General features: G+C 39.4%; 1 protein-coding gene across 8 annotated transcripts; it reads right to left on the reverse strand.

Annotated features, from left to right (window-relative positions):
• Positions 1-22,175: 22,175 nt before the first annotated feature.
• MAPK10 (mitogen-activated protein kinase 10) lies at positions 22,176-191,020 on the reverse strand. 8 transcript variants are annotated; one of them, XM_055797564.1, is made up of 16 exons: positions 190,687-191,020; positions 185,935-186,052; positions 135,290-135,401; positions 131,709-131,865; positions 111,510-111,581; positions 99,889-100,058; positions 80,151-80,280; positions 77,777-77,835; positions 75,255-75,393; positions 73,863-74,028; positions 70,550-70,621; positions 50,482-50,664; positions 48,202-48,326; positions 35,061-35,124; positions 34,497-34,574; positions 22,176-29,579 (listed from the first exon to the last, which is right to left on the reverse strand). In XM_055797564.1, the coding sequence occupies exons 5-16, from the start codon at positions 111,573-111,575 to the stop codon at positions 29,437-29,439; spliced, it is 1,395 nt and encodes a 464-aa protein (XP_055653539.1). In that variant the 5' UTR covers positions 111,576-111,581; positions 131,709-131,865; positions 135,290-135,401; positions 185,935-186,052; positions 190,687-191,020; the 3' UTR covers positions 22,176-29,436. The 8 variants fall into 8 exon arrangements, with proteins under 8 accessions (XP_055653539.1, XP_005230154.1, XP_027650966.1 ...); XM_005230097.3 differs by lacking the exons at positions 70,550-70,621; positions 135,290-135,401 and adding an exon at positions 60,171-60,242; XM_027795165.2 differs by lacking the exon at positions 135,290-135,401.
• Positions 191,021-235,337: the final 44,317 nt, after the last annotated feature.

Below are 235,337 nucleotides of genomic sequence, written 5' to 3' on the forward strand. Positions count from 1 at the left end.
CTCCCGGGAGTTCCTCTGGGGACTCGAATGAGCTCCCTCCTTGGTGGCATCGGACTATGAGAGGACATAGCCACAGGGGAGGAAAAGGACTTCTAGTTGCAAAGGATACTGTCACCACAGGTGTGACCCCAAATTCATGCTGTGTGAAAATGAACTTTTCCAGAACAATAGTCCGGAAGAATTGTTTCTATTAAAAAAAACCCCACAACATTTTGGAAACACTTCTTTCAGAATAAATAAAAAATGATCATTGTTTTTGCCTCGTTAACTGTTTCATAACTAAATACCAATTCCTTTGTACTAACAAAGTATTAAGGACTCAACATGAAAGCGAGCCTGCCATAAGTAATAGTGTCAGTGACTTTATATTCATAACAAAAATAAGGATGAGTAGTAGAACTAATTAACATTTTAAGAAGCTACAGTAATCTGAGATGTTGTTAGATATGCAATTTAAATATTATTTTCTTGTAATACAAGTTCCTAAAGTTGATAACTATCTACTTACATTTTAAGGTGAACTGAGTATGTTGGTATCCACATTTCCAAGAAGTGCTCGTTCTGATCCTTACATTTATACATGCCATGGCAAGGGCCCACTTTTCTCTACAGGTTAGTGTCTTAATGAAATAAGAATAGTTTGTCGCGGATCTTGATGAGCTGTAATAGGTTTTATCCCTAAAGTGCACTCATGTCTCAGGTCAATTTTTAGTTGCTGTGTTACAATATGTTCTGTCTTTATTTGAAGATGAGGCACAGAAAGAACTCTTTGTAGGAATGTAGTTTTTGGCAAAGATACATATTTATTCAAATAAACAGAATGAGTAAAATGGGACTTACAGATGTGTTAAAACCCAGCGTACATAATAAGGCAATATTGTCTTCTTTATTAGAATATGCCTTTGAATATAGAATTCGCCTCCCCAAAAAAGCCACCTCTCTTAAAAGACTGCAAATTTGATTGTAATTTACTTTCCTCTAAAGATTTAGTTCCTTGTTCTTCATTCTACTAATGAGCATCTCTTTGGGACAGCATTTTCCTTAGCCTTGTAAATGTATGTGAATACCTTAACAATTATCTCAGACTATTTGTTGGTTGTTTTTTTTTAATAAACATCTTCAACAAGGAAACTTGGAGCTTAGGATCAATGAAAAATAATTTCCATCTTCAACTACTGTGCAGTTTACAGGGATGCAAATACATGGAAAACAGTCATAACTTCAGAAATTTCTTACATCACTGACTAAAAAAAAGACATAACAGATTGTGCACAAAGACTGATGTCTTGGACTGCCTCCACAGTGGAAAAATGAAATGGCTTTTGTCAGTGGTACTTTTGCCATTTGTTGTGAACATGACATACATTTACTGCAAAGACTGCCATGCCAGTACTTAACTTAATAGATTCCTGAGAGTGACTTTTTCCTTAGCTGTTCAGATGAAGTTTCTATGCTAAACAGACTTACGAACTTTAGATTTGCCTCTGCAGAGGGTGTCTGGCAAATAAGTATACTCCAGTTACTCCACCATCAAAATCTTGCATCATTTACTCATACCTGTTTTCTTAGTGTAGTTCAACTTTGCTTAGGGAAAAAAAACCCCCCACCAAATTACGTTATCTACTGTTCTTGTTGAAACTTCCTTAATAAACAGGTGTGCCTCTATGTCTTAAACTGGGGGATTCAAGAGGTCCTCTAAATTCCTGGTTTGGGATGCACGTCTGGCCACACCTTGAGTGTGTACTAGGACAAAAACTACGTAATCTAGAACCCTCCCTTAATCTCATGCTTATGGGTAACTGAGGAGCCAAAAACTGTGTGGCATGCTGCAGTGTACATGTAAAGGTCTAATTAGAGGAAGGCTAAATCTGACTGTTGACACTTTGCAACTAAGGAAAGCCATTAAAAAAAAAAAAAGTCCAACACAACTGCATCTCAAAATTCACACACAAGGCAATTCACCCACAAGTTTTTGGCCTGCAAAGCACCTTCTTTTTGAGTTAGACTGTATTAGGGTATTAGGTTTTGCCCTTATATTACCTAAAAGATCCTAAGGAGACAACATGAGTTGCTCAGAGAGAAGCAGCAAAAAGAAATAGCTACCACAAAGATTAAATCTCTGAGAAAGATTAAGACTTATTACAGTGACTGTCTGGGATTTTCAAAAGCAGCAATTAATTTTGGGCATCTCCCAGTTTTGGTGCCCAAACAGGGACCTTATTTTCAAAAAGTACACAATAAGTGGTGTCTGAAGTTTGGCAGCTTGATTCAGAAATCCCTTTAGAGTTTATTAGCTATTTTATGTTCTTTGGCTAGATGACAGTCAAGGGACAGGGAGAACACAGCCTACAAACATTTGATGAGGCTGAATGCCAGTGAGAGGAAGTAAGCGTTTTTGGTCCCCATCTGCAATGAAATCCATCCGGTAGGCTAATGCCAGTGAGGTTTAAAGTGTGCTTGTTGGCTCTGTATCAGTACAGTTGCAGAAAAGAGGCCTGAAACCTATTTGGGAGTATGGCTACATATGTACAATGTAAAATGGAAAAAAGTTAAGATATTTTCTAGGAAAGTAGTTCCTACACTAAGACTTAAAGCTCTTGAGTATAATCTTCAAGAAAATCTAATTTACAAGAGCTAATTAGCTTTAGATACTTAAAACCAGACTGGTTGAAAGAGTAGTAAATATACAGTAGAGAACAGTCTTGCCCAGACAGAAACTACTTGTTCGAGCAGGTCTTTTCTGCTTTTAACTTTGGAGTCTATCTTAATGAAGGTTTTGTTTGGGAGTATTACAGTCAAGAGTTAAATCAGAGCAGCGGAAGAGAGACATTAAAATGTATAGGGAGAGTAGGAGAAAAGGAGTTGTTTTTATTTGAGATTTGAAATGAGTTGAAGGGTCACCGAGGCTGAGAAATACACAAAGGCTGTCCCAGACTACAGCCAGTTTTGAAGAAAAGGCTCTCTCATCAACAGTAGCTAGATTGTGTGGAGGGACAGACCAAAGTCTAGACAAGTTACAGGGGGGAGGGGGAAGTCACAGAGAAGAGATATTTTTTCCCAAAATTGTCATGTTTCTGTAATTCCATAATTGATGACTCTCGGCTGACCAAATTTTAAAGGCCAGGCAGACAGAATTTTGAATGTTCCTTTGTTGTAGCTCTCCGACATCTAAAAGCATTGTGTTTATCTTCAATGAATTCATTGCTCTACTGCTGCAATGCAGCTTAGCATCATCTTGTGTGCAAGTGCTGGTATGACTTCTGCTGAACAGAGTAACAGCTTCATAGTTTCCTTACACAGTGAATCACAGAATCATTGAATGGTTTGGGTTGGAAAGGACCTTAAATTAGATCACCTAATTCCAACCCCCCTGCCACAGGCAGGGACACCTTCCACCAGACCAGGCCGCTCAATGCCCCATCCAACCCGGCCTGGAACACTTCCAGGGATGGGGCACCCACAGCTGCTTTGGGCAACCTGTGCCAGTGTCTCACCACACAAGCCAGAAGGCTCTGACTTGTACAAATGACAGCTTTGTATTTTGCAGTCATCTTCACTACTCATATGTCAACAAGAGATTCTGCTTATCTATTGGCAAATGCTGTAATTTGGGGGTCATCCTTTATTTCTGTTTTTAATGTCACGCAATAAAAGTTGCATGGCAGTTTCAGTAAGTGTATGTCTGCAGGCCAGCAATCTAACATGCAGATCCAGCATTTACAGCTCACACACTATTTTATTACACTTCCAAAGCTATTGAAACTCCCAAGGCTATTAACATAATTTTCTTCTGCTTAATCAAATCTTGCTTCTCTAAGGTGATAGAAATGACCGGAAACTAAGTTTTTTATAATAATCCTTAAGGATTGCACAGTTTCGCCTTTTCTGACTAGTGAATGTGCATTTTCAGATGCATGATCTTAAACCCAATTGGAAAGGATGGGAACTGAATATATTAATTGCAGCAGTTTTCATTAGAAGATAGCAAGAACAGTAAAAGAAATACAAACCAAGTTAACATAACCTGACTTTTTTCCAGAACTTTTTTTACCACTGATTCTCTTTGTTGACATGTAAGAGAATTTTTTGCAGTCATTGATAACATTCAGGGGGATGCTGGTTGCAGCAGCAGTGTAACAAACTCCCTGGTCCTGGAAATTATGCTTAGTATTTTCTTTATGCTTTTTATATTCCCAGTGCCATCTTTTCAGAGGCAGAACCTGGGTCATTGCATTTTTTGCTAGCAGCAAAACATACCTAAAGAGATGGCTGACATTACAGGTGATGAAATATCTTGATATCCATGGATGAAGAGATAATGATAAGAGACACTGATGCAAACATGTCTGTCAAATCATAAAATGCTTTGAAACAAACAGCAAGAAAAGGCTGAAGATAATAAGCTCCAGGGAAACAGAGTGAGAGAATCACAGAACTAAAGTAGTAGAATGCCTGTAAATACTACTAAAAGAACTAGCAGAGTCAAACGAAAACAAAAATAAGAAAATACATCCAATGTCTTAGACATACTGTACTCTTTTTAATGATGCTAGAATTTATTTCTACACTTAGCAAAATCTCTTCTATCTGTTTTTAAATCAATTAAGGGTATGATACTCTACAAGAGTTCTACCAGAGTAAATCCAGAGTAATTAGATTGAAATCTGTGGAATTACTCCAGATTTACATTGATGTTACAGTGATCATAACCTGAATCTATAGAGGACAATTACTGTTTACCCTACATAATCTATAAACTACTGTAATTTACATTTCTACTCACATTTGCTGTAAAAAGCTATGTATTTGACCAAAAAGATGCTTTGTTCCTAAAAAATGCTTCTCTGTTCTTATGTAAGAATAAGGATTAATTTGATATACTTTTTAAAGTTGTACAAAACTGATCTTTTTAAAAGCTGTGTGCTGGGGTACCTGACTATAGTTTTTTACCTAATAAAAAAAAATTGTTTTCTTAAACTAAAGGGACTGAGTTCCACCGCAGAAGTTACAACCTTTTCATGCTGTTATGCCCACTGAAGTGGGTTACTTTTAATTTTACTGGAATAACTGTACATGCTTGTGCATTTGTGCAGGACTTCAGGACTTTACCTCACTTTCTTAATTGCTTACTATTAAGAAGCTGTCATGGTAATGTTACTGTTTTTGTAACTCATTACCAGTTAGTTTTTCTGCCATGGATTTTAAATCAAGTGTCTTTAAAAAAACCCAGACTTTTCGTTTTGAAGAAGAGAACTCCTCACACAGAGTAAATAGCATCCTTCTATTCTGGTAAATTTTATCTTCAATAATACGTATGCCAGCCACTCTAGATGACTTCTGTGAGAATTGCATGTGAACATCTGCAGAAGTTTCGCATTTACTTTGGCGATTAAAGGAATTATATTGATTAATATAATTATATAATGGTTTTTGGACACTTCTACTTAACTGTGTCTCGTTGCTTCTTTTAATAACGTTTTACAGCTTTGTTAACTGGAAATTATTTTTGAAGTATGAAGCAGATGAAGCAGTTTGTTGAACAGTCTTATGTTGTTGTTGTACTATATCAACTCGAAATCTTAACAGAATTTATAACAGTCATTAGTCCCAAAGAGAAATTTTTTCAGTACCCCCTGGCCATAAATTACTTTTAGAACAAGCAGAGATGGAAACCAGTCTGCAATAGAAACACATCCTTTGAAAAGTTTCTTGCTTCTAAAAGTCAGGTCATTGTTTAATCACTATAAAGGAAAACTTGATAATTTGGGTCAGCTGTTAAAGAAGTGCTTAATTTTCAGTTCTGGCTTTATAATCCCAATTATGAATTTTCATGTGTCATTCCATGCCTGTTAATATTTTGACATACGTAACTCCTGCCTCCTGAAGCTTTCAAAGCAGGTGGCTATACTGATATGCTGAATCTCACAACACATATGGAAAGGTAATATTATTCACATTTCAAAGAAAGAAGACTGACACATGACCTCATATGTTCAGGGTTATGCAGAAAATTTTGTACAAAGCACTGGAAGTTTTGACTTCCAGTCCCACGCACTTCCTACAGAAGAGCTGGTAGTCCAGAAGGAATCAGACTCCTGTTTAGTCTCTGGAGGTTTTCTTCTGGCTATGCATAGCAATAGTTACTCATCTGTTTTCACTTCACTACCTTTCATAATATGTCCTGTACTATTTTGAATTTAAAACATGCCCTTTTCTCCCTGCAACTGTGGAGATTGTTAGGTAGAAGACTATCTTATTTAAATTTCAAAGGGCTTCTTTGTAAAATACTTCCTTATGGTAGAACCACTAATTTATGCTTTTAAATAAAATCTTTACTCAGCATGTTTAGAAATTACAGGGCATTGCACACAAGGAGCATTTCAGGCTACATTTGCAACAGAATTCAGCATGTACAACTGCAGTCAGAGTGTAAGAATGTTCTGATCTTTTGAGTTACTTCCATTGTTCTGAGGTTGCAAGTCTTTGGCTCAACACTACTTTAACTAATTTACGCGTGCCACCTGAAAATCAAAGAAACTGTACCTCATTTTCTTTGTTTGGCAGCTTGTATTTTTAAGAACTCAAGCATAAAATGTACCGTATATACTTATCACATGACTAATTACAATCCAACTACTTTGCACTCCTGGAATGCATCTTATTATGTCAGTTACAATCAGTCATCGTCATTAACCATGCAACAATGACTGAATGCATTAATAGGAGAAATAGCAATACAGAGTGGACCAATGCAACAGCATGTGGTACTACCTTCCCTTACATAGCAGCATTAAATTCACAAGCTCTTTATACATCCTCTTTCCTCAGTTAACTGTGGCAGTCCATAGCATATCATCAGTGAACAGAGACAGAGGTACATCAGCCAAACTACCACATGTTCCTGTATCATGCATCCAAGACAGCACGTACACCCTGAACAGGTAAGGAGAATTCAGGCCTTAGCTGCTCCTTCTGCCTGCTTTTCTCCCCACATAAAGGTTGCTGATTGAAAGCAAGAGCTACTGGGGCTAGATACATGGCTAACAAACTGGATATGCATTGCAAATATCAGAGAGTTTAGCTGGAATTTGAGTTGCTGGGGCTGAGCTGGTTGGTTGCTGGGGGCCTACGGGCTTGGCAGTGTTAGGTTTACGGTAAAACTCAGTGATCTTAAAGGTCTTTTCCAGCCTAAATGATTCTACGTGCATGGGAGGACTGGGTGTAAAGCCTGTGACAGGAAAGCAGAGCTGTGTCAGTGTGATCAGAGCATGGGTTGGTGCGACAGGCTGAGGAGCATGTCAGGGAGCTGTCAGACAGACGCTCATTTGGTAACAAGGCTCCAGGCACAGTGCTTGTCTGCCACATCCACAGCAGCTCTGAAGGCAGACACACCCATGATAGACATAGAGTCGGAGAATGGGAAAGTCTCCTAATTCCAGTGTCTGCTGTGTGTCTGGAGAGCATAATCTGTGCCATGAGATTTGAGTGATGAGAAAACAGAGCCATCAGTGAGACGTTATCTGTCTTTTGTTACCGCTGGTGCAAAGAATAATCTTGTTCTAAAATAATAGTCCTCAAAGAAGCTTTTTAAAGTGTTTAATTCCCATTTAGGCAGAAAATGTGTAATTTTTCTCTGTTTCTTGTGCTAGGATCTGATTGTGTTGCCTACATCTCTGTGTAATTTATCCCATTGCATGGAAACAGGAAATAATTGTGCCTCAGGGAAAGCACATTTATTGTGAATGCAAAATATGTCAAAGGGGTATATTCAAATCATACAGCATGCCACGAGAGCAAGTCATAACCACATTACCAGTCAAAGCTGGAGAAAAAAATTACGAATAGAGGTTGTCATTAATGGAGTGCTCTTATTACTTGGATTATACTATTGCATAACTACAAATAATACTTGGTCCTCTGTGATACGTATCACACAGTAGGTCTACCTGAGGTCAGAATTAGAAAACTATTATTTACAGAGAAAAATATTGGCATATGTTTTTCCACAACGTATTTTCTGACCCTCATGTACCACAATTCCATAGAGAAGTACTTTGACAACTTCAAGAACAGCAGACTATTTCTGGACTTGGGAACGGAGCAATAGTACATTTTCTTGTTACTGAATTTTTGTGTCCTGTTAAGGAAAAGCTGACCCTTCTCCATCTATAGGTTTGCATAGAGATAGCCCATTTCTGTAATGACTCTTGTTTTTTTCTGACTACCCAGTATTTTGTTTCCCTGCTGGTGGATGCTCTACTCTTTCCTTCATCTTTCCCCAGCTGTGAACTTTTCATTTAAGTGTTCAGAGATTATTCTTCCTTAGTAGGGACACATTGTGCTGTTTCTACAGACCATCAATAGTGAATGGTCCTCTAGAGAGCCAGCACCAAGGATTTAGGTGATCCAGAGCTCCATACCCATGTGGTAGACAGCAGTTGTCTAGTGAATAAGAGCCTGCAGTCAGTAAAGGCAAGGTGTGAGCTGTCATCACTTTGACAGCTTCCCCCGAGACTGAATGGGCACATCCTTCTGTGTGACAGGACTGTATTTAGCCAAGGATGAACTGGGAAAATCTAAGAAGTCTAATATAGACGTACCTGTAATTCTGTGAGGCTGGCCCATTAAACAGTGTTTGCCTGGCAATCTGGAAGATGCAGTTACTGTAAAGGTTTGAGGGAGTCATAATTTGTAAACCCATGGAGATTCTTGACTTGAAAGCCTCATAGACAGAGGCAGAAGCTGACCAGCTTTCATGTAACTATTAGGAAGAAAAAGGAAGAAAAAAGCAAAGTGAAAGTAAATTAATAGAGGGTGTCTAGCACCTGCTATTAATCTCCTGTTTTGAAAAAATAATAATAAAAAAAATACTCAGGGGAATGCATCCAAATACAGTGTGACCAAGTCTATCACTAACTTACCTAGTTTATATGACAGTTTAAAATGGGGCTTAAGATAAGGGGGTTTAGCGTGTACTACTGGGTCAGATGCTGGCCCAGAGCCTGAGCTGGCTGCCTTTGGGGAGCAGTCTCTTTTCTATTACAGGAAACTATTTGGTGTAAATGATTTCCTTTACAACTTTTAAATAGAGCCATTGTCTCCGAGGCATATCAGGCAGAGATTTAAATAAAACTTAACCATATGTTATGTGCATGCAGGAAACAAAATATGAAAAAATGTATTTTTTATTTCTAATTTTAATGTGAATGAATTTATCATTGCTAGATAGCTGAAGGAATGCATTAGATATGAAATCACCAGAGGAAACTAACCACATTTTTTAGGTTGTGTAAGAGTAGGAGTAAAAAAAAAAATTACAGAAAATGAATTTATCTGCAGATCACTGAATTTTTTTTTTTATAATTTTCACAGTTCCTGGGGAAATATATCAGTATTTCTAAACCTAGTCTTTAAGATTTGTATTTGCTGCTGGTATGACTGCCTTATACCATTACGAGCAGTGTATTCTATATAAGTAAACCTGACAAGTTCCATTGTTACATTGTCATTTTCCTTTCTTCTAACAAGGAGCAGACGTGACATTACTCAATTTTAATGTGATTCAACTGTCTTCTTTTTGACAGTAGGCTAGTCTGTGTCAGCAATGCTTGAGAAACTTACCTGGTGAGTGGAGCATTAGCTCAAAGGTTTCTGAAGTATTTAGCTGGAGAAGCCTGCCTTCCGATTTATGACTTCTCTGCATGTAAATTGTGAACTTATTTTTTAAGTGGTCTGATCAGTAGGGTGTATAAACAAACATGAGCCTGTGGATGGCTCATGTTCGTTCAAAACAAGTATAGTTTGGTTATTCAGTCTCTGGAATTATTCAAGCAGACTAAGTGACTTCATACCCAACCCAAATGCTGTGGTTGCTCTGTCATGAGTAGGCAACCCAAATGTGGGGGCTAAAAGCAGATATACATTGCAAATAAGAAAACCCAAGATTTTCTTGCTTGTTGGGCCCTAAATCTGAGTTCTCTGAGTATCACTATGCATAAAATGGTACACAGAAAAAAAGTACTTACAAAAAGAAAATAAGGGAGGACACAGAGCAGTCTTATGAAGTAATTTTGAAAAGACAAAAAAGGAAGAATTCCTTCCAAAAGTCCACTGTGTGGGCGGGTATTTTTTCTTCTCAAATCCTTTGTAATCAAGAGTTGTCTTTGTGTTGCTTAGGCAGAAATAAAAAAAACCACAAACAAACCTGTAGGGAGATCTTAATAATTTTAAACATACCATATACATGAGCCATCAACAAATCAGCAGTCATTTGATCTGTACACATTAACTTCCTTTTGATCCACTCCAATCCAGACCCAGGGTTTTCCGTTATATCACTGTACCTGCAGTCTTCTTCCCTGGTGTCAATTGACATGGTTCAGGAGACTTCACTGGAAGTGAGAGATAACTGACTCACAATTGATGTCCCACATGCAGTAACAGCGTCATCTGCTTTTGGAACTTAAACACTTAAGAAAACAAACTTACCCATTGCAGTAGCACATCGTAATTTCCTGTCTTGCCTGTCTGCTATTCTGTACTTAGACTCTGTCCTGACAGTCCTATATAATCAGTGCTTTCTTGCAGCTTTCCTAAGAATTTGCAGATTCAGGGAAGTTAGAATTCTGTGGCATTACCACACTCTTGCTCCAGGGTGGGCATGAGATCACTTCATTCTTGGTTGCCTTCTTACCATTTCTGTGCCCAACTAAAACCTGCTGTTTGTGTGTTTGTAATTCTCTACTGACTTGGTTCACCCTCTGACCTGAATCATCCTGTATGTTTCTACCCACCGGCTCATCTCTTCCCACCTCTTTTCTGTCCTGCTCTAGCTGGGAGTTGCTTTCACCACAGTGCAGTATCCACTTTACTTTATACATAGAAGAATTCAATTTTTAAAGCAGGGTTGGGTTTTTTTATTTTTAAGTGCATTAGTCTACTCCAATGCCAGCATCATTCGTCTTTTTCCTAACTAATACTTCCAATGTTCAAATATGGTATGAAGCAGAGGAAGCGTAACAAGAATTATTTTGTTTTAGAAAATGGTATGCAGTTTGTTTTTTCTCTGGAGGGAGATGTTGCCAGTAAGATAATTTACTGATCTGGCCGCAAATACACTGAAGTCAATGAAGCTGCACTGATTATGCCTGCTAAAGCTCAGAGTAAATTCCTTGTTACCATTATTTCTGTAATTATTACTGAAGAAAGGGTCCACAGGATATTTTTTATGACAGTGCTGGAGTGCTTTCTATGTCAGAATACTAGCAAAACAGTCATCCAAAAGCAGGTATTTTAGTGTACTGCCCACTTGTAACTGGCTTAACACTGTAGATAATCCTTTCTGTCTCAGAAACACGCTCTACTGCAAAACACAGACTGTTCCAGAGATACCTTAAATCAAGTGACTTACATGTTCAAGAAAACAAATCTGAAACTAATCTGATTTTGTTAGTGTTATCTTGGCAATGCTGCAGAACTGAAATGTATTTTGTTACGCAAGGGGCTGCGGTCTGATGTGCGTCTTTTCTGCTCTAAAGAAACTAGAGCAGCTCCCTTTTCACCCTGGGCTGCTTCATTGTTAAAGCAAATAATAAACAAAATCAGATAGTCCAAGAAATGCACTTGAAATTAGCAGTTAAGAAAGAAATTAATCTTTCAGTCTAATATTTTGCCATCTGCATGCTTGGGTGTTAAGCCTATTTTATATTTCATATAATATGCTTCAAGTACTTGCAGCAGAGCGACAGTTTCTTGTCAGAGCTGGCACACCAGTAGCATGGATGTTGTGACCAAAACCTCTGTCTCCTTCAAAACACCAGAACAGACAGATTTCTGGAACAGCATGTTTCTCCCCAGAGTCTCTGATCCTGTAACGCTATTTAAATAAACAAATGAATGTGACAGAATCTCTGGAATTATTTATACAAAATACTTCTGTACATGTATTTTCTCTGTACCATCTTTTACTTTCTTTGTAATTAAATTTACCTTCAGTCTCTTGCTATCTCCTGCATGCTTCAGCATTCACAGATGAGTTAAACAATAGTCAATCTCTTACCTCTATTTCTACATTCTGTAGAAATGCAAGCTATCTTTTAATAATTGATAATAAACTAACATCTGGCTTCACAGGTGCTTAAATACAGGGAGGGAGGCCCATGGAAATTTTAATTCAGACTGTATGAGGGATAATAAAAAATAAGCATCATCAGCATAACACAAGTTCCTTAATGGACATCTTAGTGTTGTTATTTGTGACACCTTTAATAATCTCATATCTCTGATAAAAACAGGTGGAGAAGAAGGAAGTGATTAATTTTCTGCACATGACTTTGAGTGGAGATGTAGCCATCCCAGGACGTTTAGCTCCGAACATAAGAAACTGAATTTGCAGCTTGTTTAAGGTGTGCTCGCAGATGGCCAGTCCTGATTTGTAGCAATCCTACCAAGACAAATGAGAGTCACAGGGTGTTACAGATAACAAGAGCTATAGCATTTATGCAAACAGCCAACCTCAAGGTATGGCAGCATTCATAAGACAATAACATATGAAACAGGAGCACACTGTAGATAAAAAAATGGACATCCTGACATCCTAAAAAAAATAAATATATATATATATAATGTTAGCTATTAAAACAATAGGATACACTGTAGTTGTGCTATTTGTGCCAATGGATAGGTCCTTGACTAAAAATAAAGATGTAAATAATTTTATAGAATTCTAATGTCAATATAGAATGTGTTTCAGATTTCACTCCATAAAACCTGATTTAATTTTTATCACTTGGAAGAAATATGCTGCTGGTGGTGAAACTTTGGAATACTGATGGAAATGTTAGACGTTTCATTTGCATCTAGTATCCTAACCAAAACTGTAAGATAACAAATGGCCAAGATAATAAGTGAAAAGCACTTCACTTTAAAAAAAAAAAAGAGTACCTTCCTATTGCCATTCTAATTCAATCTCTTTGAATAAAGATTACAGCTTTGTATAAGAAGTATTTATGAAGAATATCTGGAGGAAAATCAAGATTTTCCTTCAGTGCTGTGGTTGTAAATGGATTTGAATTGTTAGAGATACAGTGCTAATCAAAGCACTAAAGTAAGTATCATTAACATTTTTATACATTCCTAAATGCTGAAGTATTAGGAAAAAAAAAAGAACCAGAATTAACCCTGGCAGTAAATTGCTTGTTCAGTATATTATTCAATCTTTAATGCTCTTGTCAAGGAAGTGGCTGAAAATATTATATCACGTCAAATGTTTACCCCCACAAGCCTGAGTACACACCACAGTACAGAAACAAACTACATTAAGGATCTCTAAATTGCAAGGTAAAGGTTTTTTATTTGCTTCACTGTTCTCCAGAGGGTGATTGCCAAACATGACTGCACTGCATTTGGTAACAATACTCTTGACAAACAGGGTTTGAGAGGTGAAAATTTACGAAGCAGTTCACACTATGGTTCTGATTCCAAAGACTCGCTTTTATTTTCAATCACATACATATAATAGTTATTCATACAGAGGAACTTTAAAATCTTGAGCATCTTCTTGGTTCTTCCTTCTACAAAAATATAATTAGTTCAGGATAGGAGACATAGGTGAGTCATTTCCTGAAATTATTATACTTTTCTGACAAGTCTGGTGGTGCTTGGATTTGAAATTTAGGGAGCAGAGAAGGCTGTCAGACTCTTACACTGCACTGCTGTAGAGAAACGGTGCATTTAACACTTTCTCACAGCAGAATAAAATCAATCAGTCACAATCAGTACAAAAGAAAAATGAGCCAAAACAGCTTGAGCTGCTATTTATTTACTTATACAGGAAATAATTACATTTCGTCTCAGCAGATAAATGGTTTCTTTCTCTGCCTCCACCCGTCTATAAGTTTTGACCTTGATTCTGACCTCCTTGTTCAGCCAAATCTCCTCTTAGAGAAGAAGGAGTTTTTGCCTGAATGAGAGGTACAGCCTTGGACCCGTGTGAATATTGTTGGTGAAGGAGAATGTACACATGGGGTCTGTGGTGCAGGAATGACTGCAGCAAGTACCTGAGTCTCCCTTTCTCTTTGAGGTCTTAACTCTATACCACTGTGACGTCCGTGACTGAGGTGAGGAGGAGACTGTAATGCATCACAGTAGTAAACTCTGCTCCTACAACATTTTTGTCCTGAAAGGGGAGGACAGCGTTTTAGTGTGTGAAGAATGTGGAGGGAAAGAGTTAAACTTTAAAGTGTACTTGAAAGGATAAAAGTATGCCACCCACACTTTTATCACTGATCACATTAGTTCTTTTAATGGCTGTTTTAAGTCCTGTTCAGCTGAATAACAGTAATTTTCTTTTCCAGCCTTAGGAGCTGCCTGCTGTAGTCTTTTGTTTTAAACTCTCTGAATCGGTAGGTCAGAGCCATGTGAGTTAGAAGAGGCCTCCCACGGGCAAACCAAATACGAGCTCTTAGCCTGTGTGACAATAAACATTCCATTTCGCATTATTGAAGCTCACGGAAACCATCATGCACCAACTGAAGCAAAGCCTACTAGTCCAATTATTTGACATCAAAGGCCACAACGCCTAAACCAGCAATTGCTTTCAGAACACTGCAGAATTGGGGAGGTCCTCCTGGCATGAAGAGGAATGTTGGGGAGTCTGCTGCTGCTGCTCTGCAGTGCAAAACCAGACTGTATTCACACGGTGAGACAATGTGCTGACCATCCCCAGCTCTCCATTATTCCCTACCCTGATGGGCATGCATGTGCGTGGGTATTTCAGCAGTAATCTTATACAGGGTTACAAAAGCCTGGCACTCCAACAGCACATGTGGTATTGAACCGACTTCTGACCTGCGCTGAAGGTGGAGTTCTGATTTGGTATTATTTACAACTGTCTGCTTACAGAGACACTGTTTCCAATTAGCAGGTATTACTTTGTTGTATCGTGCCCATTAAATTTGGTATTTCCTAAAAGAAGGATGACTGTAGCCGGCGTGGGCGTAAGGCATTCATTCATCAGTTCAAAACACTGAATACAGCATCAACAACTGAATTGCTTACAGTGTCAGAGCTGTTTCAACCAGCTGCTCAGCAGTCCAGTAGTGTATTGGGTCATTAGTGTTGGTTATTCACACAGCTTGGCTGGAACGATTGTTCCACATTCTTAACAACCTGCTTTATTTCTTTCAACATAAAACCTCCTAAAAACAGCCTGCATTCTCACATAAAGACTTAAGTAATTGCAAAAAAAGCCGCTACAGTAGATTAGTTTGTTACTATTACTGAGACAACTGTACTCCTTAATAGTTAAAAGAATGAAAGGAAGAGAACGTAAAACACCCTCTGCACTGTAGTGACCTTGGGGCAAGTCTATGGCCATATTTCAGCATTGTGTTGTAACAAAAAAAAAGAAAGCTGTTGTGCCAGAATTTTTCCAGGGATATTTCCCCCAAATACCACACTAATTTGAATCAAGTGCTTCCTATGTACAATATCATTTACTTTCCTAACTAGCCTTTGAACATATTAAGCATTGTGATATGATTTACACATACATAGCACAGACAGTAAATAATTGAAACTTGAAGCACCACCTGATAGAAACTCATTGCCCGAGATAGGCCTTACTTGATTCTGTTTTACAACAAATTTGGTAAGGAAATATTTTCCATTTAGCTTGGTGAATTAATTGCAGTTTTTCAGTTAGTTGCTATGTTGTTATTGCTCTGACTTCTTCTCCACGAAGAAAAAAAAAGTGCTTGTGTGCACTTACTACATTTTGTAGCTCTTCCCTGCATATTAACTGTACATCACCTACACCATCAAATCAATGAAAATATTAATTCTTGGCATGCACTTCACTATGAGGTGCAAAGTTATTAGCTCCTCACAGCAAGAGGAGCAAGATTGCAGTGTTGATGCAGTAACATTTTTTTCTTTACTTGTAATACACTTCTTACAGGCAATGCAGCAGGAATTTGGATGTAATCATAATTTTAAGCAGCTTCTCTGACATAGTAAAATGAGAGAGGTGATAATTACCGAATGCTGTTATCTTTAAGAGAGCTCATTTCCTGACCTGATGGCGTAGCCCCTAATAAATAAATGCACTAGAGCTTAAAAACAGGAGATACAAACTGTATTGCTTGGCAAGATGAATGTTTTCTAAAACATTACAGTGTTTGCTCTGTGTGGGAGCATCAGGTTCAGTTTATAGATCTAAAGGAAAGTATTTAGGAAAGCATAAAGCAGTATTGCTCATGTAGTCATGTGTGGTTTCTTTCAGTGTCAGTGTGCCACTCCTGACTGTTTCCACTGCTAAAGAAGTTGTTATAGAGATAAGGACTAATTAATAGTACGACAAGGTTGATGTCTCCATAGTTTGGTGGTACTGGTGAGACCCCACTTGGAATACTGCATCCACCTCCCGAATCCTCAGCACAGGAAAGATGTGGACCTGTTGGAACAGGTCCAGCAGAGGGCCACAAAAATGAGCAGAGGGATGGAGCACCTCTCCTATAAGGAAAGGTTGAGAGAGTTGGGGTTGTTCAGCCTGGAGAAGAGAAGGCTCCGGGGAGACCTTATTGTGGCCTTTCAATAATTAAAGGGGGCTTAGAAGAAAGTGGGGACAAACTCTTTAGCAGGGCCTGTAGCAATGGGACAAGGGGTATAGTTTTAAACTAAAGGAGGGTAGATTCAGATTCAGGCTATATATAAGGAAGAAATTTCTTACAATGAAGGTGGTGAAACACTGTAACAGGTTACCCAGGGAGGTGGCAGATGCCCCATTCCTGGAAACATTGAAGGTCAGGTTGAACAAGGTTGGAGCAACCTAATGTAGTTGAAGATGTCCCCATCTCATTGCAGGGGGATTGGACTAGATGACCTTTAAAGGTCACTTCCAACCCAAACTATTCGATGATTCCGTGATTGTTCCTGGGTAACATGGCAGATGTTACAACATTACACACCACGCTGGGCATAAGACTTGTCTGTCTCCAAAGAAAGAAGCACAGGAAACGGGGTCAGTGACAGATTCAGATACCACAGCAATCTTTTTCTTTGGGAACTGTTACCCTTACAGATGTGTAATTAATTCTTCTCCAGTTTCACTACATACATTTCCTTTTTTAATCCGTACTACCTCAGTAAGAATAGGTGGAATGGCTGGAGAGAGCCCATATACCATGAGGACAGAGTCCATCAGAGTCCTCACAGAACAAAACCCAAGAGATTAGCAACATCTTTCTGCTTGGGAATTGCTTTGTGTTAAATATAGTTTAACTAGATTTAGCACAGTAATTTAACCAGAAAAAAAACTCCACGCAGATTCCAAAAAGTACTGTGGTATGGCAGAAAGCTCCATCTTGTTTTTAATATTATCAGAAACTGAAAGAAGGTTTAGTTCAGAGAATGCCTTTCTGTTAAAGGGGGCATAAAAATAATAAAAAAAGAAAAAAACTAGGGCAGAAGTTTGCAGAGAAAAGAACTTAACACAAAGCAATTTTCCAGCACGGTACTGGTGGCCAATTGTACTGCTGTCTGATGGCTGAGCTATCTAAAGGGAAGAGAAATCTGCTTACGTAGCATGTCTATTTGGACATATTTTTGTTGCTCTGTTGGAAGAAGTTTTCACTATGTGATTTCAAGTTGAACACAAACCGGTTGAAAATTTGCTGAAGGTAAATGCCTAAATTCTTTGTGGCCTTTTATTTCCAGGACTCCAAATAGTTTTTAAGAGATCGATGGTGGCCAAATCTACCCACAGCCCAAATCAGTTTAGCACGACCATCATCTGTCCCTCGATTCTGCTCATTTGACCATCTTTTCTTGTCTTCCCCTGCTACAGGGAGCGATTTACGCACATTCATACACAAAATTTATCGGAAAACGAAGAAAATTAATGAAAACTTACTGAAAATGTAGAATTATTCTTTGTCCAAGAAACTCTCCAGACCATCAAGTACACGATGAACTGTCCAGGGTCAGTCTTGATGGAGAAGAAATGCAACAGGTAGATGATTCACAGGCTGAGGGGTTCGCCGAGTTTTGCTCTTGCTGGAGCCTTCAGCACATTTTTGCCGTTAGGTGGCACTCTTCACCTGTATCGCGCGTCTTCCTTGCTGAAGGGAGCTGTGTGATAAGGACTCGGATCTAACACAGAGCAGAAGCTGGAATAACCATGGTCGCCTTCCTCCATCAGCTTTAAAAGAACTCTTTGCACTGCACACTCTGATTCCTAAATTATTTTTTTTTTCCTCCCTGGTTACTGGATGGTCCTGTGGACTGGTTGCGACACAGTGCAAATTTGATGTCGAATCATGGTCCCTCTGGATTCGTGTTACATAACAATGGTAGTGAATTTTTGCAGTACATATGAGTGTTTACCTTTGTCTCTGCACTAAAAACTCTGTTTAAAAACCCCATGCTAAAACCAACCGACAACTTGGTTATCCTATCAATTTGCTTACGCTAGTAATTATGGCCAAAAAGGGAAATTAAAATTTCCACTGTATATTTCAGAAATCGCACAACACTGTTGGCAAATAAATTATTTTAGCAGTACATGCTGCAATTTCATTGCAGTGTCCACTAACCCTGTCTTGTGCTTGTGACAAAACGGAGTCAGAAAGCTAAAACTGATGAGTACAACTGTGCTGAAACTTGGCCAGCATTCTCCCACTAACCACCCGTCTGTGGTCAGCAGCATAGTATTGTCTTGCAGTGTTGTTCAAGGAGATGTTACTTTTCTCGTCTCTGCTGAAAAAAAAAGATGAGAGGTCTGCACACTGACAAAAATTACTGTTTTCCTTTATGCAGACAATCATTATAATCCTTCAACTAACTGACATTTCAGAAAGACATGCACTAAAAATCTTGGAGTACTCCTTCTCTGAGAGCACAGCTATGCATTCTGATCCATTACATAGCATTGGGCTTTTGAAGATAATTTGGACAGTGTTTTGGCTGCTTGGAATTCTGAAATTCAGTGGTATTAAGACATGAGTTTTGATTCCTGGACTATTTCTCATAATGTTCATTGATTCTAAAACCAGAGCTTCATCCTTCAGTCCACTCAGTTATGTGCTGGGCCCCAGAGTACTTCCAATTTTACTGAAGAGAGCTTTTACGCATACTCCGAATTTACCTGTGTTCAGGCCCTGTTAATTCTGGATTCAGGCTGATGTTAAAAAAAGTCTCCATTCCCCACCGAATACCTACATCCACAAATCTTCCCCTGAAAGGCAGACTGCTCTGTGGAAAACAGGTGCGAGGTGGACGCATTTAACAGCACCCTGTGGCGACATACTCCAGGACTGTTTTTACTTTTGCTATTAGGGTACTTAGGGTAATTATTCATGCAAAAAGGAAGAAAATAAAAAAAGTGAACATTATTTAGCATTCTGATGAGAACATTCAAAACATATCCTTTCCCTTCTGAGGTGACGCAGCTGAACTGAAAAGGCCAAGAGCAGGAATGTCATCTAGAGAATGCCGAGGACAAATCCAGCAAAGCATAAACATATCTTCCAAGACAAAAAAATTCCAGAGGTAATCCTTCTGAACATTTGTTGATGACAAACCAAGACTTAAAGACATTTTCATAGTATGTGCCATCAATTTCTTAATCGCTAACACAGCTTAATCGTGTACCACCAGACACGTCTTTACCTAGCTAGGGTTAACAGCAGGAAGAGGTCATTGTACAACTTTTTACCTCACCCACACATTAAACCATTAATTGTTCTGGAAAATGGAAGGGCTATTTTGTTGCAGTGGCTACTTCTTTGTCATTTCTGCCTCAGGAGTTTGTACAAATCAAAGATAATTCCCCTTGTTCTCCACTGTTAGATGTGAAGCAGAGGTAGGAATAATTTCACACATTTCAGATTTAGCCTAGAGAAACATTAAATGCTCCCATTGTTAGTTCCAGGCTTATGATGCAAGACAGGCTAAAATCTTCCAGACAGCAACAGACAGCCGCTGCCTGTAATGGGACTTACTTAACAAAAGCCCCAGTCTATCTATTTATTAGACATATTCAGAAAGAGAGCTATTTTCTCCAGCACCCTAATTACTATTCTGTGTATAAATGCTCCTGGAATGTGGGCAAAACATCATGAGGAAACATCAGGAGACAAACAACACTTTCCTTCCCAGCAGTCAATTTCAAAATAAGACAAATACATTAGGAAATAAGTATTCATTTAACTAGCTAAACATCCTCCCTGGCTCCTTACACTATACCGATAATCATGTTTACTTGGAGGCACAGCAGATTTGCAATTCAGGCACCAAGCTATACCATTAACAGAGGGTTTGGGGAGAGCATGTTGAAAAGCAAAACAATCTCGGTCTTTATCTGTATGTACTTGAAGAGAATCCTGGCCACAGGGCATTGAATGGAGCCTACGGGATTGTTGCTTTCTGAGCGTCAGCACACACACACACAAAGAGCCCAAACGGAACAGCCTCCAGCAGAGAGCTCTACGGGAGAACCCGAACTTCAACTCTGCCCTCAAACTGGAAAGTGATTCCCAAGCGCAGATCACAACCACCACAGACACTGTAAGGGGACTGTGAACTGGTCTTGGTGCATTTAAGTGGGCCTGACAACACCATAGTGAATGTTCATCAGTTTGAGCACAAAGGTTGTTCACTGACCTTCATCCCAGTTGTTTGCCTCAAGCAGAGAGCGAGGGGCAGTTTTGCAGAGGTGCTCTGATGTCCTTCCTTCAACTCTGCTTCAACACAGACGGTTCTATTGATTTGCTACAGCTCATCAGCGTGCAATACTCACTCCCCCTTACCAAACAAAAGATGTTTAGGCCATCACGTAAGCTGCCCAAAGAAAAATTCCAGGGCTAGTCTGTTGCTACAAAAGGTACTTCCATTGAATACCAAGAGGCACTGTAGGAAATAGACCCATCCTGTTCAAATACAGCTTCAGATTTTCTGGAATTTAGGACTCTGGGTTATTTGAAGCTAAATCACAGTTACAGCTTCAGATCTGGATTCAATGATGTGTAAATCACTGAAATATGGTCATAAAAATTCTGACTGCTGAGAAGGCCAAACCTCTCAAAAAAAGACAAGTCTTCAAATTGTCTCCAGAGGTACCCAGTAAAAAAAAAATAAGCTGGTCCCTTTCCTTCCTATTTTGCACTAAGAATCACAAAACCAAAATTCCCTAGCCGCTGCAGATCAGTGGTTTGTGTCATATGTTGTAGCTCAGCCAATCTCTGCACATACAAACTGCGAGAACAGACCTTGAAAACTGCCCTGTTTCAGCAAGTCAGAGCAAGAGTACCAGCTCTACACAGTATGTTTGAAATAGCATTTAAGTACCAGCAAGTGTATTTTTTTATTTTATGTAAATATTGTAAATTATGTAAAAAAAATTATTTTTTTACAGTGCTTACAAAGTGCTTTAATTCATTCTTTTCTATAGCTCTCCTCCTTCAAATTGTTTTGACAGAAGGCTGTTTGAGATTTTTCTTTTCACCTCTGCACATGGTAAATCCAAACAGAAACATGTCTTTTGTGTATTATGGTTTGACTTGCTTGGAAATAGAATGGGCACACACAGCTTGTGCAAGAATTGAGAAAAACAGCAATGTTTTCCAAAAGGCAGCACCTTTTTCCTTTTTGTTCTTTTTTCACTTGGAGTTAAGTGTGTTCAACTTTAGAGAAAAATCAGTCCCCAAATAGTAACTGCAGTTGGTATGGTGTTTTTGTTTTGTTGTTGTTGGTTTGATTTTGTTTTACATTGTTTTAATGAGGGAAGATGGGAGAGGGACTAGATTTTACTTGGCAGTTTTTCTTCATTCTGTCCAGTCACATGGTCTTTTTTCCCCCAGTATTTTTAGGCATTCAACCAGAGGAATAAACTCTTAACTACTTAAAGACAAAAAGTCTGAGTCTCATATACATTAAGATCCCTTTATGTTCCTGTAGTGCTGTATATGCTTCTTAAATGAAAGGTGGTATACAGGATTAAGCCTACGAAGCACTTCAGAAGGAGCACTAACTGGATTTTGTAATCCTGGCAACTTCCACACGTTTACAGCTTTATCTGTGTCCCCCAGCGAGGGCTGAAGGAAAAGAAACAAGCAGCCAGGAAAGCTGTACAAGCATATTTTGTATCTTCTTCATTGATACCCTTCATGCCATTCAAATAGGACTCCGGAATACACTATTTTAATTAGCAAAGCTTGTTTTAAAGTAAACAACACAAACACTCCTTATAGAACAGTCACAGTCTCCCCTGCTAGACATACAGGCTTTTTGGCAAGATCACATTCAAACAGCATGAAATTCACCCCTGTGCACAGCCCCCCAGAAGGCCCTCGTACCACTTTAACGTCCACTTAGCTGCTCTGGCTAGGAGCGAGTGGTCTGTGGGATAAGGACTGAGGTTCACTACGACTTTCCTCCCCAAAAAAGATGGTCCAAATCCACATCTGTAAAGACCAGCAGTTTTTCCACTATAAGGTCATAAAGGTGTAATATAGGCGTCATGCATAGAGTACATACCATATTTCAGTTGAGTCCTGTCCCTGCATGACTTTGAGTCCCTGTCGAAGTACAGATGCACAACACACATGTAATGAAGCCCTCAATCAATATGGTTTGCTGCACTGTGCTGTTTGCAGGGAATGCTGCAAAGTCATTCAGCCGACAGGAGTCAGGACAGCAGTGAGAAGAGTATCCTCAGGAGGAAGCTCTGACAGGATTTGTTTCGACACATGGGAGAACATGAGATTCCCATCTTAGTTCAGTAATTGCTAAACGAACAGAAATCAGAAATCATTGATGCAACATTGACCCATAAAACACTGATGACTGAGGCTCTGTTCTCCCCTGTACTACACACAGGGAACAACAGACGGTCAAAGGAAACCAGGGAAAGAACAGAACAATATGGAAATAAGGTTGGTTCCTTAACAAATGTCACTACTGCAGTCCATGTATGCTGACTGACACTGGTTGTTCTTTTCAGCTATAACTGTGCAACAAAATCGGACATGTCTCATCTTCCAGTCTTGATACTGAACTGTTGCTGTTGTTGATTTTCTTTTGTTGGTCAAGTTTTTTCTTTTTTTTTTCGTTTTCTTTTTTTTTCTTTTTTTTTTTTTACATCTACGTTTATAAACACTGATACATTACAGATCTTGTTAGTTATACTTTGAAGTCTGATCATGCAGAACTACAGGCAGGTGCAATTCAGATCTTATTACAGGATGGACATGGCAAGGTGAACAGTTGTTTTTGCTAGTTAAGATCTGGAGCTTTGTCACTGTTGTGGCTTAATGTATACTGGCCATAAGTCCCACTTACTCAATTTACTAAATATACATGATTCTATATGTACACTGAAACCTCCGGCACCCTCCTTTTCAGCATGTGACTGAGTTAGGAAAAGGCCAGAGGTCTACATTTAGGCATACAGTGGCCTTATTTTAAAAGATTTAACAGAAATAGCGTGTTGGATTATTACATATTAGTTACAGAGGAAAGAAAAAAAAATAAATCAATACAACTATTTACATTATAAATACCTTGCTTTCCAGAAGACGAGAATGGCCCTGTTCAGTGAAAATTAGCAGAAGAGACAGGTTTACCTGTCTGAAATGATAAGTACGGTAGAAATACATTTATTTCCCAAATTGACTGTGTCTTCCTTAAATATGTGCTTTTCAGCTTTTCGCTTTCAGGTAAAAAGGCACAATTAGCCTCAGTTGAAGTTTTTCAACATTCTTTTGTCAAATCAAACCCTCTTCAAAACCCAAACTTGCCATGCGTCAATGAGTGTGAACAGAAATTAAGTTAAAGAGTTCACCTCTTGCAATCAATAGTTAATTTAAAAAAAAAATATTAAAAACCCCCAGGCCACACTGGCAAGTTCCTAATATTCTATGCAGATTCCACTAAATTCCACTGGACAGGTCTCTTTTGCAGCTCATGGGTGAAGATGACACATTCATCATCCCCCTGCCTCCCCCTAGCATCTTACCAATTAAGACATTACATATTTGTGGAATATTCAAACCCACTGCACAATGATTTTCTTTTTGTGTGTGTGTGTCTGTGTGTGTCTGTGTGTGTGTGTGTGAAAAAGATCACCTTGAGCTTGCAGTTAGTTAACTGGGTCCTTTGTAAAGTGGTGGAAGTTCAAATAAGCACAGCCATCAGATTCTTGAAGATGTGTGATTACATTACGATTATGCTCTTTATCCACACTGAGAACTTGGATCAAATATGAACAGAACACAGGTTCTAAAAATCACATCCATATGCACTCACTCTCTTTCCTACACACACATACGGAAGCAAAGAAAAAGCTTAAACTTCATGAACCACTAACTCAGACTTCTTTGCCAGACTATTAAAAGTCTAATTCTTCCCTGCAGGTTTTCTTTCATTCTGCTCTCCCTGGAAGCACACACAGTTTGTTGCAAAATGCCTTTTTTTGTTTGTTTGCTTGGTTTTGCGTGTTTGAAGTCACACAAAATTCTAAAGTCTCAATAAGCATGAAGAAAGATAGATCTGAAACTAAAATAAGCTTTGATCCTTTGGAATACTGCAAAGTTTGTAGTATAAGTAAGCTAACATTGACTATTACAAGTTATTTTGAATTAAAATATTCCAATTACATTTTACAATGATTTCAGGATACTGAAACACATTTTTCCTTTTTTTTTCTTTTTCCTTTAATGAAAAATTCAGGGGATTTGCTGAAACTGACTCTCTCAGGCAGTTTTAAAATTGACTATCAGCATATTTTTCATGAGAAAATACGTTGGTGGAAAAGAAGTCACTGGTGCTTACTGACAATTAGAATACAATCCAAATCAGTTAAATAGCACTACTTTGGAAAAATTCCTAAAGGTACTGCAACAAGTCTAATTTCTTCAGTATTGTTAGCCCAAAGCTTGAAGGTAAAGCAATATATATGGAGATAAAACCATATATATGAATCTATTCTTGATTATAAGTTTAGAAGAGTGATACAGTGACATTATCGACTCTCTCGTGTGATCTCTGGAGCCCAATACGGTGCAGGAACCAGTTATTTCCACAGGAAAACTGTCAGTGCATTAGGGAAGTAGCTAATCAGGCTTTCTATAGCTTTTTGTTCGTTTGTTTGTTTTTGACATGTTACCACACTTGTACTCTGATTTAAGCTCTGCTTTATATAAAGCAAGCTTGCTAAGATTCCTGAATCTATCTGTGCCATGGAACTCTAGATAGTATGGAGGATTATCAACCACAATGCCATTTGCATAAATCAGTGTGTGACCGACCCAAAGATCTGAACTTTCTAAAGATCTATTACATTTTAGTTGAATATAGTCAGAACTCAGAAGGTACTATTCCATCTATCAAGTTAGTACCTGAAGATTTCAAAAATTACAGAAAATTTTGGATGGAAAACATGCATAACCTTGCATCACCTTGAAGTAAATCAATACCTTATCCTCATTTAAACTCATGAGTGAGAAGGAAAATGGAGGGTCTTTTTACGAGCAATTGACTTCCCCCCCCCTTGTTTTAGTTTCTCATATTATCCAAAAGTACTCCATCTGGAAATAAAGCAGGAACTTTTTGCAGCAACTTTCCTCTACCTTTTCAATGCTACTTTTTTTGCAGCTAGTGCTCTGAGCAGCCACTGATAGTTAAGATGTTTCTGCCATTTTCCTCACCCTGCTGATGGCAATCTGCACGACTTAAGCAAGCCACCTGGGACAGAATTGCTTTGAGTATTCAGGCACTTAAGATACCAGTAGGCTCTTAGGCATATTTTCAAAAATACCAAGGTGTCCAGCTGCCATTCACACTGATGGAAGATATGCCACTTCTGGCACAGGCTCTCTGATGCCCCTTCAGTGCCTAAATACCTTGGAACATCTGTCATAGATCTCTAGCTTCCTGATTGCCTACATCTCTGCGGCAGTGGCAATTATGCCTGTAACTGCCAAGCTCAGAGAATGAGGTGAAAATTGTTCCTCAAGTACTATTTAGTAACACTTTAAACAGAGGTAGATTTAGAAGATCACTGGCAAGAAAAATAAGAAAAGCATCTGTCATTATCAAGCTGAAGAAAATATTGGAATAAAGGGGAACAGACTTGAAGGGTATCGAAGACTTCTAGAATCCGAAAGAAAAATTTTGTTTACCGTAAGACAGCTACAGAACATCATCACTGCAATCTTTTATTCAAGAGTACATGCATTCTTGTAAGGTATCAGCTGACAGCACCAACTTCCTGACACAAAGCAAGACAAAGGATACTATTCCTGTTTGATGGTTGCTACTTCAGTTTGGACATACAAGGACCAGAATTGTAAAGAACTATTGCTTTTCTTCATTGATGGCTTTTTTGTAGTGTCCAATGTGGACAGCCCCAAGTCTCCTCCCCCAGACAGAGCTTCTCATAAAGGAGACAAACTAATTTGAGGACAAAAAGAGATGCAGTGATTCTTTTAGGCCCCATTTCAGCAAGGCACTTAAGCACATGCCAATGTCAATCACTGCTGAGCAAAGGACAAGAAGCACATGCTAGTTAAAATTATGTATGCATCCCTATATTCTCCATTAAATGTTTGTACAAGCACTGGTGCTTAGCAGAATCAGGGCCTCTGGGAATAAAGCTGTATGTCTGATATGATGTGGGTTCTTTTAGCGCCGATCACTAGGACATCTATGGTGACTAGTTCTCCACCCAGCACCTGCAATTAAAACAAGACTGAATTCTACCATGGGGCTAAGATCATGGGTTTTGGCTTCGATAGATGAAACATGGGAGAGTTGTAAGCATCCATCTACTGTAAGTGGCTTCTCTGCTGTTGCCTATGCCACATCTCTGCAATATCACTGTAAATGAATGGTGATTATTCCAAGTTTCTGCATTCTGCATTTGTGGTATTTTTGCAGTTTCTCTTACATAGACCTTTGCCTCTCTGAGACACTTCTATTGGTTTTGTTTAAATAACACACCCAAATGGTGCACACTAAGGAATGTAAAGCAGATACTAGTTACCTGAATATTATTAATATATATCTATGGTGAATTAAATCTGGAGGTGATACATTTCATTATTGCTAAGAAGTCACCCTTGGTGTTATTGCCTTTGTACCTACAGAGCGCTGCCATTTACCTTTCAATACTTTTATGATCATTGGCTTTAAAGTGAGAATTACTTCACTCAACCATGACTTGATGTTTCATGGCTTAAGAAAGAATATTGCTAAATATTTTTAGCAGTAGTAAATTATTGCTTTTACAATTACTGCTCTGAGTTTTTAGAGTATTTTTTACCTAATTTCATTCTCAAAAAAATTTCCATACAAATCTACCAAAAATATATCCAGGGGAAAAAAAATCCTATAGCAATTTTGAGACAGCTCAGATCTACCAAGCCTGAAGTTACTTTATATCCACTTAATTTTTATCTTCCCTCCTCCCCACCCTGGAGAGTTTTTTCGTTGCTTTCTTCCCTTTAAAGAAAATCTGACTTGATACTAATTTCTTTTTTCTTACCACAGAATGGCAGGTTTGTAAGCCACCTAATACAACAGTCCTATTTTGGTAGAATTTTGAATACTAAGAATTAGTGAATTTTAAATACCCAGTAATATAGCCTAAGCAGTTTCTGACATCTGGAAAAGCATTACAGTATGATTTAGCTCATTTCAGTTAACATGGCACACTTTGGTAAGAGGAGAGATGACCCAGTATTTAATTTCCAACTTTGGTAACGATGACCTTGAAGTGGAAAATGCTAGTTTGCTGTCTTGGCTGGAAAAAACATTCAGTTGTTCTGAAATTCTGTGTGGAGTTTTGCCATTCTCTGGTAAAAAAACACTTGCTGTTACAACTGGGAATCCTATGTGTTATTACCTGGTAAAATCAATTTGATATTCAGTCACTGTTGGGTTCTTCGGAACTCATCAAAACTGCCTCCGAGACCCCTGATGGCGACCCTTTCAGCCCAGCACACTAGCTGGTTGATATCCTCTGCTGTTACTTAGAATATAGGAATACTAGACCCATGCACTCTGTGGTTCTTTTCCATGTAACACAGCTGATAAAACTTCCTGGGGAGTCAGATGATTTGTTGCAAGCAAATGGACAGCCAAAAGCACCTAGAGAACGCCTGGTCTCTTAGTAGCCGAGATCCCTGCAAAGGAACGATCTGAAGCGAAAATAACCTCTAAGCCACAAACACACACTGAAAGGGAGTGGGCCACAAATATCCTTACTTTATTTAACCTAGTAAAGATCTAGATGTAAATTAAAAAAGTTATTGCATGTCCTTTTGATAATAATCCGAACTGTTCTCCCACCCTGCCATACCCCCTAACAAACAAGCATACATGTAATTCATAACAGCAAGCCTATCTATGAACTAAGATGATAACTCACTTAACATTTGCAGGAAAAGCTGCTTACTGAGAGAAATCTTTCTTGGCTACACATGCATAAAAAACCTTCGTTCTTGTTCCCTGTAGCTTGCAAAAGTACATGCGCTTCCTTCTAGCCTGGTCTTATCTTGGTGTATCTGCTCTAAAAATCAGAACAGCAAGTCTTAACATTCACAAACAAACATTTTTCTATGAAGTTCTGTGGCTTTTTCTTTCAATACAAACTGGTTATTATTTCAAAATATATATACAACTCTCAGCAGAAATTTTAGTGCTACATCTTCAAGTGTCTGAGGGAGCCACAGTTCAGTGTGGTTATTTACACTTCCACAAATCCTCATACAAGATATGCAACCTCATCAATGAACAAATAAATATAATATATACTGGGAATATCATGTATGTAATTATGCAGTTCACCTGAAATGGGCCATTTATATTTGTGGATTGTACACTAAGTATGTATGCAGATATGCGTGTTCCTGTAGGCACACAGCTGCATACACTGCCAGAATTCTCTTGGCACCTGTGTGTATGTGCTATTCATATATGGAGAAAAAATCGTGTATACCCCTATCTGCCTCACTGGGCAGCAGACAACAGAACAGAGAGTGAAGGCTGATACACACTCATATGTTTGAGAGTGGCTACTGCACACCTTGTCATGCCAGTCTGAAAAGGACAGTTGCAGGTTGCTGGTTTTGCAGCCATTAATTTTACATCTTATGGGGAGGGGGTTAAAAAAAAGGATTTTTCAGTTCCTTTTTTTCCCCCCCAGTAAGCATCATTGGAAGAAGACCAAAGCAGAGCAACTATAAGTTGAATATACACTTGAGCTTAGCTGCATTACATAATTCTGTAGGAGAAGCAGGCTGAAAAGATTTTTTTGTTTGCTTTGTTTAAGCCTTTATATTTATTTCTCTTCCTTTTCATCTCTTAACTCCTGTTAATTTTTCCTCCTAAATTACATCATCCTCTGAAGAACGCTGGGTTTCGCAGGCAGGCGGCTAGTCACCTGCAACAACCGAGGGGTCCTGCAGAAGCTTCCAGGCTGCTGTCCGTGTCAGACGCCAGTGTTTGATCCGTGGACATGGATGAGATGTCATTGACAGATGAGGATGGAGGGAGGCTTTCACTGCTGTTCACTGCTGCACCTGTGCTACGAAAACGAACACCAACGTGATTAAACCTGAAACCCCAAAACTTCTCAGAGTTTAAAAAGCAAAGGATACTCACCCTGTGGCAACAGTCATGGTAAGTACACAGACCATTTTAAACAGTGGCAAACAGTAGCAGCAGAAAATGGGCCTTTGCAAATTTTAGGCATAAAATATTGAATATTTTACCAGGAATTCCCTCCCTCAACAGTCTGTTTTGAAGAGGTATAGCTTGTTTACTCTCCTGATACATTTGGAAAATAAAATAATTAATTTTGTAAATGCTGCAAAAAGACAGAGCAATCTCGATGACATCTCATTGGTGACTGCAGACAGCAATCATCCATCTCTTCTGACAAGATTTGTTATTTCTAAGAGTTATTTACACATACCTCATTCATATTGATCAGTAATCATCCAGTACAATACTGTTACTTCATGTTTACCTGTTATTAAACCATGTGACACTTTTATGAAAATACAAACCAGTCAAGACAAATGCCTTTAGTCAAAATATGACTGAATTTAATGATATTAATGACTAAACAATATATTACCTTTCTAAATTTTTACAATGCTGGACAGAAGCCTGCCTTTAAGTCATGGATACTGTCCCAGGAATCAAATGGAAAGAATTCCAGTAGGTTAAATCAACTTTTGATCAAACTGTTGCTGTGCAGCTTTCTTTGATGAATGCGTGATCAACTTAGCTAAGCAAAATAACTGAAGAAATAGCTGCAGAAATTGTATAGGTGAAGATTTTGTTGCACTCTGTCTGATTCAGCACTACTGAATTCAATAAACCCTGCTAAGTTAATTTCAGCAAGTATCAACTCAGCCCGGAAGTTTCTGGAAAGTACATTTTAATGGTTATTCCTAACTTTCAGCACAATTCCACATGACACAACACACTGACCTGATAGTTACTGTTGCAGTTCCAAAGCACCCAGACTCATAAAATACCCACAAACCCCAATGAAAGCACACCAAACCTAAATGACAGAACTAAAGAATTCACCAGCACAAAGCAGCACTTATGCTGCAACACTCAGAAACCCAACCAAATGCTGTCCTTGTCTATGAGCAATGCTTCATTTGCTACGCTCAGCACCTCTCTGGTGCTACAACAGCTTGTTCCTGAAGGGATGCTTGTCAGGTAAACCAGTGCAAAAATGAGAGGGGTGCATTCAAAAGAGAAAACAAGCCCCATTTATGAATTTACTCTTTGTTAGAAAGCTTCTCACTGGCTGCAGGGTCAAGGAAAAGAGCAAAAGATTAGAGCAGGTGAGAAACAGCTCCTGGACTCTGTTCCTGGCTCTACCATTGACTTGACAGATACTTTTAAAAGCCACACATCAGCTTCCACGCTATAAAGCAGGGGCTCCTTCCTCAGAGCGCTCCTGTGAAGCCCTGTTTAATTAGCACCTATGGAAGTGCCTTTAAGACTTCAGCTGTGAAGTGGTACAGAAGCGGGGGAACTGAAAGGACAACTGGAGTTTTTGCTGTTCCCCAAAAAAGCCTTGTGTCTGTCTTGGGGACTTGCTCAGGTTCTTAGAAATAGTCTTAATTAGTAACTCTTGATATCCAATGTCATAACGCTTGGCAAGTCCATCAGCTGCTTATTTTTGGCTCTGCACACATAGAAGAGGGCTATACCCAGTAGTTCCTGGGTGACAGCAACAAAACTGAACAGATAGCAACTAAAAGGCAGGAGTAATAAAAGAGCAATTTTCATCAAGAAAGGGAACTGCTAAGAATAAGCCGCACTAAGATCAGCGCTATTCACTATATTCGGTATCCAGAAATGAGAAGACAGTTGCAAATACTAGGTATGAAACTATAGCTGGGTAGCGAAGACTAGGGGAGAGTGTGAGAGGAGGTTAGAGAGTATGCAGTGTCAGAGCAGAGGAAATCTGCAGATAACAGCAAGGTTATTTACTTTGGACAGAACAAATTTAATTCTAAATAATTTACAGCCTTGTATTATATTTTTATTTAATGGAAATACCTACTATTTGACAATACCTGTCAGAAACACTTTTTTAATGTATGAACCAATCAGAACACAGTATTGGTAAATTCCTCCCATATCTTTGCATAAAACAATTTATATCCTTTGCTTCTCTGCTTCAGAAATGACAGAGCAGAAGAGTCCTGAAACTGCTAATGAAAGGTTCCGCTGCAGTTCTTGGTAAAGTGAGTAATTTAAAATAAATAATACATCTTCTATGGAACTCATTTGCATGTGTGATAGCCACATATATATATATATATATATGTATATGAATATGTGTGTTTTGGAGAGGATATGGGTGTATAAAAGGTTATATGTCTTCATTGTTACAAGGGTGTGAATTAGTCAACAGTCCTGAAGGCTGATTAAATTTAGTGGCTATTTCTTACATGTATTGTTGTGACTGAGTTCCACTGAGAAAAGATTTTTTTCTAATCACTTTTATTCTCCCAGCTGAGTAATGATATGGCATAGGCCCTTTGAACAGTGAACATGTCAGTAAGGGGTACAGCATCTGAATTTATAAATAAAACAGAACCGTTCAGCACTTTTGTGACATCAAAAGAATAAAAAAGCAAAACCTACCACCTAAGATTAAATTCAATGTTTATGTGTACATGTGAACACGCGTATGTTATTTGCATGTGCTGCTTATATACACAGCTACATGCAAATCCTTCCACTCAGCTCAGCACGAGTAGTGCCTTAAGCAGACAGGTTTGGATGCTGTGACCTATGAAAGAGAGAAGTCAACTAGATAAAGTGCAGAGAAAAGCATTAAGTTTGAAAAACTCAAAGAGGCAGGTAGTGAAGTTCAAAGGAAGACTGGTTAGGAATGTGATAATGGGATTTACACGAGCTAAAAGCTGCCAGAAAGAAAGATGTAGGAAACCATTCTCCATGTTCTCTGGAGACAGGACAAGAAATAACAGAGTTAAACTGCAGCAAAAAAAGATTAGGCAAGACAAAATACAAAAAGCTTTCTGAAAATAGACAAAGTAGCCTACAGAAGTTTTTTGAAACAGACAGCACAAGTATCTGCTAGGGACAGCTTTAGATGCAGTTGATTTTGTTCATCGGACATCAACACAAGGGGCACTGGAGGCTCCCCTCAAGCCCCACATTTCAAGCTTTTATGTTGTATTAACTAATTGTTCACTGGACAAGAGGAAGCACTGACTGACACCCTGATACACAGGCACTCTAAGTAGCCTGCACTATCAGCGGGTAACTATTATCCTTGGTGCTGTCAACTTCAGCTGTCCCCAAAAGCTGTGATCAAATAATCACAGAAACTCATCGCCAGTTGCTTGCTGTGATTATTGATAAAGTGCCAAATCTTAGCCTTCTGAATCACTGCCAAGAACACCAATCAACAAGCAATGTGTGTGTAGAGTCTCCCTCATTTCCCTTATGCTTGGAACTGGTAACTCATTTCACCTCATTCTTTCAGTATTTCATTCAATTAAAAAAAATTGTCAGGTGCACAAAGTAATGAAAACCAGGAAATCTACTGTTTCATAAAACAGCCTCATCTCAGAGCAATTTTTAAATAGTTGCTATACTTGTTGGTGCCTAACAATCCAAAAACAGTCAAAGGGGAACAGCAAAAGAAAGACAGGTAAGAAATGGCAATTTTGTATGTTTGGAAGTGTTTTACATAAACAATAAAAACTTTCCCCATAGGAAAGAGACAGAACACGGAACACAAAGAAATCCCTGGGTAGTTAATTCCTGAAACCAGCAACTACAGTGTTTGTTGATTGTATGTCAGACTGCAACCACAATCATGTAGGGGAAAGATATTTAAGAATTAGGTTTTATTAGATACTTGTCAGGGCCCCAGATTTCTTTTCAGTGGTAGCACAGCAGTTTGGAAAATGAAATCTGCAAGTCCTATACTTTGTTTGCTACTCGATATGAACACAATAGATTGTTTTCAACGTCTTCGGCGATGTCAAAATCCAGGTGCAGTGCTAGTACTCTAGTATTACCATCTAGCGCTCTATTAACTTCATTGTTGCCATGTTTCCCCTTGTCCTGTCAGTTACTAATGATGCATTCTTGTTATAACATTAAGTTAGGTCAGCAGCAAGTGAAGCGTGAGACTGCTGAAAAACCATATCTCTGAAAATATGCAGAGAACGCTGCATTGAATGATGTTACTTTGAGGAAAGGCTCTGCAGAAGACTGGAACACTGTGCTCAAAATCTGCACACTTCAAATCTGCCAGTGAAAGTGTGCCTTCGCAAATACATATTTCTGTGTCCTGGCAGTCACAGCTTGCATTTCTGTGAAAACACTGCTGATATGAATTTTCCTCAGGTAAAATTTAGTAGAGATGTTTTTTTTGTGACAGGAATTTAGGAATCTGTAATTGAAGACAACTTTTCCTTCTTATCCAGGTGTCAACCAAGCTTGTCAAGCAAGCTGGTCTAATGTTATTAGACTTCTGAAAGGATAAACTACCAGAATAGGCACCAGATGCTGACATGGTAGGGTGCGGCTGTGTCCTGTGTCCAACCGATGGAGACATGCTAACATCACCAATCTTGCTTATATCAACTACCGGAATATTAGTTCAGTTATCCATCCATAAGCAGTATACTAATAATAGAGTGAGATAAGCCTCCCCACCCACGCAAATATAATCCGTAACCATGAATCTTTCCATAGAAAATACCAGGACTCATCTCAGATAGCAAGCAGACCAAATTTTAAGTGTTAACATAACACTGGAGTGCAATTAGTCAAGGCCAACCTATTAGAAGCACTGGATTTCATAAAAACTTCTTCATTGGTTTACATAACTGCAAGTGTAGCCCAAGTGTTTCAGCTATCTCCATTCTCTTTTGGCCAGTACAGAAAACACATCAAAGTTATTCAATGGGGCTGAGTACCTGAAGGAGAAGGCTGTCCTTTTACTACGCCATTTTTAGTCTTTTCTTCAGAATTCATTACTTCTTTGTAGATGAGTTCTGGAAGAGAGGATTGCTGCAGTTACAAATAGGAACCAGTGCCTGTGATCAGGAGCAAAACAACTTTACAAAACACAATGTCGTAGACCTGCCAAGCACCCCCTAGTTCTGCCCTACCTTGTCTTCATGAGTCTGACAGCCCTACTTGCCTAAGACCTCTCTTTCCCATTCCCCTCTCCTATCATCTCTTTTTAGAGCAGAATTGAGATGGATAGGGTTAAACTGGAACAATGAATTGTTTAATGCTGCACTATCTAGAAATGAAGCAGCACAACAGTACAGTGCTTTTTACTGTGGGTAAAATTCTGCTGCATCATCCTGCTGAAGAGTATGCTGTTCTCCAGATGATACCCTTAGATTTCAATGAAGCTCTCTCTGAAGTTTCAAAGGAGTTCTTTTAGTTGTACACAGGTGCACTTGGTGGTGGGATGTGGCCATTTTGCCACTGAAATACCCCTTTCCCATATAATTCTAAACTGTGATTACCTTTCCATTCCTCGATTGTGTGTTCCCTTTCATCCAGCTGTTTATCATATATTTGAGGCGGTGGCTACAGGAGAGAAACAAAGCTATTTAGTCAATTGTCGGTTATATTGTAAAAAATTAGGAGCAATTATTTAAGTAAAAAATAAATAGTCTTCTCTTTGTCATCCATCCTGTACATGCAAAAACACATGAAACACATGTGAATATTAAAGATATTAACGCTTCTGGGATTCAACTCGTTATGTAGAAGAAAGCAATATACTTCTCCCTTTTCCACTTTTAAACAAGAGGCATAGCTGCAGATGAAATAGAACCCAGGTCTACAATGTCATTGTGCTTATACCGAGCCCAGAAACTCCACACACATTGCATTAGCAGAGAAAGTACTGTCAGAGTACCAGACAAATACCCATTCTGATTAATTAGTAGTAATATTACATTAATTTTTAAGTCGCCCTTTAGACATCCTAATTGCTGCTATACAAACTTCTCAGAGTAACTATTTTTGAAGTAAATCTCCCTGCCACCATTTTTTAGTTGATGAGAATGTCACAGAAGTAGCAGATCCTGGAATTTACCAAGTCAAAGGCAACTGCGGTTTCCGAGAGCCTGAATCCCTGCTTCCACTGGGCAGCTAAGCCACATGGTCATTGTCTCTCCTCATGTTCACGGCCAAATAGAGCAGCCAAGCCAGGCAGAAGACACTCTTCTCCTTCCCTCTACCAAGAAGCTTCAGCATCTGAGGTAATAGTGTCTAATGAAGATGGAAACAAGCTCTACAATACCTTTCATGCTCATAAGTTATTTCCTCCAACTTTCATCTTGGGCACTCAGACATTGCATCCCAGTCAAAACATCCTACTACTAAATGCACATTTACCAAGCAATTTTCTGATTCACCAAGAAGTTGAGAGTTCACTCATCGGTCCATTAAACTATCTGCATGCTACAGATACAACTGAGAAAGTAATAGTGATGTAATATGAACCAGAAAAAATTCTATGGTAGCTGAACTGGACAAGTCACTGAAAACAAGAGAAGTTCCTGCTCAGTGACATTCGTATCGGGGCTAAAGACAAGCAAATTAGGTGAAGTGCTGGACTGCCAAGTCTCATACCCGAGAAGGTGCTGAGAGGGAACCTGAAACACATGCCATGAATTAAAGTGAGTGCCAGTGCCTTGCTATGTCAGCAAGGTAAAACACAACCACGTAAGAAGTCCCGAGTCCAAAGCCAATGCAGCTGTTCCTCAGCACAACAGCTCTTCTCCGTCCCTTCCATTGAGTCCTGAAGCTTAAGACAGAATCAGCCAAATTGGTGCAATCTCCATGGGGACTCCATGTTTCTGCTGATTGTGTTATCAGGGAGCTGAACGCTACAGAAGGGTGCAGGTGAGCCTCACCATGGACCGGCGGGATGTGGCAAGCTCCACTCCTCCAGCTGAGCCTGCTGAGCTACCGCTCAGCTACTCAGCCAGCCCTGCAGCATGTATTTCCTATGGAGGGAAAGCTGAGAGAGCTGGCAAAGACAAGGAAAGCCTGGGCAGCCAGGAATTTACAGGAGGCTTACAGGGGCTCTCAGGCTCCATTACACAGCTGGCTCTTGGCTGAGCTGTAGCCTGAATCACAGCAGCAGACCCACTGCTGCTGTCAGGTGGAAGGAAAGCAGGTGAACCAAGCTGGACAAAAATACCCTGCAAGTACATTTCTTTCTAAAAGCTTCAGGGAGGGGTTTACAAAGAGCAAGGCTGTAGGCAAAATTGCTCCTAACAAGTGTAAACACTCTTTTTACATCTTCCATAGAAAACCAGGGGTATTTCTCCTCCAGCCAGAAATAAGAGGATGGATTCCGTCACTACTGCAATTCCCAAATGCAAATTACAGAAACAAAAGGAACAAGTGATCAGATGCACATTCCTGTCTTCTGTTCACACAACCACAAAATCTTTGGCTTACGTCTCTTCTAATTTATTTCAGCTATATCATAAACGGGCGTAACTGGCTAATAGGCAGCAAGAAATTATTTCCTAGATTAACACATTCTGGAAATGAAGACATTTTCCAGGGAGAGTGCCCAGAATAATGTCATTTCTTACCAAACTCCTATTTTGCCATGAAGACAGTCAAGGGAGAGCAACCAAACTCTGTACTTCACATGCTGCAGAATGCCAGATACTGCACCCGCACAGCATTCCGCTGCAGTACCAGTGTTCATACTGCAGACCCCTATTTGTGAAGTAGCAGAACCCACAGCTATAAAACATGGCTCTCAGCAGGAACACAAGACCCAAGGGTAACAAATATTCAGTGTGATAATGACATGAATAAATCCCTGCTCTTCACCCAGGCAGGATTTATAACTTCTAAAACCTGTGGAGAACACAGATGAATAGGGCTCCATTGAGAGGCCCGGCCAGCACTCTCATACTGGAAGAAGTGAAGCTTTCCCATTTAAATTCCCTGATATCAGGAAATAAGCCCTTATGACAATTTCACCGATTCAAGGCTGAGCTAAGAACAGAGCAACAGTTTCAGGAATGAATTTATTTCCCATGATCCCCATTAATCATAATGAGAACCACAAACCTTAATATATTGTTATCAACCTAGATAATCCTGTCCAGGCTGACCATTTTCTGCTAACTCGTTTGTTCTGGGGTTTTTTTAACCAGTTTCTAAACTTAGAGGGAGGAAGGGAGGTTTTTAACACAAGCATTGTCAGAGCAATGGAGCAACAGAGCTGCCATACCTGGGTCCTCGTGGCCACCTCATTTCAGTCTTGGTGCAAAAGTTGGTCTAAAAATGACTTTGCTGCCTAAGTCAAATGCCTTAGAAAATGACAGAGTTCATCATTATTAATTTTCTATGTGCATGCAGCTGCAGTATTATAGACATTCTTATAAATCCTTCATACAGCACATCCCAACTGAGAGTTATATGGTTTAGTTTGTACAGGTTCCAGGAAAAGTATAGTTAAAGTAGCATTAAATCAAAGCAGAGTGTGGATCAAGCCTATGGGTGGCAGCATGTAGCTTCAGTTTAAGGTAGCCATTTTCTCCCCAAATCAGATGATTTGTAAGCAATTCCATTGGCCACAGTAACAAAGAACAGAATCAATTTTTGGATGCGGAAGAGAAGGAATTAATTATATTTTTCTTGTAGATATTAAAATAATACTTTGTTTCAGTGGTTCTTGGCTGTTAAATTTTACAAATGGATTTTTAAAATATTTTTGCATTACATTTAACATTAATTGAATATAATAAAAATTACAAAAAAGAAAAAAAAAAATGGAAAATATGCACAAGACCTTTTTTTGTAAAAAAACCCCACCGAAACAAGTGAAACCAAAAAAACCCAAGCCAATCCAAAAACCAAAATCCACAAATGACAGTTTCTTTCAGGTGGTCAGATAAACATCAGGAGACTACTGGATTCGTTAAATACCGTTCTGATATCCAGGGAGGAAAAGCTTTTCACCAGGGAAAAAAACATATGCTGAGGCTATTGTATTCTCACTTTCCCAAAGCAACATGGACTGGTGTGTATGCTACTGCTAGAAAGCAAAAGGAACAGGCTGGAGCTCACACTTGAATAAATCCTGCCATCTCTGTCCCTGCCTCTGCAGAGCTCGTGCCAGCACAATGAAAACCTAGGGATGCGCTGTTTTCAGAAAGCTTGGCAGGAGCAAGGGTTGATTCTGCATCTGTTCCCAGAATTGCAGGGTCTGGAGCAGCAGTCGTGGAGCGGCATACAAGGCAACAATGGAATTTAGCAATATACGAATAACAGAGGCAATGGAGGCTGTAAGAATTCATGGTGTGAGGTCAAAGAATTTGTTAGATGGCTTATATTCTCATAAGAGGTGAATATAAAAATTCCTTTGAGTTTTGCTAGAACCTAGTCTGTGTCACTGATAGCATTATATATTTATTTTTGCAGTGCAAGCCAAAGTACGCCAGTGTGCTGGCACCAGAGGCCTGAAGTCTTTAGCTGGAGAGGAAAATGTGAAGGGTCTTGGATTTCACCCTGTATTGACCAGGGACTCCACAGTGGGCTGGGCACGATCTCAAGTATGGATATGGAAGAAGAGATGCCTCTGTGCCCATTCATTCCTTGGACATTTTGCGGAGCCTTATGGAAAACTCTGTGCTCAGTATGCATCAAAGAAACCGTGGTCTGAGCTGTTTCTGAACAGCTGGACTATAAGGATACCATGCAGCAGGAGTCAACAGAGATGACTGAACAGCAGCAAGCTGGAAAAAGATTTGGTTTGGAAAAGAAAAAGACAACAAGAAATGCCTCTTTCTTCTCTAACCGCTACTTCTCACTGACATTAACAAAGATTGCTGCAGAAGTGTTCAGTTTCCATAGTTAATCAGCTATAAATAGATAGCTGTCGCTGACTAGAGGAAATATCCATGCTTGCATATGAAGTAGAGCTGCAAACTTCTTTTGTAAGACATCGGATGCGCACCATTGACCTCTAAGCAGAAAACCAAACCCTGTAACTGATTGCTAAAAAAACCCTGTGGCAGATCACCAGAGTTTAGATACATCATCTATACACACAGGGCTGAACAAGAGAAAAGAATACCAGGGAAGACACGCAACCTGACAGACCTGATTTTGCCATGAAGTGTCACATCTAGTGGAGGTTACACCTTCTTTGTAGTGTTGTTTGCCAAGGTCATAAAGCTCTCCAGAAGCTCTTCCCCATCATCCTGGATGCTCAGCACTCACAGGTAAAATAAAAGCTGGATCATGGGGGTTTTTTTGTTTGTTTGGTTGTTTTTTTTCCTTATGAAAAACAATGAAACTTGAAGTTCATTTGGAAGGATTGTATTTAACAGCTGGTCACAGATAGTTTATAGAGGCCTAAGACAAGCACAGCAACAGTTTCTGTCCTGCAAAGGACCTCAGACTGAGATCCACAAACCAAGCTCTCTTCATAAGCATTGCAGGAAAGAGCATCACATTAATAAAAGGTACACAGGTTGACATGCACAGCAAAATGAATGATAATTCACAGCTCATCCCCTCGTGGGTGGTCCTAGATGCAGAGATACCCCAGCGAAATACAAGCCCTATGAAAATAAAACCACTAACAAAAGTAGTGTGAGTTACAGTACAGAAGACCTCATAAAATCTATCACAGTTGTAAAAATCTGTCCGTAGAGAAATGCTTAAAAAAATATTCTTAACATCTGATCTTTCCATTTTCTAAGAAATCTCTCTTTTAATGGATGGCATATGATAGATAACAGTAACTACACGGACAGTAAAATCTAAGATGAATTTTGAAACCAGTTAACAGCAAACATCAGATAATAATCTACGGCAAATGTTGCTACTAGGTTTGTCCCCATAGAATGGAACAATACTGTTCCCAAGTAGGAACCAATACAAGATCACACAAATACTCAAAAGGTTCCAAAACGAAGTCATTTATGGGTGAAGAAAAACTGTGCAGGTTTAAGTCCTAACATCATAATTGAAAAATTAAGGGAAGGAACAGAACGCAGCCAGAGTCTTGCAGAAGAATGTGACTTTGATAGCAGTAAGTAGGTATCTCTCCCATTCAAAACCATTTCTAATGCCAACAGTATGGAAGGAATTAGACCAGAGATCAGGCAGCTCAAGCCAACACAGTCCTAGAGAACAACCAGCACAAGTGTTCCAAAATTTGATTTCGGAGCTGCCCAGGTAGCAATGCTAAAGCTATTCTAAAGCATTTGTCTAGGAATCCATTCTGTTCACAAACGGTTTAGACGTTTTGGGATAAAAACAGTGACATGCATATAGGTAGCATTGCATAAACATTAGGAGAGATACGAAAAATTAAATATCAGATTTGGGGTTTAGTCATAGATCATTTCAATGAAGGATAAGAATGTATAGCAACTTCAAAAGCAGCTGTGTAAATGAAAACAAAGTCTCATGCACAGCATTTTCAGACAAGAAAACAGAAGCTAGTATGTCATTAGGGAGATATTTGAGATAATTTACAATAAACAGGATAGTCTACATGTGGAAGCAAGAGATTTTGGAAGCATCTTCTTTCCAAGAAATAAAACAAGCACTTTGAAGGAGAAAAGGTATCATGTGTCTCATTTATTCATGATAATAGTCTAACTGCTGTTATGTAGGTAAAGTAAATATCATAATAGGAGAGTCATAAACATAATATTTGTTTAAAAGGGGAACCAAGACAGTTTCTGTGTATAAGATATAGGAAGCAGGAACCTTTAACTGAAATACAAAACAGAGAAGTAGGGTCTACAGGTTCCTATTCTGATTTTACAATAGGTTTCCTGTGTAATATTAGGAAATAATACTTTTCCCCCTTGAACTCTGGTTTTCCTACATATAAATTAGAAGACTGAAAGCAGATTTCAACAGTTCCTACAAACCTGGCAATTCCACACAATCATAAACACACATAATCTGTATGTTTTCATATTTCTTAAAAACATGCATACAGAAATTATCTTAACTGTAACACTATTTAAATTGATTTCACTATTAAATTATTTAAATTAATTTCAGAGCAATGCTGGATAACCTAACACTGTGACTTTATTATCAAAGATACTGCAGCATAGCTGAGTGAGCTCAAAAGCAGCTGGCTAACTAGGTTAGTATGTTAGACATAAGGATTTCCTCTAAACTGAAAATCTAGCTTACCCACTCACTTCACAGGTAAGCTTAAAAACTGTGCAAGGCCTGTTTCTACATGTGAATAGGATGCTTCTTTCAGAGCTTTCGATTTGAGGGCTTTGGATGTGGTTTGTTTTTATGCAGAAGTCTTGTGGGAGAGTCACCACGCTGTTTGTGTAACCTCCTGCTGTTAGTGAATGGCAAGTACCACGTCTAATAAAACACTATCTTCCTCTTTGTATCAGGGGATCACGACACGGCATTTAAGGCTGACCAGAAGAGTTTAATGCTGTTACACGTCAGGGGAAAGAGTATTGCATTCCTACCCCTTCCCACCTGTGTTACAGTCTTTGCCCATTAGAATGAGACATAATAGCTTTATTGCCCCCATATAGCCTGTCAAAAACCATAAACTTTTAACAGACTTATAAAAAGGGACTGTAACTCTCACTAGCCTGCTTTCCAACTGGACAGGGCTATTCTATCTGTTCCCCTCACATTCATAATGCTGTAAATCTGGGCAGACGCAAAGGGCCATTACCTCCAGGTTAAACTTTGACACCAAATTCTCTGCTTATTCCCTCAACTGTCTTCAGTGCTTTTTACGGTCTACTCCAGCACACACTGACAGTTCATTGTCCTTCTAGGCCTCTGCACCAAATGAATACCGTACACAACAGATGCCGAGCTGCTTTGGATGAAGCCGTTTACTGAAGAGAAGAAGTAATATAACTAGACAGCTAACTAAATCCGCTCCCCGCCCCCCTGTGCTATACTGGTTGAAAACACTGTCTTGTTTAATACCTCTGTATCTTAATTTCTGTGTTATCCCTACTGTGCAGAGCTACTGACAGCGGAAGGGATCCTGCCTCGTGTTATGCACTATGGAAGGAGGACTCAAAAAACCCCCGAACACCTTACTACCAAACATTTAGACACATGATGAAAGAAGACTACTCTATGGAAAAGTGCTTATCAAGTGCTACAAGAGAGAGGGTGCAGCGAACACGGGCAGATGCAACACAATGCAGGCTTGTAAGTCCCTTTGGGGCAACTGGGAAAAACAGTGGGAAGTTAAGCACAATGCAAGTGAACAAAAGCATCTCCATCGCTCATTTTCCTATCACACCCTTGTCAGGTTCCCTGCCCTGCACATTTGCAGGAAAAAGCAGGATTGCTTCACAGAGCTTTATCATGCTGCATATCTTAAAGCAGAATTCATTAAGATGCCAGCTGGTCCTCTGCAAACTTTCCCTTAAGATGTGGCAGAACATGTGTCTAGAGGCTAGTCCATCCTTTCTCCCACTCCTCCCTCCACTCCATCCTTGCATGCCCACTTTGCAGTCAATAGCTAAGGCTCCTATTGTACCTTTTGGCATCCAGCCCATAAACCAGATGCAAATCCTTGAAGCTGCAAGCTAGTGAGGTGAAGTGCTCATCTCAGAAGATACAAGGCCCACTTGGGGAAGGCAAAGCAAAAAGTGCAGTTAGCAACTGTTGTCCGTGATATAGGAAGACAGAATGTAAAATCTGGTATATGGCTTTTCCTCTCCCTTTGCCAGGAATCAACAGACCTATGACTTGAAATCTAACAGGTACATTCCCAAATACAAGGTATGTCTTTGTGTAAAGAAAGAGAAAAAAAGATGAACACCCCCGCAGTACCTACTAAGCTTCTGTAAAGGGCTCCTGATCCCTCTGCCTGACAGAGAAGTTCTGATCTGCCCGTTCATCACACCCAGAGAGTGCTGCAATTCAACTCGGGTCAGAACACAAACAGCACAGACAAGTAAAGATGACCAGTCTTTTCTTGAATTCCTGTCTCTAAAGCTTTGTTCTCAGACTGGAAGAAGAAATTTATCCACCTTGGATGAGACCAGTTGCAGAAGCCAGATTCTCACACAAGAGAAGACTCATTAAATGCAATTGTAGAAGAATTTTAAAAAATAAAAATCATAGGCTCCAAAACAGTATGTTTCTAAAACGCAGGAGAAAGCAATTGCAAAATAGTATGACTCATGATTACCTCATGAAGAGGGTGAAGAAAAAGGACCACATCTGATGCTGACTAACTGCGGCATTTCCAGTGAAATACAACACACAAATACCCACCTAAAACCTGTTTTAACAAAAGATCACCTTGTGGCAAAGATACCAGGGAACAAATGTTTCAAAAATCAGCAACACAGTAAAAATATCACTTCTGAATTTCAACAAGAAATAAGCAAAGAAAATAGAAAACAAGAGTAAAACTGAATACTCAGACAGCACAAATGCAAAATCCATTAACTGGCTTGTCAGCTAAATGAAACAGTAAAGTGTTAGAATAGCCCAGTCTCCTGATAATCAAAATATGAGACAACACCTTTAAGAGACAGAGAACAGTTGAACAAATGTTGCAAAGGACATTAGTTTGAATAAGAACGTGCTCCACATCAGTATAATCTCTTTCTATCACTTTACTATTACGCAAGTTTGCAAAACCATGATGGAAAGAGAAAATATCACCATCTCTTCCTCGGCTTGCAAATCTTCCAGACAGGGAACACAATTTCATGTAACACATTACACACTAAGAACAGAAACTTTATAGTAGCAGACTTGCCTTAGGCTGATACGCATTTGCATAAACCTTTTGTCAACCTATTCCAATCATGAACACAGATCCTAAATCTGTACGTGAATAATTGTACGGAAAAATGGGACTAAATGGCCTGAAAAAACTATTTAGACTGTAGTCTTTCATTTGCTTTTGTTCTTCATTTATAAAAGCTGGCTCCCAAACACAGCTAAGAGCTCGGCACTGAAAGTTCAGACCACACTGGGGCAAACTCTTAACTGCATTCAGTGGAACAGTTAATGATCAGTACACATTTCTCTACTTACAAAAATACCTACAGCACAGTTTGTGGACAACAAGGACCTACATTAGTAGCACGAGGATTTCAGCGCACTTCAACAGCGCTTTGATCTAGAATTGTCTTCTGTTTTACATCTAGAAACAGGTTCAGCTGCAGAACTGAGGGCCAGTAAATTCCGTTTCCACCTTCCAAAATTCAGTGGGCTAGATCCAGAGATCCATTAGAAAAGTCGCTGATTAAATGTGCTGGTGCAATTCTTTCACAGCACACATTAATAAAATAGCTTACCAAGACAGGGAAAAATTACTTGTTCCATTCAAACTGGAATGGGAAACTGAAGATGTACACAGTCTGGAAGAATGAGACTGCAATCTGCTCTTTGTACCAATATCCCTGAGGTATTTTTACAAAACTTAATGTTAATGAGCCAGCAAACCATTTTTAGGTTTTTACATGTCATTCAAGTACAACTTCTCTATGCAATTGTACCCTATTGTAACTTCTGCAGTTCAGTATAGACAAATTTGGAGAGTCAGGTTATTAAATGACTCAGCAGAAGTACCCACCTCTCAAAGAGCTCATCTGCTGGATGTTTTTAGATGAGTCACAACTCCCAGCCCTGCCACAAAGGTGGCTACGTAAGATGACATTCATTTTCCCATTGCCCATGAGGTGCTCAACGCATGGCATTAGGAAATGTTCACTGCATTTGATCCTAACTCTTCTGCAACTGTAACAAAGCAGGTATTTCAGTGAAGTATTTGAGAGATGCAAGGATTCGTGTGATGCTAATTCCATTCTTTATCCCATACCCTTAAAACTACAAAATTGCGACAAGTATCACAGAAGTAGAACAAGGGAGTTAGCATGATGCAGAGCTTGGGGCTTACAGTCTAATACAAACTACTGGACAAAACTGTAATCATTTAAGAATTGGATGTCAATGCAGTGTTAGAAGATACTCCAAAAGGTGTTCTGGATATTACACCAGGTTCCCCTAGTCCATGTCTGAGGGGACACAGCCTATGGTGCCTACCAACACCGCTTTTCCCAAGAGGGAACAAGTTACGTCATGCTTTCAAGCACTAAATCACTCCTGTTACCAGCAAACAAGTTTATCACATACAGGTACCTTGCTGTTTTGTAAAGAACTAATAGCCAATCAGACATCAAGCTTTCAGCCAGAATTGTCAAGTTTAACACAGATGACCAAGTAAAACTTTCTCTCCAGTGTACCAACAACCACTCCTTGTGGAGGCACTGCCAGTTACTAGCAGTACCAGAACCTCAGGACAGATTTGAGAAAGAACAGAAAGCCACCAGTCTCCCGTAAATCTGTTTGAGAAACTTATTCCATCATCGAGGCAACGCTAATGAAAAACACAGACTGACTGCACTTCAGCAGCTGAGTCAAGAGGCAAAGAAAATCCAGCTAAGCTTTCTCCAGAAAATAATTAGTAAATGTTTAACAGTTAGTCACTGAAGGTGTGTCAGCATGAACAGATGGGAATTTAGAATTTAATAATCTGTTAAATGCAAAAAGAAAGTCCCCCAGTTTAACATTCCCTCTGAAAATGGAGGTGGAAAAATACTGCATGTTCAGTGAAGACGGGCTTTTTCTAGAATTCCTAGCACTCTGATAAAATACAATGATGTGGTGGTTTAACCCCAGCTGGCAACTAATCGGGGAAAAAGGTAAAACTGGCGGGTTGGGATAAAAACAATTTAATAATTGAAATAAAATATAATAAGAATACTAATAATAACAACAACAATTGTAATGAAGGAGAGAGAGAGTGGGAGAGAGGAATAAAATCCAAAGAAAAAAACATGAAACAAGTGATGCACAATCCAATTGCTCCCCAGTTGATGACCGATGCCCAGCCAGTCCCCCAGCAGCAATTGGCAGCCCCAGTTGACTCCCCTGAGTTTACATACTGAGCATGACATTCCATGGTATGGAATATCCCTTGGCTGGATGGGCTCAGCTGTCCTGGCTCTGGCAAAACAAATAATTATTCATGTTTTACAGTCATGATCCAGAGAAAGGGTATAGTTTGTTTTAGATCACGTGAGGACTCTACGGTACAATGAGAAGTCAAACCACTGTCTCTTCAGCCATAGATGTACCCCTGATCCCTGCCTGCATAAGAGGACAGTGATACGAAGTTCAGTATCAGCTCTATTTCTAGGTGTGTGTGGCAAGTTTTTCCTTCTAAAAGGGCAATCACATTACCACAAAAATTCAACCTCTGCCACGATCTGAAATATAACTAAGAACATACCTTTGGAAACTGGGAAAAATATTACATCAAAATATCCACTGTACCAAATTTCCTTCCTGTTCTGCATCAGAAATGGCTCTCCAAGCTAAACTCACAGGCAAAGCACATCTAAACAGGGACCCAAATCTGAGTTCTGACATCTGAGTCGTTCCATAAAATGGAGTTAAGAAATGCACGGAAATACAACAGAAGTATCTGACAATGGAACGAGATCTTCAAGAGGGATGTGGAACTCAACTGTACGTGCCAGGGGATAAAATACTGCAGGGTATCAAATGTTCACACTTCAGACTGATAAACCTTTTTCTTGAAGAAAACTAAACAGGACACAAATACCAAAGGCTTCCTAGATAGCAGAACCATCTTCTGTAAAGCACTCCTAAGTAACGTAATTTGCAAAAATCCTATTGCATGAAATTTTATGAGTTTTTGAGCATTCCATTTATTTTGTATTTTATGGCACTTTCAAGAACACAGACTGAATTGAAGCGTATTGCTAAACAGCAGTGATTTCATTTTGTGAGGTTCAGGATCTTAGTTTCCTATTGTGGTTAAGTAACATTTCTAAACCTCTTCAAATACCGACCTCTGTTTTCATACATTTCAAACACAGCATTACAAAGAACACCTCTGAATTTATACCTGTACCTATTATACCATGTCACCGAAGTGCCTACAGATTACACTTGTTCCTACTTATTCCTGTTAACACCAGCCTCATCAAGGCATACGGAGAGGTGTCTAGAGCATTGCAGGACTGGAAGAAAAATTCCATGTCTGTTTACAAACAGTGTACATGATACTGACCATTGAACCATGGCCCAGGAAAATGCATGAGCTATTGCTTCATTTTAAGGAATGATTTATGTCCTGCTAAGATTTTTCTGAATCCCAGCTTCAGGATTTTGTACTGTTTGTTTATTTCTCTTCCTCTCCACGTATACCCTCGAACACAAACATAGGAAGCAATCTTTGCTGCTCTCCACAAGGAAAGGTTTAGAAAGACAGACAGCATCTTTTGCCAGACTGACTTATATAGCTAGAAAAACCAGGTGAGCTACTGGGTTCAACCCCCTTTCTTCATGTTGTCTAGAAGAAAACAGAAAATGGCTTCATATGCTTGAAGTGTTTGTGCTTCTGCCATCTATTGTCAGTGAATCTACCAAAACGATATATTCTGTCCCTACAGATCTCATTTCTTGTAAATCCAAAGACCACCACAGTCACAACATTGGTTCTTTATAGCATGCTCATTATCAAACTGCTGTAAAACAGTAGGAATCTATGAATCATACTGGCATTTAGCAGCCTGAAGTAAGGAATCATGCCTCACTTACCGCCTCCACTTCTGCTGGGTCGTACCAGACATTAATGTACGGATGCTGTAAGGCTTCATCTACTGATATTCGCTTGGCCGGATCAATGACTAGCATCTTTGATAAAAGGTCCCTGGCTTGGCTGGCTAGAACAATGAAATCAGACAAACACGAGTATTAGTACAAAAAAAATCACTGCCTCCAGAGGAGGGTTAATTGGTGTAGGAAAGTAACAATGACACACTCCTTTTAGAGACCATATGCATATACTTCTGCCCCTGGCTTTGTAATAGCAAGAGTTCTTCAGTAATCGCTTTAGATTGGATTCGTTAGGAAGGTGCCAACATCAGGACTGCTTGCCTTAGGTCCCCGACAAGCTTCAATGGTTTTTACATGCTGTGTGCAAATTCCATGTAGAGGACAGAATAATATATGCAGGAAAAATGTGCTTGAGGTATCTGTATTCCTGCCAGGATCAGAAAAAAACCAAAGCTCATGTAATGAAGTCGGAAATCATGGCATTACTGAATCAAAGCCTGGAACTCAGAGGTACTCTTACAGTTACTCAGAAAAACATCCAAACTTTTCTGTATGTTAAACTTTTTCTCCTAGACTGCTGGGAGATACTGAATAGTTCAGTCAGGCATAGGTACCGGCTTATTTTGGGGCATCCCATCAGAAGTAATGATGTCAAATCTGTAGCCTCGGATCAACACGTAATGGTAAGGAAGTGCCTTGGAACTGCTTCAGTCTTGTTTATCCCACATAACGAAGTTTAAATCAGTGGGACACATCATCCTCCACTATGAAAAGGTACAGCCTTATATATACACTGAGTTTTATGTCGCAACGTTGATTTATTTTACCTGATAATATAGCCCATTGTGCCTATCAGGCCACAAACTCATCCTTCTATTACCCAAATCAGTTTTACTGTTTAAAGTTTCTAACAAATACAATAACATCTAAGCCCATGTAAAAAAAAAAAAAAAACACACAACACCAACACGTATTTCTAGTATTACTATCAATGTAGTGTTCTAAGCTCCTTCATGCCCAAAATTATTTCCTGTGTAAATAAAAAAGAAAATGAAAGAAAAAAAATGTAAAGAGATGTAAGTGCAAAGACATTATTGGGTATCTCATTAGACATGAGGAAGTAAAACAAATATCTAATTCAATCATTAACATTACATTATAGTAAAGTATTTAGGCAGGGCATGGGATGATACAATGATGCAACAAGCAGAATTATTTTAAGGCACTGTTTCTTTTTTTATGACAGTATCTTAAAAACTGGCATTCATTATGCTCAAACACATGTGCTTCCTGTATCCAAAAGACAACAGCACTGTTTGACAGTCATTTCTATTCGTTAGCTCCATATCCAAGAAAATTCCATTATTCAATTTTATTGTAGTAGGAGCATAAAATCCCATGTACCCAAAAGCATCTGCTCAGACCTTTCACTGCTCCCAGAGCCAAGACAGCAGCCTTGCTATGAAACAGCTGTTAATTGGAGGAGTATTCTGGCTGATGTAATGACATGCAAATTGCAAGCAACTGAAACCCATCACATGCCACTGCAGTAAGCGGCCCCAAGTACTTCAGTGGTGCAGAACTGATACACAGGACGCGTTTGCAGGGGTTCCAGAGCTGTGACAAGAAATCCATTCTCTACTAAACACACTAATCACTCTTTCCAAGTGAAGGTCAGTGCCCTGTTCAAGTAAAACAAGACTTCAATATATGATTAAAATCATATAAAAAATAAACCCACAGGGGTATATCTAGTCACACTGTAATTAAGTTAGCGCTCTACTTCACATATCCAAACCAACCCGCAGCATTTTTCAAGAGTTCCACCCACAGCACATATTAAACCTCAGCTACATCAAGACTATCTTGGCTGATGTTGCTAATATCTTTCTATTGTCTAGTAACGGTAGAGCTATGAGGCAGGCATCTGGCTGAACCGCTGTTTTTCACACCGAGACCCTACTGTTCCTTTGCGTTACAAGTTTAAGAATGAGAGTAATGGAACACCTCAGCTCCCCATGGTACAGAAACATCACGCAGAACACCACGCATCGGTGATAAGGTACATTCCCTTGACTGCCCAAGCACCATGCTCTCAAAAAGCCTTTCCAAAAGCTGCCTCTCAGCTGAACAAAACCCGTGCAGTCATTTGTCTCTGCAACTGCATTAAAAAAAGCACAACTAGAGAAAAGAAAAATTGAAAAAAAATTTCATTGCATTGTAGCTGTTGATATGTGAACCGTGTCCCTTTGTCAGACATACCTTTGAGTTTGTTGTGTTCCGAGTCAGCTGGGAAGAGAGAGTCTGGGAAAAGTTTGGGGAAAGTGAGGCCCGCGTACTTGGGTCTGTTCTCAACGTAGTTCCGTACTGTCGGCTGCAGCTTCTTCATGAATTCTGGACAGGGTGTTCCCAGCTGCTCAATGACTTTATTCCACTGATCAATATCTGAACATCAGGAATTAAGGAAAACAAACCGCAAAGCCCAGTGTAAGTCTCCTGACATTTCTGTTTGACTGTTCTCTGGGAATCCTCAGAGGTGTATAACTCCCTTCACAACACCTTTACAGTCACTATCTTTTTTCATCATTATGCCTGCAGGCCCTATAGCCTGCAAAGGACAAAACTCCCTCTCGCAACTGTACTTACTTAAGGGCATTGTGCAACTCTAAAACCACTATGGGAAAATACACAGCTTCCCCTCTTTGGGTCAACTCTTGTTACTGTTGCAATCCAATGACCTGCACACCCTTTTTTACATGTGGGTAACTGCCTCTTTGTCAACTTGAGTACATGGGCGCAGCAGGAAAAGAGCGAGGTGTTCGCCTGCCCGCTCTTCTCAGTCTGTGGAGGGCAAGACCCAGCTGGCTCAAGGGAGTTCTGCACGGCACAGAAGTCACCTTCCACTCATCTGCTTCGCGCTTCTATGTTTACTCTCTCCAATAACTTTATTGGTGCTGCTAAAACCATGCAAACAGCAACCCCTCAAAAGTAATTTGCTAGATTTTTTAAGAATGCACCAGGACTTATTTTCTATAGACAAATGATGCCTTAGGTATAGACAGATGTTCCTCTTCTTGAACTTCAAACGTGATGGCTGCATCGCTACACTGTTACTGACTAATAAGAAACCGGCTCTCATGCTTAAAACCAAACTGTATTACAGGCAATTTGTACTGAGCTGCTTTTTTGTTTTGGTGTTGATTTTTTTTTAGTGTTCTTGAGATAACAATAGGGCATCTAACAGGTGTTATGTAGCTCTTCCAGCCATGTTCAGAGCAAGCCTCACTTAAAAAAAACAACAACGAGGCAAGTGTCTATAAAATCAATACCATCTCTACACTGTGTGAAGAATCTGATAACAACATAAAAAAGATTAAAAGGACGTGTACATGCAGCCATGGGTACAATGATGCTAAGAAATGTGATGAACAGAGTTTTGTTAAGAACATACCAGAAATAAAAAGCTGTTAAAAGACAAACAAATAATCAAAGCATTTCAGCACAGAGCTTTTTTTTTTAATTATTCTTTTAATTTATCATTGTCATGAGTGTCATAAGTATGGAGGAGTTTCACAAAGACTTAAGACAGTTCCTGACAGTCTAGAAGAGAAAAAATCAGGTCAACAGAAAGAAGATAACAAGAAAAAAAAAAAAAAAAAAAGGCAAAACCCCAGCTCTTTGGTGCAGTAGCAATTTCAGATTTTCTAAAAAGTGTTTTATATTAGGGAAATGGAAACTTGAGTTTTTTCACATACCTTGAAAATTCAAGACAGACTTACTTTGGGTTCACCTGAACCATCTTATTTGAACGAAAATCAAATAATTAATTTTAAATATGTAGGTTTACTACTCAAAAGTGCATAAAGGAATGAAAATAATTTAAACATAGGCTTTAAGGATGCTGAAACAGTGTTTTGAATGGCTTTAATTTCAGCTGAGCAAGGTTGCTAAAAATAGCAGTAATCTCTAAAGATTTTTCTGAGTAACCTTCGTATTTCAAACTAAATCAAAGATTTATGTAGAACAACCCCTTACACACGTCATAGATTGTATCAGTCTGGTGTTGTCCATGAAAAATATCTTTTTCTCAACAGAAAACTAAAGAATTGCAACAACGGTAAAGTTATCCAAGACTATAGCTGCTGAAAGAGTAGCCTGAATATTTCATTAAACATTTTATTAGAAAATAAACTGTTCTGACATTTTAAACTCGTGTTCAAGTTAACACACCTCACTGTTTGCTGGCTGAACTATTCCACAAGCGGTTCTTTCTGAGGAGCTTGAAAATACAGAGTGTGTGAATGCTTTGCAGAGAAGAACAGAGAATACAGAAATGAAGGTGCTGTTAGTTGTGCCAGGAGAAGCTAAATGGGTGAGCAAGCCAAGCTATAAAAGCACTACCTGTGCAGATTAAGCGAAGGGTGTTTGGTAAACAAGGAGGGCCAAGTACAGGACTTGTGTCAAAGCGGACATCAGAGGCTTATGTTTGTACAAAGCAGGTTCACCATCTCTCAGGCATTTAATGAAGGCCAAAACCAGAGGTATCCTTGGGATTACAGAATGTGGAGGGACTTGGGCATGTTGAGAAGGAAGGTACAGTAAGACGCTCTGGATGTGTGTGATAAGGGAAAAGGAATGAAAAAAAGATCCCAGAATAGGACCTACATGGTGGAAGCCAGGGTCAACGGTGATGGAGAGGGGAGAAGGAGAATCCTCAGACAAGCAGCCAGTGCCTGCTGCGAACATTTCTGCTGAGCTGACGGAAAGGTTTTCACTAAGAGACAACAGACAAGCAGGCTACCACCCATGACTGGAAGATTTGAAGATGGAAGAAGCTTCATGAGTCATCAGTGCAAAGATGACATCCAAAGCCAGTGGAGCTGGCAGAGCCACCATGTTCCACTCCTTGACTAGCCTCGAGTTGCAGGAGGACAGCACTGGAGGTTTTACAGCCCTGGCTTACACCAAGGGCCAAAAATGTCAGGCTTCCATCACAGCAACTTCAGGAACTGGTTTTGAGTAACTGAATGATCTGAATGGACAATAGTGCCTCTTCACGGAATTAATTCTGACTTACGTTGCTCAAATACTGCCAGAACCCTTACATGAAATATATTCATTTGGTCTATGTCTCTACACACACACACACAAATAAATATGCATGGTGAAGCACTCGAGACCTTTTTTGTTGTCCTAATAATACAATAGCAAAACCATGCCCAGCAAGAGCAGGTGGAGACAGACCATTTTTCAGTCAGATGGACACATACATTTTCTGTCTGATACTGTTTCTCCGCTTACCTAGGCCTTACTAGCACTGGATTATATTCTGAGGTCCAACACATGGAAGTGTGCAAAAACGTAGTAACATTCTTGCTGAATACTGGTCTGGCTCGCTTTCATCGTTCTGTTTTATACAGTCACTGGCTGTAATGCATCTGTGGTGCAGCTGATGATGAGAGGTTGTACCTGTCACGGTACAAGATAAAAAAAAAAAGGTTTTGAAAAAAGATCTGAGGTCTACTTATGGAAGCAAAGAGAAGAGGCTTTCTCTAGCTAACAGAATTAACTCCAGCAGTTCTGCAGGAAACAAATGTTACTATAGAACAGTCCTAATGTGAACCAAACCCTACCGTGGGTTACATTAACCAACAAGTTGAGTGTGGCTGTAGGTGTTACTTGCAAACCACTGAAAAAATGGTACTATGAGTCAACGACCAAGTCACTGACAGAAATTTCCAAGGCCAAAAAAGATTAACCTGTATTTGAGTGAAAAAAACTTAAAGAAAACCTTCTGCTAATAGAAGACACTGGCTTTCCCCTTGAAATGAAGCAAATGTTGGACAGACTGTAAACTGGAAAGAGTTACAACCCAAAACTCTGGAAGATGATGAAATGTCTGCTTTAAAGCTATTTAAATCACCTCAGGTGTCCCTTGCCTCAAAAAGAATCAAGGAAAATGTGTCAACTATACACAAAAGCATCTGTATGACTTAAGAGAGAAGAAGGGATTTAGCCTAGATTTACTGGTTTGTCCCTGGCACTAACAACCTTGTGTTGTTAGTGGCATTTTTACTAACGTTAAGATGGCTACACAAAGTTACAGCAAAGAAACTTCTTTAAGAATATAGTTCTAAAATATATACAGTTTGAATGAAGATTTATCATGGAGAGAATCCTCAGGTTGCTTCAAGATTCCCAATCGCCTCTTCTCTTTGCACTCTAACACTGTCCTAGGGATTGTTCTCCTTTGCTTTATAAATACTTGGTTATTTACTTGGAAAATACCCAGAATCTGAAATGCACGTTCAGAGATGTATTTTTCTAAAGCAAATGCACAACATTTCTAATGGGAAAATTATATTTTGAATGCACAAGGAAGTATTTCTATTGGAAAAATCAGACTTCACAGCGAAGTAATTTATTTAGAGGTTCATGCTGGAAGTTTACCATAACTTTTGTTTCTGTTCCCATCGATGCAATGTGTGCATTGATGCAATGCATTGCAGAAGTGTGAATTACCACCATTTTGTTCCTTCAGGTGGCCTGCAGACCTCAGTTAAATTACATTTCTGCAAGTATTCAAACAAATAAGGAAATGAAGCTTGGCTGTAAGGAAAAAAACTTAGGATACTTCAGTGTCTCAATCAGAAAATGTTAAAAGCATTTCTATAGTTGCACAAATTAATAGTTTGTGATTAAAAACTGAAATTTAGACAACAAATTATTGCCTTTGTACTTAAGCTAGCTAGCCTCAAAATGGCAATAATTTTAAATTTTCCTTCTCACGTTAAGTCAGTGCAGATCATACTCTTTCTGAGCGTAGGATTGTATTTTCTCCTGTTTAACAGCAAGGTTTTGCAGGAGGAGATACTGTTTGCAGTAGGATATTTTAGTTTACGGCAATACAAATAACAACATACTATGAGGCATGTGTAGTTAAGCCTGTGCATTCTTCCCTGCTAGTCAGAAACTTGTCAGTGCTCAGCTGTTTAACCTTTAGCAATAACTTACTGTAATTGTTCCTGTTTCTTTTCCTGGAAAAGTGTGTGTGTGTGTGTGAGAGAGAAAGAGAGAGAGAGAGAATGAGAGTGTGTGTCTTGTGGTGGTGATGGTGCGGAATCATGCTTCTCTGCCCAGCATGCTGGACTCCATTTTCTTCACCTATCAAGCAGCACATCTACGCTAGCTTTACTGCACTGGAGCAGGATTTGCTCTTTCTGGCTCACTGTCTTTCTTCTGGAGATGGTTAGGAGTAGGATATGTCACATTGCTTTTATTAAGGTAGGCACAATGGAAACAAAAAGGACATGGAGCTCTTCCTTCATAACTGACAGACAAGCACGTTAAGCTCAAATCTTTTAAGTGTCAAAACCTTAAGGAAACCACCTAATAGCTTTCTCCTTCAATGTGCATGTTCCACCAATGAAAACGAACTGCATTGCTTCAAGTACAAATTTTTGACCCTCCTAACCTGTCAAAATTAGAATAGTTACTGTGAGCAGCTCTGTATTTCCCTCCCCAACACCAAACTGTAGCACCAACTGTAAAGCTGATAGCTCAACGCATTTTCATCTTTTTTTAAATTGGACCTTTTTTAAAAAATAAATCTGTTAATAAAAACCAAACTAACCAACTTCACTGTGGGACACACCAGCGTCAGGTGCATGTTTCTTCCACAGTTCCGTAATTTACGTACTGATGTCAACACAGTTTATAAAAAACACACAAAGAAATCGAAAATGCTAGCATCGGACAAGACAAGTGTAGAGCATTTTCTGGGCAAGGTGAATGCTTTGAGAAGAATGTAGCCTTTGTAAAAATTAGACTGTATTAGAAAATATTTCGCAACTTTAAGAATAGCAGTTGCTGTTTATGCGCTATAATAAAACATGTGGTGACAATAAAAATAATGTATAGCACATAAATGAAATTACTTCAAAAGATTACCACCTGTCATATGGATGTTAGGAGATAGCAGCATTGGTTGTGTAGCTCTGGATGTGTGTCTATGATGATACCTTCACCAAAATTTTAAATTTTTTTCCTAGCTGGCACTTCACTCACTTGCTGAGCATCTTTGCTTACACAGCAGCAAGCAAATCAGTGCTTAGTGGATAACCCAGATCCTGCAGCACAGGATTGTGATCTTGCCGTTGGACAATTATTACCATTTCCCTCGTGGACATCTCCTCACCATTGCAGTATCTACTTGTACTACTCCAGGACTGTTTCTAGGCTTCCAGAATCTTCTGTCATGGTACACTTCTGTCTTTGTAACATGTGCAGCTGGATGCACGATGATCACGTACCTAGCCTAGGAAGCAGCCTACGAACATTAGCATTATTAAATACGTTCAAAATGAACTGTAAAACTGTGCATAAAAAACCTATCCCCTGACCTCTGTGACCTGCATAACATGGTTGCAGTTGTGGAATAAGTGTCCGCAGGTGACAGACTGTATGCCCATCTGTGATTTATGCTAAGAGAAGCTGACATCATGCTAACCTTAGATCTCTCTGCTTGTCTCCCCAAGCGTTCCCAACTACAGAATTTAAAGGCACATTCATCCTTGTCTGCCCGAAATGCGTTCAGCTGTTAAACAAAATGAAATGAAAATACACATATAACTACCACTTTCACAGCTCGCCATAGGACTAAGGCACCTTGCTAACTCCTTTGGATCATTTATGCAGGGGTGATAAAAGAGTAACAGTTTCCCTCATAAAATTCTGAGAAGAACACATGGAACAAGAGTCAGCTCACATGTACAGCCAGCTTTCCAAACTGCTCCTGAGGCAACACAACAAACCATGTTGCCATTTTCTCCTTGCTTGAGGCACAAGTATAGCCAAGCTTCATGGTAACAATGATAACAGTTTCTCTGTGAGCAGAACTACTGCTGCCAACCTTGAAAAGAAGTTCTGTATGACTTCTTTTTTTTTTTTTTTTTTTAAAAAAAAGCTTTAGCTCATGATTAACTGCGTCACGTGCATACACCAAAAATGGTAAGAGAAATACTAAAATTTCAAGGATCAGTAAAGATCATGGGGATTTTGGGCACTGAAAAGCGTTCACCCACAATTGGGGTTTAAAAACAGAGATGGATTCTTTTCTGAGTTTCACCTGAGCAATTTCAGTGAATCCAAATGGATTACACGAGTGGAAGAGAGCTGCAGACTAGCTAAGCACTCCACTCCACACTTACTCAAGGGCATTCCCTATTTTTCTGCTTGTGAATTTTCCATGACCATGTAAGGCAGCTGTATTTTGCTACAGAAGTTGTGTCAGTTAGCTGAACGGATCATTTAGTTCTGTAAACAGAAACTATCAAACAACCTGTACTCCTTGACTGCTGGAAAATGGCAAACAGTAGATTTTGCAGTCAAATATACGACTGACTGTATTTCTCATGAATATTCAATCTTTCAGTTTCAAAACTGCTTTTCATAGTTATTTATGCATAAAATTTGACACAATTTAGTATTAAATACTCCAGAAATCACAGTGTAGTTGTGAAATGAAGCACTGCCTGTGAAGAAAAAAACTGCTGATAACAAATTCTGGTACACTGCCAGTCTTAACCCATTTTACACCCATTTTATGTCACAGAGGAAGCTTTTTTTTTTCCCCTAAGAAACAGATTTCTAATTACTCTTCCTCCTTCTACAGTTAAATACATCCTTAAATATGCTGCCCTCAAGTTCTTAGGGCTCACAGTCCCTGCTGATGGAATTACACAGCCACCCAACTCCATCACACATTTGAAGAAATAATATTTTTTACAGAAATGCTAAGCCTTATCTATACAGACTGAAGGAAGAAGATGCTATGAGGTCATTGATCTCAGCAGGCTGGGTCTGCCTTTGCAACTTTCTGACTGGTTTTCAGCTGCTGCACAGATGGGCACAGGAGCCAGAAGTGCCGAACCCCTGCCAGCAGCTACTAAGCAGTGGGGGAGTGGGAGATGCATTTGGAGAAAAAGTGGCTTTGAGGAGGGGTGCTCAGTGGCCTGAAAGAAAGCAACATCATCATTCTCTGTTCGCATAATAGAGACTTGTGGAACAGCCCAAGAAAAGCAGAGCAGTACACAAAACACTGTAAATTTAGCAACGTATTATAAATACAAATGAAGAACGTGAACTCAATTACAGAACGATCCTAAACAAATCAGCAGCTGGTAATGCAGATTTCTACGGGGTTACTGCAATAATACACAGCACATAATGGTTTAATTATAGAGGCTTTGTGTGACTTCTTTCTAATAAGTATGCAGCTGTGTCAAAGCAACCAGTTTTTGAAGTGCTATGTAAGACGTGTTCAATTCTTTTTGTACTTGATTTCTTTAAATGATATCTTACAAAATGTAAGACTATTAATGTAAAATCAGTTCCGACTACAAGACTGCACTATGCTAACCCCCACACTTAAATTTCTCACCCTGTGTTCACAGAAAACACAAGCACAGCCTGAGCCAAATCTTCATGGAGCAAATAGGTGCTAATGATTTACATCAACACATCGAAGGAAAATTTACTTCCACATATGCAGATGAGATGTGCTCCAGATCATATGAAAACACATGGGAATTTTAGCTTTCATTTCAGTGTGAATATGCTCATCCAACACTTTGAACAAGACACAAATCAGAATCTTACTAAACAAGGCTGTGGAAATGTTAATGGTATCATGGCCTACTTTCATTTCTTTAACACTCTTCAGATATTACTTTTTCCACATTTTAATCGAAATGTTGACCCCTTTAAAGTGTGAATGAGGCCAAAATTGAAGTGCTAAACTGAATTAGTAAATATGTCTATATATGCAGACACACACACACATACATAACTACACACACATATTCAGAGAAAATTACATAAAAATGAATAATGCCTGGAAATTCCTGTGCCATCTAGGTACAGATTTTAAATTAGAAGGAAAACTTGTACACAGGTCATCCCCATTTCTCATTTGTGTAATCCTAGGGACCATGAACCACTGCAGTTAGACCAAGCATGCACGGAGCTATGTTGCTGAAGTGCAAAAGAAGAAACCACTTTCACAATCTGACAAATAACAGAGTATACATCAAAGCTTTAATAAAGCATCAAATGGAGCAAGAACTATGGCTGCCGCAGTCCTGACTGTAGAATGGTCCCTAAGAAAATGTACGTGCACCTAGTCTGCTTGGACTGCTTGTCCACTGATGTAATGCATTTATCTATAAATCACTTCTTGTTGATGTCAAAAATGCTTTCACATAACAGCTACATGTACTTAAATAAAGGATGACAGACTGAAGTCAACTACAACAGTTCCCAAGGAGATTCCCAGCCTTTTGAGTCATCAAATTTATACAAATTTAAGTGATAATTTTTGTCTTGGGAAGCAGAAGTTGTCCCTAAACTGAAGCCGTTTCTTACTTTCCTACTTCAATACCACTTGCAGAGCAAACGAGGAAAGAAATCAGCATTTCTAAAAGTCACGTCTGAGTTAATCATACCTTCTTTCTAAAACGCAGAAGCTCTTACGTGCCATCCTGAGGTAAGCAGTGACTTGTGCCTGCCAATCTACAACCTGAACTTGAAACCCCTGACATTTATGAAACAACCCCACCCACCCCACCCCCTGCCAAATTAATAAAGAGACATTTATAACAACAAAGTAAAAACAAGTGGTCCCTGGCTGCAGAAATAGATTCTGATGAACCACGTAGGATGTTGTTTTCCATCTCCTTACACTGTATCGGCTGTGGTTTCCACCTAGGGCTTTTACTGAGAGGCAGTAACGGTTTATTGACATTTTAGTTTGCACGGATTTTGCAGTGGGACTTGACCCAGCTCTTTAGGTACAGTACAAATGTATGTCAGCACTAGTCTAGCGGGAAAGGGCTGGAGGGGAAAGGGTTGGAAGTACCTACTGGGGCCAAAACGGCTGCTAGGAAGGATACGATCAGTGCCAGGAAACAACACAGCACCTTTAATCATTTCTCCCATGATGCACCCTACTGACCACATGTCAACTGAAAACAAAAATGAAATGAAGGTAAACAAGAAAACAGGAACAGAACAACAAATAAATGAGAAGACTTATCCCATCATGCTATATAGCTCAGAGCCTGCAGCCCACACTGCAGACACAGACCTGCCTTCCGCTGTCTGCAGGTGCTTCTCCGCTGGAGTGCACAAGTTTCATGACAACGTAGCAGGTCTCAGAAAAATTGACTCCAACAGTTTCCTTTACACCAGTATGGACGAAAGACAATACTATTCAATACAGAAAACTAAGAGAGACTCACAGCTGGCTCCTGTGTCATATTACAACTTTGTAATTAAAACTTACCAATTAATTTTGTCTTTTTAAAGCCTGCATTTGCATTCATTACCTAGCTTTATACTGCTTTGTATTGTAAATGAATCCCGGTGTCTGTATTCAATGAGGATATGCAAATGGCTTTTCCTTTATCCTTTCAGTTACCAGAGATCCATGCATATTTTCACAAGCTGAACTGCCAGAAGCCACAAAAGAAACTTGGGTCCTTGTGAAGACATATCCACCTCTTAATCAGGAATATGAATATAATTTGTTGAGATCATTCCACTCCAATAATGCTTGCTTTAGAGGCTGTTGGCTCCCTTCCACCGAATCTCCGCGAAGCCAGCAGTCCATAATGGGGGTCTTGAGAATCTCCTAAGATTTCCATTTGCCGTGGTAGGAAATGGTGGTTTCTAAATAGGACGGTTGAGACACTGAAGCTCTACGCTGCACCTTCCACATTGAAATGCGGAGCAAACTGGGGCACTATTTACCTTGTACAGAGAAGAGCAGTTCAGCTGGGTCAAACAAAGCTAACCACGATTTACACTGGAACACAAGATGAAAATCAGACTCCTTATATCCAGTATGGGATTAAGGTGGCATTTTCCCCCCTACCGATACCATGAAACCACATTACCTCTGCTGTCCTTGCTCTATGATAAGTCATAGGGCATGGAAGCAAGAAAAGGGACAGACTGGTCAATCAGGGCCAGAAACTGTGGGGAAAAAAATGAAAACGTCATGCTGCTTGATTAAATGTATAATTTCATATTGAGCAACAGTTTAAAGTGGATTTGACTTTGAAGGCAAATGTCCTGTCTGTGGAAATCTTTACATGCCTGGGTCTAAGGTTCCCTGCTGCTTTATTTAGCACATGAAAATCTTAATCACTACACAATAAATAAACCAATAAACAAAAAATGAAATAAATAAAAGGCTACACGTTTGGAAGCCATAAGCAAACCTAGAGATGCAAATTATTGCTGCTTTCATCACAAGCTAAATGGCATGCAAAATATCAGGAAAAGATAGAGCAAGCAGTTGTTTGTTCATCTGTTATTAATCCCTTTTTATTTTCAGAGGCTGTCTTCTGACATTGCCGCTTTATGCTGTGCTCAAGAGCAACACACAGCAGTTGAAATTACTAGTGACTTACTAAACTCTAAACTGTGTAAAGCAGAGGTGATCATTCTCCTCTGCTCCTGAGGTTTTGGGAAGGAAGCAAGCTCTTTGAATATTCCCGAATCAGAAGAAGCAAAGATGAACATCTGAACATAACCAACATCCAAAGAGAAAAAAACCCGTGCCTTCTCGACTGCTGCCTCTTTTACCTCTCCTGAGCCAATTAAAAGTAAGTCAAACCGGAACCCCGAGTTTCCCTGCATGTTTAAGGAAAGTAGTTAGTTGGAGGTTAGGAGTTCCAGCACACACAGCAGCAGCTGTCGGGGGCCCCAGTTAAGGCACTAAGGCTCGTGCAAAGCTCCATGAGGGACTGCAGTACAGAGACCGAAGCCTCAGTCCTCAGTTTCGTCTAGTCTGAAATCGATCCAGAGGTAGTACGAGTAATTTCAGTTGTACATGCATCGGAAAAAGAAACAACCCACATCCTCTAAACATTCACGCTCAACTCCAAAGCACTGAAAATTTCGTTCAAGATTTTTTCCAAATGCAAGATTCTCACAAAGACTGGTGATGCTCCACCAACACGCGGAATATCCCTAAGTTTTAATCAAACACAGGTTAACTTATAGTCAGAGAGACCGCTGTGTGACTCTACGTGAAACTTCAGTTTAGCAACTGTTTGCCTTGATGTTTTAGGATCGCATTAAACAGTGTTAAGGAATTAAACCTACAATTTCTCACAGCTCTCTGAAGTGAAATTGCTGAGATTTGGATAGCCCTTGATGAGAAGCCCCCTCTCCATTAGAATACCCGTGTCCTGGATTACTAAGAGGAGGGGATTTTTAATTTGTTCAAAATTCTACAAACCAGATGACTGTGCAGAGCTGCTCTGAAATGCATTCTTGCGTGTACATATACTTCAAAATTCATCTGTAAAGCAAATCTTAACCTCTGGGCCACCTCCTGGTCCCGACTGCATGCCAAACAGTTGACTCTACAGTGATTGTGTCAGAGCTGTCTTGCAAAACATTTGGGGAATCAATCTGTCCTCCATAGGAAACTCCAGAATCTCCCTGGGAGCTTGAATAGAGTTTGGAGAGGCTGAACAGAAGTTGCCCTGTTGCCACACAAACCTTCTTGTGCCCTAGGGAAGCGGTCTGGGCTGGCTGCGGGCTCAGCCCTTCACAGGGAAGGTGTCCGAAAAGATGGTGAGGAGAGAAGGAAGAGCTGGAATTGAAGAACATTAATACGACATTTATTCCTCTTTGTGCTTTAGCCTACCATACTTCCTGACCAAAATGAGTGCCTGCTTATCTTTCCAGGTTTCAGGTTCCCTTCAGCAAAGGTGCAGAAGGATCAGGAATTGCAGAACTAGCCAAAGATGTTTCTATATGGAAAGGATCCAAACTAACCTTCCACGGACACCTCCCTTGCAACTCAGCTGTGGATGCAGTCTCCTTTTCTGTTTCTGCAGAAGGCTGCTCCTACCATGCTGGATGAATTGAAAAAAGTGTGCGTGTTAGATACTGAAGACACCGTAGCTTGTTTCCTTCCCCATTCCTTTGTAATGGCCCTGCATCCTCCTCCTGCCAAACTGCAGGTTCTCCGGGACTTGAAAGAACACAATGAAAATGAGCCCGTAAGTAAAACCTGCAACTACCCTTGCTAAAACTACTGAGGTGGCTCCTCAGACCTACACTCAGTAAGCTCTGGTTTTCATTCAAGAAAAATCATGATATTCAAATTAAATTTCCTGAAATGCATGCCATGGAAAACTCTGGAGGCCAGAGATACGGGCACGGCTGAGTGAGCTTTGCTATCTTTCCCAACCTCATGGGTTAGTTCACACTTTCTCTCTCTGCCCAGAGCATTAGTGAGAATGCCAAACATTCACATTTGTCATAGCTCTTGTTTTAGGTGATGCAGAAATCATCTGCAAGCTAAAAAGGGGCGCTCATGTCCTCAAAACTGACTCGGGAAGACTATGATAGAGATAAATCTGAAGCAAATCATGATACCTGATTTTATCTGTGTAACTGTAGGCCAAAATATTTAGGACACAATGCTGTTTCCCAATGGCTAAGGTGCAAACTTCAGTAAAATTTCAAGACAACAGAGCATGCCTATCACCACAGTCTCTCCAAATCCTCCTCAAATGCAAAGCCACCTTATTGGGTAGGACCTCCCTTTACCTCTATCGCTGCTGTTGAGTGCTCCTGCAGATCTGCACTGAGGTCTGCTCTGAAGAACCATATCTAGGTCCTAACTTGAATTTTCAGGAAGAGAGCTACAGCAGTCTGTACTGGACACTGCACCTTGTTGTCACGGTTCTTTCTATTATTTCTATGTAATTAAAAAAGGACATGGTTTAGAAAAATTCTTGGTAACGCATGGGCAAAGCTGCTTTTTTCATAAGCTCCAGACAGCAGAGCTACTAAGGCTTCAGACTGCCAACGCCAAGGGAAGTTTGGGTTGCACAGCACTCCTACAAGAAGATGGCCTGAACACTTGAAAAAGATTACAAACATCTCAAACCCACCAAACCCTCCCCTCTCTCAGTTCTGTCTAAATCATAGCAAACTCCCGGTTTTGTAACATTCCAACCTCAGGACCTCACTGAAATACCAAAAATCTTCTCTTCATGCCAGTATTTATTACATGCACAGATTTCAACATGTTTTAATAAGTGCTCAGCACAGTATCAGCTCAATCCATTAAGATTCCCTGAGAAAGTCTTTCCTTTCTAATTTGAAACACCACTTTCCAGATGATGTTACTTCAATATTTCTCAATAACAGTAATAGAGTCCCAAAGTGTCTGAATATTATTGACTTCTAATTTACTGCCTGCCACTGAAGCTGCAAAACACTGTAAAGCACAGCCACACGCCTGACAGATTCTAGATGGAACCAGAAGGGAGTTAGCAGAATTTCACAAGTGTGATGCTTCAAACCAATGTATGAATTTCTCATTTTTTAAAAACTTTCTGTGAGTTCCAAACTGGTATGCCTCATGCCTTCTTACGACACAGCTGAGCCGTTCGCTCCCTGGGATTCAGACTAACAGATGCTCACCTTCATTTGGCATAGACAGAATTGATCTGCAGTAGACAGGCAGATGCCAGAGCCTGGCCCACCAGGAAAAAGGCAGGAGGTGGTACGAATCACACCCCAAATTGTGCTCTTCCTCAGATGTTGGCTGTTAGGTTGCAGTACCAAACAAGCGTTGCAAAACTATTGTTTTTCCTTGGGAATTCATGCTCCACTGTCCCTTTCAGAACAGCAGAGCTTGCAGAGGGACTGGAAGGGATGTCACAGGATATTAAGAGGCAAATGTATATTAAGAAAAGGGAATCCCAAGATGAAAGCTCAAGAATGAGTGGAGGCACAAGGAATGACTCATGCCCTTCCCTGCCTCCTGTTTTCTTTTGAATATAATCATATAAAAAAAAATTGCAGTAGGAGAGACCTACAGAGACTCTTGCCAAGGGATGGTACACACGCTACACTGCATCTAACAGACAGTAACGTTGAAAATGTGTTTTGCAGATCCTGCAGTTGCTAGCCTCACACCCTCTTTTTAGCTCAAGTTAAATTTTGAATTTGAAGTCTCTTCCCAGGTCTCAAAGAGTATTCAAGTACACTCATTTTACCCCTTCCAGCAGGAATCCCACAGGTAGTCTCTTCTGCTACAATACAAACACATTAACACCTCTTTTCAGTATACCTATATGCTTTCATAGCTGATAAACTATATGTGATTTTGGATGTGTTCCAGTCCTCTACTTTGATCCCAACTGGATACCTACATGCTCCTGACAAAAGGCACTTTCGTGCTATCTTTTTGTCTACGATTTCCAAATTCTCTGATCAACTGTACCAGTGAAACTCAGCTCAACCTCATATAGTTGCCATCAAGCAAAAGCTGATTAATGGCACAAAAAGAAAAAAAAAGGCATTTGAAAGCATCCAGTTTGCATAAGTGCCTGGAAACGCAACTAACTTGCCTTGGCTGAACTTCATGTGAGGCAGCAGTACGTGCAGCACACAGCTACACCCCAACACTTGGCCACTTTTGAAACCACATGTTCAGATCCATGCTGAAAATCTTAAAGGTGAGCGTTGGGGAAACGAGCAATGGATCATCTTCATTGTAGCAGCTGGGACCCACGGATCTACTCCAAATGCCACGCAGATCACAGACAGCATGGGGCTCTTACACTAAGTGCAAATTGCACTTTAAACTGTTACGCATATTTGAGTTAAAAGAGAAAGAAAAGAATGGCAACAGCCAACTGTCTTCACAGCTACGCTGAAGTCTCTTTGAAACAGATCTCATCTCATATGAGCAAACTTCGCCCAATAAAATCATCATAATTCAAACTCTTACTATATTCTTGGTAACATCCTAAGTCTAAAACCAAATACCACATACCTAGGGAGGAATCATCAGCTGAACAAAATCCAAACTCAGCCATCAGAGCCAACAGACACTTAAGCAGCAGGCTAACACACACCAGCTGATCGAACCTCCAGAGCCAGGCCACTCTTCATATTCTTTAAAAAAATCACGATGCTAATTGTTGGTTTTGGTTTTGGTTTTTTTAAAGATATAACAAGCCGTAAGAAAATACTGCTGGGAATATGAAAAACAACGGATTGCACTAAACAAAAGTGCAGATGTTTTATTATACTGAAGTTTAAGAAAACCCTAATAAATGCCAATCGTATTTCAAATGCAAAGACAAATTCTGCTGAGTGGTGGAAAGGCAACACCTTTCCCTAGAAGACATTCCTGTTCAAAAATTTTTCCCTAAGGCAAGCAATCTTTTCCCCCTGTCTGAATTCCTGGGAAAATACAGAATACTGTCAGATGTCAGGGGTCATCTCTTAATCCTACTGCCTTCAAAGACAGCTGGCAGGCAAAGGAATTTTTTTTCAATCTGGCCACAGAAAACATTAACTTCATCTGTTAACACTGACTTCTCTTCACACTCCATCTTGGATGTTCGTAGCTACACAGAATAAGTTTGGATTTTTTTCTCTCCTGCTCTCTTAATGGTGTTTTCTCTTTTGACTGTCTTAGACTAAACTATGTGCAGCAGGAATTCTGTTTTCCATATTCACCACTGTAATCCAGGCCTAGCCAAGTTTAAGACACTTGGCTGTTACCACAATGTATCTCTATGACTAAATCACCGTTTCCTTTTGGATCTGCTGAAGGACTCATAGATGAACTTGTGAGTACCATCCTTTACATGCCTCTCCAGTACTGAAAAGAAATGCTCTTCGATTGCTTTATTTCCCCACTAAGTCACATGTGCCTGTGGGACATAACTGTGGCCTCAGCAGCTCAGACCTTGAAAGCATTCAGACCATTTTAAGTTTTCCCTTTTCTTAAAAAACTCCACAGAAATACATTTCTAATCCTTAAATTAAAATCTTAATGAGATTTTGAAGACATTATTAGCTAGAGCTGAACACAGCTTTGGGAAAAGTCCTGGGGTTTTCCAACGTAGTTCCAGTGGCATCCAAGAGTTTGGGCAGTTTTCAGTGGCTCACACTCTTTCTGATTTAGCTGAGACAAGAGTGGCATAAGCATGGAAGAAACACTGAGCGGGAAGCTCAGAAGCAGACTACAAAAGCTTACCAGAACTTGCCAGGAATATTTTGGTCTGTAAATCCATCTGGAATTTGATGAAAAGGTGGATTTCTTCTCATGAGGCTCTGACTTCTGACAAAGAAGTCTCCTTGACAGTATTTTGAAATGTCTGCTTCAGGTGAGTCACAAGGAGCAAAGGTATCTGCAATGCAATTTCTACCTGGCACTCTCTGGAAAGCTGGAGGGTTTTCCTATTTTTCTGAAAACCAGCAGGCTCATTGCAAACTGACAGCACTTGAGTGCACCAATCCTCTAGCCCTGCTCGATCTCAAAATTCCTACTAGGTCAGTTAATTCAAATACCTCACCAATATTCACAAAGCAGTAATTTTCAAGTTTGACTTTTGCTAATGAAAATAGCAGTTAATGTGTTCAGAGAGCATTTTAATAAAGTTAAGAAACATACACTTTTTTTTGAAAATGCATAACTTAACATTTGTATTAACTGGGACAGTTATCACATACTGGTACCTGTAGTCTGTACAGATTCCAGAGCTTTCCTATAGTAACATAGACTTTCTTATTTATGTAGATGAGATGATCTGAAATTAATCTTCTCCATGTTTTAATTTCAATGAAGACTTTAAAAATGAAATTTTATTTAAAGTCAGAAGCACCAAAGTGCAATGGTAAACCAGTGCAATGGTTTAGTTAAGATTAACATTTTATAATCCTTCTTTCCATAAAACTTGGCAGCAGCTGTGAGATTTTTCCTAGCTGTATACTGTGCCATTCAGGAATGTTCTTACTCCAGGCTAGAAATGAGCAAGCTCCTTATATTGGTAGCCAGTGGACACAGTAGACGTTCTTCTGAATACTTAAACAGAACTGTAATTTTTAGTTTCTATACAGACTTGCCTCTGTGAAGTTTACCTGCAGCTGCATAAATGCGTCTCCAGCTCTTCTCATACCTAGGAGGCAAACTAGATCTGCTCATCAACAGCCATGGAGGGAGGGGAGATAATACAGTATTAGAGACCCAGACACAAACCAGTTTTTCTAACAGTGAAAACTCTTATTCATGGGGTCAAACTGGATAACAAATGAGTATTAAGTTGCAAATGAACATACAGATTCCAATTTTTTTCTCTTTTTTTTTTTCTTCTCCCTCTTTTTTTTTTTTTTTTTTTTTTTTAAACTTCCAACTCACCTGAATAAACCCACCACTAAAATGTGGTAGCAGTTGTGACCTGGCCCACATATGCTGCATTTCAGGCTATGGGATTTCCAGTGATTTAAAAAGTAGCACCATCCCAGAATTCACACAATATTTTCTGCATTTTTTAAAAAATTCAGTTGTTATTTTTAAGTGATGCTGAAATGTTAAAAGGTATTTTAAAAATATTTTGTTGCTATCCCTGAATAAGACAGTCAGAAACAAAGTAATTCTCATGTTTGAATGATTATTTTAAAAGCTATGTTGTTTAAATTATATAGCATTTCTTTTTTTCTGGAAACAGGTGGAAGAATATGACTCAAATATCACTTGTTATTGAAAAAGAAGAGCAACCCACTAGCCATGGTGCAATATTTTTACACTGAAATAGCTTTTTTCTGTATTCTAGTTGCCTATCAACTAAAAACTCAATCAGACTTCTCTCCAAATAGATTAAATGGAAATACTCTCAGTATTTACAGCTGAACCTCAAGTATAGTTTGGTCATTTAGTTTTATTTTGTACATTAAAAAAATAAAATAAAAAAAAAAAAGAGGAAAAGACCATAATATTTGGAGGAGGAGTTATGACAGTGTTTCTGAGGTGTTGTTACCACTGAAACACAGCGTAACTATCGCACTGAATTACAGGTCTTAGCAATGCTGGGAGCTGCTCTGCACATTCAGATTACAGCAGAAGGTGGGCGAGCAGCCTGCTCCACATGTTGCAGGAAGAGCTCAACGTCCATGGAGCAACATCATAAAGCATCCACTACAATAAAAAACACCACTCTTCACTGACATGTTTTGCATCTGATAACTTTCCCGTCCATGTCCCTATAAGACTGGAAGCCAGTACAAACAGGAGGTATCTGCAGTTTCCCCATCTACCCGTTAGTAAAGTACAACTGCATCTCCACCGGCTACCAGGCAGAGCTCTGTTTTCCGAGAAAGTCAACAGAGCTGTGAGAATAGGACAGGCAGGACCTAACTCTGACAAACACTACAGGAATCACTCAAGAGCCAGCAAAAAAATAATTACTTCCATGACTACATGTCTGTAAAAGCTGGATTTTCTCCACACCAACTGCAAGTGTCTGCTGATGCCATGTTTTGATGGTGTCTTTCTGCCAATGTGCTGAAAATAACACATCTTTTTGTTTCTGAAAGTGGAAAACATGTTATGTTGCTGCATTTTATTCTGATGGGCAAAATACACACTACTTACACTTCCCAGCCATCACGGGCAGGTTGCCTGGCTTGGCCTGTGATAAACCAAAGGCTAAGTAGATACCTCCTCTTTTGTTTTCATTTTCTAATATTGCTTTCACCACCTTGGAAGTGGTAAAAATAATATCACCCAAGACGAGAAGAACAAGATGGGAGGGAAATACAGTTTAATTAATGACACAGACCTCATGCAAGTAAAGGAGAGCCCATTTTTAAATCCAGAGAATCTGATTTCAGGCCAATTTGGAAACCACAGCAGATAAACGTTTGCCTTAAACTGGGAGAGTAAAATTCTTCATTTTGTTTTAAAGAAAAAAATGTTGTATTGACTCAACTCTGAGCCTATACAGCATTGAGATGAATACAAATCCATGATGCATTAGCAAGCAAAAGATTATGATGCCACCACAAATGTTATGAAGTCACTATTTCCAAAACATAAAAGCAGAAAAACAGATTTACAGGAACCAGATGGGCCACATTAGGATTCTTTTTTTTTTTTCTTATTTTTCCTTTGAAGAATAATAAGTAAAGCTATCCAATTTGCAGTCATAATGCTTGTTTTGTATATTGCTTATTAGTATGACATAAGACTACATAAAATGGAATGATAACAGGTTTAAATAGAAAGTAACTTATTTGACTGAAATAATTCTGTGTTCTGTTTTTCATTTTCAATTTTGTTCGTATCAGTAGTGTGCTATTTTCATTTACTCATACCTCTGGGATTCAACTTTTTGCTTCTATCTTTACAGTCCTGGTATAGTCATTATATGGTAAGAGGGACGGGGTGGAGGAGAGGAACAAATAATAGGTGAAGCTGTAGCAAATGGCACAAGGATACAGTCCCTTCCTGGAAAGAGGATTTTGTGGCGAACCATTTCTCCCATAATGCATCCCACAGACCATATATCCACTAGAACAGCAGAGACAGGGAAGTGAAGAAGGAGGAAAAAAAAAGCAAAGTTAACTACAACATTTCACTCCTAAAGGAGGGGAAAAAGAGCAGGTTGATCAGAACAGTACAGTTTGTTTCATGGTCTTGTTGTTTGTTTTTTTTTCCCAAGTCTCATCAAAAGCTAAAATAAGTAAGTAAGTAAAGGCTGTGTCAGTCAGCTCAATGGTAGTTAGTAGCAATGGTGGAAAATCAACATTTTGGGGAAAAGGCCCACAGCCAGCAAGCAAAGATCAAGTAACAACTGCACAGACCCCTGGTATGCCCTGAGTTTATGGTGAAAAAACCCAACTTTTTTTCCTTTCTTTTTCTTTATAGAAAAAACAAAAGCAAAAAACCCCAAACCCAGACAACGACCATCTGGAATAAATCCTACTTGCAGCCAGGCAGTTTCTAGGCTTTGTCCTGCAGGACTGAGTCTCTCTGCAGCAGTACACAAGAGGTTCCAGATGGAACTGCTCACACGAGTAAAGGCTGCAGAGTTAAATACCACTTTTAAGGGTTACTTTAAACTCCTGCTTCAGGATCTGTACCTATGTCCTACCTATAGGCACCTATCTATACGTATCTGTCTGTACCTACATACCGTCTGGAAAGAACTGGTAAGTATGACCCATGTGGACTCTGCTTTTTACTGCATGGGTACTCAAAATAAATGGTAAAACAAATGCTTCACAGGACAAGTACCAGCAAGACTAAGAGCATTTCTTATCTTCCTGATCCTGCCTCCAGCTTTTAGATGCAGTATGCATAGTTACATGATCTGCCTGACTTGGGAGGGGGGTGCGGAGGTGGGTTTGCCCTTTAAGTCTTACAAGAAAAAAGACTAGATAGATAGTGACACAGAAAGAAAAGACCTGTATTCCATGTGATGGGGGAAAAAAACCTGCTTTCAAATGCTTTGAAAGACTACTTTTTCCCTCAGCTTTGAATCCTCATTTTGCGGTTAGGTTTGACCTACACAACCAGTTTCTCCTCTTTTTCTTCCCCCTTCTTATCCTTCAAAAGCAATCCAAAACAAACTAAAGAAACAAACAAACAACTAATTTCTTGGTAAAACAAAATAAAGGTGAAATGTTCCACTTGGGAAAAGGAGGGTACAGGTATCGGGGGCATGGGACAGCAAGAGCATGCCTGAGGCAGTGGCAGAGTTTTCTTCGTAGTGACAGTTTTGGGACCTTCCACAGAAGTGCAGCAACTGGTGATAATTATGCATCTTTAGCCAACCAAGTGCAGAAAGAAAATGAAAGCAGTGAACAGTCCTTATACAGGCAGTGTACATAGTAAAAGGGAAAAAACCCACAACCAGTAGGGGAGCTTCAGTAATGTGGCAACATAGGCCAGAGCAGGGAAGCAAACCACCACCCTGTTGACTTCCTTGGAAGCTGGATCAGAGCCCCCAAGCAGACCAGCTCCTCAGACAGCTGACCTTCATTTTCAAATATTCAGTTTTCTTTCTCTGTTTACTTTGTTTTCACTTTGTACAAGTTAAGATGAGATCATTCATCTTGAGCCCGATCCACTGCCCAGGGAAGTCAAAGGAAGTCTCTCTGTTAACTTCAATGGGCAGCTGAACAGGACCTTTGGATGTGGCAAACATTCTCAGTACCTTCCCAGCTGTGTACTTCATTGCAAAAGTGTGTCTAACTTTTTCTTGGTGAGATTTTAACCGTGAAAAGCAAGTGCTTTCTCTGTCCTTTCAGGGACACAATAACAACACATTGGTAATCATCTACTAAATGTCTGCAGAGAAAAAAAAACAACATGCAAGGGTATTCATTTCACAATAGAAAGAACTCTGGACATTGACTAAGGAGCTATCTAAATCATGCTGAGCCTAGATCAGATCTCTAATGGCACTTACCAAAAATACCAGTTACAAAATACTTTAAGGAAGATTATTCCTTTATCAGGTATTATTCTGTATGCTTAGACTCTGGCTAATAATTCTCTGCTTTTTAGACTTTCATGTTAAAATGCATACTGTAAATTCATAAACATTACAAATAATTAATGCAGAGACTTGCTAATTTTGGAAGAGGTTGTTTGAGCATGCCTTTATCATTGCTTAAGTCATGGAATCGGCTCCCAAAATCAGTTTCACTGCCCTTTACAGGATGTCGCTGGCTGATAGTAAAAGTTCTCCTGCAGGTTAGCTAACCACTTCAAAGTAAATTAAGTAGGAGACTTCTTAATAAATTCCGGGGTTTGACGTTTGCTGTATTTGTCATAGAAAAGTCTCCTTGTCAAACAGACAAGTGGTAGCTTTTGACAGCTGAATCTGAGTCATAGCAGACTTTTCTCCGCTATACATTGCATCCCATCCTTTCTTGCCTGGTCTATCTGGCATTCAGATGCAATTCTCTGTTTTGTTACAAAATGAGTTACTTACAAAGTTTTCTCTTCATCCCCTGCAAAATGTGAGTTATTCCTTACCTGCTTCTCTATAGTAAGGACCCCCTACCTGCTTTTCACTACCTTTCCAGGGACCAAGAGGTATCCAGACCCCTCACAGACTGTTCAGAGAAAAATCCTCTTTACATCTAGGGAGATTACGTGCAAATAAGATGTATGGGGTTTTTTAGCTTCAGCTTTTTCCTCTTCTCACCAACTCTACTTTCCATTAAAAAGACTAAAACTGCAAAATTTATACCTAGATCTTGACCACACAAAATCTGTCAGCAAAACCTGGGACTTTAGTTAAAGCTATCATAAAGACAGAAGCCATTCCTGAAATTCAGATCTAGCTCTGGCCTTGGAAAAATTCTGGAGGGCTAGGATTCCTATTTGAGTTTGTACATCATCTTCTTCCCTCGAACAATTCAGAGACCCAGACTCAAATTTAGAACACATCACTCATTCAGCAGTTCCAGTGGTTCCCACACAGTTTCACAGCCACAGAAGCCAAAGACATTCTGGTCAGAAAGAACTAATTGTAGTTGTTAAGTTTAAACATGATTAAGAACAAGTTTTTCATTACTCTGTAATCCCACACTGATAAACTCACCAGCATCGCATCCCAAATACATTCTGTAGCTGCAGTGCACAACAGTGAGAAACTGCTCTAAATGACCTGCCTTTTAAATCCAAGATGTCATTCCCCATTATGTATTCTTTTTCTCCTTCTGGTGCCCCTTACAACTGTAGAGGCAGACCTTACACTTCAGCTCACACTGTGCCTGCTATGAAATTGCAGCCCTACCGTTCTCCTTGTAGCCCATTCCCAAGATGACCTCTGGTGCTCTGTAGTAACGCGTCACCACATATGGAGTCATCATGAAGCTAGTGCCTGCAGTCCTGGCCAGTCCAAAATCCAAAATCTTCAATGTGCAGTCAGATTTTACCACAATATTACTCGGTTTTAAATCCTGCAAAAGATAGTGAAAAGACATATGACTGTTCTTCATAAAGCCAGGCCCAGCTGTGATATGGACCGATAATTTAGATCACACTTTAAATATTTTTTTACTCTTCTGACACTTAACAGTTACTATCAGAAATACTTGTAAAGACACAGCAAAACCTTGCTACTGTTTCTCCAGCAAGCTCTCCTGGAAGATGTTCTGATTTGGCATACTGTGGGCCTTTACCTAGATAGCAGGAGCCTACTGATGTCACATCAATCACATTTAGCAGTTCAAGAAACTAGGATTACTATTAGAGTACTGTTCTGGCTACGTAATTTTTTTAATGCTGTATACCTACTAGACATTTCAACTGTAGATATGGAGATAACTTAATACTTCATTTATAATAATTCCACTCATCCTTTGCTGGATGACTATCTGGAAGCCAAATCTATCCTCCTTTGCTAAACACACAACATGCCAAGAAAGGAGACCTTTGTGTATGGTAAAGCAACATCCGCTTTGTAACCCACTTTATCAGCTCTTCTTTTCTTCCTCGCAACAGAAGTGAAGCATTTTGGGATTATTTTTTTTTCAGCTGGAAGTCCCAAATTAGTAAAAGCACATTTCAATTCCCTCCTGCTCACAGTCACATGAACTGTTCCCTTGTCAAAAATCACACATAGAGCTACCTCTGGCATTTGCAGCCAGGTACCGCACCTTTACCAGACACAGCACTCTGACATGGAAAAGCAAAATGAGAGGATGCATTTAATATAGACTTAGAAGTCTTTGTTTTAGCACACATAAATGATGGCAAATGCCAGCTCCATATGCCCTGACCTCTGTGGATTCTAACCAAGCAATACTTAGATCACACTAAAACATCAATTGGAAGTGTCTGAATGTCATGCAAGGTAGATGTAGCCACCTGCCTTTTCAGGAGAAATAACATTTATCTCCACATTTCAGAGAACATAATCACTTTCACGATTTCCAGTGCTTATTATTTGGTTATTATTTATTTTTAATAACCACATTACCTTTTGGTCTGCCTAGGTGCACTGATAATTCCATTCCTAACACAAGCATGAATCTACTCTGCCAAGGGGATGGGCTCAAAAATTTACAGTCCTTTTACTGTGAAACAGGGCTTTGATCCACAGTAGACAAGAAACTCAGGTGGTTTCTAAAGTCTTCATATGATGTTATATGCTGCCTTAAGTTTTAAGCCAAAGACCCCTTACCCTGTGAATAATTCCTGCAGAATGAAGATGCTTGATACCACAGAGCATTTGGTACAGCAGATAAGACATTCGCTCATGGTCTAGCTCCATCTGAATCACCTGGCACAGATTGGCATCCATTAACTCCATTACCAGGTAACTGAATGAAAAGGCAAAGTCATACGGTTATGGCCTGTGTTGAAGAGGAAGCACAGCATCATCTCAAATAAGTAACAATGCATTTTCTGGCTTCAAAATTCACTTTACTTCTGATGCCTGGGAGTAACACAGCTCGAGCCCGGGCCCACACACAGCAGTACTATTGTGGTGTTTGTTTTTTACTGCAGTAGCTCGCTGCAGAGACACCGTTCTTTTAGCATCCCAGCGAAAAAGGACAACTGCACTGGTGCATTCCCCACAACAAGGACTCTACCCTACGTGGGCAAACTGACAGCATGACACCGAAACACGCAGGAAACAGAAGATCCACAAGCAGCAAATGACATGACTGCTTGGCCTTCGACCATATGAAGAACAGCTACCACAGTACACGCAGGAATTGAAGAGTAGTAGAGATGTCTGAGAGGACAAAAATACGCTTCCCCATGTGGAACATCTCAAAAAATCCCCCTAAGATTGCATGGTTTCGCACAGTTATCATTACAACTAATTGGTCTTGCACTTCTGATAAATAACCTTCACTGGCAACCTCAGCAGGATGTTAACACAATCCCTTTAGCAGTAAGTTACCATGTTAAACACAGCTCATTTCTTGTGAGACATCTCATATGGCTGCCATTCAGCAAGACCTGGACAGGCTGGAGAGTTGGGCAGAGAGGGACCTGATCAAGTCCAACAAAGGCAGGTGTAAGGTCCTGCACCCGGGGAGGAACAGCCCCAGGCACCAGTGCAGGCTGGGGCTGGCCTGCTGGGAGGCAGCTCTGTGGAGAAGGAGCTGGGAGACAGCAAGCTGCCCACGAGCCAGCTGTGAGCCCTGGTGGCCAAGGCGGCCAACGGGATGCTGGGGGGCATGAGGAGAAGAGCGGCCGGCAGGTGGAGGGAGGTGACCCTCCCCCTCTGCTCTGCCCTGGGGAGGCCGCAGCTGGAGCGCTGTGCCCAGTGCTGGGCTCCCAGTTCGAGACAGACAGGGAACTGCTGGAGAGGGGCCAGCGGAGGGCTACAGAGGGGGTGAGGGGCTGGAGCAGCTCCTTTATGAGGAAAGGCTGAGGGAGCTGGGCCTGTTTAGCCTGGTGGAGACTGAGAGGGGATCTTACCGGTGTCTACAGATATCTTAAGGGCGAGTGCCAAGAGGATGGGGCCGGGCTCTTTTCAGTGGTGCCCTGTGACAGTAGAAGGGGCAACGGGCACAAACCAGAACACAGGAGGTTCCTGCTGAATATGAGGAAAAAATTCTTTACTCTGAGGGTGGCAAAGCACTGGTGCAGGCTGCCCGGAGAGGCGGTGGGGTCTCCTTCTTTGGACATACTCAAAACCCACTTGGACATGACTCTACAACCTGCTCTAGGTGAGCCTGCTTTAGCAGTGGGTCGGACTAGGTGATTTTCAGAGGTCCCTTCCAGCCCTGACCATTCTGTGATTCTGTGATCTCACAAGCACAGCTGATTCATAACTGAAATGTTACATTAAAGCACTCAAACTTTGGGGAAAACACTAGCTCTCCATTTCAATGTCAGCTGCACACCTTGTCTTCTCTCCAGCACTAGTTACCTCCTCTGCCCTGCATAAGTCTGCAGTGACAATATTATACAAAAATTCCATATACTAAACCCAGAACAACAGTCGCCTGACTTCAGCCATTGCTATCTGTCTGCTATCACTACTGACGAGTACAGAATGGGAATACATTTCCATATGATATATACAGAATATAGGGAAGACTGAAAGGAAAAATGAGTACAGCCACATAAAACACTGAATATTTAATATTTTATTCAGGGCAGGTTCATACTATGCATACTAGTGCTTGTGCAATAGGGCAATGCTCAGTGGTGATGCTACTTCTCTACACCTAGCACTAGTTCCCCAGGCAAGTAACTTTACACAGCTAAAAGTTATATCAAAACAAATATGAAATGAGGAAATGTTTCACATCAGTCTCTTTTTACAGGAAATTAAATCAGAATGAAGCGCCACATATCAAAATCTCACACATGTCAGGGACTCACAGAGCAACCATCATTTCCCAAGCAAACTAACAGCACAAAAACAGGCCCTTGTAACTATCGCTTCCTCTGCATGTGAAGCCAAAGGCAAACCCACTAGCCCTCTCACAAAGAGCCACCAGCAGGCTTTGCGTGCTGTTACAGTGCTTAGGAAACACAGTATTTGGCACTTTGTAAGTGTCAAAAGTGCTCTCAAAATGGGAATGCAGAATATCTGTCTACCCACAGCATAGACTACACATGATCTCTTTTAGAGGGGCTTATAACCTTTGTATTTTGCCGAGTTATTGCACTCAAGATATGCTATAATGCCTCACACATCTCTAAAGCTTTAGTTCAATTACTGCCTTTGTTACTTACACATCCTGGAACTCCTCCAGAGATTTCTGTGGCGTGAAGACATTTAATAAACTGATAATCTGAAAAGCAAAGTAAGACAAAAGGATGAAGAGAAGTGATAAATGTAAGCAGTTGAACCCATTTTGAAGTGTGTGTTAAAGGATAAACTCTGATTTTTAACTGCTCGATTTATACTAACACTTCTCACTTCATGGATCTGCAAAAAGTCAACAACATTCAAAATAAAATACTGCAGATCTCTAAGATCTCTTCTAAGTGCACTTGAAACGGTTTCTGAGAGAAGGATTAGTGACGATCAGTGACAAACCAAAATGCTAAGGATCAAACCGTCCTCTGAATTTTGAAGTTACAGGTTCAAAGATCAACTTCAGCTCCATCTAGTATAGCAGTCCTTGTGCTACAGCCAGAAATTTCCTGTATATGAAGAACGCTTATCTAATGGGGATAAATAATCAAGGACCACCTTATTAAAAATAAACAGAAGACCTTCCCCTTCCTTCTTTCTGACATGGCCTCAATTCCTTTGAGGGCACATATGCACACACGCTGGCACAAATTCCATCATGAGAGGTACTCCTTTTTAGCAGAAGCACTTGAAAACACTAGGCACATTCTGGGCAAAGACATCTTGCCCAGATGTCTTTTTTACTTTTTTGTTGTGTTGTTGGTTTTTTTAATGGGCTGGGCTGTTGAAAGACACTGCTAAGAATGTGTGAAACAGCAGAGAGGAAAAATGTGACCTCAGGGATTGGAATTTCCTGTGCTTTCTTTCTGTGTGGGCAACACACGTATTAGCACAGCTGCTATGAAGACAGTATCTGAATGTCTCCCTCCCTGCCTCCATCACCTGTCTAGGCTTTCTAACAGAAATGGTTCAATATTCTTTCTGTCTACTCCACATCTTCTGAGTGATTCTTGCCTCCACACAGGGGCCTTTACAATCCTCTCCTTCCTTTGCACCTCTCTGTACAGACAGATTAAAACTCTGACCCAGCCAATGTGGTGCTGTTATCAGCTCTTATGCAGCAGTTTTAAAATTATATATTCAAAATTAATAATGCTCTTGCTGGCCTCTGCTCTCTCCAGTCCATTAAAAACATGAAGTGAGAATGCATAATTCTCCTGCCTACAGGGAGAACTACTCACTTCTCCCTGCACTTTCAAAGCCCTGTGCATTGATCTGACTGAAAGTAGTTTCCATCCAAGTCAACAGGGAAGAGACAGGTACAGTCCTGATCAACACAGTGGGTAAGCTGACGCCCAGGAGCAGGGCAGAGAGCGCTATAGATGACAAGTCCTGCTGTTTCCCGTTTTAGGGTCAGTCTTTTTTCTTTCCATGTGAATTTGCGATTGAGAATAAGTGTCAAATCTCACCTTACATCATGCTTTTCAAACTCAGTTATGCTTTGCGTAAGCAGAAAGAGTCATTGCAGGATGTGAGGCAAGAGTAAACATGCAGCAAACTGAAAAATTCACTCCTAATGAAAAGGAAGGGGCGCACAGGTATGACACCAAGCCACAGCAGAATTTGAGAAACTGTAGGAAAACTAAATCCTTGGGACGTCCCTTGACAATGCAGTGGAGCAATCCTACATACAAAAAAGCAAGCTGATACAGTGTCAGGCAGATAATTCTAACAGATAGATGGTTAAAATTAACATACAGCCCTGGCATTACTCTTTTGCTGCGGTGTAGAATGTTTTCATTCGTTATGGATACTGAATGTTATATAATAGGTAGGGGCTGTAAGAAGCAGGAAAGTCTAGAATCTGCTAGTGCTGTTTCTTTCAACAAGAACTCTGCGATTTGAAGGAATGGCACAATGTGTTGAGGCCTCAGAGTCCCTGGCTCCACAATGTGAGCTTACACACAAATACATGAAAACAGAAAAGTGCTTCTGGCTCTTAAGGCAGTTTTGCTGCAACCTTCACCATGAGAACCCCTCATCTTGTACAATGCATCGATATGACTGGGTTTCAGATGAAGTCCAAAACAAGGAGCAATGCTTGTGCATGGGTACCTCCAACTCAAGAGACAGAGCTTTTGTCACAAATCCCAGTGAGAAGAGGATGGAGCCAGGATTCCAACAACCACTTACGCATTTCTGGATAAGGAGTTGACAAGAATGTACTCTGCTCTCTCCCCTCCTATCACCCTAAACCTACTAGCAGCATCTCCATTTGACATAGCCTTTAAATAAGCACATGGAAGATCCTCACACTCTCATGTGGCCATATAGTACCAGAGAGACTGTAGCCCTTGAGCATAATTTATTTTTCATTTCTTCTGTTTTAAAAAGGCACCCAACAAAACAATTTCCTTTCTAACAAACAAATATACATACCACTTCTCCAGTTTCCTACTGAAAACTTACATTTTTATGATTCACACACTTCATGAGGACCAGCTCCCTGTAAGCTCGCTTGGCATGAGTTTGGTTCTGAAATGGTCTGCTGAGCTTCTTAATGGCCACGTTTCTGTCAAGGATGGCATCATATGCAGCACTGCAGTAATTACAAACACAGGGGTTATGCATCTTACGAGGATATCCTGCATTTCTCATGGCAAATTCCTGAGCCTCAGTCTATTATTGCCTTTTTTTTCCCCCACCGGGACAAAAGGAGAGTTTCTAGTGATAAAAAAATAAGACATCAAAAGGAAGCACGTACCACCACATTGGCAGAAGACAGCATGCACCACTACTTCTGAACTCCAGTTCATAGGAAATTAACACTTTCAAGGGGTGGGGGGAAAAAAATAACTTCAAATAAAAATACAATAAAAACTGGATGAGACAAAAAGTTGTTTCACAAAGCAACTCTCTGTGCATTTGGTACAGCGGAGAGGCTTTTGCTTTTTCTGTCATGATCAAGGACACCTTCACCGAGTGGCTCAATAAAAAATTGCCCACTTTTATCTAGAGTGAAGTCTGTGTTTTCCTTATGATATTCCTAATAGAATCAAGTTATTTAATCATTCTTTGAGACCATATCATCCAATTCCAATAACATACCTAGAAACAGAACCATTTCACAAAATTTCTTTACCATTTCCTTCTGATAATGAAAAAAATTGTTATATACACTTAAGTTAAAAATTTTGAAAACAGGAAGAAATACAGGCTCTGGTTTGCATAGTGGGATTTAAAACTGAGCTCCCAAAATTCTCCTTAAACTTCTAAAGGTTTTATGCAACATTCAGTTATTTTGACAATCTTCGCCTCCTATGAATTTGAAACACTTATTTTGGTGGTTCAAATCTGACTACACAAATCTTGACTTCTCCATTTTCGAAAGCACAGTGATTTTTAGAAACATTCCCAAATGCACAGTCCTCAAACCCTCTTCCTGATCCTTCCTTTTACCAAGCATGAGGAAATGCATGACACAAGTTTTCTTCTACTTCATAAAAAGCAACAGTGTATTTCCCAAGATAAACCCTCCAAACCACTAGTTCTAAAAATAATGACTTTTTAAAGCACCAAACATTCAAAATCCTGGCATTTTTTTTCTTATTAATTTCTGCTTATTGTAGACATTCACTGACATTCACTTACACATTCTTACTGACCAAGTACAGAGCAGAAAGCATGCAAGCATCAGAAGCTTAGTCACAAAGCCAACAAAAACGTACAAGTGTTATAAATAAGTAAGAATGTGTTGGCAACGTATGTCTTGGAAACCACACAGGTGGAGAAGGATAAGAAATATTTCAATTATACTACTCCTGCATAAACAAATACATCCCACACATAAGAATAACTGTTTGCTAAAGGTGATGAATTTTGTGAAGAATGCTTTAGTCCACTGTCGACATCTGGGGCAGGATATTGGGATTTCACCCGAAAACATGTTCAGAGGGAAAAATCTCTCATGACTGCCCTTGCAGGTATTCTGAAATTGTCAGGAAGTTCTATTTTAACATTTTCACAGTGCAACTATTTCAGATAAAAATGTTAATTTATAGAAGAAATTAAAAATAAATACTAAATTTCCCCAAATTATCAACACTGTGAAACGGCAGGTACTACACCTGGGGAGGAACAACCCCAGGCACCACTGCATGCTTGGGGGCCGACAGTCTGGAAAACAGCTTTGCAGAGAAGGGCCCAAGGGTCCTGGTGGACAACAAGCTGAACATGAGCCACCGATGCACACTCAAGGCAAAGAGGACAACAGCATCCTGGGCTGCATTTAGGAAGACTGCTGCCAGCAGGTCACGGGAAGAGATCTTTCCGCTCTGCTCAGTGCTACTAAGGCCACATCTGGAGTGCCGGGTCCAGCTCTGGGCTCCCCAGTACAAGAAAGATAGGGACACACTGAAGTAATTCCACTGATGACCCATGAAGATTATTAGGGACTGCAACACCCGTCATACAAGGAGAGGCTCAGAGAGCTGGGCTTGTTTAGCCTGAAGAGAAGGCTCAGAGGGAATCTTACCACTGTTCTTAAGTATCTGCTGGGAGGGGTAAAGAAGATGGAGCCAGACTCTTCCAGTGGTGCTGAGCAACCTGCTCTAGTTGACTCTGCTTTGAACAGGTGGGTTGGACCAGGCCACTCTTCAACGTCATCCATTCTGTCATTTGGTAACAATCCTTTCTTCTCTTTTTCATCAATAAGGCATCTAACTTCCATGACTCAGCTAATACGCTAGGCACATGTGTAAGCAAAGATACTGTACTCACTAGTCAAAAGCATATATGAAGCTGCTTAGGTGATAAGGCTATCAAAGATCCAGTCTGATTTGACTTCATTCTGGCCAGAGAACATCTCTCAAACCTTACATTAGGAGGAACAAGATGCGTGATGTATAGCTTAATCTTATGTAGCAGAACGCAAACCTCCTGTAGCAACTGCCAGAATTGTGTCTCATTCTCATTTAGCTCAGCCACAACAGGGCATCATAAAGGTCACAACTAAAATAGGCCTTAATTCCATTAAGAAAGTATTGAACAAATAAAATGCAAAGCCAAAGAATTTAAAAAACATGGTCTTTCAAGAATTAAATGTTTTGTCTCTAATATTCATGGACATATATTACAAATACACTTTAGCAGACAAATCTTAGCTAATCCATATTACTTGATCACCCCACTTCTTTTAAGAAGAAAAGCCTACATGAGACTCATCTGAGCTACGCGAGAGTACTTTGAATCATTTTAATAATCTTTTCTCTTCTCATATTTTACTCTCATTAGTTACATCATAAAATCATAAAATCATAAAAACATAGCTAACTAGGAGTTGGAAAACAGTAACAAAAGAAGTTTGGCTGGGCAACCATTTTCTTTGGTTTCTGACCTCCTTTGCCTTTCTGAATTTTCTCTCTCCATCAAAGCAAGAGATAAAAAAGCATCAATCTCAAATCAGAAAACCAAAGGCTTCCTTAAGTCTTTGGCTTTTATGATCCGTTCCCAGTCCTTTACATACCACGGAGGAAAATAAAACAAGTAAAGTAATCCTTTGTACAGGGATATTTACTTTGAGATACAAGGGTCTTGACTGCAGTTCTATCATTGTCTTCTATCAAATGGAAGGTGTCCGACTACTTCAAGAAGTCAATACGTAAATTCATTGCACTGAGTAAATTAATAGCACCGATGTTTTTTTTTTTTTTCTATTCACCAGAGAGAAGCTTTTGTTTACAGACAGCCATCTATGCATTTTACTACAATGAAATTACAGATACCACATGTAGGTCCTCTCTCTGGTGCTTGCTACACAAAATCCTTACCTTGGAACACCAAGGTTAGTATTGATGATAAGCCTTCTTAAGACAAACTTCAATCACTGGCAGAAGAGTGGCTGTATAAACAGGTGACTCAAGGGAGCAGGAATAAGAGAGAGAGAGTAATGAGTGTCTGCGAACTGCTATGAAAAGGCTGAGCGTGAAAGTCAATTTCAAGATCTCCAATAAGAGACTGGACTTGCATCTAAAAGCCTGTGCTTCTTTATCTGGAAACTCTATCATAACACCTCTTTCTCAACTAATAATTTAGGTTTTAATTTATACAGTTGCCCTATTTTTAATACAAAGAATATAATTCACCCCAGTCTTGTAATAAAATTACAGTTTTACTGCAACATGAGCTCAGAAAAATCCTCCAAGTTTACTACCATCTCTGGCAGCTAATACAGACAGAAAATGCAGTAAATAATCTCATTCCCTATAAATTCTGTTTATGGTTAGTTTAGCAAGGTAAATGTTAGTGCTAAAAAAGCCTTTTTAAACAGTAAATAATTTGAAACAAACCTATTTAGCAGAGATAAAAAAATTTTAGCCAGATGTGAATACAAATTCATGACTACCAAGAGATATATGTAATTACAGCTATTTAACAAGTGTCTTTGCTGACTTCAGCGGGGGAAAAAAAAAAAAGAAAAAGAACTAAATTAAACTCATTCTAGTCATATTTACACAAACCCAGATCACCATTTACCGCTGACATTGTGTGTGAGTTCAGACTGTAATGATCAATGAGCAATGCTCTGTTATCATACAATTGAAGGACCAGGAATTCATTTTATACCTATTTAAAAAAGCAAAGAAAAGGATTCTATTTCATTTCCAAGTTTTTATTTCAATAGACATTCACCAAGTAAATACTTAAAATTATTCTTCCCACATAGGAATAACTTTTTTAATCATCAATGAAACTTCACATTTATCAATTCCATTATATTCTACCCTGCCAAAACCACAGAAAAAAAATTTTAAGTGACTCTTAGAGACATGTTCCTAGGATAACGAATGGCAATTTTTGATAGTCTTTAGTTTTGAGATTCTTCAGATGGGGCACACACATGCTTTCCAGGATGCTTACCCTTCCTCAAGCCACTACTTCATTAAAGTGCTATTATTAGCGCTCACATGATGGAATGGAAGCCTGAAACAGGAAGGGAAGCTCCCAGCCTCCAGCCTCCCTGGGCAGGCTGTGAAATGGACACTCTCAGCAATCTCAGCAAATAGCTTTCTATATAAAGAAAGTGTCTTTATGTTATAGAAATCCAAGATATACTAAATGTTCCTCTTACCTATCACTACATATATATATTGCAACAAATACAGTATTAAAGTATTTCTGAAAAGCTACTTAATATTACACCTACTTTCTGAAGTGGCAGAATTTGGTCATCTTTGCCTTCCTCCAGAAAGACTCTAGCTGCAACTCTGTTTATTATCAATCACTGCTATATATATCTGCATTACTTGATCCTTCTAAGTAAGGTAGTTTTGCCACTGACATTAACATTTTGCCTTATTTCCTCCATCCCAGCGCAGCAAGAGGGAAGAAAGCTGAAACCGATCGTGTCAAACAAAGCACTGATCTGTGTATTTGAAATAGCCTGGTTATTTAGTGCCGAGATCTCCATCAGCGGAGAGAATTGGTAACCTTGAAAATCATGTTCAATAGCTCATCTTCAACAATCACCACTGATACTTGGAGCAGAACACATTCTACATAGACACACAGATACATATCTAAATGCACATACATACATGCATAAAAAGAAAAGCATACATGGATGTTTAGATTAATTGTTTTCAGTTATTTCTCTGACTTCAATCGCTGTGGCCTCAGTTTCAGATAACTAGCACTACTGCACTTTCTAAAGAAGTCATTTTTAGGAACAAGAGCCAAATCTCTTTTTCCTGTATCAAGCAAAATTTCTGTAAAAGTGGTTTATGAAACTTTATCCATAAAATATTTTCAGTGCTTTTTCTTCTCTCTACTTAAGGTCCCATTTCAGGCAAGCACTTTAACAAAAAAGAGAGAAAAAGATATTTTGTTTTAAGCAAATTTTAAAGTATATTCTGGTAGAGTTTTTTTGCGGGTTTTGTTTGTTTGCTTTTTATGCTGACCTCACTTGTAAGTCCAAATTTTAGAATGAAATTAGACCTTCTCATTCTTTTTTATTTTTCTTCCTTTTGACATGTAACTTCTGAGTTTCTAAAGGCAGACACTGACACATTTCCATTTACAACACTGCATATTCCTCTCTTCAATAATTACTTTTAAACAGAAAAATCATCCCATTATTTTTAGAATGAAAACTTCTCTTCAGAAAGTATCTTTAAAAATAGTGGGTTTTTTCCATGAAAATGGTGTAAAAAAAAAAACCACAAACACGAGAATTCCATACATGATTCAACATGTAGAAACAGTTTCCCCAAAACAGCACAAGTCAAAAGCCACTGTAACAAACAAAAGCCTTTCAACATCCCTACTATGTTTGGAACCAAGCCTGTGTACTGAAAACCTAGAAAATAATTAATATGACCCTAATGAAGATTTACAGACCTGTTGTCAGGAATGGCTGCTCTACACTCTGGATTTCTCCTCAAAATGCAGAGAAATTCAGTTGCCTCTGAGAAAATATTCAGAGCTGATGCTCAGGGAGACCAATACAGTTTCATAATGGATGACTGCTGCACATTTCCTGTTACAGTATATGGTTCCAGCTATTTGTTTTGAGTTTCCATCAGCTCACGGCTTCTTGCAATCAGCTGGTAACAGTTGGATTAGGAAATACAATCAAGCTGCCTCCCCAGCTGCAACACAATTCATCATTTAGGTTTTTTACTGTCACCATGCATGTTTCACAGAATAAATAAATCAACCTCCAAGACCTTCTGTGAGCTTACTCATCACAGCAGAGGTTACTGATGGAGCTCAAAACACTCCTTCCTGCACTGCATGGGAAAGCAAAGACTGTGCACGCTGAAGTGCAGCAGAGGCGTCAGGGACAGGCACCCTTGCCAGCCAGGTGCTACGGCTGGTGCCCTTTGGAGCCCCTTCACATGCCAAGACAACATGAAACTTAAGCAGCAAAAGACAAAAAGAGAGGTTAACTAAATTGTGCCCTCAGTGCCTTTTAAATGCAAGCAGGACCCCTCTTGGGGCCTTTGGGAATGTTGCAGCCAAAGTAAGGTAACTCACTGCCAAATATTCAACATTTGATCTCAACATATGATCTGTTATCCTGTGTTGGAAAGAAGTAACGTGAAAGAGGACAGAAATGCTTGATTCATTTGGGATTATCATCCTAGTCCTTGAATGGAAGTTCAACATTGCTGTCAAGATAACACAGTGAATTCTGTAGTACTTAAACTGCAAAGGTGTACCATTAAAACTGGATGATTTTAAGGCAAAAGGTCAAAATGTGTGGCTCCATTTTACATTTCAGTGTTTAATCAGGAAAGACAGGTTTCTTTTCACAGAAAACTTTTAGAGAATCGAGCCTACCATTCAGTGTGTACATGTTTTCATATATTTAATAAATTTAAGTCAAAATCCAGTTAAAAACAGAAAAGATGTCTGGTCTCTGCTTGCACAATACTCTTCATTTAGTGTATTGCACTAGAAAACGCTTGCTCTCAAACTTTGTTAGTAAGACTTATGGTTCTGATACTGAAATAAAGTCCTCTGAAAATGGAGTTTATTGTCCAATTCGTATTATGGATTTTACATTTAGATGTTACATATTTTAGAACAGAGAAGAGCATACGTGGCACATTTTGACTAAAAAATGTCCACGTCTTCTGTATCATTTCATTATAGAGTCACTGAAATTACTACTGTAGCATTTCAATACATGTTTCTTCACTTCACTACAAAATACCTATCTATCTCCTACCTTGCAAATACAGCTCTCTAAGGGCCCTCGTTGAATGGAAATGTTTTAGTTGAGCTACATTTTTTCAGAAATCAGACCAAAGCTCTCTGGTTATCCATTCATACATTAAACAAGAAAAGGTGATTTAAAGAGCTCTACACATTTTTCAGTCTGAAAACGTATGGAAATGACCAAAAAAAGAATTAAGAACTGGTCACATGAACTGTACTTATTGGGGAAGCAAACAGGCAAATCTTTACCACAGCTAGAAGAAACTGCTTGAACAGGAATCTTTCCCCGGTTAGATCTGTGACAGTGTATGCCTAGTTATTTATGATCTTAAAGAACTTGTTCAGAGACCCAAATACACTCATGCTTATTTTTAAAAAAATAAACACAAAGTTCAAGCCAACATCTCACCCAGTCCCTTTGCTGTCACCCATAAAGGATTAGAATAGTATCATTTTCATATCCATGACATCTGCAGTCCATTTTTCACTCCACATTACTCATTCTGTTTAAAGTATGACAGTCACTGCCTGAAACGTCAAAGCCAAGCAGGCCTTTCGAAAAAAGATGAACTTGGGAGCACAATGAATTTTTATTTCTATGGGCAACTAGATTTGAAAACTTTGCTGTGAAATCTATTTTAGAATTCAGTAATGCTGAGGGAACTCTTATCCACCAAACTTTCAGATGGGTGGTGTAAAGGAAGAGGACTGAGCCATCATATATAAGACTGTAAAAGTTGCACAGGAAAAAAAGCTGGATCACTTCTTTTTAGTAAACATATTTACAATAGAAGTTCACTCAACATCTGTCAGTGGTGGCTCCAAATATGCTGCATTACAATTTTGTCAACTATACAAAGGGGTAAAACTGTAAAATAACAAAATAATTCACTATGTGGCAATACAAGGTACACTCTTCAAAAACTGCTGGGAAAAAGAGGAATCACAGGCTTGAATCTACTAAGAAAAAGGAGGGTCTGCAGTAAAATTTGCCCTTTATTACTTGCTGACAAATTCTTCTCTTACTAGACTGAATCTGCTCTGCTGATATCTTCTTTTAAAAAAATTACACACGTGAAACTATCAAGTTTTTTCATGTTAACAAAGTGCTCTTCCATCAAAATCTCCAGTAGTTCTTAAAGGTGACTATCTTCTCCAGCTCTACCATCACCACAAACCACAAGCCTGTCCATACAGAAGGTTCACACCTTGCACAGACCAAGAACTCTTGACTGAGCTGACAATTCAGATGCTCAAGGTTATGCCCTTTTGGCTCAGCTTGTACACAAATACCTCTGTGACTCCCCTATTCGCAGCTTGAATCTCGATTCAGTTACGTTTCTAATTACGTGAACTGGTCATGCCCTAACAAGAACCATTTTGGAATCTACTGATCAGTTCTGTATACTGATGCAAGATAAACTCTTTTCCCATAGCCATTCTCACTCACAAAAATGGTGAAGGGATATGGTAGGAAAGGCAGTGTGGAAACAGCTATACTGTTCGCACATCGCCTGGCATGCCTCTCATAATGGGTGCCATTGTAGTTTGCCTGGAGACTAAAATATTCATGAGGATGCTGAATGTAAAGTATGCCTCATTGCATATACTCTGCTAATTCTTTCTACTTGGCTCTGCAAGCAACTCGGGTGTAGAAGCCTTTTCTGAACAGAACTGTAAACCCCTACTTTATGGTTCTGCATTTCTCGTCACCAATTCACTATATATCTGCTAGCTGACAATAACTTGTTAACTGCCAGCCTACGAAATTCAACTTGGTCAGTGAAAGAAGCCAAGTTTTTTTTTCATTCTGCTTTAAAAGGGCTCTAGGCCAAAATGCTTTCCCTTATATGTGTGACATGTAAGAGATGGCAACCTCGTGGTTTCCAAAGTATGCTACACTACTCACTCTCTGTATGCTCAAGGATTTACCAAAGCCAGAGCAAGGTAAAAATCTGAAAAATGGATCAGGGCTGCAGATGCCTATCAACATTCAGTGGCAGAAAATACAGGGGCTAAGGACATCAGAGTGCTTTGTAGTTAAACCATATTGGGTAAATGTTTGCCCAACATTTGGAGAATATGTACAAGACTCCGAACCTAGCAAAAAGATCTCACATTCAGTGCTCTGAACTGTCAGCTGGGCATATAAACACTGGACGGTTTTCAAGTTGTGCTAAGTATCAAAGCATCAAAGCCAGAAAAAGCCCAGTTTCCTCATTTTAACAGCAATTTACAAGACCAGGGAAATACGGACACTGAGGCAGTCTGTGCACCTGTAGAAGTTGAGTACCTAGCAGAATCAAATTGTCAGTCCCATGATAAATCTGTTATTTCTGGATCTACAAACTGAAATAGAAAACAGCTACTATCTTCCATAGCCACCTCACAGTCATAATTTAAGAGACTTGCTGGCTTGCCTGACAAATGTAACAAAAGCTGTCAGTTTGGAGAAAAAGAAACATTATTTCACAACCTTTCTCGCTGCATTTCTCAACTGATTAAAAATCAAAATTCAACGAAGCACTAAAAATGTACTGTCAGCAAGTCATCATCAGCAATGTGATAATCATAGATGGGGAAAAAACCCCCGTAAATAGGTTAACCCTAAAAGGCTACTCAGATTCTAGCTTCCCAAAGCTAACCCTGCAATCTCTACAAGGGTGCTCTAAGCAGACCAAAACAGAAGATTGGCGATGCTGAAATGTCACTTGCTGCTCTTCCAGGAGTCAAGAAAGCCAATGCTGCCACATATGTCACCTTTACCCTCCCAGCCAAAGGGCTAGTACACACCTGCCCTTACGCTGACACTAGCTCAGCCAACCCAGGCTGCTCTAACTCATTCATCAGCACTCTCTCATCCAGCTGGGGTAATTCTTTATCTACAGTCTCTCATACTGAGGCACATCTCTGACACAGGTAAGATGCTAGCAGGTAAAACTGATAGTTCGTAAAGATACAAAATGTTTTACCTGCTGTATAACAAGGCAAAATGCCTTTGTTCAACAGGAACAAAATTTAAAGTTACTTAAGTTTTCAAGTTGGCCGGTCACATCAGAAATTTCTAGATGTAGATGCTCTGACAAAATTTTAAAACAAGATTTTTCTTTGAATTAGAAACTCAACCCTCTTCTGTGGCTCATGGTGAATTTGTGACCCCAGAGCTACAAAATTTATTTCCAGTCTGTAAATGGGCACCAACCAACAGTGTAACACCCTGAACCCAAAAAGAACAATAGCAAAAACAAGCAAAAAATAAAAATAAAAACCCCCCTCGACGTCCTGTTTGCCACTTGCTTTCAGTACTGCCTTTGAGTCTTCCTCCTTTCTGCTTCCCTTCTTAACTGCCTCTCTGTTGCCAACTCTTGCAGTTCTGGTGAGTTTTCCAACCCATGCCATGCCAGATATCTCACATTGTTCACAAGCTTCACCTAGGCTTCATACACAATCTCCTATTTCATACTGTCTTTGTATTTTGCACAACTTCATTTAGATTTTTTGGCCATCACTGTTTTTTATGATTGTCTGAGGACAGCAGGTCTTGGGACAAGGGACAACTTTTTGCTTTCTATAAAACACCGTGAAAATCTGTAGACTACATATCAGAGAATAAATATTAACAATACATGCTGGCAAATAAAATTGAATTATCTGAGGTGCATTTCCTTCCAGACTGGCTCTAGTTTTTCTAATTCTGGTTCCATTGCTTCTTTGTTTTGATACCTGCCCTTTTATTTGGATGCTCTGTCCTATAGTGCTACCCCTCTGATTCCATACGGTCACAGCTATTCTCCTATCACAGAAGAATCCCATTATCTCTAGGAGGGAACAGAAATGTCTAGTGCAATTGCTCTCACGTTAAACACATGGTAGTCAGCGATGCTGCTGCTAGAGTCTTCATTTCAGTGGTGACAGGATTTCAAGTGGATGAAATTAAATGATAAGTCTGAACTCAGTTAAGGAATGGCTGAAATGCACTGAGAGTAGTTAATTCCAAACCCAATTTCCTCTTTAAGCTGAAATTTGTCTGCAACTAAATTCCAGGCAGACAACCTGACACAGTAGGAGAAGCAAGGAGAGTCTTGAAAAAAATCTGTCTGATATGTCGTAGTATAGGTGTGAGATAGAATAAATGTGAGAAAAGGGAGATCTGGCAGTGACCAGAAGGAAGTTTTGATGGGGGAGGAGCAGATAGGTGCCTCGTATCTGTAAAAGGAGTTATAAAATCTTACTGCCTGATAGAAAAAAGTGTAAATGAAATCAAATTTTTAATTAGCCAACACAGAAAGAGCTTAAGTTACACAAACATTAGCTACTTCTCTGCAGCCACAAAATTTACAAACATCTGATACATTTTTTTAATGGCTCTAACAGGATCATAGATGCTTATCCAGTCATGGCTATGCTCTATATCTCGGAGCTGCACTGATCCAGCTCAAAATCCTGGGTCTCAATGCTCTTAAATGGGCCTGACACACTGTCTTATCTTTACAGTACTGTAGTTTATGATCAAGTAATGTGAGTACTGTCATCAGGGTTCACAAAAACAGGTTGTGCAGAGATAGTTTCTACACCACATTAATAATTTCCCCCCCACCCCCCTAAACTTCCAGAGAGAAAATTTGGAATAGATTTTGCCCGCTTAACTATTTTAGTGATGAAAATCTATACAGTTTCATTAAGAAAAAAGGAGAGTCAGAAATATAGGCAGTCTGAGTATTTTAGAGACAGGGACCACGATCTCTTTGCTAGGAGAGCATACTCTGGTATGTTTTATTACATATTGTTTGTGATTACTGGAACCAAAATCACATTTCAGATTTCTGTGTGTTAACAAAGGGAAATGAAACGTGAGAAGACAAACATGAAATGTGTGGTGACTTCCTGCCTACCAGGAATCTCTGCAGTTACGTAGAAAAAGGAAATTACAATTAAAAAAATAACTGAGAAATATATTTTTTAAAGTTATTACATGTCAAAAGCTACAACAATAATTCTTGCTCAAAAATTTTAGCTCAGCTACCCCATCATATAAAAATGGGTCTTCATCCTGCCTGAGGCGCTTTCATGCACTGCTACTGGATATACACCTTTTCTTTGCTTCTTTCCCACTTACAATCAAGATAGCAATAGTAGACAGAAGAAGTTGTAAGAATCAAAGAAAACATGGAATAGAAGCTTCTTATTCTTAAAGACAATTAACTCATCTCATTTTTGAGACATGTTATGTATAGTTTGGCATATGGCAGCTATTGTCTATGATCCTAATGACAGTTTCCTGCACACCCAAGCTAAGTTCTTAGTTGCGTCATTAGCAAGAGCATCGCAAGACATTGCCTCCTCCCCTCACCCTGTATCCAAGAAAAATGTCTCTGAATACACGTTACTATGCAAATTCTAATAACATCACTTGAAGAAACACAAATCTGACCAATTAAGATAAGCACTTTCACTCAATATTCTGGAGCTGAAATCCACAGAAATACTTAATCTTTGCAGTTCCCACTGGGAGTGTCTCAGCACCTTTAAATTCATGTGCTGGTGATCCAGATGCCAAATACAATTGAGAAATTTCCTATCTTTCTGAAGAATTAAGGCATAGATATATTAGACCAACCAACCAGAATGTGGTGTTCCAGATGTACATCAGGTGGCGATCAATGCCTAACTGAATACATGCAATTAAATTTTTGGCATTTCAGAGCAACGACACGCTAGAAAATCCAAAGATACTACAATGTGAATGTAAATTGGTAGTTGGAGAAAAATCTTGCAATGTACAAATGAATGAATCAGGCTTGAAGCTTGCTGTGAGTTTACTTAGGGTATTTCAACACCTAAGAACTTCCCAAAGTGAAAAAAAAAATATCTGGCAATAGTTTAAACCAATTTCTCTCAGCAGAAAAAAACAAGTAAAAATATCTCACCAGGCGTTGCCATTGGATGAGACACTAGCACTTGGAAACACCAGAGAATTTGTTTTAAATTGACATGCTTATTTCACTAACAGTACAGTAATAGTCCACAGTACAAACTGACAGCTATTTTCTACATTACTCTCGCATGAAACACTTGTAAAACTCTAAAGGTTGTCTTCAAAACCCTCCTCAAAGGCAGTGTCTAAGCACATCAGCAAAGCACAAAACAGCACGAGAAAGAGAACACAAGCGGAACTAATGGATACAATTTGGAGAATCTTTAACAGAACAGGATAAATCTGTAGTGCCAGCTGACAGAATGTTAAGCATGAAATGTCTGCAAGATCCGACTGTGTACCTGAAATACAAGTCCCTGAACTCACAACATATACTCAATACCAATTCACAGGAGAGACTGGGACTGACAAAATTAACACTGCCACTCCCTTCAGGGCCACTGAAATTCTAGGCATATCTCAGTACATGGTTCACTTCATTTTTCCTCTGAATAACATGTATTCTTTGTTCTGCTCTTCTGAGGAAAATTAGTGATCTGTCCTGTGGTGAGAATATCTCTGATCTTCAACAGAACGATGCCAGTTTATACAAGTGGAAATGTTGACCTCTGTCAAGGAATACAATATTTTAATTCAGTGGCACAAAGAAACCATAACAATATGGAGAAATAATAACATTGGAAATAATAACAATGAAGTAATAATAACGTTGATCTCTCAAGAACTTCAATACACCAGTGTTCAGCTAGATAATACAAATAAGATCGTACATTAACTGTAAGACGCTGAGATGTACGCTATTCTTTGTGTCTTTTCCACTGCACCATAGCAAAAGCATAGACTATTCTTCCTTGATCACTGTGGGCTCAGAATTGATTATGTTCAGAAGTCAGCACCTCTTTTCTATTGCTTTTACCATTATTCCCATTGCAATACTGCTTTAGAACCTTATACTCAGACTAGGAGTCAATTGTGCTACACAAAACCAGAACTGAAGGTTAACCAGTATACAAAAGAGCTCAAGTGTTTTTGCAAACTCAACGATCTGATCTTTTTCATCATTTACAGGCACATTCCACACAGAAGGTAGTCATACTAAATTAAAATCTATTTTTAAGTTGTTCTGTTGATTGACCATGCTCATGTCTTGACAGACCACCAGCAGAGATCTAAGGGATGGAAGAGGTTTCCCTATAATAATTGTCATAGTATATATAATACACGAATATACAGAGAATTAGAGGAAGTTTTAGCCAATTCCATCTTAACAAATCTTCCATTACCAGTATCAGGACACAACAGGACACTTCCCTATGACAGTTCCAAGGAGAACAGCAACAAAAAACCCCTTCATACTGGAAATCTTGCAGTGGACAATACCTGTTGTATTCCTCTTCCAGCCTTTGAACACTACAGGAAGTGGTTGAGTCACCATCCCTGCAGGTATTTAAAACACATGTAGACTTGGCACTTGGGGACATGGTTTAGTGGTGGACTTGGCAGTGCTAGGTTAATGGTTGGACTCAATGATCTTAAGGATCTTTTCAAACCTAAATGATTCTATGATTCTACGATTACTTTAGGGAAAGAATCAGCATTATTCTTTCTCCACAACAAGCACCAACATCACAACATGTCAATTTGAAAGAACTCTGCACTGCTTAAGATCCAACCACCAAATTATGATTAAATCAGCAAAGGAGAACCTACAGTAACCTTAGGCAACATAGCAAGCTATCAGTTGACTTTCAGACCCTACCTGTTACAAGGAACACAAAAATACTCCGTAACCTCCTTTATATTCAAGCTCAAAGTTATCATCACATCACTAATTCCAAGAAACAAAACCCACAAGTTGCCTGCTTCAGTAATTGAAGAGTATATTTATAGCATCCTCTATATCTGCAAATGAGATATCTTTCTCAATTTATAATGCTTTCACTGAAGAGCTACCAAGACTCTTCAAAACTATCCTCAAACTATCATTCCTGCTCCCATACTCTCTCCCCAAACCCCATTACTCCAAGACACAAAAGCTTCTTGCATAAACTGGATAGTGTACGGCACTTCCCTGCTAACACTCCTTGGGTCCAGCTGACACATCACTAGACCACATCCCAGCATCATACAGTATGAACGCCTGTCTTCACTCTTCAGAAAATTCAGGATCTCAGCTGGAAGACATCATAAGACTCATGTATTTCATACTGACCCAGAGAAGTTTGTCTACAAAGCTAACACTTTCTCCTGAAAATGCACACAGGTATAGGCAATAACATGGTCACAAACCAGGCCAAATGTCTTCATAAGCAGCTTCTAAGATTTTAATTATTTGTATCCGCAAGCCTGTAAGCAATGTCTTCACTACCTGCCATGGAAAACTGGACTTCACCCTCGCTTCCATCATAAATTCAAAAACTATCACAATCTCTTCAAATTGCTTTTGAAATATTCCTGTACAACATCATTTTTCTAGACACAGACACAGGCAGTATCAAAAATATCGCAGGCAATATAGAAAATGATAGCTTGCAAACCACAGCAGAAAACCTACAGATCAAGTGCCTTGCTTCCAGGCAAACTGAAAACACAAAGAAACACCCACTCCAACATCAGCATATTTCTGTTGATCTTATGGAACATGAGAATTTCTCTCTCTCCACCCTAATCTAAACCATCCACAGCCACAGGCTAAAAGTGACCTGTCTCTCTCTCTCTCTCTCCCCCCCAGCCCCCCCCGCCTTGTAAAATAAGGTAGCTGTCAACTCTCTTCTAACATTGCAGAGGGATATCAACTACCTCTTCTCTCAGTGTCTTAAAGTGGAATGTATCTAATTAAACTCAGAAAACTGTTTTCAGCTCATTTTACCGTTGGCATTTTCAGTTTCCATCACAGACTTTAAGTTCAGCTCGTGTGGTTAAAAGCCTGAACAGTTTTTACAACTACAGCCTAGTCTAATAAACCATAAATTCTGTTTCAGCTATGTCCCATTGTCATCATGCCTATAACAACATTATAATTTGATGCAAACACACCCTATATAGCCTTTCTCACAGATGTCTTTCTTACAGTTGTATGATGTACAGTGAGCAAACAGCCTACACTTGAATTAAGAGTAGTTTTTACAGAGTGAAGAGGAACTTCCCTGCTCAGGAGATTCCAAGCAGCTTTTTCTTTCTTCCTGCTGGCAAAAATAATTTTGTGAACACAGTTAACACAAATCCCATTGAAAGCTGCAATTAATTTTGGAAGATACTGAATGCACTGTGTTACAGCCAATACCACTTTCTCACTGAGTTCATAATTATTTCACATGGGCACAATGACAATTATAACTAACACTCACACAATATGGCTTTCTCTTTTTCACATAATTTAGAAAATTATCATTCCCTGAAGACCTTAATATCTTTAACGCTTTCATATCAAGAAAATTATTTTCTTCGATGAAATTTTCAGAATAATCAAGAGAAATCAAATCCCAACTTCTTTCATAACCACACTCCCTGCTTCCCATGCCTGCATCTGTTCCACAACACAAATTATTTTCCACTGAAATTCTCCTGCTTACGTGGACATCTATTAATAGAATTCTATGAGAAAGATTTCAGTGTACTCTGTGGCTTTACCTAGGAACCCTGCAACACCAGCTTCTACAGCATCCTGAAAAACCTCATGTCTCTCCTCCATTCCCCTCTGCCTCTACAATTACCTCTTGGGCTGCAAACAGTTTGCCTGTCCAAGTATACCTGGCTAGGTCCTAAGGCAGCCAGCATGCTGGGCAAGTGGGATCCCACTTCCAAGTTAAGAGGGAAGCTGTTGCTAGTATGTGGAGTTTGGTCCTGAAGATAGCGCTGAAGCAGTCCTTGGCATGGGGTATCAGGTACCCGATTGGTACTGAGAGATCTGATGTTAAATTATTGAAAAATCTATTATTACATAGGCCCCTTTTTCTCGAGATGTGGGAATTACAGTTGTGTGACCAAGCACTAGACAAAACAGAAATGTCATCAGCAGCTCAGCTCTTCCAACATGGGCAAAAGACAGCATGGACTCCACTCACCAAGCTGCAAAAATTTAGACTAGTCAAGAAGCAGGTCCCTGGCAGCAACTGCTGGCAGCAGCTCAGCTCTGAAAGGGTAGTTAGCATTTACTCTATCACTCCATAAATCCAGATGTCAATAAGCACTAAAGCTGCTTCCAGTAGCTGGGTAGCCTCACTCCAGCCAGACAATAGGTAGTGTCCTTTTACCTACAATTATCTGGAAGGAAAATCCAGAAATTCCCCTTGGCAGAGGGAACAATCAGAAATCACCCATTCATCTCCTACACTCTGCTAATTCTGGCACTAAGAAACAGAACTGCATCCCAGATCTGTTCCACTTTTCGAACAACAAGCCATTAAGTATGAACAGAGCCACGGGATCTGAAAGAAACTAGGACCTAGGTTTTTCCCACTATTTTTGTAGAGGAAATTCTCGTGGCTATTCTTTGCAAAAGAACAAGACTAGCAGAGCAAAATACCTCCTTCACCAGAACCACCAGCGCTCCACAAATAGGCAGGTTTTCAGTGTTATCCTAGATGCAACCCTACATCCATCAAAATACTTAGTAGTTCCTAAATAGTTTAAGTTCCTAAACTATTTAAGTTTACTGTGTAAAGTTATTATTGTTACTATATAATTATCACACAAGTAGAAACTTAAACAACAGAAGATATTTTTATCATGTATTGTCCTCCTTCAGTTAAACTACATACATTTATCTCACGATTTTTTTCATTGATTTATCACTTCACCATTGATTCTTCATGCTTTGCTCATAGTTTGTTAATTTATTTCTGCTAAATTATGCCTCATGACAGGTAGATTACAACATAACACATACTAAGCACAAATGCTCATTATCTTCTCCATCTATTATGGAATACTTCTAGATCTGTATCATCAAACCATAAAAGGCCTTTTGTGGTCTCTTCATGCTACTCAGCCACTTCAGGGGATTTGTGTTAACTTTCACTTGAACTTATTTGTCCTCTGATTTCATTTTCTTTCCTAAGGCATTCTTAGTTTTTGCCTGTCAACTCTTAGTATGAAAGACAAATTCACAGGAAACTGTTATTGATTTTATTCAGCTTAACTTCTATGGTTTTTTGCTGCTCATAATTGATCATTACAGCAATTCAGTTGCAGAGAGGTTCAGCAAAATCTGATTTTCCTCTAAAACGAATAGAGAATAGTAAGTAGGAAGAAAAAACATCAGTTGCTACATATGGAAGTGGAAAAATAGTGCAAAATTAATATGAATCGTACTCAACACAAAGTATGTTTCTTTCCCAAAGCTGACATTAAACCAACCTTTAGTCCTTTCGTGTTTAAGATATGAAATATAGTATTTGATCATTTAGATCGATCTTTGGACTTGTGTGGCCTCAAAGTACATTAAACACTGGAAGTGACAGTCTGAGACCTAAGGATGCGTTGCTAATTGTTGTTACGCTGTCAATTAATAGTGGCAATGCCAATGATCCATGGAAGCCCACTCACCCCTAGTCTAAAGAAGCCTGTTGCTTTACCACTGCCTCCAAATGTAAGGTAACACACACTGCATCAAAGTCAGAAAAGTACAGTGATAAAGACAACAGATGGAATTAGAATTCATCTCTGATCAAGTTACAATAAAAGATCATGTTAGTTACCCTAATACAGGGGTCCTCAAACTACGGCCCACGGGCCAGATACGGCCCCCCAGGGTCCTCAATCTGGCCCCGGTATTTACAGACCCCCCTGCCGGGGGTTGGGGGGGAAACCAAGCAGCCGCAGATGACTGCCTGCCACTTCATCCGTGTGCCGGCCCCCTGGTTAAAAAGTTTGAGGACCCTTGCCCTAATACCTTGTGATTAAACAGGTAACAAATGCCTGCACAAAGACATTTAAATATAAGTCACTGAAATTTAAAAGCCATCTCTAAAAATCCAGAGGCAAAAGCCAACCAGGATATCACAGCTTTTGAACATAATAATTTTGAATTCCATAAGCCTTTTATATTATTTAGGAGTGCTATTGAATTTGTGTCTTTTGTTCGCATTATTCACATCACTGCAATGTCTCTTTTAAGAAACAAAGGAAACATTAACAGTTATCTTTATTTGAAAGGCTTCCAATCTGAATAATTGAGAATGCTATGGGATGTGACAAGTTTCTATATTGCTCTCAGTGACTTTTACTGCACAAAGACTAAAATTACAGGGTTTACTTGGGATATTATTTGCACTGCCTCTGGAAATAGTGCCACAGTTGTCAATTATGATAAAATCTTTCTCCTGCTTTCTTGCTAGTTACATTTTGCTATATGGAGACACAAACCTAGTGCTATCATTCTCACCAGCAGCAGAATTTATTAGCTAACCACTAGGCTCCTTCTGCCTCAGGATGTCTGTTGCCTGACTTATTGTTGCAATTTTAGACAATGTCTGTGGCTAGCAAACTGTGAAGAAATGCAAAAGGCAAACCCTATTTAAAAGCATAAGAGAAACTGCTGATACTTACCAAACTATTCCCTGAGCCCCAGAGCCAATAGGTTTCAAGTTCTGGTAGCGTTTGAGAACTGTGAAGGTCGAGTCACCTACTTCCACGCTGTAGAACTGGTTGTCAACTTTGCTTTTGCTCATGTTGTAATGTTTGGCAATATATGACACATCCACTTGTTTCCCAAATCCCTGTTGTACAGAAGAAGGGAAGGGGGAAGGGAGTAGAAAAAACACAGAAACCAAGGCTGGTAAAACATCAGAATACTGATAAAACACAGTCAGCCTAATTTTCCAATATAAATTCTTGTCATTTTAGGCTCATTGTCATAGATCTACATGAATCTTCAAATGCTCTCGAAGACTTTATCAAACTTTCTTTCACCCAGGAGTAACCATAAAAAGCCACTGATTAAAAAAAGCTAGTGAATTCTCTAGCTGAGGTTTGTGACAGTTACTCTCAGCTACTGGTCTCAGCTTGCTGTTACTGCTGCTTTATGACTATTGGCTTATGTGTTCACACCAATTCTGCCTTCATTTGTATCGCAATAAATCTTTTAAAACAAGAAGATTTACATCCATGTAGAAGTGGGACAAAAGACAGGAATTAGGTTCTTCATTATTGGTCAGAGCAAGTAAGTCTATCCACATGAGCACTAACTCTTTCCCTGAGCATGTGACAAAAGGCCTTGAGAACCTTTCAGCAGGAGTTGCAAAAGAAACAGAGCAGTTTACGAGACAAACTCTGACCTGACATGGGCTCAGTATCATGGACAGTATTCAGCAGCTCAGGAGATCTTCCCAAGTTCTGTGTTCCTACGTACAGAAGAGTTCCCTCGTGACCTGACAAATGCGTTAGTCCTAAGCAAAGGCTAATTTTTGTGACACAAAGACAAGTCAGTGTAAATTTTCTATGCTTGCAGGGAAACTAGCACTGCAGAGCTGTAACCTAACCCAAATTTGCAGAATTACTATGCAGAAAGTGACATTATAACCATTTTATGACTATGAGTGAGCTCAATTCCCTGAAAACTATGGAGCAAAGCATATAGTAATTTCGGATATAAATCAGAATTTAATGTCTGCAATTTAGATTCTATACTACATGATGCTGAGCACAGGATGCAAAAGTTCAACACATTACAACAGATCTGTCCTCAAGTAGTTGACAATTCACTAATAGAAGTCAAGATTTTTCCAAATACCTTCTATAAGGAGAAGTAAAAACTGAATGTGCCTCTCTCTGCTGGTCATTAAAAATAGATAACTAACCTTGCTGAGAACTTGGATTCTCAGGTTTGCCTTAGTATGATTAATACTCTTTTTCTGTTTGTTACCTCACTGGACGGACCATTGTTGCTAGACAGTATTGGTTAATCCTAATGACCTCATTTAGAGACTTTGAAACATTTTAATAAACGTAGCTGTTCATTCAAACAGAAAATCTCATTTTAGAAGATCAATTAGAAACTTGTTAATCAGATAAAGCTTCCCCTCCCCAAATGCAGAAAGTAAGAGATTTATCAACACTGACACAGTGATAAATTCAAGCTTACAGAGAGTGAAACGACTCCAAAAGAAGTTTGAATTTTTCTCATTTGTGGACAGTCTGCATCTGATTCGCACTGTGCAGCCTCAGCCTTAAAACTCCTTCCATTACATGAAGAGATACATAAATTTGGTTCGCTCAGCTATTCATACCAGACTTGGAATTGAGAGGCTTTATTCTAATAATATGCTCCTGATGGTCAGGAAATAATCACAGCTCCCTCTGGCCAGACAAACACATTTGCAGTGTGGTTTTTTTCTGATGTCATTATCAGAACAATGCAGATGATATTCAGCATTAACACCCATTACTCTGAAACCAATGTTATGTAAAGTGTCAGCACAAAAACTGCATTCCTTAATGAGCCTGACTCCCGGCCAGCTCGTCTGGAAGTAGAGATACAGTGACTTTTTAAAAGAAGCCACATGACTCTGTTAAGGCTTGAGTGAGCCAGGCCTGCCATAACTTGTTTGCATCCTCTCTCCTGAGCTACCCAACAGTTCCTCATGCAGTATGGAGCTAGGAGTGAAAAGATACTTCATCACTCTACATTTAGAACCCTATGCACATCAAAATTACTTGCTTTGAAGTTACACTGACCTTGTGAACTGCTAGCCTCAGAATACCATGCTGCCTACAGTGGAATTCCTGAGCTACTGCAGTTCCAGCAAGTGGTTATTTCAAATCCAGGAATGTCTTAAAAATCAATTAAAACAGCTCACAAGAACCACACTACTACAGTATATATATACTTAGTTATATGGGCAGTTATAAGGTAGTTATATATATATATATATATACAGTATATATAACTACCTTAGTTATATGGACAATTAATGCATGCATCTCAAAGTTGATAGAACAGCCACTTCCTAAATGAGGACAAGGAAACTGCAGTTTTGTTTCACTCTAAGATTAAGCCAAAAAAGATTGTCCCATTACCAAGGAAATTCATGCTCTTAATAGAGCACGTCAATGTTAGTTTTAGTTTCAAACTCAGATTAAGAAATTCTTCTCAAAGTCTTCAAACCTACATTGCTGATCTTAAAGAAACCTAAGCATCACATTTTTGTCTTGTTCTGTTACATTCTTGGTGGTCACTCCAACCCCTTCCAGAAGCCTTGGTGCTGGTATAGCAGTTAATATCCCCATTCCCTGCTCCCTCTATCTACACCATGTAAGGTGTTTCAGATTCAGGTTTTATTGCATAATGCTTACAAGTTCTGTACTGACAGCTTAGGTTAAAGCTTTGGTTATCTGACAGCAGAAAGGAACAGAGGGCTAGAAATTTCCAGTATACGCCCTTCTGTATACACACCTAAAATAAAGACTTCCTTCAAATTTGATTGACACTGACATCTTAAGAAACTAGGAATTTGCACTTCATTAATAATTAGCTGGGGAAAAGAAGGGTATCCACACACATAGCAATCAGGTTTACTCCTCAGAATATCATAGTAAAGATGCATAGGTCTTGTAAAGAAAACTGAATTTCACTGAGTTAATGAATTTTCAGGTAAACTTCAAACGACCTTGGGCAAGCTACAATACTGGGGCCCCAAAGTAATAGTAAACGCTCAGGTGTGAAACAAAAGCAAATTTCTCCATCCTTTTTCATTCAAACAAAACACATCAGTTTCTCAGACCTCTATGTCACATGAAAGATTATTCCTCAGAGACAAAGTATGCATTGGAGTGCCATTTGTTCTTGGTTTACATAAATATTTGGACAATGGAATTTCATTACTTCAACACTGACTGGAACTTAACTTTCATTTCACACGTACTAGAATGCATGCACCATTATTTTCTCTTTCCAGTTCCTAACTGAAAACTTCTAACACATAACTAATGCCATTCTCTTTCCTCTATACTGAGAAATTTAAGAGTAAGAGAAGTAAAAGTTTTCCAGACTGAAAACACAGCTATTTTGTTGGGTTACTTAAATGCACAGCCATATCTGCAATGATGTTTGCTTAATATCCCAACAACTGGGGAGGAGGAAAGAAAATGAACTGTCAAGACAAGCTTTTGAGATGAAGGACAAAGATACTCTCACCATTATTAAATGCTTAGTCAAAATATATTTTGCTTTCAAAGAACAATTATTAAAAAATTGGTGAAATTCAATAACTTTCTGCCTCACACACAGCTACAAATTGTATCCTTCTCTTTTTTTTGTTTCACAGCATTGAGAGCAAACGAGAGGGTTAAAAGCACAACCACAACACAGTGATGTCATTTTCTGTATTATGAGATGAACTGTTTCCTGATATCCCATTTTATTTGTCCATTTCTTCTCCATAAAATAACTATATTTATTACATTCCACTGACAGATATCTGTTTCTGAACACCATTTCCTCTAGTATTGATGAGCCTAAAATACCACAATTTCTTACAGCTCAATATCTCATACATCTTAGCTTTTACAAATACAAACCATGCTAACAGCAGTTTAAGCTAAATTACTCTCCTTTGCATTTCCAAGACAATGAGGTTGTCACAGAAGCTGCTGGTAGGCATCAGCTGAGGGGAAACTTTACCTCAGTATTAGCATCCTTCCCTGTCTGCACACAGAAATACCTACAGAAACACATCAACTTTGAAGGGTGCTATGATTCAAAGCTGCTGAAAACAACTAAATGACTCCACAGGTGTGAATGCAGGTGGGGAAAAGAATTAGATGGAAGACTGAAAGGCTAGCTTCTAATTTGTAGTTGGCACAGGACCCAAAGATGAGCAGGATGCACAAGAGAGGGTGTTCAGAGCTAGAATCACAATGGCTCCCCAGGGCCCCCTTGTCTCCACCCCATCTCAGACAAAGAGACAGCCATGGAGAACAGCACGTTTCAGAGGTGGATGCCCTCGAATCTCTCAGGATCCAAAAGGATAGTATCTTAAAGCTACAATTTGACCTTAAAAGACAGATGATAAGACTATACAAAGTGGAATTCTGAAGCATGGTAAAATCCTCAGAGTCTTCTTGCCAGCTCCGAAAATGTACATGCAGGCAAGCCCTGCTCACCTGTGTGCATCTGCTAAGTCAACAACACTATTAATTTAATGGCTATCCTCCCACTTGCGCAGCTGTGATTTTCTCAGAAGATTCAAGTGCCAGAATTCTGAGATGAACAGACATTTACTGAACCCTTTGCTCTGGATTTAATGGTCAGGGGATTTTCTGTGTAAATTTGGATGGCTGCAGAAGCCACAATTTGAGAAATACAAAGTATCTTTGCATAGAAATGCCAAGAAAATTATTTTTCTTTATGTATTAAGTATATGCCACATTTATGGCAGAAATATTATCTATTTTTCTCACCATAAAGCTAGACTGCTCAGTAATTCTGGCTCTCCCCAAACTCAAAAGTCCACAGATAGTGATCAAATCTCCTATGAAAACCAGGTTTTTCATCTTGTGTGTGTTTGGGTGTAGTTTTACAGATTTTTCTCTTATCAGCCACATCACACCATAGTTCCCATTTCTTCCACCTCATGCCCATTTTCTAAGGATTGTATTAGTCACTCAGGCTTCCTGATTTTAGTCTGTTTTGAGTGGGATTTTTTAATTTCTCTGCCTTCTTTTAATCTCTCTCCAGCAGTCTTGTCCTAGCCCCCCAATGCAACCTACCCTCCTTTATGAAGTCAGTCTTTCAAGTAGCCAACTGACCCTGGCAAACTACTCAACCTTGATCGATTAATCATTGATCTTTTTACTATATTTGGGTTTTTTCACTCTATTTTAAAACATCGTATTAAAACATTTTATCAGATGTAGTACAATATTCACAAGTGCTGTTCGGGGTTGGTTTTTTGTTTGTTTGCTGTTTAAACACACTGTCCTTGTTTAACCTTTTCTAACAGATAGCAAAACCCCAACAGCTTCAGAACTGGCTGTTACCTAGTTCTGATTACAGAAGAAGTAGCAGGACTGCCTTCTGTGTCCTTTTCGTCAGTATCTACTCAAAACACAAAGCAAACCACTATTTACATATTCCTCACTTGTCCTCCACATGTTCACTGAGCTTTAACTAATTTAAATTGCTTCTTTCTTACAGTCACATTTTTGTAGTTCACTTGTAACTGTGGTATCATGTGTTGCTCAGAAGTCACTGTGACCCAAAGGTGACTGCTTCATTCCAGGCCAGACTTCTAAGAAGTGAGCAATATGTGAGTATCCACACAACAAAACAACTAGTTCCAAATGATTCCTCATTCCCCTGATGCCTGAAGAACTCAACACTGACACAGGGGTAACATCCAACCCTGGTCATTGTACCAAAGAAGGAAAGGATAAGATGACTGATCAAGGAACACTGACAGAAAAAGATCCCTTGAGAGTGAGGTTTCTTTATGGACAGTACGTAGTCAGTGACCCAAATGGAAAATGTAGCCAAAAATACAGGAGAGAAAGATTTAAGAGTAAGTGAGAAAGCTACGGTAAAGATGTTCAGAAAAATCTCACCCAGGCATAGCTCCAGAGATTGGAAGCTAGCAAAGGCACACTGTGGAACTGTGTCCAAACCAGGAAAACAATGGCAGCAGCCACATCTAACTCACAGGGCAAATGAGAAGAGTGGAAATATTGCAGTTTCTATTGATCAGTTTGTTCTGAGGCCCTAGATCTGAAAAAGAAGCAATAACGTGGGAAGAAGCAAGATACAATTAAGATTAGGAAAGAGATACGGGATTCACTAAAAGTTGGCCAAAACATCACAACACTAAGGAATGAAAAGTACAATTTATCAACAGTAGTGAAGGGAACGTAAAAGTACGGTGTTAAGAGCACAAGATAGCCAAGATGGGATTAACAGCTCCTCTTTATATATTGCATATACTGATAATACAGTACATTTCAAATGGTTTACACTTCTCAGGAAACTGGAATTACACTGAAATACTGGGTATTGTTTAAGAAGCTTTCTTCCAGTACGCAAGCAGGGCAGCAAGATGACTGACTACATGAAATGCTATGCCCCGATGCACAACATGGTTTCCTTTTAAAAGAAGGGTAAAGTATGTAACAACAGTACAGATGAAGTAGTCAAAAGATTAAATTTCTCAAAATAATTCTAGAATTACAATATTCACTGGGAAGACAATAGCTGCTTGAAAAGATTCTCTGTTTTATAAAGAAAGATTGTAAGTAGCTAATAATTTAATCATACCTTTTGTTAGAAATAGACAGCTCTTGATACTACGAAGTATCATTTCAGTCCTAGAAATCTTAAGATACAGGTCACTGCTCATTGATGGCTTATGAATACCAATTAATCTCCCATTGGATAGAAGGCATAATGATAGGACATTCCGCATCAAGACAGCTTCTTTAACGGTCAAGTAGTAACTCCATCCAATCTGATTAAAGCACTAGTTGTCATTAAAGTGGTTTATCAAAGTTAAGATAAAATTAAAAAACAGACCAGATGAATCAACCAATCAATGGAGAACAATGCAATTAATAAAGCTGATCTTTTCTCTATGTAAAACGATTTTTTTGTAAAATAATATGACTTTTAAATGGTCATTGATGCAATAATGCATCAATGAACGTGTTTTGTTCAAGACAGGTTAGCATAACTGTTGAAATAAAGCAAGTTAGCAGAATTCAGGGGAAAAAGATGTTACAGAGAAATTAAAGCTTTTAAAAACTATTTGGTTTGGGTTTTTTTAAAAGCAGGAATTGAGTAGAAATTTGCAAAAATACCCTTGACATGCAAACTACAATTTCAGTGTAAGGTTTTCTTTCAGTGGCATCAGTGCAGTTCCAATTTCAGTATGCAAAAATGCTAACATGCTCTATCTGGGACGTGAAATTAAACTGGTCAGTAAAGACAAGGGATGATGCTGCACCGAAGAAACAGCATGTGAATTTACATTCCTGATTCACATTAGAAGTTTTCTCAATGTGCATGGCCAGGTCCCTGCTATCTCATTTTGGTAATCCAATGTTCTGCTTTTCTGTTAAAAAATGAATTGCTGCAGCACTATGGAAATACTATAACATACAAATTCTATAATAAAGACATGTTTTTCAAAGACTAGAAAATTCAGTACTACTACTGTAAGTATAAAAATCATAAAATTGTATTCTAAATAAAGGTATCCTATGCAGCTACAGTTTAGAAAACTTGAAAATATTGACAGGCTATACACATCTTGATGTTGTTTAAAAAAATATTGAAAACCTAAATGAAGGAAAACATGGATGAAGTAGTAAGTATCCTTTAGGTACTGTTAGCTATTATTCAGCATTTAAAGCTTAATGACCTATTCAAATGTGTAGGACCCTACACATTTTGAGACTTCTTATTGAAGATAAAACAGATAAAACTTGGTGATAGCCTTACAGAAGCCTAATTAAATTCTATAAGCCTAAAAAAGAATTCTTCTTGTCTTACCTTTCTATTATGTCCTTTTCCTCAGCCTTAAAAAAGATGGCTGTTTCGGAATATGATTTGGCTAGCAATGTACAGTAATGCCAGACAGATATTTTTATACTGCAAACGGGGGGCAGGAAGGGGTGGGAGGAGGGAAGGCATATTTACTGCGCTTACACTACTGAGTATTTCTCAGGAAGGGCTTTTCTTTTTTCCTTAAGCTGGAAATCTTCAAGACTCTATTCCTGCTGAATTAGCATTTCATCATATAAAACTAGTATGCTCAACGACATAAGCTCTGTGTCAAGAGGAACAGCCTATAATTAGGTATATGTCACTTTCTTTGATAGCACATAAAGCTATGCCTTTTGGGCCATTAGAGAGAAATTGCCACAAAATATTTATTACAAGAAAAATGTGTCCACACTACTAACAATCATTGGAGTACTTCTCAATATGGTACCTTTATACAAGACACTACAGTACAACTCTATATTTTGTAGAAAGTCCACAGTGATACACAAATTCCAAACGGGAGCAGGACTTCTATTCTATGTGGTAAACGTAAGTCACAAAATTGCAGTAGCCCACTGGATAAATTGTATATTCCAGTATACCATCACTAGAGGCTCTGATCTTAACAGATCAACAGGGCAGGATCAAACTGTACCACAAAGTGACCTTTTCTGTTATCTGTTGCATCCTTATATATTAGAAATAATTTTTGCATCTGTTGAGCTACATTAAAAAATGGAGTTGAATTATGTTCACTGGAAACTGCATTTTCATGGTCTCTTGTCTAGATACTGCTGGAATTCTTGTTAGTTGCAGACACCTCAAGATTTGAGTGGCAGTATCTACCTCTTGCTGATGATAACCATTCTGATGTCACATCAGCATCTTTTGTTTACAGTAGTTCCTGAACATCTTAGATTTACTAATTCAGCAGGTAGAAGTTTCCCAATGGTATAAAGGAACTTTACACTTAGAGCATAAGAATGAATAGTAAATCATAGGGCATTTGATTTCCACATGAGCATGATGAATGCACATGAAATAAACAATATTACTATCTGGAGACTGTTGAATAGTCTCTAAATAAAGATCTGGATGCTTGGACCAATTATTACCTGGATACAGATACAACTCACATCCCGCCCTGTGCAACACAAATGAATCCACAACAGCTAAGGTCTTAATGCAATTTTTTTGTACTTAATGATAACTATGTGGTTTATTGTTATTTGGATCAGGGTCTATTTTTACGGAGAGAATAAATTAACATGAAGCCTGAACCAGCTTTTATCCTCAGGACAATAAATCTGAAGACCTTGAAAAGTTATTTGTGCAATAAATGCTTGAAGGATAGAACCCTGTTTATGCAATGTCAGGATAGTACCTCTTGCAAGTATTTATTGCATGACTTCTTTTTGGTTACCTGCTGTAGGCATTAAACATGAATCAGTTTCATTCAGTGATAAAAATTAATCCAAAACACTGTTTACTTCATCATATATATATATACTTCAACAAAAACACTGTAAGTACATTTGGTTCTGTACATGCCTCTGAACACTTTTTATGAAGTCAGGTTAACAGTAAAGAAATAATTACAGTGGCACGTTTCCACTAAATCAAGAACCCAGAGTGCAGTGACAGGAAGCATTGGCTATATGTGGTCATGCACTGATTGATGCCAAGACTAAAGGAGCACTGAACATCCAAGGAAGTGATTAAGAGTACCCTTCCTCTGCACATGTAAAATAGAAATGTTTCTTTACAGCTCAGCTTGGGTCTAAGTAAAAGGAGAGGAAAGCTGGCCAGCAGAACTATGCAAAAAACTGTCTTCTGCGCAGTGAAAGTATTTTTTTTCATTAATAACATCTTTTCTATACAGATCTTTTTAAAATTTCTTTTTCAGAATTTTGTAATTTTTTTTGCAAGTGAACCCTGTTAAAAAATTACAAAAATACTATGTTTGATAAATCCTTTCTTCTCTCAAAAACAGTGGAACAACTAAAACATATGCACATGAAGAACAAGAGATATAAAAGGACAGAAAAGACAGTTAAAACAGATTATCAAACTGAATAGCCAAGATCCATCCTAGAGCTGATGATTTAAAAATGCAAAGCCAACCTTCTCAGCAGAACAAATATTTAATACTCCTAAGTTAAAAAGCACACAATAAACCTCCCAACACCTGTCACTGTTCTGTGTCAAATGCTTACATACAAGTAAAAGCCCTTTCTTTTTTAGAATTTTACTTTCAGTTACTTGGACCCCATAAGTAACATAAAGGGAAAAAAAAAATTACCATAACCCCATTTCTAAAAATGTAGTATTGTTCTCATCCCTCAAAAAATGAAGAATTTCCCTAATGCCCCTCCAGCTAGTTAGATTACTGGTGTCCCACCTCAACAAAAGAACTATGAAGAAACAGAATTCAAACATAAAACACTGTTCAGAAGTGAACAAAAAAGTAATCTTTCATCCAGGATGGGAAAACATGCACAGATATTTGTGACATATATATATATATACACATACACACACACTAACTAACTTAATCTAACCAAGAGAACCAAAAACTGGACAAATCAATGTGCTTTTTTCTTCATATCACAAAGTCAGTTCCAGCCTTGTAGACTTCCAAGCACTGTGACCAAACAATTTAAAGGGTAATTTAGAAATACAGAATTGGCTATGGTGCAGTCTCAAGCCTCCAGAACCTACATAGCACATGGTGTTCAACTGGACACGAGACAAACCCCACACAATTTTAATTACCCGTGGCAATGTATTTGGAAGAAAAGGGACACCTGGCCTATCGAAAGTCGCTCTTGCTTTAACAGCTTGATATGATTGAAAGTTTTATCTGCTCAGCAAGGCCGCACGGTCGTGTGAGAAAGACACCCAGAACGAAGAAAACAGGATCTTTGGCAGTTAAGCAGGCAGAAAACAAGAGCTGAACTGGGAACTGATGACCACAAGAATGTCAACAATTTTAATGATGAGACTAACAGCTTGTATGCTTTTAACCAATTAGTATCTGTATAGCAGTGTGTGAACAGTGTATGTAACCAATAGAATTAAGGTGTGATGTGTGTATGAATATTAATATTGTATAAAAGTTTGCAGAAACTTAAGTGGCTTCAACTAGGATCACATTGATACGTCGTTGAGTCCGTGATTTTGCTCCTGCAATTACCCTCCCTTCACTTCTAGGAAAGTTAGGTTAAGGGACAGAACATTGCAGTCACAGGCTACAATGTAAAAGGCTCTGTCTCACAAAACCAGAGACTAAGATAAAATAGTTTCAATTTGCATATTTCTGTGAAAGCATCGGTGTACATACAGTTATGTTGTGTAATTCATCATTAAGTTTATTGGAAGTACAGCCAATTTTTTCTGTTTGCAAAATCTGCTATTATTTTTACCTAAAAAGAAATCTCAAAACATAACTGACATTTTAGCAGAACAAAATTAACTATCATTAAGAGTAAACTACAAAATACACTTCAAAATAAATAGAAAAGTTATTTTCGTGATGCATTTTTCTATTTTTTTATATTTACTTTCATTCTTATAACCAGTTACTTGCAGTAAGCTGCTGAAATTCACTTCTGTTTTTTATTTTATTATGGCATGAATTGCAAAAATGAAGTACAAGTATATACTGTACCTTGTTTTACCTGTAAGGAACACACACCTGACAAAAGGCAATCTTCACATCCAGAGTAGGTTCACCACAATAATACAAGAAATGGCGGCTCATAAATACCTGCAATTAAAGAAAAGTAAACAGAACTCTTGTATGTCCCCTGATGTGCAAGTACAATGCAGCTCTATCTACACGTGGATTACAAAATCAACCTGAGTTGCTACCAAGGCTGTGAACAGCAGATAACGGTTAGAACACTGAACTGTAAATAGGCTCTAAATTCTTTCCGATGCTTGTCAAGGTTATGGCCTCAAATATGACTTGGTTACATCTGCAAAATTTTACAGTAACTGATGACATACTTCAAAGTTTATCATGTCACTTGCATATTCCTACATCAACAAAAATAAAAATTGGGTCAATGACATTCTAAACAATGTGGGAATGGGAGACAGTTACTATGGGGAAAAAAGAAGTCCTAAGCCGACAATTACTAGGAAAGTTATAGAAATGGAAAGACTGATTACATCACTGTATAAATTCATGACACAACCATTTTATAAATATTACATGTAGTTCTGGTTCTTCTCTAAACATTTTAAACAACTAGAAAAGTTACAGAAAAGGCTGGTAAGAAGGGACCCAAACACATACAGGTGCCTTACATGAAACAGCTGCACACACTGAGCATTTTTTTTTAGCCTAGAAAAGAGCTGAGTGGAGATACACTGGAGATCCATAAAATGAGTGGCGTACTGAAAAGTGAAAAGGAAAACACCCTTCCCTGTTTTTTTGTTGTTGGTTTTTTATTTTGTTTTGTTTTGTTTTTAAAGAAGCTTGTGTCATCAAATTAAGGTCTCAAACAACAGATTCAAAATCAGCAATAGGAGCGAGAATTCTTCACACACTGTTTTGTCAGACTGTGAAACTCCCTGCCTCACATTGCTCTGAGTGTCAGAAGTCAACGTAAGTCCTACTATGATTAAGCAAATTCACATAAGGAGGAATCTGCTGAAGGCTATTAACCTCAAAAATATCACCTCTGACTCCAGATAACCCTGAGTCACAGTCTGCCACTATATGCTCACCCTATTTTTAGATTTTTTCACAGGCATCAGATATTGGTCAAGGGAACCATACACTAGACCAAACAGGCCTCCCTATGTACCCTATGACAGCTGTTTTAACTTAATTCTATAGTATTAAATACAGCTCTGACTAACCAATACTTTCCAAGCTGCATTCTAGCATGGGATGTCAATGGAAAAAACCCACAGTAATGTTATCAGGCTGAAATAGGCAGCTATGTCACAAAACTTTGGAGCGCATTGATTCTTTGGCATGACCCTGCTTCAAAAAAACCCCAAAACCTACCAAAACTTTTAACAGTAGAATTAAAAAAACAGCAACTTTTAGGTAGAAGGAGATAGAAAGTATAGAAAAACATGTTCTTCTTCTAAATACAAACTCACTGCAAAGACTTAAAAAAAACCAAAAACCACCTGTAACCACAACTCCATTAAGATATAGCCATGATTCTGAAACACTGTGTGCCTTCTTATGGTACTTGTCTTCAACAGGAACAATTAACTAACTACATGGGCAAATGCCACTAAGTAAGAAAAGACTTAATTTGGAGTAACTTCATCTCACGCAAAGTGATCAGGACTCAAGAAACTACAAGAAAGTATTCAATACTTGCCAACTTGAAAGCATCACATGCTCCCACATGTGTTTAATTTTTAATGAATGAATGAATAATCCTGTTATGAAAGCAAGTGTATGACCTTTTCTGCATCACATTACAGTGTCTGCAATTGCTGCCTCGTTGCCCAATGAGTCATTACCAGAGCCTCACACTCCACAGAGGGTTTATATTAAAATGAGAAAGAGAAAGAAAGATATTTAAAAAGCTTTTAACATTAGTCATATTGCCAGTGATCTCTGGAAAGCCAGCAGATAATTACTCTCATGCTGCAGATATATACACTATGAAATGCTATTGGTTGGATTCATTATATTGCTATAATAATCAATGACTGAAATGTCATTAGTCATAACATACCACATTCAAGACAGTCTAATAGTGGAAAGTGAAAAAAGGAAAGGAAGTGAATTGGGGAAATTCGGTTTCTCACTAAATTTTCTGTGACAAGCTACTGAGAAGACACACTTTGTATTATATATGCATTACTAGTCATACACAGCTCCTCAGCTTTCCACAGGAGTGACTGTAACTGTTAATAGTCACCCTGGGCAGAGCAATAGGCTGGTGAATTTTATGAACTGGAATACATTTTATAATTTATTATGTTGTCCTTATATGTAGTTACTGCTTATAAAATAACAGAATATGATATGTTTTAATGGCTGAGATCAATACTCATTCCTCTGTACATGAGATACATCAAATGAATCACTAGAGATCTGAGATCCTCCAGTTGCACACCAGGAATGAGAATACCTTTCTGTAGCACAGAGGTTTGTAAGACTGTATACCCATGGCAAAACAGATTTGAGTTCGTGTTTTATGTAGTGCGTGCCTTCATATAGTGAATTCATGAGATTCCCTTCAGTGCTCTAAGTAATCACACATGTATGCAAATTCTAATTTCTTCACGCAAAAAATACATTCACACTCAACTGGGTAAATACCCTTGATCATACCTCCTCCGGTGCTAGCTGACACTGCATCACTAGAGACATTGAAGAAGTGTCAATGTAAGGCAAATAGAGAACTGGCCCGATGCTGAAATAATTGTGTCAAAACATAAAGTAGTCAGAAAACAAGAAGCTAGTGACAAACGGCCTCACTCACTAGGGATGTGAGCTTTAGGTGGGAGCATAAGCATCCAATACTTCTTTACCCTGCTCCTGTCGCTTTATCTTTTCAACCTTGAGCACAATCACCCAGGGTGGGAAGAACTGGGAGAACAGAACAGTGCTGATGCAACAGAACACCTTGTGCTGGGAAGCCAGAGATCACAGCAGCATCACAGGGACAAAAACCCTGTCTATGAAACACCAACACCATAAGTGGATCTTAAATTTTCATCATGATTAAGACATCTGTATGCCTGAAACTGTAAAAACATACAAGTCTCAGCAGCAAATAACGTGATCTACTTTCAGGTAAGACAAAACTAGGAGGTACTAAAAAAAGGAGGAGGAAAGTAGACATGAAGGCAAGAGTAAGATAATACTGAAAATCCTCTGAGCTGTCCAGTGGCATAGACCCAAGTGAACTGCTGCCTGGGACTGTGAAAATACCACTGAGGCTTGACCTCTGCGTGGCCTGCTGCTTCACCATCCTCTTCTTCACTCCACTCCTCCTCCCTTATCAGCAGCTACTCTTCCAAACAGAACGTGGGCTAATGCCATACCCCAGTTTCAGGCGTGAACTTCCCTTTCCCCTCAGTGCTGCTACCAAATCAGTGTTTTTCTAGAGAAGGATCGTTTATTTTTAATAATGCTTACCTTTAAGGTTAAGGAGTCAGGAGGATTATGTCATTATTATTCAAACAGCTGTTTGAATACTGAAACGATTAAATCAATACTACTGGATAATTACTGAGAGCAGAGAGGAAACTGTGCAATGACAGTAGACAAAGCAGACTAGAAAACCAAGAGTAACTGTAGTTTTCAAATATAGCCTTTTGCACTAAATCTTTCTGCTTGTCCTTGAATTCTTTCCTCACCCTCAAAGCTATACGATGCTGGTACCCAGTGAATGTCTGGGCAGTTTGGCAACCAGTCTTTTGGCCTTGGGAGCCTTGTTTTCCTTCCCAGGCTGTACTGTTGTTCATGTAATTGGTTTCTGGATCATGGATGGAGATCCTATGTTTGCCGTATGCCCAACAGATGCAAACTTGGAGCTTGAGGAGTCTGAACTGTTGCTGTACTAGTCCAAAAAGAGTCTCAGCACTTGCACCCACCACCCTGCCTCTAAGCTGCCACGTAACAAGCTCTCTTGTCCGGAGAAAACATCACAGTGACTTTCTTTTCAGAAAGTATCTCCACGATGGTTTCTCATCTCTATGTCTCCTAATCAACAGGCAAATCCCTCATGCCCCACAGATATTGCCTTGGCCTGTCAAAACATACTTAAGGCTTTTTTGTGACAACACAGAAGACAAATGTGGAGCCTCAGGAAAGTTCCATATAACTTCTTAATTCAGAGAGACGAAGGAGCCAGCTGCCCTGCTGTGAAACTGCTTTCTTCATCAGGCAGGACTCTTCACCTCACTCCCCAGCAAAATCAGCTATGTCAGACACACCAATCCAGGGCTGAAACAAGGTTCTTGATGTGCAAAGCTCCAGCAGCTGTTTGACATATATTTACAATAGTGTTTTAAAACAGTTGCTGCAGTTTAAATCAATCAAGTCCCAAACCAGCCCCAGTGCTATTCACCTCCCACACGCCTAAGGCTGTACTCAGAGAGGTGTTTACATGTCCCACACAAAACAAATTTGAAACAAATCCTTCACATCCTAATTTAATAAATAACCTTGTGTGAAAAAAAAATTATTAAAAAGCACAAGTTCCCGTTTCAACAGAAATCAAATGGCAGCTGAAGAGATCATAGACAGCACTATTTGTATCTAAAACATCACTAGATTTAAACCTGGCACAGTATGGCTGCAAACTGGAAGGTTTTAACAGAATCACAGGACATCTCCCAGTAACATGTTATAATCTATTCCCAGTCCCATCAAGTGCAATAATCTCAATAATAAGGGGAAACTATATATATTCATATCAAGAGCCAAATCCGGCATTTATGCTTATCTGGTATTTCCACCCAAATACATCATGTGCACAACTGGTACAGTGCCATGCTGCTCCCTGTCTTCACAGGCACATAGTTCTATACTCGTGCTGCAAAAGGCTAATTAAAGTATTTATTTCTGCCTCATTATATTTCATTCAAGAACAGAAAGATTCAGAGCATGAAAAAAATTAATGAAATAGCATAATCATTTAAAGTTATTAAAAACAAACAAAAAAAAATCCTGTCCCACTTCAGTGAGAGGGGGCAATTTATCAACTCAGCTGTCACTATAAAACCTTCTTGAAAAACACTAATGTTCAAAGATTAACATTTATGAATTATTAATGCTTCCTGTTTTGAAGATGTGTTTGAATCATTTCATGCATATCCAGTACTGGAATTCCTCTCTCCTTAATTTGAAAATACATACTCTTATCACAGCAGCTTATCAGTTCTCTGAAGCTCTGAGTAATGCTCTCACTTCTGTAACTATAACTTTCCTTTACTGAAATTTGGCTATTCTGCTCTGCATAAACAAGGAGAAAAATAAAGAAGTTGCAGAATATTGTCAGTATACTGCGTCTTTCCATTTAACATCTTTGTATTCTGAACGTACAAAAAATGAAGACCTCACCAAAGTCACATAGTACGAGAAAGGATACCACGAGAGAATGGTAATTTCTGATCCCCAGACTCCTACGGAACTTTGTATGTGGGCTCTGTCTTCTTTAACATGCTGGATCAAGAAAGAAGGGATGCAATTTGCTCAAATTTTTCATATAATCACTGCCAATTATGATTGGAATGTATGTCCAAATATACTATTAAATTGGGCTTCAAAGACCAGACCTTCAGATTTATCAGCAACTTTTCTAGAACTTGATTTTTTTTTTTTTTTTTCACATCTAATTTAGAGCACTACAACAACAGGGCATTTTCAACACCAGCTTCAATGAGACTCACTGCTCGGCAAGAAGCTTCAAGACCTGACAGAGGATAAATATGAACTGAAATTTGCTGTTGTGTTTATGCTCTTATTTTAATTATTTTTGGAATAAGTGAGGAAAGCAATGGTGTGAACAGGGTAATTATTAAAGTTAAATCCCAGCAGAAACAGATCATCTTCCACTGGGATGAGAAGTGATGGCATGTAAAAATTCATAAGAATCATGCAAGCAGCTCTAAAATTCAGCTGCTGGAAAATAAGGGAGAGTGGTAAAGAAAGAATTTAGGAACAGCACTGAAAAGGCTTTCAAAGGAAATATACATGAAAAGGAAAAAAGCATACAAGCTGAAAAGATAGGGGATTGATATAAGCAGGTTTTCCTAATGATCACAGCTCACGTGCTGAAGACAGGAACAAATAAGCTCCAAGTCTGGCCTTGCCACCAGCTCCCCGTGTATTCTCAAGTCAATTGTTATGAGTCTGTTTTCCACACTTAAACAATACCTGGTGTAAATGTCCAAGTTTTAACAGTCCAAGATGCTACCTATCTAAGTAATACTTACTTTTATGAACAGGTGCTATGAAAGAAAGAACGTGGTTCTGTGAGATGCTGCAGCAGATTAGCTAGTCAAAGTTTATGATGATCTCGTCATAATCTCTCATACCACCTTTTCATTTGTAGCTGAGTATCTTAATTTTCTGATGCAAATTGAAAGGCAAAATAAAATCCAGTAACATCTTAGAGGCATTAAATTAGACTTTGATGTTGGAAGCAGCTCTGAATGTGCACAGAATGAACATGCAGTGATAAGTGTACAAGACCATGGCTACTATCGTCACTAAAGAATGAAGAACTGGAAAGACCTGAGTACAGTAAAACACTACTTGCTTACCATAAGATAAAAACCTTTACCACAATGGTAAAAGCAAGATTTATTTCTTTTTTCCTCTGCATTTTTTCAATTCTGACATTTGGTTTTAATCTGCTTTCCCTTTCTGGGGGAAAAAAACTCACAAACCAAGCCAAACACAAAAAAATGAGGTAACCATCTCAGCACAGCTGAATGAAAAATTCTGCCCTCTCAGAAATTTGCTTTCCTCTATTCAACAAACAAACAACACAACAATAAAAACCTGTTTCACAGATAAACGTCAGTGGTAAAACTGCTTGAAGGTATATGTAACAAATCTCAACAAAACTATTTTTAACACACTCCCAAGCCAGAGCACAGCCTTCGTACCTAATTCAATTTCAGTTAAATTTCCCTTCAACACAGATGGCCCTGGCACTGTATGACTGGTGCGAATGACATATATTCTATAGAATGCATAGAGAAAAATACTCAATTACTGTCTGCATCAAGCCATATCAATAAAATTAATAGAATTCACTAAATTATATATTCTAAGCTGTAACAGTTTGGAATTAATTACTAATACATTGAACTGTATGCTATTTTATCTCCTTCTTAATACGCTGCTCTGTTATGCAAGTTAACCCCCCATTAATGAAGGGTTCATGTAAAAAGAATTAATACTCTAGTCAAAAGCTAAACTCTGACTTAGGGCGAAACATACGAAAGATCAGGGCACTTAGATCCTATATATCCTGTTTCAGGGTACCTTCATTTTGTGTTACTATGGTAGAGTAAATAGGAATTTCTATCTCAGTTTCATACAATTTAGAGGAAAAAATCATGGTTTTGGTGACTTAAGAGGAACAAATTATGCAAACAAAATAAAATTTAGCCATGCCTTTACTTATTTGATGAAAAGTTATATTACACTCCACCAATGTTCATGTTTCCTATATCAAAGTTTGATGACGAAAGTATGAAAAGCTGTTTAGGACTATGGAATAACCTGCTTAAATGAAATGTCTGTATTTTTCATCATAACTTAAAAAAAAAATGTATAATTGGCCACTGAACTGTGGTGGCCAATTTACACCTCACAGTTATTCACGAACAGAATCACAGAATCACTCACATTAGAAGGGACCTTGAGAAATTTATTATCCAACCTCTCTGCTCAAAGCAAAGAGTTGCTTTAGTTGTTTGCCAAGTCAGGATGCTCAAACCCTGCTTGGTTTGTATTTGCACATTAATGCAGTAGCTACACAACTAAACCCACTATTATTCTAAAAAAAATGTAAGAAGCTTAGTTCTGGAGTACAAGCCTGTGGCCATGAGCAGATTACACCGTAAATTCTGCAGCTACAAAACAGTTTATTTCTCAAACAACTAAAATCCAGATTCCTTCCCTTCTGAAAAGCTTTTGCCCCTCCTAACCTTTTACATTTGTGTATTTTAATTACTCCCACAAGAAAAACACTACCTGAACAAGTCATCTCAGGGATGCAAGTAGGATTTATTGCAAAATCACTGCAAACTGTTAATACCCAATAGCAGCTGCATCTTGTTTAAGAAAACACAGAAAATGTTTTGATGCTTTCTGGGTTGTATTGATTAAAACTCTAAATATATGAGAAAAAAATCTTAATGGAGTAAGAAGAGGCCTTGTGTTTCTGATAATCTATAATTACATCTAATATGATGGGAGACCGGAAGGAACAGCATGTTTGCTGCTGGCCTATATCCATTTACTTACACTGCTGCTGTTTGGAACGTATGTCATGCTACTGCACAAAGGCTAAAGAAACCAAGACTCTCTTCAAGTGAGACAGGGTATAAACCCAGCAAAACCAGGTGTTAACTTGCTCCAATCTTAGTGCTGGGTAAAAAGTTTGCAAAAAGATTATTTGCTATGTGCTAAATAAAATACTAATACAGAACAATTTTCAGGCTACAAGCAGAGCACACAACTACACAATGTTTTCTTCGTTGGCTTCCATGGCTGTCTGCATGTGTTATATGTAGCACATGTACACTGATACGATAATCACTATGTTCTACTAATCCCATGTAGGCTTGTTCTCCTTTCTCCAAGGAGACACTTCTCCTTAAGTATAACATCAGATTTGGCCACAAAGTTCTTACATTAACCAAGCCCATAACTACATAAAAACTGAAAGTGCAGCACCTATACTTTCACTGATGCCCAACTTCCGGATGCCTGACACATGATTTGCAAAAGAACTTACCTTACTATATTTAGCAGCTAGACCAAAAATAACAGAAAACAAAATAAAAATCCATTCCTACAAGGAATAATAATGATAATTATATACCTAGTGAATACAATTACAGTTCTAGGGTCTGACAAACAATGAGAATTATTTAAAGAAAGCGTATCTACTGCTGCTGAGTGATGTTGCTGCAAGTGTCTTTTTTTTTTCCATAAGCAAAACCAGAAATACAGTAGCTGATTAATGCAAACAGAATCATGAAGATTATTGTTAGCTACCTGTTATACAGATGACAGCACATTAGAAAAAAAATTACAGTTTTGTGAACTCAGACTGGACAGGTAAGGAGTGATTAAAACCAAGTCATGTTCTTGTTAGTTCTTGTATACAAATAAAAAAAGGAACGTCACGTTAAAACTGAAAGGTTAACTGACACAAGAAAGTAAATTAAATTTTTTTGTTATTTTCTTTGTTCTGTAGCACTGGAAAAAAAATACTTTGATAAAGTCAGAGGGTGGGGAGTTCAAAGATGGTAAGTAGAAACACTTCTTCGTGTACATTTCTTTTTAGATCAAGGAATTGATGTATCATTGCAGAAAGTGCAACAAGGCCAGGAATTTAATAGACGAAATTGAGCCTTTATGAAAAGCAAGGCTATCCAGGTTTATAATAGCTAATGGTTACAGCAAATATGATATTCTGGTTCAGGACTTCAATTAGGGTCCTCCTGTTTGAGGCCCACTGTGCATGTAATGTCCTGTATGGTTATTTATGGATTCTTATATTTACCTGTGAATCTTCTGTGGGAGACCAGGAGAGGCAGATACAAACAGGACAGCCAGAACACTCCCATGTTCTGGATTTGCTGCAACAGAAACTTTGCATCTCTGTTGTATGCACAACAGCTTTTTCAAGCCTCTGTCATTTCAGAAGGTGTATTTAGAATCTCTCTCTGTTCCAAGGTTCTTGCATTTCTAACAGGCTGTCACAGATTAAATAAAGGAACAGGGACAAGAGATAATGGGGACAAAAGTGGACTTTCTTGAATCCCACGGCCAGTCTCCATTGGCCTGGGAGATAAAGCTGGCTCACTTCAAATATTACCCCACAAAACACTGACCCCGCAGAGGGCCCAGCAGTTTATTTCAATGAGCAGGGACTCCAGAGAACCATGATGCAGCACACACAGAACTGTGTATGAAAATAGCCTAGCTTTGGTTCTCTTCCCAAGTGTGAAATGGCCAGCAGGAATCACATGTGACAAATTCAGGCTACTTTCTTGTGCCCAGTGGCACAAAACAACTCAGGTGAAGTTAAAACGTTGACAGCAACTGAAAAAAGATAACTTTCATGCAAAATACTTTTACTGTAGTTGTTATCTTTTTTATAGTAAATAAAAACATTACAGCATGAAAGACATTATATTATCATGGGCCATCATGTTCTTTCTCTAGTTGCAATTGGAGAGCTATTTTTCCAGTTACATTTCCCAATTTCACTTTCTGAAATAATTTGTTTTTTCTCTCTCTGAGTTTCCAGCACACCAGATCACCACATCATATCCTTAGAAATACACAACAGCATACGGACAGAGCATAAAGATGTTTGGTCCTACTTCACTCAGTGGAAAAGGATTCAATGAATTGAGGGATTTGGGAATTAACCTTTTATATCAGACACTATCTGTTCAGAAGTGTGTCATCTATTCCAAATGGAAAAAATTAAACACAATTTTTCATAAGCCATTCATTAAAACAACCAAAGAGAGAGGAAGAAAGAGATTCATGGAAGTGAACTAATACAGCAGCATAAAAGTTTCTACAGTACTGAAATGGAAGGCAGCATATTAAGATTCCAGTAACAATGTAAAAAACTCTCCTCCACATCACTGCAAACTCAGCTGAAGGTGTAAGGGCACAGTTGCCCTCTCAGCATGCTCCTTTTAACCAAAGATGAGCTTCTCCTAGTGCTTTTGTAAGAAAAAAGGATCCAAAGAGGCAAACTGGGCAATTTTCTGGACAGTTTGGGAAAAGAGAAAATGGAAGGTGAAACAGGCTGTTTCATAATGGCTCCCTCCTCATTGCCACCAGGACACAGAGACACTTGCTCATACATCTTTCTGACCGTAGGGAAAGATTCCTTGTTACAGGTAAACAGCAATTTGGAATTGATTCTGCCAGGCAGAGGCACACAGCACCATTTAAGAACACAGACATCCCCACGGTTAGAGAGAAATGCTGTAAGTGCATTAAGGCATAGATACAGCACAGATACTTTAGACAAACAAGTAACTGTCTGCCTCTCTTACTCTCAGGTAGCTGTCAAAAGCTTTCAGAAATACTTGACCCTGCCGAAGAATCAGATTGTTCAGAGACAGGAATAAAAGGCTTTCAAAATCTACGGAAACGCGCAAGGTCAAACACCTCACATGAAATCAAGATTTTCACAGGTACTGAAGAGAATTCAAACGTGAAATGACATCAAGAACTGCATTCTTTCTTGTGTCGCAGCTCCCCTCAGAGCTGGGCCAAGGGGTGAACAGCAACAAATACCGGTGTCTGATCCAGTAAGCCAATGGGGTTAAGAACAGTACAGGAACAAGTTTCATTTACCTGGATACACCAGATGGATTGAGGACTTCTCTCCCCAAAATGCTGCCACTATAAGGTATGGTAAATCCTAGCAAGGACAAGCTAAGGATCCTTGAGAAAGTCTGCCACCAGAACTCTGCAGTGAGTAATGCCAAGAAGCAAGAGAGAGAGAAAGACTAAAGAATAACTCAAATGATAAATCTTCGTATTACTTTGGAAAAGTTTGGACTGCAAGATCCAAGATGAGCACCACAAAGTCATACATTGCCATGATCAGGATAAACATGTATTTTATGTGAGTTACTAAAGAATTTAATAAGTACAAGAACACAACCTTATCCTACTTTTGACTGCCATTTTAAATGTAAGTGCAAGAGTAATTCTCAAACTCTTCCATTAAGCACCTTCTTAAGTATTTTTTAAAAACTGCTGCAGTCCATAGCTTGCTTTTCTCATGGTTTTGGCTGCTTCTTCAGCTGTGACCCAAATACCAGAGCTTCCTCATAGCTGTAACACCTTCTGATGTCTATAATGCTAAGCTTTCTTTAGGCTTACAACAAAACCAGCAGTGTAAATATTCTGTTTTGTCCAGCCCTTCACACGGATTTAATCAATTCTGCTCCCTATAAATCATTAGCCCATTTGCCTAATACTCATCCCAGTTAGACTACAAGCTTGGAGAGTACAGATGCTACACATTTTGTAAAGCTTCATGCTTACATACTATCAGATGAGTATTAAATAACAGTAACAATAATCACACCCTTTACATGTGTGCATAATGCATATGGTCATCTAAAGAAGAGAAAGCTCTTAAGGGACATATAAACCCACACGCCCTTTTTTTTCTAGGAAAAAAAAGCGATTTAGTGTGTGCCCAAGGCATAAATGCTTCCTAGTACTCCCATGAGGACAGTGCAGCTTCACATTAGCTTCAGTGGAGGCCTGTGCTCATAAAGCATAACACAGCCTGCCTCACACAATTCCACTGGCATTCACCCTCCTAAACTAGAAATGTAAACATGAATGAAAAACGTAGAACTCAGTCATATGCCAGGGCTCCAGAGTTTTAGATTAAGGCTTCAGGGTTTTAACATGTTTTTTGGGTGGCAGCCTTTATCAAGGGCTCAACTGGGAATAGTTTTCTGTTTCTGAAACATCTGTTGGCCAGTAAAATCACAATTACACTTAGCTCTTCTCTTGCAGCAGGCAAGGAATATATACCACAAGAAAGCAATTGCTATTTGAATGAGCAACAGACCAGCAAATGTAAGGGTTTCTGGATTCACTTCCTAGTGCTTTTACACTTTAACTACAAACGTAAACCTTTCCTGAATCAGGCAGAAGCTCTCAGCACCTTGTCTAATTTTACTCTTATTCAGTTCCTATGTCCTAGACTTCTCAACAGGTATGGATATTATGAAAAACATGAAAAACAGGGATATATAAAATAAAAAAATACTTTTCTTAAACACTAGCAGACAACCATCCCAAACCTGATGTACTGTGACTCCTTCTAGTATACTTAAGTTCCCACACTACTAACAGAGCCATTGGAACTGCATTATCCAATCTGCAGTAAATGCAACACTTTAAAAAATATTTCTAAACTAGAAAGAAAACCTTAACAGTCAAATTTTCAATCAAAAAAGCCTAAAAAAAATATTCCTTAGACTACAGGGAAACACAGTTGAATTTAAATATTTAGTCTTTGATCAATTTTCTTTTATTTCCTGCCCCCAACCAAATGTTTCTGTTCCATTAAAAGCGCTTTTAGTAGTGATGAGTCTTCTACCAACATTTTCTTCAACTAGCTTATTTAATAATATCTTTTAAACATACTTCCAAGTCTAAAGCCTCAAAATTTAAAAAAATACATGCTCACATACAGCCTGCTCCAAAAACACCCTGATCATCTGCTGGAGAGGTCTATGCGGTGCTTGTGCCATCTGAAAGCTGCCAGTCTGGTCACAGCCTTTCACTCCAAAGCTACGCTATCTGACAGAAAGAGTTTAGGATTGCACAAGCTAAAACATTAAATCAACACTGCCAGACACATTATAGACACTGTTGTTTATATCTCTTTAAAAAGACTTTTTTTTTTTTTTTTAAAAAAGAAGAACAAAAACACACACACAAAAAAAACCCAACAAAAAAACAACACCCCAAAAATCCAATTAGCCATTTACAGGATAACTGGAAATACATCAGAAAAAGAATACAGCGATATTTCCAGCATGTAAACATGGCAAAATGAACAGGACAAAACTGACCAGTTGACAGGCTGCAGCTTGATCAGCGTCTTGTAAATGCTGCAATGTTCTTCCTCTTCTCAAGGTCAAGTGTAGAAATTTTGCTCAAGTCATACAAAAACAGTTTACCAAATTGGGGCAGGGAGAGAAGAAATCCATATTAACTTTTTATCCACAGAACAACACTAGTCCACCACATGAATACTTTCATTTCAGTCCCAGGGTGAACAAAGAAAGGGAATTCATAAATTCCCTCAAAGCCTTTCCCCTAGTCTATGTGTAAAATCATTATTTTTCTTCTTAGAAAGGCAATGAATATCACAGCTGTTTTTCTGTAAAACAGTGTTTCAGGCAATTTTAGGAAAGCATCCAGCCAATGAGAAAAAGACAGAAACTATTACAAACAGGAACAGACATGATATGCCAGAAGAGGTGCAGTTCCCAGGTCGCTTCATAAGATCCAGTCCAAAAGAAACTATCTGAAAAGAAGACTAATTGAAGAAATACTGAAACATGAATTAAGAAATAAACTATAGAGAATTTCCAGAAATTACTGTTCAAATTTATAATAGATGTGAATACATGAAAGAATGAAGTTTAAGGTTCCAGTTAACTGTAATAAGAACATCCATCACTGAGATCTGCTTTTATTGCTGCTAATTACACAAACCTGACAGCTGAGGTGTTACCAACATTACTAATAATATGCACCAATCCTAATTCATTCATATTTATCATATTCTTGCCATTTTGCCCCTCATTCTACCCTCATCTTGTCATTTACCCTCATATTTGGTTATTTCTACACCACAATCCAGCTAGGAAGTGCCAATAACAACCTTTCCATAGTTACCTGGAAAATAACATGGACTAGTAGCTCAACCTATTAATAATTTCTGTAAATAATTAGGAAAAAAAATAATGTATAAAACCTGGTTGGTTGGCCTGCACAAAGCTTTAAGCTGTTGTCCCGAACTTGCAACTGGAATTTGAACTAGATACTTTAAAATTCAGTTAAAGTACATTTCCTCTGAAGCAGCTGTCTACTATGACTACTACATTGTATACTGGATGGCCCAGCTGGCAGTCTGTGACCCCAGTGTTGTCCACGGACTGTGTACACTGAGGTACCTGCCCTTCTCTGAGGCAAGTAGCTGCTGCTGCCATGATGACACAGGTAGAGTAAGAGGTATTCTTTTGGGCCTACACATGAATCATTGTCATTACTCCCTTGATAGAGCATTTTAAGACAGACTGCTTCTTTCTCTGTTCCTAATTCCCAAAGATTTGGAAATGATACGATTTCTTGTTCTCTTGAACCTCACAAGGGCCAAGTGTCCAGAATACAAGCATAAGCAGACAGCTCTGCTGTCTACTTTTCAATGCCAAGCTGAAAAAATGCACTGAACACCACCAATTTTCTGTATCATAAATAAGCTTGAGCCCTGCTTCCTAAACAGGAGCAGATGCCCAGAGAATCAGATATGACTGTCCCTAAGTATTTCTGGTATCAAATCCAGCTCTCATCGAAGCTGTATATAAGACAAATCAACTCAAATCCAACTGACCCGGCATCACTTGGAGGGAATTATCCTGCTGTGAGACAGCTGATTGATTCCTCTTCTCCCTTTCAAAGTGGTAGCATGAGCTATGGCAACATACAGTGAATGCCATGAAGCTGTTCCACACAAAAATTACCCACTATCCACAAAACCCACCTGAACTGAGATGAGAAATTTGCTTGACGTGGTTTTCAGCCTTGTGTAGACTACAGAACAGAACCTATGTTCCATTCACTACATAAAACCATTGCAATAATGTGCATAATTCATGTATCTCCTAGGTAATCGACTGTTTACTGCTTTTTCAGCAAAATCAATGACACAGGTTCAGTGATGCTCCACAGGGAGAAAACCTGATGATAAAAAGCACCTTTTAGATCTCTCCCCCCCCCCCCCCCAAAAGTACAGTGTGGTAAGCAAAGTAGAAGCTAGATGTTTTACAAAAAACAGGTTTACAAAACTCCTCAAGAGCTCTTCTACACACATTTGACAGATAATAAAATCAAGAAACCAGCAGAATAAATGACATGTCCACTCAGTCAGGAATAGTAGCCTGGGTTCCTGGCTGTAATTCCCATACTGAAAGCACCACTGAAAGCTAACATAAATAGTTTAGGTCAAATTCCTACACACAAAAAAAAGTTAAGGACAACTGGGTTTCACTGTCCCAGAAACAAAGGAACAAAATCCAATTTTGCTTGCATAGCCAAATGCTTGCTTTTTTTTTTTTATTTCATTGTTTAATCCAAACATTTTGGAACATAGAAATAAGCAGCTGAATAAACTGATATATTTCTCTGTAACACCCAGTATTTTTTATCACTTGGGTTTTTTTCAAACTTTCTAACTTTTTTTTCTAGGACGTGTTTCTGGGTTTTTGTGTGAAATCAAATGCATACATGAATAATGACAGACTCCATATTCTTTAGAGTGGCAGGGAGTTTTAAGTTTGGCTGGGCAGAAATTTTTGAATGATAGTGAGAAACAGGGAAAGGAAAATGACATTTCTGAAATAAAATGAGCCTTTAAAGCACTTGTAAGAGTGGCTATAACAGTGAACTTCCTCCCTGCCTTTACCTCTCTGTGTCAGTACAAACATCTTTTATCAGCCATTCTATGTCTCCCCTGATCCTCTTTGTCCTCAATACTCTGTTCTAAAAGGCACAGCAGAGAGAAAGGCTTAAATTTTGTTTTATTTAAGTACCTTCAACTAGCAATATACAAGTTGTAGCCTTAAAACAAACAAACAAAAGAAAAAAAATCTTACACCAGATCCTGACCTCACAAGAAATATTTTAAATTAAAAAAAAAATCCAGTATTCTATTTTTAACCTAGATAGCACATCATCTTAAATAACAATTTTCCAGAATGCATTGTTGCCAAACCAGTTGCTGTTTTCACAAGTTGTTTTATTTGTTTTCTTTTCTTTAGTTTTGGGGTTTTTCTGTTTGTTTTGGTTTTTTGGTGTCTGGGGGATTTGTTTTGTTTTTAGCATAGGCTAATAGTAAAAGGATCTTCTGCTTTTTCTGGCCTAAGCTGACTACCATTAATGATTTTGATTAAAAGGAGAGTTTTAACTCTACACTAAGTCACAGCTTTTTAAAATAGTAACACAGTGAAGAAAAATTCCACTTTTATCAGAGCCCAACTACATCATAACAAGATCTGTAATATAATACTATTCCATGGTATTTACAACCACAAAAAAGAACTCGCCACACTGGTTACCACAAGATGCTTGAAGTATGGCTAACCATCACTGCTATTTTCTTGTTCCAAACTCTGTCTTCAGCTGCCATTTGTTCTTTCCTAACAAACCCTTATGTGAGATGTACAAGCGTAGTTTTGCATCCTTTCTGCACGATAATACAGCACAGCTGAAAGATACCACACTGAACCACTGCAATTCCAGCAAAGGCTACTTGTAGGTGCAGGCTAACACACCATAAGCTGGACAAACTGAGACAGCTCCTGTCCTGCAGCATCTCAGGGCAAACTGGCGCCTTTGTAGGCATTGCCAAGCAGGATACCAATCATTGCCATGCAGACTGAATGTTTTAGCTTGCTTTCCTACTGGAATAAAGCTTGTGTGATCATCCTTCAACTTTAAATTAAGAGCTAGATATATAGAAAAAAACAAGTTTTAGTAGTTTAAGTGTTCATGAATTAATTTGAGTGAGTTTACAGACAATTTGTCCTCTAGAATGTTTAATGAGTCCAGCAAATTCACTGCAGTAGATAACTGGTGAGACAATGTTACAAAAACATTTAATCCCTAATTTACACCAAACAGGTTCAAACTGAAGACAGGCATTTTTATACCTTTATTGATTTGCCATAAATGTATCTAGAAATATGCAGTAATACAACATAAATAAAATTACTCAGACACTTTTCCGAACTGAAACTCAGTCAGCAGAAATGCCAGGTATTGACCACAACAGAACAGCAGGAAAACTATCCTGTTCTCATGAGTCTAGCCTGTTTCTCTAACTTACAGGACTTTATCTCTGCAATAAAAAAGCATCAGAATTAATCCTTTGTGCCAGTGCCTTGCCTCTGCTTTCACAGGGGCCAGTGCCCCAAGCTACATAATTGAAACAAAACACATTGTGCAGGGAGAAAGTTAGAAGAGCCAAAGCACAACTAGAACTTCATGTGGCTACTGCCATAAAAGACAACCAAAAAATGTTTCTAGAAATACACTGGCAACAAAAGGAGGGCTAAGGAGAATCTCCATCCTTTACTGGATGTGGGGGGAAACATAGTGACAAAGGGTAAGGAAAAGGCTGAGGTACTTAATGTCTTCTTTACCCAAGTCCTTAATAGTAAGACCAGTTGTTCTCAGGGTACCCAGCCCCCTGAGCTGGAAGACAGGGATGGGGAGCAGAATGAAGCCACCATAATCAAAGGGGAAATGGTCAGTGATCTGCTACACCACTAAGGCACGCACAAGTCTATGGGGCTGGATGGGACCCACCTGAGGGTACTGAGGGAGCTGGTGGCTCACAAGCCACTTTCCATCATTTATCAGAAGTCCTGGCTAACCGGGGAGGTCCCAGAAGACTGGAATTTAGCAAATGTGACGCCCATCTACAGAAAGGGCAGGAAGGGGGATCTGGGGCACTACAGGCCTGCCAGCCTGACTTCGGTGCTGGGGAAGGTTACGGAGCAGGTCATCCTGAGCGCCATCACGCAGCATGTGCAGGGCAACCTGGGGATGAGGCCCAGCCAGCAGGGGTGTATGAAAGGCAGGTCCTGCTTGATGAACCTGATCTTCTGTGACAAGGTGACCCACCTAGCTGATGAGGGAAAGGCTGTGGGCGTTTACCTGAACTTTAGTAAAGCCTTTCACACTGTTTCCCACAGCATCTCCTGGGGAAACCAGCTGCTCGCGGCCTGTACGTGTGCGCTCCGGGCTGGGTAAAAGGCTGGCTGGCTGGCCGAGCCCAAAGGGGGGTGGGGAATGGAGCCACATCCAGCTGGCGGCCGGGCACACGTGGTGTTCCCCAGGGCTCAGCGCTGGGGCCAGTCCTGGTTCGTGTCTCTGTCTGTGATCTGGGCGAGGGGATCAAGTGCACCCTCAGCGAGTCTGCAGCCAACACCAAGTTGGGAGGGAGTGTTTGTAGGCCATAACCACATCCCTAAGCACTGCATCTACCTGTTATTTAAACACCTCCAGGGATGGTGATTCCACTGCCTCCCTGGGCAGACTGTTCCAATGCTTCACCACCCTTGCAGTGAAGAAATTTCTCCTAATATCCAATCTAAAGCTCCCATGGCATAACTTGAGGCCCTTTACTCTCATCCTGTCACTAGTTATTTGGGAGGAGAGACCTATCCCCACTTGCCTACAACCTCCTTTCAGGTAGTTGTAGGGAGCGATAAGATCACCTCTCAGTCTCCTCTTCTCCAGTGTCTTGTTTATTCCTGTTTCACATTCATTTGCTTAACATGCAGCCAACAGTTATAGCTGTAACCTAGGTTTACCTGGTCACATTGTATCAAGAACTCAATTGGCTATGTTATCAAAGCAAATAAAAGAAAAAAACAAAAAACCCAACTCACAAACAAGCTGAAAACCCAACACAAAGTTAAACCAAGAAAACCACTCACAAAAAACCCCGTAGGCATCAGAATATTTTGTGATTTTATGCAGCTGTTCTCAGCATTGCTTAGCGAATGAGTTTAACACAATGTCATTCAAAACTGTCTTTAGTCCTTGTCAGTGTTTTAGCACGTTACCGTGATTAATCGTTATCATATTAATGTATGGGAACTTAAAGATGAACTAAGAACAGTCACATTGTACTGAGTACTGCTAACTCATATTTTATATTATCATTTACCCTGTTACTATATTCTACTTAGATCATAATATGATACATCCATACTATGCAGGGAATATTACAAGTGTATTGAGATCTTGATTTAGCAAAAATTTAAATACAAGCCTAAAGGAAATATCAGCATGTGCAATGCCCTCTAGACAGCAGAGGTAAACAAGTGCGTAAGGCTTTGTATAGGATCCACAGCTGCACAGTCATCTCATGGAAGGGAAGTAATACTGGAATTAGAGGTGAAATTTCACAGCAAGATACACAAATAAATAGGTCAATGTCTACAGAATACAGTTTAGCTCACCCACATGCTGTCCAGGCTTACAGCTATCATGCAAAACATCATATTCATTCAGTGGTTTTTCAAAGGTTCATTGACTGGTCAAATCAAAACCAGCTCTGTCATAACACTCACAGGCATTTTTCATAAATGTAGTCTGGTCACAATCAATTCTTCCTCACACGGGGCAGACTACAAACAATAGCTACAAACTAAAGAACACCTTTAGAAATCGTTTCTTATTCTGTACTGATTCTCCTGCTATTACTTTCATCTTTATCGTATACTCATCACAGTGCAATATGAACATTTCACAAACATGTAACATATCCATAGCAGTTCACTACTTTTGCAATGATTTTCCTTTTTATTAAGCTTGTTTTCATCAGTAATTAGGTGGCCCCAGATGCCTTACCAGGGATAGGATAATCTGACAGCGAAGTTTTACATTTTGTCCAGGTGACACACTTGTAATTGCTCTGAGGTCTTCCCGGGGAGAGCTGCAAATCTGGGGACCACTGCTCAACAAATGCAGCCTGGCGAAGTTTCACCTCTGTCCCAGTGGAAGACAGCTGTCAAAGGAGTTAAAGACATGCAGAGTTAAGGAAGCCTGGGTCTGAGTTGAGACAGTTAGCTCATTTTGGGACCATTTGTTCCATTTTACTAAGCTCTAGTTCAAAACCGCACAGATAAAATGGACCACTCCGTGTCCCCTGCTCATGTTCTCTTATTAAACTAGCTGTTCTCTTTCAAACTCTGCAGCCTTTCTAAAGTCAGTACTTTCACTCACTGGTATACTCTGTTGGATTAAAAACCCCTGGAGGTCGCTGCAATGCACTGCGATAATCAATGGCTGCAACATCCTGTTCAACTTCAGGTAGAGAACCTTTCTGTAGCTGTGGACCTCTGGGTATAGAGAATAGTCCAAAAGGCAAATAAACAAGCAATACATTACTCCTTAAATAGACTATTATACAAAAAAACCAAAATATTCCACATCCTGGATCTTCTTTCTACACGATGCTGAAGGCTTACAGGAAAGGGAAATTCCTTATTTGGAGAAATAAGGAAACCTTCTGAGGAAAGGTAAATTAAAACCCCCAAAATGTCAGTGCTGAAATACTCAGGAGTAAAAATTTAACAGAGGCAATCAATAAAATCTTACCAGCTGCATATTGGTGAGGAAAGGGTACATTAGAAAGATGTATTGTTGTCCTCTCTGTAAGAATAATACTGACACTTCAATTTCTACCAGACTCATGAAATTACAATAGCTGTTTACCAACGTACCTTTTTTTTTAGTCCCACCACCTATACATTTCATCTTTCTCTTTTGCCTTGCTGTCCTGCCCAATTGTAGCAAGTCTCGATAATAAATAATACAGAGAATGGGGGAGCAGAGGGCAATGGCAACCAACAGCTTTGCAACTTCTCCCATTAACTTATTTTACAGGCTGCTTAGAAGTCACTTTTACAGACAACTTGGCAAAATATGCACCTCAAACCACCATACAGTGTGTCTACCTCTGTATGCCACATCTGATGTAAGGTACAAACTTTAAAAGGAACAAACAGCTGTTTGAGGCCTTTAAGACATCCTTAGGTGTCAGTGAAAAACAGGGAAGCATTTGTACATTCAAGAGCCTCCACATCTTCAAAAACAGTATCCATGAGCACACTCTGCTTTCTACAGAGTCATGGAAGAGTAAGCCCATGTCACAAGCCGCTGTGCAAAGCCAAGAATAGAAGATTAATAACCTTTCCTTTCCCTTTTTTCCCCTTACCACCATTTTTAGTTAATTCCAATATTCCTGGTAAGAGAACTATAGAAAATACTGCTGAAGGAGACACCAGTAAAGTATCCAGTCTATATTCCTGCCTGACAGTGGGATCAACCATAATTATTTCTAAGAGATATTTTCGTAACTTGTTCTTCTTAATCGAACATGTCCTTGCAATTTACATTGCGTTCAGTGGAGAAGTCCCTGTTTACAAAAAATAAAATCTGTTCCCGAAGAACAGCATATTGCTAGGCTTACAAAAATATGAAAGAATTCACAGAAAATTTATATACTCCAGGCCAAATTAACCGCTGGTAGAAAGGTTAATCAGGGTTATGCCCACCTCCATGATGAACCAGTATATGCACTCTACAAACCTTCCAGAGTTTTATCTGTTAACGAAGAGCCTGTATGTTTAGTATACTCTTGTGTCAGTTACTTTACACGCCAAATATAATTTTAAACAACCACTGCATTTAAATTACTGTAATCTGATGAAACAGGTCTAATCAACCCAACCAGAAGAGCTTAATGTTCCATTTAAGTCAAGGATTTTTCTTATCCACTTCACAACAAGCAGAAAAAGTACAGCCAACAAGGCTTTATCTTCTGGCTCCAAGGCACTTTTCTACCACATTTGCATTGAATGTAACACTGAGAGTAAATGCCTTTGCATGGTCATTTACCCCCAGATTTTGAAAGCCTGCCAGACACGGACTACTAACCAGTAACTGTTTATGGTTGGTCTTTTTGCAGTGGGAGCGAGGATGTTGCTTTTTTTTGGGTGTTGTTTTTGTGTGGTGTTTTGTGGGTTTTTTTTAATCAGCATCACTTCAAAAGTAACCAGAGCATTTATCAATTTCTGCTCAAAATGGGATGGGTGTCTACTCTGAGAGCTCATTGACCATCTCTGGAAGACACAAGAAAGCACATGCATCCTGGTTTCAGCTGGGATAGAGTTAAATTTCTTCTTAGTAGCTGGTAGTGCTGTGTTTTGGATTTGGTGTAAGAACAATGATGATACCACAATGATATTTTGGTTGTTGCTGGGTGATGTTTGTACCAAGTCAAGGACTCTTCAGTTGCTTGGGCCCTGCCAGCAAGAAGGCTGGAGGGGCACAAGACATTGGGAGGAGGCACAGCTGACCCAAACTAGCCAAAGGAGTATGCCATACCATACGGCATCATGCTGAGTATATATAAGCTGGGGGAAGAAGGAAGGGAGGGCCAGTTGGCATTATGGCATTTGTCTTCCCAAGTAATCGTTATGCGGGATGGAGCCCTGCTTTCGTGGAGAAGGCCGAGCACCTGTCTGCCGATAGGAACTAGTGAATTAATTCCTTGTTTTGCTGCGCTTCCATGTGCAGCTTTTGCTTTCCCTATTAAACTGTCTTTATCCCAATCCCTGAGTTTTCTCACTTTTACTCTTCTGATTCTCTACCCTATCCCACCTGGGGCAGTGAGCAAGTGGCTGCGTGGGGCTTAGTCACCATCCGGGATTAAACCACAACATGGCAGCTAAAAGAACATTTTACAATTCTTTTATCTGGGAATGGCCCTTAACACTCCCTATGGCATTTTCAAGGCCCAGCCTTTCATCAAGTGACTCCAGGTTTGCTTAACGCATACCTCATGAGGCACTGGCAGAATATTTGGAAATAACATCACTGGCTTAGGCCCCCCAGAGATGAGTCACAGACCTGGAACAAGATGAGTGAAACCGCCAGTGCACACTGCAGAGCTCAGCAAGGGTGTCTTGGTTTTGGCTGGGATAGAGTTAATTTTCTTCTTAGTGGCTGGTAATGCTGTGTTTTGGATTTGGTAGGAAAACCATGTTGATAACACACTGATGCTTTTAGCTGTTGCTGGGTAATGCTTATACTTCAGTCAAGGACTTTTCCGTTTCTCAGGTCCTGCCAGCAAGGAAGCTGGAGAAGCACAAGAAATTGGGAGGGGGCACAGCCAGGACAGCTGGCCTGAACTGGCCAAAGGGGTATTCCACGCCATGGAACGTCATGCTGAGTATATACAAGCTGGGGGGAGGAGGAAGGTGGAGGGGACATTTGCATTTGGCATTACGGCATTTGTCTTCCCAAGTAACTCTTATGTCTGACGGAGCACTGCTTTCCTAAAGATGCTGAACACCAGCCCACCAATAGGAAGTGCTGAATGAATTCCTTGTTTTACTTTGCTTGTGTGCGTGGCTTTTGTTTACCTGTTAAACTGTCTTCATCTCAACCCCTGAGTTCTCAGTTTCACTCTTCCAGTGCTCTCCCTCATCCACCAGGAGGGAGGGAGCAAGCAGCTGCGTAGTGCTTAGTTGCCAGCTGGAGTTAAAGCATGAGAAAGGGTGAAAATTCATGAAATTATTTCATATCCACTATATAACAAACTTAAGTTTTAGGTTAGACCTTGCAACAGTATCCAGACAGGGAAGGCTATTTACACCCTTGGGAACATGTGATGTCCTACTTGTAGGAAGTCTCCAACACAAGAATTATTTTGTTTGGTTTGCAGCTCGTACAAGGGATGTACAAGCCAAACAAACCTCACATCAGAGAGACAATCTTTCCAGCTTTGCACTTCTGCTGTTGACTCATAATTATTTTAACACGATACCACTGTTACTAAACAGATGCAGGCATGCAACAACTCACAGGCTTTAGGAAAGCCACACAGGTAGCAATAAAGCATGCCGCAATGAGCAACACCTTACAACACCCTTCTTCAAATGCAGAATGTTTTCGTAAAATATGTGTCACTGTATTTCACTACTTAGCAATTTCATTAATTCAGCAGCATGTTTCAGAATAATTACTCTCCCTTTCACTTCTTTGGGGATTTTTTCCTTTGAGAGACTACTCTCTCTGCCTTTTTGAAACCTGAGGTTTTATTTTATCACTTGCCTCTGTCTCATTTAAAGCACATAGTATTACAATTGTAGCTTCTTTTTCTCTGTATAATCTAAATAATGTCTGAAAGCTGCTCAATGAGAATGTTGGTGCTTTGTTTTAAGCAGAAGCTCCTACCTCAAAGATACACCGAAAGAAAAATAAATTCACAATTGTGGGATATCATTCCCACATGGCTACAGAACAACTCAGTCAGTCAGTCACAGACGGGTGGGTGACAAGCAACCATTCTTCTGTGACAAATGCATTCATTTGTGCTATAGTAGAACACAATTTCCCCCAAATTAACAGCCATATACTACCAGTGAAACAATTCTACTGGATTGTAGAAAGGACATTAGTTCTGGACTAATTCAATTATTTCAATGAAGTTTACAAATTAAGCCTATTTCATTTAGTAGAATGGCTTCATACTTAAAGAATCAGGCAGCATTTGCTGTCAAATTGACATTTGAAGGTGAAACACTAAGCACACAGTGCACTATTTTGGATTTTGGGGGGTTGAGTTTTTTGGCATACAGAACTTATCTGCCATACTTGAATGGTTAAAGAAGATCATCAGATCCTTTTCTAGACTAGCCAGCACATGCTGTTCAATAGTTACTCAGTCCTGGAGAACATTCAACCACGAAATCTCTATCCTACTGTTAAACAGAATGCGGTTTATCAGTCCATACATTGAAAGAGATCTTGTAATAATGAAATTCACAGCATCAGCAATAATGAATTGGATGTTTAAAAAGCTTGTCAAAGCAACATGGATGCCTCCAATTCTCAGTCAAAAAGGCACACTAAACCAGTCACAGAAAGACATTTCCATTTCCAAGACAGTTTAGTGGATTCATGCCTAGTCCCAGCTGCATTTCAATGAAGATAAAAATAAAATGACACGTACACTACACCAGCTCCACAGTAGAAGCACTTCCATGACTGCAAATGGAAGAGACAATTCATGAAGCAGAATTACAGCTTTTCTACCTCTACAGTGGAATGAAGCACATCAAATGGCAAAATATTTTAAAACGTCTCTGACAGCGAGCAAGCACAGGTCTTTGTCCTTTACTTCTTTATACTGTCAGATATGCACATACTTGATGCATTTGAGCTCATCAAAAAGTTCTTCAACACAAAAAGAAAACAACATCCTTAATTAAAATTCTAGCTGCACACTGCCATTGCTAGAATCCTATGTGTCACATAGGAGGACACTGTGAAGTTTAGGGACAGATGAATAAGGACATGAAAGCCAACTCCCTCTGAAAAGGAAAGGATTTGATAGCTTTTCTCTGTTTTGTACTGGACCTGGACAATAAAAACTAAATAAAGAGCTAGTTCTGTACAACACACAGTCTACCTAAAGTATATAGATAGATTTTCAACATACTGGTTTTTCCTGCACTTCATGTACAAATAGTTTACATAACTGTGTTCAAAATAGGAAAATATAAGTATTAAGATAGTAACTAATAGAAATTAAAGAAAGAAAAAATAAATTAAAATAGGCAAAGTAAGATCCACAAATAGCAATGTACCTACAAATCTGGAAAATTACATTATACCTGCAATGACCAGACACAGAATAAAATGGAGTAAAGAAAGACAGATCAGTGTTTTAATATTTTACTCTTAATGATACCAAAAAGGTTGTCTAGTCAACAGAAATGGACAGTAGTGTGGCAACATAACTTCATTAAACATTACCTAAACAAGATAAAAAATTTGCATGATCAAAGCAGTTGATAAGAGTATGTATGGATATAGATTTCTCTGTAAGGCTACATTTATCTTCTATCAAAACTAAAGATACTGTAAACAAAACCACCAAGACAACTGAGTCTAACAGAATGAAAAGACTGCAACTAAACATATACAAAGGGAAGCAGTAGAATTTCGAGGGTAGTCCCAGATCATCTCAAGATAGCCAAAGGGAATAGGCTGTACAGTTACTTCAGGTTTTAATAGAAGCTACAGTTTAACATGTTTAGTAAATAAAGTACAAAATGTGTCACTGTGAAACTCAATTTTCAAACAAACAAACAAAAGCCAGAAGGCAGTAAATAAAAAGGGAAGAAATTAACAAGCATGGTCTCAGCCTGAAGAAGACATACATGTATCTCCCAAAAGGCATTTGCACTCAGCAAGAATAAGCCAGCAGTGGGGCAAAAAGAGAAGATAAATCTTCCCGTACAGTCAGATACGGACAGTAACAGTTGACCCCCATTCCCTGAATATCAGTGGCATCTTGTCTTTGGATATATTATTTATATAAACCATAAGATTTCTTAATCTCATAACACATAAGTTTTTATGATAGATACAGATGTTTCAACCTTAGGAATAATTTTTTGTGCCAGTTCAGTAACTTCATTTCTGATTATAAAACATAATCTCAAAAAAAAAAATGACTGTAGGTCACATTTTGATACTGAGTTAGTGTGTTCAGTAGATATTTTTCTACTGATTTCACCAGACTTTGGATTATTTCATTAAGTGGTGTTCTAGTTGCAATAAAGGCCTCATATTTACAGCACCAACCTAATACCTTTCACCTATGTTTTACAGTCCAGATTCAGCCAAAAAAAATTACTCTAGAGCTTCCTCCTTCCCAGAGGGATGTGCTTAAGGACTTTGCATAACAAATCCAAAAATATCAAACTGAAAATTGCTTAACTGATAAGCTGAATTTTAAGCTAAAGTATCCTTATTTCATGAGCTCTCTTCTCCCTTTGGATCAGTGTTATGCATGTAAGAAAATTTTGTAATTTTACAAGAAAATTATCACCACTTACACATTTTCTAATATCCAAGACCAAACATTTTAGTCAAAGCTGTATAATACAAAGCAAAAGGAAAATAAATTAGAAACTTCTAGTTATTAACATGTTATAAATCAGGTGACATTACTGACCCAGCTGCAGCACTAGGCCATTGTCCTAGTTAATGACCAGAGAAAAGAGGCAATGCCATAGAGGAATGAACAACATTATCCAACCCTGGCACTCACAGTTCCTCTTGTGACAGAGTGAATAGATGGAGACTGAGTCCTACTCCTGTGGGAGCAGCCAGCACACTTCTTTGGGCAGTAAGAACAACAGCAAAGCCAGCTGGTGAGTTTCTGTCCTCCTTCACTGATTGTACACTGTCACCGAAAGTGGGTAGCTTATACTAATAACATTTTTTTGGTGAACTGTTTGTTTTTTTGTTATTTGGTAATTTTAATATATATTTTTAAAGCCTTTAGCTCTCAAGACATGTAAGGATTACAATCTCATCTTTTCTTAAATATATATACACACAGTACAGTCCCATACTTTAATGAATGATGGTATGTAATCTTATTCATTATATGAGATATATCTTTAGCTATATCACAGATATAATTATTATTTTCTATTTATATTGCATGCCTTTACTGCCACCAGAGTTCTAGAGTTTAAAATGTAAAATGAAAGGGTCTAAAAAGTTTAAATTTATTACTGAGAGCAGATGTTGCACCCAACAAGTGTGGAAAAGCACAGAATCTATGTAGATGGCATTATAAGAAACAGCATCATATCCAGCTGCCTTGGATGTCCCCAAAACATGACACTAAGTTAGATTCATCAAGCAAGTGTTTTGCTGCTGGACATCTGAAGCAAAGCCCACTCCACATAACTTACCTAGCATCTCCAAAAAAACCCCACCACAAACAAACCACATACAAGCCAGATAAAGGGGCCTTGCCACTGATGATTTTCAAACTTGCATTTCTAAGCCACTTTCACAATCTCAAAGGAATCTTTCTTAAGATTTTAATAACTGGAGAGGATAATAACATAACTACAAAAGCTGTTGCAGGGTGCACACTATCAGACATCGTTCAATACTAGCTTATTCTCTTGGTGCCAAGGTCTGCATGAAGCATAGATAGAGAAACATGAATGAATAGTGCTCCTAAAGCTCTGTCTCCTCTTCTACCCTTTGAAAAGTTATTTTGCATAAGAAAACAAGTAGAATATCTAAAAGATGAAAAACCAATGTGAAATTACTGGTTTGTATTTAATTTAGCTTGGGCCATAATTCTGGTCTCTGAGTTCCTTTCACTGTCTGCTTCTCATCTTCTCTTGATATGGTTACTCTCTCTCTCTCTCTCTCTCTTTGTGATTTGCGGTAACATATGAATACTGACTGATTTGGTGTCTGCTTTTGTAGATGTACTGTGACCTTGCACATGCTAAACAAGGTTTGATTCTTACTACTTGTAACAACGAGTGAGGCTTCAAGTATAATCAGAAGCAAAACACTACAGAGCAAGGTCACATTTCCATGTAGCTGCTCCTTGCTCCAGGGCTTCCCTAAGTCAGTACATGAACCGCCTGAGAAACAACAATTCACAATCAAAGTATTTCTGAAAGTTCTCTATAATTTTTCAAGAGAGGAAAAAACGAAACCCCTGCCAAAAAACATCTAAGCAACTTGTTCATCTGCTACAGCTAGAGTAGTTTTCAGGACTCATTAGGTTAAAGTATGTATTATAGACATTAGATTAGTAAGGAAATCACACCAATTACTACATCATATCTTCCGGAAAGTTAAAAAAGCAAGCAAATGAGGTAGCATTGCACTGGAGTTCTGTAAAACCAGTGACTCAGCTACAAGATTTACCTCTTGACACACCCACTGCTCATGCAGCTAGCTTACACTTCCCAAAGTAGAGTCATGTCTGTCATTACCTCTTACTAACTGCAACTGCATAGCACGCTAGCTCATTAAAACTACGCAGAAAATGTTAGGATGGATAGTCACAGACAAGCCCCATTGCGCCCCATATCCCATTTCCTCATCTAATTCTCATTCATCCCGGACTTGTGGGCAGGCAAGACACAATGAAATTAGTATTAGTTACCTGCCTCACTTTAAACATTACCAAAGGCTCATCCCACCACATTCAACTGTGCCACTTGAATATGGCCCTCTTCATACATACCAACATACTTCAGATCAGAACAAATGAAGGAGTGGCCTGCAGGACAAGGCTGCCAACTTGTGATTTTGCAACTCTGAAGTAACTTTAGCAAAAAGTCCTACAGTAATGCTGAGCAGGTGATGTACGGTATGATGGGTTGATCAAATCCAAATGGTTCCTTGCTGCATCCCATTCTATGATTTCCCATAAGCCAACTATTTTCTGTGCAGAAATTATATAAGCACAGTAATGAGCCCCAAATAATAAACACTACTGAGATATGTGGTAATAGCAAACACTGAAGTTCCAAGACTATAATCAGATTGTATCGTTCAGCCAAGAATTCTATTTTAGCTTGCATTTGGTAAGAAAAGGCAGGTCAGAAATTTAACTGGTTGACCTGAATAGCATGCACCTTCATTAAACATTAGTCAGTTACTTTTTACATCTTGTTTTCATGCATTAATCTTCCTGGGCAAAAATTCATTCTTAAGTGTTCTTGCAGTTGACATATTTAGACAAAGATCCCTATGTATGCAATATTCGATGGACAATATTTATGGTGTTTGTAGCATGTTTTGCCTCAAAGTATCTAAAGATGCATTTTTGCTGGGTTTAAAAAAAAAACCCAGCACTTTTCAGTTCAGAAATCACAGGTTACAGTGATTGAAGAGAGTTCTGTCTCAGTAATTCCAGTTGGCCCCTCCATCAGTGCAACATAACATGACAGCTTTCACAATGCATCACCTTCCTTAAACATAAACACTATCTTTCTGAAGTACTGCCAAGATGTTTGGCACAGTTGCCAGTCTGGATTACAAGGAGTAGACCACCACAGCACTGACTAGTTTAGAGCAGAATGCTGTTTGAGCAAATAAACTTACCCTTTTGCAAAAATCAAAGACAATGGGTAAAGTAACAGTCACAACCATGGTAGTCCTGTGATACGTACACAGGTACCTGTGATATGTACAGCAGATAACCTTCAGCGATAAACCATGAGCATCAGCTATTAATGTTCTAACCTCACTACCCCCAGTGGAGTTTGGAGGCTCTGCCTGCTACTAACAAATTTTAAGAAGAGACAACAAGAAATGAGCTACTGCAGAACACATTCATCACCCACAGTCCTGATGTTATGATTTCTAGGACTGATATGTTTCACCTACAACATATTCAGCTTGCCATCTAAAGCTATCCATTGGTTAACTGGAATTATTTACCTTTATGTATTTTAGCAAAAAAATCTGTTATTTGGTTGGATAACTAGCTGTATTTTCCACTGAATTTATTATTAAGAATAGAATACAATATAACAGTTGAACAAGACATAAGCTATTGCCATGGCACAGCACTGCACACTTGCACAGCTTTCAGATCAAGTACTAAATGGTTCAGCAGGGAAGCTCAGTTACTGCTTCATTGTAGCTGAAGGCAGACATAGCTTTTTGCAGCAATTGCTATGTGAGCAGTTCTTTGTAGAGCAGTCATCCAAAAAGACAGGATCTGTGCCCCACAGAGCTATTTATCCAAAATGGCAATAAGCAGTCCAACAATACAGGAAAAATATGAAACAGGCAATGGCAACGGGAAAGCTGAAAACATAGATTGGTTGAATCAACAATAGATCTATACATTTTATTTTTAATGCTTTATTATCATATTATTGTTATTGCTGTTAATGATATTAAGACTCCTACTTCTGCTACAATGATCAGAAGGGCAGGTCAGTGCTTTGCTGAGAAAAAAAATGAGGCACCTTTCAGATGTTGTTTGGAGCTGTGTGGCTTACTCCCACTTCTCCTCACCCCATGAGCCTGTACAAATTCACTGCCAGAGTTCCCAACTCACCAAATCAAATGGTTTAACAAGCTGAAGGTCACTATTATCAAGATTTCCCTAGCTGCTGCTTTCATGTCAGGTGCTTTGGTTGATATGAGCTGCCTGTCAGCCAGAGCTATAGCCTGTAACACCAAAACACAGCCATAAAACACAAATACAATGAAAGATCAGGTCAACAATCGTTAAGTGTTCTCAATAATGTGAAGTGTCAAGCTCTCAGTGAACTGATAGACAAAAAAAAAAGATTCTTTTTTCCCACCAAACAACAGAAGGGTTAAGTAGTTTTGTGGGTTTTTTTCCCCACAAAACAATGCTCTCTGATGTCTACCACCAGTGAAGAAAATCTCTCTTCCAAAATGAAATGAAGCAAGACGGTTCTGCAGAGCTCACTGTGTCCCCCTCTCCACCTCTCAACCCTGACTATTTACCAAACGCTGAGAAAATGTTTGACTCCATTCCTTTCAAGTCTGCCAAATGTACTAACCTACCACATCCTACCAGTACCTCTTTATTTTCTCACCACAAGAAATGGATATGCTGCCAGACTACTGAAGGCTTTCTCTGGTTTCCATTTCTTTCCCCTTCCCTCTCTCCAAACAGTGCACACCCTCTCTGAACAGCAAGCTCTGCATCCCATTTGCTTTTGTCACTGCCATGCAGTCACACCCAGTACAGCCAACCACCGCCTGCTCTCACAAATTTGGGGTGTGCTGCCCAAGAATACTCCTCCTCTCCAGACTTTTTTCTTTATTGTTATGCACTCACCTGCTTTTGAAGGTCGCATAAAAAGACCATACACATAGGGTATTTTTTTTTTTAAACAGCATGGTATAGGCATGTTTTCTAGGAATGACCCCTTTGCGTTATCTAAATCTGTGGTTCTCAAATTATGCATTTATTTTCTTACAGTATTTCTTATAGTCATTCTTTTCACATATTTTTTGTGTTCCAGTAAGGCTAACAACATAGCATTTTGTATTTTAAGCATTTTCCCACCCTTTTGTGTACATTTCTATGAACTATATAGGAACTTTTGGCATCATACAGTGTGAAGCTGTTCAAAATTATCTATTTTAGACATGCGGATGTGTCAACAAATTTATATGCATCATAAAACTTTCTGGAAAATGCCCCTCTAATCTTTGGAAGAAGTACTATCCCTTCACTAACTACTGCATGCTTTGGTGTTTTAGATTAAAGTACTTGAATCTATAACCTTCCCCCTGAAAAAAGTTTTTCTTTCCTTAATTCTACTTAGACAACTTTCTGTTGCCTTGTGAGCTGCAGCTTTTCCTACCCTGTTAGCTCTTTCCAGAGCACCTAACTTCTGACTGTTTCAGTTTGCTGCAGTACAGAAGAGTGAGGGACAGCCATTCAAATAACAAGTAAACCCCTACTGTTCCTATGTGGGTTTTCTTTTTAGATTCTGTCTCCTCTATGATTAGAAACTTTCAGCAACAATCACAGTCAATAAGCATAGATTTCTGAGTATTAAGTTTTCTGCCCATTGGTGAACCCCAGTGAGATCCTGAGTCCTTCATATATGAAACATAAAACAATTAAGACTTTATTTAGGGACTCATTGAAACATTCTCGGCTTTATCATGTAGATTTTTAACTTACTGAGTCTGTTTTAATAATTTCATAGACAATAAAAACCTTAGAGAAAAAACTGTCCATATTGACTTTCCTACCCATCACTCTCCAGGGAGACTCTGCATACCCATATCACAGGCTTTTTTTTCAAGAGTTCATTTTTGTGAAGCTGCATTATTTTTTACCAGCAACCTAGACAGATAGCCTATGTCCATTGTTGCACATCTTTGTCCTTCCAGCTTGTATTTATCTCCTATTGTTCCTACCACAAATTCTCCAGCAAACAAACAGTAGTCACAAGCCTGTAGTTATCACTATAGCATTATCCGTAAAAATCAGTGAAAGCACAATTCTGAGTAAGTAGAAAAAAGGAACTTGATTTCTTTCAGTGGACTCTTTGTCCTTCAACTTTCAGAGAATCTAAGCACTGAACTGAAAGATGTCCTTACAATCTGAAGTTTAAGGAGAGACACTACAGTAAAAAAAAATAATATCTTAGTCATCAGACAAGGAAATCCTCATTGATTTCAACATGCCTATTAGAAATAAGAATCTATCAAAGAAAGAAGCTATAACTTGCTCCAGAAAGTGAAGTCTTTTTCTGCTCCCTGCCGGAGGTTATCAAAACCACTTTGGAAAGACCCCAGACACTGCAAAATATTTTGTAAATAGCAGCTGCCAACCAAAGGCACCAAAACCTGAAAGCAGAAAGAGAAGCCTTCCAGAAATTATTTCATGACATGGGATTGCATCTAAAATCACCTCCTTTCTCTGGCATGCACAGCAAGTTGAGCCCTTTGTGTCTGCTTTCTGGGATGGGAGTTCAATGGAGCAGAAATTCCCTTTATATTTGTGTCTTGTGCAGCACAGATAATGTTGTTAGTATTCTGCAAATACAGCACTGCAGCAGAACATCAGCACTAAGCTGCTGATCATTGAAGTGACTTCATAAACTGAAAACTTTGCTTCTGAAACAATGACTTTATTTTGGTGCCTTAAATTGATAAAAAAAAATTATGCAAGTTTAAATAGAAATGAAAGGCATAATATTGCCTGTTATTTCCCTTTCCAAACTACAATGTGCTGTATCAATCCACGTAACTTTACATTTCAACACAAACAACATGGAAGGGAACTTCAGAGAGTACGCCCCTACCTCTACTTGAAGGGAAACAATATATCTAGCATAGACAAGCTTTATCTTGGCCACCTTCTCAATACTTGGGAATGTTAGCACAGTTCAAGCCTAGCTGATTTGTTCCTCTACTCTTTTACAACATTACATGTAGCTATGAAAAAGCAATCTAATTAGGAGAAAAATAAAAAGAGTAAGTGTAAGTAAGTAAGAGTAAGGAGAAAAATAAAAAAAGTAAACCTTCCTCCACACTTTATACATCCTAGAAAGACAATGGGGTTTGTTAGCATGCCAAAATAATGTATGACGCAAGACTGCATTCATGAGATTATCTTTCAGGTTCCCTAAGGTGAAAAAAGAACATTAGGTATGAAAACCATTATTGGGAAGGAAGAAATTTTAGTATCTTTTGTCTATAATGTCCCTTATACTATAATTGCAATTTAATGGAGATGAGGATAATAAAGGGGAATAATTCCCTTGAAAAACAAAATATGCCAGAGACTCTGTTTTAAATAAATTTACCGGTTTCATAACAGGACTGGGTATCTTTTTGCATGATATATCATTTTAAACGAGATGAACTCTACTGGGTGTCATAATCTGTTAGTTAATATTGGAAGTGGCCTGAAGGCCCTGTAACAAATGTAACCTTCAAAAATGGCAGCTCAAACAGTCCAAACTGATATCAAACCAACTGAAATGATCATAATTCAGGAACCCGTTAAAGCTGAGCTCCATTTGACATAGAACAAATGACTGCTTCACGTCTTGGGACATACTCTTTAACACAGACTTTTTTGTTTTCTCCTTTGGGATTATTATTACCCATCAGTCAAAGCACTTAATAAGCCATGGTTTAGGGAATGGACTGTGAACTACAGAGACTCTGGTACCAGAAACCAGACCACAGATATGAAACAAAAATATATGTTGCTATTTTTTATATCATACAAGCCTAGTATGAGCTTATCAGTGTCCCATACCAGGGAGTTAGATATATTACTGTAGCATAATTATTGAACCGACAACAGCAAACTGCAGAAAATCATAGCAAGACAACAGAAAGACCTTTCCATAGCATAGTATGATCCATTGAAAAAAAAATAATCTGTGATAAGCCAAAACAAGAAGGGAATAGAGATGGAAGAAGAGGGCCATTACCTTGTAGCACATTATCCTGATATATACATACATAAAAAAAATACATATCAAGTGTCCAAAATGTAGAATAAATGAGAAATGCATAAATAGACAGTCTTCTTTCAAATAAATTGGGATTAGGTTTTTTCCTTCTCATAGTTCAATGTGTTTACATCTAGTTTGGGTTTAAAGTATATAAAAATGAAACTGCAATATATTTTCCATTTCTCGGACTCCTGCCCATCTTGGGTGGGCCTTGGTGGTTGCTTTAAAGAATTAATTGGTTGGACTTCAGTACAGAGCTACATTCCTGTAGCTGAGCCTCCTCATGCAACAGTTCCTTTTCCCTGACATTCTCCCTAGATTCTCTTAGTCCATTACGAACGTGAGCACACATACTTTCTTGATGACATTTCTACTTGCATAGAAAAACTGAAAATTTTCAGCCTGTCTCCTAGATCCACATTATGATATCTGATCATGTCCTTAATGATTCCATCTTTTCTGTAATGAGTTTACAGAAATCACTGGTTCTTTATCTTTAATTGAATTCCAGAAATGAAACTTCATGCTCAAACCGGGAGTCATAATACTGTTATAAAACTGGTTTTTCACTAGGATTGAAGTGCAAAGATGTTTTCAGTGTATTAAGTAGTAAATTGATTCTTTGTTAACAGAAATATGTGCAGAAATTGACTGGTTTTCATGTTATTTAAGGAATGCTATAGTGGGTTTACATGGCAAGATTATGGTAGTAATGGGGGGCTACAGGGGTGGCTTGTGTAAGAAGCTGCTAGAAGCTTCGCCCATGTCCAACGGAGTCAATGCCAACCAGCTCCAAGATGGACCCAGCGCTGGGCAAGGCTGAGCTAATCAGTGATGGTGGTAGCACTTCTGTGATAGTGTGTTGAGGAGGAAAAAAAAAAAAAAAAAAAGTCTGCACCAGTGAGAGAAAGAGGTGAGACTATGTGAGAGCAACAACTCTGCAGACCCCCAGGTCAGTGCAGAAGGAGGGGCAGGAGGTGTCCAGGCACTGGAGCAGAGATTCCCCTGCAGCCCATGGTGAAGCCCAGGGTGAGGCAGGCTGTGCCACTCAGCCCGTGGAGGTCCATGGTGGGGCAGATACCCACCTGCAGCCTGGGGAGGGCCCCGTGTCAGAGCGGGTGGATGCCTGAAGGAGGCTGTGACCCTATAGGAAGCCCACGCTGCAGCAGGGTCCTGGCAGGGCCTGTGGACGCACAGAGAGAGGAGCCCAAGCTGGAGCAGGTTTGCTAGCAGGACTTGTGACCCCATCAGGGACCCATGCTGGAGCCGTCTGTTCCTGAAGGACTGCACCTCGTGGGAGGGACCCACACTGGAGCAATTAATGAAAAACGGCAGCCCATGGAAAGGACTCATACTGGGGAAGTTCATGGAAAACTGTATCCCGTGGGAGGGACCCCAAGCTGGAGTAGGGGAAGAGTGTGAGGAGGAAGGAGCAGCAGAAACAATGTGTGATGAACTGACTGCAACCCCCATTCCCTGTTCCCCTGCACTGCTCAGGGGGAGGAGGTAGAGAAAGCAGGAATTAAGTTGAGCCCAGGAAGAAGGGAGGGATGAGGGGAAGATGTTTTCCCTCATTTAAATGGTAATAAATCAAACTAATTTTCTCCAAGTCAAGTCTGTTTTGCCTGTGATGGTAACGTCTGAGTGATATCCCTGGTCTTATCTCAATCTATGAGCCTTTTGTTATATTTTCTCTCCCCTGTCTGGTTGTGGAGAGTGATAGAGTTGTTTTGGTAGTTACCTAGCATTCACCCAGGGTCAAACACCACAAATGCAAGAGATATTTTTTATTTTCAGATTGTCCTTTGAAAACGGCCCTTTCATTATTCCAGTGGTTGTTCTAAGATGACATATTCTAGTCATAAAAAAAGTTATTCATACAAGGACATCATAGACAAAAATAAATTTATGTTTCTATTTCTCTACCACTTTACTACTGTTCTTCCTTCAATATTTCCTAATTTTCGTTACTGTTTTTTGTCCCAAGGAAACCTCCACCGTCTCCAAATATGGAACCTTACTGAATGGTAGTCAACACTTTAAAGACTTAAGTTCACACAAGATTAATTTATATATCTCACATTTCAGCAAAAGCTGACCAAAGGAAATTTGGGGTGTTAAGTTCAGGCCTGAACTTTGGTGTAGGCAAAACAAGCAGCTACTTAAAATAGCATGGTTCTGGGCACAGAACACCTGTTGACTCCTCTGCTTAATACATTAGTGCCCAAGCCCTAGAGAGACAGATTTCCCATTGCTACTCAATAGAAGTTGGCATATACCGAGTCAGGGCTACTATGGAAGCAATTTCTGTGGACCCAGCTCTCTATGCTCTCCTTTCTCTGCACTCCAACAGCTGCAAGAACAGCAAACCTGGCTTTCCAAAGATCTTGAACCCCATAATTCTGGCGACAAAACTTATGCTGATAACACATCTTCAGCTACCTTTGGCTGAATATTTTGAGTGACTCAACTTTGAGACATTTGTTAGATCTCATTCCAAACCTATCAGCCAGAGGAACATGCCTTGTATCCTCCCATACAAATGCTATGGAAGCAAGGCAGACTGTTGCAGGGTGAAGTGCTTCCCCACTGAAGCTCCTGCCTGTGGTTTTCTAATAAAGTTTGAATGATATTTTGGTAGCATCTTTTCTGAAGCTCAGACCCTGTGCTCACAAAACCAAAACATTTTAACAGTTTAAGGCAACTGCCTTGCAGAATATAAAAGGAAGTATTTTGAATGAAACTGTTTCAACCTCTGATCATACACTGTGAATTTTTCCGGTGTTTTCCAAAAAGACTGAACATACCTACAGTAATAGAATCCTTATAAGACATGATAATGTAATTATTACCAGAGTACTTTAAGTATTAAAAACAATGAGACCACAAAATACTTTTGATAAGGTTTCTAAAAGACTATGTGTATTATCAGAATACCTAAAATTAAGTAGAAACACATGCAACAAACAACTTGGCAATGCTGACACAAGTTATATTTACCTTCTACTTACACAAAGACCAGCATCTAGTCCAGCCATTTCTGATTCTGTAGTCAAAATTCATGCTACTACTACAAGAAATTCTACCCTCCTCTCTCTGTTTCCTAATAATAAACTATCCAAGGTATCTGTTGTATACTATTAAAGCCTATAATGTAATATCCACAAAAGAAAATGTACCCCTATTATAAAGATACTTTTCTTTTTCTGCATTGTCCTGATTGAGCAAAATAGTTTAGTATGCATCTGTCTAACTTCAAAGTTATTACATTCATTTCCACAGCATTTCTTACATGCTTAGGAACTTGTTAGTGTGCACTGATCAAGGACAGCAGTACACTAAAAACAGCAGCAGTGCATTCCTGACCTGAAGTTACTCACTTTGTATGGAGATTTAAAGTTATGATTAATTAGTTAAAATGTAATGGCAGAAAGCACGTTACAGGAGAGGAGAGTCACTTAATAATCTGAAAAAGTAACTGAAGTTGACAGACTGCAGTGTGATTTCAGAATGAGGTCGTGCCATTTTGCACATGTGACTAGAGCAATTTCACCAAAAACGATCTATGTGGTGAAATTACAAGCACAGCTAGTAAGCCTGTACTCTTTGTGTGGCATCTTGTTGATCCTAATGTGGAAAGCTGTGGTTTACTTGCAGTAATGATACCTGCATGAGCACTTTGTTTATTTTACTAATTGTTCTTCCTTTTGGGAGTGATTTCTTAACATCCAGTGAAAACTTTCTTCCTCCTTTAGCTTCAAGCAATACTTCTTGCCCTAGATTCAACACAAGAATTTGCAAAAGCAAATGGGAAACAAACATCCCAGGCTGGTCTCATTTCATTATTCTTCTCTTTGTTTTCCATACAATAGATAGCATTACTTTGTTGGTACAACACAGAAAAGCCTCATTTGAGAGGGCCGCAGGCAACCACGGTTCTGGCTGTCTTTAAAATATCAGCAGCTGTTCCAAGGGGGAAAAAAGCATATGAATAATATTCATACCTAACAGCACACTGCATATCTGAATGTTATCCAGGATACATCAACCTATCTATACGATAACATTTAACCAGTCAAATGCCTAAAAGTTTTTATTACAATACCTGTAGTCTTCCTCCTTCCTGCTGTTGAAAATATAAATATATATTTATATGAATATAAAACCATCATCCACGGAATTTTGGAATGATACACAAGTCACTTTTAAGTGGCATTTTAAGGGGTTTTTTTTATACACTATAGCAAACCAATTCTGAATCAAAGTCACTGACAACAGAAGTGGATGTGAAAGTGTTTATTTGACTAGTATATGGTACCTTTGTATTGCCATGATGGCATAATGTGAGCAGAGCATATCTTTAATTTGCATAAAGAAAGATGAAGCCATTGCAAATATAGGAAAATCTCTAAATAAAAGGACAGCTTATAGATAAATGGGCATATTGAAATCTACAGTAAATTCATTCCAATTTATCTTAGCAAGCTGCTCCACAAATTCCACTGTATGAAAGAAAACAAGAAGCACTGACAGTGAAATAAACCAAAATACAGACCCTAAGACATTTTTCATTTTATCTTCCTATGTGACAATAGGCACTATCCTGCAAAACATTAATTCCAAACCATTAGCTAAGGTAGAAACAAGCTGCATCCAAAATTAAGAAAGGAAAGTTAGAAATTATTTCTCACCATAGGAACATACTAATTATCAGAAGTCAGATGAGTTAGATATGTCACGTATAATGTGAGTGCTGTACCATATTAAGGAAAACACAAATGGGACTTCAAAAAGCAATTCCACTTTCAATCACTTCTTATGTTTGAAATACAGTCTATGACAAAGACCTTCTACAAACACTTTGAAAAGATGACATATTGGTGGAAATAAAGTGCAGTAAGACAAACAGCTTCAAATCTAATTGACCCACCCAGTACCTTTTTTAATAGAACTCAACATGTTCAGAGATTAAATGATCCAGCAGTCCGGGTGAGGCTGCTTTTACCTGCATGTACCATGTAAAAATTCCAGTTACCTGGAAGTACCTAGATTATCTTGTAAATTGTTGTTGTACATGCATTTCTCAACAAGGTTATTCTACCCACAGTAGATGAGGCTGGAAATATCAAACATAAATCACAGTATCCACATGGATGTTTGGAACATACAGTCAAAATAAAATCCAATAAGCCATACCCTACTACAGAAAACACACAGAGAAAATGGCATAGGATAGCAATCTGCTCACCAAGTTGGATGACATTGATGCCATCCTGCCCATATCTCAACTCTTCCAAGGCTGAGAGGTTTCATAACACCTTAAATTCCAGGCAACAATACCATTTGTGTTGTTGTCACAGCATTTCTCATGCTATGGAAATAGATAACCACTTAAAATTCACAGGGGACAGCTAATATCAGTAATTTTCTCCAGCATACTTTTCAAACATCCTATGTCAAGCTCTGATGATGCAAACTGCTTGCAAGAGCAGAGGTCTAGGACTAGTAGAAAAATCACAAAACCAGTAGCTTCCCATAGGAGTCTGGGCACAATCACCTCCTCAAAAAATCAGCTCCAAAGTAGTCTTTCATTAGGAACTCAAAAGTGAAAAGTACTCCACATCAGTGGAATCCTTCAGAATCTCGCTTTAATCTCTGCATCACTGGCTTTAAATGAGGGTAGTTTTGTATGTCTCTCATTAAATTGGCGTGAGGCTTCCTGAACACCTGCATGCAACTAGTGTCTTTTGCAAAAGACAGGAAAAAGAAAAAATACGTGACCTAAAAAATATGTGAGTTCTTTAACCACTGTGCATAAAGGTAGAAAATAAAGGTCCTCCTCCTTCTTCTTCCTGTTTTTTCCCCACCCAAAACCCAAACTACCCAGTGACCTGAAGCTGATAGAAAACAAAACTGGACTATAAAAAAAAACCAACAAACAACATAAATAAAAAAAACCAACAAAATCCAGGGCTAATTCTTATCTCATTTCCTCAAAGAATGACTCCATAAAGTCTTAGTTTTCATCACAGTAATTAAGATCAGATATTACAAAAGTGTAGAAGAAACCAGAGTACATACTATATGGCTTTTCCCCTTCACTATCACAATTGTGCAGTGAAGTAGTGAATGTTATCAAGGAAATTTTACAGATTACAGAAACAGGAAAGTATCTAACATGAATAAGAAAGATTACAGCATAACATTTTGTGCCCATTTATTGCTAAGTACTTCATAAAACTGCCATCTTACTCATCTGTATTTTACAAACTGAAAACATGGGAAAATAATCTAAAGAAAGAAATACCTTGGGCAACTAAACAAACACCATGCCAGTCCCTTGCACAAAAGAAAATAATCACAATTTACCACTGTCCAGTTCAAAGCCACCTGCACATGCCCAAATCACATCAAACAGTTAAAAGGAACGAACTCACACACAACAGCAAAACCAGAGCCCTGTTCATACTAGTGTTATTTACATTTACGAAATGAAGAGCACTTCTTTCTCAAGCCCACATTATACTGTAATATCTAGCACATATACCAGCTATATATATATTACATAAGTTTATCTAGTCATACTCATTGAACTTATGTGGTACTTTGAACATGAAAGTCTACATAAAGCTAGCCTTTTGCTTTGGCTGCCAAAGCAACATTTCTTGCCTCTTCTTCTGTCTTTTACACTGAACAGTAATGTTACTCAACTTTACTGCAAAACAGCCAGTGTTCTCATTTCTCACAGAGTATGCTTCACAAGAAATTACTTCTAACTCCTCACTGATCTATCAGCAGACTGTAATTTTACTTTGTTACAAAGAGTGAACCATAGGAACTCTATATGCAATCTAGCCATGCCTCTAGTATTAGTTTTTAAACTGATGTTAAACAGTAACCTTAATTTAAGGAGTAACAGCTGCTCAGTTTTGGGTGCCTTTTGGGGTGCGGGGGAGGGGAAGTAATCACAGTTAATGTTTCATATTCCAATTCTAAACAGCAGGTGTTCAGATGAAAGCCCTGGGATTTCAATTCAAAATTAACTCTGAACATTTTCTACTGCTGACAGTGCAACTGTTGCTGATCATTTTAATAGTATTGGCAAGTCTTCCCATGTCAATTACCACTTATCCTCAACATAATATAGATTATTTTCTTCAGCTGATACCCAGAACTATCCACACTGCTAATTAAATTTGTGGTTCTGATCTGTGACAAGGGACTGAGCAGTCTGTGATTAGTTTTCAGTTCAGCAGGCCATTTTACGTGCTGAAATTATTTCAAGCAGAAGTGGAAGACTGGTTCTGCTTCACATACCATATGTTTTTTATGGACAATAACATCACATGTTGAGACATCACCAAAGTCTTCTCCACCCAGAAAACATGAACATTCCTTCAGGACATGTAGAGTGCCTTAGTACCTCATATTGCTTCAGTGTTGTACTGCTCAGCAAACAAAAAAAAACCCCTTGGCTGATGAAAATGTTTTCCTACACTTGCTAATACAGGTTTCTGAGATGTGAATCTACCATCAAACCACAACAGAACACACAGCCCAGCATGCTCTGAACTCTGAGAGCTCTTAATCCTTTCATGGATTACCCTTCGCAAAAATTTATTAGTATGGACTGACTGTGTCTATTTTGTTCTCAGAACAGTTCAATTAAGTCAAAAGTATGCATGCTGCTGAAATGTAGAAAAGTTGCTGCTGATTGAAATGATTAGTAGAGAGAGATCAAGCACATCCAAATGTCATAAATACTATATTGTCATCTATGTCCCTAGTTCAACCCCGTTTGCAGACTGGAAATTAATTCATCTATTAACAGGCTAGTTACATTTGCACCCTTCCCATACTCATTTAACTGCCAAACCTTGAACCACCAGTCTGTCCAATTCATGCATTTCACATGAAAGAAGTGGGGTTCTCTTTAAGCTGTTTTGAATAAAAGTTTAACTAATAGCCTGCTAGCAACTTTAAAGATGCTGAACAAGCATTTACCAATTAATTTGTCAGATTATTAACTCAGTTCTGCTTTACAGAACTACACAGAAAATAGTATTGAGCTTACAGATCACCAGAAGAATCACTGATGAGAAGAAAAGTTTCCATTCTGAAAAAACAACTGGTGCTGCAGAAACATCTTGAAGAGTAAATCAGTGTGCACAACACAAAAAGGCATTGCCTATTCTAACATTTGCTAAGACTTTTTTTTAGAAATGTGCCCCAGGTTCTCTAATGACCAGAACCAGAGATAAACTCTGCCTTATGCACCAGAGAATATCAAGACATATCAGTTACAAACTAAATAAGTAACTCCATTTATTTAATCAGGAAAATTATTAGAACTCATTTACCAAACTATTACAATTTGGCTAAATGCCCAGCACAAATGTACCAGTTTTAATTGCATGCAAGTTGCATTTTGTACCTCAAAGGTCATGCTTGGGAAGTTTCATGGAAGGCATCAGTGCTTTTGACAGAGATGTACCGGAGGTAGTTTAAACTGCTGATCCCTCTATTTAATGACCCACAATAGCACATCTGTGCAGACTTCGTACATGACAGTCTGGAAGTCATCATCTCACTTACACCCTTAACAATGGTAGTAATATGGGCAATAAAGAGCAGTCTCTGTTGAAAACTAATAGAACTTCTACTATCTATCAGACTAGTGGTTGGTCTATCAACTGCTTTTAGTAAGTCTCATCAACAGCCATATCATAAGAAGTGCAAAAAATCTTGCAATGGAATGACAGTCTTACCTTCTCCGTGGGAAGAAAAGACGTAATCTATGTCCATAAGCTAAATCCAAAATTCTTCAGATATTTTGGGCTTGTTTATATTTTGTAACTTAAGGCTATTCTTACTGCTTTCTTTTTTGGTTTCCAGTCATTGAATTAAAAAACAAATATACTACACACAACAACAATTTTTTTCTATTACTTACATATTTAGTTTCATTGACTCCTGTCTCTGGAGCCAAGAAATAAACAAATACACATGACAGCAGGTGTTAATTATGTAAAACACAGGTGTATGTCTAGCTACTTCATCTTCTGCTCATTACTAAACCTTGCAGAGGCAAACAATACCTAGATGCACTGTACTGAGCGTAATATCAGTATAAGGCCAAGAGGTCAGGTCTCACTCTGAGGCATTTCACAACACTTGAACATTACACCAGTGACAAGAATATGAATGAGGTCTTCGCAACAAGCATACACTTTCACAGAGACAGGCAAAACACAATTCTGTCACCTGTGCTGTCAGTTACTGCCTCGAAGAAGCATGTCTCTTGACAAATATCAAAAAGGGGTGAAAAAGCACAAAGGAAAAAAAGGGGCATAAAGCAGGATTTTAGACTGTCTGGTTTCAGTGTGCTTACCTTTACAAAAGCCAAAGATAAAATCACTACTATGGGCTGTTCTCATAAAACTATGTTTCTCCAACAGCAAGTCACGACTGCCTTGGGAGTTATATAAGTAGCCAGCAGCAGTTCTCTACTACTAATCAACAGTGGTTTAATTTGTGCAAGGTAGAAGGAGGAAAACCGAAAATTTCCAGCTGTAATGTTCACACAAAGCAACCACTAACTCTCTTCAATTGCTGGCAACGGCTGCCATGAGAGGCACTGTAAACAATCAAGACAGGAATTAGTGAGTAGAAGACAAACTGAGGCTGACTGAAGATGCCACAGGAAGACAGAGGAGACAAAGGGTATCACCTTCTGAAATGCTTGAAGAAAATGGCCTCGTGGGAAAGCACGCAATTCTGACAGGGGATAGTATCCTTCTTCACCAGTTTCACTCCCTCAGAATTCCATTCCTAAACTTGCTTGCTACCTTCACAATTTGAAGCATTCTTTCTTTAAAGTATCTTTTTTCCTCTGCACCTCATTTGCTCTGCGTTCTCTTATTTTGCTTTTTTTTTGCTACATCTTTTATCACTTCTGCTTCTTCTACCCATACTGCCTCTCCTTTTCTATTCTGTCCACTGCTGTTTAATGGGCAACACTTGACTTTTTTTTTTCTTTCTACTCCCCAGAGCATCCTTTTCTCATTTCATTCAGTATGCCTCTTCCTGAGCACACCTTTCTCGCTTCTACACTTCCTTTCTTTTTCCCTCAAGAACACTTCTTGACTTTCCCTGTATCTTAATTACTTCACTCCTTTTCCTGCCTTCAGTCTTCAGACTGAAAGACATTTCAGAAATGAAGCCAAGCTCAATACCCGTTGTAAACTCTGGCATAATCTTCAAGCATCAGCCATAACAGGAGGGCAGGTTATTGGCTTTGCTGGTCAAAGAAGTGAAATGGAAAGATGAGAAACAAAAGCAATACAGTCAAGAACAGTACTTTGATCATATTGATGCTGCATCTGCAGTTCTTGTGGTTCAGAGATCACTAAAGCCTTACTGCTAGACACCAATACCTTCTGCTGTTCTGCCTGCACACCCTTTTGCCTCAAGACTCTTAATTTCAGCTGCGGTTAGTTGAACAAGATTTTTGCAGAAAGGACATGATTCACACCAGACTGAGTAAGGGATTCTTCTCTTTCCCCATTTATAACAGAGCAGACAGAATGGCATTTCTTCATCAAATTCATGCAACCCTTGCTTACCTACACCTCTCGTAGACAAGCAAACAGCACAAAGTCTATTGAGCAATTAAAGACCTGTTATAAAGCAGTCTGGGAGCAAAGAAATGGTAGGAAGCGCATGACTGATTTCCCAGTGATGGGCCCCAGGGCTAAGTTACTCTGGAAATTGGGAATTGGAGTTTTCAATTCCTTGAAAACTCTACCTGAAACTTCTAATATTGCTGAATACATCAGTGAACTCTGCACATGAGCAGAGGCACAGCCTTAGAAGGCAAATAAAATGAAAAGCACACCAAAACCATCACTCTTCATACGTGAAGCCACCAAATGGTCAAGTCACCCCAAACTCAGTTAGTGCATCTAAACCCAAAACAGTTCCAAATAATTATTTTCAGGAACCCCAAAACTGGGCTATTTGTGTTTGTTTAATTATAACACTAAGTTATCATCAGTGTCCCTGATTCTCCAAGCTTAATAATGAAAACCAGCCTCTTAAAATTTAATCTAACAGAGCAGCCAGCTGCCAGAAAACATGGACAGGGTCTGAATGAGAAGGAAAATGTGCTCCCTGGGAAACAGTAGCCTTACACAGTTGCTCTTTCTCAGATTTCTGAAGAAACGTGTAAGGACGCAAATGTACAACCTCCTAAACTCAGAATATCTATATTAACAGACTGTCTTCCTGCCAGGATAAACTTCATTAAACTCCTTTCATATGCAGCAGATTAAGCACAATTGATCACATAGAGTCAGATGGAGTTGGAAAATTAGCTGGTTTAAAGATGCAGTGAGCAGTTAAAATGCGCTGAGACTTTTCATTCCATTTTCTTAATAAAGAGAAACAGTGACTAAACTTAGTATTACTTCTTGGCTGGGGGAAAAAAAAAGAAGCAGCTGTAAAATCAGTTAAGACCTGCTAACATTCTGCTAATTTCAGAAGTTATCATGTGAGACAGTCTGGTAACAGTCCCACTTTTGTCAGGAACACACAGGATTTTAAAACCCACATCATGGGACAGTTTTCTTCCTTCCAAGTCCTTCTACAGCAATTAATCCATTCCTCACTTGACTCCCGTATAAAAGTCCAATTCTACATCTCTAACTGCCCCTGAAGGGAAGCAAAGTATTTCTGAATGCTTTAGTATCTATCTTCTCCACCTTTGCCAATCTAACAGTTGCATAAGACCCATGTAAGAAACAAGAAAAAGAACACTGCAGACTTCAGCTTCCCACCAGACTCTTTATGCTGGATAAGTGTGGTCAGCCTCTGACATTCACTCTTCAGTCCTCAAGTTCCCAGTTTAGGATGAAGGGCAGATAGGCCAAAGTGAGGCATAAGATTAACTGGATCACATAAAAAGCTGTAAAGGACATGAAACAGAACAGAATGCTGATGAAATGAGACCATGCAAAATTATACACTAAAAGCCCCACCACCACCACCCCCCAAAAAAAAAAAAGGAGCTACTGAGAGTCTGGAAAGGCACCGTAGATAGGAAATATTTCAGTAACAGCAAAGAGTAAGCATTTTCCCCTTTCAATGCAGAGACTGACAAAATATGTTCCTGTAGCTTATACCTGAAGAACAAAATGGAAAGAAAAAGTACCAATTTATTCTCTGCCTTTCTGATCTCTTCTTTGGTAATCTTTGGTTTGAAATTTAAAATAGTTCACACTACTGATGAGGCAGAATGAAGAATAAGGTATTTCCTACTATTAAAACAGTTTCTTCCTTTTCAGAGGCTTTGCTTCATTATGGCAAAAGCAGTTAATATATACTCAAAGGAAAACATACTGGAGAATAGTAATCCCTTAGCACTGTACAGCAGAAAGATGCCAGCACCGTGCCCAGGTGGCCAGGAGGGCCAGCAGCATCCCGGCTTGTGTCAGCAACAGCGTGGCCAGCGGGACCAGGGCAGTGACCGTCCCCCTGCACTGGGCACGGGTGAGGCCGCCCCTGGAATCCTGTGTTCAGGTTTGGGCCCCTCGCTGCAGGAGGGACACTGAGGGGCTGGAGCGTGTCCAGAGACGGGCAGCGGGGCTGGGGAAGGGGCTGGGGCACAAGTGTTGTGAGGGGCGGCTGAGGGAGCCGGGGTGTTTAGCCTGGAGACAAGGAGGCTGGGGGAGGACCTTATCGCTGTCTGTAACTACCTGAAAGGAAGTTGTAGACAGGTGGAGGTCAGCCTCTTTTCCCAGGTAACAATGGATAGGGCAAGAGAAAACAGCCTGTCATGCCTGGGGAGGTGTCATGATTTAACCCCAGCCAGCAAGCTCGTTTACTCCCCTACACCCAGAAGGGAGTGGGGAGGAAATCAGAAAGGAATGTAAAACTCAAGGGTTCGGATAAGAACAATTTAATAATTTAAACAAAATAAAAAGGTAAGAACAATAATACCACCAACAATACCAATATCAATAATAATAATAATAGTTATAATGGAAAGGTGAGGAAAAGAATAAAATCCAAAGGAAAGGGAGAAAAGAAAACAAGTGTTGCACAGTACAACTGCTCACCATCCTCTGACCGATGCCCAGCCAGTCCCTGAGCAACAATCCCCCCTCAGCTAACCCCCCAAGTTTATATACCAAGCATGATGTCCCATGGTATGGAATACCACCTTGGTTGGTTCATGTCACCTGTCCTGGCTGTGTCCCTTCCCAGTGTCTTGTGCCCCTCCAGCCCTCTGGCTGGCAAGGCCCAAGAAAACGAAAAATCCTTGACTTAGTATAAACATCACTCAGCAACAACTAAAAACATCAGTGCATTATCAACATTGTTCTCACATCAGAGCCAAAACACAGCACTGTACTAGCCACTAAGAAGAAAGTTAATTCCATCCCAGCTGAAACCACAACACAGGTTTAGATTGAATATTAAGAAAAAATGTATTGACTGAAAGGGTTGTCAAGCTTTGCAACAAGCTGCCCAGGGATGTGGTGGAATCACCAGTCCTAGAGGTGATTAAAAACCACATAGATGAGACGTGGCGCTTAGGGACATGGTTTAGTGGTGGACTTGGGAGTCCTGGGTTAATGGTTAGAACTCTTAAAGGTCTTTTCCACCTAAATAATCCTATGAGTCTATGCTGTTGACTGTGCATGTAAACAAAACCCAAAATTCTTATTTAACCTCATGAGAGCAATTCCTACTGACAAGCACTTCAAAGAAAAAAAACCCAAACCAAACAGAAAACCAAACCACCTGCACCCCACCAAAATGCATAGAAGTAGTATTAAGTAATACACACATAATATAAAGAGCATAGACAGAACTGTTGAGGGTTTAATCTCAAATTTTTGTAATTTGTGTAACGAAAATACCCAGTCTACCCACTTACCTTCCATATCTTTCTGCAAAACTACTGAACAGTCTTTACTGAGGAGCCTTATAAAACACCAGCCCTACTGGTAACATCGCTATCCTATACAAGTCATACAGACCAAGTCTCATATCTGCTCACAGTCAAGCCAAAAGCAGAAGAGATGAGGTCTCTAACTGCCTCATACAGACTGCCTGCATTCAGAAGACAGCATGTCTGGTGGTTCTTGATGTCAGGAAGAAACAACTACAGACTGCTTTGAAAAGATTAAGAGTGAAAAAGACAACTGTCTTCAGAACCAGTAGAAATACAAAGGACCTGAGTGAGAAAAAAACAGAAAAGAACCAGATTCCTCAGGATGATAGGACAAACAATTCAAGAAAAGCAAAAGGAATCAAAAGGAAGGGGGCATTGTATCAGTACCTGGTTATGAAACACACTGACTCAGATAATCTTCCCTCAGGAGCTTCCATGTGAAAATTGCTCATGATCCTTCTTACACTGTCCAGTATCCCACTGAAGCTGAACTACTTCAAAATACTTAATCATACAAGTCTAATGATTTCTGTCCTTTGGAGTTTTCTCTTTCTCATTTATACACACCACTAAAACCAAGTTATCACTAAAATAATGCACACATACCCCAAATCCCGGTATTTCTTTTTCATGTTTTGTGGCATCCTAAGATAACCTGTTGAACTATTGGTGTGTCCCCACTCTAGTAAGAGGAACTAATAAATGAGCTTCTCAATACACACACTGGAAGCTCTTTTCTTTTCACCAGCTAATATATGTAAACTGCTCTGACATTCACAAGAGTATTTGTGGAATAGGTCTGTATTGGGTTGGCATGGCAAAGTTTTAGTAGAAGAGGGGCTTACAGGGGTAGCTTCTATGAGAAGCTGCTAGAAGCCTCCCCTGTGTCTGATGGAGCGAATGCCAGCCAGCTCCAGGACAGACCCACTACTGGCCAAGTCCGAGCCCATTAGCAACAGTGGTAGTGCCTCTGAGATAACATAGTTATGAAGGGAAAAAAACACCTGCACAACACAATTGCAGCAGAAAAGAGGAGTGAGTGTGTGAGAGCAACAACTCTGCAGACCCCCAGGTCAGTGCAGAAGGAGGGGCAGGAGGTGTCCAGGCTCTGGAGCAGAGATTCCCCTGCAGCCCATGGTGAAGCCCATGGTTAGGCAGGCTGTGCCCCTCAGCCCGTGGAGGTCCATGGTGGGGCAGATACCCACCTGCAGCCTGGGGAGGGCCCCGTGTCAGAGCGGGTGGATGCCTGAAGGAGGCTGTGACCCTATAGGAAGCCCACGCTGCAGCAGGGTCCTGGCAGGGCCTGTGGACGCACAGAGAGAGGAGCCCAAGCTGGAGCAGGTTTGCTAGCAGGACTTGTGACCCCATCAGGGACCCATGCTGGAGCCGTCTGTTCCTGAAGGACTGCACCTCGTGGGAGGGACCCACACTGGAGCAATTAATGAAAAACGGCAGCCCATAGAAAGGACTCATACTGGGGAAGTTCATGGAAAACTGTATCCCGTGGGAGGGACCCCAAGCTGGAGTAGGGGAAGAGTGTGAGGAGGAAGGAGCAGCAGAAACAATGTGTGATGAACTGACCGCAACCCCCATTCCCCATCCCCCTGTTCAACTCGGGGGGAGGAGACAGAGAATTCGAGAGTGAAGTTGAGCCCAGGAAGAAGGAAGGAGGGGTGGGAAGATGTCCTTACATTTTGGTTTTAGTTCTCGTTACCCTACTCAGATTTGAATGTTAATAAATTAAACTCATTTCCCCAAGCCGACCCTGTTTTGCCCATGACAGTAATTGCTGAGTGATCTCTCCCTGTCCTTATCTTGAACCATGAATTTTTCTTTATACTTTCTCTCCCCTGTCCAGCTGAGAAGAAGAGTGATAGAGCTGCTTTGGTGGGCACCTTTTTCAGCCAAGGTCAAACCACCAACAAGGTCATACCCCAAAAGACAAAAACATTTAACATGTGCCCCAAGTCAGTGCAGATTTAAGACAAGAATATACAAACTCTATTTTCCTCTGCCAACCTCTAAGAGATTGTCTTCCTCTCAAATTCTAAGTTTTCCTCTCCATTTAACTGCAGTGAAGATCCACCCAGGTGTGTTCTAATAAAGCCACTTCTGAAGACACTGAAATCACATGGACCTGGGACACAAACTGAACTACTAACTGGCATTATCTTACACTTAATTTTCCAAACAGTTTATAAATCCACCTATACATTTGCTGGAACAGCCACATTCAATAATGCAGCAATGATGAAAGCATAAATAACACGCTCAAGCAAGCTCTGCCTCTGCCTTGTGAACCTCCAGACATATCAGAAAATGATTCCCTGTTTGTACAGTACTGGTCTCATTCCTTTCAGGTTGTATTGGCTTGAAAGGAGGGAACTGAGGTAAACAGAAGTATCAGCTATGATTCTGCTTGAGGTTCCCATTATCTTTCTAATTAAACTGGTGTAGGATCTAAAGAAATTGAGCAGAATTGTTCTGGCGACAGTGAAAAAGCAACTAAGACACTGTGCTAATTTAACTGCCACATGTAATGACTACTGTGAAAGGTGAAACAAATGACCCAAAGACGACACAGAAGAAACTGTGCAGCAGAATGTGCCGTCCCTCCTTGCAACTTTCAGACACAGGGAGGAGCGCAAGCTGAATGAGGCCTCGGGATGTTCCCCTAACAGCTCACAGCCCTAGGGGCTGCTCCTCTAGCAATCAGCTCCACAGCACCCTGTGGTGCTGAAAAGGGCCAGTAATCCCGCCCCCTCCGCAGCCTCCTTGGGACCACTCTCCTCGGCAGCTGTCTTCGATTCAGGAGCATCCAAGGCAACAACTCTGTAGATGGTTTCTGTATAATGGCCTTAACATAAATCATCTTCCACCTGTCACAGGTGAGCCACCTGTCTGCTCCTGCAAAAGATCCCTTGTGGTCTGCCTCCATCCCTCTGACAATTTCCCATCAAGTATAGTATCAAATGAGTAGTCCTCACATCAGCCCAGAATGCCAGTGTCCATCATCCTGTAATCCTTATGCTCACTCTCAGGTTACCTGCCACATTTAAGAGTAATAACCTCCACGTCTGCTGAATAGTGTCAGTTTATTCCTTAAAACAGTAATTTTTCTGGATGTAGAAAAATGGATGGACAGAAAAAGACAGACCGACCACAAAGCCACAGGAACTGCCAACACTTCTACATTTTTTTCTTTTCTTTCAATTGGAAGCCAGGAAGACTAGTCAGATTGTCATCTAGGCCAGAAGATTTTTTCCAGAGCTTTTGAAATACAATTACAGCAACTCCACTGGGAATGTGGAAAGACCATACTAAGTGTTTGACAGGGCCTATGGAGAGTTACAGAACTGCAGATGTAAAAGGCTGATGCCCTGTACTGTCAGCAGTGATTAACTATTGCTAATTTTTGCTCTAATAACTCTTTACACAGGCAATGGTGAATTTATTGTTTTGTAACAGGCATGATGATTTTGCTACTCATCAGTAAGGAACATGTTATCTGAGCAAAAGCCAGGAAGGTTTCTGGAAAAAACAGGGAGCAGGTAGTGATACACTGTTTAATTTAGCAACTGTTGCCATGGAGATATCTTTTTTTACTGACTGCTGATGATTATCTCATGTTTGAAATGTGATTTATGCACATCCTACATGAGAGCAGAGAAGCATATTTATAGAGGAGTAAACCAAAGCATGGTTATTCCAACATTGAAACGCAGTGTGCTCCATGTACTTTTCAGAAATACATGATTTGTCAAAACAGACTATTAATCATGCAAATATACTGGCCTCCTGCAGTATATAACCCAATTACCAGAGTAAAGCAGAAGCCCTTCCCAGATCTGAAAAACAGGAACAGGAAATGTAATGCAATTCCCATTTTCTTCCTTTTATCTTCTCACACGAGAGGAGAGGGACAGAACCACAGACACTAGCTGGTCCAACAGCTGCTACTGTTATGAATTTACAAATGCACAGGCTGCATGAAGACATATTCAGTCTACTGCTGCGGGATTTTTATCAGTTTTCTTCATATTGGCCTTTGTGACTGTAACTTGGTTTTAGAATCAACACTCCTCCACAAGCTTAAACACATTGTTTTATCTACTTTGTCCTGATACTTGCCTGCCAAGTCAATCCTCTCTTACTCCACACACTTTTCTATTTTGAATGACCCAGCTACACAAACAGAGAAACCATGGGGATAATACACTTATGCATGTTTGTGTATGTGCATGCAATGTCAAAAATTTAGTATCTCCATTCCTTCTGACAACCCCTTGAAATGGTAAATCCAGAAAGTAAGGCTTTCTTTACCACTTGCAATGAAAGACAATGATTGAAGCCAGCAAGGATGAAAACTAAATAGATGGTGGTGACTAGAGAGTAGCTTTAAATGTAGGAAAAAAAGGTTTCTTACTGCAGACTGACAGACCAAAACACAGGCCTGCGAGGAAGTCCCAGCAGCCAAAAGAAAGGACCTGTCTGAGAAATTAGACCTAAATGTTACCTTCTGCTCAGAGCAACTTATGCTACCAATAGGCAGTATGAGTATCTAAGAATCAAGGAAATAAACACTATATCTTTATACTTAAATATTGTTTGTTTACATTATTGCATACAGCTTGCAGTGCAAATCCTAAGTAGCCAGAGTAGGGAGATGTTCCCATTGCAAGGACGGACATGCATTTGTGCGCACCAGTAGGTATGAGCATCTCTTCTACCAATGAACTAGTCTAGATGTACTGTAATTTTGTATTTACAGCTGAATTTCATGCTGAATACAAAGGCAGAGGAAGAACAGACTGAAAACTGCCATCCTGGTTGAGCAACAACTAGAACAATCACAATACATTACTGCTTGAACTAAGATGTCCACCGTTATCAGACGTATACAATATAGAAATATTTAAATTTATTCTTTCACAACATTTGTCTTTGCTATTATCTGTAAATTAATCAAGAGGAAGCCTGATGCAGGAAAGCACACTAGTAGAGAGAAATTGCTTCAGGAAATAAAGGCACAGCCAGCTGCACAAAAGCAGCTTCAAGGTAAGGTAAGGAAGAACTGGATTAGTGAAAGTAAACACAGAACAAGAAGTCACACAAATTGAAAAGACTGTAATTGTACAGAGCCACCCATAATATGCTCAGTATTTGAAGTAGCAGTAAAAATGCAGAAAATTAAATGTCTGTTCTCCCAAAGAAATAGCCAAAAATTTAGCCATACAAGACCTACAAATTGTTTACTGAACTTAGATGCGATCAAGCTTTTCTTGTGTATAAGGTATCACAGATTACACAGCACAGTGGTTTCCCAACTACAAGTTAAGAGGACAAACAGACCGCAAGCCATTTGTAGATGCCACAACCCTCACACTGACAGAGGCACACCCTCTGTACATGGAAAATCTCTGCACAAAAATACCCAAACTGCAGACATGCTCCCCCTAGGCAATGCAAGCTATTAGCCAGGCTCCTTGTGTAAGCACTCCTGTGTATCAGGTCTCATTTCTTAACCTACAGGTGGGGAAGGAAATCTGCTAGTGAACTGGAAGACTAGAATTCAACTGTACTTTGTTCAGTATGAAAACAACATACCTATGCCTTTCAAGTTTGGTACTGCAGCTAAAATTCATCTATTAACCTACATTTGAAAAAAGTATCAAAGGTATTTAAAAAACACATGGATGTTGTGCTTGTAATATGTGGAGATCAAGGAAGAGTCGCTGGTGAAATCCTCCATTAGAAATTACAATCAACAACAAGGCCACTCTTCAGTTCACCCACACTTATATTTTAATATCAACTGGATAAATGTATAAAGTTTAAGCCAGCATGCATTATAAGCTTACTATAAACAAAGATGCACAATACCAAAAAAAAAAAAAAAAAAGAGCTGATGAGACAACATCCAGAAATGCTGATGAAGTAAGAGTTCTTGAATAAACCCAATAAATACATCAACTGCTGAATCACCACCATCATATGTGGATGCAGAAATAGGTTCTTTGCAATGACAAATGTAGGGAGCTGTACGCACAGAGCTAGTAAGAGGAGGAACTCACAGCTGAAGCAAACAAGCCCACACTACAGGATGGTAGCCTGGCAAAAACTTAAGCTAGACATAGCAAGAATAGGATCCACCTCAATTTCAAATATCTTAACAAAGTTATCCTGAGATAGCACTCCTCAGTCCCCATACCAGATACTCAGTACAGCCCAATTGCTAAAAACACACTTAGTAATCCACAAAGATACTAACAAATCAGATAACATCTGAACATGTACTTTGAAAGGACGGGGGGGAAGAAAGAAAAAAAAATGCATGTTTTTCCATCTACTTATTTTTGGCAATCAATCAGCTGACAAATTACTTTCGCTACTGAACACAGAAAAACCTGAAGGTGTTGCCAGCATATGTATAATAGCTGATGACATAAGAGCATCAATTCGGGCAGAGACTGAAGATAGAGATGGCAAAGGCCCAAGCAGAAAATTTTAAGGTCAGTCCAGGTAAAATCTAGTTTGTGATGAATGCATTGGACACCTACTCTTATCTGAGAGAACCCAGCCAGTGAATTCAAAGCCAGTTCTAAATCTGAAACTGTAATGAGTGTTTCAGAAGATCCAGTTGCAGAATAGGCCAGATGAAACCTATTTTGACAACTGTGGCAACTGCTACATGACAACAGCTTAGCAAAAGGAATAGCAGGACAAATACTTCTGACAGGAAAGCCAAGTCACCTTCTGTGGTCAAGCCTGTGCCAACACACAATGACCACTGTTGCCCAGCACTGCAGTTGCAGCAAATTCAGGCATCAGCAGAGTATCAGGGCAACATGAATGGGAAACACCTAACACTGCACTATGTGACATATACATAGAACACTTATTTAAAGAACAGCAGAAAAAACAACCAACATTTGCACCAGCAATTAGAACTGCCAGTACCGTCTTTAGAGACCCACCTTACATTAAGAAGTGTCAGTAAACAAATTAACAAGTAGAAATGTGTTATGCATTCCAGCTTGACAGTACGACACATATGACAGCTTCACTGAGGCACTGCATGAAGAAACAGACTCAGAGATTGTAAAGATTGAGCTCTACCAGTTAAGTGTTAATAATACCTGACACACATGGATGAGGATTAATCAGAAAGTTGTCAGGACTGTTATAATAATGGCTGCTTGAAATGCTGTTCAGTGGGACGGATTCTAAAAATGAAAATACAATCACTTAGTAGTAAATTGCAGTACTATCTTTAAAACTAACCATGAATAGTCATTACAGGGCTTGGGGGATGGGGGTAGGACAGAGTATTTCACATGACCCAGATCCTGGCTGTAGATCTACACAGATGGAATTATAGCTGTCTGGTATCCAATAACGAGATCTCTGTTTCAGGCTTACGCCTTTTATCTCACTCTTCGTCTGTAAATATTGGGAAGCAATGACAGTTATAAAGTTCAGCAGCTTTAGCCAAAAAACATGCTGATATTGCTAGGGTTGGAGAAATGCATGATGTAAATACAACAGTGCATATGGAAGGTTGTCAAAGATATACACTGAAGAGAAAACTGTGATTTCTGCCTGTGGAAACTTTTTTTTTTTCCCCTGTGTGGCAATTACCTTTTTCTGCATTCAAACCTAATTTAATAATGTTCTTAATGCTGTGCTTAATTTTAAGTACCTGAATAGTCTGATTACTTAAAGTTAGACTTGTCAGGATGATTCAAGTTGCTTAAAATTAAGTACGCATACATTATCCTAGTAAATAGAGCTCTCTCTTTTTCAGTCCTGTGGGTAGTACTGGATCCAGAAATGCTGTTGACAGTAACAATAAAGCAGCCAGAAAGGAGAGAATGCAGCTGAATACTTTTTTCCATAACAAGAAATCAATAGTTGAGGATACCAATATCTCTCAAATCAAAGTTAAAAAGTTAACTGTATTCTAATAAAGCAGATGAGTATCTGAAATTTTGAATTTCTTCCTTTCCCTCTGTGGTACCCTGATTACATTGTCTATCTTGCTTCGCTCACTTTGCCGTTGTCTTATCAGTCCTCGTAGAGACAGACTAGAGTTATATCTAGTCTACTACTAACACTGACAATGCAGCAAAAAAGATTATATTCTTTCATATTAGAAAAAAAAAAATCTTCCTTATTGTAGTTGTCCACTCCTAAAAATGAACTGAGAGCACTATTTTATTTTCTTTCTCCTTTCACTGTAGTCAGGTACCATACACTGTCTCACTGTCCCTTTAACCTGTGAGTCAAATATTATATGCTTGAATGCAAGTTCTATTTAATTAATTTAGGGGCAAATACTGCTTAGATATGGTAAGTACTTGAAGTACTAATGTGCATGAAGGCTAAATAGTTGTCAAAAATACCTTATGTACTCACATCTAAATTACCTCTCAGGAAATTACAGATTTCTCAGTCAAAACGTTTTGCCTATAAATTGCTAATGTTGAATTTACAATGCATATAGACAGATTTTTATATACTATACAACTACACAGACGTTGTTATATGAGGAAAAGCCTTTTCAGCCATAGGGATGTAAGCTGTTGATCAATGTGAATGGCACCGATTTCTGTATTTGTGAATTCTGTACACACTACATAAATACTGTGATAACATTTGTCAAAAACATCAGTAAGCAACACCGGAGCAGAGTTTAAGGCAGAAGACATCAGCAGTCTCTGGCCACACCAAAACTCTCCCTCTCCCCAAGAGGTAGGCTTTCAATTTCCAGGTGGCTTCATCACTATTTATGATCTTTTGCTTCCAGGTTTTTTTCATTATTTTTTTCTTCTGAAGGAAGGAATGTTTTTCTATTCCTTGCTTGCTGCAGTATGCCTTTTATTGAGGCATCTAATTATTTATTCTGTGTTTCCCGCTGTGGTGCAGGTTAGGATATATTTCTGGAAATGGCTGGTTATAGATGCTTCCTGTCAATTTAAGCTCAAAAAAAGTCCTCAAAAATGCAAGGTCAGCTTTTATTTAGTCCAGCAATTTTACTCTACTGGGTTTTTTTTATTCATTAAATGCATCTTGATGAGGTCCACCTACCTACTTCCCAATAGAAAGGCAAGTTTTCCCTACAAAAACATGCAACTGCTGTTAGCTTGCTTTGTTTTCCTGCTTACACCCCTCTCAGTGGCATATGCCTGGAGCACAGAAAAACATCGTGGATAGGTTGTGTACAAAGTCTTTGCGCAGAAGAAACTGGAAATACTTTGAGCTGAGAGAACACAAAGTCCTTCAGATCCAGCTTGGGCTGGGCATTTTGTCAAGGGCTGGATCAAAGTGCTATATCCCAGCCAAGATTCAGGATCTTCCTGCCTGAACAGGTGAGCTGTGAAATAATAGATTGATCATGATGCTTTACTCAGCAAAAGTTCATGGATTCTTTTTATGGTTGTCTTAATCTCCACAGCTGCTGAGCACACAGAGAGACTTCTATCCTCCCAAAGGGTGATGCACTGCAGTTCTGCAGGCCTGTCTTGGGCCTTCACACAGCTGAAGTTCAAGGATCTACATTTATGTGCCAGAAAGGCACAAAAGCCCGTTCAGAAGAGAAACTACTATTTTTATGGAAAAATCTGAGCAGACGACCTCAGAAAAAAGGTAGACCAACCAACCAAGTCCTTGTCTTTCTCCCTGCAAATCTGAGATACACACTTTCTGCCACAATGCATGTTATTTACACAAAGCTTTTTTATCTACATTAAGCATTATTGAGCTCCCTTTTTTTTTTTTTCTTTTTTTCTGCTATTAAACCTTAATATTTAAGGATCTAGCCAGCGATCTGCACTTTAACACTGTGGTCCACACAGCTGAAGAAGTGTCCAGGAGCTGCCCTGTGCAATATTTGTCACATCAGAGCAGATCACTTACCCTCAATTATGCTTACCCAACTGTAAAATAAAGGCAATAACACTTATTTTTCAAAGTTGACATGAGGCTTATTAATGCTTTTAAAATGTTTTGTTATGCTTGAATGAAAAAGGAAATTATTATAAGTTTAAGTGAAGCTTAATTATAAAACTGTTAACATAAACATATTAGAAAAATGAACTCTGAATCACAAGCCAGCAATTGCTCACTTACTCTTCAAACAGTACAAGATTATTTGATATGCATTTTGCTATCACTAATCCCCACTTTTCTAAACCCTACATTTCTTTTCCACATTGAAGCTAAGAAGAGGCAACATGCAATTTAAATTTAGTGTCTAATCAATCAGTACCCATTACGTTACTTGTTGACATGCCACCACTGGAATTTTGATTACAAAAAATAGCCCTCATACAAAACTATTCTGTTTGCTACATACTAATTTAAGCTATGCATGCAATTGCCACTGGCACAACTCCTAACCTGGAAAACAGGCTATTTTACCAAGATCAACCTCCCAAGTTACCAAGACAACTTAAAAGTTGTAGTAAGATTCTCTTATAATGTTATACAAAAACACTAGACGTCACAGCTCGTCCTTTAATCAAACAACAATATAAAATCCTTTAAGTGGTTTGCTTAGAAGACAACTTAGGACTTAAAAAAGTATATGATACTGAAGATAGTACAGTTTTTGTTAAGGAAAGAATTGGGCAAAATTAACTTGCTTTTACCTAGTGTATTTTTCAAAACAAGTATTACTTCAAAATCCTTACTCCCAAATCTTCTTTAAATATGTTCTATGAGCTTAAGCTGTCACTTGTACAATGTATGCAAATAAAGACAGAACTCCAGGCTCATTTTCAGACAATAAACAGAAAGAAAAGTTAACTATCTCAGCCCATTCCCCTCCACCCCCCATCCACCCACATACTTGTACTTCAGAGACTCATCAGAAGAGGTAAAACCACCATAAAATCTGTTTAAATTAGGTACTGCTCACAAACCTTTTAAAAAGAGAGTATTTGACACTAAAACAATGTGTCTTTAAAAAGGCTCCTCTACAGTTCTATGTTCATGCTACTCCCTACCCAGAATTGGAATCTCTTTGTGATGGCAATGGTGGTTTTCAGGAACAGTCACATGAAAAGAAAATAAACACTTCATGCTGGGGAGGAGTGTGGTGAGGCAGTGTGTGAAGCAACAAAAAACCAAAATGATGTCCAGCAAAAGACCTGTCTTGATATGAAAAGATGCATGAAAGGTGGTTGTCCAACATTAACCCAAATCAATTGTCTGTATCAGCAAATAGGATTTGAGCAAACTGAAGGAGATATTCATTCTTCACTGAATGCCAACAGGAATATTTCATCTAAATGAAATTTTGTAAGCTTAAAAATCAAGGCTTAAAAGGAAACACAGCTCTCTAGATTTACAACAGCAGTAAGGAAACTGTCAGTAAAATCAAGACATTTGTCAGTCTTGGTCATGAGATGCAACAGCATTCAGGTGTGGTTGGAACTTCCCTGGAAGAAGACAACACACAGCAGATTGTCACCACTGTCCCCTCTGCAGTGTTCTTGGAGCATCATCTCACATGTCACCCTTAACACCCCTCCTCAACCACAAGATGGGAGAGGTTAAATGGAAAGATAAGAGTAAATCCACCAAAATGATTTGACAGAACAGCCCCGATACCTTCTACACAAAGGGAAAATAAGGTAAGTTGCAACAGTAAAGCATTAGTACTAACAAATCTCTGACAGACTAGAATATACATATAATGTCTGAGTTATAGCAGAGTGCTGCTGCAGAAGTAACCAGGAAAACTTGCAGTTAAGAACCAGAAAGTGCCTAGTTCTTTCTGCAGCTGTACCTTGTCTCCTTCCTCTGGCGGCATTCCAAAAGCAACTAATTCAGAGAGCCACAAGGTTATCCACTGGGTTGCTTGCTCTTCCTTCCTGAAATTTCCTTTAAGCGCTTTCACCACCTTCCAGACAACCTGGTTGAAGGCAAAGGCTTTGCTGGTTTTGAACTACCAACAGTGTCAGACACTTACAGTTTCCTACTCCAAACTTTATTAACCTATCAAAGTCATAATTTGAATGGGTATTTCAAATTCTGGTAACTAATTTTACTTGTTCCGTTGGCAGACTTCCCCATAGCACTGGCTTGTCCTACCAAACAATTTCAATGACAAAGGCTTAATATCATATTAGCAGGAGGCTTTTTCTGCCCTCTTCCACAAACACCCTTTACATTGTCCTCCATGTTTCTAGACTGCTGGTTCTGCAAGCATAGCACACTTGTGCTATGTCAGCTAGACTTACTGAATGTTTAACAAATAGTGACTATGTGAAAGTCTCTTGAAAAAAAAAAAAAAAAAAAAAAAAAAGGCAGCATGTCACATACAACATCAAAGCTATCATGCCCTGGACTCCAAGAACAACCGTGTCAAAGTTGCTGCCATTTGGCTTTGCTCTGCACATTCTTCCCTTTCTCTTCTCCTTGTTTTTACTCTTGGGATAACATTACATTTCAATACCAAACATGGTACTTTGCAAACAAACAAACTATCATATGCAAGGACAAATCAATTCATTCACTGACTTAATTTTAAGTCTCACAGCCAGCTATGATTTACTACATATGCTATTTATTTAAAAAACCAAGACTGACAAGTCAATGCAAATAAGCAACACTGATGATGCACTGTGCTAGAGAATTAAGCTATAAAATTCTATAGCATGGAAAATAGTGCAAAATATCACAAGCACAGAGGCCAAGTTCTGTGTCCTGAGGAAATCACTTTGTATTCCACAAATTTACTGCGTTTTATATGTCACAAAAAGAAATTAAAATAAATCTCTGCATAGCTTTTTTTTTTTTTTAAACTCCCCATTATATGTGTTATGGGGAAACCATCATTAAAAGGCTGACTTATAAGATGTAAAAAAGTAACTGAGTATAAGGACTAAGTGCCAAAAAAGAACTTTCATACCAAAGCAACACCATTTCCTGATGGTAAATTTGATCAATTTAATGGCAGCATCTGTTCTTTTTGATAAGTAAGCAGATATATTTTGGGCCTCAGCCTAAGTGAAAGAAAATGCTTGCATCCCTTACTAAAGAGCAATATTTAACACGAACTCATAATACCAAAACTATAATGAAAATCTTATCATTCCGATGACTTGCTAGCCTAGCAGAAGCTTTGAGCCCAAATATTTCTTTTTACTATAGGACCAAAGTGATTCTAGACATGAACTTCACATTATCTGTCTGCAGTATTACTCAGTACTGAAGATGGAACAATGGCTTAGATCCCTCTTGAAACCATTTTTTATTTTCATACATGGTAATAAAGACCAGAAGGTTTTATTTATGTACAACCATGAAATCTACCAGGAGATACACTAATATTTTTTACCATGAATATAAATCAAAATTTTGAGATTTATGGCTGGTTATATATTCATTAAAACTCATGTAAACAATATCAGGTTGAGGTGTAATCAACATGAAAAAATCTTTCCATGGGTTTAGGTGTAATGAACATTACAAAGCTCTTCATGTGCCATTAAGTGCAATGATGTAACAGATTATAAATCCAACATAACGTCACAGTGAAATAAAAGTCTTATTTTCCTTAAAACTCATTCTGCCCTTATCTTGCTATGTCTATCCCCATTCTGCCTCCATCTAGCTGCCTAGCCTGCTAGTTATCTTTACATATTCCTGTCCTTGGGAGCATTGATACACAGTCTTTCCAAACTACAGCTTGGTGCTACAACACAAAATTCCTGGCGGACAGAGACATTCCCTTTCACAGACAAACAGAAGGCATTCAAAGCACTCTCTCAGATATTTCTCAAGTTCCAGCTGAAGCTTTGCATTAGAACATAAGGACTGAAAATAAATAACAACATAAATTTGAAGTGTCAAAAGCAAGTGCCTCATATGTCAAAAAAGACAAAAAAACCCAAAACACAACAGGCAAAAGAAATCTGTCAAAACAAAGGTACACTTTTTTTTTTTGTCTGTTCTATCTCTTCACCAGTCAGAGACATGGTGCCCAGTGAACTGAAACAGTTACTGATTTCTGGGCTGAACAGGAGCAAGACAATTTTGAGAATCTTCCAGAGATTATGCTATGCAATGAATTAAGGGTCTACTGACTGTATGAAGTAGCATCCTAGGCAAGGAAGCCCATTTCATTTCCAGCACGGCTACTGAAGTGTCTTGTTACAACCAAGCTTTTCAAGGTACAGATACATCTCGAATCTGAATTTTAATCACAGAGGTGAATTTTCACGCTATTGTGTTGAAGAAGTCACTTAACTTTCTTTAAAGCTTTTAACATCACACTTACTTGTTACTTTGAGTTGCACTAGATACAAAATGAGCCTTTAGACCTAACCCAAAATTATGCTGTTGCTTTTTTGAGTATTCCACACGATATTACTTTGAGCATCTGTTTTTGGAAATATGCACCAAACCTTTTCAAGGACAATTTCTAACACAGAACTGGCAAAGGATGAAACTAAAAAGCAACACATTCTGAAAGGAAAGGGCAGACACTGAAAAGGAACAGATGTGATGGATGCAAGACAGCAACAGAGAAGGTACAAGTTTTGTGGTAAGACACAGCAATAAGAATAATTTGATTCTGGATCATGTTTATATTTCAGAAGCAAGTTCTAAGGCAAAATATTGGTAATCCTGATGGCTGAAATAAAAAGGAAAGCTTCCTCCTCTTCACCTGCCCAAAGAACTCTGGATGGGCTCAAAAACAGAGTTCTGCTGACATCTGCAGAAAGCAGAGGAGAAGAATTTAGGGAACTAGTGGAAAGGCCACATGTTCTCTGTTATGGGGTTCTGGTTTTTTTCTTCCTATCTCCAAAGTAAATTTGGAAGACATTTCTGTTTGAAAGAAGTATGTAAGTAAGCACAAAAAAGTTTATAGCTATAATAAGGTATGGAAGACTAAGACAATTATGCCTAGCATTTGTGCTTCACCATTATGTAAGATATTAACTTTCACCTTTATCATGCGAAAAAGATTATCGTGGAAAAAAGATGAAGGGCATGAGACAAAGTCCTTGTAAATGATGATGTAGCAGAATCCCTTCAGAAGATCCCTGCATGCAAGAGAACTGTGTTTGTGAAAATGACGCGTATTTTAATACAAGTTCTTAAATTGCAGACAAAGTCGGCAAAGCGGTAGCATTTATCTAGAACAGCAAGAAACGGAGTAGGTGGTGGAACAGAAGTAGCTCTCATCACAAGATCAGAAGAAGCTTCAATTGGGCTTTGTAACCCAGCAGGACAGGTAACAAAAACTTGAGGACTGATGACACCAAACTCTGTCTGAAGCATTACTGCAGAAGAGAATAAGCATGCAACTGCTAGGTCAGGTTGCTCAATGAAAACAACTGCTGTGAAATAGCATTAGCTCTACATCGGGAGCATTGGTTTGTACTCTGTTTTTCTTTTCATAGAATGGTTTGAGTTGGGAGGGACTTTTAAAGGTCATGTAGTCCAACTCCCTAGCAATGAGCAGGGACATCTTCAACTACATCAGGTTGCTCAAAGCCCTACCCAGCCTGACTTTAAATGTTTCCAGGATGGGGCACCTACCACCTCTCTGGGCAATGCGTTCCAGTGTTTCACTACCCTCATGTAAAAAAAATTCTTCCTTATACCTAGTTTCAGTCTACCTGCTTTTATTTTAAAACCATTACACCTTAGTCCTATCACTACAGGCCCTATTAAAAAGTCTGTCCCCATCTTTCTTATAAGCCTCCTTTAATTATTGAAAGGATGCATTAAAGTCTCCCTAGAGCCTTCTCCAGGCTAAACAATCCCAACCCTCTCACAGTCTTTCCTGATAGAAGTGTTCCATCCCTCTGATCTTTTTTGTGGCCCTCCTCTGGATCTGCTCCAACAGGTCCATGTCTTTCCTGTGCTGAGGACTCCAGAGCTGGATGCAGTACTCCAGATGGGTCTCACTAGAGCAGAGTGGACTTGCTAATTAAACTGATTTATGCTTACAGATGATCAAAATTAGCTCACTGAGAACTAGAAAGTTTCTCTGCAATACTTTCAGGTCTGCAATCAGAGGTCAAACTTATTTTAGTGATCACCACTTACATCCCAATTTGGACTTCACTACTGACAGTCAAATCCTGACAGACAGTTTAAGATTTTTTTTTCTCTTTACTATTAATAAATAAATCATTATCATATATGATGGGCTACTGCTTGATTTACGTACCCTGGGGTCTCTAAGTAGCAATTGTATGTATAATATTTTTTGTCATTTTAAAACTTGCTACTATTGCCTTCACCTTGTTAAAGGCGCACCTGCCTTCACCAGTGGGTCCTGTTCTCTTCTGCCACAATTCAACATTGCTGCTTTAAAAACACCCCAACAATTCCAGCCTGAACCAGCTCAAAAAGTCTGCTTTGATCTATTCTGTATACTCTTACCAGTTGTGTAAGACAGAGCTCACACAAATTAATCATTAGTCCAAAAGTACTCTTCCAGTGGGGAAAAAAAACAAACAGTGGTACTCGCACAAGGATTAGCAATTCAAGTGCATTTGACATACCCTGAAATCTTGGGTATCATGACTCAGCTATAATTTTCAAGGCTACTAAAGCCTAAATTGATAATAGCTCTCTTCTTTGCAGTTCTCTCCAGTTACTGAAACTTTGAAGCCATGAAGAAAAGCATCTGGTCCTGTACACTAGCTAAACCCTGAACAAAAGCTGCAGCATAGATACTTCAGATAACAGCTATCACTGACTATTACACTGGACAGTATGAGATGTTCCTCACTACTGCAAAAGGGACTTGAGAAAGAGGAAGGAGAGGGATGTATACTTTTATTTTCTTTTCATTAACACCACCAGAATCTGTTGTCAAAAAGTTTATGTTCCTGATATGATTCAAAATTTGAACCAAGTTTTAATTCTACTTCCATTCATTGACAAAAAGAACAAAAAACTAAAGAGAGTAGCCTGATAGCCTCAGAACAATAAAAATAGACTGCACAGCACAGGGGATACATAAAGATTGACTTTGTATATACTGTTTCCATGACCCCACCAAGCTCTGCTTCGCTGGTTAATTGGTATGGACTACCTAGAGCCCAGATCATTCAGATGAATAAACCCTTGAGCCAGCTAGCCAAGTCCATTCCAAGTTTCAGGTAGAAAAAGATTTGAGAAAATGTGTGTGCATCTAAACTGACTGTGGGAGATGCAACCCAGGGCAAATTCTCCTTCCAACTACACACCTTCAAATACAATAAAATGTGTCAGAAAGCTTCCTTATATATAAGAACTATATTTCATATTATAATTTTAACACTTGATAGCTATTTGGAGGGATCTTGACAATTACTTTCTAAAATTAAGTAAGTAGTACTTCCCAGGTCACATTCTATCTGGTAAGGATGCTAGGCAGTCGATCCATGCATAACTGCGTTTCCAACAAAATTTGCTGTAACATATATCCTACCACTGCTGGCACCAAAATTTTTTTCTGTGATTTTCCTATTGGTTTGTTTCCTGGAGCCCACCTTAGGTTTTTGCGCGCTTTTGGATCCCACAGGAAACCTTAACATTAAGACCCAAAGGTAGCCTACAAGCTCACAACGTAAAATCAAACAGCCTCTGAGTCTGAACATCTCACTCAATGTTTCTGAATACTTTGGGTTTGACAAAACTACTTCATATATGACAGTTTCAGCCACATGTAATGTTGAGAGCCAGAGAATTTTTTTCCACATTGATGAGATATATATAAGAGTTCAGAAATGAAGGTTGGGTGAAGTGGAGGAAAAGTCTGTAGTCTAGAAACTCAGTCTCCATCTAATCAGAGAAGAAATTTTCTGCAACAAACCTAGTGCCACTTAAACAACATTAAATTAAACCTACAGAATGCAAATCTTAACTGCTGTAAATCACCCCATTCTTACTGCAATCAATGTAATTATGTAGAGGATGTGAGCCTATGCATGTAAGCTCAACTAACAATTGCCACAGCTACCTAAAAATGCCAAAACCAAGCAGATATCCTTGATTTTACTTTTTTCAAGTCCCCAAAAGAAAAGCAGAGAATTGCACTACAGGTTTGTTAAATTGAAGAGTATACCCCACCTTGAATAACTGTTTTTATCATTCCCATTTGTACAAACACATAGGTATTTTTTTGACATTCTTCTGTCATGAAAGTCATCCACCAGATTCTCTTCACACAGCTTGACAGATAATAAAATTAATTTTAAGTACAACAGCAAATCAAGCATTCATGATGCCATAAAAACATCTATCTACACATTGATAACTGAAATCAAACAGAAAATTAATGCAGGCATTTAAGCAGCATTGTGATTCACAATTCAATCATGCAGACCTTTTTCAGGAAAGCTCAGAGAGGATCTTTTGGTTATTTTTGTTTCAAGAAAATCAGCATCAAAATGTATTTTTCTTTTTTGCGTGCCCCCCCCCCCTTTATTATTTATTTAATGTTCCTATTTAAGGATAGGAGCCAATCTTTAAACTATCTCTGAATTTTCTGAGGTAAATTATATAGACAGTATGAATTAGTGAAGTTAAAGGTAAAAACCTGCCAACAACAGTAACCACTTAGGTTCAGAGAAAAGAAATTGCTTTGAGAGTACAGGGACAGAAACATTTGGATACCATTATAGGTCATTATGTCATCTGGTTCTGATGTGCAACCAAGTCAAACCTTCACATCCACTCTCTGAGACACAGGGTAATTAATTCTTCCCTGCTTTCTCTTGTGTGCCCTGTTTCAATCCTAACAGCTTACAAGGCAAGAAAACCCTCCCATCCTTCTCCCCTCTCATGCAGTGTTGGAAGGCCAGAACAGAGAGCACTGACATCGGCTCAGCCCACCCTATGCACTACTCAAGGAAAGCAACCCTACTAGCTGAATACCTAACTGGAGTTACAGCCAGAAACAAAAGCATTAAGGGAGCAGATTAGGAAGTCTCTGTATCATATTCTGCATGGATCTTGATGAACTAGCTTGGGATAGTAGCCATGTTAACACAAAGCTACATACATGATAAATTATTTCAGAGTCTGCTGTATAAACATTACCTTTAGCAATGATTTAATATCTGCTATGAATCAAAACTTCTTATCAGGATGCTATTATGTCTTCATAGTACTTTCAAAACCCCTGCAGTCTTACAGTGGGTTCACACGAGAAATTTTTATTTTTCTGGGATAAGATTACTATCTACACCTGACAAGCTGCACTTGTAATGCAGCCAGAACTTGTTCTTCATACTAAGCACCTAGAAAAGAGTTCATAAAACACAAATTGGGCAGAAAATGTTGAATTACCAAACAAATTTTTTAACACAAAGAAACAACTTCTGTCTCAAAAAAAATCAGCCTTCTGGAATACAAAAGGACACATTAATAATTGCTTATCTTATTCTCACTTTCCTTCACCAAATATTTAGCTAATGGCTACTGAGGACAGAAGCCTTTGCTAGATGGATTCTTCCTGTGAGACTACTGGCTATTGTTAGATTCTTATTTTTCTTTGAAGAGATAAAATTGTAAGCCTGAAGAATTCTGATTCTTATAAAACAAAGCCAGAGCTATTCAAAATCCAGCAGCTCAAGAATGCCTATTTAATAATTACATCTCCTCAAACTCATCACAAGTGAATTGCTCTTAGTAATTTTGTAGGAATTTAGAGCATATTAAGAACGCACGAGTACTGCACCATGCCTGCAAAGTTCACTCTCTTCTTGCCAACCTGCTACCACACAGCAGTCTGCATCCAACACAACAAGGATACTTCACGTGCTGTAGATGAGGTTGTGGATGTACGATGAGTTTAAATAACCTCTGGATAACCTCACCCTTCTGGATAGTCCTCCATCATGCATGTGTGCCTTTGATCCCTCACTAGTCTGCAACACTCCATCCCAACACACAGTAGTTGAGAGAAGGTTCATGACATTAGCATCATACTTGCTGCATTGCATCGATAATCCTGTACATCTCTCTTTTACTTTTTACTCTTTTTTTTTTTTTTTTTTTTTTTTTTTTTTTTAAATAGTTGCCCCAAAAGCTTAAAGCAGCTAACCTGAAGTATAGCAGTTAGCATACTGGTGGCTTCAGGCAGCTTGACCTAAGCCTTAGTGCAGTGAGCATGAATGTGCTAGCTGATGCTGCCAGTACTGCAGATGCTTCTCTCTACAAGAGCTATGCTCTTCACTCGCAGTCAATGCTACCCATTCTTCCTGATACACACAACAGCAGAGGGAAGGTGAGCAGAGGAAAAGCTGATGGTATTACACAGTATGTTCAAGTTTCTGCTCCTGTTGACAGATTGCAATAAGAAAAAGCTCTTTTGCTAAGAACAGTAGACACAGAAATAGGCACAGAGTCAACACACCATACTGACTAGTCTAGAAGAGGAAGCAGGCAAAATATTTCCCCCTGTGGTTAGAAAATACTTCCCACCACTTTATATAATATGGGTTCATATGCCATACCCATTAACATAGCTGAATTTACTGCTGTCTTGGTCTCCTTTCCACCCTTCTGCTGGCACCATTCTCTGTGTTTTTTATTATTGATTTGGCATTTCCACTTATTCTTCTGCAGGCTATTTGAATTATTTTAATACAACTCATAAGGATCACAGTGAAAAACTGCTCAAAGGTTCAGAAGATATTTGTCTGACATTCTACTCCCATATTCCACAGCAATAGTCCTGGATATTTTCCAAAAGGTTGAGGGGGAGCCTGCCAAATACTGAACTAGCCTGCCAGGTTGCACAGTTATTTTTTCCATCAGCAACTCAAAAAACACAGCAGGCACACAAATGTTTTGTGTGATATGTTCACAGGTCACACCTGGTACAGGGAAGTAAAGTAAGTTCACTCCTTTTCAATAAGCACAGACAGACATATGGCAGAATAAAAGCATTTCATTTTGTATTTCAAAGTGAAATTAAAACAACTAGAGATCCCCAAAGACAGGCATCTGCACTTGAGTATTTTAGAAGAATTTCATTTTTACTTTTTAAATGAGCAAATACCTTGGCTTTTCCTAGGCCAATCCAGGCAACTGGAGGCACGCAGACACAGATACAGAACAGAAGTATGTCTGTGTCTTTACAAGCATTTAGAAAGACAGCAAATCTTCACTTTCCAACTAACTGTAAAAATAATTTTTTAAGACTATCAGTCCCAGAAGTCTAAGAACCATGTTATATGCCCCCAGAATTCTAAGATACCACTACAGAATCATCTTGGTGGGAGAGTTATACATTTTTGAAGCCTCAAGCATTCATATACTTAAGCTTTATTTTGATGTTGTTTTGTTTTTTGGGTTTTTTTTCCAGGAATAAGGATGAAAACCCTAATTATTATTAAAAAAAAAAAAGCTCATAGTTTCTCATATGTATGTGACACAGCCTAGGGCATTAAAAACCCCAAATACTGCAAGAGGTGACAATGCTGCATTTCAGTATCATTTAATTAAAATACTAATCTTACAGGCTGCAGGGATCAGTAAAGACAAACCAAAGATGGAGGGAAAAGGGATATGAATCAGAATGAGAAATAACAGGGGAAAATAAAATGCTATCTGTGCTTAAAAGGGAGTGAAAAAAATCCTACAAAACAATATCCTGAGGAGACAAAAAAACCCCAAATCAACAAACCCAACCACAAACCAAAACCAAATAAAGGAAAAAGAATCAACAAGAAGAGTCAGGAAAATTCCCTTATATGGGTATTTCCAGTAAAGTTTATTAAAATAAAAGGTGATGAAGTGGTTCCACTGAAAAGTTGGTAATTCAAAGTGAATATCTCAGCACTTTCTGGAAAACAAAACATCCATCCTCCTTGAAGAGCAGGGAAGGTGAAGAGTAGGGAAGGTGAACAGTTAAAGCATTGACAATTACAGGTCACTTCTGGAAAACCTTTGTATGAAGTTGATCACATGACAAATAGCTTTTGAAAATATGCTAAGGCAACAATTCTCAAATGGGAAAAATGTTGCTCATTACATCACCACCATCAATAACAGATAACAAATTTTTACGTTTATCATATGCAGAAAATTTAATATAAATAGGCTTTTTCTATCAGAGAAGCAGAACACAGGTTTCTCAGAGAAAATGTGCTCTGAGCTCCTCTGATACAAGTCTGGTGTAACCATATTAAACTCACTAGAGCTATTTTTACATTTACTTGGCTAGATGGAGTTTAGAATTTCTCTGTGCACTTAGCACTTACACAGGGAAGAACATAAGAGAAGCCAACACAATGTTTCATAAAAACATGCAACTTTGGTTGCAAAATACCAAGCTAAGACTTTGTGAAAAAGAAACATTTGAGGAGCTTTCTATAAAAGCTTTTTTTTAAAAAAAATTACTTTATCCCCCACTTGTTCATCTGCATAGATATATTAAAGCCTCTCACATGATTTCTACCAAAGTTATAACTCAGCTTTACAAAACTCCCATCACCCATAGCACTAACCTTATTTTCATGTTAAACAAAAGAGCCTAAGTTTTTTCATTACCTGCTCTTTTTTGTGACGAATACTGCTAAGTATTTTTGTTCTCCAAATGATACTTTTCCTGACCATTTTTAAAAGCTGCTTGACAGTTAATTTAACTGTGATGGTTAGATGCTAGTGCTAGATGCTTTTAGACCTGGTTTCTGATTTCACATACAAGTTCCACAGTTATAAAGCTTGCATTTTCGTAGAAGGAATGGTTGGATGCAAAATACAGTTATGCATTCAAAGTGATTTGTATGCCTTAATGATCAATATTAACTGAAGAGAACCTCCACAGAAAGCATAAGCATTTGCACATCAAGGCCGCAGATTTCCAATTGTATTTGCTTCATGCATGTGTACAGGATTGTATCCCTAATTCATACACATAAAATACTTAAAATACATGCTAAAGGATTGTATTATATGCTGAAGACACCTACAGACATATTCTGTGGAGCTTTAGCTTCAGAACAAGACCTTGAACTCTTTAGTTTCTGTTTAAAACGTTTAACTATTTTTGTCTATTAAAATTATGTCAGCTGGGAGGAAAACTTCTCAAGCAGCTCCCTACCAATGACATCTGTGAGTTCTTCTGATTCGTATCGTATACCATTTCTGAAAACCTGCAGTTTATTTGTACTGATTACCTATCACAGAATCTAAATTGTGAAGAACAAAGCTGGACAACATAGCTTAGATGTGCACTGAACTCAGAGAGAAAGTACACTGAACAGAGCCATTGGTAAATGCTTCAAATACCACACAGCAATATCAATAGTTACAACATTAAGACAAAGACTTCCTGGTGACCTGAAGGAGAAATTATCAAGTCACACTGCTTGTAGACAGCATTGCATATACTACTAAATGTAAAATTGCTGAGAGTGGGAATTATCATCACCCAGCTTCTTCAAAAAGATGTTTCTACATATGCAGCAATTTATAAAATGTTAATGGAGAGAGGAACTGAACTGCCATGAGTATGGGCTAATTGTATTAACATGTGCACAACACCACTGTAGCTACTGTTCATTATGGACATGTTAACAAAATCCCTTATTTGCACAACCCTACCAATGACTATAAATCATATATACTTTGCTGTGGCCAGTTTATTTAAAACACTCATTATCTGCAAACAGCAGGTTATCTATATGGTCCTAAACACAGAAATTTAAAAATAAATAAATAAATGGTTGTATGGTTTTGGGCTTCATCATGGATTCAAAACTCACCCAAACTGATTCATATAAGAAAGGTTAAGTGTCACAGTTTTTATAGCCCACATATTAAACCAAGAAGAAGGCTAGCCTGCTAAGAAGAATTGCCTTAGGACAAATGCAATAGGCCTTAAAAACCATAAGTTAAAAATAGTAGTAATATAGGGTGGTCGTAAGTTCTACATAAATGTTTTGCTTCCATTGGATGTCTACAAGTCAAGGACATGAGCACCCAGACTGGGACTCCTCATGGCACAAATCACTATACAAGTCCAATGTATGGTTTCTCCCACAGGGAAACCCCTTCGGCTTCAACAGAACAGATTCTTTCAATAGACTAGTAGGCTCTGCTACTTTCTCTCTTACTTCACTCCAGAGCAGAGTCAATTTGATTTAACTGACACCTGTTACATTTTTTTTTCAGCAGCTCTATCAAGGATGAAAATGACATGCCATCAGAGCACTCATTTCATTACCGTTGTATTAGCCACGTACCACTACTACCCACCAGTCAGTACGTACTATGTGTTTCCACCTCTGACTGAACTGCAGTTTACAACAAGTTCTATCCCCTAACAAGACAGCAGAATTTTTTTAGTGACTTGGACCTACGCTTTATTTGTGTAATAACACCAGGAATAACATTTGATGCTGGCTATAGTTAAAGGCCAAATCACACAAGATCTGCTTGAAGTCTACAGATCAGTTTGGAACTGTGGCTTCCTTTTAAAGCTGCTGGCTTTCAGTTTATGCTGGTTATGGTGAGTGCAGCTGACAAACACCTAGCTAGCAATGGGGGCGGGGGGAAATGAAGATAAGCTTGTTTTGAACAGAAAATTGGTTACCTTCAAGTGTTACAAGGTTGCACAATAATCCCTTTGTGATTACATGAGACACCTAAGAACAACTCCTCATCTCCCAAAGGTATACCAAAGCCATCTTACAGGAATTATCAGGATCAAAATTACTTATTATGCATGAAATATGCATTGAAATTAAGGGCAGACTCCCAGATATTTAAAGCCACAGAGTACTTTTAAAAAGGCTATTTGCTTTCCATCACTACTCTCACAATTTATTTTCCTGTCCAAGGATAAAGAATACATGCAAAAAAATTCTGTCAGTATTCCTTAGTCTTCAGTCATCTCAAAGAGAAATTAGAAAACCCTTCCTCTCACCCACCCCAAATCAAAGTGATGCAAAACCTTAATTACAAAAATTGGTGTAAAATAGTGGCTATATCAAACCCGGAACACTGCAGATACAGGATTTTTTTTTTTTTTTAATTACTTTGCTGTCTTCACACTTACAGCAAAACCATACTCCTAATGCACTCTATGCGATAACTGCATGTTCAATGAAGAAATGATACACTTGAAAAAGGTTTTTGAAAGAAGACAGCATTATGCTCATGTGTATTAAAAATTACTGGAAGTTTTAATGTTGGTTGTCTGTCCCCGTCCCCCTGTCCCCCCAAATAAAAATCAGCATGCACTTTGGCATTAAGCACTACTTTGTTTGCTAAGGAGTAAGATTTAATAAATAATGCATTGTTGACTCACCACAGCATGTGCTATGTCTCATCTATAGGGAATGGTTCAAAGGCATCAACTTCATGCATGGGTTGCCATAGCTGATATTTGGCTGGCCTGCTGCTGGTACAAGTTTCTAACACTAGCCCTAAGCACACACAAAAAAGAGAAAGAAATATTTAGGGTTTATTTTTCAAGTCTGATAGACACAGAAAAAGCTCAGAAAACTAAGCTAATCTGGAATGTCAATATTTGCACATCATGTAACAAAGACTTAAGATTTTCCTCTGATAATACCGTAAAGCATCCAGTTACAGACAGAATGCATACCATAAATTTCCCCTTCTTCCATGCAAAGAAAAAAGGCTGGAGATAGGTAATAATGCATAATGAAGAGTTGTTTAAATGGGAGAGAGGTGTCATGGTTATTTTCCCAAAGAAATAAAGAAGGAAAAAAAAAAAGAAAAAAAGATAAAAATTAAGGTAGGCAAACACTAGTACTCAAGAGCTCATATTCAAGACTGTTCAAATTTCAACTGATGGCACTAAAAATCGTAAACTGTTCTTAAATAATTATTTTTGTTTCTATCCTATCTTTCTCAGGTTGGATCTTCAAATTTCTCTTTAGAATAAGGAAAAGCAGAAACTTTCACTATAACAAGTTATGATTTGTACAGTTATCTGTTACCAATGCTTGGGGATTAAAATTAAATTTGACTGGTGACATTATGAACAGCTTTAAAAACTGTGCAATATGGATACATACAGGCATAAGAAAAGGCCTGTGAATTACTACTACTGTTTATCAAATTAGCATCCTCTTAAAATCAAACAATAAAACACATAACAAAATATGGTCAACAGGGAAAGTGCTTGCAGGTGAGAAACTTACAGACAACCTCCAGAAATGTGGCAAAAAGCAAATGCTGCGGCATTAAGACAGTGAATGACAGGAGGAACAATCAAGCATGCACCGCTCTGGTCTAATCACTGAACAAAATCAGGTGACCAACAGGAAGGTTTGGGCAACATTTTCTTACCACTGTTTAACAACATGTTCACAAATACCTCAGAAGAACTAAAGCTTTCTACTAAGAATAGAAGATTAAAAATCCTTATGAGAAAACAACGGCTTAATCAGAGAGGGCCCACTACACTTCACTGAACTGGTACAAGAGTTGCACATACTCAGGCTCCCTGAAATTCCACTTGAAACTGTAGTTCCTAATTTCCTGACCTCTTAGTGCAGAATCCTGGTGAAGCAGCTATTGACTTGGCTGGAAGGCTCTTCTGGTCCTCCAACTTTTACTGCTTATTGCAACGTAAAAAGCTGACAGCAGTCCTGGGAGACTAAAACATCCAAAATTTCTCACGTCACTACTGTGATGAGAGCAAGGGTCTGCACTCATCATCATCCTCCTCTGCGCCTTGGATAGGAGAAAAACATGGAAGCCTAAAAATACAACATCTGCTTTTTCTTTTTCTTGCTGTAACAAGGGCTCTGACTCTGTCCTATGCTCCAGGCATGGCCAGGGATATCTGAAGATACACAGAAGCTAATGACTCCACACCCCTTCTGTAGAGATGAAGCTGAGAACATTCCGCTGCCACTAGTGAGTTCATATGCCAAATCTCTTACTAAAAATCTCACTATATAACAAACAAGACTGTAAAGTATCAGGATTTTAATTTCTTATCCTTTGCTTCTAACAACTAGGCAAGACTGATTCTAAAGCTTGCTAACAAGTCTACAGCTATCAGGCTAAAACACAGTACAGCAACTCAAGTAAAGTTGTGTACCTTTTGCAAATGGTGGACAGGGGACCACTAAATTCCATCCCATCCCCTGTAATGCTTTTGATTTATAATTTAATCTCACTATCACAGCCCAGGAGAAAGGAAACAGCCCAAACACCTAATATTTCACACTTCCAGTTTCAGACCCATCCGTTTTAGATAGTTACTTAAGTACAAGAGATTTTTTCTGTGAAAGACTGGTTTTCGTATGTTTGTCTCCACAGACGGTGCTGCAAGAAAGAAAGAACTCACAGCAAATGCAGCATTCTCTCCTTTAACTAGTGCCCTTTTATGAGGGTTAATTTTTCTTGCACGTGGCCTTCAAAATCATAAGCATGCAAGAATCATAGAAAAGGGTAGCAGAATACAAGCATTGGAAACGTTGGAATTGGAAAGGTTATATGTTTATTCAGTACTATGGATCAGTGAAGTCTCTCTCCTTTTCGCCTGATGACATAACAGCACAGCAGCTGTGGTAATACAGCAATCACTAGGCTTTTAGGTCATCAACTCTAGTACTGCTAGAAGCTCTAAATGTAACCAGTGGAATGTGAGGTATGGAATGCCTGCCATTCAAAAAAATAAATAAATGACTTTGTTTTGAAAATTTATCAACAAGCTGGCAATACTTTCTGTTATTCAAGAATCGTCCAAAGAACTGGGTAGCTTCTACTGAACAACACTTTAAGAGGTAATCAATTTTAAAGCTAGGGACGTTCCTCTAAAGACAGCTTTTCTGCCTTCCAAAATTTAATAAAACTATGGTGTCGTCTGCAAAAGCAATACTAAAACCCCTCCTTCTTTGGGCCTGCTCTAGCTCTCCCTTAAATTGCATGAGTTTTGCAACAGACTGCAAACTACAAGTGAGCTTCTGACATTCTCCAATACCACAGCAGGGAAATTTCATAGCTCTCCCTTTGCTTTCACAAGCAAAGTACTGTAACACCACTGGAAGGTATTTTTATATATATGAAAATATATCAATATAATTATTGATCCAGTACTATTAAATCTCTAAATAATGGCTGCAAACCTGCCAACCACCGACAGCGGGGCAGGGGGGAACCTACAAAAAACCCACTCACCCCTAAGGCCTGCTCATAAAAAGCCCTTTCAGTGTGCACACATATTTCTAATGATGCGAGGGACATTTTCTAATACCGAGCAGGCAGCTGAAGGCAACTTATTTTTCATGTTAAGTGATTTTTGCCCTTATCCTATTTAGGGACATCCCTATAATCCCAAGACACCTCAACAAAATCGTAATTACAGCAGGACCCCAACAAATTATGTGTACTCTGAAACAGCAGGAGAGAGCAATGCACAAGAGTGCAGTTTACTGAGAGCCACGAAGAAAGAATATTGTTTAATGGCTAAGGTCAAATCACCCTTGTCATCCACATCTGTGTCCAGTAAGAGAAAGTCAGTAAGTTGCGCCAATTGAAAAGTTACTTCTACGCCACCTTTCCTAGCAGGAAGAGTAAGCACACAGCAGAAGCACCATGGAAGAAAATCCTACTGTAGAGTGTTCCTGGCTAGTGACTACAGAGCAATGTTCTGAAAGAGGGTTAAAATACCAGAGGTTTTGTGCACTCCACTTTCCTCAAAGCACAGGAACAAAAGATAGTTTACATGTGGGCAAAGACAAACAGCCCTGTACAGTACCAACACCATCCTGTTCTATCCTAACCTTTCTCTTTTTCTGAAGCTGGCCTTGCATGACAAGCTCTGTGTCCTCCAGCAAGCTGATTTCAGACTTCTGATCATTTACAGTACGCTTATTTGCATTTTCCTCCTAAAAAAAAAAAATAATTCTACTCTATGCCATCATTTTTTTCAAAATCTGTATTTTCATATAGTGTTGGTTTGTCTTCAAACAAATCTCTAGCAAAACTCACAGTGAACATATGAGAGAAGGGGAAGGCTGCATTGAGGGTATCATGAAGCTATGCAGCAAAAAGAGCCCACGTAAACAAGCTTACAATCACTCAGTACACAAATGGTGTGAAACATGCCCATCGTGGCTCACCGGAAGCACCGCCTGCTTATTAAACAATGCTGTAACACTTAATTATCCAAGTCAAATTTGTGTGATTTCTAATAAGGCCTCTCTGCAGTAAAAAACAAAAACAACATCTCTTCCTGTAGCAATAGCTTTTCTGTCAGAGGATTTCCCTGCAAAGCAACATTCATTTCACTGCAGTATCTACAGATTGTTAATTCTCTTTGCAAAATAACTGGCCTGTAGCACACTGTAAACACTTCCAAAAGCTCTCAGTGGTTCTGTAAGACTCAATGGGCTGCACTGTTCACTTGCATCTGAGAGTAATGAAGAAGAGTGATGATTACCTTAAAAGACCACTTTCATAAAACCAACCCCCATATCCAACAAGGTTTGTCAAACACTCACTTCTCCACACACACACACTTTTTCTTTTTTTTTTTCTTGCATTCAACCACTTTGCAAAAGGCTAAGACTTCTGTTCTCTAGATCTTCTAATTGCTTATCATTATCCTGTTTTTAAAAAAAAATATGTTTATGAATTCAAATTTTATATGGCTCTTTATGGACTATATAACTCACACAATGCACTCATTCCTACTGAATTGCAAGGCAAGACACCTCCTTCCCCCATAAGCCCCCAAGCAGCGTTAGAGGTGATGAGGCTGAGTAAAACACTACTGTTTACATGAGCCAGCTGGTAAAGCACTATCACACTCCTGTCCATGATGTGCCTCTGCACTGCTCTCACAACCACCAGTCACCTAAATCATCCAAAGAGAAAAGCTCATACGCACCTGAACACAGGAAAATGATGGTTCTCTGGCCACAAAAAATACAGCTGCAGCCTTCTTGCTTCGGTTAGCAGTTTACTTCATTAGCCTCTCTCTCCCTCTCCCCCATTTTTTTTAAACAGCAATCAATATTCATCACCCCACCCTGCAAAAGCAGTTAGTCATAGAATATTAGCAGCAACCACCTACCATTCCGTGCTTGCGAGCTATTCTCCTTGTCCAGAAACCTTTCCCCCAAACTGCGACTTTAGGTGGTATTTTTAAATCACATTCCAAACAGTGCCGAGGAAAAGATGGGCTATTTATAATAATAATAAAAAAAAAAAAAGATGGGTAGTTGGATTAAAGGTAAATCACTGTTTTCCTTAACTAAATAAAAGCCTGGGGGACAGGGTAGAGCAGAACAGAAAAGGGGAGGCAAAATGTCTGATAATAATGAAATAAAAAGGGGGGGGAAAGAGTGGCTTGCTGAATCACGCTCTTTCACTGCCTGGAAACCATTGTGCAGCGTGATGCTGGCTGTACCATTGTGGAACCTACCAGAGGAGACAGGCAGAGAGCTTGGGGAATGGGGCTGCTATGGCAACTGAAAGGAGCACACATGACGTCAAAGCACACAGAGGTCTCGCAGGGGGAGGGAGAGAAAAGTCTAATCTGCAGCCACAGCTACGGTACGCCCTGGTGAATCAGGGGACAGAGCAGACTGCAAAGGGAAGCTGAATAGTCTTCTGTAGCACTTACCAGCAGCGGCAGCTCGGGCATCTGCAGCATCGGGGAGCTAGTCAGCAGAGAGAGGCGATAGTAACAGCAGTGTAGATCTGCTCTTTTGTTTGCAGTAGCTGATATACAAAGGCATAAAATGCCCATCGCCCTAGAAATCATGCAAATATTTGAAATTCATTTAAGTTTCCTGCTTGGGCGGGAGGGTGTGTTAAAAAAAATAATAAATCACAACACATCTCCTCACAGTTATTGAGCACAACTACTCATGCAGCTATTGCTCACATGAAAAAGCAATGCAACTCTGAGAATAGAGTCCCTTAGAAACCCAAGGAACTGCTAAAGATCTCCCCATTATCGGTATGTTGTGCCCACTACTAGAGTGCCTCAAATCCTCAAACTAAAACCTTGCCACTTCTAAAAGGTCCCATTGCACAGAGGAGCTATTGCATTTCGAGCTCACAAAACTAGCAGAGGTGGCAGTGATTTCTGATGTTCTCAAGTTGAAAATTTACGCAAATGACATTTCTTGTGCATACACCAAGCTGTAGGATGTCTCCTGTTTTCTGACATTAAAGAGCAAAGAAAGTACGCTGGTAAAACTACTACACTGAACTAGACTTCCATGAGATTTAGGCTGGGATAAGAGCTAGCCAGGAATACAGTAAAATTCTATCTTGCTGGAATACCTGTGTTCTTTGGAAAACAAACCAATTTTGTTCAGTGTATCAATTACATTGATAGATAGCTCCAAGGAGCTCACTACAGCTTTCCTGCCAGTGGTCCGAATATTCCACGGACTTTACCACTGCTAAAGCTACACAGTCCCCCCGTGACCTGGAACTCCTAACACAGACACTCTCGAACTCAGGTTGGATAACTGTTTCCTTTCTGAGGGCCGTCCAAGTTGCTTTAGCAAGTCATACACTGACAGACAGCATGATCCATAAACAAAGTATGTAACAGAACTACAGATGAAGTCATTGGCTGTGTCATAGGTTACCCATTCTTGTCTTAACTATACCACATTCTTCCACTTTCCTTTCTTCATTAGCCTGTTTCTCCTGCATATTGGAATCGAAGGTTTTCATCTTGATCTGTGTACCTTGTGTGCATATATACATGCATGAAGGCCTGAATACATTTATTTCTAGTGAGAAAAAAAAATCTATGGTTCCAACTTGCCCACACTGTGTCTTTTTTTAATTATTTTTCATTTATTTAACAACTCTATCACAAGCTAGCAATCACCACAGAAAGTTCTCCCTGTGCTTTACCTTATACTAAGAGAAGACTGGATGGGACAGACTGAAGCAGCATGCATAGGTACATTATGTGCCCAGAGAATGTCCTGCCATTGTCACCAGCATCCTGCCAGTGTCACCAATGTCCTGAGGAGGCATGAGGGGCAGCAAGGTACAACCTCCACCATAGTTTGCAAACACCTGCACAATAGACATAAGCAATAAGCCAGATAGTTTTAGTGTGTCAAGTAACTGGTCTCAGTAACCATAGTATACTTGACTAGGTAAGCTTCAGAAATACAGTTTACTACACTTGCCTTTTTTTGAGTGATGAGGGGAGGAGAGGCAAGTAAAGGAGCTGGAACATGCATAGCAGAAGCCACAATTAGCAGTAACTACCAAATATTGAAATAAAAACCCCCAACACAAACCCTCATCACACCAAAACCTTCATTCCCATTTTGTGTCTGTAACCATACTCAACTGCCATGTTTGCACAAGAAGTACTACTACTGCTTCCAGCACAGAGGGGGTCTGATAAAAAGAGCTTCCTTTTACTTCCAGAGATTTTTTTTTCCTTCCAGATCCTACAATATATCACAAGAGAATACCCTAACAAAATTACTTCTTTTGTGCTTACAGTTGTCTTCAACAAGACTCTAATATATAAAATACCAGACTTAAATTACCTCTTTGAATAAAGCCTACGTATTAGCCTCTTTTTTGGTGTGTTTGTTCATTTCAAAAACCTATTAAAAGACTTTTGCTCATTTGGTGAAAGACTCCACTACAGCAACCATACTCAAATATATATACACATATATGTATAAGTTTACTATTAATCTGGAGCAAAGGGGGATATTTTTTCCTTAAAGATATGTTCATATGTATATTTTACCTATATTACCTAAATGCTTCAGGATACAGTCAAAAATAGATTTCCTGGGAAAAACACTCTTGTGTGAGCCAGCAGAATTGGAGAATACCTTTGAAAATAGCATTAACTGACCATTCATTGGTGCAGAAGGGGTAGGGAGTGGTTGCTTTTCACATAATTACAAGACTGGGGTTGGGGGAAGGGAGAATTTAAAAAAAAAGTCTAAGCTCTTGCAGAGGTGACAGAGGCTTTGGAGTGAATTATGGTATTTGTGCTTGGAACAAACACACAAAAAATGTACAGATCTAATGGAAAACATCTTTTCAGATGCTGCTTTTTCTAATGAAGGGATGGTGCTTCCTCTTATTTAACAGCTCTTATTTAACAGCATTTCACTCCACACTCCTTGAGTGATTTTAGCTCGTGTCTTTACAGTGAGATGGCTTACTGGTTGGGCCAAAATATACCAAGATGCCATAAAATGCATTCCAGTCTGGAATCAGGCCTCAGATAAACACCATAATGGCCTGACACAGCGCAGAAAATTTGAGTCAAACAATCATTTTAGGCCCCTGTTTCCCAGAATAGCAGTCACAACCTTAACAGGCAGAAATGCTTTCCATGATAGACAAGACTAGAAGTAGGTATAGTCTAAACTTAAGATCAACCAGACTGAAGCAGGTATTTACAACATAAAGACAGCTACAATAGTCACCATGAGCCAATTAAATTCATTTCAGCTAAGCTCTTATACTCTCCCTTTGTGCCTCTAAAGCACTCATTAGTGTTGATCTTTTTAACTACAAAACTTCATCTTGTTTTACTTTAAATGTGAATTCCAAAAAAAAGTAAATACAATTTCTAGCCCGGAGGATGAACACTGGACTGTACCTCTGTCATCGATTTTCGTAAGACCAGGAGCACTGAGGTTCAGAGAACAATTATGTCTGTATTTGCTCACATTCAATTCTGTATTTATATAAACAAAAAGAGATCACTTAGAAAACAACAATGTCAAGTTGAGATTCTGGTAGATCTGCATTTCCAATTCTTGGTTTGCTGATGCTGTTCAGTCAAGAAAGAAAAATAGATGTAGGTAAATGAGGCACTCTTTTAAAGAATTAAGCACTGCTTTTAACAGATGGAGGAAAGCAGCTGTGACTTTATGCTCACCATTAATAATTTTTATACGAATCTTCTGAAATGGTCTTACCAGGGGACCAGTAACTACAGAAGTACTAGTTCTGCCTGCCGTGGAAGTACTCAGTGACTCACTGTTAATCCACGTGAGGTCCAGGACTAAATTGGAATCGCTCAAGCAGTTCATGCCACTCCTCACAGATTCTGCTGCATGGATGGCTGAATGTAGAAACTCCTGAATTGCCAGAATTCACAATCCAGCATATTAAAGTCATCTGAAATTGGCAATGGCTTAATGTACTGGGTTGCAGACTGTGATGGTTTAGGAGCTGCTACATACCCTGTACAGCTCTATCAGCCTTACAGAGATCATATTCTTCTCAATGGTTAAACGGATCATATTAAGTTAAGGCCACTAAAATAAAATCCTAGTGAGCAAGCACCTTCATGTTTTAAGGCATAAAGCAGCAAGCCAATCTCTGAACAAATTCTCCCACCCAACTCAGTGCTAAAGCTAGAACTAAATGATTTCTCAACATCACTTTCAGCTATAGATTTCTATGATTCCAGTCTGATGTAGTGTTGCACTGTCAAAAGGAGCAATGAAGAGATGTGATAGGCTACCTACTGATGCTGGAACCCAAACTCACTATGTCACTGCTGCTCTCCCCAGATGTATGACCACTGTACATGAAATCCAAGAGTTCCTTTGTCCCAAAGTTATTTTTCAATCTTGAGGACTCAATATACAAACCTTTTTTTGCAGCTTTCATTTGTCTGCAGCACAACCCTCCATTGTACTGAACTTCTCAGCTAGTTTTAATAAAATCCAAAACATTTGTGATGCCTTCATTGATTTTATTCAATCTCATTCTCAAGAATAATTACTGATGAAGGTTGACCTCGACTTTATCTCAGGCAAAAGAAAGAATGATCTTGGATTTTGTGCTCATCACCATCAAAAGGCCTTTAAAACTATTACATTCTCCACGTGATTATTACACTGATGGCCAAGAGGGGCTCTTGGAAAAGTTAAGGAAGCTGCACATACTCCTATCACCCCTCTTTCACAACCCCACTTCCCTTCCTTCTACTGCCTCTTCACTGCCCTACCATGAAGAAAAGCGTATTTCTTTAACTTTGTTATACAGCTGGACAAATGTAACAGAACTAAACTGAGACAGAGAAATAAATGACTAACTTTATATCGGCTTTCGGGTTAACTCTGCCATTGAAAAGCACTATCTAAACAGTAACTTCATGTGGCCTGATGAATACAGAGCTGCTGCAATTATAGAATGTAACTGGAGACAAAATCTGGTAATTGAGAACAGGCAATAATATCACAGGGCAGGGCTGTTAGACAAGTTCACTTGATTCATTTTTTCCACGAACAAGATTTTAAGTGAAAGAGGCAGTTAATAGATGCATCAGAAGGATTCATAAAGGACAGAGACTAATTAACAGTAACTGTCCTAAGGAGTTACACCAATTTGTACATCATACAAACAACTCCAAATAAGGCAAATACTGTGGTATTTTACAGAAGTGTGTTATTTTAAAACTTGAAAATCTGGTTTATATGTGGTAGAGGAAAGCAGTCGCTTCTGAAAAAAATGCTTCTGCAAGTCAAGAGCACTATTCATTACCTCTACATTTCTAAATCAAGATCTCATATAGGATAAAACAAATCTAGCAGATTTACATTAGAAAGCAGTAAGACAGGCACTAACACAGACGAAGTGTGCACATGCATGCATGCATATGAATACACAAATTAGAAGGCTTCAAGTCTTTATACTCATCATAATTAGAAAAAGGAAGTCCTGATCCAAAGCCCATAAATATCAAACAGAAGGAGGCACGTATACCTCACTAGGCAGTGAATTAGATATAAAAAAGTGGACTGCTACGTACTTACTTCAAGAAAGGGAATGAACTTTAATTAATAACTTAAAGCATACAAGTGTTAGAGAAACGGGATCTTCTTACTGAACACAAAAATGTTCCAACTGTAATTTCAATTACTGCATCTTCTGCGCAAAACGTTTTAGTACTTATTCAAAAACAAATATATCTAAAAAACTATTTAAGTACACACTACTACTGCCATTTTTAAAACCTCACCCTCACTGGTCTGGTCTGTCTACTGTCAAGGGCTCTATGTCCTGTAAACCTCTAGCAAATGAATATACGCTAAAAAGCGGAAATATGGTTTTGAATAAATCTGTCATGGAATCATAGAATGGTCAGGGCTGGAAAGAACCTGTGGAGATCATCTAGTCCAACCCCCTGCTAAAGCAGGCTCACCTACAGCAGGTTGCACAGAATTCTCTCCAGGCGGGTTTTGAGTGTCTCCAGAGAAGGATACTCCACAGCCTCTGTGGGCAGCCTGTGCCAGGGCTCTGCCACCCTCAGCGTAGTTTTTCCTCATACTCAGGTGAACCTGCTGGGTTGCAGTTTGTGCCTGTTGCCCCTTGTCCTGTCACAGGGCGCCACTGAAAAGAGCCCGGCCCCATCCTCTTGGCACTCGCCCTTAAGATATCTGTAGACACCGGTAAGATCCCCTCTCAGTCTCCACCAGGCTAAACAGGCCCAGCTCCCTCAGCCTTTCCTCATAAAGGAGCTGCTCCAGCCCCTCACCCCCTCTGTAGCCCTCCGCTGGCCCCTCTCCAGCAGTTCCCTGTCTGTCTCGAACGGGGAGCCCAGCACTGGGCACAGCGCTCCAGCTGCGGCCTCCCCAGGGCAGAGCAGAGGGGGAGGGTCACCTCCCTCCACCTGCCGGCCGCTCTTCTCCTCATGCCCCCCAGCATCCCGTTGGCCGCCTTGGCCACCAGGGCTCACAGCTGGCTCGTGGGCAACTTGCTGTCTCCCAGCTCCTTCTCCACAGAGCTGCCTCCCAGCAGGCCAGCCCCAGCCTGCACTGGTGCATGGGGCTGTTCCTCCCCGGGTGCAGGACCTTACAGCTGCCTTTACTGAACTTTCCAGCTCTCTGGGTCTCGCTGAATGGCAGCGCAGCCTTCTGGGGTATCAGCCATTCCTCTCAATTTTGTATCACGGGCAAACTCGCTGAGGGGACACTGTCCCTTCACCCAGGTCACCGGTGAATAAGCTGAACGGGACTGGGCCCAGCACTGAGCCCTGGGGAACAGGGTCAGCAGCCGCCTGGCTACAACCCTCCAGCTGGGCTCTGCGCCGCTGGTCACAGCCCTCTGAGCTCTGCCATCAGCCACTTCTCAGCCCACCTCGCTGTCCGCTCATCTAATCCACACAGCCTGAACTTAGGCATGAGGATGTTGTGGGAGACCGTGGCCAAAGCCTTGCTGAAGTCAAGGTAAACAACATTCACCACTGTCCCCTTCTCTACCCAGTCAGTCATTCCATCATGAAAGGCTATCAGGTTGGTCAGGCATGAATTCCCCTTGGTGAATCCATGTGGACTACTCCTGATAACATTTTCCTCCATATGCTTCCAGACAACCTCCAGGATGGAGGTCCCTTTCCAGGGATGGAGATGAAGCTGACTGGCCTTGTAGTTTCCTGGGTCCTCCTTGCCCCTTCTGAAGACTGCAGTGACACTGGCTTTCCTCCAGTGCTCAGGCATCTCTCCTGTCCTCCATGACCTTCCAAAGATGATGGAGAGTGGCTTAGTAATAACATCCGCCAGCTCCTTCAGCACTCAGGATTGCATCCCATCAGGGCCCATGGACTTGTGGGTATCATGTTTGCTTACGTGATCTCCAACATGATCCTTCTCAATCAAGGGGAAGTCTTCCTTTCTCCAGACATCCTCTCTTGCCTCCAGGGTATAGGAAACTGTGGGGATGGCCTTGGAAGTAAGGACTAGCAAAGGCGGCATTCAGTAACTCTGCCTTCTGTGTCCTTCATCACCAGGGTACCCACCTCATGCAGCAGCTGGCCCACAATTTCCCTAGTCATCCTTTTCCTGCTGATGTAATTGAAGAAGCCCTTCCTGTTGTCCTTGACATTCCCTGCCAGATTTAATTCCAAATGGGCCTTAGCCTTCCTCATTGCCCCTCTGCACATTCTGACAACATCCCTACATTCCTCCCAGGTGGCCTGTCCCTTTTTCCACATGCAGTAAGCTTCTTCCTTCTGTCTGAAGTTTGCCAGAAGCTCCTTGCTCATCCATGCAGGCCTCCTACCCCCTTTGCTTGATTTCCTACTCATGAGGATGCACCTGTGTTGAGCTTGGAGGAAGTGATGCTTGAATATTAGCCAGCTCTCTTGGACCCCCCTACCTGCTAAAGCCCTGACCCATGGGATTCCTCCAAGTAGGTCCTTTAAGAGGCCAAAGTTAGCTCTCCTGAAGTCCAGGGCTGCAGTTCTACCTATTGCCCTGCTTCCTCCATGCAGGAACTCCACCACCTCATGGTCAATGCAGCCAAGGCTGCCCTCAACCTTCATATCCCCAACCACTACTTCTGTATTTGTTAGTACAAGGTCCAGGAGCACACTTCACCTTGTTGGCTCCTCTGCCACCTGTGTGAAAAAGTTATCATCAATCCTCTGCAGGAACAACCTGGGCTGTGTGTACCTAGCTGTGCTGTCTTTCCAGCAGATCAGGCTGGTTGAATTCTCCCATGAGAACCAGGGCCTGTGATCACGAGGCTACCTTCAATTGTCTGTAGAAGCCATCATCTCCTTCCTGATCAGGTGGCCTGCAGCAAACACTCACAACAGCATCCCCCATGTTGGCCTGCCTCTCAGTCTTAACCCATAAGCCTTTGACTTACCCTGCATCCACCCCTCAGGAATGCTCGATACATTCCAGTTGCTCCCTCACATAAAGAGCAACTCCACCGCCTTGCCTTGCTGGCTGACCTCTCCTAAAAAGTACATAGCCATCCATGACAGCATTCCATTCATGCGAGCTATCCCACTGTGTCTCTGTAAAAGCAAAGAGGTCATGGTCCTGCAGCTGCACACAGATCTCCAATTCTTCCTGTTTATCCCCCATGCTATGTGCACTGGTGCACAGGCATTTCAGAGAGATAATCGAGCACCCAGGTTTCCCAGGAAGGGTGCAAGAGGATCTACCATAGCCACATACACCCCTGAGGTGGCTGGCCTTCCAATACTCATCTTGGGAGGCAGCTAAGGAACATATATCACTACTTACGTTGGCCTGGCTTATTCCCCAGCTGGTATGCGATGGAGTGAGCATTGTCATTTTGAACCCCTCTCCCCATGTCCTTCATTTTAAAGCCCGCCTCACCAAGCTGGCCAACCTGTTGCCAAAGATTTCTTGCCTCTTCTAGACAGACAGATCCCATCCCTCCCTAACAGGCTATAGTCAAAGAATGTCCCATTGTCATAGAAGCCAAGCCACTCACAATGGCACCAGCCATGAAACCAGAAGATTATGTGCATTATACATCTACTTCTGGCTGTGCTCTTTCCTCTTAGTGGTAAAATGATAGGTGTTTTATTATCCTAATGACATAAAATATCACATAAAATGCTAATAAACTGCCATAAACTGAATGCTTACTGTGGAAAACAACTGCAGTTTTAAATTGCTGTCTGAAGGTAAAAACAAAAGCTGCTCAAGTTTTATTTAATTTTAAAAATTGGCATTTCCTGTATTCAACAATTTTTCCGAAGTGAATGATTTCATGCTCAATTTTCCCCGCAGAGATAAGTAAGGCAAGTATCAAGGATTCAATTATAAATTATTCCACTATAATAGAGCACTAAACAGAACTTAAACTCATTTCACGATGCAAACAAACAGAATTCAACCCCTCCCCCAAAATGAGTACTTTCTCCATTTACATAACATGAATGCACAACCATTTACAACATTTCACAGGTTTACCTGAAAACCATGACATACTTCCAGCTGACTTCTGGGAAAAGTTCTATACTGTCAGTTCACTTTGCTACAACCATAAAATTAAATCAGGCTGTGGCAGATGGTGTCCAGCCTGTCTGAAGATACTATCTGCTGTATAAATATTGATGATTTTAATAACTTGTGCTCCAAATATACCTTCTGAAGGAATATAGTTTCCTATCTTGAGGTTAACTAACAGGAAAAGCTTTGACCATGTTACCATGGCAATAGTACGTTCCCTAAGGTAGGATTTAGAAGCGTTGGGCCAAATAATTCTCTTGGCTAAACACTGCTGTATTCAACTTTGCACAAACTTACTGAAATGGGAAAAGAATGAACATCTAGATATGCGAACTAAATGGATTTCCGCACCCTGATGACTGGTAGCAAAATCTCCTCTGCTACTGAAAACTTAGCTTCCCGAGTAACTTCAAAAGCTTTCCATATACTGCCTTTTCTTAGAAAGTCTTGTTGGTAAATTACTTGCTTAGAAGATGTTTCTTAAATTTAATTCTTGGATAACAGCTTGGCCAACGCATCCACTTTTTCTCAAGCTCACCAGGTGACGCTTTGCACTTACTAAGTCCTGATTCCACATTTCTTGTACATGAGCAAGTCTATGCTCCCATGAGGAAGCCAAAAAGTTCCAACCAAGACTGGGATTATAGAATGTCAAACTAGCAGAACATGATCCATTTATTTTAATGCAATTGGGCTGACTGTCTCCATACATTTGGTTCCCCCAGGTATTTCTTCCAAATACATGATTCTAAAGGTGTGTTTGTTCCAATTTGGGAGCAGAACGATCACATCACAGAAAAGCATTTTTGAATGTTTTATCTCAGCCTTGACCAAAGAAACTGGTCAAAAAGATTTTGCCTCAACTGGGGAGCTGTAAAGACTGCAGCTCAAAGACAGAAACTAGCATCAAGTACCCTATCATTGCCTGCAAGTTAAAATGAAGTCAAACAGCTAAATTTTTGCTTGATTTGTAGAAAATTCATTCAAAGCAAAACACAGAAAGATGGGTACGTCATCTACTCGGTGCACTATATATGAGATGCATGTTCTCAAAGCACATAAACATTCTCTTCACCATACCTGCTTTCCACACTTGGTGCTTAAGGAGTGGTTATGATGCTCTCAAACACTGGGTGAGGGCAGGAGAGTGCATATTACATGTGACACTGTACTGACATTGGTATGAAATCTTCCTATTCAAGACATTACTACCTAAGGGAGCTTTGCCTGCTTGGTCTTAGCAGGAGCAGCTGAGGCTGCATCTCCAACTTCATGTCATACTAGCTGGCACAGTGCCAGAGAATTGTAAGGAACACCTGTAAAACCACATTCCCTCTTTCTTCCACAGCTCCAAACACAACCCAAGATCTCTATTAGTGAGCACTGCAAGGGAGAATGGACACAACTAATTTAACATCATGCTCAAATAGAGTTTGTCAAGACAAGCAGTAGATATAGTCTAAGATAAACAGAGTAAGACCCTTGGAGTTGTTACTTCCGTGATGTACTCAGTTGCTTCTACCATAGAGCATTATGCACATCTGGCAAAGCAACGTTTTTAAGCACCATATTTTAATATTGATCTGGAACAAAACAACAGCAAAGTGAGGGCAATGTGCAAACCGGCTGAGATCAACAGGTCCATGAATATCCCAAAGATGCAGGATGGTGATGTCAAAAGAGTGTAATTCCAAGCCAACATAATTTAATTTCAGCATTTAAGTAATAGCTCAGATAAAACAAAGATCACATTCCTCAGACATTCTCATTCCACTAATTTAGACACTGTGCTTCTAGCCCTTCTCCCTCTTCGCTGCATCAGCATACTTCTCTTTCATTTCATTTCATCCTGCAATATTGCACAGAAACAGCAAGGAAAAAAAACCACAACAAAACCAAAAAAATCCCACCACAAAAAACTACACTCATGAAAATCCTGCCTAAGCTAGAGAAACATAAGGATCCCAATCTGTTTACTTCACTGAAAAAATAAATTGAGTGGCGGTGTGATCAGTGTCTGTGAGTACCTATACTGGAAAACAGTATCTGATCTACACACTCGTGTAATCTAGTAAATTAGGACAAATCTACAGCCAGTGATTGGAATATGAACCTAGGCAAAGCCATAAAAATACAGAAAAAAGTTCTGCAAGCTATGCCAAAAGCACATGGCATGCATCAGTTTAATATTGCATTATTTATGCTGACAGGAAAGTCAAGACTGTAACCTGCCTGAATGCAAATAAAAGCTTAGAGAACCACGTCTGTTGACTGAAAATAGTTTGCAGAGGCCAGTTTCAAGGATTATTCTTATAAGTGGTCTAATTACGTCACTGAAGAGGGACTGTAGCATCATACTGTTTTCACCAGGAAAAAACCAAGTATTTCTGGATAAAAGTGTTATTCCTGCTTGATAAGTCAAAAGAAAGTTCAAAAGTTAAGGATTAATAGCTACTAAAATAGATAACTGACTGACAGATAGAAAAAACAGAAACCAAAGTCAGGATCTGCAGAAAATTCTATGATCTGTCTTCAAGAGAGAAAGAGAGGCCCTAAATCATAGATTAGCAACTGGATATTTTAGAGGTATCTATTAGAGAGAAAAACAGCACTGGATCTCTCTATCTGAGCCCTAAGAATTAAAACACCATGGGGACTAATTTATGTACAGTGATTTTTGTTAGGAGCCATTGCAAACTTCCATGACACCCTGTGTCTACTTTACTTGAGCCAAAACCTAGGACAAAACCAGAGAACACTACTTATTGACACCTACCTGGCACATCTAACGCCCACATTTTCCCCTCAGTGATTTATCTTACTTGCTCTGGACACAAGCAAAAGAAATACAGTAGGGAAATCATACGCTTTTTATTCAAACAACACTCTTGGGTGAGCCATACTTCTCGCAAGCACCTTATGAGGCAGTTTTGTCATCTCAATATAAGCACCTGGTACTCTCTGAGATACTCTATGAAGTCCAAGCTAATCTCCACAGACTTGGTATGTATGTCACCGGACATTCAGGAGAACCACAGCCTTCTTGAATCAGCAGCTAGATAATAGACAATATTCTCTGTGACATTTTGTATCGCAGATATCTATGTTTATGCAGCTGAATCAGGCCCCTAACATCCTTGGACATCAAGCCTGTACTATCCAGCTGCCTACTGTCCTCTCCAAGTCAAGCTGCAATTTATGACAGACTCCAATTTATCTTTCATTGTTATCACACACAGATAAAATTACAACATGCAACTATGACTTGGAAAATGCCCATGAAACATCTTATCGTTTTTCTTTTGATGACAGTTTCTAGGTGAAATCTTGACATGGATTCCTTTCAAGCACAGTGCTTTTCCTCCCAAAACAAAGCACCAGGTGCCCCTATCAATCCACATCAATCTTGACCTATACACTGAAGCATCATTCCAATTCTTGAGAAAAAAGAGGGATGGTTCTCTGCTCTTCTGTTGCATCCTGTTATCTTTCTCTGAGAAATCTAAACACAAAAGTAAAGTCCTTTGCACCTGCAAAATAAAGTCCTGTACAAGTCTTCATCTCACAACTGATTACATTTGTGTATAATACAAGACCTCTCCCCAGGATAATTACAGCAGCTTTCCCTGCCATTCTACATAGTACACAATTTAATATAGAAACTGTTACCTAGATAAGTAAACCTAGATAAGTAAAAAAAACAAAGTGCACTGCAAAACAGCTTTTTGGAGCTCTCACTTGCATGCAGTATGTCATTTAGAGATATCACGAAACCATTAAAACATTCATAGATCATCAAGCAGGATCACAGCTGGAACACACATTTTGTAAAGCAGCTTTGGGATGAAAGATAGTACATGTATTAAAATATTAATTTACATACTGTAATATAACAGTTGTTAATATCATCACTTCTGAACAGGTACCACCTTCACATGAAGAATACCACATTCACCTTTTCCTCAAATTGCAAGGTTTACAGGAAAGGAACAACCTATTACTTCCTTCAATCAAGCAAAGTACTCAAAAATTTCTATAAAATAATAGAATTGATAAGAAATCAGTGAGAAAGCTTCTTGAAGGAAATAGAGGCGTAAACAGCAGCAGCAAAGCTATCTACCCCGGACCTCAGCGATCACTGAAAAAATTCAATAAATCATAGAATCATTTGGGTTAGAAGGGACCTTAAAGATCATCTAGTTCCAACCCCCTGCCATGGGCCCTTCCACTAGACCAGGTTGCTCAAAGCCCCATCCAGCCCGGCCCTGAACTCTTCCAGGAATGGGGCATCCACAGCTTCTCTGGGCAACCTGTGCCAGTGTCACACCACCCTCACAGTAAAGAATTTCTTCCTAATAGCTAACCTAAATCTACCCTCTTTCAGTTTCAAACCATTTTGCCTTGTCCTGTTGCTACAGGCCCTACCAGAAAGTCTGTCCCCATCTTTCTTATAAGGCCCCCCTCTAGGCACTGGAAGGCCACTATAAGGTCTCCCCAGAGCCTTCTCTTCTTCAAACCCAACAATCCCTCATCTCTCTCAGCCTGTCTTCACAGGAGAGGTGCTCCAGCCCTCGGATCATCTTTGTGGCCCTCCTCTGGATCTGCTCCAACAGGTCCATGTCCTTCTTATGCTGGGGGCTCCAGAGCTGAATGCAGTACTCCGGTGTGGTCTCACCAGAGCAGAGGGGAAGAATCACCTCCTTTGACCTGCTGGCCATGCTTCTTCTGATGCAGCCCAGGATTCCGTTGGCTTTCTTGGCTGCAAGCACACATTGCTGGGCCATGTTGAGTTTTTTGTCCACCAGCACCCCCAGGTCTTTCTCCTCAGGGCTGCTCTCAATCCACTGTCCACTCAGCATGTATTGATACTGGGGGTTGCCCTGACCCACATGCAGGGCCTTGCACTTGGGCTTGTTGAACTTCGTGAGGTTCACACAGGTCCACCTCTCGAGCTTGTCAAGGTCCTTCTGGATGGCGTCCCTTCCCTCCAGTGTGTCGACCACACCACACAGCTTGGTGTTGCCAGCAAACCTGTGAGGGTGCACTCAATCCCACTGTTTAAGTCACCAACAAAGATGCCGGACAGCACCAGTCCTGGTACAGACCCCTGAAGAATGCCACTCATCACCTGTGTCCACTTGGATATTGAGCTGTTGACCACAACTCTTTGAATGCGACAATCAAGACAATTCCTGATCCACCAAGTGGTCCACCTGTCAAATCCATGACTCTCCAGTTTAGAGACAAGGATGTCGTGTGGGACAGTGTTAAAAGCTTTGCACCAGTTCAGGTAGATGATGTCAGTTGCTCTTCCCTCATCCATCAATACTGTAACCCCATCACAGAAGGCCACCAGATCTGTCAGGCATGATTTACCCTTAGTAAAGGTGTCACCAATCACCTCCTTATTCTCCATGTGCTTTAGCACAGTTTCCAGGAGGATCTGCTCCATGATCTTGCTGGGCACAGAAGTGAGACTGATCAGCCTGTATTTTCCTGGGTCTTCCTTATTTCTGCTTTTAGAACTGGGGGTTACATTTCCCCTTTTCCAGTCCATGGGAGCTTCACTGGACAGCCTCAACCTCTCAAATATGTTGGACAGTGGCTTAGCCACTTCATCCAGCAGTTCCTTCAGGACCTGCAGATGCATCTCATCAGGTCCCATGGATTTCTGCACCTTCAGACCTTACATGGTCTCCTACAGTGGGCAGTTCATTCTCCCAGTCCCTGCCTTTGCCTTCTGCAACTTGGGTGATGTGGCTGGAGCACTTGCTGGTGAAGACAGAGGTGAAAAAGTCATTGAGTACCTCAGCCTTCTCCATGTTCTGAGTAACTAGGTCTCCCATTTCCTTCTGGAGAAGGCCCATGTTTTCCTTAGACTTCCTTTTATCACGTACCTATAGAAGCTTTTCTTGCTGCCCTTGACACTCCTGGCCAGATTGAATTCTATCAGGGCTTTAGCTTTCCTAACCTGATCCTTGGCTGCTCAGTTTCTCTGTATTCTCCCCAGGCTACCTCCCTGTAGGTTTCCTTTTTGTGTTTTATATTGTTCAGGAGGTACTTGTTTATCCATGCAGGCCTCCTACCATTTTTGCCCAACTTGGTCCTTGTTGTGGTTCACTGCTCCTTGTTGTGGCTCATTGCTCCTGAGCTTGAAGGAGGTGATCCTTGAATATTATCCAGGTTTCTTGGGCACCTCTTCCCTCCAGAGCTTTATCCCACGGTATTCTCCCAAACATATTCCTGAAGAGGCCGAAGTCAGCTCTCCTAAAGTCCACAGTAGTGATCTTGCTGTGCACCCTCCTTGCTGTCCTGAGGATCCTGAACTCCACCACTTCATGGCCACTGCAGCCAAGGCTGCCCTTGAGCTTCACATTCCCCACCAGCCCTCCTTGTTGGTGAGAACAAGGTCCAGCATGGCACCTCTCCTCATTGGCTCCTCTATCACTTGGAGAAGGAAGTTATCACCAATGCATTCCAATAACCTCCAGGATTGCCTGTGCCCTGCTGTGTTGTCCCTCCAACAGATATTGGGGTGGTTGAAGTGCCCCATAAGGACCAGGGATTCTGAATATGAGGCTGCTCCTAACTGCCTATAAAAAGCCTCATCCGCTCAGTCTTCCTGGTCAGGTGGCCTGTAGTAGACCCCCAATACAACATCACCACCTGTCCCTGTCCCAGCCCTCCCTTTAATCCTGACCCATAAGCTCTCAGTTGGCTCCTCATCCATCCCCAGGCAGAACTCCAGCTGGCTGTTGACACAGAGGATGATATCCCCTCTTCTTTTCCCCTGCCTGTCCTTCCTAAAGAGCCTGTATCCTTCCATTCCAACACTCCAGTCATAAGAGTCATCCCACCAAGTCTCTGTGATGCTAGTAAGATTGCAGTGCAGCAAGCATGTACACATGTCTAACTCCTCCTATTTATTTCCTATGCTACATGTGTTTGCATAGAGGCATTTAAGATGGGCCCCCAATAAATCTGACTTACTAGCTGGAGCAGCTGGAATTCCTTTGTGCACAAACAGAAACTATAGAGACCTTGCATATCTTTTTTTTAAAGTCTGGTCTCTTAAATAAAAATAAATTTTAATAATTTCAAATTGCAAGCATATTTATTAATTGAATCACAAAAAAAGCTGGGCTGTCTTTTGAGTGTTTATATAGGTATAATCTTAACATTTATTCTACAAAGTTCAAAGCTGCTCCACTTCTGCATCTATGCAGCTTTTTTTCCCCTTTAAGATAGAAATATTTTTTTGTCCATGTTTTTAAACTAACAGATCTCAGAGATAATCTAATAATCTGCATGTTTACATTGCTTACTGAGGAAATGTTTTCAAAACACAGAACACTCTTGGAAATGAGATGAGAAGTTCAAAGGTTTTGTCCTAAAAAAACAGGAAAAACAAAAGTTAAGAGTTACCATTACTGCCAGCAGCAACATGTGGAAATTGCTGCCAAATACAAGCAATTCCTTTAATTTTTTTGGTTACCTAGAAAATGTTTATAATAAAACCTTTGTTTTCAATTGGTATTGAAAGGATTGGGAAAGAAGACATGAGGAAAAAACCTAACCCTTCAGATGTTAACTGAAAAAGAAAGCATGCCTATCCATGAAATTCCTGTTAAGAGTCATGAAGTTTCACTTTCCTCCTTAAACAAGCAACAAGGAATAGGAACAAATTCCAAAGTAATTTTAGCTTCTTTCCTATCATAAAAAAAAACAAACCAACCATCACTGAACAGATGGACAAAATGCTATGCAACAAAACCTTCACTGAGTACTGAACTTAACAGAATATCTGCCTTAAATAGCCACTTGGAAGCTGCCCCAGATTACTTCACGAAAATCAGACAATACTACAGATCTTTTGATATCATTGGGTCCAGTAAGAAACCTAGATGCCTAGGAATGGCACATTGACACATCTGTCTTTCAGGCCTGTAAATCCCTAGATGGAATGCAAATCTCAAAGTTGTGTACCAGTGCTTCCCATACAATGTCTGGGGGAAACAGGTGTTCAGTCAAGTTTATCCAAAGCAGAAGACATGAAGGATGACAACCAGCTAGTTATCTTCAGAGCAAACACTGCATCTGAACTCCTTGCTCTGTCCAGAGTATGGACAGTCCAGGTCTCCTCTCACAGTCCTGGGTGCCTACAGTTGTTCTACGAATGGCCAGAGAAGGACCACTGTTTATTTTTGTAGCACAGCTGGAAAAAGAGTAGCTTTTTAAGATAATAGCTCCGTGGCATAAACACTTTTCCAGGCATTGACAGGCTTGGATTCACTGTGCAGAAGTGAAAGCAAAATCCAAAGTCAGAAACAGAAAGAAAGGGAGAAATAACTCACTTGTGCAGTTTCTCAAGAGGGGAAATAGAGGATTCTTGGTTTGTTCCTACAACTGTTTAAGCAAGCAGAACCAGTTTTTGAAGCACCAAAAATAACCCAGGCCTGTGCTGAAACTGCAGAGCCACTAAGATGGCAGGCACTACACATCTCTCTGGCTGCCTTTTCTAAACGAAGTAGTCACAGCTGCATTCATGAAGAGCCCAATTTAACTGATACAGATGTTTTCAGCTTCACAATAGTTACAGCTTTACCCTATTTCTCAGTCCCTACACTTAAGACAGATGTAGGTGATTATCTCATCAGATACCTACAGAAGGGCATAGAATTGCAGGTGCCAAGACAAGGAAACAATAAGACTTTACAGATTTATGTATTAAAAAAATACAGCTCATGAACACTTGCTTCTGTCACAGCTGCTCTTAACAGCAAAATGGAGATCACCTTGATGAGGGACGAGACACAGATAAGTCTCAATATCTCAGAGAATAATTTTTTTTCATGCTCAACTCCTAACAGCTGAAGACGAATCATTTATCAAAAATATAAGTCTAATATTAGATATATGATACCATGAATCTGGTGCTGTAAGGGTGGCTCTCAGTTATTGGATGACTTTTAGTCTTCATGGTAAATTGGGTAAGGCTAAAAAGCTCTTCAGCAAGAGGAAGTTGCAATCTCTCTTCCCCAGTATCATCACTAGTGTTTATATACAGCTTTCCACAGGTCAAGACTAGGCTGGTTCAAAAATGTACTGCTACTACCCATTGCTGAAAATTGGCTTCTCCTGGCTTATCCACATATGTGTTACCCCCTGGGTACCACCCTACTCCAACCTATTCAGACAGGTATAACCTATTTGCAGGCTAGGTGTCAGTCATCTGATTGTTTCTAATAGCCCCAGTTTGGATACCATTTTTCTAGCTTTATTATGTTTTTATGAACTATACCAGCTAGCAGATATTACCAAATAATTTACTTTTTGCCCTAGAAGACATTGGTATATGCTATGTCTGACTGCAATAAAAAAAATTTAAAAACCCATATGCACAGACCTTCACCCTACAGCCCCTTTCTCTAGTGTTTTCACATGTTCCTCTCTTTTGCTTTTTGGTTGCTTGCTTCATTTAGCAACTTCATTACTTCTAAAAGAAGCAAACCCTTTACATTTAATTATTCTTGCAAGTTGGGCTTGGTTTTGTTTTGTTTTTTAAATATTATGAAAGGAAGTCCTTTAAGTGAAATGTTTATTGCAAATAATAAATACACCAACAACAGCTACAGGCTTGCTTCTATCAGCCCACTGACTGCAATATTGAAGCAGCTCACTTTAGACAAGCTAAGAGGATGGTTCAAATATTTCTGGATGTAAAACAGTAACAATCAGAACCTTGGCTAGCAGAACCAACAAATAAACAAAGGCAAGCTTTCCCTCCAATGATTAACTTTATTTACGATTAACAAAAGATTAATTTTGCTTCTTTTATCTACCTAACACTTGTCCATTTACCTTATTTAAACCGTTAACATCCTGGTTTAGATTTCTTGAAAGTATTTTGAAAGTTTAACAGGCTAGATCTATTCTGACATGTTCAGCTGAATGAATGCCATTTTAGAGTAGTTATCCTGGTGACTTGAGAGATTTCTTGTGAACAAAACACCCTGTATAACTCTCCCGTCCTTTCCAGGCCACAAAAGTACAAAACCTAGCAAGACTGAAATCTCCACGCCTAAATGAAAATCCTGGGAATGCAGATTCCATAAGTCACTTTATGCCACATTTAGCATTTCTCTAGCCAGAGATGCTATTTTTTTTTTCAGTAATGCCTAACATTCTTTTTTGGTTTTTTTTTTCCAGTAATAACTTATCACAGGACTAGTTCAGCCATTTTTACATCTTTACAGAAAAGATGACACCACAGTGAAGTACAGCCACCAAATCTCCTGCATGTAATCATAGCTCTTCTTGAAAAGACAGACCTAAACAAAAATAAACAATAATCATCATTGGGTTTTTTCATCTTTCCCAGAAAATGCATGGAAAAACAGGGCTAAATTTTCTGATATAATCCATTTTTTATCACATATCCATACATATATATAGCAGCCCTTTTTACATAGACAATAATAATGTATATAAAGCTAGAAAAAACCCTATTTTATGTGATGATGTCATACAAGTTTTATGATCACTTTCCACAGAATTATGAAAACCCATGTTTAGAATTTAATATTTCTATTTGAAATACCTATATTTATTATTTGCAGGCATTCATTTTCCAGAGAGGTAAACACAGAGGCAATGTTACTATTTACTACAAAATTTATTTCAGCTACTCTTCATGAACAAGTCTTTTTTTCCCCACATTGCACAAGTCTCAAAATGGAAAAACAATGCTCAAGTCAGCAAATATTACAGTGAAATAGTTTGAAGATATAATCATTCCTATTTCAGGTTCCAAATTATCAATAGCCCCAAGCAGGACTTCAAAGAATTGACTATTACTATTAAGCCATATTTATATTCCAGTGATCTTATTATACATATGCTTTAGAATTTTTCTGATCTCTACACAGTTCAGAGAGAAGTTTCTTTATAGCTGAATATGGTGTAATTTGGCTTCCAGTTATAGGAAGAGAGGAAGATACTACTTCAGGTTTCCATTTTCCCCCAAATGTTCTAAAACGGCTATGACTGCACATCCACTTTGAGCTGGATGCCCACAATCACCTGGTGGCACCGCAAGATCTCCAAGATACTCCCCGATGGCTTTGATCCTACATAGCATGTTATAAACACCACTACGTTTGGTATTAAAAGGAGTTCTCCCTTAAGTCTAAGCCAGCCTGCATCACTGACCACCTCCTTTTATCTCAGTGCAGCATGGAATACAATGCAGTTTCACCACAAACTCTCAAACTTCTCTGCTCTTTTGCCATATATATATATACACACACATATATATTATATGAATCAGTATATATACACAAACATATTACACAATGAAAGAGAAAAGCAAGGAAATACTAGTACTGCGTGGCTCAGAAATGGAAGTACACAGCCTGGTAGCCCAGTGGCCTCTTACAAAAAAAAGTTTAGTCTACATTTGTCTACACCTGTAGAAAGATTGACAAAGAGATGCATGTGCTCCTTATCAGGTATTTTTTTCCATACTGCCTTTCAAAAGCACAGTCTTCCCTGGTGGCATGCCAGGAAAATCCTATCACTCATGCAGATCAGGAAAACCACTGCTACAGGTCTTAGACTTACCACAGTCAAAACTGTTTGTTACCTAAATCAGTATACAGAGTGTGATTGCAAACTGGAAATATGCATGTTTCAGTGGTAACTGTAAATGTCAGAAGCAAGCTGGTATTAATCTGCATCACCATTCTGAAGTCACAGATAAATTAGAGGACTTAGAACTACTGCTGTCATCACCTTTGTACTGTCACATACCTCTTGCTTCTTGCTATGTAAGACCTTTGAGCCCATGTATGCCTTCATATCCCACTGCTCTCTGTACCAGGCACTTAGGGTCTGCTCTGGAACACGCTGAAAGCAATGAAAAGCCTCCCACTGAACTCAGCAGTAACACTTCAAACCCTTAGGCAGACCATTTGTCAAGTGTTATGCAAATCTGTGCCTTGTAAAATAAAATTGCTTTTCACTGCTACCATCTTAAAAGCTGCAGCAGAGTATTTTAGACTTGCTGTCTTTCTATGAAAGAAGAAACACGAGAAGAACAGCAGCTATGGAAATTAATCAGACAAAAAGAGAGGATGGGGGAGAGTTAACAGAAGTCAGTAACTACACCAAAACATAACAAAAACCAATAGTTAAAACGAGATTTTAACAAATCAATGCAGAGGGAGATGGCTTTAAATTGTCTCTTCCTGACCCAAATTAATGGTGATCTTAGATGGGGCATTCACAGAAGAAATAACACTTATGATGTTTGTGTAAGTGCAATAAAATCCCAATCATGATCACAGCCTACAGCTATGATAGCATGAAGAATTCAGATGGAAAGATGCTGCACAGGCAGCTCTTCAATGTGATGAAAGCATCAAAGCATCTGTTTTAAAGAATTTGAGCTATTTAAAAAAAATCCCTCCCTTCACACAGGCCGGGGTCTGCATTTCTAAAGCAAGTGAGGCTTTATTTTTCTTTTTGTTTTGATTATGATCAACAGAATGGGGTACAGACTGCAAGCAGTGTTTGACAGATTCACTGGCATTAACACCTGGGCACGTATCAGCATAATCCTGTAAAAAAAACCAGTGTAATACACGCCTGCTTTGCAACACCTGCTTATTTAATTAAGCCCTTCCCATCCACAGGCAGAGTTGAAACAGTTCAAGATCCTAGTATAAAAGGTGCCAGGAAAGATAGACCCATTATTTATTACTCAGCAACCAAGACCAAATATAAAAGACTAACCAATAGCCTTTCCTATCCCACACTGCCAGCTGGCACTGAATGGTAAGTGAAAGCACTGCAAAATGCTTTTTCTCTTGCTTTTATAACAGTGCAATTTTAATATGTGGTATATGGCACATTGCCATTTCCATTTTTTGAGTGCAAAAGCCTTGTACGGGGAACAGGGAGTACAGCCAACAGAACCAGATCTACCGAGAACTTTGAATTAAAATTCATTGTTTCATGTGTGAACAGCAAACACTTTTTTCTTGGTTTATTCTTTATGTTCAACACCATTTATGTGAATGAATTGTTAAGATAAACTTTTAATAAAGGCATTATCAACAAGGGGCCATTTTTTCAACTCTGCTTAAATTCATTTTTGCCAAAGGGATTTACAGCCACCTATATATGAATCAGCATTCTTGTAGGAGCAGCAGAATGCCTCACACAACAGTCTGTGGTGGGTGAAGGCGTAGCACTGTCAAATCTCAACACATATGGATGGCGTGGGAGTCACTGCATTCAGCCCCAGTACATAACTTCAGATTTTGACAGCCTCAAGAGGAAGGTCTGACCAACCTGCCCCTGATGTACCAGCACGAAATCATCAAAGACGAGTATCCAACCCTACATTCATAACCACCCCATTTCAGAGGTCAGCCTCAAAACCAAAGTGTCCTGGTGTTACAGACTGCATTTTTGTCTGAGAAATGTGCATAATATATGCAATGTAAATGAAAACAAGTAACTACTGAAATGATGCTGAGTATTCACATTCATTTTGTAATGCAGATAAAAGGCAAATACATATTGTTGAAAGAATAATCTCTTTGATCCAAGTTACTTTATCCTGAAAAGAGTAACAACCAAAGAGAGAGTAGAACCCAAATAGCAGGGATGCAAGATTCTTGGTGCATTTCACTTATACATGATTATCTTGATTCTTTTCTGCTCTTTGATATAAAAGCCAAAATACTCCCCAAGGAAGCACTTTTTTTTTCCCCAAGTAAAAACAAAACACAGGCTCACAAAGACCAGCACCAGTCACAAAGGAGAAAACAAACACTATGTTACACAAATCATAGTTTCACAGTGTAACCCTTTAAGCCAAAAGTCTCTATTTCTTGATGCAAAGAATCAGTATACTTGGTTAAATTTTTATGCCAACCACAAAGCAGCAAAACTTCAGAATATCCCAGTCATCGTTTTCAGGATACTTCTTTCATCGTTTTCTCATACTAACAGGTTATTTCTGACCATATTACCCACTAAATTGTGTTTGCGATGCCTTGCTGTAAGCATCTCCTCTTTATGCATTGGAATTGCTACTGAGCAAGATAAAAAGGCAGATTATGAGACAAACTTCTTTCAAAACATGGAGACTCCCAAAACCATTTAAGGAAACTAGTAAGTGGGCTAGAAACCTGAAAATTCAAGGATGATAGCAACACAATTAAAAAGAAACTAATCTCAGAATAATAGTAATACTATAGCATATAAATGTTGCAGTAAATTACACAGGCTAACAAAATACTATTATTATGGCTGCCTAAACTGCTGTACTGCCTCTAAAACAACAATTTAATTTAAAAAGCCATAACACACAAACAGAAACATTTTACAGAAAATACTGGGTTTTTAACATCTGCCTCTCAGTAAAACTGGACAGCCCCTTAAAATTCTGAATATGAAATTCCTTCTATCTCTGGCACCTGAAGTACCCCCTAAATGACACAGCTTAACTACATCTCCTGAAATAAGTCTACTTCTTTGACAGAAGATAACTCTGTTTACATTCAAGATGCACCTCCATTTCATCTCCAGTCAGTCACTGTCAAAAATAACTATTTAGTATAGTGTCTCTTCAGTGTATAGACTAGATCTTAAAAGCAGCCTACTGACTGTTGGGGTGAGAAGCAGAAAAGGCCTTGACTCTGTAAGCATTGCTCAGCAATAACAAAAACACCCCTGAATTATCAACACTGTTTTCAGCACAAATCCCAAACATCGCCCCACACTAGCTACTATGAAGAAAATTAACTCTACCTCAGCCAAAACCAGCACATTCTCCAGCCCTTACTCCATACCACTTATATCATGCTCACGTCCCACACTATCAAACACATCCTCATTAACCAGCACCCTCCATTCCCATCCTTTGATATAATACATGGATATAATTCCCCTAGTCTATGGGCCACCCCTGTAAAAGGTCCACAAATGTCCACTGAGTTAATTTAGTCCATGACTTTGGGCTACATCTGTTATGGTGGTCACTCGGGACAGGAGAGGTGGTGGGTTGTGAGGAGGTACTGGACACTAAAGCCAGCTCAGGTCAGGTGGCGGCTGCACTAGCAGCACTGTTTCTTGTAAGGCTTATCCTCCATTGGTTCGGGTGATTCCTTCTATACTAATTCCTACAACATGCAACTCAAACCATGCGTTACAACAGTTTAAAGGTATTTCCATTACAATCTGCACCTCTGGTCCCTTTAGGCCAGGTTACAGGGTTTAACACTGCAATGAACTCCTCTCCTTGCCCCTGCTCTGGCTTGGGCTAACCTACAGACTGCAGCCCCTTAGGGTTGTACATGTTCCAAGTGCAGCCTTATCTATGAGCCACAGTCTCTTCAGGGGTATGCCTGCTGCACCATAGACTTATCCAGAGCCACAGTTGCCTCGAGGTGCACCTGTTCCAGCACAGCCTTATCCATAGACCACAATGTCTTCAGAAGTAAGCCTGGTCTAACATGGCCTTACCCATGGCTGCAGTCCCTCCAGGGGTGTATCTGCTCTGTCATGGGCTTATCCGTGGCCACACACTTTGAGGTGGTCCAGCAAGACCTCATGCACAGCCATTGACGCTTCAAGGCGTACCTGCTACAGCATGAACTTATCCACAGCCACAGAAGCTTCAGGGTGTATCTTCTCCAGTGTGGAATCCTTGGGCCACAGTCCCTTCAAAGGTAAACCTGCTGTGGCACAGACATAACCACAGCCACAGGGGCTTCAAGATGTGCCTTCGTCAGTGTGAACTTATCCACAGCCACAGATGCTTCAGGGTGTCCTGCTCCTGAATGGACTCATCCACAGTCCCTTTGAGTTCACACTGGAGTTCCAGCCAATCCAGTACAGCAGTACAGAAACGGCAGCGATGCCCTGGCCATCTGCCAGCCCAGGTGCATTGCCATTGCTGTTACCAAAATGTTCCCAGGCACAGCAGAGTAAGATGATAAGCAGTACAGCAAGCAGCAAAAAGTGAAAAGCAGCCACTAACGAGGACTAGACTAATACACAGAAAGGCAAGCAAGCCCTGTGGCGAGCACAGAAGCCTATTGATTAATAGCTAAACAGCAATAACAGCTATAAATTCGATCTAGCACATTCCAAATCAAACCTGTTGTTATTTCAAACCCTTCAAATCCCACGTCGGGTGCCAAAAAACCGATTGTTGTGGTTTAACCCCTGCTGGCAGCTAAGCCTCACACAGCCACTCGCTCACTCCCCCTGGTGGGATGGAGGAGAGAATCAGAAGAGCGAAAGTGGGAAAATTCATGAGTTGGGATAAAGACAGTTTAATAGGTAAAGCAAAAAGGCATGCACACAAGCAAAGGAAAACAAGGAATTGATTCACCACTTCCCATCGGCAGGCAGGTGTTCAGCCATCTGCAGGAAAGCAGGGCTCCATCACGCGTAACAATTACTTGGGAAGACAAACACTGTAACTTTGAACATCCCTCTCTTTCTCCTTGCTCCTCCAGCTTTAGATGCTGAACATGACATCACACAGTATGGAATGTCACTTCGGTCAGTCGAGGCCAGATGTCCTGGCTCTCTCCCCTCTCAGATTCTTGTGCATCCCCAGCCTACTCACTGGTGGGGTGGGGTGAGAAGCAGAAAAGGCCTTGATTCTGCATAAGCACTGCTCAGCAATAACGGAAACGTCTCTGCACTGCCAACACCGTTTTCAGCACAAATCCAAAACACAGCCCCATACTTCTTCATAGCTACTATAAAGAAGATCAACTCTATCTTAGCCAAAACCAGCACAAATCCCATCAGATATTAGCTTTCCCTGTGGAAGTCCTGAAAATGCTAGTTGAAGGCAAAACAACTACAGACAGCTGCTCTCCTTATGTATAACTGACAGAGAGTCTGAAAAAAACCCCAACAACGTTTATTTTGAATACGAACCATTAAAGCCAGTCTGGAAAAACGTGACCACAGGCTGAAGCAAACATACGACTACTGCAGAAACAAATGCTGAGACTGAACAGAGTTCATGTCTGACAGCTTCATAGGGAAACAACAGGTTCAGATTGTTTAAAATGCAAAACCATGACTCTGAATCTGGGAGGTTACGCAACGCCAAGCCTTCATTTTCAGAGACATACGCATGAAATTCAGCTACTGACTTTAATAGTTTGAAATGAGAACATAAACCAAGCCTTTGAAAATTAGACAAATTTTGTTCAACAGGAATTAGATAATGATGACTGTTTCCTTCAGGTTTTTATTACCCTCATGAGACTTTCTGTGAAATAAGAACAAGAATATCTGTTTCAAAAACCGTATACATATATATATATATGAATGAGTATTCTGGCTTCAATTAGAACCACCTAACTCATTTTATATGGAGACAAGTTAAGAGGAGGGAAAAAAAGGCTTTAGTCTGGTGTTCACTTAAACTATCATTTAAATTACCTCCAACAAATACGAACAGAAAGAATTCTTTTCAAAATAACACTGATGATATCATTAGAAACCTTTAAGGAAACAGCATTTTCATATATATACTGAGTATACTTTAAAAAAAAAAAATGTCACGGGTTGTCAGACTCATAGGTTTCAGTGGGTTTTCATGTCAAACACCTCGAAACACATTGCGGGTGTTCTTTCAGTAAAACAAATGACTTCAGATTGTTTAGAATAAACACTCCAGATGTAAGAAAACATTTTTTTGAGGGAAGATTAAACAACAATAAATCTTACTAATTCCAAGGAGAAATGCTTCACTCAAACAGTTGAAATAAGACTCATGAAAATGTTTATAACAGCCTTCTCCATATAAAATAGACAGCAGTGGATACCTACCGTTATTAGAATGCACTGGGACTCTGGAAGCATCAAACAAAAAAATTCCACAAACAGAAAACATAAAAATTTGCCAAAGGAAGAACAAACCACTCCTAAAAAATTCAAAACCAGGAAGTAATTTATCTTTTATATAATCAGGAATGTGATTTGATTGTGGAAGGCATACAGACAAAGAGTACAAAAATCTGTCTGTAAGAGAAGGCAAAATGAAATGCTTTACAGCTAGCCTGAACTCACAATGCCCCAAAGAAAGCAACTTGATGCTCCCCTTGAAAGGCGGTATGATGCAGAAACGCAACATCATGCGAGCAGATTTTGAGAACAAATTGATAGAAGAGGATCTCAGTAGCACACTCTCCCAGACATTTTATTTCCTTAAATGGCTTCAGAAAGCAACTCATTCTTGTGTAGTATAGCCCTCAAGTTATCCTTAACACCTTCTCTGTTCATAGCTTTTTTAGTTTCTTTAGTCTTCTTTAGTTTCACCCCCTTGAGAGTCTTTTCTATTAACCCTTTACCTGATGTCCAAGCATCAACAGCATTTAATGTTCTTTTTCCTTTCCTAAGATGGTCTGAATACAAAAAATAATAATTTTTCAAACAGTTGCAGGAGTTGAAAGTATATTCACAGTTATGAATATATACGTATATGTCGTACTTAGGACAAATCGATATGGCCATAGTTAGGGGAACTTGATGAAAGGCTGCACCAAGTTCCCAGAGGGCTAAAAGAGCAGGCCTTCAGTTTAGGTAAAATTCAGAATTATGCATCTAGCCTAACTATTAAACCGACCACTTGAAAATGGAATATAAATAGACTGCAGGCATTTACAGATATGCTACACTCTACAATGAAGGGCACTACAAAGGCGCATGCTGAAGCATGCTGTGAAGTTTGCATTACCTTTGCAATGCTGTATAAAAGAGCACACAGCAAGGAATTCATAAAGACATTTAAGAAATTTCTGTTTGTAGGTATCCATCACACAGAGAGCACAGGAACTCAAAGGATATGCCATCAGATATTACTGCAGAAACAAAGTTAATAGCCAGTTCTGTTTCTACATGTGTTTGTAACACTTGGTAAAACCACAGTCCTCGTTCACAGTACTGCCAGTGCCTAAGAAAGTCAAGTATTTGTTTTTTACCTAAGAAACTGGCCATAACAAAAAGACAACCGCAAATCTGTTGTATATCCAGTATTAACTGACAAGCTCTCTGAAATGCAAATGTTTTCTCAACTTCACAACCACAACTGTTTGGCTTAACATGACAGTACGAACACAAAAAATTAGTGAAAACTCTCAGAAGTATCTGATGTAATATGGGGTGGGGGAGGGAGAGAAAATATGCTCTTTCTCAAAGACTCCCAACTAACTCAGGCTATGGGTTGCCATGGTCTCAATTGCCTGTACCACACTGGCAAATCTACACATGCATATTTTCATAGCACCATAAAACTTGCTTGAAATAGAGAACTTCAGAGTATTAAAAAAAAAAACCACCAAACAAAAAAACCCCCAAAACACAAACCAATGTGCTTTTATTGTAACTGTGAGGCATGATACAAATAAAATTAGCATGCCAGAGAAGCACCATGGGATGTATCTCACAACATCTTCATATATAAACTTAAGCTGTGTGGATTAGATGAGCGGACAGCGAGGTGGGCTGAGAAGTGGCTGATGGCAGAGCTCAGAGGGCTGTGACCAGCGGCGCAGAGCCCAGCTGGAGGGTTGTAGCCAGGCGGCTGCTGACCCTGTTCCCCAGGGCTCAGTGCTGGGCCAGTCCCGTTCAGCTTATTCACCGGTGACCTGGGTGAAGGGACAGTGTCCCCTCAGCGAGTTTGCCCGTGATACAAAATTGAGAGGAATGGCTGATACCCCAGAAGGCTGCGCTGCCATTCAGCGAGACCCAGAGAGCTGGAAAGTTTCAGTAAAGGCAGCTGTAAGGTCCTGCACCCGGGGAGGAACAAGCCCATGCACCAGTGCAGGCTGGGGCTGGCCTGCTGGGAGGCAGCTCTGTGGAGAAGGAGCTGGGAGACAGCAAGTTGCCCACGAGCCAGCTGTGAGCCCTGGTGGCCAAGGCGGCCAACGGGATGCTGGGGGGCATGAGGAGAAGAGCGGCCGGCAGGTGGAGGGAGGTGACCCTCCCCCTCTGCTCTGCCCTGGGAGGCCGCAGCTGGAGCGCTGTGCCCAGTGCTGGGCTCCCCGTTCGAGACAGACAGGGAACTGCTGGGAGAGGGGCCAGCGGAGGGCTACAGAGGGGGTGAGGGGCTGGAGCAGCTCCTTTATGAGGAAAGGCTGAGGGAGCTGGGCCTGTTTAGCCTGGTGGAGACTGAGAGGGGATCTTACCGGTGTCTACAGATATCTTAGGGGTGAGTGCCAAGAGGATGGGGCCAGGCTCTTTTCAGTGGCGCCCTGTGACAGGACAAGGGCAGCGGGCACAAACTGCAACCCAGGAGGTTCACCTGAGTATGAGGAAAAACTACGCTGAGGGTGGCAGAGCCCTGGCACAGGCTGCCCCACAGAGGCTGTGGAGTATCCTTCTCTGGAGACACTCAAAACCCGCCTGGAGAGAATTCTGTGCAACCTGCTGTAGGTGAGCCTGCTTTAGCACGGGGTTGGACTAGACGATCTCCACAGGTCCTTTCCAGCCCTGACCATTCTGTGATTCTATGATCAATCTACTTTAATATGTGATACAAACACATAAATTTGCTCTTTGAAACAGTCGGGGGGGGGGGGGGGGGGGGGGGGGAAGGGATTTGAGATAATCTACCAAAAACCCAGAACTACACCTGACCTGCCTGACAACCCGGTGGCGCCGCCTCTCCCACGCCGAGGGCGGCTCCGCGCTCCCGCCGCCATGGCGGGCAGCTGCTGCCTCTGCCACCGCCTCAGGCGCTGTTTTCTGACAGGCTTGGATCTTCACGCCAGGTACTAAAATGCTAAAAGTCAATATAATACGAGTGCTACTTCAAGTTGCTTTCTATATAGGGTGGTTAGCAAGGGAAAAAAACCCAACAACCCACACCAGATTGTAAAGGTTAAAGCCCAGCACCTCCTCCCTTCCCTCCTCACCTATCACACCTGTGCTGTTGCTGAACTCGACAAGACATCACACCCTGCAAACCTCCAAAAGGCACTGGGGGCTGGGCTCTCTTCAGGCCTTGTCCCTCCCAAAATGGCGGAACCCCGGGGGCAGGTTCAGTTGCCCTCCCAAAATGGCGGAACCCCGGGGGCAGGTTCAGGTGCCGTTGCCTGAGTGGAAGGACAGAGCTGAAGCTGCTGGCAGGGGCGCTGAGGTGGCGTCCTTCCCTTGGAAAAAGGGGGGGAAATGTTGTGCATGGCTGCCTATGTTTCACAAAGTAATTTCAGCCAGCAGTTGATGAAATTGTAATGCATATCTGCGTGCAAAACACCTGAGAGGTTCATTATGTTCACTCACCATAGGGAATAATACAAGGGAATACCTTCACATGCAATGGCCATGCAGTGACTTCAGTACCATATATATTTTATGATTTTTTTTAAAAAGCGATGTATAGTGTATACACTTTGCCCCTGCTGTGCCTGTACACAAACACCTGAGGAGGTGATTTGCAGCCTGCTTTGTTTTGACTTCCACACTGAACTGAGATGTAAAAAATGGTGATGCCAAACTAATAATAACAAATAATTAAAATTCCATTCTCTATTCACAGTGCATCAAGCCAGTAAAGCATTTTTGGGCTCATCTCAAAGGTCGACATAACTAGGCAATGTATGATTGTACAGGATGCACATATAAGCTCTTACCTGCTACAGCAAGCTGAGAAGCAAGCTACTGGCGAGAAGCACCTACAAGAGCTGAGACAGTGAAGGAAGTAAGCAGTGAAAAAAGAACTTGTTTCACCACCTTCTTCCAGATGATGTACTTCCAGAAATTGTACTGCTGGCCAAGAACGTACTGGCTTTTTGAAAGAGTAAGAATCGAGAAACAAGGAGCTTGTGAGTTAAATTTATTACTTGAATTACATAATATTTGATAAAGTTAAACATGTAATGTTGTAAGATGCAGTTAGTAGCCTGCTTCTCTTACAGTTAATCTATATGAATCACGATGAATTATTACAGACTTAAGTAGATGTTAGAAGCCGTCTCCTAAGAGTCTGCAAGTCTGGGTCATACCGACAGGTTTCTATTAAGTGTTTCTTTCTATCCACCGATTTATACAATTCAAATCCTGTCTGTGCTTCCAATGGAATTGCCACCAGCAGTTCTATAGTTTGTCTTGATCTTCAGTTTTGCAGAGCATGTTATACAGAACTACAAATTTCACAGATGTTTAAGTAGGTTGGGGTGTGTATTTTTGTAGTAGTTTAAAAGTATTTTTTTTTTCCTTACTGGTGTTATTCATACTTGTACAAATCATTGCAAGAATGGGTTTTGCTAGAGTCCTTTGTCTGCAATGTTATACAGTTCAATGCAACAAAGAACAATGCAAAAAATAAGGTGTTCTATACCTTTGGGAAATCACAGTGCTGTAACATCATATTTCAACAGGAGCTTGAAAAAAAAACTTGCAACTTCTTTAAACTAAGGTTGTACATTCCTTTTGAAAGCTGAAGTGACAAATATGGAGACTACTCTTCTCTTTAAATTTGTTGTGGCTGATAACACCCCCCACCCCAAAAATTATATACATTATACATTTTTGGGTATACATTAAACAAGCCAAAATTTAGCTACTACATTTCAAAGATGGCTAGATAAGTAAGTTTTCAAACCACAAATAATAATTCGGCTTCCTTATAATTCATCTGTCCTAACATAGTTGAAAAGTCCCAGCGTTAGTATCATAACCTTCTGCGGCTCTGATTTTTTATTTTTCCTTGGTAATTAATTTGTTAGGTAAAGTATCTTCAGGAAAATAAGTGAATTAATTTTGATATCAGGTGGTTTATTTGAGTAGACAAACTAAGTAATTGTAAGTTAATACCTATATTTTTAATAACTGAAGTTTCTGCTACGATCCTATGATGCCAACTTGGCAAGCTAGCTCTAACTGTAATCAAACAGTTGTGTTACTTTAAAATATACTTAAAGGATAAGCTAGAACATCTCTTAAAGGGAGATTACGATGGTAAAGGCAGCAGTTACAATGTGAAGGGGTTTGGTATTGATGGATCTAAACAGAAAAAAGAGAGCCAAAGCAGAGCACTCCCTGTATGCAGTCTTCTTTGGTTGGTTGACTACTCTAAACTAGATCCAGTTACTTAGATGGTGTTTCTCAGTTTGTGTTAGCAGTGACTTTATTGGAATTGCTGGGTATTTAAGGAATATTAAAAATGAAGAAAAGTATTTGCTGGTCACAATATTGAAAAAAACCCTGAGTTGTTTGTAAATATCCTCAGCGCACTGGAGAATACTGTTACTCTAAAACAGCTCTGGACAAATGTAAAAAATACCTGCAGTCACTGTACAGAGTTGGAAGAATAAATGACAACTTAAATTCAATGTGCTTTATAAAACTTACTGAAAACTACCCAATGTTAAGGAATTCAAAATAGTAAGAACCACTTTTCTCATAAAAATAACTACAGAGTAGTAATTAATCTTTCTGCTCTTTCAGTTTGTGGACTTAATAGTAAATCTGTATCAGCAAGTTACAAGAAGCAAAAAGGTTATAAGTAGCAACTGAGTTGTGCAATTTGTATGTTGGGTAAAAAGACACATGAACTTGTGTATGCTGTCTTTGTACTGTGCTTCTCATAGTCTGCATTTTAAGTTATCCTCCTCCTAGTGCACATTTGCCCAGCACCCTAAAACAGATGATTGTTCTTGGAAAGCTCTTACCTAAATGGTGGCAATAGAAACCAACAGTTCGGCTCAGGAGCATTAAGAGCTACAGTCATGTTTCTTTGCCTGACTCAGCAAGTCCAGACCTAAGCACAAAGCAGGTTATACATGTCACTAGTAAATACCGGTAGCAAAAAAACATTAAACGTCTAAACGTGAACCAGATGCTTCCAAGAAATCCTAACAACATTAATCCAGGCTGCCTGCTCACAAAATAGGTATCATCCACAGGGATTCTACCCCAACACCACAAAAAATTGCCTGGCATGACTGATTTGAAAACCAATGATGACAAAACATTAATCTGTACATTCCCTTTTCCCCAGTATGAAAAAATTCGTAACATGCATCATGCATGTCCCTACTGATGCTTGTTGGCATATAACCTTGTACAGCAGCAAGAAGTTGACTACAGCAGCAGCAGCCGCCTTAAGCAAAGACCAAAACAAATGGAAAAGAACTTCAACAGGGAAAAGTCCTTATATCCTATGCCAGGAGCCCCTGTGACTTGTGCTGGCTGCCCAGCACCTCTGGAATATTCCTGAAGAACTGGCTTGGCTTATTCATGTTAGACCCAAGCCAAAACTGTCTCACTTCAGGGCAGCAAGACACACTCTTTCTCAAAGTCTTCTCATATATATTGGGTCTACTTAATGCATAACTGAAGGTTGTCTTAGAAACAAACCCAGATTATTCCCCCCCCCCCCCCCCCCATATTAGAAGCTATGACAATATTGTGAGCTGCTTGTATTTGTTGCAGAAGGCTGTCATCCTATTTAGTCTAGCTTTCTTCAGAAGCCCATCTTGAGCACTTCAACTTAAGTATGCAGGATAACAATTAACGTGTACATATTTAGAAGGAACTTGCTGCCCACAGCCAGCTCCTCTGTTGAGGAACCTGCTTGCCATGGATTCTAAAATAAGGCTATTGTTTATGTTAATAAGGATCAAAAGAGAAATGGTGCCAAATGCACCACTAATATAGAAAGTTTTCATGGGCTTCATAGGATTATTTTGATTGAGCTCGTCTAACCACAATTTATGAGCCCAAGTCTCATTTTGCTTTGGTGTACCAAAGGGTGTAAATCATACTTAAAACAAGCACACTCTGCAAGCATAGACTTCCAGTCGTAAAATAAATTTCTAGGTTCACAGCAAACAACCAAAGTTTATTTAATTTTTTTAGGTCCTCATTTTAATAAATGTCAGAATTTCTCCCATTATCAACATTTTCTGTAAAGAAACTCTCAAAATGAGAAGACTGCTTTTACTCTCTGTCAACTCAGTTATGCTAATTTTAGAAGTAATTTCTTATTGTTATGACTGCTGTTTGTATTAATGATTATGCATTTCTTTCTGTACATTACTTTGTTATTTATTTTGAAGAGAAAATGCAATGAAACATTCATAGGTAGCATTTGAAGTGGGGCAGTATGCAGTGACATGCCATACCAACATTTTTTTTTTGTTGCTGTTTTTGGGGTTCTTTCTTGAGTTTTGAGGAGGGACTGTCACCATGGCTGGGCAGAAGGCTCTCCACCCAGAAGTCTCCAAAACGTCTCAGCACTCAACCAAAATAGGATTGAAGCATATGCTTCAGCACAGTTCTGTGATCCTACAACTTCTGCTGCACAGAAAAGCAGGACCTTTCATAAGTGTGAGGCAGCTGCTCTGCCTCTTCCATCCTGCTGAATTTCAAGCTCCCCAGCACACCTACCACCCGTGCAGGAAGGCAGTTCACTTTTTACGTTACACTTCAATTACCAACAAACCAAAAACCTTCCTCAGCTTTCAAGGCCCAGTTCATGGCTTAGGCGTGCTCCTAACTGTTTGCACAGTAGCACTACACTCTCCTTCTGTGTGCCCTGGTTTCTGCATATGCTGGAACAAGAGCCAAATGTGCATTGACTGCTGTCTGAATGCACTTATGGGTCAGCTGAGAGCTAACTATAAAGGCAGGATTTCCTACCTCCTGGTTTCCTGACTTCCTAAGAAAAGAAAGTGCTGGTTTCTCTCAGATGAGGAATATTCTGAGAGACACAGGTGTTTCTGGCTCCCACATCCCCCAAGGACTGTCCCATAAACCCAGATACTGCACTGCCTTTGAGCAATTACTGTGATAAGAATAGCATCACTCTTAACATAACCAAATTGGTTCTTTCCAAGTAGTTTAAGCAGATGGTGAAGGACCAGTTCTGCCCTTGGCTTACATGATCAAGAGAAAGAGAATATAAGAGACTGCTGTCCTAATGGTAGCATAGGTATTATGCTCTGTGGATAGGAAAAAGAAGAAGAGGAGGGATAAAAGAATTCAGCGGTCAAGATTGTGTCCTAGTGTGAGGGACTTTGAAGACAGCATATGAGAAAAGCCAGAAAGATGCTGTCAGAATTGCTGCTTTGCTTTTCCTGTTCCTAAAGAACGTCCATGTAACGATGGGTTATGCAGGCTATCCTACAAGATAATACTGAGTTACACGCCCTGTCCTAAAAGGTAATACCGAGTTGTTTTTACCAATACCTCAGTACATTCCTCCCCAGTCTCTTAAGAAAAGCAGAGTGAGTGGACATTTGATTAATTTGAGGGACATTCTGGTATGTATGTTGTAAGAAATCTGGATAGAGTGGAGATTGAGTGCTCCAAGGGATCAGATAAATGGATATTGATATTCATCAAATTTAGTTTTTTTGAAAAAAACCCCCACATATTTCTTATTTACTGTAAGAAAATGGCTTGTATAAGTAGACTGGTAAATAGCTCTGTATTTCTTTATTAGTGGATTTTGTGTCTTCATTTTCCGAGTGATCTGCTCAAAGCTTAAACAAATTTTTTAAAGGGCAGCAGTTCCCAATCCCTCTTTCTCTTCTGAGAGCTTGGAATTGCAAGGAGGTGCCACTGTCTGATTTAGGATGAAGTTGTTGGCATTTGGACTACTATAATTCCCAAGTAAAATAGTGTTACCTGGTAGGCAGAAATTGGACCTAACATTTCCTGTGAGATTTATAGATGGTGGAGAAAAAGGCACTCCAGATGCAGCCTTTAAACTCTGGAGAGGTTATCCACAGCATGACAAGCTTATGTGTCTGGAATTTAATTAGCCTATTAAAATAATTCTGGAGGGAAAATACAAGCAAATATACATTGATACATTTAAGCAAAGTTTAATTTAATGAATAATACTCTACACAAGAGTATCACCTTCAAGAATTCCTAATAGTCATGCAGGTAGTTTGCTTTTTCTAAGTTGGATTTTACCCATGTGTGTAAACAAATGAGTACTGACTGTTCTTGGACATGACCTTATGTGGTCAACAGCTGCACTATCAGTAACTGTAGTGCTTCAGATATAGTACAGCCTCTCTTTCCTGCCTTACTCACCATTCCAGCTTCTGCTCCTCTTTCTCATGCTAGTAATGAAACCAGCAAAGATCACGATTTTTTTTTTCTGTTCAGATTTGTGCTTAAGAAAAAAAACACACTTCAATTCACAGTAGAGAACTTGTCTACATTGGTCATTGACTACTAATATATTACCAAACTTTCCAAAGATTAACTTCACTTGACACGGATCCAATGTCAAATATACAACTGTAGAGAAATCTGCAAAAGCAACTGGTATGAACTATCATACTCTCTGATCTTAATTTGTACTTTAATTAACTGTGTGTCTGTCCATAACCTAGCTCAGTGTAGTCCTGCTCTTTGACAGAGCGTCAGGCAGTATGGCATTAGAAATAAATAACACCGTCTTCTACAGGCTAATATACAAAGCCAGCAAAGGCTTACAAGACCTCCCAAAGTATTTTAAAGTCACCAGCTGTATTGTGCACTATGTTCTCATGAAGCCAGGATGAGCAAAGGACTTAATCAAAGTTTAAGGAGAAGAAAATCCAAGTCCTGATAGAAGTTTTTTTTTCTAGCCCTTTACTTACCTTCTGCATTGTTACAGTTTTAGTTAATGGAAAACTTCTTAGAATTTGGGATGTTTTACCCTGCTGATGGCTTTGGCCTTTCTTAGCATTCACTTTGCTCTCATTCCCCGTAAGTGGCAACAGACTACAGTGAATAAGACGACTGGGGGATCTTTAAAAATACTACAGTTATGGCACTGTACCTTAAGTTGACCTTTCACTTTAAGGAGACTCTTTTTAGCTTAAATGATCTTATAGCATCTGAATGTAGTATTCCCAACACTATGCATTAAAAGTCTGCTTCTGGTAGTCCTCAAGATAACTCTGAATAAAACATATTTGGAAGGAAGTTGTCACCTGCTGGTCAGCCTGAGATAGAAGCTGCCTGCACATGTCTGCTTGGCTATAGAGCCTGTCTTGGGAGCTTGATAATGACGTGGATTTAACAAGACTGTGCTAGTTGTAAAACAGCTTACTTTCTGAGAGAAGTAGTACTGTACATCAGCAGAGCTTTTCCAGGGGAAGAAAGAATATGCAGTAAGCAATCAAGTAACATCTGTTGGCTTATGTGGGAGTATGTATTGTTTTCATTTCCTAAGGACTAATTTTCCACAAGTAACACGCTCACCAACTCTAATGTAGCCTCAAAGCTGTTGTTTTACACCACAATCATGTATCAAGGAATCTTTTTTGATCTTGATTTCACCAAAATGGTTTGTTTGCAATTTTTACCCTGTGAACACAGTTGCAAAATTGTGCGGAACTGATTCAATTAATTTTTTTCTATGGGAATTAAGGTAGTATTAATTTTGAGGTCACACAGTCCTTCTGCTCAGTTTATGTAAGCAGTCAGCTCTACCTGAACACAATTCTTTTGCTGTCTATGGTAATCTTCAACACTTTCACATGTGTATGGATCCCTTTTGCAACAACTAACAGTAATTACTTTTCACATACCAACAGTAACAATGGCTTTCCATATTCAAAGTGTGTTTTAAAGCTGTAATCTCTACTTAAACAAAATGCCATTGAAAGTACTTGAAGGATTGGGTCAGAGAAACAAACCAAATAATCACGTGCAAGACGAAAAAGGGGTTAACCTTGTGGACTCCTTTAAGCATAGCACAGGCTAAAGTGGAAAGCACCAAGTAGCGCTCCACAACCATATTTGATTGCCCTTCTTTTATAATCCCAGTTTCAGGCATAAAATGTAGACTGCACCATATAGAACAGCCTTTTAAGCTTTGTGACTATCCCAACAAAATACAACATGTTGTATCTTGGCAATGGTTTCTGTAGCAGAGATGTAAGCCAGAGACAGTATGAATTCTCAGGCAGAAAAATTAACTACGGGATTTTCCACAGAATAACAATGCACCGTTCTGAAAGGCTGCCATCCTGTGGCACTTCAGGGATGCTATAGTAGCTCAGTTAATGTTTTCTACACTCTGGAGTGGAAAACATGTTCAAGACACCTCATACATAGACCAAATAAGTACCTTTTTTAAAAAAAAATATTTAGGTAGTTTCAAGAGAAGGCTCTGAGCTCTTTTATGAGTCAACTGTGTAATAGTGCAGCTTGTAAGCTGGGGCTCAGTTAAAGACTTATGTCTGTCAAAAGAACCAGTGAACATAACCTGAAAATATATTAAACTTGACATTCATTCTGTGGTGTTGCTGCCACATTCAGCCATAAATTGCAGTTGCTGAATTTGCTGTACTATATCTCAGGAAGCACTTCTCAGGAGCACTTTACTTCCTTGATCTATTTATTACTTGGTTTGAAAGGCTACGGTAAACAATCCTATAAAGCTCGCTCCTTGAGTAAGTAGTGCAAGTTTCCAGGTAAATCAAAGAAACTTTTAGAAAAATGACTTCAGGATTTGACCCTGAACCTGATTAACTGCTTTAACGTCAGTTCTTGCTGTTTTTCATTTGCTGTTCATAGCAGATTATGCATTAGTACCAAGGAGTACATATTTCTTCTAACACACAAAAATTTCATTATAGGACAGGTATAAAAAATTAATTTTGCTTGCAATAACATTAGTATGTTGTCAGTAAGCTGTGCATATGAGTTAGAAACAAGTCCTTCATATTTTTGTTCCCCTACAAATCCAAAATTAAAATGACCTGGCAACTACCATAAAATATAATTCCACAGCAAAAAACCACAGCAAACCCACAATTCTACTCTTTAGAGAGCCTTTGTTAAAAAGGCTAGGAAAAAACAGGTACCTAACAAATTTTCCCCTATTAACATAGAAGTGATAAAGTAGTAATGCACAGCTCTTAGAAATACATACAAAGTTTTAACTGAAGTAACTGAGAATATGTATTTCAAGGAACTGGAGTGAGGCTTATATTCTGACCTAAGAAGATATAAGCCATATATATATATATAAAATAACTTCAAATAAATTTATTCAGATTCCAGTCAATTAGTTTAGCTTTCTCAAGTCTATACTCCATTATCTGCAAGGATGAAGTAGCTCATCTGCAACCTTGGTCTCAGTTTCTTCTACCTTGGCTGGCTTTTCAATTTAGTATCTGCTTTCAGGTAGCATTACTTAAGATGTATTTCTGACTACTATCTTTCTATGCTTTTTGATACACCCCTGAGCGATGATATCTTTCACAGAGCATACTGTCAAAGCTTTTAAGAACTAACCATAATTCTGTCCTATAGCATCCCTTGAAGCATCAACCACCTTTAAAAGTGTGCAGAACAGGAGCCCTGCAGAGCTACCAATATACATGTACCTGGCTACATAGTACCATTGGACCATTAATATGCTCTTCTTCAGCAAGAGCCGGTATATATTCCATTCTGCATCTCTATTCAGGCTATACTTGCCTTTCCACAACCAGGAAGGCATGAATTCCCATTCAGACTACAGCCTTTCTTCCTCTCACATCTGGCTGATGCAGTTTTGATTAGGAGCTAGTATCAAGCCACTTAGCATTCATAGAATCATTTAGGTTGGAAAAGACCCTTAAGATCACTAAGTCCGACCATTAGTCTTTCAAGTTTTTCTAGGTGTGAAGCCTTCATTCTGAATAGGAAATTAAGTGTTCTTATAAAAAAACCCAAAGAAACAACATCCTAAATTCTAATTCCAATGGTCTTAGAATTCTAGACAAATATTTTAATTACATCTTTTCATGATGCCAGGAGACACTCCGAAACTTCTTTCTGCTTAATCCTACCTTGCAGGACTCAGCTCTGGAAGGTTCATGTGTCACAGCACTTCCAACCTTGCAGGAGGCACTCTTACAAGGCGGTAAAATGGTCTTTTGCTCTATCTGACTTTCAAGCCAACACTCTTACTTTCATGACTGACTTAACCTTAAAACATAAGGAAATATTCTACCAAGTATTGCAGAAAACAAGGAAAGGAAAAAGCCAGTATCAGATGTTATACTACTCCTCTAAGCCCCTTTCCTTGACTTCCTTAATTTCCTTTAGCCACTCCCCCAGACCATTAAGACTCAGGAAAGAGGATCGTGGGAAATGCCTCAGCTGAAATGAAAGTAATTCAGGTGAATTCAATAATTTCAAGTATGGGTCAGTGCCCTTCATTTAGAAGAGAGGCTAGAGTAAGTGGAATCTGTATTTCGTGCATGTATGCATACATTGAAGGCCATCTTTAATGAATCATATAGCTTAATGAACTGACTTCCAATCCCAAGAGTGGTGGAATGTGATTTTAATAGGTTTTGTTTGTTGGTTTGGTTTAAGCCTCCCAATTTGGAACCCAATGTGATTATTCAGGAATAGAGGAGCTGGATCATAACATTTGACCTCTGTGGCTTAGTGACTTCAGATATCTTGTGCATAGGCTTCTTTTATAGTAGTGGCTACTAACAGAATTGAACCCGCCTGACCTGCTTCATCTTTTACCCTGAGATTTACTCTGATTTAATTACATTCACTTTGTTTGTTTGAACTCTGACAGTAGCTGATTGCTCTGATCCATATATATAAAGAAAGATTTCATCGCATTGCTTTCATGATCGTGTTGACTGACTGCTCTGTGCCTAAGCTTCCATGTGTGCTTTATGGATCTTCCATCTTCTCTATTCATTGCTGTTTTATAATCTTGAACAGGAAGACTAAAGCCATTCATGATTCTAAAAAATCATTGTATGTCTGTCTGCAGCTTCATTACTAGTTTTCTTTGCTTAATCTTCTTTCCTTTGGCAAAATGAAAATATTGTAAAAGGTTAAGTTGTGTAGGTTTTCACTATAATCCATCTTTCCTTCACCTGCAGTTACCAGAAATTACTGTATCCCAGATGAAAATATTAATATCTTAATTACTGTGTAAACAAAGCTGAACCCATATTCTAGTGTCATCCCAAATTCCTACAGTCCACTTGCAGGAAGCAAAGACTCTGTAGTTACATAGCTGCTATGCCAGTTCTTTACTAACATCCTAGTTTTGAAGCATACTTCATTTGGTGAATGTATTTTTTGATATTTCAGAGACTGGTAGTTAAGCCAGGGTTCTTTTGTTCAGTTCCTTCACTCAAATAATTTTGATACTCATCTGCTTCAAGTTCCTTTTCTTTGTCTCTCCCTGCATCATGAATCCTGTGGGGCTACCCTCTGGCACTTCTCCCTGTCATTTCCTTTTTCCTTCAGATGCATTCAGGTGCAGATGATGCTTTGTGGAGAGAGTTAGTGGCTGGGTATCTAGAAAAGTATGTTCAGGCTGGACATTAAGAGACACTGATTTAGTAAGAAGGCAGCACTGCAGTGCTGTTTATCTGTGTGATTGAGAAATCCCCATCCTTGAGGCCTGTCGAGACTTTGCTACACAAAGCAATGGCTGACCAGAGGTCCCTTCCAGCTAACATTTCTTTGAAACTGGGAAATGTAGTATGAACAGGTTAAGTAATAATATATCAATTCAACAACCAGCCCAGCTTCTTCTAGAAGCTTGGGGACTGCACCTGGTTGTACGGGTTGCAGGGATAATTAGTTTTAAGTGATATTTCCTTACTGTTTCTCAAACTTTAGTTAGAAGCGTCTTAACAGCTTTACTCATCCAGAAGCTCCAGAAGGAAAGACAAGTTCCAGGGCTTCTCAGTATCTGTGAAACTTCTATTCTGAATTGCCATCTCAACCCTGCAAAAGTATGATTGTCTATAAATAAATTTCAGGAGAGTGCACTGCATTAGCTGTGTTAGTACGTTTTGAATGGCACGATTCACATACATTTGAGACCACAACACTTTCAAGAGCTAGAATTCTAGTGAAACTAAAGCTTAGAACCGCTGATGAAACTTTCCTAAGAGCAAGACCCTAATAAACTGGCCTAGACCTTTTACAATTATTTTTGTTGTCTAATACAGCCGTTTCTTTTCTATATCTATCAGCTTTGAACTCTGTTTTACTTCAGGTATGGATAATTAATTACAAATACATCAAATAGATTTAGCCAGGGGAGCTCAGTTTGGCATTACAATTCTCATTTCCATTTGAGAAGCTCCAAATTTTAGCTCAGATAGTAGTCATTGCTAGATGTTGTAAAAGGAAACAATTTCCTTTCTTCTGAACAAAAACACAGCAGTATTTCCTCCTCAGAATCCAGCTGTTTAATTCCTGAGCTCAGCAGTAAACATCTTGCCTAGTATTTGTGAAAGGCATTTGCAACAAGTCAGGGAAGATGCTCTATATGGCATTGTGTACTGTACTGTTCCTTTCTCTTATCAACACCATTTGAAGACTGTTGGCAGGTACAGAGCTCTCAAAATGCTTCTGATGACGGGAGCTGCAGTGCGACTTAATGGAAAACTTCCTACAAAGGTGAAGTAAAAGAATCGGCAAATGGGGGTGTGTTACAGCAATATTGTTCCAATCCAGTAAGTTTTTGCATAGAAAAAGCATATCAGATTGCCCCTTAAAACAATACAGTAGTAATGCTCTGAAGATTTACAGTTCAGCTGGAATTAGACAATTGTAGGTTTTGGGTCCTGTCAGTAGTTTAGAGGTGGGAGTCTGATGGAAAGTATACTCTGAGTCCTAACCCAGATTAATAAACTCTCTTTAATTTGAACTCCTTTGGAACTTATAACTCAGTATATACATTCCCGCCTTCCCTGCTCTGACACTCCCTATCAGTTACAACCAATTTTTTATTTTTCCCTTGGCAGTGGTTTAATACTTGGATAGGATTGATACTCTCTCTGGGAGGAAAGGTACAAAGTTAACAGTGCCATAAAAGGAGGCAGTCAATAAAAATACTCAGTGTTGCCTCTAGAAATTTCAAAATGTTGTCCCAAACGTGTGGATTCTTCACCCAGTGTGCAATAAGCCAGTCAACACAAAAAGTCAGAATACTTGTCCTATTTCAGTTCTGCAGAACTGGGTGCTAGGCATCTAAAGCAGCCAGCACACCTTTTAGGAAACATGCAGTGTCCTTTTTATATAATGGTAACAAAAAGAAATTATATCAAAATAGCTAATTAGTCACTTCTATAAAAGTTTGTTTGTGCATGTCCTTATTGCTGTCTAGCTTATTATACAAAGGTGGTCCTACATTTTCACAAAAAATCTCCTCCTAGAGGTGGGGGTTTTAGTGTTATAATTACTTAAGGTAACTAAAGCTTATAACTGATACCCTATCAGCTACTACTAAGTTTCTTATTTCTAAGGACTTTCCACCCTGCATTCCCATTGCTATGGTCTCAAGGTAGACCATTGAAATTACTGACTTTATAAACATTAATCTCTTTCAGCATCAATACTTTAGTCACGACTTGACTTTCTGTAGATGGTGAAAGCCTGGAATTTTATAATGTTGCATGCATTTTAAATGCCAACATGTGCTTGGTGGTTATCAATAAATTTGGTAAATGTGACTGTAAAGGAATGAAGCTGGGTTAAATAGCGTTGGTAATATACAGCTGTAGTCTGGCTTCAGGGGTGGGGGAGTTGGCTGATGTAGACAAGGTGCAGGTGTGGCTGGTTCTGTTAAGAGGCTGGGCAGCCAAGGAAGAGAGGGGAGGAAGAAGTAGAAAGAAGAAAAGAGAGAGAGTGGGCCCTGGATGAGGTGAGACTAGGAGAAGGCAGCAGAGGGACTGGCATGAAGAGTATGTTGGTATGAGATGGTAAAAGACCTTGTTGCAGCTTGATAGTTTTGAGAGTGCTGTGACATGTAACAATTGTTGAGTGTCATGTGAGTGAAATGCTTTTTTGATTTGAATATAATCAGAAGTTATTGTTAACTTTTTAAATAACAAAACAAGAGGGTTTTGTTTATTGTTTTGTGGGGTTTTGTTGGTTTTTTTTTTTAACAAAGGTGTTACATGTATTTGAGAAAAGAGAATTTTTCTGGTTC

Source organism: Falco peregrinus, chromosome 2, assembly GCF_023634155.1.
Source record: "Falco peregrinus isolate bFalPer1 chromosome 2, bFalPer1.pri, whole genome shotgun sequence".
In the NCBI taxonomy this organism is placed as follows: Eukaryota; Metazoa; Chordata; class Aves; order Falconiformes; family Falconidae; genus Falco; species Falco peregrinus.

Excerpts from the sequence above, each read along its gene's own strand:
- MAPK10 (XM_005230096.3), bottom strand. The coding sequence starts at position 111,575 with ATGAGCCGCCATTTCTTGTATTATTGTGGTGAACCTACTCTGGATGTG. Across the intron at positions 80,281-99,888 it reads GGGGCTCAGGGAATAGTTTG|TGCTGCATATGATGCCATCC; the intron begins GTAAGTATCAGC and ends TAATTACTGCAG. Across the intron at positions 77,836-80,150 it reads AGTGTGTGAATCATAAAAAT|ATTATCAGTTTATTAAATGT; the intron begins GTAAGTTTTCAG and ends TTTGCTTTTCAG.